This window comes from Bos indicus x Bos taurus, chromosome 17 (assembly GCF_003369695.1).
Source record: "Bos indicus x Bos taurus breed Angus x Brahman F1 hybrid chromosome 17, Bos_hybrid_MaternalHap_v2.0, whole genome shotgun sequence".
NCBI lineage: Eukaryota > Metazoa > Chordata > Mammalia > Artiodactyla > Bovidae > Bos > Bos indicus x Bos taurus.
The window spans coordinates 8,373,007-8,619,803 of NC_040092.1; the positions used below are offsets into that span (position 1 = coordinate 8,373,007).

General features: G+C 48.5%; 6 protein-coding genes and 1 pseudogene across 12 annotated transcripts; 2 read left to right on the plus strand and 5 right to left on the minus strand.

The window, feature by feature from the left end:
- Window positions 1–16,712: 16,712 nt before the first annotated feature.
- Window positions 16,713–23,148, plus strand: FICD (FIC domain containing). Of its 3 annotated transcripts, XR_003515181.1 has the most exons (4): window positions 16,713–16,819; window positions 18,182–18,540; window positions 19,353–20,530; window positions 22,036–23,148. XR_003515181.1 is itself a non-coding variant. In XM_027566485.1 (3 exons), exons 2-3 carry the CDS (start codon window positions 18,240–18,242, stop codon window positions 20,426–20,428), a joined length of 1,377 nt encoding a protein of 458 aa, XP_027422286.1. In that variant the 5' UTR covers window positions 16,713–16,819; window positions 18,182–18,239; the 3' UTR covers window positions 20,429–21,986. The 3 variants fall into 3 exon arrangements, 2 of the variants coding, with proteins under 2 accessions (XP_027422286.1, XP_027422287.1); XM_027566485.1 differs by lacking the exon at window positions 22,036–23,148 and having other exon boundaries at window positions 19,353–21,986; XM_027566486.1 differs by lacking the exon at window positions 22,036–23,148 and having other exon boundaries at window positions 19,356–21,986.
- Window positions 23,149–23,398: 250 nt separating this feature from the next.
- Window positions 23,399–64,501, minus strand: SART3 (spliceosome associated factor 3, U4/U6 recycling protein). 2 transcript variants are annotated; one of them, XM_027566484.1, is made up of 19 exons: window positions 64,170–64,501; window positions 53,622–53,748; window positions 52,424–52,528; window positions 50,137–50,321; window positions 48,801–48,852; window positions 47,455–47,579; window positions 40,208–40,363; window positions 39,384–39,522; window positions 38,795–38,902; window positions 38,027–38,104; window positions 37,621–37,679; window positions 36,597–36,706; window positions 30,636–30,748; window positions 29,658–29,734; window positions 28,881–29,049; window positions 26,626–27,080; window positions 25,969–26,121; window positions 25,051–25,241; window positions 23,399–24,435 (listed from the first exon to the last, which is right to left on the minus strand). In XM_027566484.1, exons 1-19 carry the CDS (start codon window positions 64,479–64,481, stop codon window positions 24,276–24,278), a joined length of 2,874 nt encoding a protein of 957 aa, XP_027422285.1. In that variant the 5' UTR covers window positions 64,482–64,501; the 3' UTR covers window positions 23,399–24,275. The 2 variants fall into 2 exon arrangements, with proteins under 2 accessions (XP_027422285.1, XP_027422284.1); XM_027566483.1 differs by having other exon boundaries at window positions 48,801–48,906.
- A 1,318-nt stretch (window positions 64,502–65,819) lies between these two features.
- Window positions 65,820–71,954, plus strand: ISCU (iron-sulfur cluster assembly enzyme). Its single transcript, XM_027566487.1, has 5 exons — window positions 65,820–65,991; window positions 67,456–67,569; window positions 68,373–68,483; window positions 69,910–69,988; window positions 71,406–71,954. Exons 1-5 carry the CDS (start codon window positions 65,878–65,880, stop codon window positions 71,489–71,491), a joined length of 504 nt encoding a protein of 167 aa, XP_027422288.1. The 5' UTR covers window positions 65,820–65,877; the 3' UTR covers window positions 71,492–71,954.
- Window positions 71,955–94,819: 22,865 nt separating this feature from the next.
- Window positions 94,820–101,297, minus strand: TMEM119 (transmembrane protein 119). 2 transcript variants are annotated; one of them, XM_027566489.1, is made up of 2 exons: window positions 101,192–101,297; window positions 94,820–96,934 (listed from the first exon to the last, which is right to left on the minus strand). In XM_027566489.1, the coding sequence occupies exon 2, from the start codon at window positions 96,920–96,922 to the stop codon at window positions 96,059–96,061; it is 864 nt and encodes a 287-aa protein (XP_027422290.1). In that variant the 5' UTR covers window positions 96,923–96,934; window positions 101,192–101,297; the 3' UTR covers window positions 94,820–96,058. The 2 variants fall into 2 exon arrangements, with proteins under 2 accessions (XP_027422290.1, XP_027422289.1); XM_027566488.1 differs by lacking the exon at window positions 101,192–101,297 and adding an exon at window positions 99,447–99,570.
- A 13,027-nt stretch (window positions 101,298–114,324) lies between these two features.
- Window positions 114,325–130,604, minus strand: SELPLG (selectin P ligand). The gene is made up of 2 exons (XM_027566490.1): window positions 130,456–130,604; window positions 114,325–116,316 (listed from the first exon to the last, which is right to left on the minus strand). Exon 2 carries the CDS (start codon window positions 116,309–116,311, stop codon window positions 115,028–115,030), a length of 1,284 nt encoding a protein of 427 aa, XP_027422291.1. The 5' UTR covers window positions 116,312–116,316; window positions 130,456–130,604; the 3' UTR covers window positions 114,325–115,027.
- Window positions 130,605–143,720: 13,116 nt separating this feature from the next.
- CORO1C (coronin 1C) lies at window positions 143,721–219,914 on the minus strand. 2 transcript variants are annotated; one of them, XM_027566492.1, is made up of 11 exons: window positions 219,792–219,914; window positions 192,692–192,891; window positions 172,649–172,771; window positions 157,999–158,128; window positions 154,135–154,316; window positions 152,289–152,408; window positions 151,313–151,417; window positions 149,803–149,948; window positions 147,543–147,600; window positions 147,196–147,441; window positions 143,721–146,130 (listed from the first exon to the last, which is right to left on the minus strand). In XM_027566492.1, exons 2-11 carry the CDS (start codon window positions 192,884–192,886, stop codon window positions 146,011–146,013), a joined length of 1,425 nt encoding a protein of 474 aa, XP_027422293.1. In that variant the 5' UTR covers window positions 192,887–192,891; window positions 219,792–219,914; the 3' UTR covers window positions 143,721–146,010. The 2 variants fall into 2 exon arrangements, with proteins under 2 accessions (XP_027422293.1, XP_027422292.1); XM_027566491.1 differs by lacking the exon at window positions 219,792–219,914 and adding an exon at window positions 219,138–219,261.
- LOC113907387 lies at window positions 210,593–211,162 on the minus strand (annotated as a pseudogene). Its single transcript, XR_003515183.1, has one exon. The product of XR_003515183.1 is annotated as a translationally-controlled tumor protein pseudogene (transcript).
- Window positions 219,915–246,797: the final 26,883 nt, after the last annotated feature.

Consider the following 246,797-nt stretch of genomic DNA (forward strand, 5'->3'; position numbering starts at 1 on the left):
CAAGAATACTGGAGTGCGTTGCAGTTCCTCCTCCAGGGGATCTTCCCAACCCAGGGATTGAACCCGAGTTTCTGGCATCTCCTGCACGGGCACACAGATTCTTAACCACTCAGCCACCTAGGAAGCCCATTCTTTTCGCATGCAGTCCTGATACAGGTGTTATTGTTAGCCCCACTTTACAGCTAGAGAAACAGGCTTGGGCAGGTGGAATCAGTTGCCTGAGTTGCATAGCTGGAACATGGTGGAGTTCAGATTTGAACCCAGATCAGTGTTCACAGTCAGTGTTTTATCCACCAGGCTGGGCCAAGGCCATCCATCTGTGGCCTGTGTCATTCTGACACTCAGCTCCCTGCTGCCAGCGACCAAAATTCCCTTCACACATGGTTTGTATCTCTCGAAGGGAAACCTCATGGACGAACATGAAGGGCCAGGGTTTGTGGCCTCAGAAGAACCTGCCTCCTTCCATCCATCTCCAACCCCGGTGGCTAACTTGGCAGCTGTACCTCCAGACATAGCAAATTGTTCTTAAAGAGAATGGAGATGCCTTTGTCAGAGAAACCATGGAGAAGCTTAAGGAAGCAAAGAAGAATAAAAACACTGAAAGGAACCAGTCACAAAAGACCACGTATTGTATGATTCCATTTCTAGGAATTGTCCAGAAGAGAGAAATTTACACAGACCGAAAATAGATCACTGGGGGCTGAGGAAGGACAGTGGGGGAGAAATGAGAGTGACTGCTGAAGGGATGGGGGTTTCTTTTCAGGAGGAGTGATAAAAAGTCCTAAAATTGACTGTGGGGATGGCTTTACAATTCTGTGCTCAGTCACCTCTGACTCCCTGCGACCTAATGGATTATAACCCGCCAGGCTCCTCTGCCTAGGGGATTCTCCAGGCAAGAATACTGGAGTGGGTTGCCGTGCCCTACCTCCAGGGGATCTTCCTGATCCAGGGATCGAACCCAGGTCTCTGCATTGTGGGGATGGCTTTACAATTCTAAGTGTATTAAAAAACCATGGAATTGCATACCTTTAAATGGGTGGACTGTGCTGTGCAAATTATATCTCAGAAAGCTTTTTTTTTTTTTTTTAAGTTGCCTTGGCTCTAAGCTGATGCCTCTAATTCCTCTAAGAGCTCCAAACCCTCCACCATCTCCCTGATTAGGACTGCACTCATTTCACAGTAATTTTTAACGAGCATTTCCTCAACACCTGAAAAAGAGGCTTTGATGTCCCTCCAAAGGCCTCCTAGGAATTCTTATCTATTTGAAAGAGAGGAATGGGTTTTAAAAGCTTGGTTTTCTTGGCTAGCAAGGGACCCATGTTAATTCCCATGTCAACACGTTACTATGGCAACAGGAAGCTTTCACGGAGAGTTTTTAGGATGCGCCCAAAAGGCCTGCTCTCTGCACGCAGGTGGTCTGCAGCCTTCTACCCAGCATCTCCCAGGCACCAGATGCCTGGCTGATGGACGTGGCGGGAAGGGCAACCTGGAATCAGGTGAGGCAGGGAAATCTGAGGATGCAGGCGGTGGCACCTCAGGGTCCACACTCCATGCTGGTTAGTGGTCACCCTGAGTCACCATCACCGTGTGGGAAGAGGAGCGGGTGTTAGCCACACCTTTTAGAAGCTGTGATCTAAAGCAGGGTCTCGAGTATCAGAGCCGGTCTCCACATCGACATGACCATGTTTTCAGGCAGGAGTAGGCAAGGCAGCTCCTGGGGCCAATGAGAGTAACATGGCTAGAAAGCTTTCATTAAACAACTGGAGGAACGGCGGTTGGTAACTGGGATCCCACTGTTCTCACAGGTGGAGAAACTCACACCTGCAAAGACTCCCTGCCCGGGGAACCTGCAGTCCAAGCTGTCGGGCTGTTGGGCAGACCTCTTGGAACCGAGGAAGGGCAGGGGCCGTGGGTGTAGGGTCGGCAGCTTCCGAGATGGTCCCCAGTGATCTCCACTTCTCCATTAACCTTAGGTAGTCCCCTCCCATACTTTTTACCAAGTGTGGTCTGTGTTGTGACCAGTAGAGCTTGGCAGAAGTGACAGTGTGTGACTTCCCGTGTCTTAAGCTGCTAAGTTTAGGGGCTATTTCTTACGGCAATGGATAACTGAGATGGAACGGATCCAGAAATTGTCTTGAGAATAAAAGATGGCTTTTAAAGAGTTTTCCCTCCTTGCTCCTCACTCCTTTTCCCAAAGTACTTTTACCTGAGAAAGTGTTGTGTTGGTGGATAAGGAATCTAGAAACTTGGATTTGTGTCATGGCCCCATCTTTCCTATCAGCCTCGGCTTCCACCATAAAATTGAGGAGTTCAAGTGTAACCTGTTGGCTCTGAAATTGTAGGGTCTCCTAGTGGTTAAAGGGCCTCCCTGGTGGTTCAGATGGTAAAGAATCCGCCTGCAATGTGGGATACCTGGGTTCAATCCGTGAGTTGGGAAGATCCCCTGGAGAAAGGAAGGGCCACCCAGTCCAGGATTCTTGCTTGGAGAATTCCATGGACAGAGGAGCTTGGCAGGCTACAGTCTGTGGGGTCCCAAAGAATCGGACACGACTGAGCCACTTTCACTTTCACTTTTCACTAGTGGTTAAAACTGTGACTTCTGAGTCAGGAAGACTGCTTGCAAACCTTGACTCTGCCACGTGCTTGCTGTGTGACATCAGGCTAGTGCCCTGTCTCTGAGCCTCCGTTTCTCCTTCCATAAAGTGGGTTTAAGGATATCTACTTCATGGCATCATTACAAAACTCCATTAAAATAATACATATAAACCACTTAGCACAGTCAGTGCTTAATGAATCGTAGTTGCCACTACTAACAATGAGATAATGTGACAGCTACAATTATTTCCTCTTCTAGTTAAGATGAGATGATTGATGAGATGGTTGGATGACATCACCGACTCGACGGGCATGAGTTTGAGCAAGCTCTGAGAGTGGATGATGGACAGGGAAGCCTGGCGTGCTACAGTCCATGGGGTCACAAAGAGTCGGACATGACTGAGTGACTGAACTGAACTAGTTAAGATACAGAGAGTTTGAGTAGTTGCTTCTGGTGGGGGATAGGAGTAGGTACAGCGATTGGCAGCTTGAGAGGGAGTTCCAGTAATCTCTCTCTCTTAAGGAGCTTGCATTACACTAGAAAATACATTAGTCAAAATCATCAATGGTAGGCCTAAAGATTTGTAATTTTATTGTATTTTTTAAGTAAGCAAATATTGAATCCTAGATAATAATAAAAATCTGTTAAGAATTAAGGGGAGTTTTGGAGGACTTTATTGGTCTGCATATTAAAAAGCAGAGACATTACTTTGCCAACAAAAGTCTATCTAGTCAAGGCTATGGTTTTTCCAGTAGTCGTGCATGGATGTGAGAGTTGGACTATAAAGAAAGCTGACCACCACAGAATTGATGCTTTTGAACTGTGATGCTGGAGAAGACTCTTGAGAGTCCCTTGGACTGCAAGGAGATCCAACCAGCTCATCCTAAAGGAAATCAGTCCTAAATATTCATTGGAAGGACTGATGCTGAAGCTGAAACTCCAATACTTTGGCCACCTGATGCAAAGAGCTGACTCATTTAAAAAGTCCCTGATGCTGGGAAAGATTGATGGTGGGAGGAGAAGGGGTCAACAGAGGATGAGGTGATTGGATGGCATCACCGACTCAATGGACATGAGTTTGAGTAAACTCCAGGAGCTGGTGATGGACAGGGAGGCCTGGCGTGCTACAGTCCATGGGGTCACAAAGAGTCAGACATGACTGAGCAGCTGAACTGAACTGATTGATCTGGAGCAGGCCAAGGTAGGGGTGCTATTTACTTATTTATCTGGCTGTGCCAGGTCTTAGCTGCAGCATGTGGGATCTAGTGCCCTGACTAGGGATGGAACCCAGGCCCCCTCCACTGGGAGTGCAGAGTCTTAGCCACTGGACCACAGAGGGATCCAGTCCTAGTAGGGGTACGTCTTTAAAAGTTCCCCCAGGTGATGCTTTGAGAAACTGCCAGAGAGAAACTTCAACACATGTGCCCTGAAAGTGGTACAAGAATTCCACTACAGTGCCGCTTGTAATAGAGAAAGATTACTTGTAACAGCAAAAGATGAGAAGCAATCCAAGTGCCCATGGACAGGTAAGTGGAAAATTGCTGAATATTATTTAGAAATACATACCTATGAATGAAGGCAAGAGGCCATGCATGAGTATAATAAGCTTTGAATTCAAGATAGTAGTTCCCCCTGGGAGGGGAAGGGTGTGTGGTCGGGGAGGGCCTCCATGGGGCTTTGCACGGTGCGTTTGTAATATGACATGGTGTTTCTTAAACTGGGTGGCAGGTATGCAGGTTATGCATGTGTTATCCATGCATTCTGGGTGCCTGAAATCTTTCTTAATTTAAACATAGATGTGCCTAGAAAAATATCAAGGGTAATTGTGCATGGGTGATTTTCTTCTTATTGTTTTTAACTTTACCAATTTTCTTACCTACCGTCTTTCTCCCTTTATTTTTTTAAAGTTTATTTATTTATTTGCTTATTTATTTATTTTGGCTGGACCAGGTCTTAACTGCAGAATGCGGGGTCTTTTAATTATGACAAGTGGGATCTAGTTCCTTAACGAGGGGTCAAACCTGGGCCCCCTGCACTGGAAGCATGGAGTCTTAGCCACTGGACCACCAGGGAAGTCTCTCCTCATTGTTGTTTATTTGTGCCTTCTGTTACATCTATAATAATCCCATCTTGCTTTTAAGAAATAGTGTCATTGATTTGTTAACAAGAAAAAATAAGTTTAATTTTTTGAAAGTAGGACCTATGGCTTCCCCAAGAGACTTGCTCTGAGAACACTTCCTCGCATGTCTGAGATCCATTCAGTGGTGAAAATCAATCCAACACCGGATGATATGAGAAGCGTCCTAAATCCAGGGCACGAGCCATCAGCCCAGGGACACCTACACGGGGTCTTCAAACTCCTGTCTCTGGGGTAGGAGGGGAATGCCTCAGAAACTGGGCCTGACCGCACTGAGCTTAATAAGAAGGACTGATCAGTAATCAGAGAGAAGGCCTGCTGGGGCCTCTTCAGCCTCAGGTTGTGTTAATCACTCAGTCGTGTCCGACTCTCTACAATCCCATGGACTGTAGCTCGCCAGGCTCCTCTGTCCATGGGACTCTCCAGGCAAGGATATTGGAATGGGTTGCCATTTCCTTTTCCAGGGGACCTTCCCGACCCAGGGATTGAACCCAGGTCTCCTGCATTACAGAGTCTTTACTACCTGAGCCACAGGGAAATGAAAGAAATCCAGGCAAAGGAGAAAGAGTGAGGAAAGAGTCCCAGCGCAAGAGAATTTTCTTTTAAATGAAGTCGAGTCATTCGGATTTCACCTCTGCCAGGAGGAAGCATTTGACTGCTGTTTCTTAAAGATGCATAAGGGCTTTCTGTTTTGTTTTGTTTTGCATAATAGACACATCTCCCAGGCAGCCACTTCCCAGGTTCTTTGTCAAGAGTCAAGGTAAGCGTTTATAAAACCGCACCATGGACCACGGGGAGGCAATTTCCACCAAACACAGAGTGCTTAAGATGGAGAAAGCCCACTTTTCAATGCCGCTTCAGGGACCATATTTTGTGCACAGCTGAATGTAGACAGAAAATTGAGTGGGATCTCCTGACGGGGGATTGAATGGAAGAAGCGATGACAAGTGAGGTGCTGCCCCCTGGTGTCCATAGACAGTAGTCCCTCCATTTGCTAAAAAGGTCTTGTGTGTGAAGGAAATGGCAACCCACTCCAGTGTTCCTGCCTGGAGAATCCCAGGGACGGGGGAGCCTAGTGGGCTGCCATCTATGGGGTCGCACAGAGTCGGACACGACTGAAGTAACGTAGCAGCAGCAGTGTTACCAGCAATTCTGTGTTCTCTACCACTATCTCCGTATACGTTTTAAAAGCCTACAACAGGGATTACAATCTGGCAGCCCTCTGTAGCCAGTGGGCAGACAGGCCAACTGTTTAAAATAAATAAGGACATTTTGCTTTAAAATCTAGGCAAATCTGTCAACTTTGGGGCTGCACCCAGCATAATCAACGTAGGCGAGATGGGATCTCCCTGGTGGCTAAGACTCCCAATGCAAGGGGCCTGGGGTTCAGTCCCTGGTCAGGGAAGTAGAAGGCTAGAGCTGAGAACCGCTGCCCACTTGGGACTACTGTTCTCACTTTCTCCACACTCCCCACCTCTCCCTCGTGTCTCACTCCCAGGCAGTATTTCTCATTATTGGTTCTTGTATGGCTTCCAGATTTGCTACCACGGTCCTAGCTCATTGAAGAGTTTATACTTGGTGTTCCAAGGAAGGGAGAGAGGATGATGTCTTTAAAAGCAGGTGATTACATCCCCTTATGCCAGGCAGGGGATACCAGCTCCGTGATACCAGCTCAGCGACAGGGTCAGTGTCCTGCTCAAGGTCGTCCAGCCAGGACGTGAAGGACCCTGCACTTGAATACATACATCTGTCCAGCCCAGAGCCTCACCGCTTTCCACTCCATCTGCTGTCCCCCATAATTAGCTGTCCGAGAAGGCCCTCCTCTGGGGAGGGTTTCTTACAAGGACATCACTGCACCATCCAAAGTGAGATTCAAGGGGAAGTAATAATGTTCATGGCCTTTGTTCAAAAGGGAGAAACAAGAAATAACCACCATCCTGATTGTGCTTCCTAAACACTCCATGGTTTGTCCTGCTTCCGATATTTCTTGTTCAAGTCCACAAGATTTCTCAACCTCTGCTAAGTGCTCCACCCCATGCCAAGGGCGGGGAGTTGGTGGAAATGGGGGCCAGTTAGCAGATATAAACAGGGACCCAGAGGGCCAGGGTCAGAGCTGTTGGGTCCCTCACCTTGCTGTGTGCCCGCTTTGTGACAGTGACCTGGACGCGTCCCTCTGTGCTCTGGGTCAATGGCTTCGCTAAACTAGAAACAGGCTGACACCCACCAAAGCACAGTGGGCCCTGTCCCCACTGACTGGAGCGCCCAAAAGGGAAGTCCATGGGGCTAAGACAGTAGCTTAATGCAACTCAGTTCACAAGTAGTAGAGCTGGGATTTGAACCCAGGGCTGTTGGCTCCACTGGTGACACAGCCACTGCTGGGAACTGGTTCCCAGGGGGAGTGTGAGTCACAGAGGAAGGAGGTCGGATCTTAAAGTGTCCAGCCTACTGCAAATCCCCAACTCGAGGGTAAAAGGAAGGAAGGTTGCCTCCATTTGTGAGTCACAGAGGAAGGAGGTCGGATCTTAAAGTGTCCAGCCTACTGCAAATCCCAAACTCGAGGGTAAAAGGAAGGTTGCCTCCATTTTGCAGATGGAGACACTGAGGCTTGGAGTCACTCGCCTAAGCTCACATGGAGCGGAGAGAACACAGTCTGAATTTGAGCCCAGGTCTCCCTGACTCCAGAATCTGTACTGCTAACAACTACTTAATGCCTGGCACTTTGGGGCATGGCTTGCAGGTTTGATTTTAATATTTGTGAGTTAAGATGGAGATTTCCACTCTCTGCTGTCAGATAGGAAAGTTTAGATGCAAGAGTTAAATAACACTACTTGAGGACACTGCTTCCTGAGGTGCCGGGAGCCGGCATATTGCATATTGAGTGCATATTGCATATTGAGTGCAGCACTTTTCAGGATCTGGAATAGCTCAACTGGAATTCTATCACTGCCGGTAGCCAGCATGAGGAACTCCGCCCATGACAAAGGTCATGAGGAAGGAGGCTCGGCACACGCAAAGGCGGGATCGAGCTTCAGGAGTCCCCCTGGAAATTCTCGAGCATATACCCCCAAAACCAGAGTCTGCCTACTTTCTGCTTTGTGCTTTCACCTACACCTCTGACTTTACGGGGGGCTGTCCCCCACTACCTCTCTGAAAAAAGAGTTAGCTTACAGCTCCAGTTAATAATTCCTGGGTGTGACAGTGTTTAACCTACAAACTCCTTTGGAAATCCTCTAGCCTGCCTGAATAGGTTTTTCCGGCCTCATGTGATTGTTCAGAGCCTCCCAACTGTGAGAGGCAGGAGATGTTCTAAACTGTCTAAACACAGATTCTTTTGAGTAGTTAAAAGATTGATTAGAAATTGTATTGGTGAAGGGATTTTCACTTGTTGGGCCAATGTTTGCTGCTAAGTTTCCATATCCCTTACCTGCTGTGTCCCTGGCAGTGTACTGATTAATATAATTGGTGTAAATAGTAGCTTTAATGTTTGTAACCTGGGACCCTTGAGTTAATTCTTTTTCTTGTTGTAGCCCACCACACCTTTGCTCTGTAGGAATGCAACTTTATCTAATGCTTTTGGAGGGTGGCTCCTGACCAATCACCTTTAGAGAAAAATAAGTCTTCTGAAGAAAAGGTCTTAAAATGTTAACAGGCCTCCGGGCCAGAAGATGATGCAAATCACCTAAGCTTTTGCATATGATAAGTTTGCAGGAAGAAAGCCTGGTTTGCTGCAAGACTCTACCCCTTCCCCCATTATCCTCTATGCATAACTTAAGGTATAAAAACTACTTTGGAGAATAAAGTGTGGGCCTTGTTCACCGAAACTTGGTCTCACCATGTCGTTCTTTCTCTTACCTTCTGGCTGAATTATTCAGCCTCTTTTCTCCACTGAATTTCCTCACTGAGCTATCCTTATTTCAGCCTCTTTTCTTCACTGAATTTTACTGAGCTATCCTCATTCTATTACTCTTTATATCCTTAATTAACGTTTAATTAAGCAATTGTTTCCTGATCTTCGCCTACGCCGTCTCTCCTTCGAATACCCTGGATCAGCCGGGGCTGGTCCCCGGCACTGAGGGGGTTAAAAGTTCCTCCCACGAAGTTTGGAGAAATTCTGGCAAAAGATTTGAGGCGCCTTCCGCCAAAGGAGGGAGCCCTGCTCCAGTGCTGTGGACAGTCCTTTGATGGCCAATAAAACAAATGCCTCAGACCAGAATAGAGTATCAATTTTGAACTTTTTTGATTGAAAGAGGCTGTGGCGGTGGAGGGGGGGCGGTGCGTCCAAGAGAGGCAGAGTTCTCAGCCCTCTGTGAAATACTCGGTTCTGAACTCTCACAGGGATAGACAGACTTGCTCCCGGACAGAAAGGAAGCTCTAGACTAACGGGGAGTCCTGGGGGCATGGCCGGGTTCTGCCACATTCAGATCCCCAACTTTGGACTCATAGCGAAACTCATTTAGGAAGCTCTTAGAGGAGACAATGAACCTCTAGACTGAAATCTTAAAGGATAAACATCCAGAAAACCAGCTCTATCCTCTCTGGATCAGACCTTATGAGGAACATGATGGGGAAACACAAACCATGCTTGCCACAGAAGAAAAACTGGGACCAAGATCATCCAAACCTTGGCTGGTTCCAGAAGTTCCACTGACTTCTGCAAGGGGGCAGGGAGCCCCTTATGGAATCTCAAGTTTCTTCTCAGAAAGAAGCTGAGAGAAAGAAGTTGAGGTGAGCGCAATTGCTGCAGAGGTGGCAATTGCCTTCTGGTAATCCTCAGAAGGCAATTTGCTTTTTTCCTTAATATCTGTTTATTTGGCTGCGCCAGTCTCGGTTATGTCATTCAGGATCTTTCATTGTGACCCGCGGGCACAGTAGCTGTGGCACGCAGGCTTAGCTGCTCTTAAGCATGTGGAATCTTGGTCCCCTGACCAGGAATTGAACCCATGTCCCCTGCATTACAAGGCAGATTCTTTTTTTCTTTTTATAGATTTTATTTATCATTATTTTAAAATTGTATTTCTTCATTTATTGGCTGCACTGTCTCTGTTGATGAGCACCAGCTTTCGCTAGTTGCTGCAAACAGGGTCTACTCTCTAATTACGGTGCATGGGCTTCTCACTGCGGGGGCGTCTCTCTTTTTGTTTTTTAATTAATGTTAATCACTTTACAGAATTGTGTTGGTTTCTACCAAACATTAATATCTCCTGTTGCTGAGCACAGGCTCTTGAGCGCACACGCTCAGTAGTTGTGGCACATGGGCTTTGTTGCCCTGAGGCGTGTGGGATCTTCCCCAAGCAGTGATCAAACCCATGTACTCTACGTTAGCAGGTGGATTCTTAACCCCTGGACCGCCAGGGAAGTCCCAGAGTGCAGTTTAATTAATTCGTTAGTGATAGCTTTCAGTGAACGATGTCAAATTCGTTATCTCCAAAGATTTAACTTCGGGATGAGGGACCAGGCTTGATCACTCAAGAGGTTTTGTGTAGCAGAGTTTTATTAAATTATAAAGAGGGACAGAGAAATCTTCTGACACAGACAGCAGAAGGGGGAAGGACAGTGCCCTGCTTGCCAGTCTTAGCAAGGCCTGATATACTTTCACCAGACCCACTCCCACAACAGACATCTTAAGACAACAGTATTAGTCAGAAGTTTCTTGTTAAGAAGGAGATATGTGTCCTTGAGCAAGATACATTGTTGTTACATAATCATTAGTCCAGTTCAGTTCAGTCGCTCAGTCATGTCTGACTTTTTGCAACCCCATAAATTGCAGCACGCCAGGCCTCCCTGTCCATCACCAACTCCCGGAGTTCACTCAAACTCACGTCCATCGAGTCGACAATGCCATCCAGCCATCTCATCCTCTGTCGTCCCCTTCTCCTCCTGCCCCCAGTCCCTCCCAGCATCAGGGTCTTTTCCAATGAGTCAGCTCTTCGCATGAGGTGGCCAAAGTATTGGAGTTTCAGCTTCAACATCAGTCCTTCCAATGAACACCCAGGACTGATCTCCTTCAGAATGGACTGGTTGGATCTCCTTGCAGTCCAAGGGACTCTCAAGAGTCTTCTCCAACACCACAGTTCAAAAGCATCAATTCTTCGGTGCTCAGCTTTCTTCACAGTCCAACTCTCACATCCATACATGACCACTGGAAAAACCATAGCCTTGACTAGACGGACCTTTGTTGGCAAAGTAATGTCTCTGCTTTTTAATATGCTGTCTAGGTTGGTCATAACTTTCATTAGTCCAGAGCTTAAGGAAAAACATACCCTTGAGCAAGATGAGTTGTTTTGTTGTGTAATCATGAGCTCTGGGCTTAAAGCAAGTTAGTCTTAAAGACTATTGTCATAACAACTCAGAGTTTAAGCAAAAACACTTTATGTGACTAAGACAAAAGTGAAGTGAAAGTGAAAGTCACTCAGTCGGGTCTGACTCTTTGCGACCCCATGGACTATACAGTCCATGGAATTCTCCAGGCCAGAATACTGGAGTGGGTGGCCTTTCCCTTCTCCAGGGGATCTTCCCAACCCAGGGATTGAACCCAGGTCTCCCACATCACAGGCAGATTCTTTACCAGCCGAACCACCAAAGAAGCCCAAGCAATGTAGGGGGGAAAAGATGTCCTTTTCTCCTCTTTGAGAACCCCAGACCCCTTTCTCCTCCTCAAGGGCCCTGGACTCCTTATCAACCTACCTTAAGAATTAACTCTCTCATTAGGTTACCAGGATGATTCTTCTCTTGTTACACCTTCTCTTGGCTTCTACCCTCCCAGGTCTGGAAGGACAATTCAGCGACTACCTACTTGGGCCAAAGTGTGAAAAGTGCTCATCTCTCTAGCTATTGGACATGTCATCCAAAATCTTTTTTCTGCATTGGATCATGCTGATTCCTTGATTGTGCCTCTCATTAATTTTCTGACTCTCCCTAACTTCACTTTGTCTTAACAAGCAAGGCTATGCTAAGTCGCTTCAGTCATGTTGGACTCCTTGTGACCCCCATGGACTATAGCCCTCCAGGCTCCTTTGGCCATGGAATTCTCCAGGCAAGAATACTGGAGTGGGTTGCCATTTCCTTCTCCCTCCACAAGCAATATATTGGGCTAATAAGAAAATTTCCTGTCCCCTGGTTTTTTCTTGACTAAGCTGAAATTTGGTCCTCTCCTTGTGATCTTAGATTCTAAAGTCATGTTTTGTTTTGTTTTGTTTTAATGTGGACTTTTTTTTTTTTTTTAAGTCTGTATTGAATTTATTATAATATTGTTTCTGTTTTGGTGTTTTGGCTTCAAGGCCTATAGGATCTTAGCTCTCTGACCAGGGATCACACCCACATCTCGTGCATTAGAAGGTGAAGTCTTAACAAGAAGGCCCTCTGCTTGGATTTTTTTTTTTTTTTTTTTAAGACCCTGATGTCTGGCCCCAGCAAGGTTCTACTTGGTCAAGATATTGTAGAAACTGTACTCAGTTTTCCCAGGCTATGTTCCTTCCATAAGAACTTCAGTTCAGTCGTTCAGTCGTGTCCGACTCTGCGACCACATGGACTGCAACACGCCAGGCTTCCCTGTCCATCACCAACTTCCAGAGCTCACTCAAACTCCTGTCCATTGAGTTGGTGATGCCATACAACCATCCCATCCTCTGTTGTCCCCTTCTCCTCCTGCCTTCAGTCTTTCCCAGCATTAGGGTCCTTTCCAATGAGTCAGTTCTTTGCATCAGGTGGCCAAAGTATTGGAGCTTCAAATGTCTGGCATTCTGTGTTCCCCCTCAGGCTACATCTTTGCGGTTTCAGTTACCAATCTTGGGCCTATAAATGCAGACAGCTGGTATGTAGGTGGTGATTGTTTATTGGGATCAAAATGTTGACTCGAATCTGGGAACAAGAGAATATTTTCAAATGAATGGTGCTACATGGTTTGATTCATCAAGCTATACCCCTTCTCGGCAAGAAGGAGCCCGAACGGTTGTTGCCTTTATTAAGATTAAGGAATGATCCAAAAATAGGGGCAACCGTGGGTCGAATCTATCTCATCTGCCTCCACTAAGGTCATTTTAAGAGTTGTGTGTCCCCCAAGCGTAACTCAACGTGGAGCATGGACTGTTCGCTGCTCAACAGCTGATAAAGAAGCAACACTAATGGAATAAAAGTTTGCTTTATTTTTGTTGCCCGCAACCAGGGTGGTGGAGGAAGGATTTCAGTCCATAGGCTGACTTCTCACCCCCACCCACCACAAACAGTGGGAAAGAGCTTCTACAGGTGGAGGAAGGGGGCTGCACGTAGAAACAGCACCGTCAGCTCCGACAGTCATCTTGAAACTGGTTGTATGGCAGTCTGACCAGCATCATTTTGATTGTTTTAAGTACAATTAATCTTCAGGTCCAGGGTCGGTTTGTTCCCATTTTCTTGAGGCCAGTTCTTGGAACTGTGGCAGCTTATGTCATGGCTATTTGGCCATCAGGTAGTTAACTTCTTCCACTGGTGGGGGTTTCAGTATCTATCAGACAGCTCATAAGATATGACTTAGAATATTATCTATAGCCCACGAAAGGTCCTTGACTGTGCATAATGACAAAGCTATTATTTAATCTTGTTGGACTCTCTTCCTCTGTGTCTGCATTTTCTCACTTCTCCGATTAAACTCATTCTTGGTGAAAGTTTCTCCACGGACAAAAGGCAGGCAGGGGGCATGGGGAGAAGGACCATAGGACTCTGCTACGTGTCACAAGTGCCCGTAGCTAAACAATAAGATGTTTACCAGAGCCGGAGTCAGTTGTGTCTAGATTGAACTGAGCTGGTTGAGATGGGTTAGGATCACCCACCCTTCACCTGGGCATGGTGAGGGTCCCTCTGTGACCTTTTGAATGTGTGGAGGCCTGGAGCTTAGTTACGCCTGCACAGAAACATCATTTTCACGCCTTCTTCCAGTTACCTGCCCCATGGTCCCCATGCCTCCAACCACCCAGCAGCTTTATTCATCTCATAAATACCCTGAAAGTGAAAGTGAAATCGTTTACTACAGATTGGGACTTAAACCCACATGCTGGGACTCGAACCCAGCCTAAACCCAGTTTGGGACTCAAACCCATGGGGCTGGGACTTGAACTCAGCCAAAACCCTGCTTGGGACTTGAACCCACATAACTGGGACTCAGTTCAGTTCAGTTGTTCAGTCGTGTCTGACTCTTTGCAACCCCATGGACTGCAGCACGCCAGGCCTCCCTTTCCATCACCAACTCCCAGAGTTTACTCAAACTCATGTCCATTGAATCAGTGATGCCATCCAACTATCTCATCCTCTGTCATCCCTTTCTCCTCCTGCCTTCAGTCTTTCCCAGAATCAGGGTCTTTTCAAATGAGTCAGCTCTTCGCATGAGGTGGCCAAAGTATTGGAGTTTCAGCTTCAGCATCAGTCCTTCCAATGAATATTCAGGACTGATATCCTTTAGGATGGACTGGTTGGATCTCCTTGCAGTCCAAAGGACTCTCAAGAGTCTTCTCCAACACCACAGTTCAAAAGCAACAACTCTTGGGTGCTCAGCTTTCTTTATAGTCCAACTCTCACATCCATAGATGACTACTGGAAAAACCATAGCTTTGACTAGACGGACCTTTGTTGGCAAAGTAATGTCTCTACTCTTTAATATGCTGTCTAGGTTGGTCATAACTTTTCTTCCAAGGAGCAAGCAGCTTTTAATTTCATGGCTGCAGTCACCATCTGCAGTGATTTTGGAGCCCAAGGAAACAATATTTGGGACTCAAATCCAGCCAAAACCCTGCTTGGAACTTAAATACACATGGCTGGGACTCAAACCCAGCCAAAACCCATGGTACCTGGTTTCAGGACCTAATGAAGCTCGGGTTCTTGATGTCTCATCACAGAAAGAATTTGGTAAAAAAAAAAAAAAAAAAGAATTTGGTGAGAGACAAAATGATAGGTAAGTAGTGGATTTATTCAGATATAGAGATAAGCACACTCTGATAGAGCCCAGCACAGATAGAGCATGGGCCATCGCAAAGGGCGAGTGCGGTGCAAAATGTGGCATGGTTAGTTTTTATAGGCTGGGTAATTTCATATGCTAATGAGTGGGAGGATTATTCCACCCATTTTTGAGAAGGGGTGGAGATTTCCAGGATTTGGGCCACCGCCCACTTCTCGGTCTTTTGACAGTGCCTTGGAACTGTCTTGGCACCTCTGGGTGTGTCATTTCACTTGCTGATTGAGGATCAAGGGCTAGTTTTGTCTGCCATCTTGGTCCCACTTGATTCTAATTGGTTTATCTTGTGTCCTTGGGCTATGTCATTCTTTCAAATGTTGTGCCCTACCCCTTTCCCTCCTGTTAAAAAAGTCGCTCAGTGTTTGCAACCCCATCGACTATACAGTCCATGGAATTCTCCAGGCCAGAATACTGGAGTCGGTAGCCTTTCCCTTTTCCAGGGGATCTTCCCAACCCAGAGACTGGACCCAGGTCTCCCACATTGCAGGCAGTTTCTTTACCAGCTGAGCCACAAGGGAAACCCAAGAGAAACTCAAGTAAATACCCTGAGCCCCTGGCTTTCAGAGAGAAGGATCTGAGATTTGTTCTCCTGTCTCCTCACTTGGCTGCCTTTTGAATAAATCCTGTTTGTTGTAAACCTCAGCTTCTCAGCATTTTGTCATGCTGTGCATGGGATAAGAGGAGCTGATTTGGTGCCAGGGCTTCTGCAAATCCCAAACTTCAGGGCAAAAGCAAAGCAGGCTGTTGCCCCCATTTTACAAATGGGGGAACTGAGACTTGCCCAAGGACACACAGAGTGGAGGTGACAGAGTCTGAATTTAAGCCCAAGTCTCTCTGACTTCAGAATCTGTAGTAGTAACAATTTTTTTTAACCTCATGTACTTAGAGCTTAGCATTTCTGGATACATCCTGTATGTTTAATGTCAATATTTGTGACTTAAGATGGAGGTTTCAGCTCTCTGCTTCAAGGAAAACTTCTGTCAACTGAAGAAGAAAAAAAAAAAAAAAAAACAGAAACCATACAACTTCAAAGTTGTTTTCTTCGGGCACATTACTGAGGACTATATGGCCCAATGCACAGTCTCTCAGCTCTGAAGAACTGTTCCAAACAGGTAAGGAAGGAGCTAGGATGAGTTTTTGCTGGGGTCGTGTGGAGGGGGTGGTGGGGGAGAGATGCAGTTGAACATCCAAACATGACCGTTAATCACAAAAACAGACACCTCAAGTTAATGATTTTAGTGCTCTCCTCTATATGAGAAGGTGGAAGAATCTAGGCTCGTTGAAATTATTCTTTTGATTGCATCTGAACTGTCTGGGCCCCCTATCCTATTTTTCCCCATCCTGAATTCCCCTCAGGACACACCCTCTGGGCAGCCGGTTGATGGCTTCTGGGATGGCCATAGTCTGTTGTTTACAGGAAAGGCAGCAACATTCTTTGTTTACTAAAATGGCAGGCAACATTCTTTGTCCACACCGGGCGGCAGGAGAACCAGGCTGGCTCTTCTCAAGAGTATGTAAACTTAAAACTTATGAGGAAAAGAAGGTGAGAGAGAGAAGCCGGCAGCCCTGGTAGCAGAGACCAGGCTGTGAATGCGGGCTGGGAAATCAGACACAGGTTTAAACCATCAGCCTCCTCATTCTACACCTAAGGAAACTGAGGTTCCCTCCTTCCCAGGGCCCTTTTTCATCCTCCCCTGGGCCTAAGGGAAACGCAATCGGAACATCGTTTCCCAGTTGCTACCCAGAAGGCCCCAAAACCGCCTAGGCGGGGGTTTTCCCCGCGCCCAGTACTCCCGCTGGTCGCCCTGGCCCCGCCCTCCCTATTGCTTATTGGCTCTTTCGAGCACGAGACCGATACAGAAGTCAGCCAATGGGAGTGGCCCACGGCGCGTCTTTCCCGGGAAAGCGGAGGCCGACGCAGGGACCCGGAAATGCGAGACGCCGACAAGTTGAGAAAGCCAATCCGCTGCGAAGAGGCTGGCGGGCCGACCAATGGCGAGTCGCCGAGGGCGGGGCCACGGGCCGGCGGCGGAGGTCCTGGGAGCCGGCCGCCGGCCAAGACTGCGAGCGCTGAGAAGGCGGCAACAGGGCCCTGCAGCGGCGCGAGGTGAGGGTGGGGTGCGTGGGGTGGGTGGGGAAGGGAGCAGCGGGGCAGTGAACCCTGGGTGGGATTCGGAACGGGCGGGTCCCCAGGATGACCTTAGTTCAGTGTCCTCTCAGGTCCTCAGTTTCCCTCTTCCTAGCTAATGAGCATTGAGATTTCTTGCCTGCCAGGAACGCACTTCCTCCCTGGCAAGCTGCAGCCCGGCCGGAGAGCCCCGACCACCTGGACGGAGCAGTGACCCGCAACCTCTTCTGTACCTCCCCATTAGAGTTTGTACCAAGCCTTTCAGATGTGCTGTATCGACAAGCCAGGCCCCCCTGAAACGTCATCAGTTCTGGGTCTTGGTCTAGTACCAGGAGCAGGTGCTTGGGCCCGGGTTGTGAGTTAAGACCTAGGTACTCTAGACACAGATGCACTGGGGATTCCTTCCTGATGCCTGTTTACTTCCTGTGGGTCGTCTGGGTATTGACTTAATCAGTGTGCTAGTTTTCCTCAGCTGAAAAGTTAATGCCTGGGGCAGTTTACCTCCGTGGGATGATGAGGGGGGAGATAAGGCACAGCTGGTACTCAGCTCAGTACCCAGCACACCATAGTTGCCTAACAAATGCTTATTGTTAGCATGATGGTGCTTGCAGACTGGACTCCTCCCCTCCCACTGCCAGCCCCAGGCACCTGCTCATTGTCACAGAGGGCAGTCAGGGTCTCAGACCCAGAACCTGAGTTCCTCTTAAGACTGCCCAAACTCTAGGCCAGATGCCTGCTGGACAGGCCAGAAAAGGAAGGCCAAAGCGGGAAACAGTATTGTGGGTAATGTCAGGGCCAGAGCAGGGGGAGGTGGTTGCCCAGGTGGCACCAAATCAGGCCCCCAAACAGCTGTACTCCTCAAACGAGCCTCAGAACTGCCCTAGTTGTTCTGGACATGTCTTGTGTATCCAGAACACCCAGTGTCGGGTCTGAGGCCACAGAGATTTGTGCCTAAGTGGGGAGACTAGAGCCATGGGTTCTGCACTCAGGTCCCAAAGCCCTCACTTGCTGTCCAGGTGCCTCTGGGCAAGGGCCTTCACTTCCCTGAACCTGTCTCAGCTGCAGAGCCAGGCTTCTGCTTGAAGACCACAGGAGAGATTACATGAGGCTGCCACCAGGGTTCAGCACGGGGTCTGGCACACAGCAAGTGTTTAGGAAGTGTTGAGCGGCAGCAGCGTTCCTTTTCAGTCGCACCACCCTGGACGTGGCACCCATCTTCGCCTTGCCCCCACCGCCGGTCGTCAGTTAAGAGGCGTGGGGGTGAGGGGGTAGGTCTCTGAGACTCTGCTGAAGCCAAACCTGTGTCCTGAAGGTGTCGTTCCCCTGCTTCACCTCCTGCAGGTCCCGCTCTCCCCCAGGCCCCTGTGGACGTGTGCAAGGGGCCTGCCCCTGGGCCCAGATGACCCTCATGTCGATGGCTTCGGTGATGGCAGTGACTGAACCAAAGTGGGTCTCAGTCTGGGGCCGCTTCCTGTGGGCGATGCTGCTGAGCATGGTGCTGGGCTCCCTGCTGGCCCTGCTGCTGCCGCTGGGGACCGTGGAAGAGCACTGTCTGACTGTGCTCAAGGGCTTCTACCTGCTCAGGAGCAAGCTGGAGCGGGCACAGCCCGCTGTCATCAAGTGCACCAGGCCATCCACGGAGCTCAGTCTCACCTCCAGGGGTGCGGCGCTGCTGGCGGTCAAGACCAAGGCCTCTCCAGGTAAGACTGGCCATTCAACAACCATTGATCCCACAGGTGTTCAGCAGGCCTGCTATGTCCTGTGTGCAGGGCACATGGTCGCCCTGAGCTCCAAGCTAGACAAGGTGATAGGTGGCCAAGATTCGGGTAGTGCTATGGAGCACAGGGAGCCAAGGGAGCACGCCAGGAAGGCTCCCTGAAGGAGGGGACGCCTGCAGAGATCTGAGGAAGATGGTATGAGAGGAGAGTGATCCAGGTGGAAAGGGTAGGAGGGCGCTGCACCCTTGAACTAAAAGCCAGCCAGTAGATGTGGCTGGCACTGAAGGTGGGAGGGCAGCAAAGGGCCAGGTGTAATGGAGGGTCTGGTTGAAAACCGTTAGGTCAAAAGGTCCAGGCATGAGGAAGCCCCCCAGGGCCTAGCAGCAGTGGGGAGCCCCTCACAGTCAGGGTCTAAAGGGGCCGGGTGGATGCAGGGAGAAGGGTCCGTACCTCCAGAAGTCACTAGAGTGGCTGCGAGCTGGAGCAGCTGTAGGGGAGGGCCTCCTGATGGGCACTGCGGCCTTCCAGGAACATGACTGCTCAGAGTGGGCCAGGGCACCCAGCTGATGCCCGCATGGTAGGGAGTGGCTTGGGGACTGAGTGGACAATGACCAGCCCAGGGCCCCACGGGGCTGCAGAGAACAAACCTGTCTGCACAGGCACACGGAAGGGCAGGTACAGCCTGGTTGGAGGGGGCCCTGAGGCTGTGGGGGAGACAGCCCAGGTGATATACCCCCTGAACGTCCTCTGCCTGCCCCCATCCTCCCTGACCTGGGCCTCTGGCTCTTTTCTAGCAGGCAAGTTGGAGGCCAAAGCAGCTCTGAACCAGGCCCTGGAGATGAAACGGCAGGGCAAGCGGCAGAAGGCCCACAAGCTCTTCCTGCACGCCCTCAAGATGGACCCGGGCTTTGTGGACGCGCTCAACGAGTTCGGCATCTTCTCGGAGGAGGACAAGGACATCATCCAGGCAGACTACCTGTACACCCGCGCGCTGACCATCGCGCCCCACCATGAGAAGGCACTGGTCAACCGCGACCGCACACTGCCGCTGGTGGAGGAGATCGACCAGCGCTTCTTCAGCATCATCGACAGCAAAGTGAAGAGGGTCATGTCCATCCCCAAGGGCAACTCCGCGCTGCGCCGGGTGATGGAGGAGACGTACTACCACCACATCTACCACACAGTGGCCATCGAGGGCAACACCCTCACGCTCTCGGAGATCAGGCACATCCTGGAGACGCGCTACGCCGTGCCGGGGAAGAGCCTGGAGGAGCAGAACGAGGTCATCGGCATGCACGCGGCCATGACATACGTGAACACGACGCTGCTGTCCCGCGTGGGCTCCGTCAGCATTGGCGACGTGCTGGAGATCCACCGGCGGGTGCTGGGCTACGTGGACCCCGTAGAGGCCGGCCGCTTCCGCACCACGCAGGTCCTGGTGGGCCACCACATCCCGCCCCACCCGCAGGAGGTGGAGAAGCAGATGCAGGAGTTCGTGCAGTGGCTCAACTCTGAGGACGCCATGAGCCTGCACCCGGTGGAGTTTGCGGCCCTGGCCCACTACAAGCTCGTCTACATCCACCCCTTCATTGACGGCAACGGCAGGACCTCGCGCCTGCTCATGAACCTCATCCTCATGCAGGCGGGCTACCCGCCCATCACCATCCGCAAGGAGCAGCGGTCTGAGTACTACCACGTGCTGGAGGTCGCCAACGAGGGCGACGTGAGGCCCTTCATCCGCTTCATTGCCAAGTGCACGGAGACCACCCTGGACACCCTGCTCTTCGCCACCACAGAGTACCCGGTGGCACTGCCAGAGGCCAGACCCAACCACTCTGGGTTCAAGGAGACGCTGCCAGTGAAGCCCTAACACTATAAATCCCTCCTTGGTGGCAAGGGATGTCCCAGTGGAGGAAAAAAAAAACTCCACACTTCTAGAAACCTAGTCATCTCCTAGAGCAGGAGGAGATGGGTAAGAAACTGAAAACATTCTTTACCTCCAAATGTCTCTTTAAAGAAGAAAACTAAATTATTAAGCCTTGCCCCCAAGATAACTTATAACTGAGCCAAGTTATTTATTTTCCTTTGACCTGGCACACGTGTGGTGTTTGCTGGTGGCTCTGACCCCTGGGGTGGTCCCAGCGGCTTCAGGGGCATCCATGCTCGTGTGACCAGAACACAGGTTCTGGAGCAAAATTTGCACTAAGGGGAGGAGTGTGGGCTGAGCCCTGGAGGAGTAACTCCTTCCAGCACTTTCTGGAACCGGCTGAGAGGGTCTGTGCCTCCCTGAGACGCACGGCTGAGGAGGACCCAGTCGCAGTTGAGAAAGGATTGAAAGCTTTCTTTCTTACAGGCGTTGGCTCCCCGACAGAGAGCTTAGTATTGTGACTAATCTTACTGGTAGAGCAGATTTCTGAGACAGGAAGTGAGCATTCACCATGTCTCTAGTTAGACACCTTGCTTAGTCCAAGGAACATGCTTTGAGCCACAGTTTCCAAACTCTGGTCCTAGAGGTGGCTGTTTCTCTAAGAAGAGGTGTGGCTAGCCTGGTTTCTATTGATGTTTCTCATATTTGCACCAATTCAGACCAGATGTTTTAGTCTAAAGGTTCTCTGGGTTTGTCACCCGACAATTAAATCCTGCTGCAAATCAAGTGTTAGGACACATCAAAGAAGACAGATGCCAAGTCAGTGCCAGACAAGCGTTTGTGATGAGTTAGGACGCCGCTCTGTGGGAACCAAGAAACACCCTCAGCCACAGCCAGGATGCGTCCCTCTCGTCTATTTACCGGCCCCACGGCCCCTGTCCCCTCGGGGGAAGCAGCATAGATTGTCTTGGCGTGGCCTTATTTTTCTAGCAACTTGTAAAAAGATGAAATGTTACATGTAACACACCCACACTGTCGTTACGGAGGCAGAGTCTTTTCGGTCATTACCTGACACAGATGCCAACACAACCGCTGCTGTTCAGTCCAGAGGCTGGACACCACCGAGCCCCTTTCTGGGGACCGAGCCGGTGATGTCCAACACTGGGCTGTCAGCGTCTGAATGAGGGTGAATGCCCACCGAGTGTTGGGTGAGGAGACAATTCAGATCCTGACGGTAATGAAGACCCTCTTCTGATGTAGTAAGTGTTTCTACAGTTATTTACTTGTATAACAAGCAGAGTAGTTTTCTAAAAGATAAGTGAAAAGATATATGAAATGGCCCCAAATGAGTTATTCAAACCTTGATAAAAGATATTTTTCTATTTGTATGCCATAAGATATTTCTTAAACCTTAACTCTTCTACCGTTTTGCTCTTTGTAAGCACACCAAGGAAGCCTGACTGAAGGGCTTGCCTTGTACTAGAGGGAGAAATTTGCACTTTAGCTATATTTGAAGGGTGTTATTTTAAGAAATTACTAATAAAGTATTTTGTTACATAAATGCCTAAGACCTTGCTACCTTCCTCAAGAGATGTTCCCATCTGTCCTAGGGATGAAGGAGGGACTCTTTCAGAACTTTAGCCCTGTATTGTTGAGAGAGAAAAACAAGAAAGACCCAAGACGGTAACGTCACGAGAGAGAGACAGAACTGGTTGGTATGCCAACGGGGATGAACCACTGCCCTTGCACAAAGACTGAAATGACTGAAATGGTTTTTCATGTATCTCTTCACCATCAGTTCCTCCTCCACCCCACCCCCCTCACCCCCTGCCAAACCGGGGACAACAAACCCACTCCTATGTTCCTGAAAATCTGTTTCTGGAACAGTCGACAGCCTGCACCTAAATGGGGTCCCACTCAAGTCTGAAAGGCCCACCTCTAACGAGCTCTGTGTACACCCAAGGACGAAGTGAGGTCAGAGGACTGGAACAGCAGGAGGACACCACCGTCACCTAGTGCCCTGTGACCTGGACTGAGAGCGGAGGCTCACGGCCCCCTGGTCCCACCTGACCCACAGCCTCTCACCCACAGAACAGGCCTCTGCACGGAGCGGACGGCCAGCCACCCCCAGAGAACACAGGCTCTTCCGACAGCTTTAAAGCTGCTGCCTGAATTCAAAAACACCTAACAAGTGTTCTGTGTAAAAGATGAGGTACAGAGAACCTACAGATTAAAAGGGTTATTATGAAACAATAGGAAATTGGCCATTTGTCTGGATGGCTGACATTAACACTACTCATGTTTCTAGAAATAACGATAAAACCATGGTCTTTAAACCCGTAGACAGGTGCTCCAATAGCAGGGCCTCTGTGATGTCTGGGGTCTCCTGCGGGACCCGGGGGTACAGGGGAGAGGTGGAGACGGAGACGGGCTGAGCAAGGCTGAAGCTCGATGACAGGGCGCTGTGATGTCTGGGGTCTCCTGTGGGACCCGGGGGGACAGGGGAGAGGTGGAGACAGAGACGGCTGAGCAAGGCTGAAGCTCGATGACAGGGCGCTGTGATGTCTGGGGTCTCCTGTGGGACCCGGGGGTACAGGGGAGAGGTGGAGACGGAGACGGCTGAGCAAGGCTGAAGCTCGATGACAGGCGTATGGGGTTTAGTTTACTATTCTGTCCACTTCCCTGTTTCAAATGGTCCATTAAAAATGTTACACTAAAAAGTACAGTAAAGCCTGACTGATGCATAAAACCTTTAAAAACAGATAAATGAGCCAATTTTTCATCACCAAGGAAAGAATTCCAATATTTTTCCCCAGAGTGCCTTTATAAAGTCAGTTTTCCTACTGAACTGGCAACGTCACTTTCAAAGGAATAAATGCTGGATAAAAGAGGAGGGGTAGAAAAGCTGTAGGCGCTGAACTGCTGTAAACTAGAGGTCTCACAGCTGAAATGGTTTAAAGCAGAACAACCGGATTTGACGTATAAAAGGTCTATTTACACATCTATCAGGTAAAGCAAGGTACACCCATTTCAAAGTACGTGTTTGAACACACATCTGAGTACCTTTTTGCAAGATGGTTTTAAGAGAACTTCAGTTTAATAAAGCTAAATGGAGAGAATTTAAGTTTGCACTTGACATGGTATTTAAACAAAACCAAAGGGCTGAAACTCAGTATTTAGACAAAGAACACAGCTCACTAGTCACTAGGCAAAGAAAGTGGGCCACACAGATGGCGCGCAAAGCTCCTACACAAAACAAATGTCACAGATATTTTGCTTTGAGGCAAACAAAACAATGGGTTGACAAGTCATTTACAAATACATAATATAAAAACGCACAGCCCCCGTGAACAAAACTCCATCAGATGTTGTTTAAGTGACGTCCCCTCCCCACCCCTTTACTAAAATAGGCCATTCTGGTGAATTACTAGCATCTGCCATTTTGTCTTTTAAAAATTAAAAGAGTGACGGGCACATGTGCTGTGCAGGGTGTACAGAAGTGTCTTATAAAAAGGGACCAGAGTTGGCCAAAAATACTTGGACAAGTGGGTCTCAGAACAGTGTGTTCGAGTTTCACTTCTGTTTCTCAGCTCTTTCAAGACACACAGGTATCTCAGAAAACTGCACCCTGCACCCAGCCTGTGGAGTGGTGGTTTTCGTCCTTTTGCCCTCAATATGAGGGAGCACTCACAGCTTCTTTCCCTGGACACCCTTTTCCAGTCCTGCCTAAACCAGAGGAAGCGCGTGGCCGCGCCCTGCACCTGGCCCTGCATGGCCAGGGCCCTGCTGGGCACCAGGTGTCTTCCCGGCCAGCGTGAAGTAAGGCATTTCCCTTCTCGCACCGTCCCACTCACTTTCTCAGAAGCAACTTGGCGAAGTCGGCATTGGACATCTTGGGAGCCTCAGTGGTGGCTGGGGTGGCGGGGCCGTTCTCAGCCTGGGCGGTGGCGGCGCTGGGGCGCTGCAGGGCGCGAGGCAGCAGAGAGAGCTGGGTCCTCCCCTTCCCCCGCCTGGAAGAGCAAACACTGCATGGACCTCCCAAAGCGACAACTGGTGGCATGAGCCAGGACCACCCCAACACAAGAGGTGAAAGGCGACAAACAAGGCTGAGACGAGCCCTGAGCTCCCCGACCCCGGCTATCAGGTGACAGTGACTTTAACAAACTCCGCCTTTTCCACAACTGTTTGGCCAGGGCCACGCCTGTACAACACCGTCACACGTAGGGTGGACAGAATGGCTGTGACCGTACAGACCTCACCAGACAACCTTGCGACCTCGCTGCCTCGTGCCCATGGGCTGAGGACACAGCTCTGCTGGGGTTACAGTTGGTGAACACCCAGCTGTCAGGTTTGGGACTCACACGTGGGTCCACCTGCCAAAGGGGACTTCAGAGTGACCACCATCTTTTAAAAAACTTTTTAACACTTAAATAAACCACTGGTGTAAACCAGTGTAGACGAGGGAGGGCCCACTTCTGGGCTGGCCCTCGGCGTGGACTTGCTGGGGAACCCCTGCCCCGGGACGGAGCAGGCAGGCCTGACCCTCCGTCTAACTCACTGCCCTAGAGGGAAACAGGGTCACCGTGGCGCCACCACAAGGCCTCACCAGTGCGCACGACACTTACGCCCCGTAGACCTGCCGCGGCAGCAGGGCACTCCCTGGGGCCTTCCTCGCCTCAAGCTTCTCTGGAACCTTCCTCTGCGGCGGGTTGCTGATGGCCACTTTGATGACGTTCTCTCTGATGGTCATGCCGTCCATCTTCAGGACGGCCTGCGATGCCTGCGATTCGTTCTCATACTCCACGTAGGCCAGGCCCTGAGGGTGAGGAAGGCCCGGCCAGGTCAGCGCTGCAAGCCAGGACGCGGCTCCCCACTCAGGCCCCCGGGCCAGTTCAGAGAGCCCCTCCCTTGGGTTTCCCTGCCCCACCGCCACCTGCCTTGGCCTATAGGTTCCTTCCCTGCCCTAGTCTCCCCTATTTCTGCAACTGACTGTAACTTCAGACAACTCTTCAAGTTCTATGCACCATGTGCCAGAGATGGGCCAGCATAAACCCAGTAATGCCCATATATTCATCAGCTCTCAATTAACCTGGACAAACATGAAGGGGCCTCTCTTAAACCAAACTCTTCTTAAACAACTACTCAAAACGTGGTCAAGGATTTCACAGGAGGTTGAGGAACCAGAGGGGAGAACACAGTAAGGGGGACACCAGGGCAGGGATTCAGGGAGATGCTGGAGGCCTCGTGAAGAGGGGTCCGGGCGGGAGGGAGGAGACTGCAAAGGGAGGCACCGCACCCCAAGGCCCCACAGCCTGGGGCCGCACTGGAGCCCCTGCTAATTTGTGGTAACGTTTCTTGCAACACCTTTTTCTTTTCAATGTAGTTATCTACATACAAGTTAACCTGACTCCAAATGGAAAGAGCCTAGTTCACCTATCCTTCTGTTAACTTCTTGTCTGTTTCTTAGCAGACAAACCAGAAACCACTCTAGAACCAAGTAATCTGAACAGAGGCTCCCCCGGGCTCCAGGCTCAGACACCGACCTTGGGTTTCCCAGCCCGGTTGGTGACCAGCCGGATGTCTTTCACGGTGCCGTGGGCCTTGCAGATCTCCTCGAGTTCCTCTTTGGTGCAGGAGAAGGGCAGGCCCGACACAAACAGCTTGTGTTTCTCCAGGGCAGTGCTGTACCTGAACACCTACGGAGGAGGGAGAGGACTCACACCCCGGGCTCAGCCCAGCTCCCCACACGGCAGGGTCAGGCCTCATCCACAGGCTGGGCCAGAGCTGGCTCTGGGTGCGAAGAACTGCTCACTCGCCCTGGGCAAGTCCCTCACTTCTCGAAGCCTTCACTTCCTCCTCTGGAAAACGGCCAGAATAAAGGCCACCATTCTCCAAGTCTGGGTGAGGGTCGAAAGGTAACACAACAGACGCTGGGCGCAGCCCCGTCACTCCTAACCACCCCACGGGGAGGAGCTGTTACACGGTGCCTACTGCTACCATCACTTGTCAACACCAGCAGCTCAGTGACCAGCCCCGCGTAGAGACCTCAGCGAACCAGTTCTGAACGGACCCAGTTAACTCAGGCATTTCACTCCGAACAAATGTTCCACTTAGATTCTAAAGACGGGAGGCTGCAGCAAAGAGCATTTAGTCTGTCCCACTGCAACCTATGGAAAGGCAGGCTTACCCCCCAAACCAACCTTGAAGTCAGGGTTTTTGCTCTTGTCCACACAGGGGGAGACGAACATGGGCCGGCCCTCGACACTCTGCCGGTCCAGCTGGAGCGCCTGCAGGGCCGCCGCCTCCTCTCTGAACTCCACGTAGCAGTAGCCGCGGAAGTCGCCGCGGTTACTGAAGATGGGGCGCACCTCAACCACATCCCCGCAGGCCTCGAAGAGCGGCCGGAGCGTGGCGGCCGGCTCCCCCAGCCCGTAGGGCAGGTTGCTGACGAAGACGGTGACGCCGTCCTTGCTGCTGTCGTGCAGCACCTTGGGCACATCCCTCCGCCGGGCACCCACCCGCACCTCCTTCAGCTCCGAGGGGGGCTCCGTGGCCGCGGGGGCGCTGCTCCCGGAAAAGTCTGCTTCGGAGCCCGGCTCCGCTTCCCCGGCAGGAGGAACGCTATTCTCCACCCTCCTGCGCTTGGAGGGCTGCTCTGCGGGTCATCAGGGCAAAGGATGGTTAGGTAACGGTCTCCTGGCACTGAGCTGAGCCAGGGCACACCAAGCAGGGAGACAGCTCTCCCCACCAGACGCCTGGACCCATGCAGACGCCAGGGTGCATGCCCTCAACCCTGTGGCAGGTCTCTCCCGACCCTCCAGGCACATCCCACTCCTTGCCAGGCCCCAGTGACATCCAGGGGAGGGGACAACTCAGGTGCAAGTGACATTCTAAATGCTCATCGTCCATGCTCAACCATACAAGAGATAGAGGTTGGGGGTCTCCACACTGTCCCGGCAAATCCCTAGGACCCCTCCCAGAAAGCCCAGGGCAGAGAGGAGGATGGAGCCCAGGGGCACGTGTAAACAAGCACCTCAGTGACCCGGGAGTGCATACTCCCTGGGCCACCCTGGAAGTGGTACAGAGAGCTAGCTCCTCCCCACATTCATGACTGTCCCATGTCCTTCCACAGAGCTTCACAACACCACTCTACTCCAATCAACACTCCCCAGTGCTGCCAGGGGAACAAGACTGAAACCAAGCAGCATGGGCCGCCTGTTGCCAGACCTTTCTGTCAGTTCCCCAATGCCCTCCAGGTGGGGCCTGCCCTCAGCACTCTGCATTAGAGACCACTGGTGGGCGTGCTGGCCTGCCTCACCGACCCCAGCACCCTGCCCCGACCAGGGTCAGGCCCAAGGCTGCAGAGAACAGCGGGCCACGCTGTGCTCTGCGGGCCCCGGCCCCCTCTCCCCCTCTCTCTGGACACTCGCTCGCCCTCCCCTGATGCCCAGGTGCAGTGCCACTGCCCCACAGGGGCGCCACCTCACCGTTTTGGGCAGCCCGCTGGCCCCTAGTGCTTTCCCCAGCCTCCACCATGACTCTCACCCACAGCTCCCCGAGTCCCCATGACATGTCACTGCGGTCACAGGTCCCCTGTGCCTTCCCCTGCTACACCAGGACCCCGAAAGGGCAGTGAGCTACCCACGATCATTTCTGAAGGCCCCAAGAAATGAACAATGACTCCATCACTTTTGACTCCAGCTGATAGCTCTGCACTTGGAAAATACTGAGCCTCCTTTAGCATCTAGAGACCACTCTTTACCTTGACTGAGTTTGATGAAATAAATCTGACCCACACCTGCCCACACGTGAAATGGCAGGGGTGACAGAAACACAGTCCAGAAAATTCTACAACTCAAACCACCAGGGGGGAGTCAAGTGGTGGGGTGGGTACAGTATAGGCGCAGGGCAGGGCAGCAGCCAGGTGCCAGGGACTGGGGGTACAGAAACGTCCACACCTGGTGAGGCGGGGAGGGAAAGTCCACAGCGGGGGAAAAGGCAGGCGCTGCTCAGGAAGGGGACAGTGGGGGACGGCATGCCGGCAGGGGTGGCGCCTGGGGCAGGCCTGGGAGCCGAGCAGGGCAGGCGGGCACCACCGCGTGGAAGGGAGGCAGTGACAGGGAAGGCGGCGGGCACTTCGCGTATGTTACTTGCTCTACTGTGTCCCACTCTGTGCCACCCCATGGACTGTAGCCCGCCAGGCTCCTCTGTCCACAGGGTTCTCCAGGCAAGATACTGGAGTAGGTTGCCATTTCCTTCCCCAGGGATCTTCCTGACCCAGGGACCAAACCAGCACGTCCCGCACTGACAGGGGAATTCTTTATGGTCTGAGCCACCAGGGAAGCCCTCCGGGACCTTATCCTCAAATGGTTCCAGAAAGAAATTCTCTGTGCTGTTCGGCACCCTGTCTGGAAGTCTAGGATGTTCCAGGTATGAAAGTCCTGCCAGATGTTACCTTCCTCATCGTCGCCCCACTCCTTTTCATCGTCCTCGTCGGCTCTGTGCTTGTCCGCCCCTCTGGTCTTTTTCTTCTTCTTCAACGCTTTCTTCTCGGCCCGAGCCCTCTTCCGTTGCTCCACCTTTTCTTCCTCTTGCTGGGCAAGGGCTGCTTCCTTCTCTGCAGCCTGAAAGGCCAGGACACGGTGCGTCAGTGGATGTGGCCGCTACACGAAGTCCACTGACTTGTGACGGCAGAGGTGAGCACACCAGGAGGTCAACCACCCCCAGGAGACCAGGAAGGGTGGGCTGGGGGGGTGCTAAGTCCCACCTTTTCAGGCCCTTAAGGAGCTGCATCTCAAGTCTATATTATGTCTCCCAAGATCCCCAGGAATGACTTACCAGTAAAAAGGAAAACATCTATAAAACGGGCCCTGAGTCATCTGGGGGCGCTCACGCGCCAACCACTAGGCTACGTCAGTCAGGCTCCTTTTTTATCTTCTTCGTCTATTTCAGTAACCTTTAAGTACTCCACTACCTAAAGGATTTACTATTGGGGCTAACATTTTAAGCCAATCTAAAAAAAAACATAGTCTTAAACACCGATCTCATAGTTAACACACTGAATAAAATACACTTCTTAGAGGATGACCCCAAAGGTTTTAACAAGGACCATTCATACCAAACACAGTCAGAATCACTATCAGAATTTTAAATCCACTATACTCCAATAAGAAATTAAAAAAAAAAAAAAGCTTTCAGAGGTTCAAAGACTTGAAACAAAGAGCATTGTTACCTTAATTCTCTGCTCGTTGACTCGAGCTAGTCGCGTTTCGGTTTTCTGAACAGCTATATCCCAGTCTTCTAAAGTACCTTGAGAGGAAGGAGAAGCAAAGTTTCACTTCTCTGGATTTTAAAGGATATAAAAACATAGATTGTCTTAATTTCCCCACACCTCTGGAAGAGAGCTCTTCATCAACAGTAACAACTGGAGAATCGGTTTTCCATTTTAAGATTTCATTTGTATAGGTTTCAAGTTTCAGAACTCAAATAGTTCTTCCAGGTGTGTTTAGATCACCCATTCTCTTTTAGAAAAGAGATTTGAAAACCAGACTAGATTCTATTACAAGCTCTCTGTGGCAATTATTGAAAACATTCTAATGCAAAAGGTACAAAACGTTTGTACTGAGATCAAAAGATTTTAAGAGCTCCTCAGATGATAAATACTGGGGTGTTTTTCTTACTGATGCTGCTGTTTAGGTGTCTATTTCCAGTTCTAAGGGACTCTTAGTACCCAAAATCCAGACTAATGCCTGTGGAAACTGTATACGGAGGCTCTGAAATTCACCAGGGAGGCACATGTGATCAGAGAGCAGTCTCGCCGTGGGCCTTGCCTCGCTGTGCTGGAACACAGGCTCTGCTGATCCAAGGGAGCCCTTGGCAACGTCCAGAGACGGTTCTGCTCGTCTGGACTGGGGGTGGGAAGAGCGTTCCTGGTACCCAGCGGGAAGAGTGGGCCCAGTGAAGCCGCACACGACAGCAGCGCCCCCATGCCCGAGAGGCCTGTGCTAGAGCCCCGCCATGGGCCCCTCTGCACGTGCAGTGTGAGAAAGGCAGCGGGACTCCCCTCTCAGTGGCGAGCACCGCACGATGGTCTCATCACAGAGGCCCCTGGGGCGGGCTGGTAAACACATGTGTCCTTACGCCTACTGCCCTGAGACCACACTGGCCTCAGGGACAAGCCCCGAGCCCGAGGCAGCACCGAGGTCCCCACCTTCTGTCCTCTCCATGGTGAGCAACACCTCACAGACGTGCTCCGGGTAGTCGCTGGTACACTGGACGGCCCGGTGCAGAGCCTTCCTGCAGTGCTGCGTGTCCCCATGGGCCCTGGGATGGAAAACACAGAGTTGGGGCCACAGGGACCCAGCAGAAGACACGGGGGGGGTGCACCCTCACACAGCTAACACCACGGCAGCAAAGCCTAGCGTCACCTTCAGCGCCGAGGAGACACCGCGCTCTTCGTGCCAATAGTTTTAATGCTTTCTCCTTGTCTCAGAAAGCTCCCTAGTCAAAAGTGAAGGCTTTCTTCTAAACCACTCTTTCCCTCAGAAGCCAGTGCTGGTGCAAGAGGCACCTGGGAACAGCGGTCCACAGCCAGGCCTTCTGCTTTTACATGTGCAAGGTGTGTGGAAAGACCCAAGAGCTGGGGCGACAGGGGAAAGTCCCCAGAGAGATTCTAGGATGTCACCCCCTTGAGGGGAAAGCCACCAACACAGCGACTAGCAGGTTTCGTGCCCAGGGTCACACAAGTCTTCCCACACTGACGTGAAATGAGATGCTGCTCAACACAATAGTTACAAAACAATATTCTGTTCATCCCAACCGTTATAAGACACTATATTCTCCTGTTTAAAAAGTTTTTATAAACATACATAAACACTGTAAATACACATTAGGACACTAAGAAAAAATTTAGGGCAACAGTTCTCAAAGTATGATCCATGGACGGCTAAGGGTCTCCAAGACCCTTCCAGGAGGCCTGCAAAGTCAAAACTACTTTCATTTATACACCGACATACTTAATGGACTTTTTCACTGTGCTGACATTTGGACTGAGGATACCACAGCTACAGTGGCCCTTGGCACAAATTAAGACAGTGCCATCTTGGTGATATTCTGGGTGACAAACGGAAAGCACACATCAAGCACCTCTTCATACCCAAGTACAGGGCTTGGAGCAAAGAAATCTCAGGTTACTGTCTGAGCTGCAAGCTGGACTGCTTCCTTTTTTTTCATGGGACATTATTTTCACTTGAGAGGACAGTTGAGTGACAAAAACTACAGTGACTCAGACGTGTGTATTTGGCAGACGTTTTCAAAAATTAATCAAGTGAGGCTGTCACTTCCAGAAAAACCTCTTAAGAGTTTTTGTTGACTGATAAAACTGGGGCTTTCAAGTGAAAATCAGAACTTGGAAAACCTGCATCTGCCACTGTGAGTCTGACAGCCTCCTACTTTAAAGCCCTTTCTGTGAAGATCAGTGCAGATACAAACAAATGGGATAATGAGATGCATCAGTATTTAGAAGAGCTGCAGTACTTGATGGCTCAGCATGTTCCACACACAAGGCATGTCACGGAATCCTGCGTGGGTAAAGAGGTCTGCTCGGTGCAAGACACACCAGTGGGTGTTAACAGAACAGTCTTATAGTCTCCAATGAAAACGTCGCCACAGAGAGGGTGCAGAACCAGACAGGGGAATCCAGCTGTCTGCTACTGAGCCAGATTAGAGAGTTTGTAAAAAGTATAAAACCAGGCCACTTTCTCACTATGTTACTTTGGAGTCTGGAAAGCAGTCCTTTCTTATAAAAATACGTTATTTTTGTTAAATGTCTTCACAGTGAATTTTAAATGAATAGGTTTTTGTTTTTTTTTTTTTAATTTTTCAGTTTCATTTTCTAATATGGTAAATGTTAATAAATATACCTCACATAAACAAAAGCTCTTGAGGTGGACCTGAGACCAAAACATTTGAGAACCACTGATCTAGTACAATACTCAACAAGCTTTAATTGTGGTCACCTCTGGGGGAGGATTTTAAGTAACTTTCTATCTCACATTCTGTAAATGTTCTATTTTAACTTGAGCACATATTATTTTTTTAAATTGGGGAGGGGCAAAATATTCAAAACAGAAAAAAAATAAGTTTAGTGACATGCAATACCCAAGATACCCCTTCAAGGATCACCTGCCTTCTCGTGCCAAAGGGCTTGTGTAACTCAGTGAAGCTACAAGCCATGACATGTAGGCCCACCCAAGACAGGGGGATCACAGTGGAGAGTTCTGACAAAGCGTGATACACTGGAGGAGGGAGCGGCAAACCACCCCAGGATACCTGCCACGAGAACCCCATGAACTGTGCAAAAGGAAAAGAGACATGACACGGAAAGATGAGCCCCCCAGGTCGGAAGGGGTCCAACATGCTGCTGGGGAAGAGTGAAGGACAGCTACTAACAGCTCCGGAAAGAATGAAGCGGCCGGGCCAAAGCGGAGACGGCGCTCAGCTGTGGACGTGTCTGGTGATCAAAGTAAAATCTGATGCTGTAAAGAACAACACTGCATGGGAACCTGGAATGTTAGGTCCGTGCATCAAGGCAAATTGGACGTGGTCAAGCAGGAGATGGCAAGAGTAAACATCGACATCTTAGGAATCAGTGAACTAAAATGGATGGAAAGGAGTGAATTTAACTCAGATGACCATTATATCTACTACTGTGGGCAAGAATACATAGAAGAAATGGAGTAGCTCTCACAATCAAAAAGCATCTGAAATGCCATACTTGGATGCAACCTTAAAAGCGACAGACCTCAGTTTGTTTCTAAGGCAAACCATTCAACATCACAGTAATCCAAGTCTATGTCTGAACCACCAGTGCCAAGGAAGCTGAAGATGATCAGTTCTATGAAGACCTAGAGGATGTCCTAGAACTAACACCAAAAAAAGATGACCTATTCATCATATGGGATTGGAATGCAAAAAGTAGGAAGTCAAGAGATACCTGGAGTAATAGGCAAGTTTGGCCTTGGAGTACAAAATGAAGCAGGGCAAAGATTAACAGAAATCCACCAAGAAAACGCATTGGTCATAGCAAACACCCTTTTTCAGCAACACAAGACATGACTTTACACACGGACATCACCAAATGGTCAATACCAAAATGAGACTGATTACACTCTTTGTAGCCAAAGATGTAAAAGCTGTATATAGTCAGCAAAGACAAGTCCTAGAGCTGATTGTGACTCAGATCATCAGCTCCTCAGAGAAAAACTCAAACTTAAACTAAAGAAAGCGGGGGAAACCACTGGCCAGTGAGGTATGACTTAAATCAAATCCCCTATGAATCCCTTGAGCTTCCCTGGTAGCTCAGCTGGTAAAGAATCCATCTGTAATGCCGGATACCTGGGTTCGATCCCTGGTTTGGAAAGATCCCCTGAAGGGGGGCATGGTAACCCACTCCAGTATTCTTGCCTGGAAAATGCCCATGGACAGAGGAGCCTAGAGGGCTGCAGTCCATGGGGGGGGGTCACAAAGAGTTGGACACAACTAAGCAACTAAACAATAAAACACAAATGAATACACAGTGGAGGTGATGACAGATTCAAGGAATCCGATATAGTAAACACACTGCCTGAAGAACCATGGACGAGGTCCACAATATTGTACAGAGGCAACAATAAAACCATCCCGAAGAAAAAGAAATGCAAGAAGGCAAAGTGGTTGTCTGAGGAGGCTTTACAAGTAGCCAAGGAAAGAAGAGAAGTGAAAAGCAAGGGAGAAAGGGAAATATACACCCAACTAAATGCAGAGCTTCAGGGAATAGCAAGGAGACACAAGAAGGCCTTCCTGAGAGAACAATGCAAAGAAAAAGAGAAAAACAGAAAGGGTAAGACTAGAGATCTCCTCAAGAAAACTGGAAATATCAAAAGACCATTTCATCCAAAGATGGACACAATAAAGGACAGAAATGGTGAAGACCTAACAGAAGTAGAAGCGATGAAGAAGAGATGGAAAGAATACACAGAAGAACTGTACAAAAAGATCTTAATGACCCAGATAACCACAATGGTACAGGCTCTCACTTAGAGCCAGACGTTGTGGAGTGTGAAGCAAAGTGGGCCTTGGGAAGTACTGCCGTCAATAAAGCTAGAGGAGGTGATGGAATTCCAGAAGAGCTATTTAGAATCCTAAGAGATGCTTCTATTAGCTACACTCAATATGTCAGCAAATTTGGAAGACCCAGCTGGCCTCAGGACTGGAAAAGGCCAACCCTCATCCCAATTCCCAACAGAGCAGTACTAAAGAATGTTCAAACCGGACAATTGTACTCACTTCCCATGCTAGTAAGGTTACACTCAAAATCCTCCAAGCTAGGCCTCAGCATTATGTGAACTGAGAACTTTCAGATGTTCAAGCTGGGTTTAGAAAAGGCAGAAGAACCAGAGATCAAATTGTCAACACTGACTAGATCAGAGAAAGCAAGGGAATTCCAGAAAAACATATACCTCTTGTTTCACTGATTATGCTAAAGCCTTTGACTTGTGGATCATAACAAACTATGGAAAACTCTTAAAGAGATGGGAATACCAAACCATCTTACCTGTCTCCTGAGAAACCTGTATACAAGCCAAGAAGAATCAGTTAGAATTTAAAACCCTCTATGGAACAAGGGTTCTGGTTCAGAATCAGGAACTGGTTCAGGATTGAGAAAGGAGTACAGGATAGTTTACTGTCACCCTGTTTATCTAACTTATACACAGAGCACATCATGATAAGTGCCAGCCCAGACCGAGTTACAAGCTGGAATCAAGACTGCTGGGAGAAATATCAACAACCTCAGATGCAGATGATACCATTCTAATGGCAGAAAGCGAAGAGGAAGAACTAAAGATCCTTTTGATAAGGCTGAAGAAGGAGAGTGAAAAGGCCAGCTTGAAACTCAGTTATTAAAAAAAAACTAAGGTCATGGCATCTGGTCCCAACACTTCATGGCAAACAGAGGGGGGAAAAGGAAGCAGTGACAGATTCCCTCTTCTTGGGCTCTAGAAGAAGATCACTGCAGATGGTGACTACAGCCATGAAATGAGAAGCAGCAGCTTCTTGGCAGGAAAGGTGTGACAAACCTAGACAGCGTGTTACAGAGTGAACTCATCACTTCGCCGAAAAATTAAAACAGTCAAGACGATGGTCTTTTCGTAGTCATGTACGGATGTAAGAGCTGGACAATAAAGAAGACAGAGCACCAAAAAATTGATGCTTTTGAACTGTGGTGCTGGAGAAGACTCTTGAGAGACCCATGGAAAGCAAAGAGATCAAACCAGTCAATCTTAAAGGATGTCAACACTGAATTCTTTTTGGAAGGACTGAACCTGAAGCTCCAATACTTTTACCTGATGCAAACAGCTGACTCATTGGAAAAGCCCCTGATGCTGGAAAAGACTGAAAGCAGAAGGAGAAGGGGGCAACAGAGAATGAGATGGTTAGATGGCATCACGGATTCAATGGACATGAACGTGGACAAACTGCGGGAGGTGGTCATGGACAGGGAAGCCTGGCATGCTACAGTCCATGGGGTCTCAAAGAGTGAGACGACTAAACACTTGGCAACGGAACACCACCACCATCCAAGATATACTGAATTAAAAAGCTGATCATATTCTTTATATCTTCCCTCATGTTATAAATATCATTTAAAATAATTTTAGAGATTTAGAATATGTATACTGGAATTACATCACCATTTCTTAAAAATTTAAGCACAGGAAAGTCTCAAAAACATACCCAAACCATTAGCAAACAGTGGTTTTATGTGGGTCTGACACTGCAGAAAATGTGGGGGTTTTTTCTCTTTGCTTTTCAGTATTTTTAACTATTATAGACAAAGCAAACATGAAAAAAAAATACAGCTCCCCAAGAAGTCAAATAAAATATTCATGTCCCCAAATCAAAACAAACCAAAATAAGTGGCCAGTAACACATGGCCATAAGAAGAGCCCAGGCACAGAATATCATGTGTGGTTCTCTAGAGCCCTGCCCAATAAGCCGAGGCACTAGAGACAGGACCATAAAGGGAGCAGCGCCCTGTGAGCAGCAGTCTGAGCTGTATGGGCGGGGTTCCAGCACCAGCGCCGAGGCCGGTCACACCTGACAAGCGCCTCCCCTCACCCCGGGCTGTTACCTCTCCAGGTTGTAATACTCGAGCCACATGTTGGCGAACTTGGCGTTCCCTCTGGTCATGATGCTGTCCCAGAGCTCTCGCGCTTTCTGCATGTTGTTGCAGAGTCGAGCCTGAACGCATGAACAGACCAAGTTAGGAAAGGACTCGGGCCTGACGACGTCAACACCCGCTACAAAACACACTTCAGACACTGTGCTGAAAACCTCCCACCCCAAATCCGTGCTACTCAGCCGCTCAGACACCGCCAGGCGCCCCGCCCGCCCCCCAGGGTAACAGCCTGGCCCAGGGACCCGGCCTTTCTGCAGCGTCAAGCCTCAGGCTGTCTGCCCATGTTCACCCCGAGAACCACACGAGCGAGCACACAGGCACGGAGGGCAGTGCTGGCCAGGCATCTGATTTTATTTTTATCAAGCCTTAACTCTAAGTGTTTCATCCGAAGGCCAAGGCAAGGACAAAAAGACCACCAGGAGCCAACGCTGCCCTTAACCTCTGCGCCTCGGCTGCTGCATCCTTAATGTGGTTTCAACACAACCATCCCATCCACCAACAACCCGACACCTGACTCCCCTCAGAGAACAGGACACAGGGGCAGAGTCCACATCTGACTCACCGTGGGGTCCACGATCCAGCAATAATATTCAACTCATCATATCCGCTAACTATCATCTGTCTTCCACATTAAGTTTCAAGTCTTTCTAGCACAGGGACAGGGTCTATTTCATCCCCAGCCCACAGTGAAAGGCCTGGCAAACTGCTCACGCCTAGAACACGCTCATCACTGGGCTCCGGAGCGGGAGAGAAGTAACACACGAGTGAGCACCTGGAACGCAGACAGCTGCTGCGCAACCTGGCTGGGAGCCCGGATGCCCCCAGATACCAACAAACACGTGTCAAGCGAGGTAAACAACGCAGAGCCCTGCAGAGCCTAGGTGGTCATCTGGGACCCCGACTCAGCTTCAGCCACGCTATGGGACCAAGGTCCCGAAAAGGTGGGTGAAACTGACAGGTCTGTGAAAACATTTACCTCGATCCGAGCCCAGTTCTGCATGATGAGGCAGCTCGGATCTCCACTTTCACTGAAACCTTCAAGAAGAGTAGTAGACAAAATTAGAAAGTAACCGAGGGACTTCTCCCTGCTGGTCCAGTGGTTATGAATCCACCTTGCAACGCAGTGGACATGGGTTCGATCCCTGGTTGCGGAACTAAGATCCCACATGCTTCAGGGCATCTAAGCCCGAGGTCCACAACTAGAGTCTGTTGTGGACTCAACACGTCACGCAACACAACGTGTTACAACTAAGATCCAACACAGGCAAATGAATAAACATTAAAAGCAAAGAGAATAGCGGAGAGGCAAACTGCCTTGGTATGAAAAGGCCCCACGACCAGAAGAGGAAGCACAGGCAGGCAGGGCAGGAGAATGCACTTACGCTCCTCCACCTCCTGCTTCAGGTACTCCAGGGCGCGGGCAAACGCAGATCGCAGCTCCTCCAGCTCTTTACTCGAGTCTGTGAGAAAGCACAGGGCAGGTTCGACTCTCGGACATCACATACCACGTCTTCTAAGTGCTCTCCAATCCCACACTGACACTCCCTGGGCTCACGCCGGAGACGCCAAATACAACACCGCCCGTTCCTGCCCTAATCACACACGGTGGGTGGGGTGGGGGAGGCAGGCAGACCCAAGACAGAGCACGTCACAGACGGTGCAAAGACAAAGGGGCCAGGGAGCCACGTGGGGCCAGAGCGGAAGGGTCTTCCCCGAGCCGGCAGAACCAAAATCCACCTGCATGCGTAACAAGCACCAGTGGGGTGGCGGGTGGGAGCACGGCGGGGCTCTGGTTGCTCTTTATTATTTTTTTTTCCGGGAGGGAGGAAGGCAAGGGATCCCATGAGGTGGAGGGTCAATGACTTAAAGGGAACACAGCTGTCCCACGTAAAGAACTATTCAGGGCACACAGAAGGGAGAAAAGAGGCTGAAGAGGTTAGCAGGGGCCAGCGTAAAAGGTAAGGACCATTCCTCTCTCCCTTTAGCATCTGCGGCGTGACTCCCTACAGACTGAAGCGGCTACAACGTCCACCAGAGGCTGGTCTACACCGCTTGCCCCGTCGTGAGGTACCTGGGCCACTGCCTCATCCCACCAAAAGACAAGCGAAGAAACAGCTCAGTTCCGACAGGAAACACGGGAACTTTAATACCTTGTTTGAAGTCGACCCTTCTCCTCAGGTAATCAAGGTATGCCTGCCAGATCTCCACATAGTCGGTGGCCTGAATGAAGCCAGCGCTGAGAGCTTTCTCAAAGGTCACTAGAGTTGAAGAAAAGGCCAGGATTTGTTGTCAATTCAAAAAGAAGCTAATATAAAATTATCAAGATCATTATAAAAGCCTCTTATAAAATACTTATATGGCTAACAGTAATAACGGGATGCAACGAAGTAAAATGAGCTAGAGAAATATTCAGAAGAAAGGCTACCACAGCGGTGCACAAACTGTGTTCTGCAGAAAGGGCAAGTCCCACAGGGGGCCCTGCGGGAAAGTGCTCCAGGTCAACTGGGCTGGAGAAAAGCCGACGACTCCCAGGAAAATCATGACTAGTAAAACATTAAAAGGTTTTAAGAAGTCAAAAATACAACTAGTTTATCTCTCACTTAGAGCCCTTTTTGTCACTAACACCAAATATTCCAAAATAAACCCCCAGGGAAGGCTGAGTTAATGACTCTGTCATAGCCCAAGGTTCTTGACTTGGGACAAAAAGCTTAGACATCTTCCCACAAAAACAATCCGCACCCGAAATCACTCGGTGTTCAACTCCATGTCTCTCCAGGGCCAGGAGGTACCGACTCCACAGGGCAACTGTCCACGGGCAGTTTCGAACAGCACGACTGTGCGCAGACAAAACCAAGTCCTTTACTTTCAGCTGCCGGTCCTATGATAAAGAATGCCAGGGTCAGCAGAGAAAGTTTCATTCGGACGTCACCATTCACAGACACTCTCAGCAAAACCAACCAACAAAAGAAATTTCCTTAACATGACTGGTGTCTTCAACAAAGAAACCGCCAGGGGTTTGAGGGGAGAACAGAGGTACAGAAAAACCTACAGATCAAAGAGCTTTAAGAGACATCAACCAGTCCTAACGTATGGACTTAGTTGAGATCCTGAGTCAAACCTCTTAATACACATGAACTGAAACAGTTACCATCAAAATGGGATCTCTAGATTTGCTTCAGAATAACATGGAAGGGGGGAATAGGTAAGGAAACAGATAAAACTAGTTAAGATTACAGACCAAATTAGACTAGTGCCATTAGTTAAGTGTTGAAGATGGGTGATGGGTATTTGTCATTTCATTTTACTAATCTGTCTATATGTATTTAATTTTTCCATAATAACATGTTAAAAGAAAAATTGATCTGTTGTAAAGTCCTCGATAGTAAGACTATGCCAACTTTTTTTCAGTTAGTCATCAGTATAAAATAAAACACGAGAACACTTCCTTAGTGAATCAAGCAGAGAGGGGCAGCACACCGCCAACTCCTGGCGCTCTTTCTGATTTCAAGTAGAACCTAAATTGGTAAAAATAAAGTGAGATTAGAACAGGTAGGTTATCTTACTAGGTACTGACTGTAACGGATCCATAAGTCTGGAACAAGGCAGTTCTCAACCAGGGCGCGCTCAAAGATCAACTGAATGCGGGCGGGGTCGCCAATTTTCATCTCAAAATCGATGTACGCTTGATACTCGGCCAGCCTGGGTGCTTCAGCTTGCAGCTGGGGCAAAGGAGAATGGCAGTGAAGTTGCAATGGGCTACGTGACACTGTCAGAGAGCACACACATGTCCATAGTAAACCATGGCAAGAATGGCCACAGCAAGGTAAGGATCACCAATCCCCACTCTCAGAACCTCTGCACATTGGATCTATAAGTCTGACGGACAGAATTTGAGTCCAAAGTGCCACCTCGTGGCAAGAGTTACAGAGGCTCCATAATTCCTTTTCTAAGTCTACTCCTAGATCACAGAGAATTGAAACCACCCTTCAACCAGTAATTGCATGAAAGACAAATACATGGCCAATGACCACTGCTAGCCATGTTCCGAAACAGATATCACTTTCTTGGCCTACTGAGTGGGGTGAATGCAACCACACCAGAGTGACTTGGTACCCTGGGTCATTTCACGTTTGTCGTTCCAAGTATCAGCTCCTGCCAGAGTACAGGTACACGCAGGAGACAGAAGAGGCAATATATGATCAATGTGTACTGATCCAAAGACATACAGTCAAATTCTTTTTAGACAAAATCCTCCTATTCAATTTATTCTCTCCTCAGCCACTCTGCTGATGGTCAAAACAAAACTCAGCTGGCCAAGGCTTTCATGAATGAGGCTCTTTGTGAAATACAGTGGCTCTGTGTTAGTCACTCACTTATGTCCAACTCTTTGCAAACTTCATGGACTGTAGCCCACCAGGCTCCTCTGTCCATGGAATTCCCCAGGCAAGAATCTTAAAATGGGTTGCCATTCTCTTCTCCTGGGAATCTTCCTGACCCAGGGATCAAACCCAGGTCTCCTGCACTGCAGGAAGATTCTTTACCATCTGAGCCACCAGAGAAGCCCCCAGTGCAAGACAACTAAATGCCAATGATCCACATGTGAAAAAGAGAGTGCTCATGTGGGCCAGCAAGAGCACACACATGCTCTGACCATAGAAAGATGATACTGCAGAGGCTCAGTTTCTACTAAAGAATGACGAAAATCAGTTACCCAGACACACCGTGCCACTGAAAATGGTAGAAAACACTAGACTGAATATTGAAAAAAAAAAAAAATCTTGCAAATCAACCAACTGGGAAAGAAACAAGAAATACCACAAACAAAATCTAAATGAGAAGGCGACGGCACCCCACTCCAGTACTCTTGCCTGGAATATCCCATGGACGGAGGAGCCCGGTAAGTTGCAGTCCATGGGGTCGCTAAGAGTCGGACACGACTTGAGTGACTTCACTTTCACTTTTCACTTTCATGCACTGGAGAAGGAAATGGCAACCCACTCCAGTGTTCTTGCTTGGAGAATCCCAGGGACGAGGGAGCCTGGTGGGCTGTCGTCTATGGGGTCACATAGAGTTGGACACGACTGAAGTGACTTAGAAGAAGAAGAAGCTAAGGGAAAGCTAAGCTTTTGCCAGTTTAAGAGATAATATTAAGAATTTGATCTTTACAACAATCCCAGGAGGCAGTTATCATTTCAATCCCATCTGACATTTGAGGAAACCAAGTCAGAGGAGTAAAGTCCTAGCCCAGAGCTAAAAGCTGTGTTCTCACTCATCAGCCCATTAAAGATACCAAAAGCAGAGCCAAGAAGTCCAACAAACCTTAAGCAGGATAAATACAAAGAAACCCACACACCTGGCCCTACTGTAACCAAACTGCCGGACATCAAACCAAACCAAAGACATCTTGGGACTTCACTGATGGTTCAGTGGTTAGGACACTGCTCTTCAAACGCGGGGAAAGAGGGTTTGATCTCTGGTCAGGGAACTAGAATCCTATATGCACAGCCAAAAAACAGAGAAATAAAAACAAACAAAAGACAATGACATCTTAAAGCTGGCCAGAGAACAAACAAGAATTTCCTTTCAAGAAGCAAGAGTTAAGACAGCTGACTTCTCAGCAGCACAACAGAAGCCAGAAAGACATATTTAACTGCTCAGAGAACAGAACTGTCAGCCTAGAATTCTATATCCTGAGAAACTCTCAAGGAGAACAAAGACCTCTTAAATAAAAAACAGAAAATGTGTTACAAGCAAATATCCAAGCACATGACACTAAAGGGTGGACCTGAAGCAAAGGAAAAGTGACTCCAAGTGAAAGATCTAGGATGTGATAGGAGGAGGCAAAGACAGTGGGCAACGTATGCAGTACATGTGGCCACAGGTGCTGCAAAATGCAGCCCAACCGTGACTTGGGGGTCAACTGAAAGATAAGAAACACGAGAAAACAAAAGCACAGGTCTGAGGAGTGGTCAATGAAATAAAAAATATTCTAAGGCCAAGAAAAGGGAATAAAGGCCATTTATAATTAATACTGTGTGTGTATTATTGTCAACACAGAAAATTCCCCCAAATCTGTACATTACCAGTATTGATAAGGACTGAACAAGTTTGATTAAAATATCACTAAAAAATTTCATTTTATATACCCGGAACAAACAGCTAGAACAGAAAATCTTTTAAAAGATATTGATTACAACAGTATCAAAAACACTTAGAAATACATCTAAAAATGTGTTCAAGGCACTGGATAAATTTATAAGACCTCACAGAAAGATAAGACCTAAACAGCAGAGGCCTATACCATGTTCATGAACTAACACCAAAAAAAGATGTCCTTTTCATCACAGGGGCCTGGGATGCAAAAGTAAGATGTCAAGAGACACCTGGAGTAACAGGCAAGTTTGGCCTTGAAGTACAAAAGGAAGCAGGGCAAAGGTTAACACAGTTTTGCCAAGAGAATGCACCAGTCATAGCAAACACACTCTTCCAACAACACAAGAGATGATTCTACACATGAATTCACCAGATGGTCAATACCAAAATCAGGTTGATTATATTTGCAGCTGAAAATGGAGAAGCTCCATACAATCAGCAAAAACAAGAACTGGAGCTGACTATGGCTCAGACCATGAGCTCCTTATTGCCAAATTCAGACTTAAATTGAAGAAAAGTAGGAAAAACCACTAGGCCATTTAGGTATAAACTAAATCAAACCTCTATACACAAGAAGTGACAAATAGGTTCAAGGATCAGATCTGATAAGACAGAATGCCTGAAGAACTATGGACAGAGGTTCGTAAAATTGTATAGGAGGCAGTGATCAAAACCATCCCCAAGAAAAACAAAGGCAAAATGGTTCTCTGAAGAAGTCTTACAAATAGCAGAAAAAAGGAGAGAGGAAAAGGCAAAGGAGAAAAGATAAATCCATCTGAATGCAGCGTTCCAAAGAACAGCAAGGACAGAAGAAAGCCTTCCTAAGTGAACAATGCAAAGAAAGAGAGAAAACAAAAGGGAAAGACTAGAGATCTCTTCAAGAAAATCAGATGCCAAAGGAACATTTCATGCAAAGATGGGCACAATAAAAAACAGTATGGACCGGACAGAAGCAGAAGATACTAAGAACAGGCGGCAAGAACTGTACAAATAGGTCTTAATGACCAGATAACCACAATGCTATGATCACTCACCTAGAGCAAGATATCCTAGGGTGTGAAGTCAAGTAGGCCTTAGGAAGTTATTACTGCAAACAAAGCTAGGGGAAGTGATGGAATTCCAGCTGAGCTACTTAAACTCCTAAAAGATGCTGCTGTTGAAGTGCTGCACTCAATATGCCCAACAAATTTGAAAAACTCAGCAGTAGCCACGGGACTGGAAAAAGTCAGTTTTCATTTCAATCCCAAAGAAGAGCAATGCCAAAAAATGTTCAAACTACCACTGCACTCATTTCACATGCTAGCAAGGTAATGCTAAAAATCCTTCAAGCTAGGCTTCAACAGAACGTGAACTGAGAACTTTCAGATGTTCAAGCTGGATTTAGAAAAGGCAGAAGAGCCAGAGATCAAATTGCCAACATCTGCTGGATCATAGAAAAAACAAAGGAATTCCAGAGAAACATCTACTTCTGTTTTGATGACTATGCTAAAGCCTTTGACTGTGTGAACCACAACAAACTGTGGAAAATCAAGAGATGGGAATACCAGACTACCTTACCTGCCTCCTGAGAGACCTGGATGCAGGTCAAGAAGCAACAGTCAGAATCAGACATAGAACAACAGACTGGTTCAAAATTGGGAAAGGAGTACGTCAAGGTTGTATATTGTCACCTTGTTTGTTTAATGTATATGCAGAGTACATCATGCAGAATGCTGGCCTGGAGAAAAAGCAAGCGGGAATCAAGACTGCCGGGAGAAATATCAGTAACCGCAGATCTGCAGAAACCACCACCCTAATGGCAGAAAGTGAAGAGGGGCTAAAGAGTCTTAATGAAGGTGAAAAGGAGAGTGAAAAAGCTGGCTTAAAACTCAACATTCAAAAAACTAAGACCATGGCATCCAGTCCCATCACTTCATGTCAAATAGATGGAGAAACAATGGAAACAGTGACATACTTTATTTTTTTGGGCTCCAAAATCACTGAAGATGGTGACTACAGCCATGAAATTAAGACACACTTGCTCCTTGAAAGAAAAGCTATGACAAACCTAGACAGCATATTAAAAAGCAGAGATATCACTTTGCTGACAAAGGTCCTTATAGTTAAAGCTATGGTTTTTTCAATAGCCATATACAGATGTGATAGTTGGACCAGAAAGAAGGCTGAGCACCAAAGAATTGACACTTTCAAACTGTGATGCTGGAGAACACTCTTGAGAGTCCCTTGGACAGCAAGAAGATCAAAGGAGTCTATCCTAATAGAAATCAACCTTGAATATTCAATGGAAGGACTGATGCTGAAGCTCCAATACTTTGGCCACCTGATTCGAAGAGCCAACTCATTGGAAATAATCCTGATGATGGGAAAGACTGAAGACGGGAGGAGAAGCAGGCGACAGAGGATGAGATGGTTGGATGGCACCATCAACTCAATGGACATAAGTCTACACAAACCCCAGGGGATAGTGAAGGACAGGGAAGCCTGGAGTGCTGCAGTCCATGGGGTCACAAAGAGTCAGACACGACTGAGTGACTAAACAACAACAACATACATGTTCATAGATTGGAAGATTCAATATTTAAAAGATGCAAATTCTTCCCCAAATTCATCTACAGATTCAATGCAATTCCAATCAAAAATTCAAAGGAATCCCCTGGCGGTCCAACGGTTAGGACTCTATACTCTCACTGCTAAGGGTCCGAGTTCCATCCCTGGTCAGGGAACTAAGAACCTACATGCCGCATAGTGTGGCCAAATAAAAAAAAAAACAGTAACTATACTATCATTAAGTAGAACCTGAAAAACCGATTCTCATTCTTAACGGAAGCATTAACAGCTCAAGAAAGCCAAGGCCCTCTAGAAGAGGAGCAGCACGAATGGGACTCATGCTACCGAAGATCAAAACTTAACTGTAAAACCATCACATCATCACAACAGTGTAACATGAACCAGTGGGGTGGAACAAAGAGCCCACAAATAGACCCACACAGAAATGGACAGCTAATCCCTGACAGGCATCGGGCAACACGCGAGTGAGGGCGGGGGAGAATCATCAAAGTCAGCAATGAACAACTGTTTTGCTACATAAAAAACAAAGTTAGCCCCCACCTCAGACCATGCCCAAAGATCCATTCCAGATGAAAGCTGAAAAACAAACAACAAAACTATAAATTTTCAGAAGAAAAACAAGAGCTAAGTCGATTAGTATCCCCAGAGTACGGAGAGAATTCTTAATCACAAATTCTAAGGGAAAGAATGATAAATCCAATTACATTAAAATTAAGAACTGCTCACTGGGCTTCCCTGGTGGCTCTGTGGTAAAGAATCCGCCTGCCAGTGCGGGAGGTGTGGGCTGGATCCCTGGTCCGGAAAGATCGTACATGCCCAGGAGCAACTAAGCCTGCGAGACACAGCTACTGAGCCTGCGCCCTCGAGCTGGGAGCCACGACTACTGAGCCACGCGCCCTAGAGCCTGTGCCCGCAACGAGGGAAGCCACCACAATGAGAAGCCCACGCACCGCAACCAGAGAAAAGCCCATGCAGCAACAAAGACCCAGCACAGCCAAAAATAAGTAAAATTACTTAAAAAAAAAAACAAAACTAGTCATCAAAACATGCCACTGCGGGGAAGGGGGGGGGGGGTGGTGGGTGGGATGGCAACAACAACCCACCAACTTGGGAGGAAGAAATTGCAATACATGCAACCAAAAGTATGCATTAAGACCCAGGACACCCAGATATCAGTTAGAAAAAATGTGACAAACCAAAAGAAAAATGAGTCAAAGATTTTAACAGCTACTTCAAAGATTTTTTTAAAAAAGGAAATCTGAGGTTTGAAAAGACACTCAACTTCATTAGTAATGAAAGGGAAATGCAAATTTAAACTGTACTTTCAAATTCATGAAGACTGGCTAAAATGTATGTCAACATCCCAGCTGGCGGGCAATGAGAATGCTGACACCGCCGGCAGAAGCAGCGACTGACAGCCTGGAAACAGCTCAGCTCTGCCTCAGGGCCCAGCACTTCCTTCCACTGTGATACATGTTCCTCAACAACTCCTACATATGTGCCTACAGAAACCCTTTTTCACGTGTACCAAGAGATACGTCTGAGAATCATCGGAACAATTCTCCTCCTCCTAGCAAGACACTGGATACAGCCCAACTACCTATGAACAGGACAGTTTATACACAGACAACTTTACAGCAGTGAAAACAAATGGACTGTAACTACACTTACCAACGTGAGTAAAACTCAAACACATCTTGAATGAAAGAAAATATACAGCCTGATTCCATTGTACAAAAGCTCAAACACAAGCAAAATTAAACTATACATTAAGGATACATTCATAGGGTGTAAAACTATAAAGAAGAGCAAGGGGATGATGATCACAAGTCAGGAAAGTGGTTGCCTCTCGGGAGGGGGGGGAAGCAACTGGAGAGGGCACAGAGGAGACTCCTAAGGGACTGGCAACGCGCTATTTCTTAACCTGGGTGGCGGGCACATGGACGTTCACCCTATTATCAGGATGTAAACTGAATGTACACATTTATCCACCCTACACATTTCATGACAAAGATCCTGTTTTACTCACAACTGTTGGCTTAGGGAAAGCTGGGAGACAGACATTTAATGTAAAAGGGGCCACACTCACCAGGGCTTCCTCGTAGGGTTTGTATTTCTCCAGCTGCTGCAGGGCTTTGTTGTAGCTCTGAATTACTGACTCTGGAATGGGGTCTTCAGACCATTCCTCATACTCTGCAAACGTTGCTTCCATATCTATTGAGAGATGGAGTCAGTCTTGTGGGTCTGACAGTTGGGTTTTATCAACTCAAACACAGAGTAAACTCTGAGACAGGTGCCCCGGGCCCCTCCCGCATCTCTGGCCATGGGCTCTTACTGACTGAACCCTGAGCTCTTCTGCTGAGCCCTGAATTGGCCCCAGACTCTATCCTGAAGAACCATCCTGGGCAGCCCTACCAGCTAATCCAACCATCAGAAAATGAAACTAACAGCAAGGCTATAACCACACTTACCTACTGCTTCCTATGTTCTAATACTTCACATCCATTATCTCATTCAATCCTCACAATTCTGCAAGGGAGGTTCTACCGTGATTCCCACATTGCGGTTGAGGAAACACAAGCAGAGGGTCACATCACCCGGCCACAGTCAATGGCAGAGAGAGGCTCTGAACCCAGGCAGTCTTCTGGCTCAAGTTCACGCTCACTCACCATGCTGCACTCTCTCACACTGGTATGTGAGGTGAAATGTACAAGCCAGCTCCGCTCTGGCCTTTTCTGCTTGTCATCCAAGGATTCAACTGGAGAGCCACTTTATAATTTGTCAAATCAAACCCAAATAAACCAGGAAGTAAAAAGAGAAGTAACACCTGGGTTCAGAGGTTCCGAAGCTGTGCGGTGCATAACCGCATCCAGGGAACACGCAAGACGGTGGCCTCGAGCTCCTCCCACGCTTGGGAAGTCCTCTCAGTGCTTCTTGCGTTCAAAAAAGGAGGTTTGGCTTGCCAAAGTATGTTCACACGAAAAAGAATCTTTCCCAACCCCCAAAAATTCAGACAGAGCTACTCCAATCAACTGTGCTCATGAACCAAATCACCTCCACAGAAGACGTAACATAAGCCCACGTCAAATATCCACCCTGTAATGGAGGTTTCTTCTGAAGAGAAGATGCTTATGACAGAACTCTCATTCCCCCAGAAAACACAGGGGGTCAGCTTCCCTAGTCCTCTCAGAGACCCTGTCTCTGCCCACCCCCGCACCATGTCTTAACACAGGAAACTGGGAGTCCCGCCTCTGACCCTCACAACTCTCCTGAGCGTTAACAATCCAAGATACATTTTCACCCAGGGCCTTGTCAACAGTGACGCTGTCCAATAAGAAAACAAACGCCAGCCACGTCTGCCTCACGAGATGCTGGGGAAGGCCTAATCATAACACGCCCCAAAGCGCCGACTGCTGACGGGGCAGTTTCTCTTACCGTAGAGTGGGATCGCCAGCTGTCGCCGGAAGAGACTGTGGACTTTCTCCAGCTGTGAATCAAAGGTTTGTTCCCAGTCAGAAGGGGAAAGGAAGCCAGCCATGGGCTAAAGAAGCAAACCCGTAGTAAATGACAAACTTTGGTTCTGCCTACTTCAAAACTTATTTCAGCACATTTTTAGCTCACACTAAAAAAAATTCATAGGACCCCTTATACATGAAGTATTATGCCAAACGTTGTAAGAGGCTCAAATGTCAATGTTATCTCTACCAACTGATGGTGATGGGGAGAGCAAGAAGGAATCTAAGAAATGGACCCAAATGACTATCATGAGATAGGACAGAGGCATCTCAAGTATCAAAGGCTCGTGGCTTGCTTCAGGCTGGTTTTTAGGGCTGTCTGCAGCTATCCAGGGAGGAAGTTAGGAAAGACTCCTAGAGGAGCTGGCATTGGGACACGTCTGCAGGCTCTCCGGAACTAATGAGACAGAAACGGACTCCCGGATGAATGAACAGCATGAATCAAAGCACAGAGGCAGAAACTGCAGGAATACTGAGGGGAGTGCAGGACCAGAGTCCACATGGGGTCACAACTGACACGTGTCAGCCAGAGGCTCTGCCCCGGCACCTCAGGGAGGGTGGGGGGCAGGCATCACTGCACGTTCTTCAACAGGGACTCAGTCCAGAAGGGCCTGGGCTCTTGTAATCATGATGATCCAAGTAATACAGGGCTCCACCGCATACCAACAACAGTGTGGTCACACATGTAGTGGGAGAGACACTGGGGCGTGGGCTCTCAAATTCTATAAATCATAGTCTAGTCTAAAAACTGCAATTATGATGAGGTCAAATCTCCCATAGTCACTATGGGACACACTCTATATATACAGTGTACGAAGATAACCAAGTCACCCCTTCAAAATTATATATATTACATATAATTTATATTTATATTAACATATTTATATTTTAATACAAATTATATTTTTATATTACATTAGTAGATAACATGTATATATTAACATAATCTATATTTATATATTATACTAATATAATATTAATACATAATTTGGGGGGGGTGACTTGGTTATCCTTGTACATTCACCTGGAACCATAACTAAAACAGCAGTATTTTTAAACACTACAAAAAGCCTGTATGGCATCTGCTTTTTAGTCAAGGAAGACATTCCTGCTATTCCACAAAGATACTTGATTTTATTTACTTTACTGCCCACCCACCAAGGGATGGGCAAAGACCGTTTTGTTAATTGTGTTCTTCCGAGACCACGAACAAAGACTGGTAAGCGGCTGATCGAAGGCAAGCACTGGGCACTCACCCGGGCAGCTTCCACGATGGCACTTTCAAACTCCCGGTATGCCTCCCAGATGGCAAGTCCCTTGGTCATGTGTAACCCGACGGACGAGAGGGCCCTTTCAAACACAGAGCGGACTTTCTCAAGACCACCTTTCTGACCAATCCCGCCGACTGAGTACTGGCCGTACTCTAGCCAAATGTTAGGACCTAAAAATGAGAAGTATATTTAGGATAGGAAATGCCCAAATGTCAAAACTTTTGTTCTGATGCAAACAGAAGAAATGAGCCCACTGAAAAAGTGCTCATTCATAAAGAGAACAGCATCACTGACAGGCACCCCAGGTCACCTGTATCAACACTGCAGCCTGAGAAGGAAGTCCACCTAACATTCCTACCAAGTATCGTCAGAGAGACCTGACTATGTAAGCAGTACATGCCAGGTGGCAATACGTAATCTTATGACTGGTTATAAAGCGGATTTATTAAAATTAAAGGAACCCTTAACCGATTTCAAAGAATATAATTAGAAATCTGAATGATTTTTCAGAAAGATTGCAAAGCCTAGACTGTTCCAACTTTTAAATCTTGATTCATTTTTAAGCCTTCTGATTGAAATGAAAAAAAAAATTTTTTTAAATACCAATCCTGTTACCAAAGATTCTAAATCTCTAAAACACAAGAGACCTGGCTGCCTTGTTTCTTTCCCTCTTAATAAACTTTCTATATGCTCACTCCTGCAGCTTTAAAACTAATGAATTAAACTCTTGATAAATGCATTGTTTTTTACTAAATACATTTTGCCTATTAAGTCACTTTTCAGAGATCTGAAAATAAGTTGATGCTTATACACTAATCTTGGAAAATAAAAATTCTAAAAGATAAAGCTAACATGAGAATTCCTGCATGTTTTCCTGAGGCCTGCTTTTTCAATGAAATAAATCTATTTCAAAGAATTTAGCTAAAGTTTGTCAGCTGCTCTGTTTTCCCTCACCAGCACAGAGCTGCCACGTGGGCTACGGAATACAAAATGAAATGAACGAGCTCTTGAAGCAGAATCCTCCCTTAGTGAGGGTTAGTCAGGTTTACAGGAGGGTCTACACTTCTCACAAGGGGAAATGCCCACACAGGGAGTGAGGACAATTAGACAGGGAAAAGGGATATTTAATTAACAATGGGGACTTTTTTTAAACACTTTTTTAAAAACATTTTGTCCACAGCATTGTCTGATACAGTCCTCAGTGTCTGCCGAGATGGATGATTCTGTAGCTCGAGGCAGTGGTGAAATAAATATCACAAAACTATTCGCACACATTGTATGTACCAAGGTCCATTTCCTTGAGTTTGTACTGCAGTCATGGGGTTTCCCTGGCGGCTCAGTGGAAAAGAATCTGCCTACAGTGCAGGAGACGCAGGTTCGATACCTGGGTTGGGAAGATCCCCTGGAGGAGAGCATAACAACCCACTCTAGTATTCTTGACTGGAGAATCCCATGGACAGAGGAGCCTGGTGGGCTGCAGTCCATGGGGTCGCAAAGGGTGGGACACGACTGAAGTGACTGAGCACGCATGTACTACAGCCATAAGATACTGGGGGATACTGGATCAAGAAACTACACAAGACCTCTCTGTACCATCTTCGCAAACTCCTATAAATCCATAATAATTTCAAAATTTTTAAAGTTTTTTAGTATTGGGGGAAATCAAGCATCCTGTCCAAAGCTTCTAAAATTCCATTCAATACATAAAAGGTAACCTTTGCTGCTGCTGCTGCTGCTGCTAAGTCGCTTCAGTCGTGTCTGACTCTGTGCGACCCCAGAGACGGCAGCCCACCAGGCTCCCCCGTCCCTGGTATCCTCCAGGCAAGAACACTGCAGTGGGTTGCCATTTTCTTCTCCAATGCATGAAAGTGAAAGTGAAGACGCTCAGTCGTATTCGACTCTCAGCAACCCCATGGACTGCAGCCTACCAGGCTCCTCTGTCCATGGGATTTGCCAGGCAAGAGTACTGGAGTGGGTTGCCATAGTCACCTGGAAATAGCAGCTAAGTTCTCCCTGGAGATAAATGCTGGGGGCAAGTCTATTCACCTCCTCCCTTCATCTGTTTCTTCCACATGTATTGTGAAACCAAAAGCCTCAACTGAAAACCACAGACAGTGATAATAATAACCGCACTGCAGTCTTTCCCACTGCTTTTTGAAGGACCTTCCTGGGGGCAGCGCCTCACGGTGTGGTCCCAGCAACCAAGAGGGACACGAGAGGGACGCGAGAGGAGCCTGCCAGACACGCTTGGGCCGGCCTGCAGGGGACTCACAGATATAATCCTTCACCGCTCTCTCGAAGAGGTCGTACACGTGCTCCCGGTCCAGGCCGTCCATGGCCATGCTGATCTCGTCGTGCAGCCACTCCAGCCAGAGCTCTGCAAGACACCCGCGCCCTGCATCACTGCCCATCCCCCAGCCCCGCCCAAAGTCGTGTGCTGATGCACCTCCAGGCATCAGCATACAAAGGTTTCGTCTGCCCCATACACCCTGGCCCAGTTCACAGAAATTCACTTCTTACAACCTGCACTAAGCACACACGAGGCTGACGCTTCCAAGTAAGAGCAGATCACTGAAGTCATAATATCCCTCCAGCTACGGGGCAGTTTATATTCTGCAAAGTACTTACACACTTTCTCTTTCAATATCTATCAAAATCCTGAGAGGCAGGCAACAGTAACATTAGTAACAATGGCATCTATCCAAGAATTCATGACACGCCGAGCACGTGTTAAGCGAGGCACACAGAATGCCTTGTGTGCAGAAACTACTGTTACCCCATCATACTGCTGGGAACACTGAGCCTCAGGACGCTTATATGATGGTCTTAATGTCACAAAGCCAGAAAGACATCTGAAAGGCAATCGATTTCAGCTTCAACACTCCACAGTCATGCTTTGTGGGAGGGAAAGGGGGACAGAGCTGGATCTAGGATCTGTGTTAACTCACTTGTCCCTAAAAGATCGATTACATATACTCATGGAGATTTAACTACAAAGATGCTTGGCATAATCACATTTCATAAGCCAAGTTAAGAAGAAATAACTTAAATGCCCAACTACTGTGGAACAAATAAGGTATGAAACATTTAAATTAAACTTGCTTATGAAAGTGTAACTATACTATAGTTACAATTATTCGTTTCTGAGAGAACAGATTATATACATAAATACCAGAATGGGAAGCAGAAAGGGAATGGGGAAATTTTAATTATATAGAAATATTTTATCATAACATTACGATAAAGAAATCAAGATTTGAATTGTGGACTTGGTATTGCATGACCACAACTATGTTTAGCAAAATCCTAGAAGATGATAAACTAAAAGTCGCTGACTTTGGATGGATTTTCTTCCTTCCACTACACTTATCCCGAATTTTTTATAAGGAGCATGTCCCACTTTCAGCACGGGAAAAAAGACCCTTCAATTCTCTGTGTTTATGAAAGTGGCTCAACTGCGGAAGCGCTACCTTCGGTCAAAGGGAAGATCTCGCTCATCTTCTGGCGTGCCATCCTCACTTTGGTCAGCTCCCCTTCCAGCCGGAGCAACCGGATCAGGTCCACGTGGCAGTTGTAGTCATAGACGTTGATAGACAGCTGGAAGGAAAAGGAACACAGGTGGAAATTCAGAATGCGATCATCAAATAACTCAGCTTCTGTCACCACTGGCGAAAGCGCACGCCTGCTACCAGCACAAAATACGTGTTTTCTGGAAGAGACACAAAACAGCAAGGCGACACTTCCCTCAGGAAGACGGAGAAAAACAGACAAGAGACTTTTTTTTTCTTACCACACCACTCGGCATGTGTGATCTTACTTCCCTGACCAGGGACTGAACCTGGGCCCCTGGCAGAGTCCTAACCACTGGACCGCCAGGGAATTCTGAGAGACTTTTTAAAATAAATGTAACACTCGGAGCCTAGTGGGCTGCCGTCTCTGGGGTCGCACAGAGTCGGACATGACTGAAGTGACTTAGCAGCAGCAGCAACACTCCTTCACATCTGTTACAGGCCCCAGAACACACTTGGTTCTCCCAGAAATACAGGCAACAGGCTAACGAAACAAACACAGTGTGACCTGAGGCAAGTCACTCACTTTTCTAAGCTTCCATTCTCTCATCTGTAAAATGGGATACCCCGCCAGATGGTGAGAATTCTGAAAGGTAATTCAGTATCACACCGCAGCACATGCCAGGGACATGTAATTAAGAGCGCTTTCCTTTTACTGAACAAACAAATGAAAACCCTACCAGGAAAAACAAGAATGATGACAGACTAGTACCAGATGAAGCTGAGTGACAGGCACAAAATGATTCATTTCAAACTTTTCAAACTAGAAGTTAATAAATTAAGATCACTGCTTCCAAAGATACTGGACATCTGAAACAAAGGAAAACTAAAGGAATCTGTCACTAGCAGGCTTTTACTCTTAAACAGCTAAAGGAACCTCTTCAAAGAGAAGGAAAATGGTAAGAGAAATCTTGGAGCATCAGGAAGGAAGAAAGAGCAGAAATACAGGTAAGCACAAGTGAACCTTCTCGACTCTTCTAAATTGTATGCGATAACGGAAATAATTTTAAGACTATCTGATACCCAAAACAATGACAAAGGAAAAATGGTAAAGAGACCTAAATGGGAGGAACATTTCAACACTTTACTCAGGGATAAAACACAGATACCATGTAAATGAAATACACTGAAATACTCAAAGCAACTACTAAGAAACTATATAGACCAAGACTCTAAACCTTCGTATGAGTAACCAAGCTGGAATCCACAGAATGTTCAGGTAACCCACACAAAGGTGAGGAGAGAGAACCCTGAGAACAAGAAACACAGGAAACAAACAGAAAAGAATAATGTCGGGCTTTAGACCTAATATATCAGTTCAGTTCAGTTGCTCAGTCGTGTCCAACTCTTTGTGACCCCATGAATCGCAGCACGCCAGGCCTCCCTGTCCATCACCAACTGCCGGAGTTCACCCAGACTCACATCCATCAAGTCAGTGATGCCATCCAGCCACCTCATCCTCTGTCGTCCCCTTCTCCTCCTGCCCCCAATCCCTCCCAGCATCAGAGTCTTTTCCAATGAGTCAACTCTTCACATGAGGTGGCCAAAGTACTGGAGTTTCAGCTTCAGCATCATTCCTTCCAAAGAAATCCCAGGGCTGATCTCCTTCAGAATGGACTGGTTGGATCTCCTCGCAGTCCAAGGGACTCTCAAGAGTCTTCTCCAACACCACAGTTCAAAAGCATCAATTCTTCTGTGCTCAGCCTTCTTCACAGTCCAACTCTCACATCCATACATGACCACTGGAAAAACCACAGCCTTGACTAGATGGACCTTTGTTGGCAAAGTAATGTCTCTGCTTTTCAATATGCTATCTAGGTTGGTCATAACTTTCCTTCCAAGGAGTAAGCGTCTTTTAATTTCATGGCTGCAGTCACCATCTGCAGTGATTTTGGAGGAAAGAGTGAATGTTGACATTCACTCTTGCCATCTCCTGTTTGACCACTTCCAATTTGACTTGATTCATGGACCTGACATTCCAGGTTCCTATGCAATATTGCTCTTTACAGCATCGGACCTTGCTTCTGTCACCAGTCACATCCACAACTGGGTATTGTTTTTGCTTTGGCTCCATCCCTTCATTCTTTCTGGAGTTATTTCTCCACTGATCTCCAGTAGTATATTGGGCACCTACTGACCTGGGGAGTTCCTCTTTCAGTATCCTATCATTTTGCCTTTTCATACTGTTCATGGGGTTGTCAAGGTAAGAATACTGAAGTGGTTTGCCATTCCCTTCTCCAGTGGACCACATTCTGTCAGATCTCTCCACCATGACCCGCCCGTCTTGGATGGCCCCAAAGGCATGGCTTAGTTTCACTGAGTTAGACCAGGCTGCGGTCCTAGTGTGATTAAATTGACTAGTTTTCTGTGATTATGGTCTCAGCGTGTCTGCCCTCTGATGTTTCAGTAATTTGCATGTCAGGAGGTCTGGTATTCCCATCTCTTTCAGAATTTTCCACAGTTTATTGTGATCCACACAGTCAAAGGCTTTGGCATAGTCAATAAAGCAGAAATAGATGTTTTTCTGGAACTCTCTTGCTTTTTCGATGATCCAGCGGATATTGGTAATTTGATCTCTGGTTCCTCTGCCTTTTCTTTACTGAGCCCATCTTCGCATGAAATGTTCCCTTAGTATCTCTAATTTTCTTGAAAAGATCTCTAGCCCTTCCCATTCTGTTGTTTTCCTCTATTTCTCTGCATTGATTGCTGAGGAAGGCTTTCTTATCTCCTCTTGCTATTCTTTGATAATATATCAATAATTACCTTTAAAGGACCTGGTCTAAACACGCTAATTAAAAGGCAGAGAATAGCAGAGTGAATAAAAACACAACCTACCTGAATGCTGATTACAAGAAACTCACTTCAAATTCAAGTAAAAGGATGGGGGGCTTCCCTGGTGGCTCAGTGGTAAAAAAAAAAAAAAAAAAAGTCCACCTGCCAATGCAGGAGACGTGACTTTGAGCCCTGACCCAGGAAGATCCCACACACTGCACAACCAAGCCCGTTGCTGAGCCTGTGCTCTAGAGCCCGGGCAGCCACAGCTGCTGAGTGCTCCTGCCGCAATTACTGAAACCCACGTGCCCCAGGGCCTGTGTCCACGACAAGAGAAGCCACCGCAATGAGAAGCCCACACACCACATTAGAGAGCAGCCTCCACTCACCACAACTGGAGAAAACCTGCAGAGCAACAAAGACCCAGCACAGCTAGAAATAAATAAGCAAATAAAAGTATACAAGGTAGAAGGATGGGGAAAGATCCAGCATGCGACAAACAAAAAGGAGCAGAAGTGGCTATATTAATATCACATAAAGTAGACGTTAGAGCAAAGAAAATGATCAGAGATAAAACAGGACATTACGTAATGATGAAAGGATCAACCCACCAGGAAGACAAAACAATCCCAAACGTGCAGGCACCGAACAACAGAATCTCAAAATAGAGAAAGCAAAAACTGATACAGCTAAAAGAAGACACAGACATAGCCACCATTACACTGGGAATCAGCAGCCCCCACTCAGAAACTAAAAGAACTATCAGATTATCAGCAAGGATATAAAAGAACTCAACAACACCGTTAACCAACATGATCTAATTGCTATATAAAGAACACCCTACCCAACAATAACAGAGTAACACAGTCTTCTCCAGTGCCCAAGGAACGTTCACTGGGACCATATCCTGGGCCATAAAACAAACCTCAACAAAGTTTTAAAACATTGAATCACACAGGGTATGTTTTCTGGTAAGAAGAGAAGCAAACTAGAAATCAATTACTGTAGGAATCAATCTCTCTAAACACTTGGAAATTAAGCAATAAAAAAAAATTTTTTTTTTCTTTGGCCACATCCTGCAGCACATGGGATCCTAGTTCCCGACCAGGGACTGAACTCGCAAACCCGGCACTGGAAGGCAGAATCTTAACCACTGGACTGCCGGGAAGTCCCAAGCAATACACTTCTAAATAATCTATCGATCAAGGAGGAAATCTCAAAGAAAATTTAAAATACACAGAACTGAATGAAAATGAAAACACAGCAAATCAAAATAAGTAGACTGCAGCTAGCACAGTGTGGAGAGGAAACTTACAGAACTAAAGCCAATGTACAAAAAGAATTACACACCATGACTAAGTGGGAGGCATTCCAGGTATACAAGGCAAGCTCAATCTGTAAAATTAAATCACTGTATTCCACTGTGTAACACAGTAAAAAACAAAATTCATGATAGCGATTAATACAGAAAACAAGCGTTCACAATAAACACTCTCAACCTTTGGCTCTGGAAAAGGCTGTCGTGCTCACACGAGCTCAGCTCCTGGTCGTGTCCGATTCTTTCAACCCCATGGACTGTACAGCCCACCAGGCTCCTCTGTCCATCGGGTTTGCTAGGCAAGAATTGTGTCTGCTGCTCTGGCAGAGATTCTTTACCACTGCACCGCCTAGAAAGCCCTGTAAAAGACTGTTAAGAGGCTGCAAAGACAAGCTATAGGCCGGGGGGTGGGGGGTGGGGGGTGGGTGTATAAACCAAGTATCTGACGAAGTTAACATCTAAAAGATATAACTCCAAACGAGTTAAAAAACAAACAATCCAAATAAAAACTGGCAAAAGACATGAACCAAAAATGTATATCCAGAGAAGACACAGATGGCCAGGGAGTGCACATGAGTAATGGTCAATGTCAGCAGCTGTACGGAATGCACAGACTGACACCGCAGCGAGCTGTCCTTACACACCTAGCAGCATGGCCGAAGGCGGACTTCCTGGCGGTCCAGTGATAAAAATCCACCTGCCAACGCAGGGGACACAGGCTGGACCCCTGGTCCAGGAAGACTCCACGTGCCGCGGGGCAACTGGGCCTGGCTACCACAACCACTGAAGCCTATACGCCTAGAGCCCGAGCTCCTCCAGTGAAGCCACCACAAGGACCCCACACACCACAGCTAGAGAGTGGCCCCCCTGCCGCAACGAGAGAAAGCAAGGGGTCCCAGCACGGCCAAGACTACATTTTTTTAAAGAAAGAAAAAAAACCAGAAACATAACCAAGAGTGGCCAGAAGGGAAAACGGGGGCACCACCAAGTGCTTGAGAAGAGGTTAAAAAATACCAGTTGCCTTTAAAATTCAACATACAACTACTGTACCACCCAACAAGTGCACCCTTAGGCATTTTTCCAGAGCAGTAAAACCTGGGTTCACACAAACACCTGTATAGGACTGTGCATAACGGCTGTGCTTCTAACCCACATCCGGAAAGAAGTCAGAGGTCCTTCAATGGGTGAGTGGGTAAACGAACCATCGAACACCCACGCTGTGGAAAACTACTCAGCCATGAAAAGGAACAAACTAATATACACACACACCTTGGATGAATCTTGAGGGAACTGTGCTAAGTGAAAGCAGCTCCTCCCCAAAGGTTACATACTATATGACTCCACTTATGTAATATTCTTGAAGTAATAAAACTAGAGGAGTAGGGATCAGCTTAGTGGGCGTCAGAGGTTAGGCTGCGGCTCCATCCGGGTTGCAAGAGGGGCCTGAGGTGGCAGAGCCCATCCGTGTAATGACGCTGGCAATGTTAACACGAGGGCTGGGAAACTGCACTCCGGTGTACCACTGGGGGAACCCGGATAAAGGGCACACAGGAGCTGTCTATATTATTTATTGGAACTGCAAGGAAACCTACAATTACCTCAAAACGAAGTTTCATTTTTTAAAAACAGCTTTCAAATGAGTTAGGGTATGAGTTACATTAGGTCTATACACCAAAGGACTTCCTTGATGGTCCAGCGGCAGAGACTGCGCTCCCAATGCAGGGGGCTCAGGTGTGACCCCTGGTCAGGGAACTAGATCCCACATGCCTCAACTAAGACCCAGGGCAGCCAGATAAATAATTAAAAAAAAAGTCTGGGGACTTCCCTGGTGGTTCAGTGGTTAAGAATCTGCCTGCCAATGCAGGGGACACGGGTGTGATCCCTGGTCCAGGAAGGTACCACACACGGAGGGGCAACTAAACCCACGCACCACAACCACTGAGCCCACAATCTGCAACAAAAAAGCCACCGCAGGAAGGCCGTGCACCGCAACCAGAGAGCAGTTCCCGCAACCAGAGAAGAGCTGCTCGCAGCAACGAAGACCCAGCACAGCCAGATAAGTAAGTATTTTTAAAAGTCTACACCCTGAGACTAGGTTAGTATCTTCTCTTCCAACATCTGCCACATTTCAGCAATAAATATTTCACTCTCCAGAGATGACAGATGAATGATAATTCATTCAACTAACACTGCCATCTGACAATACACTCTTAGTAATCCAGACACTAGCTGCTGCATTAACCTGCACAGAAGAGGCTCTGTCTCAGCAGATGATGAGTGAGACCGTGGAACAGACACAGGACAAACCGGCCAACAGAACACTGGAGTGCCAGAAACAGACCCCCGCACACAGAAAGCGCATCACAGAGGGACACTGGGGCAGCCACCGAAACGGGTTCACGACCCATGACCATGAGCCCAGTGTGAACGATACTGGCTCTCACACAGCTTCAAGAGCGGCAGTTTATCAGTAACAGCGTTCCTTGTGCTAGTCTGTATTAAGGGGAAAACTGCAGGCAATTCAAATGCCAGAACAACGGAGAAGCTGTGTGCTACTCACACCCTGGTGTACTGAATACACAGCAGTCAAAACGGGTAACTAGAAGGAACGTGGCGGAACCTCAGAGACACCTCTGAGTGGAAAGCACTCCCAGATTACATACTGCATGATACGCTTTCTTAAAAGCTCAGAAACAAACAAAAATATCTGCTCAGGGCTGTAGACTTAGCAGATAAAATTATACACTTGAAAAGAGAAGGAAGCAGAAGTCCATCAGGTTCAAGAAAGCAGTCACCCGGGTTTGGGGGTGTGGGGCAGTGGTGAGCATCGAGGCAGGGCAGTGGGAACGGGAGCAGCCGTCTGGACAGGCAGCATCACTGAGGAAGCCTCCCTGAGCGTGAGCAGCAGAGCAAGGGTGTGCATCTCTTTACCACCCTTCACAATTTACAGACGTGAACTGATCTGTATACATCAAATTATACATAAACAGGGACTTGGTGGCCCAGTTGCTAAGCCTCCTCGCTCCGGGTGCAGGGGGCCCAGGTTCAACCCCTGCTCAGGGAACTGGACCTCAGAGGCGGGAACTAAAACGAAAGATGACACGGATCCTGCGTGCTGCCACTGAGATCCACACAACCAAATAAATAAATTACATGCAAACAGATAATAAAGAATCAACAACACATAAGCCCACGACCCATAATTTTTTAAAAAATCTTTAAGCAACTGCTCATGATTGATAAATCCTGGCAGGCTGAACCCACCCCATGATTACGTGACGGGCTGAAAAAGGTCAGAATGCGGTCAGGACACAAGTGTTCTAACGCCCCCCAGTTCTGTTTCCCTACCTAGACTGGAAGGCACTAGAGTGCACCTCTGGATCTCAAGTGGGCTCCCGTGACACAGCGATGTCTCAACATCAACATTCAAGCGTGTCAACAAGTAACAACAGTGAAAGAAAAGAAGATGGTGAGAGGCGCACTGTCCTCATGAAGGCGTAGGCATGGCTCTCCAGGTCACCCCATCACTCCAACTCACCTGGGTCTGAATGTGTTCTCTGAGCACGAAGGGGTGGGGAGTCCTGGGAGTAACATCTACGCAAGCCCTCCTGTGACCACCACAGGGAGGTCAGCATTGAAATGTACAAAATCCACCGAAGAAATGTCTCTAGGATGGTTTTCGTCTAAATTTCTGATTTTTAGGCCCAAATGATGAAGATACTGTATATGGAGAGGCACTCTGGGAGTATGTACTTTAATATACAAGGACATGCATTGTAGAGACCTTTCAGAGTTCAACCAGAGCTGACAAATGCGCACACGTGCCCATCTAGTCCCGTCTCAGAACATCGCCAAGGACAAAGGACACTTCAAAGAGAGAGGTGGCCTGGCCATCGTGCAAACGCTCTGCGACAGGTCTCCTCACGCCCTGACAGCACGGCCTGGACTGGACTGGGGAGGGCGGGACAGAGAGGTGACAGAGGCGCCTGGTGGGGACCACACTTGGCCCAATCACGGGAAGGGACCACAAGGTGCCGCTTCTAGTTTCAGCCACGACCACACACACAGTCGGACGTCTTCACTTCTGTTATCTGGACAGATTTCACAGCCGACTGCGAGCTTCCATAAAAACACTTGGGGTGAGAAGCGGAATTCAAACACGACAAGGCCGAGCACTTCGCGGGCCTCTCTGGAAGTTACTGACCATCACGCTCCACCAGGAGAGTCGTTACAGCAAGAACTAGAGGTTGGGATTAAGAGGACGTGGGAGGGAGTTTTGGAAACACTGGAAAAGTCCATTTCTGGACCCCAGGAAGAGGATAAAGCCAAAGGCTCTTCAGTTCACCATCACCTGCCGGATCCCATCCTGTGTGGTGGCCTGAGGTAGGGTTGGCAAGTACACACCACCAGTGGCAAGGAGACCTCTGCCCTGACCCGTCCTCCACTCTAGTAAGCAAAATACCCTCATCGAGGGTTTAATCCCTCCACTTCCGAGCCTCCCCTTCCCCTCAACAGGTAATTCTATTTCCCCGACTAAGCAAGCTAACGGCTCATTGAAAGGCCAAAGGCCAGAGCAACAGACTGCCACCAGGACAGAGTCACAGGCGGCCTGCCACCTCACATTACGCTGCAACTGCTGAACGAATAAGAGAATGGACTTTGGCACGCTTGTTTAGGAAAGGCAGAAACAGTAACCACCTGCCTACCCCTGGTTGGTTCAGATGGGATGACAAACGAGACAGATATACCGAGAGAAGATATAACTACTTCACAACTTAACAGGAACGTCACCACCAGAGAGGACATTATAAGGAATCTCACACCCAGCCAAGTTAACTGAGAAACCCAGGCTACCAACCCCACATCACTAAGTGATCTCATAGCCACTGTGGCATTCGGTCTACAGACAACCTTGAAAAGTTCAAATGCTTTTAGACCTGACTCAGACCAAAACATTTCATCAGTCCTTTTGAGTCTCCGGGTCCTCGTCTGTAAAACGAGATGGAGCTCCATCTCTTCCCCTCCAAGACTACTCCACTCTCTCCCCTCCCTGTCCTAGGACCCACCGTGTGGACCACATCCATGGGGGCTCTGGGTCCCAGGCTTCCAGCAGGATTTGCCCAGTAGGCCATGTGGCTTGTGAGGCAGAGGTAGGTCAGGGTACTTCTTGCCCACCCCACTCCCTGATGGGAACGGGGGCTACCTCCCTGGAACAAACGTCTCAACTCCTCTCAGGGGTCCTCTCCACGAACTATCTAGAAAACCAGTCACTCCATCACCTCTACAGGACTAAAGGTGGACACCTAAAGGTCCTGCTACTACTAGCCCTGGGGAACCAAACCTTTGCTCCTGACTTCCCTGCCCTAGACTCAGTAGCCTCTCCATTGCTGTGCTGTGCCCAGTCTTGTCCAACTCTTTGTGACCCCACGGACAGTAGCCTGCCACGCTCCTCTGTCCATAGGATTTCTCAGCCAAGAATACTGGAGTGGGTTGCCATTTCCTTCTCCAGGGGATCCTCCTGACCCAAGGATCGTCACCACTGAGCCACCTGGGAGGCCCGGTCTCTCTACGGACCTTTACTCCAAACTCTCCTGACTTGAATGTGCCACCTATTTCCTGCTGGGATCCTAGATTACATAGGACACACCACAACCTGTACCTCCTAAGGTTACAGATTAGAAATCACATAGCTACTATTGCCAGGCCCCGAGCCCTGATGACCGTTACAACTATTCTCTGGGCGGGAACCGTTTTGTCCCAGTTTACAGAGTGGAGGATGAGAGACGTTAAAATATCGGCCCCAGCGCACGCAGGTGTGGAAGAGCTACAACTGGGGCCTTAGCCTCCAGACGCTATTCCGTTTCTATTATCACCGTCACGGTCACTATTTTCCCTACCACGCCAGAGCTCCTTATCTTCGTCATTCCTACAGGCAAACAACTCTTCTTGGAGGAAAAGAATCTTATTTCTAGGCCTGGACACAGTTGACCGGTATGGCTAAGAGCGGGAGTTGCGGAGTCGATTCAAAGTTCAAAGCCTGACTCGCCACTTGCAGGAAGTGTAACGGTGAGCAAGAGAATTCCCTCCACCGGGAGCCTCAGGGTCCTCCCACAAAACGGGAAATACAGCAATTCCCTCGCCGGGTTCTGGCGAGGGTTCAATAGGATAACGCTTGCGAAGCACCTGGCGAGCAGTAAGCGCTCCGAGGACCGGAGACGCGCTGGGAAACTGAGGTTTGGAGGCCTTGGCGCTTTTTATTACCTCCGAGGACCGAGGAGGTGGGCTGGGGCCTGGGAACCCGAGGGAGAGAGCCCGCCGCCCCCGCCCACGCCCGCGCCCACGCCCACGCCCGCGCCCACCTGCTCCTCCAGCCGCTCTATCTCCAGCTGGTTCTTCTCCTCTTCGTCGTACCCCCACTCGTACTCCCCGGGGGAGCTCTCGGCCGAGGAAGCCATGGCGTACTCCTCATCTCCATCGCTCTCACTCACGCCTTCCTCCTGCTGGTCCCACTCTGGCCCCATGGTCTTGTACGTCGCGGCGGCCACGGCCCGCGGTAACACCTTCCTCCTCGCCCGAGCCGCCTTAGCCTCATCCTGCTCTCCCTCAGCCTCGGGCCCGGCCTTGGGCTCAGCCTCCGCTTCAGAAGCCGATGCTGCGGCCGCCGTCGCCATCTTGGACTTTCAGAGACTCCCGGGTCCTCACTTGGCCGCCAAAGACCCGCAGTAGTAGGAGCTGCCCGCGGCGCGCGCCTGGTCAAAATCCCGCTCGTCTGCCACCTGAAGAGAAACTATGCGCCTTGGATGACATGGAAATCTCTAGATACACGAGATTCATGTTATTTTATATACTTTCAGTAGCTCTTGTTCGGAAAAGAAAGCTCACCAACAGGGCATGCCTTCCGGCACAACGTCGGACAGCACTTGGGCCCTTAGGCAGGAAGTGGAAGCCATAGAGGCAACCACGGACTGAGCGTGATGGTTGTAGTTAAGGGTTTGGCGCCATCTTGAGAAGGTCAAAAATGATTCTTGGAATAAATACCTTACCACCTAGTCTGACCTGGCGCGTGATTCAGTCTCCCCAGCAACTGAGCCTCAAACGCGCAGAAAAGTCTTAAGTCCTCAGGGAAGGATCGATTGCACCATTAATGAGAATAACTCATTTCCCAGAGATTCCTTCTCTTTATTTAATGCCTGGCGCCTAGCACTTAAATACACGTGTGAGTTTTGATTTTTAGGATCATATTCTGCAAACCAGTATCAATAAATTACATTAATAAACATTTACTTAGAATCTCTTCATTGCTATATCTTGTGATTTAATCTGTACCACTTTGCTTTTTAATAGACATAAACATATACACTTTTTAAAATCAGAGCAACGTATTCTTGCCTTTAGTTAAGCTTCTCACTTTAGAGATAGAAAAGCCTTGATGGGTCTATTTATTGCCTTGCTCCCTCATTAGCAAGCTTAATCGTGTCGTTTTGGGTTGTTTTCCCAAAGCACCCTAAGTAGATACTCAACACAAGATTTGCTCAATGGATTTAGAACTGTCCTTGAATTAGTACAAAAAAGATCGAGGTTTACAAAGACGCTATCTTTCACCTAGGAGCACACAGCCAGTTAGGAGCAGAAACGAGATTCTAACTCAGGACTGTTCAAGTCAGAATCCCAACTGGGCCCCTCTGCGCAACCTAGGGCAAGTTACTAAACCGTTCTGATCCTCAAATTCCTAAACTGCAAAATAGAGCCAAGAAGGGTGGACTGATTGATCCTCTGCGCCGAATTAGGGGCGGGGGGGGGCTTTGTGAACGCAAAGCTGGGTCCCAGTTTCCAGCTCAAGGATCCTCAAGATTCAGAACCCAGCTAGGTGGACTAGCCCTCAAGCGATTTCAAACCTTGAGGCTCCGCGCCCCGGGAACAAAACGGGGACACGTGAACGCAGCGGGAAAGCGCAGGCGCAAGGTCGCCGGGACGTTAGAGGGTGCGCGCTCCCAGCTGGGAGCCGACTCGCGCACGCGCCCCTCCCCTCGGCCGCGCGCTCCACCTGCGCAAGCGCAAGCCCGCAAGATGGCGGCGGCTGGAGCGGGCCGTCTGAGGCGGTCGGCGTCGGCCCTGTTGCTCCGGGCCCCGCGCCTGCCCGCCCGGGAGCTCTCAGCTCCCGCTCGGCTCTATCACAAAAAGGTAAGAGCGGCCGGGGGGTCCGCACCGGGCGGGGCGGGGCGGGAGTGTGACGACTACCCAGAGAACTTAGGGGTCCTAGCGGAGGCCCAGCCTAGTGACCCTCCCGGCTCTGCGCGGCCCTGGAACCCCGACTGCAGCCCAGGGCCCTGGCCGCCCCCAACTCTGGATGGAGGGGCCTTCCTCTCAAGATGCCGCCTCGAGTGACTCCCTGGCTGCGCTGGGGCAACTAACCGCGCCTGAAACAAAAATGACAGCTCCGCTAGCCTAGCGGCAGCTGCCCTCAATCTGAAACATCCATCCAGCCTTTAAACCTCCCGACTGCCCAGGAAGCAGGGTCCTGCTCTGTCCGGGCTAGTCGGACACACAGCGGCCGAGTGACCTTGGGCAAGTCACTGCCCCGCGCTCGTCAGATGGGGTCTGGGCAGCGCCCCCGTACGCGAGACCATTGCCTGCGGAGTCCTGGGCAGGACGCTTGGCACAGGGAGGCCACTGAGGATTGATGTTAGTGTTGCAGGAGCTCAGAGCCTCCGAGTGGACATGGACGTGTAACCCACAGTCGTCACGTTTTTGTGTTTGTTTTGGCTTGGGGGTGGTGGGATGCTGTGAGTTAAGAGACAGGTTGGGTAGTCGGCAGCCACATGAGACGTCTCACTCGGGAACCGGTTAACTACAAAAAGAATGCGGTAAATCAACCCCGGGGCAGAAAGTCCAGATTGGATATTATCTTACAGATCCTTGGACTTGGAAGTCAAAATCCGTGGTCGGATAGGTCGGGGGAAGGGGACTGGAAGCTCGGAATACTTAACGACTAACTGGGAAACAAACGCAAGGTTTTTAAAGCCTCGCGTGTGCCAGTTTGAATAGATGTCTACTCTGTTCTGGCTTCCAAGCGTTTGCGCACAGACCTCACTCCCCGCGGACCCAGGGCTGTGTGTTGTTGACAGTACACGCGGAATGACCTGGCGCGCGCAGCCTTTCCGCCACCAGGGCGCGCTGCGGCACCGCGGATTTCGGGGCCCCGAAACACAGTCATGGTTACTATTTATCAGCGTACACAGATGGCCGTATTCCATAGCCTTGTTAGTCCCGTAACAGTCTCCTTGAGGCTTCTGGAAAGTCCTTCCCTTTCTGGACCATACATACGTATAGTTTTTTGAATAGTAATCATTCTTTTGAGAATGGATTTTGTTCCGAAATTACAAAAGTGCTGTTTGAGCCCAACTCTGTGACTTGGGTGGTTAGAGGTCAAGTAATTATTTGTGGTTCAAAACCCCACAGAATTAAGACATGATTTTGCTGATTTTTCTCCAGGATCCCCATATGTCTTAAATCCAGCCCAAGTGAAATTTGGTATTAGGTGATGGCCTGCCAGGTCCAGCTTGCTGACTTGAAGGAGCTTGTCATCAAAGTCGGGGAGATGAACAGCAAAAAAGAGTGACTGATTTGTCTTCACTCTCATTTCAGGTTGTTGATCATTATGAAAATCCCCGAAACGTGGGGTCCCTTGACAAGACATCTAAAAATGTTGGGACTGGATTGGTGGGGGCTCCAGCGTGTGGTGATGTCATGAAATTACAGGTATCCCTGGTTTCCATCTTTACTGGTGGTAACGGTTACCCCTTTGCTTGTACAGTGCTCTGTATTTGACAGAGCATTTACATGTCCGGCATTGCCTCTGGTCCCCATCTTGATTCCTGTGAGGTGGGATAAGTCAGTGTTACAAATGATTCCAACAGGGGCTGAATCCTAGTCCTCCTGGTAAACTGTGCTGACCCCTTCTGACAGAATAAACAGATCTCACGTTCATACTCACTGTATCAGTTAGCAATCCCCAGAGGGATAGGAAATGCAATAAATCAAACTCTGCCTGCCCCCACTTTGGAAGCGCCTGGCACTCTGGTAAACCATAGCTTTCTCCACATCTCCTTCGTCACCGTGGTGGGAAGCTGGCCAGACGGCTTCATGCCTATCTTGGAAAACAGAAACAAGACAGGAGGGAACGCGCTACATGCGGTTTGACGTCAAAGGAAAAAGCACTAACCGGTGGCCTTTACTGCCAACTCCCGCAGTGTTTTAAGATGCGCACTGGCCCAGCAGCTGGGAAGCCAGAAGTCAGGCTTGGGAGTGGGAGGAGACTGGGCAGGAGCCATACTTTTTGGCTAACCTTTGCCAGCGAGGCCCGTATAATTCTGTATAGTTGTTCCTGCTTGCAGCTTTTCATTGCTGAACTCTTTGAAACAGAGGGGCCTCCATAATCAAAGCCTAAACTTTTAAGTATGGAAAGCAGGACCAAAGCTCTTAGGAAGTGCCCTGTGGGCCTCCCTGAGTGCCAGGTTATGCAGGCAGCACCAGAAGCCTGCTAACTCCTGCCTCTTTTCTAGATTCAAGTGGATGAAAAGGGGAAGATCGTGGACGCCAGGTTTAAAACATTTGGCTGTGGTTCTGCCATCGCCTCTAGCTCGTTAGCCACCGAATGGGTAAAGGGGAAGACGGTAAGGCTCCTGAAAACTAGAACCTGCCTCTTGGTTAAGGGAAGGGTTTAAACAAACACTATAATTTTTTTCTAAATATTCCAAGGATTTTCTTTTTAATTTCGCTTACCCAGATTTTTATCAAATTCTTCTCCACATTGGGAATTATGGATAATCTTAACTTTTTTTAGTTTGGGGTTTTCTGTTGTTGTTGACCATTTTTATTTGTTTGAGGGTTTTGGTGATGTTTTAACTAAATCAAAAAAAGGTCCCCACCTACCCCTTGAACACAACAGAAGTGGAGAGAAATCTTTGGCTTTCTCCAAGGTCACAGATATTATCATTTCTTAGAAGTCTAAGTCTGCTAGGGGGTGGGTGTACCATGGTTTGTTTTGTTTATTCCTTCCCATCCAGTTTCAGGAAGGATTGCAGGTGGCTTACAAGGATTCATGAGATAACAGACTAGCCTTTCAAAAGTCCAGTCCTCGTTAAAACCTCTCAGTAAAGCCAGACTGTAAGTGCTCGTCCTTGCAGCCCCAACAGCCAAAGTTTAGCAAGCTGAGTCACGGAGGCCTGTGCCGGGCAGCTCTACAGCCAGGCCGCCTGCCAGGCCACGTGCCACCAGCCCCCTGTGACTCAGGGCCTCCTGGCCGGCAGGCTCCTCAGAGCCAGGAAGCAAAGACCTAGCTTGTGCTGGCCAATCTGTCCGGAATGATCCTCAGGGGAGGAGGGCATGAGGAGACAGGACACCTCAGAAAGTGGGGAGAGGGCCTTTCTCTGACCTTGAGAGCCTCCCATCTGAGTTTGCAGGAACAGAACTTGAAGCTTAATTCAGTTGAGTTAGCAGACTTGGAAGACTGGGAGACAGGCTGGGAAAATGCTTTCCTTAAGCCAGCAGGTCGTATTCCACAGAGGCCTGCCTCCTGCTCTGCCCTCGGCTTGAGACAAACTCCAGGCATCCTTTCAGTCCACCTGGAGGTGAAAAGTCCTCCTACAGGCAGGGGATGAGCCCCAAGGTCTCCTCCCAGGAGCTGTCTATGCTGCTGGCCCTGGCCCCGCCCACCTCCCTGACACCATCCAGCTCGTAGAATCGATGGACATCAGAGAAGCTCATAGTCACACAACCAACGCAGGAAATCACTGCCTTTCGGCAAACAGGTTCGAGGGGACTTCCTGGTGGTCAAGTGGTTAAGACTCGGTGCTTCCACTATAGGGAACGCAGGTTCAGTCCCTGGTTGGGAACTATGCTCCCTCGTGCCATTTGGCCAAGAAAAAAAAAGGCTGGAGTTTCTGGCCTCAAGCAGATCCCTCCGAGACTCCCCAGGCTCTGCTACTGGCTGAGACAGTGTCTCTGCAGGCCGGGCTCACCCCAGCCCAGCAATGTTTGCTCTTCAGTTCCACCAGACAGCATCACTAAAACTGCCCATCTGTCCTGTCTGCCTCTCAGGTGGAGGAAGCCTTGACCATCAAAAACACAGACATCGCCAAGGAGCTGTGCCTCCCGCCTGTGAAACTGCACTGCTCCAGTACGTGTCGCCTCCAGCATGCCAACAGGCTTGGACTGGGGGTGGGGGTGGTATTGGGGGTTTTCCATAATGGTATCCACGTGCATTTGGACAGGGGAATGGTGAGTCCTTTGGGGTCGTGGAATCCACCTTTATAACCTCTGAGGGTTAGAGCTCGGGTTGTCTTCACAGCCTCCAGAAGGTCGGGGCCCCAGGCGGGTGCTGTGGGTTGGGCATCATGCAGAGCTGGTCACAGCCTCACTTCTGACCTTTCGGAATATCCTCCAGTCGTGTCATCACCTCCCCCTCACAGAGCAGCAAATGAGGGCTCAGGTTCAAGCGGCCCAGCCTCACAGCTCCTCAGGGAAGGGCCAGAGTCTAAAGCCCAGACTTTTGATTCCGTATCTGTGCTGTTCCCACCCCACGGTGGTGAAGTTGGCACCAGTGAAGGAGAAAATGCGGCTTCCAACATAATCCCATCTGCCATGCGTTTTATCGTTTCCTTTCCAGAGGCCGTTACTCTCAGGGTCTGCATCTGTGTATATGGGATGACTCAGCCCAGCTGTGCAGTAGCCCCCTCTTCACTGTCCTGAGAGAAAGCCCAGATGCTGAAGGCTTTTACTTGGCTTTCCCGTTCAGTCTAAAGCCTTAAAAATCTCACCCTTCTAGGGGAAGGAGGGAATGAGACACAGTAGCCTTAACTAAGTGATGGAGGTTTACTGACCAAATTAGTTAAAAATCAGCAGAGAGCCAGGCCTCCTGCCAGGGCAGGACTCATAGGGCAAGACGTGTGTGCTGGGGCCGGGATGGAGGTCTGCTGAGACCCGAGTTCTTTCCACTTGAGCTGGAGTCTCAAATACCCAAGAATAAAGGCCGTAGCTTGTAAACATTTTCATGTGGTTTCAGAGAAACCCCTGCCTTTTCATCAGGCCTTCATGGGCGCCGGAACTTGAGCCATCACTCCAGCTCTCAATGTTTGTTTCCCCCAAAGCCTCCCTTTTAATACCGACTCCAAAATAAAAGCTGCCGAACTTGGGATCACTAGAGTGAGCCGGCAAATGCCATCCCACCCCCAGACTGCCGCGACCCAAGTTATGCCAGCCAACATCACCGACATCCACCGCGCTTTCCCGACTCCACGTGAGCAGCTGAGAACTAACATCTGTTGTGTCCTTTCCCCCCCGCCCCCGCAGTGCTCCAGACACTATGTATACAGCCCTCACCCTACCCCAGCGAGAGGCTGAGCTAACGTAGAATCCCAGGTTTGTGCCCCAAGTCTGTCCCCAGAGCCGCCCCAAGGGAGTGGCTCAGGAAACGGCCAGATGGCTCCTGACCCTGCACCCTGGTGAGGTGACTGTCAAGCCCGTCCCAGCACCACTGTCTCGGCTCTTAAAGATGTAGAAACTTACAGGCTGTGTTTTGTTCCGTTAACCTGCAGTGCTGGCTGAAGACGCCATCAAGGCCGCCCTGGCTGATTACAAACTGAAACAAGAACCCAAAACAGGAGAGGCCGAGAAGAAATGAACGCCTGGTGATGGATGCCTCAAAGGGCCCACAGGCTGCCAGCATCCCCAGCCACGCGGTCACATGGGTGTTCAGAAGCCCTCGCACTACAATAAAAGCGCTCTGAGATCACACAACCTTTGCTGCTCACGTTGCGAATCTAACTCAAGCAAAATACACAGCCTAGTTGTTCTGAACCCTGGGGTTTCCTGCAGCTCACTTTCATCGCCTTAACCTCGTGTGTGTCTGTACCTCGCGTGTGTCTATTTCGATTTATGTGTATGACCCCAAAACTGAAGTTAGTAGCGAAGTCTCAGGTTTGGGTAGTCGTGAAGTGCACAGTATCTAATTCTACCTGAATCTTTTGAGGGAAGATTACCAATAGAAAGCCTTGGTAAGATTATTTGGTAGGACCAAATAAAGTACACGTACTGTACATAAAACAGATTTTGCATCTATATAATAAAGCAATGTTGTAAGACGGTGTCTCTGGTAAGCCTTGTCACTGGGGCCCCTCCCTCCCTTCACAGGACTGCCTTCAGCCCCACGGGGTTCATTCGCAGATGCTAGATGGGGTGACGACCGAGGCTCCTCTCCAGGCAAGCTGGGTGGCAAAGACCACGCGTGGAGGTCTTCACAAAGCCGACATCAGTACTGTCTTCTGAAACAAGGGGGAGGGGAAAGGACATGGCCATCACTCTTCATTGTTCTTTACAAAATAACAGGTTGACAACTCAAAGTGACTCCAAGATTCTTTTTGTAACTTGCCTGGTTTCTGAAATCTGAGAAACTCTGGCTTGGACTCTACCCTAAAGCTATGGACCGAAAACAGATAGAGGCCTGAAGAATGAGCTTTAAATATCAGTTTCTAGGCCCAGGTTCTGCTCCAGGTCTGGCCAGGCAGTTCCAATATCTGACTTTGTTTTTAACTTTTTATTTAATGGAGTATGGCACCCCACTCCAGTACTCTTGCCTAGAAAATACCATGGATGGAGGAGCCTGGTGGGCTTCCGTCTATGGGGTCGCACAGAGTCAGACACGACTGAAGCAACTTAGCAGCAGCAGCAGCAGCAGTGACTTAGCAGCAGTAGCAGCAGCCAATTAACAATGTTGTGATAGCTTCAGGTGGACAGCAGAGGCCCTTAGCCATACAAATACACGTATCCATTCTCCCCCATATATCCATTCTCCCCCATGCCCTCTCTCATCCAGGCTGCCACACAACGTTGAGCAGAGTTCCCTGTGCTATACAGCATGCCCTTGTTAGTTATCCAATTTAAATATAGCAATGTGTACATGTCCATCCCAAACTCCTTACTTGTCCCTTTCCCTATCCTTTCCCCCACCAGCAGCCATAAGTTTGTTCCAATACCCGACTCTTGAGAACCTCTTGGGTGGTTTTGTGTGGAGGCGATGAACCAAGCCATCAGGAAGAAACCTCTTTGGTCCACACCTGCACAGCTGTGATACTTAAGTAGTTCTTTCTGAACAGTCTGTATGTGTACAGTGATCTAAAGTTTTAAAACATCCACCTCTGACTCAGGGACAAATAACAGCCTCATCTCTGTCCGCCTATCCCATCTGCCCCCAGGGTAGACAGGCGATGGGTGGGGGGTCATGCAGAGATGCCCTCGGTCACGCAGCAGCTCAAAGCCCCACTAAAGGAGGTCCAATGGTCTAGTGAAAACATGACCTCAAAATGCCAGCTAAGACTCAGATCTCCAACTTCAAAAGTAAGATGTCCTGACTTTCAGGCATAGGCTGGCTCTGTCTTCTCTTAAATATACCTCCTTTGTTTAAAAAAAAAAAAAAAAAAGAAACGAAACTCCTCTGCATTCTGGGGAAGGGCATGGAACTTCAAAGGCCCTTCCCCTGCACCCGGCAGGGAAGGCCACAGAGCAAGGCCTTCATCAGAACCTCAAATTACAGCAGCCGGGTGGAACCACGTCACGTTGTCCCGTGTGGCGTGTCCTGCGGTTTAATCCACGGTCCCTGTAGTCTGCGCTTGTGTCTTCAGTATATGTGGCCGCCCTGCAATTCCCCACCACTGTTCTTTGTGACTTTTTTAAAACGAGACATTTTTGTCCCAGTTACACCCTTTGAGAGCCGAGCCTAAATTCTACACATCAGAAGCTGTTCGTAACAGCCACGGCGATAGCCCAAACCTCAAAATATGTGGTCATGTAGCTGAAAGAGAAGAACATTTGGGTTGAACTTCCATGAGAGACTGTCCTTGGCCCAGACACAGCTAGTCTGAACCACAGGGGGGCACCATGTCCCCGTGGGCGAACTCAAGTCTTGAGATCTTGACATCCCAAGAATCTTCGCGTCTCCACGTAAACTCTTCCACGGGAGATCCCAACATGTAAGTGACAAGCTGTGCACTCTTGCGTCGGGCCAGGCCCTCATATTTGTAATCCCCTCCATCCTCAGGACAGCCCTCTGGGGCGGGCATCGTTTCAAAGAAGCAAACTGGCTTGGGAGGTCAGCTACTCCCGGCCACAAGGCTGGGTGTGGGCTGGGCGACCTCAGAGGCCGTGATCCTTCTGCCCTGTTTCTCCCCGCAGAACTGACGCCACCGGAGGCTCCCCTGTGCCTTGAGCATCAGCGGGAGGTGACCCCCAACACAGAGCGAGCCCTAATCCATTCATTTGGCCAACTTGCCGCCAAGCACTGTGCCTGGCCCCAGCCGTGCCTCAGTCATCCGGGAGCCCAATTTAACTCCAACATCTGATTAAATCTGATGCTTTGCGGGTAGGGCCTGGGCACGGACGTTTTCCCAAAGCTCCCCGGGAGTTTCGCAGAATGCAGCCCTGAGAGAGAACCACCATGGAGTGCTCTGCATTTTGCCAAGCAGTTTGCTGAAATTATTTCCGTGGAGGCTGATGCTCCTATGAGAAGGGGTCCCCTTCCAACTCTCTCTCCGCCCCTCCCACCTCATGCATCTGCCTTGGTCTGGGACTCTATCATCTCTCTCCTGGCCTCCCCACGGGCCTCCCTGCCTCCAGCCTCACTGCTGGAATCCAGTCCCCACTCTGACCCTGTCCCTCCTCTTGAAACCTGTCCCTGGCTCCCTATCACTCTTCAAACACATCCAAACTTCCTACTACACCAATCCATCTCTTTGATCCAGGCCACCAAACCTTCCTTTCAGCCCTGTGCTGCTCCCCCGACTAGGAAGGCCCCAGCCAGGCACCCTCCCTTAACTTCCACTCAGCCTGGGAGCCTCATCTCAGACACTGCCTCCGCAGGGAAGCCGATCCCGACTCCCCCAGGCTGAGCTAGGCACCATTGCTGCTCCCAGAGCGCCTGCCCTTCCCTGATCCTTCCCTCATCCTTCCCTGATCCTTCCCTGGTCCCATGCATATTACGGATGGTTTTTGTACTCTGCTCTTACCTTGTCTTTCTGTATCATTACTCAGAAACTTGAGTCTTTTTTAAATAATTTTTTTCATATTTAATAGGTAATATACTTTTTTTAAATTCAGGACTTTCCTGGGAATCCAATGGTTAAGAATCCACCTGCTAAAGCAGGGGACATCTGTTCAATCCCTCATCTGGAGAGATCCTACATGCCGTGGGGCAACCAAGCCTGAGCTCTAGAGCCCACAAGCCACACAACTACTGAGCCTGAGCACTCCACAGCCTGTGCTCCGCACCAAGAGGAGCCACTGCAATGAGAAGCCCTGCGCCATGGCTGGAGAGCGGCCCCGGCTCGCTGCGGCTGAAGAAAGCCCAGGCGCAGCAGACAAGGCCCAGTGCCACCAAGAATAAACAAATAAAAATGTAAAAAATAGTAATAATAAATATAATTAACTAATTCAAACAGCCTGAAAAGGAACAGAATGATATATAAGCTTCCTTACCACCCCTACGAATTCCCCAGTCTCCCTCCTCATAGGCAATCTCTGGTATTTGTTTCTTAGCTGTCTTTCCAGAAATTTCCAAAGCATATCCACATAAACATGTGGATATGCTACCACATGTTTATGTAGCATACTACACATACTTCTGTATCTTTCTATTTTCCTCTTAACCATATTTCTCCATTTCAATTCCTGTAGACCGACCTCATTAACAGCTACCCAGGATTCCATGTAGGATGGTTCATAATTTAGCCTTCTATTGATGACAGTAATATCAATTTATGGCTTCCCTGAAAGTGAAAGAGGAGAGTGAAAAGGTTGGCTTAAAGCTCAACATTCAGAAAACCAAGATCATGGCATCTGGTCCCATTACTTCATGGGAAATAGATGGGGAAACAGTGTCAGACTATTTTTTTGGGGCTCCAAAATCACTGCAGATGGTGACTGCAGCCATGAAATTAAAAGACACTTACTCCTTAGAAGGAAACTTATGACCAACCTAGATAGCATATTCAAAAGCAGAGACATTACTTTGCCAACAAAGGTCCATCTAGTCAAGGCTATAGTTTTTCCAGTGGTCATGTATGGATGTGAGAGTTGGACTGTGAAGAAAGCTGAGCACTGAAGGATTGATGCTTTTGAACTGTGGTGCTGGAGAAGACTGTTGAGAGTCCTTTGGACTGTAAGGAGATCCAACCAGTCCATCCTAAAGGAGATCAGTCCTGGGTGTTCATTGGAAGGACTGATGCTGAAGCTGAAACTCCAATACTTTGGCCACCTCATGCAAAGAGCTGACTCATTTGAAAAGACCCTGATGCTGGGAGAGATTGGGGGCAGGAGGAGAAGGGGACAACAGAGGATTACATGGTTGGATGACATCACCAACTGGATGGACATGGGTTTGTGTAGACTCCGGCAATTGGTGATGGACAGGGAGGCCTGGTGTGCTGCGGTTCATGGGGTCGCAAAGAGTCAGACACGACTAAGAGACTAAACTGAACTGGTGGCTTAGTGGTAAAGAATCCCCCTGCCAATGCGGGAGATGCAGGAGATGGAAGTTCAATCCTTGAGTCGGGAAGATCCCCTGGAGAAGAAAATGGCAACCCACTCCAGTAGAAATCCCATGGACAGAGGAGCCTAGCAGGCTACAGGCCATGGGGTTGCAAAGAGTCTGACACAACTTAGCAACTAAACAACAAATGTCAATCATGGGACCCAGCCTCTGGCCCAGCTCTTGTCTTACTAGGGGCTTCATGAACGCCTATTTAGTGAACGGATGGAGAGAGGAAGGATGTGTGAGCGGATGGACGGGTAGATGGAGGGGGTGGGTGGAGGGTGTGTGAGTGGATCGATAGATGGGTGGATGGATGAAGGACAGATGGAGAAACAGAGGCTCAGAAAGCTGAAATGACTTTCCTCAGATAGCACAGCGAGGAAGTGGTAGGTTAGAGCTCCAGCTGTGGTCCTCTGCCCACCTCCCACCCCCTTCAAAGCACCACACCGTGGCTATGACCACATCTGTAGTCTAACCTTTCCTAGATGTTATTCCTGGATTCCAGCCACTTGGGACCACATCAAAATGCACTTTTACAACTTCCCATTAAGCACTGTCCTGCCAAAACTGGCTATCTGTATCATGGAGTCTTCTTAAAAAGCCAAGCAATGAGAGGTGATCAAGGCCCCTTGAACTTGAGACAAGAAGGGAGCAGACTCTGTGTCCATCTTTGTGATGGGACAGAAGATTTCCGGGTCCCACTGAATCTTGGCAGAGTTAGGGGGACCCTGTGGATGAGCTCCAGCCCCAACCAGAAGATGGATGTGAGTACCTCTCTCATTGGTGGCTTTGTGGCCTGTCTGCTTGCTTCCTCCATCCCTCAAGATGACATCAGCTAAGCCTTCAAGGAGGGCTCCCCAGAGAAGACCTTCTCCATCCAGGGAGCAGCAGCAGGACAGAGCAGGGTGAGCTCAGAGCCTTGGAGTCAGAAACAGTGGGTTCAAATTCTGCCTAGCCCTGTGTGACCCTGAACAAGAGACCTCAACCATCCCAAGTCTCCATTCATTCATCTGCAAAATGGGATAACAGTGTGACCTACCTGGTCTGGTTGACGTGACCATTAAATGAGATGAAGCATGTGACACATAATGTTCATTGTTACGGTCACACGGCTCTTTAGCCCCAGAGATACACCCGGCACAGTTGCTGGGCATTTTAAATAGATGAGCTCATTTACTCCGCAGAAATCCTAAAATTCTATGATCATCCCATTTTACAGATGAAGAAACTAAAAGGTAAAGGCATGTGTCCAAGGTCACAGAGCCAGGACGTGGCCGCAGCGGGGCTCCAGCCCGAGATCTCAACCCGTGACTGGCCTATTCTCTCTTACGGCCATTATTATTACTGTTAACATCAGTCTTATTACCATGACTCGTAGCAACGGTTACTATTACTACCATTGTTACCACTGCTGTTATTACTATTTTTAAAATACTACAAGGAATTCCCTGCGATTCAGTGGTTAGGACTCGGCACTTTCACTGCTGGGGCCCAGGTTTGATCCCTGGTCAGGGTATTGTGATCCCACAAGCCATGGCAAAAGACTAGAGTGACATGAAATAAAAATTAATAAAGTAAAATAAAATACTATAACTTCAGGCTTCCAATCTATGGTCCTTAGGATGAGCCCTCACAGCATGGCCTCCAAAGTTACACAAGTTGTAGTCTGCCTGCCCCTGTGCAGGGGACACACAGACGTGACTTCTGTCACACGTGGCTTGACAGGCAAGCTCACTCCACTGTACTTGGTCAGCCACAGAGCACAGCTACTCCCAAGGCCCGGCCTCAAATACCACCGGCACCCTCCCTGCCCAGCTATCTTTGGAAAGTCCTGTTGGGCACTCCAGCCTGTGGCCTCACCTCAGAGAAGCCCACATCCCAGAATAACTCTGGAGGCCCCCCGGGTGAGGACAACGCTTGATGCCCTGGAGCTGCTGGTGCAAAAAAGGTCCCGGGGGCCTCCATCCCCCCCGCCCCACCGCTGGAGCCTCAGGCTGCTGGAGCAGAGGAAGCCCCAGTGGGGAAGTCAGGCTGGACCCCCCTCCCCACCAAACACCTCTCCACCACGCACAGCCCCTTTGAGCAGGACCACAGGATATGAGGAAATAACCTTGAATGGGGATCTGGGGACTTGGGTTCTAATCCCAGCTCTGTCATGATCTCTCTATGTGACCTTAAGCAGGTACTTAACCTCCCTGAACTTTGATTTCCCTTCCTGAAAAATCAGCAGAATACTAGCTCCTAAATGATAGATTTGTTGTAGGGATTAAAAGAAGGATCACAAGTGGAAAAAAAAAAACAAAAACACATTACCAGGAATGCAATAAGCACTCAATGAATGTTAGCCATCATCATCACCCCCATCAACACCACCATCGTCATCCCCATCACTATTATCATCACCCCCATCATCAACACCATCACCCCCATCATCACCATCATCATCACCATCACCACCATCCCCATCTTCATCTCATCATCCCCATCATCATCCCATCAACCCCAACATCACCATCACCATCATCCCCATCATCATGAAAGGTTATTGCTGAATCACGCAAAGATGCTGGGATTCTTGGGCCTCCGGAGAAGAATTCAATCCAGGGCCAGAGATGAGGCTTGATCGCTCAGAGCTTTCGTGTAATAAAGTTTTATTAAAGTATAAAGGAGATAGAGAAAGCTTCTGACATAGACATCAGAAGGGGGTAGAAAAAGTACCCCCTTGCTAGTGTTAGCAATGGAGTTATATACTCTCCAATGAATCCAAAGAATGTCTGGAGGTTGTAAAGATCTCACCAGACCTACTGCCATAATTTATATTTTAAGATAACAGGATTAGCTAGAAGGCTTAGTCCAGAGAATGCTCAAAGAATGCTCCAACTACCGCACAATTGCACTCATCTCACATGCTAGTAAAGTAATGCTCAAAATTCTCCAAGCCAGGCTTCAGCAATACATGAACTGTGAACTTCCAGATGTTCAAGCTGGTTTTAGAAAAGGCAGAGGAACCAGAGATCAAATTGCCAACATCTGCTGGATCATCAAAAAAGCAAGAGAGTTCCAGAAAAACATCTATTTCTGCTTTATTGACTATGCCAAAGCCTTTGACTGTGTGGATCACAATCAACTGTGGAAAATTCTGAAAGAGATGGGAATACCAGACCACCTGACCTGCCTCTTGAGAAACCTGTATACAGGTCAGGAAGCAAAGTTAGAACTGGACATGGAACAACAGACTGGTTCCAAATAGGAAAAGGAGTACGTCAAGGCTGTATATTGTCACCCTGCTTATTTAACTTATATGCAGAGTACATCATGAGAAACGCTGGACTGGAAGAAGCACAAACTGGAATCAAGATTGCTGGGAGAAATATCAATAACCTCAGATATGCAGATGATACCACCCTTATGGCAGAAAGTGAAGAGGAACTCAAAAGCCTCTTGATGAAAGTGAAAGTGGAGAGTGAAAAAGTTGGCTTAAAGCTCAACATTCAGAAAACGAAGATCATGGCATCCGGTCCCATCACTTCATGGGAAATAGATGGGGAAACAGTGGAAACAGTGTCAGACTTTATTTTGGGGGGCTCCGAAATCACTGCAGATGGTGACTGCAGCCATGAAATTAAAAGACGCTTACCCCTTGAAAGAAAAGTTATGACCAACCTAGATAGTATATTGAAAAGCAGAGACATCACTTTGCCAACAAAGGTCCATCTAGTCAAGGCTATGGTTTTTCCAGTGGTCATATGTGGATGTGAGAGTTGGACTGTGAAGAAAGCTGAGCACCTAAGAATTGATGCTTTTGAACTGTGGTGTTGGAGAAGACTCTTGAGAGTCCCTTGGACTGCAAGGAGTTGCAACCAGTCCATTCTGAAGGAGATCAGCCCTGGGATTTCTTTGGAAGGAATGATGCTAAAGCTGAAACTCCAGTACTTTGGCCACCTCATGTGAAAAGTTGACTCATTGGAAAAGACTCTGATGCTGGGAGGGATTGGGGGCAGGAGGAGAAGGGGACGACAGAGGATGAGATGGCTGGATGGCATCACCGACTCGATGGACGTGAGTCTGAGTGAACTCCTGGAGTTGGTGATGGACAGGGAGGCCTGGCCTGCTGCAATTCATGGGGTTGCAAAGAGTTGGACACGACTGAGCGACTGAACTGAACTGACTTAGTCCAGAGACTGCCTTCAGGCAGGATACATTATTGTTACATAATCCTTGTAAAGACCAGACCTACTCCCATAATTTACATTTTAAGATAACAGAATTAGCCACAAGGTTTAATCCAGAGACTGTCCTCAGGCAGGATGCATAATCCTAAGGAATGTAGAGGGAAAAAAAAGTTTGTCCTTTTTTCCTCCTTGAGAATTCCAGACCCCTCTCCCCTTGGGGACCCCTAGACTTCTTATCAACCTACCTAGGAAATGACTCTCTCAATCACCATCCCCATCATCCTGGTCATCACCATCATCATCCCCATCAACCCTATCATCATCACCTTCCATCATCATCACCATAATCATCCTCTATACTATCACAGTTATTCTTGTCATTATCATCACCACGGTCACCACCATCATTAGCAACATCGTCACCACCATTAGCAGTAGTGACAAATGTCACCATCATGGTCACTGCCATCATTATTGTCACCATGATCATTGCTATGGACTATACTGTGTCCCCTCTCCCAAAATGCATATATTGAAGCCCTAACCTCACTGTGACTATATTTGAAGATAGGGTCTTTCAGAGGTAATTAAGGTTAAAAAAGGTCATAAGGGTACAGAGGTCTCCTCACTCATGCTCAGAGGATAGGCCATGTGAGGACAAAAGAAAAGTGAAAGTGAAGTCGCTCAGTCGTGTCCGACTCTTTGCAACCCCATGGACTGTAGCCTGCCAGACTCCTCCATCCATGGGATTCTCCAGGCAAGAGTACTGGAGTGGGGTGCCATTTCCTTCTCCAGAGAATCTTCCCAACCCAGGGATTAAACTCGGGTCTCCCACATTGCAGGCAGACACTTTACCATCTAAGCCACCAGAGAAGTCCTGTGTGAGGACAAAGTAACCATCTAATAGCCAGAAAGCTCCCACAGAAATTGAGCCCTATTGGAAACTCGATCTTAGACCTTCCAGCCTCTAGAACTGTGAGAAAAGAAACTTCTATTGTTTAAGTCACGACATCTGTGGTATCTTGTTATGGCAGCCTGAGCAGACTGGCACATCAACCATCATCATCACTGCCATCATCAGTATCAATGTTTTCACCATCATGGACATCACACCATCATTACCATTGTCATCAGCAGCAGTATCAACATTACCACCATCTTCAATACCTTCATCATCACTGTCATCATCAGTACCAACATTATCATCATCATTATCATTGTCATCATCAGTATCAACATTATCACCATCACCAACATTATACCATCATCATTAGTATCAATGTTATCACCATCACCAATATGATTATGACTGGTGTCATCATCATCAGTATCAACATTACGACCACCACCAACAGCCTCACTATCATTGTCATCACCAGTATCAACATTATCACCATCAGCATCATCATCAGTGTTATCATCAGTACCAACATTATCATCATCATTATCATTGTCATCACCAGTATCAACATTATCACCATCAGCAGCATCATTAGTGTTATCATCAGTATCAACATTACCACCACCAACAGCATCATTATCATTGTCATCACCGGTATCAACATTATCACAATCAGCATCACACCATCAGCATCAATGTCATCATCAGTATCAACGTTACCACCATCATCAGTACCATCATTATAACTGTCATCTTCGGTATCAACATTATCACCTTCATCATCAACTTTATAACCATCATCATCACCTTCAGTATGCTAGGTCAGATTCCCCAGAGAGTTGACCCTCAGGTGGAGTTAACAAGCAGGGCATTGATCTAGGAGTGTTCCTGGGATTGACACCTGTGGAAGCCTGGTTAAGCAAGCAGGACTGAGCAGAGGGAGAAGATGGGTGGCAGGGTAGCCCCAACAAAGTCTCCAGTGACCCCATGGAGAAAAACAAAACAAAACTCTGATGGCCCCTCAGAGTTGTTCAGCATCAGGGCCCCTATCACTTACAATCTCTAAATTTTATCACAATATTGGGTTTGCGATATCATCTTCTCACTTTTCTCCAAAGGGGATTTGCATCTTACAAAAGAGAAGCCAAAAGGAAGGCTTGATAACACCACCAAGTAAATCACTGGTGGAATTCCAGGCATCTGCTGGGCTTACTATCCTGGGGCAAAGAGCCCTTTGGGAGTTTCTCACACTGTCCCATTTGCCCTCCAGCCCCAGATTCTTGCTCACTTTCCCATCACAGCAGAGCCCCTGGGGACCACCTCCCTTCCAGTGGGTGCTCATCCATTCCAACCCCAAAGGCTCGGGCCAGCATGGCCCTGCTTCCTGGCAAGTCTTCTTGGGCGGCAGCCGGGATCAGAGTCTCCTCTCAACCTTTCCCACTCTTTTTCTTCAGGAGCTGAACCAAAGGGCAAGCTGTTCATGCAGGCTGGTCCTTTCCCAGCTGAGCTAACCAAGCAGAGGGTCTCAATGAGGGACAGAGCCTGGGCCAGCGATGCCTGTGGAGAGCGACCATGAGCAAGCGTGGGCCTCTCCCATCTGTCCTTCTCCAACAGTCAGCCTGAGAGACACTGCCACATGATGAAACGAGACCATGTGGACGAAGGGCCCAGGACAGCTCAGCACACAGTAGGGGCTTACTAAATGCTCATTCATGCACAGGAAAGGCCCTTAGCAGGCAACACGGGGCAGGAGAAGGGGTCACAACAGGGATCACGCCCCTGACGCAGGGCAGGCAACAGCTTCCCACTGAACCTCTCTCTGGTCTCCAAGGTCCTGCCTGTCCCCCTTATGCCTCCCTCAGCCCCCTGGCCTCCCTGCTGTGTCTCAAACTCACCGAACTCATCCCCACCACAGGACCTTTGCACAGACTGGCCCCACTGCCTGCAGCCCTCTTCCCAGAGCTTCTCCTCCCGCATCTGCAGCTCACTTCAAATGCCATCTCCCCAGACAGGCCTCCCCCATCCACCCCAACATCACACTGTCCATATATTTGTCTCACAGCATAACACTCTGAATTTCTCTTGCTCGGGGAAAGCGAGTCAGAGGATTCACCATGAAATCTCAGTTACCTAGAACAGTAACCGCGTACAATACAGGAGGCGGTGCCAAAGGCTTATTTTGGCCACCATCCCTGGAAAAAGCTATGAGGCAAGAGATCCATTCCTTACTTTCTGGGCAAAACTTTCTCTCTCTCTGTATTTGCAGTTCCTCTGTCTGCAAAATGAGGGGACTGGACCCGATGAGTCCATACTCCCTTCCAGCTCAAACAACAAGATTCCACATCCTTGGATAACTTCTCATTTTAGCCCATAACCAGCTCCCGCCAGGACATGATTCATCTCTGCCGATTCTGCCTAGCAACCAGCCCTTCTCCCCACATCCCGAGCCAACCCGCCCCCCCTTTCAAGACAAATTCCTCCCCCACCACACACCCGCCGAGCTTCCCCCCTCCTCCGGCATCCTGGGGAGGAATGCCAGGCTTCAAGATCCCTCCCCTGTCTGTCTGCCACCAGCATTTTAACGCAACCTCAGAATGTCTCGGGCTATGTCTGGAACCAGATGGGGGGGAGCTGGTCCCCCCGGGATTAGTACAGGAAACGGCAGCAGAAGTCAGGCAGGCGGAAAGCGCTGACCCAGCACGGGAGATCATTTCTATTCTGATGCCTCGCCCTCCTCTACTGTCCAGCTCCCTGGGCCTGGAAAAGTGTCTGTGTTTAGGTAAAGAGAAAGGGACAGAGAAAATGGATGAGAGAGAGAGAGAGCGAGTTTCCATGCTTGAGACAAAATCAGTTCATTTGGACTTTCCCAGGGAGGTCTTCATACAGTGCCCCACGGTGAGAAAAAAGAACCATCTCACCTGCTGGCTCAGTAGTAAAGAACCCCCCCTGCCAATGCAGGAGATACAGGTTCAATCCCTGGGTCAGGAGGATTCTCCAGAGAAGGAAATGGCAACCCACTCCAGTATTCTTGCCTGGGAAATCCCATGGACAGAGGAGCCTAGCGGGCTACGGTCCATGGGGGTCGCAAAGAGTCGGACACGACGACTCAACAACAACATCATCTTTGTAGATACTGGAAAGCATTTGATAAACTTCACTGTCCATCTGCAACTCAAAAATCTTGGCAATCTAAGAATAGAAAGGAATTTCCTTAACTTGAAGAAAAGACATTTACCAGAAAACTACAGCAAACATCACAGGAAAACTTTGGAAGCACTCCCATGAGGATGAGGAACAAAGCAAAGATGTTCACCACCACAGCCACCTCCACACTGACGTCACCACCTCCGGCACCATCCATCACCCACCCCCACCACCATCACACAGAAAACAAATGGCACGCAGGGCACAGACTGGACGTAACGAACCTGCCACTGATGGATGGACCATCTCCCTAGAGATCCTTCTTGAATGACCACGGACGGTCAGCCTACCTGGGGACCTGCCTTGATCTTTTCTGGGCAACTTTGGGTCTCAGTTTCCCCACTTAGAGCTGGAATAGTGGGACTATACCAACTGTTTGCAAACTATAAGCCCTAGGAGCCCCTGAAGAGGGGGAAGAGGGGCAAACAGTTACCTCTGGGAATCCCACCCCTCCTCCAAGAGGCAGCTTTGCTTTCATTCAATTTATGTTAGGATTCCTGCTGCTGCTGCTGCTGCTGCTAAGTTGCTTCAGTCATGTCCGACTCTGTGTGACCCCATAGATGGCCTCCCACCAGGCTCCCCCATCCCTGGGAATCTCCAGGCAAGAACACTGGAGTGGGTTGCCATTTCCTTCTCCAGTGCATGAAACTGAAAAGTGAAAGTGAAGTCTCCCAGTCGAATCTGACTCTTAGCGACCCCATGGACTACAGCCCACCAGGCTCCTCCATCCCTGGGATTTTCCAGGCAAGAGTACTGGAGTGGGACGCCATTGCCTCCTCCGATGTTAGGATTCCTAGGAAGTTTATTCTAATAAAGGATTTTATGGTTCAAAAAATGTTGAAAACCAGTGCGTACCTAATCAATCAACACGTGGAAACTAAGGCCAGAAACAGGTCATTCATAGGAGAGGAACTCCATGGGGTTAAAAGCCCCTCTCTCACACAGATAATCAGAGAACCAAAATGAAAATCATGAAATACCACTCCTCATCTCTCTGATTGGAAACTCACACTGCTGGCAAGGGTGTGGGAAACTGAACCACTCTTAGACCTAGATGGTGGTGGAAACTGGTGACGCATTTTGGAAAAGTCGTCTGGCAGCACTGCTGAAAACGTGATGCCTCTATCCCTGTCTTTGGCAAGGCCCCTCCAGCAGGACCTGGTGTCTGCAAAGACATCCACATGCAGGATGGCCTGGTGACACGGGGCCCTCCAGCTCTGCCGCCTGTGGTCTCCCCTTGTGAGCTCACCCAGGGCCTGCTCTGCCCCCATGCCTGACCTGGAGGCACTCTGAACTGGTTCCATTGTCGGGGTGCCCGAAGCCCAGGTGGCGGAAGTCTGGGCTCACACTTCCAACAAGTGACTCCCGGGCATGAATCCATCACACCAGGGCTGCCCTTTCCCTCATATAAGACAGACCACAGACCACAGGAGCAATGAGCTGCCAGACCAGACCCAGGACCTGAGCCCTCTCCCCAGCTCACCCATGGTGTGACAAGTCCTCTCGCCCCTGGGGTTACCACATCTGTCAACAATTCTCTGAGCATGGGTGCTTTCCTCACTAGCTCAATGAAGCTGATGGAATCGGCTTCACAGTGATCTTTCAACATGAAATCATTCACATGAAAACAAATTAGGACGTGTTGACGACAGTCCTTACGTCCAGACCCTTCTCCCAGAAGCAAATTCTCTCTGAATGTCCTCTTGAACTCGACAGGACCGCCATCTCCCTAACCCTCCCACAGCGATGGGCACTTAAGTCATTTCCCCTTTTCTCATTTATTTGCATCAGCGCTAGCACCAACCATCTTTGTAGGCCCATCTCAAGGCCCATGCAGAAGTATTTCCATAGCACCTTCTGGAAAAGAATCTCAGGGGCAAACACATGGACAAGCTTGGTCGATGTGGCCCCACCACCTTCCAAAAGCCTCCTTCTATCTCTTTCTGAAGTCTACTCAAAACCAGACAGTGCGGGGATCAGATCCGGACAAAGTCGAGATGTTCTTATCTCGTGAGAGGCCAGGGGAAAAATTCAGAAGAGTTTCTAACTGGCTCGCCCATAGCTGGCCCTGTCCTCCCAGCCAGAGCTTGTGCTGGGGGCTCCGCTGGGGGAAACTGGCCCTCGGGCCAAGCCAGTTCGACTTCCCTTAGGTAGAAAGTGGCTTCTGAGAGGGTTTGTTCAGATGCTGGAGAGGCAGTCCGAGAAGCTGGGACACCTCTTCCAGGGGTCTCTTAAGGTGGGGTGGCGGGTTGGGGGGGGGCGGTGGTTGCTCTCCCCACAATGGATTCAAGAGGGTAAAAAAACGCCAGGTTCTCCCAAGATCTTCTCATCCAAGAATCAAGTGACTCTTTTTACTTCAGGGAAAATGGCTTCCTGCAGCCCTTGTCTCGGCTGCTGACAATCGCCACCTCACACGGGAACAATTTGAGGCCCACCAGCTGCCTGAAATCTAGATGTTGCCTCCTTCTTTCCTTTGTGGGAGAAGCAGCTGAGGGCCAGAAGGAGTGAGTGACTTCCCTCAGAAAGCACAACCAGGACAGAGGCAGAGCCAGACCTTCACCCCGGGGCCCCAGACCCAGAGTCAGTGCCTGCCTTGGGCCCCCCACCTCCAAGTTCACACGGCCGGAGAGCCCAGGGCCCATGGGCTAGGCCCCAGAGACCTGGTGGACTCTCGGCGTCGACCACATGCAGCATCCTGGGCAGGGTCAAAGCATTGGTTGGAGCCCAGCAGGCTAGCTTGGTCATTCCCCGGCCACGTGGATTGGAAGGCCACTTCAGTACACTTGGTAACACCGGGAGACCGGCCCCAGGTGGTGGTGGGAGGTGCAGGGACGCCAAGCTCCGCCCCCTATCCAGACCCCGCCCCCAGGCAAGATGTATGCACGCGCAGTTGTTGCATCGGTTCAGTCGCTCTGCTGTTTCCGACTCCTTGCGACCTTATGGACTGCAGCACGCCATGCTTCCCTGTCCATCACCAACTCCCGGAGCTTGCTCAAACTCATGTCCATCGAATCGGTGATGCCACCCAACCATCTCATCCTCTGTTGGTGCATAGGCGGGGCCCGACCCCGTGGCCAGTTACAGTCAAAGCACTCTTTGCTGCCTTTCCACCTCGTAGAACCACAAGGATGCAGTACCAACAACTGAGATGACGCCCCTGCCACCAGCTGAGCTGTGGCGGTCACATGGAAGTCTGGACACTTTGGCCTCGGGCCCCATCAACCCCGTTGTCCTGCATTCATGCGCTCATTCATTCACTCATTCCTTCACGAGTAAGCTTGCAGGCAGCGTGGAGCTGTAATTAGAGCCCTACTTACGGGAATCTCGGTGCCTTCCCAGGGGGAGCTAGTGGTTAAGAGCCTACCTGCCATTGCAGGAGATATAAGAGACACGGGATCGATCCCTGGGTCGAGAAGATCCCCTGGAAAAACGCATGGCAACCTACTCCAGTGTTCTTGCCTGGAGAATCCCATGGACAGAGGAGCCTGGCAGGCTACAGTCCACGGGGGTCTCAAAGAGTCGGGCACGACTGAACCGACTTAGCACGCACGCATGGGATCCCCAAAAGCCCAGGAGATTCAAAACCAGGCTCATGTTCTTTCTGGCTATGTGACCTGCCTCCACTTGGCCTCTCTGAGCTTCCATGCCTCCCTCTGTATAAGGTGGATCATACCCGTGGCACCCTCAGCTTTGTGAGAACCCAGTGTGTAGAAAGTCCTCAGTGCCACGCTTGCTACACAGTGGGTGCTGAAGAAGTGATGGAAACACCCTCATGGTGGGATTTAAATTCTGAGGAAGGCACAGGTGGGGGACTTGGGGGTCTCCCAAGTGGGCCACTTGCTCAAGGAGCATTGTTCTCATCTAAGCCTCACAAGAGGGCAGGACCTAGTTTCACAGGTGAAGTGCTGAGAGAGAGCAGAAACTGCCCAGGGTTGAGCAGCCTGGAGGTGGGATTCGAACGCTGGGATCTGCACCCCAGTCTTTCTGGGATGCAGACACCTTCCGCCCTTCCCCCACCGCGCCTAGAGAAATTTCTGGCCAGTCTAAGCATTTGGTTTGTTTTATACTGGATACTTCCCTGGAGACTTCCCTGGTGGCTCAGAGGGTAAAGCGTCTGTCTGCAATGCAGGAGACCCGGGTTCGATCCCTGGGTCGGGAAGATCCCCTGGAGAAGGAAATGGCAACCCACTCCAGTACTATTGCCTGGAAAATCCCATGGATGGAGGAGCCTGGTAGGCTACAGTCCATGGCAGTCCATGGGGTCACAAAGAGACTGAGTGACTTCACTTTCACTTTCATACTGGATACACAGCAGAGAGGGAAGGAGAGATATTCCAGGCCACCTGGCAATTAATCCCACTGGGTCCCCCTCACCTTTCCAACCCCCCGGAAATAGCCCCAGCACCTGCCCCGCCTGAGTCCCTGGGCTCCCCAGCCCATATAGACAGCCACGTCTCCAGCTGTACCCACCAGACAGTATCCAAACCCTGGCTGGGGACACCACACCCCAGAGGGAGATGGGGAACAGCTGCCACATGACCCCTGGCCCCCACTGGGCGCCAAGCCCCTGCAGAGGGGCACATGGGATGGGGGTGGCTTTTCACCCCCAAAAGGCCACAGCACCCTGTTTCTGTCTCTGGCTGCATCTGTCGCCCTCTCCCCAGAGTTCACAGGACTTTCCTGGCTGCTGGTGGTGCTCTGAGTCCACCAATCCTTCTAGCACCCTCTGCCCTGCCCCTCAAGAATAGATGTTTAAAATGTGAAGTTCCAAGCCTCTAAAATCACTGATCTTAGGATACTGAAGCTTCTAAACCTAGACCTGGAAAGAAGTGTCTCCCAGAACAACCAGACATTTAGAGACAGAAGTTTCCCTCTTTTCCTGAGGAATGGCACTTCACAGTTTACAGTAAACAGAAGCTCACATTCAATGAGCACTTGTGGGGGATTTGCTCTACGAGAATGAATGCAACTCCCACCTCAAGCCTCCGAGGTTCTGTTTCACAAATGAGGAAACTCACTCAGGCCCAGAGAGGTTAAGTGACTTGCCCAAGGTCACACAGCTGAGAAGTGGCAGAACTGAGATTCCAACCCAGGTCATCTGAACCCCTAACCACCAGACGACCCTGCCCTGCACATTGTAAAGTGCGTTCACATCCATTCTGGGGAGATAGGGCCCCAGCTTTACAAGCAAGGAACCTACAGTTCAAAAACTTGATATGCCCAAGTCACACAGCTAAGAGGACCCTAACTAGGTCTCTTGGTTCCCTATTTCCATGTCCACTACAACCTTCTCCCCTCATTGTCCCCAGTCCGGCCTGTGCAATCCTAGTCCTTTCCCCCTCCAGGCCCTCCAGCTGAGACCAACTCTCCAAACCCTAAGGGAGAGGCCACAGGTGACCACCCTAGACCTGGACCCTCCAGCCTTCCAGGGCATCGTCAGCGTCACTGCAGGGCCCCAGAGGGTGGGGGGACACCATGCTGAGCATTGCAGAGGCCTCTGGCATCAGGGACCCTGGCAAGAGCAGATTTACGAGCAGAGCTATTTTATACTTTGCAGCTGCCACCATAAACCTTGCACCCGCCTGGGAAGGGGGAGCAGCTGTGGGGGAATCTCCCGCAGCTTGCCCTGGAGCCAGCACCAAATCCTTCCTGCTATTTCTGAGCAGCCGGAGGAATCCCGAAATTAAAACCTCCTGAAAAAATGACAAATCCCTGTCCCACTCCAGACAGATCCTTCCCCCAAACCAGATGAAGAGGCAGGATAAAGCAGAGTGGAGCTGGATACAGTGCAAGACTGCCCAGCAGAACCCCGAATTCTCACCCAGCTCTAGATGAGACCCAGCCTGTCTGGTCCTCAAATGCCCAAGTATAAAATGAGGGCCTGGTCTGAGTCTCTCTCAACTTTAGAGGTTCCCTAAAGTCACTTAGCTCAAAAATTCTCACTCTTTAAGATTCTATGCTCCAACTACTGGCTGTGTGACCTTGGACAAGTTACTTGACCTCACAGAGTCTCCATGTGTCTCATCTGTAAAATGGGGAGCACTAACAATCGTCTCTTTAATAAGGTTGGGAGGGAGAGATAAAATAACATCCAGTAGTTCATAGCTTTTTTTGTAATAGCCAAAGCCGGAAACCACACAAACATCCATCAACAGGAAAATGGATAAGTTTTCATATGCATATACAAGGGAATACTGTGTGTGTGTCTGTGTGTGTATTCAGTTGTGTCCTACTTGTTGCAACCCCATGGAGTGTAGCCTCCCAGGCTCCTCTGACCATGAAACTTTCCAGGCAAGAATACTGGAGTGGGTTGCTATTTCCTACTCAAGGGGATCTTCCCGACCCAGGGATCAAAGCCACGTCTCTTGCTTCTCCCACACTGGCAGGTGAATTCTTTATCACTGCGCCCCATGGGACGCCCACAAGGGAATACTGCTCAGCAATAAAAAAAGTGTGAAATATTGGTAGATATAATAACACGAATAAATCTCAAAATATTTATGCTGAGTGAAAGAAGCCATACACAAAAACAGAGTACACACTGGAGGTTCCACTTACATAAAACTCCAGAAGATAAAAGTGATTCACAGCGACAGAAAGCAGACCAATAGTTGCCTGGGGACTGGGGTGGGGGTGGGGGAGCAGTAAGGAGAGATTACAAAGGGTGATGGGTATATCCATTATATTCATTGTGGTGATGGCTTTAAACACGTGTCAAAATTATCAAATTTCACCCTTGAATATGTGCGTTTTATTGTGTGTCAATAACACCTCAGTAAAGCTGTAAAAAGTAATATGGGTAAAATGCCAGACACGTGCATAACAGTCCACTTATAAATGGTGGCTATTTCCGTTATTAATCATTGTGGTTGCATCTGGATGATTCTTTGATGAAGTTTCATTTCCTCTGCTAGAATGTAGCCTCAGATCTGTTTTGCTAACAGTTCCTCCCCAATACATGGCACAGAGTAGGTGCTCATAAAGAACTGTATTTGGGAAACAAAAGATCTATGACCCTGCTACACACTTCTGGGCCACCTTGGAACTCAGAGGGTTACATCATCCCAGGCAAGGCAAAAAACTGGATGATTCCAAGAATCTATGAATGAAAACGAAGACAGGCAGTGGGCAGTCACTGTCATCACCCCGGGAGGCAGGGTGGGGTCAGAACAAGGAAGGGGGACCCAAGATGAAATGCAATGGATACAAAATGCTCGTGCCCACTCTACCATCAGGGAAGGGGCTCTCCCTTTGGGCCACGAAGTTCTAAAATGAGGTGGGAGGCTCAGCACTGAAGAGTCCAGGCTGAGAAGCCAGACAGACCTGGGTTCAAAGACCAGCTATGCCCTGCTGTGTGACTTTAGGTAAGTCACTACGCCCCTCTGAGCCTCAGTTTTCTCATCTGCAAAATGGGGGGAGGGTAATGATATTGCTCCTCTCTCCGTGGAGAGTGTAGGAAGGATTAGATGTGGTTATGGATGTGCGGGCACCATCCCTCCTTTGCCTTACATGCATGTGCACACACAGAGCGCTTGCTATGTGCTAGGGGCAGTGTTGAGTGCTGGAGAGACAGTGGTGTTCAGACCCCTGGCCCCTCTCCCGGTGGACTTTGCATCTTGGCTGTGACAACTGCCTGGCTGTACCCTCGGACACTCTGATTTCATTGGTCTGGGTGGGGGCCAGGTAGAAAGGAGTTTCCGAGCTCCCAGGTAATCCCGCTGGGCAGGTGGAGAACACTGCGGGCTGGAGTGGGTTCATCTTCTCTTTATCCACAGAGGCCCAGAGAGGCGAGGGGACTCCCCCAAGGCCACGCAGCCAGGCAAGCAAGTGTGGAGCTGGCACTGACTCAGGTGGTCTCACCGGAGAGCCCAGACCACTGTGAGAACCCCAAGGGGTAAAGATGATGAGCCCAGCACAGAGCAGCCCGGCAGGTGTGGGTTCTGTCCCTCCTGTTTTCAGCAAAATGCCAGCCAGAGTATGCCCAGCCTGTCAGACGATCAGAGCAGGGCAGGACACGGGGATGGGGCTCTTCAGCACCCCACCCCACCTCACGTCACCTGAAGCCCCATTCCCACACCAGCTGGGGTTCACGTCTCAGGGTGGTTTTGCTGGCCCTCCCCCTCCCCCTCAAAGGCGGCCGTGGGCTGGCCCCGGGGCAGACTCCCCGACTGGGGGCAGCTGTGGGGTTTTACAAGGCCCAGGACAGTGGGGGTCCTGTTCCTGCCCTGGCAGATCCCGGGATCCCTGGGAACGCTGGAACCCCTCACCCTACCCGCTCCCTTAAGCCCTGCTGTTTCCTCCTCCCTTGGACTCGCCACACACATCCCCACCGTGGTCTCCCTCCACGGCTCACTCCCCGCTGATGCCGGCCAGATGTGAACCCATCAAAGGCCCCTCCTGGGTGACTCCATCACAGATGCGGGGGGCAGGGCGGAGGGGCTCCAAGCCTTAGAGGTCGTGCAGCCGTTCTGTCCTCCCCAAGGGCGTCCTTCATTCAGTCACTCGTTCATTCATTGAAAAAGCAGTGGAGCCCAGAGAACTCAGACTCCGGAATCAGACCGCAGGGCTGGAATCCTGGCTCTGTGATCTGGGCAACTGACTTCCTCTCTCCGGACCTCTGTTTCCCCAGCTGTGACATGGGGATGACGACAGTGCCTGGGTTGCCATGAGTTGATGATGTCCACTGCTTAGAGCCACACCTGACACATAACAGATACTCCATCACTAAGCGACTATTGTCATCCTTGAGCCCACAGGACTGTAGAAGAGAGACTGGGAAGGAGGGAGGGGGGAGGGGGGGATATCTAAGCCAGAAGCTAAAAGATGAGAGTTAACGGGAATTCTCTGGTTGTCCGGTGATTAGGTCTCCGAGATTCCGCTGCAGGGCGCACAGGTTCAATGCATGGTCAGGGAATTAAGATTCCGCATGCCGCACTGCATGGCCAAAAAGAAAATTAGAGTTAGCAAAGCAAGGGAGGGGGTGGAAGGGTGTCTTCGGCAGAGGGAATAGTAGCTGTAAAAGCTCAGCGGTGAGAGGTCAATTCCTGCACTGTGGCTCAGACCCCCTCCTTAATCTCCTCCCCAGTCCCTGGGGAAACAGGCTGTGGCTAAAACTGCACACCCCACGTCCTCTGGAGGGCCCAGTGGACACTAACGGTGAGCCACTGGCCAGGCAACTGCTGATCGGAGACCCAGCCCTGCCTGCTCCCCAGGGATCTCCAATGTCTGCTGCTGTCTTACCTGGGTTTTGCCTGACTTGGGGAAGCTTCATGCACTTCCTAGCCACACCCCTGCGCCTAGGACCCCGCAGGAGCTCAGGAACAAGCAGAGGGCTCGTCACACCCAGAGAGGTGGAGTGACTTGGTCCAAGCCACACAGCATCCTGGTATTCAGTATTTGTATTTCAATTCTCCCTACGTCCTTGGGCGGTCGCCTGTCTGGGCTGAGAGGGAGAGCCCTTCCCCACTGAGCCAGACAGTGGCCATTGTGTGTTTTGAAACCCAAACCCCGGCCCTCTCCGGATGGATGTGGGGTCGGAGGAGGAGAGGGGCTGCAGGAGGTGGGGATAGCCTCCCGCCCCCATCACCCCAGGGATCCAGCACATGCTCCCAGCCCAGCCACGTCTGGATTCCAGCTGGCAGCTGGGGTAGCAGTGGCCACGGGAATCGCCATCAAAGGCAAGGAGGAGCCTGGTGGGTGAGGAGACAAAAGGCAGGGACGGCCTTCCACCCCAGGCACCGCAGGCCAAGGGTGCGGCCAGTGTGGTGCTGTCCCTGAGACCCAGAACGGCCCTCAGCCATTCTGCAGGGAGAGGGGGAACTACAACTTTGGCTCCAAGCCCCTCCACGGCCCCTGTCTCCTGGGGGAAACAGAGGTGGGTGGTTCTCCTGCAGACACCGTAAGCAGCAGAGGCGCGAATGGACGCTGCCTCGGTGGCCATGAGCCCAGGGCTTCTGGGGCACAGACTCTGGCCCCTGTTCCCATGCGGCATCCATCCCTCCCTCCATTTCCCACACCCACCCGGCCCCCAAGGCCAGGTTGATTTGTCCCACCCCTCCAAAAGTTGCCCCATCCCTACAGAAAAGCCCAGAGGAAATGCCCCCCAACCTCCCAGCAGACTCCTTCTCCCCACCCCCAGAAAACCAGCATGCTCAGGCCTGAATAAAGGTTTATTGTGCTGGTTTGTTATATTCCAGCACCTGGACAGCTGTGCAGAGGTGGTGGAGCCTGGACGGAGGAATAGAAACAAGAATCCCCTCACAGGGCCTCCCCAAATCCTGGATGAAGCTCAGGCTCCCTTGTTGAAGACTGAAGAATGCTGTGGGCACAGGCTGCCAGGCGTGTGTGTGTGTGTGTGTGTGAAGGGTGGGGGGCCATGGACCCCTGCTTCCAGCCTGGGTGTCGGAAGCCCTCCCCCATACCTTCAGACCCCTCCTAGAATGGGGTCCCCTCACACACCTAGAAGCACCTCCCAGCCGGCTTCTAGGTCGCTTGGAGTCCCTGGCAAGAAAGGTGAACTTCACTTGCCCCATCCCTACAGCCGTAAGTAGCAGGATGAGAGGCCAAGACCCCAAACCCCACCACCCTCACCCTGGACCATCCAGAAACTGGGGAGGGGGCACCCCGTGGAACATTTAGAGCAGTAACTTCCAGAGTGTTCTCTGCAGGATTTTACTCTGTAGCTGTAAAACAAAACAAAAGTATTCCAAGGTCAAAAGCAGTTTGGGAAAGGCTAAGCGAAACCGGATTCCATGGGCGCCTTTACTGCAGGACTTGTCAGAGCCTTGGAGGACTTTCGTTGGGCAGGTGAGGGGAGAGACGGTACACAGAGCAGAGAAGCAATGTTTCCTCGACTCGTTCTTTGGCCCTCAAAGTCCTTCCAGGGAAGCCAGTTTGGGAAATGCCCGTGCTACGCGCAGGGGCCCCTCACAGAAACCTCCTGATGGATCTTCTGTGGTACCTCCAGGCCCCTGTGCGTCTCCCCATTCATTCAACCTCTTCCAAAATGTCTATTCTGTTCCTCTTTTCTGCCTTGATGGAAAGCAGCGGCGTCGGCACTGTCACAAGGGACCTGAGACTTCTGTTTCCCAGCGGATGTGTCTGTGACTGGGACACCCCCCTCCCAGTCCCAGCCCCTAGAGGAGCTGTGCCTTTCGGATGAGCTCCTTGGGGCTGCGGGGACAGATGTTCTGGAAGTCGGTGAGATTCCTGAGGTGGGACAGAGACCAGCATCTCCGCCCACTGTAGTAGGGTCAGACACGCTGGGATCTGCAGCGGGGAGTGGCCGGGGAAGCGGGGTGGTCAGAGCGCGGTAGGGACCAAGGGCCTTTCTATGCCCAAGGTGACCGCTAGGGGTCCAACAGTCAGGGCCCGCAGTTCGAGAGGGGGCAGTTAGATGCTGGGGGGGACACTGCCGCAAACACAGGGGTTTTCGGGGGGACCAGCTGGGCCCCCGGCTTCCTGGGCGAGTAAGGGAGCCACGTCTGGCTCTCCTTGACCTTCATCGGCTGCCGCGGCGCCTGCAGCTGCGTCCGCCTCCACTGAGCAGGGCTCCTCCGGCAGAGGAGGCACCTCGGGTTTATCCGCCGGAAGCGCACGTCCCTGGGCTTCCAGGTCCGCCTCCCGGGGGCCTTTCTCCTCTTCCTCTGATCTGCCCTCTGGTGCCCTGGCTAGGTCTCCACTGCTTGGGGCGGCCCTGGAGGGAGACTTGAGGTTCTGGGTGGCGGCAAGGATGTGAGCCTGGAGCTGCTGTGAGGAATCCAGGGTCTCCTCAGGCCTGCCGTCGGGAGCCCGGTCGGGGACCTCGCTGAAGGCCCGGGGGCCCCCTGCGCGGTCGCTCTGGTCTACGTACTTCTTCTTGGGGAAGGATGAGGGGTAGTAGGCAGAGGCCTTGTGCTTCTGGCGGGTGATGACAGCCGCACAGACGATGAACATCAGCAGGAAGACCAGGGAGCCCACCACGGCGATGAGCATCACGTACTGGCGGAAGAAATCCACGATGCCGTCCAGGAAGTTGGTGGGGGGCTTAGGGCCCGCCAGGGGCGTGGGCTCGGGCCCCACCAACGTGGGGCTGAGGGCCGGGGTTTGCGGCGGCGGGAGGCTCGGGGAGGAGGCCGACGAGCCCTCGGCCTCCCCGCTGCCCCCCGTGTCCTCAAGGAAGCCGGCCTGCAGGGACACGGAGTAGGACACGGTGGGCAAGACCCGCAGCAGCAGCAGCAGAGACACGGCGAGGCTGGGCGCCGCTGCGGAAACCATGTTGCCGGGGACCTGTGGGGAAGGGAGGCAGGGGAGACATCAGGGTGGGACCCCGGGGCCTCAGGGGACCCCGAGGAGGTGCAGGGGACACAGAACCTCTTCTAGCCAATCGCTTCCCTCCCATGGGCCTGAGCCTCCCCACTGTGCAATAGACCCCATCCCGGGGTTGACGTAGGTTCTCCCCTGCCCCCAACGACTCACTTCAATCTGAGCTTCTAGAGGGCACAGGCTGAATCTTAGTCATCTGGGCAACTTCAGGGTTTTGCATTATATCTGGGTCCTGGACGCCACAGTAAGCACCCAATAAATGCATTTTGATGGACTTGGCTCAACGAATAAGAACTTACTCTTTCATTGCTTGCCATGTGCCAGGCCCTATTTTATTTTAGATGAATTTCTCTTGACTCCTGGGAACTGCCTGCTGGGGGTAGTACTACATTCTCCCCATTTTCCAGGTGAGGAAATTGAGGCTCAGAGGGATTCAAAGACTTGCTAAGGAAGAGCTGGAGTTTGGATGTAGGCACCGAGGGAGGGCCAAGTGAGTGAGTGAGCAAGCTGACCCCCTCCTCCAGGAAGCCCTCCCCACTGCCCCTGGCCTATCTGCGGTCCTGTCACCAAAAGAGTCATAAGTTTTGAAGCATCCAGATTCTGAGCTCAGCAGGGGCCTGAGTGAGCATGTGCCCCACGGCTAACCCCCACCTCAAGGCCCCCCGGGGGAACCCTTGTGCCTAAAACAAAGCTGGAGCCGGAGTCCTGTGGCTGCCACCAAATGGGATCCAGATGAACTCCGCACCTCCCTCCCCCACGGGAAGGCTGCTCCCTATTTGAACCCCCAGACCCTCCCTGGCCCAGACAGCCTGGATGACTAATAAATTCCTTATGGCCCAGCTTTATGGAGGAGCCTGGCTTCTAAAGCATTAACTCTCCCAGCTGGTGTGAGTTGGCCTGGCCTCTCAGACAAACCCAGGGACCCCAGGCCGCCCCCTGAGAGCCGCTGCCTGGCCCAGCAGAGGGCCCAGGACCCTGATGCTGGATGAGGCTGTATGTGCCAGGATGGGAAAGCCTCACATGCCCCTGACTGTGGCGCCCCCTCTCGGGGATGCAGATGGGAGAGACAGAAGCCCAGAGAAGGCAAGGGGCAGGCCTCAGGCCACACAGCGAGTTCCTGGGCTGAAGGAGTCAGGTGCCCAACATCTTGCAGCAGGTCCCCATGAGAGCCCAGGTCTCAGGCCCCGCTCTGCAAAGCAGGTGACGGTACCAACTCGTGGTGACTTGGGGATACAGGAAGTGATGTAAGAATGACATGGGGCCATTGACTGGCTCGTTCCAAGTGACCTGGTGCCTCCCAATATGACATGAATGCAGACAAACTGGCTCAGATAGCAAAATACAAAAGAAATTTCCAGGACATCAGACAAGGCAACACTCACCCAGAGGCTCTTTTAAAAAAAATTGTGGGGGATGCTCCATGGCATGTGGGATCCTATTTCCCTGATCAAGGATCAAACCCGCATTGGAAGCAAGAGTCTTAACCACTGGACCATCAGGGAAGTCAAGAGATACATTTTAAATGAGTAGGTCACCGTGTACATTTACCACAGGTTGCTCATCTGAGCCCCTTTTGTGGGTGCAATTCCAAAAAAGCCCAGAACACTAGTATTGTCTCCATTTTTCAAATGAGGAATTGGAGGTCCAGAGACAGATAGTGACCTGCCCAAGGACACACAGATGCTAAATGTTAGAGCTGGGATTTGAACCTTCCTTCTCTGTGATTCTGAGAATCCAAACACTCACTCACACACACACTCACATTCAGATGTGCCCCCGGCTGACCCAGGAATGGGCTAACACTCCCTGGTTGACATCACTTGTCAGCTGGGACCAGAATTTGAGCAGTTCCACGAGCTTCAGGAGCCTTCCCCTGGTACTTGTTAGCCTAGGTTCCTACAGACAGCCTTGATCTTTGGCGGTTTTGCCCCTCCCTCAGCAGTCACCTCCTTGCCTGCTGCTTCGAGTCAAGCCCTGGAATGACCTCTCATGGTGGCAGCTGAAACTTCTCACTATAGACTGCCGGCCGGGTGGGGCCTGAAGGCCAGGGGTCTTCCCTGCGGCAGCGGCCGTCAAGGTTCTGCCCTGAAGCTCTGCAGGCACTGGACTGAGAAGGCCAGTTAGGCCGGTATTAGATTCCTGGTTCCATCTGGGTCTGGCTCTGCTGCCCGGCTCCTCTGGGCCTCACTTTCCCCATCTGTAAACTGGGGGCGGGGCAAGGAGGTGAGCACAGGGCTTGCCTCTCGGAGCTGTTAGGATCAGATGAGACCACAAGTTCAGAAAGCGCCTGGTACGGAGCTGCTGCTCCCCGGTGGCAAGGGCAGGGGAGGGGGGTGGGCGCGGGGGAGGGGGGGGCGCGGGGCGGGAGGAGATGGAATTCAGAAGCAGCCGAATTTCTACCCCAGCAGGGATCCAAGACCAGCCGGCACTCTCCCACCGCCACCCCCCTCCCTGGACAAATGATGATTATCCTCACCTGATGTGTAAATGTGCTCACTCTTTCCCCCCATCCTCCAGGAAAGACCAAATTTGTATTAATACCTCGTTGAGTGAAATCTCCCCAAGCTGTAGCCAACGAGGAATCCAGGACCAGACACACACAAACACACACACACGCACGCACGCACGCACGCACACATACACACATGCACAGCAATGAGTCAGACAGAGTGAAGTGTTCCTTTCCCCAAGAGCCTTGGGGGCTGGGGCAGAGGATACGGAAAGAGGCCACACGAACTACTTCTGGCTCTTCAAGACTGAGACCTTGACTCTCCGAGTCCGTTCATCGCCCCCACGACTCTCCTCCCCGGGGCTCCCTGGGAAATGTGCAGGCCAAGTGCGGGGAGCCGGCGGGGCTTCACAGGACATGACTATGTGACCCTGCTGGATGAGCCCCCTGACCTCTCTGGGCCTCAGTTTCCAGTCTGTAGAATGGGCACGTTGACCTGGGCTGCTCTGACATGATTGTCCTGCCCATCAGCTGCCCCCAGCTCCTCCCTGCTCCTCATTTTTTTTCCCAGGACGCAGAAATTCATGGGCCATGAGGCGGTGGGGTCAGGCCAACCCCTCTCATTTCATCCAGGAGGAAACCCAGGCCCGACACTGGGAAAGGCCTGCCCAGGGTCACACAGTCGGTCAGGACAGAGCCTGACTGGAGAGGCGGCTCTGAACACCCGAGTGGAGGTCATTTCCCAGCTGTGTGTCCTGAGGTCAGGCATGGCACCTCTCTGAGCCTCAGTTTCCATATCTGTACGATGGGGATAAGGTCGCCTTCCTGGACTATTGTTAGGACAAGAAATAGCAGTGGCTGGCACAGCGGAGATGTCAATTAGTAGTACCACATGATTATCCAGGACTCCAAGCTGGGAGCAGGGCCCCTCTCCAGAGCCCATCTCACTCACAGTTCATTGTTTTCAAATGTGATGCCCCCACTTGAGGTCAGGAATAGGCAGATACTTCAAATCCATCCCTAGGGCCAAGGTACCCCGCCAAGACCTGAGGCTGAGGGGCTGGGGCTGCCCTGCCCCCATTCAGGGACTGGTGGCCAGAGGGGGAGGGGAGCCCACAGAAACCTGGCTTCAATTAGTGGCCTTGGGGGGAGGGGTTCTGGCTGAAGCTCTGAAGCCCCTGCTCCAGGGCAGCCAAGGACAGGGCCCTGGGCCCCTTGGAGGGGAGGCCTGGGGAAGGACAGGAGTCTTTCCCTGAAGTCTTGAAACCCACACACGTACACACAATTCACAGACACACGACAGGCACAAAAGACACAGACGCACAGCGTCTCGACACCCCGGATGGCTACACGGACCCGCAGCCCAGACACACAGAGAACACACACGGACGCACGCAACACGTGCACACACGTACCCCCCGACCCGCTGGGGAGCCCCACAGGTGGGACCACCCTCGTACACACCACCCTCCTGCGGACCCTGGGAATACCCACCCCGACGCCCACTTTCCAGCACACCCCCTACAGCAAGGCCCCAGCTGCACACACATGCCCCTCTCTGGCCAACACAGCACCGCGCTCAGGACGCATCATCCCCGGGCACACACAGCTGGCCACCCGTCGTGTTAACACAGGTCACACACGTACTCAACATCCGACACACACTCAAGGCTCACGCATACTTAGAGAAGCCCCCTAAAGCACTCACGCCGGCCCCCTGAACTCCAAGACACCCCGGGCTCCCCGAGAGAGGCGGGGGCCCCAGGACTCACCAGCTCCTCTGCACACAGGGTATCCCGCCAGGTGGAGCAGAGAGAGTTGGAGTCCGTGGCGGTGCCCACTGGCCGCGGCTCTGGGCTGCCGCCCGCCCTCCCCCGCCCTCCCAGCCTCCTCCTTCCCTCCCTCCCTCCCTCACTCCCTCCCTCCGTCCAGCTTGATTTCATTAAGTGGGTTTGGGGTGGGGACAAGGGGAGGGGCGGGGCCGAGCCCGGCCACACGCAGTCCCCCTCCCCGCTCACACTCACGGACACCCCCTCCTCCACGGGTGCCCCCTCCACAGCCCGGGACACCAGATGCAGCATTTCCTCCCTGACCGCGGGTCCCCAGGGCAGACTGAGGCCGACAGACACACACAGCAGGGCCGTCCTGCCGAGCACCCCTGGGCCAGCAAGCAGGGATCCTGCCTCCCAGCCCAAGGGGACGAGGTCAGGGAGGCTCCGAGGCCCCTGGAAGTGAGGAGGAAAATTCCCTGTGCTTGGTTCCAGCTGTGACTCAGGTTTTCCGAAGCTCAGGGCACAGAGTGGGAGCTGGGCTGTGCTTAAAGGATTCGTGGAGGGTCAGGCCTGAGGCAGGGAGGGAATTCAGACACCCAAAATCAGAGCCTTTTCTTCTGCAGGCCTCCGTTTCCCCATTTACAGGGATGGGTGGGAAGCTCTGTGGGTTCCCTCTAACATCCTGAGATCCACGGCCTCGCGATACCCCAAAATGAAGTGGCCAGAACACGGGTTTTCATGGCCCCGTTTCACAGACTGAGAAAGTGAGGCAAGGTGCATTCAAGAGGCTCCTCCAGGGAACTGAGATAAGTCAGTTGTGGGCACGGGAACCAGGCCCTCTGGCTGATCTGAGGAGTCCAGTGAGTCAGCAGTCCTTGCATTCATTTATTCCTGCGCTCATTCATTCATTCGTCCATCAAATGCTTAATGAACACCTATGTGCACCAGACCCGGTGCTAGCAGGTTTCAGAGGTGAATCAGACCAGCCTTCAAGAAGCTCACAGACTTCCAAGCAGAAGCATACATACATTAATTGCTTTTTTTAAGAAACAGAAATGGGTCCACGGCGGGAGAGAAGCCAAGAGCTCAGGGAACCCCAGGACAGAGACAGGCCCACTGAAAGAAGCAGGGGAGTTGTCCTAGAGGCTGTGACTGTGAATGAGCAGAGACCCAGGAAGGTCATTCCCGGAGGAAAGACCAGTGTGGATGAAGGCAGGTGGCTGAGAATGCTGCACACGGACAGGGACTGTGACGAAACTGTGCTGGAGCACGAAGTGGATGAAAGGGAGGAGCGAATGAGGAGGGCGAGGGAAGAGCAGAGCGAAAGGCTCAGAACAGCATTCATCAGGGGCAACAGGGAGCCAGGGAAGGTCTGGAGCATGGGGAGTACAAGAATCAACAGATCATGCCCACCTTTTAGGAACCAGGGCCCTAGATTGTAGCTACTCCCTTTGATGGTCCCAGCAGCCCCAACTCGCCTCCCCAAAGAGGAGCCAGCTGTTTAGAAAATAAAACCAGGGAAATTACCCAGCCAGTGACCCCATTAGACAGCTATCAGACCATCTCTCTCTCTCTCTCTCTCACACACACACACACACACACACACCCCTTAAGCCAAATATCCCGACCCACAATCTGAGGAGAGAATAACAAAAACGTCAATCACCAATGGGAGGGAAAAAGATCCCTGAGTTCCAGCCCCGGCTCACTCATCAGCTGTGAGTGGCTGGGCAAATCTCTGTCCCTCTCTGGGCTGCAGCTAAGTGTGGGGTTGTTCTCGATGCCCTCTGCAAGGCTGCCACCTCTGAAGTTCCAACGCTGTGACATTCTAAATTGTATTCAGTCTACAAATATTTCTTGAGCACTGAGTTTACACCCAGCCACTGTCAGGCCCTGGAAGACAGTAATGAGCAGACATAGGCTCAGAGAGAGGAGACTTGCAATAAGCAAGTAAACAAAGCAATGAATATCTAACTGCAAACTGTGCTAAGAGTTGGAATGGGGCATTTCCAAGGCTGTGAGAGGCCAGTCTGGGGGGCATTAGTCTGGTCCTGGGGCTCATGGGGGCCTTCATGAGGAGGTGGAAGTAGAGCTACTGGTGGAGGTCTTTTGGGAGGCAAGAATGCACGAGGATAGCATGTGCAAAGGCCCGGGGGTAGACAGGAAGCCAGCACCTTCAGAGCAGTTCCTGATCATCATCAAGCAAAAGTCCATGAACTAGGCCTGTGGGGGGACCAGGACCTCTACCTGTTTTGTGAGTGGCCGTAACTCCAGCATCTAGAGCGGTCCCTGGAACACAGGAGGTGCTCAATAAATGCTTGTGACCATGTCAGTGACCACTCTGCTCTCCACTCTCACGTTCCTAGGATCTAACCACTCCTCATCCATCCTGAAGGACTCACAGTCCACCTTCTCCAGCTCCAGGACCCATGGTAGGGCCTGGCCCGGGTGATCCCACGGCCCACAGCGCCACGCATGGCTCCAAGGGTGGGGGCGGGCAGGCCTGTGGCTTGGAGGGGGCCAGGCCGCTCACTCACAACCCACAATTTCAGAAACAGAGCAACGGGTCCTCTGCCCAGCCTGGAAGCAATTCAGAGCCCCCACCCTGTGCCTAGCCTGCAATTAGCAGCTGTGACCACCCCCACCCCCGCCCGGCTGAACAACCAGGACTGAGGAGGCAGGGAGGAGGAGGAGGAGGGAAAGCCTCACCCAGGCTTGAGTCTCTGCCAGAGTGCTCCCCGGTTGAGCCTGGGCAAGCTGCTTGGCCCACCGCAGCCCCCAGCTCCAGCCTCTCGCGGGCTCAGAGCCGCTTCTAATTACACAGCCCCCGAAGCCACAGGGGCCTGCCTTCTGGGCAAAAATATCGCAAGATTTTCATGTAGCTGGAGAGACCTGGGCTGCGGCCCCATCACAGCACGGGCCTGGCCTGCGGGTGGACACCCATGGAGTGGCCCCTAGTCGGGGGCTCCAAGGAGGTAGAGTGGCCAGGGCCCAGGTGTGCTGTGAAACCTCCCCATGCCTCAGCTCCCCCATCTGTAAACGAGAGACGTTCACTCATTCCACAGCTCTTTACCGAGTGTCTCTGTGAGCCAGGAGCTGCCCAGGGCCTGGAGAGAACTGTGAATGAGACAGATGCTGAAGCGACTTGCCTCTGGCTGTTCCCTCCACCTGAAGCACTGCCCTCCATGCGCCCCCCTGGCCTTGCATCTCTGTTATCACCACCTCCGGGAAGCCCTCCCTGAACCCCAGCGTCTGGGGAGGGAGATGAGCAGCTCCTTCTGTGTTCCTGCACCCCTGGTGCCCTGTAAGGACTTGTTTCTATGTGTCTCTAGACTGTCAGCTTCTCGGCTCCAGAATAAGGGCTTCTTCTGTCACCATATCCCTGGCACCAGTGCCTGGAACACAGTAGGTGCTCAGTAAATGCCCTCCACCGGCTGAATGACTCTCGCCCAACCTGCCCGTGTTCCAGACGGGGAAACTGAGGCCCAGAGAGGGGATTCACTGACATAATATTGCTCTGCCTCAAGGAGCTCCTCTCAGGGTAACCGGTTAAGAAGCAAGTCAACTGGCAGTTCAAGAAGACACCCTAAAAAGGCCGAGGAGACAGGAAGTAGCTTGGAAAGGGTCGGGGGCAGGTGTCCGGTCATCTATTCTAGTGATTGTGGTCAGGGCTGGCTTCCTGGAAGAGGTGTAAGCACTGACATGTGCAGATAAGAGCAACCAGGCACTCCAGGAGCAGGAGGAACAGCTTCCAGGGCCAAGAAAGCCAACAGCAGGTTCAAAGGCTCTGCAGTGGAAAAGGGCTTGGCACCAAGCATCTTATAGGGAAACCAGAGCAGGTGCTGAATTGGTTCTCGCCCAGGAGTCACTCAAGCTCAGAAACCGAGAGACCTGTCTTCTTCACTCCCAGCTCTGCCCCTCCCACGTGCACTGCTGTGTGAGCCAAGCCTCAGTTTCCCTTCCCACACCAGGAGGAGTCAGCCGAGTTTCCTCTGAACTCTTTTTGCTGTGTGATTCTAAGTGAATTTCCCACTCCAGCAAACAACCCACCACCACAGTAGGGAGAAAAATACCGTAGCCACTTTGGAAAACAGTCTGGTAGGTTTTATCAAGTTAAAGATATGCTTCTCAATGACCCAGCAAGCTCTTCTCTGGGTATTTCCCCAAGAGAAATGACAACACACGTCCACATGCAGACAAGAAAGTCGGTTTATCCATAAGAGCCGAAAAAACACCAAACGTGGCAAGTACCCAGATGTCCACCAACAGGACGACGGACGCATAGACTGTGGTCCGTGCAGTGACACTGCCCCGCAGGGGGAGGATGAGATGGGAGGCAGACGGTTTAGATGAATCTCATAGACACACGGAGCAAAAGAAAGGGACTCCACAGAACACAGACTGGGTGATTCCATTTACAAGTTCTAGAACAAAGTCTAAACCAGGCTGTGGAGACAGAAGTCGGAAGAGCGGATACCCAGAACTTCCCTGGTGGTGCAGTGGCTCAGGCTTCACGCTCACAGTGCCGGGGGCCAGAGTTCGATCCCTGGTCAGGGAACTAGATCCCACGTGCTGAAACTAAGACGTGGTGCAGCTGAATAAATAAAGATACATTTTAAAAAAAGAAGAAGAAGAAGAAGGCAGTTACCCTTGGAGGCGGGTATTGACTGGAAGGAGACACAAAGAAATTTCTGGGGCTGGAGCCGGACAATGTCTGGGTGGCGGTTATGGGGGCACGTGTGTATGGGAAAATCAAGCCTCACACTTCAGATGGTTATGCTTTACGTAGGTTATGACTCAAAGTTGTCTTTAAAAATTAAGAGCCCTGCCTCCCTCTTGTTATTATTATTTTTTTTTGGTGGGGTGGGGGCACCAGAGCCAGTAGGATCTCTGGCTTCCTGTGTCCCTGGTGACCTGTCCAGCCACACACAGCCTTGTAAACATTTACATTCCCCAAGCTTGGTGCAAGCAGCAGCTCCGTGCAGCCCACGTGGGAGCCCAAGTGTCAGAGGGTAGGGGTGTAGATGCACAGACCTGGCCTGGCTCTCCCGCTGTGCCAGCTGCCCACGGGGTGCCCTCAGCAAGGTGCCCTCCGGCAGGCCGTTCTGCAAGAGCCCCCTGCTGCCCCGCCCCACCCTCCATCAGGAAGAGGAATTGAGATGGTGGTCCTGAACCGCCTTGGCAGCACTGTTGGAAATCGAGGGGCGGGGTGGAGGGAGAGGGGTGCTGCCCATCTTTGAGCAGAGGGGCAGAGTGGGGAAGGCCCGGAGCTGGACTTCGGGGCCCTGAAGTCACCCAAACAGTACATCATCCTGTGTGTCTCCTGCTCTGCGACCCCTCCCTTTACACTAAGACCATCTGTCCTATTTTCCCTCTCTCTCCCTTCTTTCATCTTCTCCTTCCTTCCTCCTTCCTTCTCCTTCCTTTCCTCTTCCCTATCCTTCCCTTCCATTTCTTTCTTCTTGTTCTCTCTCTATCAGTCCTTATTGTGCACATGCAATGTGTCGGACACTTCCCACCGCTGGGGCTACAGCAGAGAGCAATACAGACGAAAAGTCTCTGTCCTCAGGGAGCTTGCCTTCTGGTGGGAGCAGAAGGCCGTTCAAAAGATAACTCTGGGACTTCTTCCCTGGTGGTCCAGTGGTTGAGAATCCACCTTGCAACACAGGGGACGCAGGTCCGATCCCTGATGGGGAACTATGATCCGACATGCCCTCAAGAGTCTCCGCGCCTCAGGGAAAGATCGCAATGAAGAACCTGAGTGCCGCAACTAAGAACAGCCAAATAAATACATGAAAAGATAACGCTGGGACTTCTCTGGTGGTCCAGTGGTTAAGACACTTGCACTTCCATTTCGGGGGCGGCGAGGCAGAGGTTCCAATGCTGGTCAGGAAACTAAGATCCCACATGCTGCCCAGCACAGCCAAAAAAGAAGATAGCTTAGTAATTACATACAGAATGATAGATGGTGATAAGGAGTACTGAGGAAGACAAAGCAGGGGAACGGTGATGTTCAAGCAAAGACCTGAAGGACGTGGCGGAGTGAGTCAGGGAGATGATCAGAGGAAGAGTGGTCCAGGCAGAGGCAAGAACGCTTGCAAAGGTCCTGAGGTAGCAGGTGCTGGGTGTTTTGTTTTTTTTTTTTTTCAATTTATCTTCAGTCAGTGAGAGGCTTGCAAGAGATATCATAGAGAATCTTTTCTTTTTTTTGGCTGCACTGGGTCTGGGTTGAGGCACCCAGGATCTTCAGTCTTCCTTGCAGCATGCAGGAGTTTTCATTGCAGCATTTAGCTAGGGGATCTAGCTGACGATGGGGAAGGGGCTCCATGGAAGGCCCCTGTGAAGCCCACGCAGATCCCCACAGCCCCTCCCCCAGCCACCGGCTTCTGACTCAGCTGGGACCCGACACTTGGCTCCGGGGTCTCCTAATGAACCTCCTCTCCTGGCAGCTGCTGTGAGCCACCTTCTGCACCCGAGCCCAGGGACAGCCTCACGGAGAGGGTCTTCCACAACCCCCAGATCCATCCACCAGGAGGGAAAGGGCCCCGTGGGGGTGACAGCAAGGAGGGAAACTCAGCCAGGGTGAGCTGAGACCACCTACCCTTCAGGGCCTCTGGGTTCTGCTGCTTCAGAGCCGAGCGACCTTGGGCTAAGTTCCTCCGCCACTCTGGCCCTTAGTCCCCTCATCTGTAAAATGGGAGCAATAGGAACATTTCCCTGGGTTATTGTGCGAATGTAACGAGCCCTGGTTATCTGTTACGGTTGTTGTTTAGTCGCTAAGTCACGTCCAACTCCTTTGTGGCTCCATGGACTGTAGCCCACCAGGCTCGTCTGTCTATGGGATTTTCCAGGCAAGAATGCTGGAGCAGGTTGCCATTTCCTCCTCCAGGACGTCTTCCCAACTGTAGGATTGAGCCTGGATCTCCTGCTTTGGAGGGGGAAGGACTCTTTACCACTGAGCCACCAGGGAAGCCCTTACAGGCTTGGTGTGTATGTGTGTGCTAAGTCACTTCGGTCGTGTCCAACTCTGTGCGACCCTATGGACTGTAGCCCGCTAGGCTCCTCGGCCCATGGCATTCTCCGGGGAAGAATATTGGAATGGGTTGCCCTATCCTCCTCCAGGGGATCTTCCCAACTCAGGGATCGAACCTGCGTCTCTCAAATTTCCTGCACTGGCAGGAGGGTTACCAGTAGCGCCACCTGGCACTAAATACATATGCTAATAATAACAACAGCAACGCAAGTGGCGCCTCGGACTGAGACTCCTTCTCACAGCATCTGGACAGCAGCGAAAACAGAGGCTTGGCATACAGCAGGCGCTCCACAAGGCTCCTGAACGGAAAAAGGCAGAGCAGTCACCCACCCCAGCCCCCACTCGCTGGCAGGTCAGCTGGCAAGGCGGCCCCCATCCTTAGAGGGGTGAGCCCACAGGCCCAGGCTGGCTCCTGATCCTGCCAGGGCCCCCGAGTGCATGCTCCGATCCATCTCCCCCGGGTAGAGTCCGACCTCCCCAGGGCACATGCAGGCGCTGGCCAGGGGAGGAAGGGCCCCAACAGCTGGAAACATCTGGTTTGAATTGTCGGTTGGAAGCACCGACCAGGCAGCCATGGAATTTGTGAGCTAATTTTAGGCCAAAAGACGGCGTGCTTAGCAGGGCGGGGGCTTGCTCCCCAAACCACAGGGGGGCTGGACTTCCAGGCATGGGGGGATGTGGAGGCCCCACGGTGCCCCTCAGAGGGTCTACGCCTGCTCCCATAGCCAGGGACTGCCTCTCTAACGTGGGCCCTAGTTGGTCACCTGAAGTGTGCCAGCCATGTCACAGCTGTATGAATAGCAAGGGCTTTTCTCCCCATTTCACAGGTATGGAAGCTGAGGCTCCCAGAGGTTAGCCTTGCCCGACATCCAGAAATAAGCAGCAGAGCAGGGATTGAAACCCAGGCCTGACCCTAAGCCTTAAAGCTAAGGCTCTTTTGATTTCTGCTTCTGGTGCTTAGATTTTTGCCAGTCCCACAGCTGTCTCTGCATCTTCACCCCCTTGCCAAACTCCCTTGCCCATTTGTCAATGCGGTCCATGTCTTCTGAACCCCTGCGGACTGCCAGGCACTGTGCAGTCATAGAGAGAGTGAATGTGAGGGACAGAGGCCCCGCCCTTGCACAGCAAAAATCCGTACATCCACATGGTCATCTGGCTTCCCAGGTGGCGCTAACGGTAAAGACCCCCGCCCGCCAATGCCGGGGACGTGAGAGATGCAACTCAGTCCCTGGGTCAGGAAGATCCCCTGGAGAAGGGCATGGCTACCCACTCCAGTATTCTTGCCTGAAGAATCCCATGGACAGAGCACCCTGGTGGGCTGCAGTCCACGGGGTCACGAACAGTCGAACACGACAGCATGAGCTCCACCACCACCACCCTGAAGGGGAGCAGGGGGTTGTCCTAAACAAAAGTGGGGGCAGGGCCGCAGAGAAGGCCCCTCTGAAGAGGCGACATTCACGCTGAGACACAAAGGATGAGAAGATGCTGGTCCCGCAGACCTCTGGCCAGAGAGCACTAGGCAGAGGGGCAGCAGGTGCAAAGGACCCGGGGCAGGAGAGTGCGAGGAAGAAAGAACCAGCAGGCTCTTGGGGCCGGAGCCAAGTGACAGTGAGAGATGACAGCTTTCCTGCCCTCATCCAGCCAACACGTCTGCCAGTGGGTGAGACGGGGGTCCAAACAGGCAGGGGTTGGCTTCCAGAAGCTTCGGCTGCTGGTGGGATTAAGGCACCCTACCGTCCTACAGATTCATTTATAGCCAGTGATTTGCTGAGGGGGCCACTGAAGCTCTGGGGGAAATCCCCTGAAGACCGGAGGGGTCCAGAGGCCAGACACAAGGGAGAACGATCCGTCTCTCGGAAGGACTGCCCCAAGGGAGGGGCAGCCCGGAAGCAGTGCCGGGACCGGAGGGGACCGTGCTTCGCCCCTGGCAGGGTTCACGTGCCCGGGAAAGGGACTGCATCTTCGCCCCTTTGGTGCTCCTGTCTCCTGCCCTGGGCCCGTTCCTTTCGGCTCCTTTCCTCGGAAAATCAGCTCCAAGGCTGCCGCCCTGCCAGGTTCAGCAGCAGCATCCTTACTGTGCCAGGCTTGGGCATGGGGCACTGGCCCCGTGGGACCCCAGGGGGCAAAAGCCTGAGCAATTATGGCTACAGGCTTCCAGCCACCAAGAGGAGACACAGCAATCAAGCTCATGGCCACACAGTTCGGGTTTCCAAACACTTTTGAGAAGGGGAACTCCAAGGGCCCTCACTGCCAAGTGGGGAGAGCAGAATTTCTCCACCTCAGGACCACTGACATTTGGACCAGACCCTTCTTTGCCTCGGGGGACTGGCCTGTGCACTGTGGGATGTTTGTCGGGGTCCCTGACCACCTACTAGATGCCAGCAATGCTCCCCCAAGTCATGACAACCAGCTTATCTCCAGACATTGCCAGATGTCCCCTGGGGGGGCAAAGTTGCCCCCGGGTCAGGACCACCAGCTCAGAGCCTTCCTGTGTGGGCATTCATAGCTAAAGAGTGGATGGTTTTACTCACTAGCTGGGGAGACCTGGGACCCCCAGACTTCCTAAACACTTATGATTTTGTTCTGCCCATTGAAAAATATTAGGAAAACACAGGAAAGTCAAAAGAACCAAATAAAATTCACTTATAATCCCACGCTTGGTGGCTAATCTCTCTTAACGATTTGGTGTACTTCCAGTCATTTTTCTGTATCTGAAAATGGTTTATGGAGGACATATCTCGTGCTTAGGCATCAGGTAAGACTTGGTTGGGTGGCAGGCAGGGGTGGGGTATGGAGGAAGGTTTGGGGAGCCTTTGTCCAGATTGACAGCCAGATGAAGCACCCGCAGGGCTGGCAGCAACCCCCCTCCAAAGGGACAAGAGTAAATTCAGCATGCCACCCCCTGTCCCCCATTTCCTGTCTACCCTCCTTCCTTCCCTACTGCCAGAGCTGAAGTCAGCGGAGTCTGGTTTCTCAGCAGTGCAACTTGCTGAAGTCACAGCTTTCTGAACCTCAGTTTCTCTAGCAGAGATGTGGGATAATAATTGTCCTCACCTCACGGGTTGTTGTGAGACCTGAATGCGATCAGGCAGATAAAGCATTTGCCGTGGGGCTGGGCATAGACTGAGTGCCCAGGAAACGCCCGTGCCTTGGTGCAGCCCCCTCTCTCAGTCTTGAATCCCGGGTCTGCTCTGTGCCTGCTCTCTGCAAGCTGGGTTCAACTTCGTCATCCCGGGGCTTCCCTAGTGGCTCAGACAGTAAAGACTCTGCCTGAATGAAGGAGACCCAGGTTCGATTCCTGGGTCAGGAAGAGCCCCTGGGGAAGGGATTGGCTACCCACTCCAGTATTCTTGCCTGGAGAATCCCAGGGACAGAGGAGAGCCTGGCAGGCTGCAGTCCATGGGGTTGCAAAGAACTGGACATGACTGAGCAACTAACAAGTCCCAGCGCCTTCTCTCAGCAACTGGGAGCCACAAAGGGTGGCTGAGGGGACTTCCAGACGCCAGGACAGGTCAGCAGGAGTGGGAGTTTGGGGCACGGGATTCCCCCAGAACCCCGCTATGATCTCAAGGACCTCATGACTTAGTGGTAAGAATGTGTCTTTCTGATTCAAGCCTAGATTCCAATCTCAGATCCTTATGTATGATCTGGGACATGTGACTGCACTTCTCTGAGCCTCAGTTTCCTCTTCTGTAAAATGGGGAGACTCCTAGTTCCTTCATAGGCTGTATAAGGGGATCCATGGAGACATAGCAGATATTCGTGTTCAGTGGATGGATGGGGCAATTCCTGGGGTGATGTTCAAGGGCAAGGGAGGTCCAGACAAGTGGAAGGGCACACTAGGATGCAGGAGCCAGCCTGTATCAGGCTCAGATCCAGTTGTCAAATTTTCAGAATTATTTGAACCAGTTGTTACATAAAATTAAGTTACATTATGTTAAAAACCAAGGTCTTCAATACTTAAAACTCATCGCTTCCGCATGATCTTACTACATCCTACATCTACGCCATTGGCATTATTTACATTTTTTGTATGATCTACTGTATAAATGGCTGGCTCAAAATCAGCCATGGGAGTATTTACAGCAAAGAAATTGGCAAGCACTTCAAATCGTGCTTTGGGCACCAATCCACCTGAGAAGCCAGTTGATAAATATATACCAGCACCCCACTGGGTTTGGAGCTCTGATCTGGCTCCATCCTGACCGGACCAAGCGAAGCGCCAGGCTGCCCTTGGCTCCACTAGCTGGTGGTGGGCGCCCCCTGGTGGCATCTTCACGCATTCGCCATCTCCGCTGCTGACGAATCCTGCACCTTGAAGGGAGGGCTGCCGAGAAACGCTCCTCTTCCGGTAGAGACGGAAAACCAACGTGCGGGAGCAGGGGTGCTCCCCGGGGCCCTTAGGGGAGCCCGGAGACCTGCTCTCTGCCCAGACGGACGGGGTAGCAAAGTCCCAGAGGAACTGCTCAAATGTCCCCCAAGTCCTCCAGCCTCTGGGGCCCCACCCCAGTGATGTGGAATCCACCAGCTGAGTTTTCTGATCCCTGATAAAGGGGAAGTGAAATCCTGTTGCTGTCTTAGGACCCCACCTTCTCCAGGGTTGGCTGTCCCCGCCCATGGCGGATACGCAGCTGCACCCAGCGCCCCCACCAGAGCACCTTGAACACACCTTCCTGTGTATCACAGCTGTTGTAGAGGTTCAAGGGCAAGGGGGCAGGGGAGGACAGAACCAGGCAGTTCTCCGCTTATCCTGACTCTGTCCCCTATGGCCCTGTTGCTTTTCGTGTTCCTCCTCCCTTTCCCCCCATCCCTTTCTCTGAGTTGCAGCCAACAACCCCCACTTCCCCTGCCCCAATTAGACCTTTTCTTTGAATTCTTTCTCTGCAGGTTATGCCACGGAGTGGAGGGGGTCCTGAATTCCCAAAGAGGCCCTTGGAGGCATTTTTCTAGAAGAGAAAAAGTCCCCTGAGATGAATGTTCTAGAAGGTAGAAGTGTGTGTGTGTGTGTGTGTGTGTGTGTGTGTGTGTTTCCTTCCCCGTGTACAGAAATGACTAAAAGGCATTAGGAAGCAAAGATCAAAAGTCTGAAACCCTGGCTCAGCCATGTCAGGAAGTAAACCACACCCTTCTCCTCTCTAAGCCTTTGTCTTCCTGATCTGACCCTCGGGGTCCACGTGGGTTTCAGTGCTTAAACAGGGCCACTTGCTGTCCTAATCTGCTGGAGCCAGAAACCTTATATCCCATTGATATAGGACTTTCAGTGCTGAAACCAGGAAAGTCTCAGGACATCTGGTCACCCTACACTGAAGTCAGGGACAAGCTAACTTACAGAGCCTGACCCAGCCTGCTGCCTTAAAGTTTCAACAGAATTCAGCTAAACCCCTTCATCCATGACTCAGAGTCAATCGCGGCCTTTATGCCGGATGCCAGAGTTGAGAAGATGCGACAGAGACCACGTGAGCTGCCAAACCTAAGATATTTATGATCTTGCCCTTTAAGAAAAAGTTTACTGGGCCCCAGACTCTCTATGCTGGAGAAGGAAATGGCAGCCCACTCCAGTATCCTTGCCTGGAGAATCCCATGGACAGAGGAGCCTGGCAGGCTACAGTCCAGGGGGTCGCAAAGAGTCGGACATGACTGAAGTGACTCACTTCATTTCTTCAAACTCTGTAAGACAACCAGTCAGTTGTAGGAAGGCCTTGTGGGGTGTAGCCAGGCTCCCCCTGTGAGGAGGGGGCCACTGGGTGTTAAGGGGAGATGAGCCTCATGCAGAAGAGAGAGGTCAGGGTGGGCTTCTGGGGTGCATGGCATTGATGTTTAGAGGGGGTATCTGGCAGAGATTTGGGGTGCGGGGGGACCAAATTCTGCAGGCTTGAACTATGTCACGGGTGGCACTGGACAAAGTGGTTCCTGGGGCCAGCATTCTCTGCCCCTCGACAGCCTGAACCCCTCCCGCAGCGCCCAAGGATACACCAAGGTGCCCCCTGAAGTAACCTTAATAGCCTGTGCAGGGGGCTTCCTAAGGGCCCTGGGGCTGGGGGAACAGCAAAAGGACCCACTCTCCACCTGAAGGAAGCAGCCTGAAGCATTCACTCAGCCATCACTTGTTCACCACCAAACATTTACTGACCGTCATGGGGTCGCAGAGAGTCGGACATGACTGAGCGACGTGTGTGTGTGTGTGTGTGTGTGTGTGTGTGTGTGTGTGTCGTCCTGGGCCCTGAGCTGGGTGCCGGGAGACCTCTGCGAGCACCTCAATCAAGGCCCCGGGGGGGGGAGGCGAGGGAGGGCAGGATGGGATTAGGCTGGCACTAGACAATAGCTTGTAGGTCCACAGAGTCCCCTAAGGAACCTACTCAGCCCCCACAACTCACCGTGGGTTCCCTGAGAGATAGCCCAAATGAGGAGCGGGGGGTGATAGAAAGTGAACTAAGGAATCCAGTTCAGAGTACCCCCTTCCTGTGCAGTGACCGTAGAAGGAAACGGTAGCGGGCATGGCAGCAGGGATGAACTCTGAGTCCTCCTGGGTGCGTGAGGATGAGACTCCAGTGGCCAGGGAACGGAGGCGTTAGAGGGAGCCCAGGACACACGGGGGCTGGGCAGGGAGCTGGGGGGTCGTCTGCAGCCTCTACCGGAGGTTCTGTTTGCCAGGCCTGCTTCGGTGCCTGGAGCCTGGCTGCTCTCAGTCTTGTGTGTGGCAGCCCGGGTCCCCGCCCTGAAGATTCCCGTCTCCAGGGGGATCCAAGGCAGCCTGACCCAGGGCTTAGAGCCTCGGCATGGGCCTTGGCTCAGCAGCTCGGGAACTAAGGGAGGAAGCTGTGCAGGGTGAGGTCATCCCCTTCACGGCCCTCCCTCGGCCCCGCCTTCCGGCCCTGTTCCCTGGCCTTGGGCAGGTCCCCGTTGGGCACGGGCGCAGGCCCCTCGCCCCGCTCGGGCAGCAGAGATGAGATGCAGACCATCTCGCTGGGGGAGTAATCGCGCACGGGGTACAGGTGGTTCTTGCGGGAGAGGCGGATGGCCAGCACCACAGTGCACACGAGGAAGATGGTGGCCAGCAGGGCCAGGATGAGGATGGCCAGCAAACACTGCTTCACGGGGCCCGGGTCTGGCAGGCCGTCTGCGGGGAGTGGGGCCACAGAGCTCCAGGGAAAAAGGCTATGATGTTTGTTCCCAGTGAAGTCATCAGACAAGTTGCCAGCTGCGACAGTGGTGCCCTTGGGAGTATAAGAGGCCACAGGAAGGGCTGTGGTTAGGCCCCTTGTGGTAGCAGTTCTCGTGGGCAGGGCCTCCACAGTGGTTGGATCTGTGGGCAGGGCTGGTATGGTAGTGGGCTCCCTGAAAGGGGCTTCTGTGGTGGCCGGTTCCGTGGGCAGAGTCTCTGTGATTTTGGGTTCTGTGGACAGGGACTCTGTGGCTGCGGGTTCTGTGGACAGGGCTTCTGTAAGCCTGGGTTCTGTGGACAGGGCCTCTGTAAGCCTGGGTTCCGTGGACAGGGCCTCTGTGGCTGCGGGTTCTGTGGACAGGGCTTCTGTAAGCCTGGGTTCCGTGGACAGGACCTCTGTGGCCACGGGTTCTGTGGACAGGGCTTCTGTAAGCCTGGGTTCCGTGGACAGGGCCTCTGTGGTCACGGGGTCTGTGGACAGGGCCTCTGTGGCTGCAGCCAGCTCTGTGGATGGATCCTTCACTTTGGGAGGGATTTCAGTAACCAGTTCTTTGGTCAGCGGGACCGGTGTGACCAGTTTTGGACTCAGTTTTTTGGTGGTTGCCCCTGTGGCACTCAGGACAGCAGAGTCCCTTGTGGACACCTCCAGAATGAATGACTCAGGAATCATAGGCCCTGCAGACTCTCTCTGCCCCAGCGTTGTCACCATAGGCAGAAACTTGGGGACCTCAGTGATATTGTCAAGCATCTCTGGAGGGTCCGTTTGTCCTATATAGTCATAGTCTTCATCGTCTTCTGGGTCTGTCTCCTCACCTGGGTATAGGGGGCCTGGGGCCTTCACAGTTTCATTCGTGCTGGTCTCCCCCAGCTGGTGGCTGCTGCCAGGGCCCAGCAGGGCCAGAAGCAGCAGGAGTTGCAGAAACATGGCACCTGGAGGGGGGACATGGACAACAGGGAGTCAGGATAGCTGCACCCCTGGGCCCACCAAGCACCCTTGACCGCGACCCTGGACATCCACATGGTAACACATCTGGTCTGGAGCATCCTCAGCACCCCTCACATGCCTGGTGCACAGAAGCCCCTCCACAAATAGCAGCTGTTACTACTTACCAGGATCAGTGAATCCATCTGGGGGCACTCCTCAACTCCCTTGACCCAGTGCACAGAAATGTATTAATATTTGCCTCAGACCTCCCTGGTGGTCCAGTGGTTAAGAATTTGCCTGCCAGTGCAGGAGACACAGGTTCAATCCCTGGTCTGGGAAGATTCCACGTGCCACTGGGCAGCTAAGCCCGTGCACCACATCTACTGAAGCTGTGCTGCAGAGCCCCTGAGCAACTGCTGCGGAGCCCACACTCCACATCTGCAGAAGCCTGCGTGCCGTAGAGCCTGTGCTATGCGACAGAAGAAGCTGCCACAACGAGAAGCCTGCACATCGCACCTGGAGAGCAGCCCCTCCCGCAGAAAACTAGAGAAAGTCCAAACTAGAGACTAGTTTTATCAAAACTAGAGAAAGTCCATGTGCAGCAGCGAAGACCCAGTGCAGTGTGGGAAGACAGTCTACTGGGGTGTGGAAAGATTACATTAGATCTTCTACTTATATGAACTTCTGTGTCACTTAACTTCTATTTGTGTACACATTTACAATGTCTCATGAGCACAGTGGTACCTGTACACAATTTGTAAATATATCAATGTACCTATCTTGTCCACCGATGGGGTTCATGAGCAAGAGTTTGGTGACCACGGGACTACAGGATAAAGATGCTCGTTTGGCCCTCTGAGGCCTCTTGGAGTGTGATGCTGACTCCTCTCTCTGCATCCCTCTGTTCCAGTTTCCCTTATCTTGGCTCCCATCTCACACAACCCTGGCCTGTCCCTCAGATTCTCAGTCTTCTCATCCTTTCTCCATGTGTTGGCTTGATCCAGTTCCCTTTGACTAGGTCCTCGCTTATATGATGGGGATGATAGCACCTACCTGTAGACTACTGTGAGGATAAAATGAGATGATACCTACAAAGCCCTTAGCATTTTGCTCCTATCTCCAGCTCCTGCAAATAGCAGCTACTTCGGTTCTTTCAGTAAATCTATCCTGTAAGTCCTCGAGGGCCCAGAGCCATCAACTGCTCTATCTGGGGCCAAGAGAACGACTCAAATCTGTTGTGAACAGCCTGTCCTCAGGGAGCTGACAGTCGTCTCGTTTGCCTGTGGGTAGCAGAAGTGACTGTCTGTCTTTGTATTACCCCTCAGCCTCCCGACCAGGGAGCCAGAAAGGGCAGTGCCTCTCCCTTTGGCCATCAGATTGGTCTTTCTTCTTGGCCTTGTGAACACTCATGCCTCCTGGGTTTCTCTCTCTCCCCTTATTCTCCCCCTGGCAGTGGCTGGTGTTTGTGGGATTCAAAATCTTGCAGCTGAGAATCCTGTGGTGACCAACAGCTGTGTTTTGGGCTGAGATTCCTCGATTCCCTGACACAGTACCCTTCCGCAATATGCAATCCAAGGTACTGTGGAAGGGGCCAGGTTGTGGTCCCCAAGGTGGGCTTTCCCCCCAACCCACCCCAGCACACAGAGGCAGCCCAGGGCAAAGGAGGGAACACTGAGCTGCTGTGTAAACTGAGCAGATTGCTTCACCAAGTCTGAGCCTCAGTTTCCTTATCTGTAAGATGGGCAGTATTGCCTCAAAGATGAGAATGGAGTGAAATGCTGCAGGAAGGACCCTGATGCTGGCATCCAGCAGGGGGCTATGGACAGAGGAGCAGAGGAGATGAGGGGTGCCTCTGACTCAGGAGGGTACGGAAGTGGCGACCTCCCTACCTCCCCACGTTAGGGAAGCTGCAAAGACCTGTGTGAGAGCAGAGACCTCCCTGCCTGTTCGGGATGCAACAGGGAGCACTGGGAAAAGCCAATATCTCCCTTCCTGGGACTAAGCCGACCAGCTCATGCCAGAGTGGAGCAGAGCCTGGATAATTTCCAAAACTTTTCCTTGTTTTTTTTCAGTTGGAGTACAATTGATTTTACAATGTTGGGTTAGTTTCAGGTGCACGGCAAAGTGATTCCAGTATACATTTGTTGATACATATATCTACTTTTTCAAAGCATTTTCTCATTTATTCAATACCTTTCCTTGTACTTCACGTAATTCAGAGCAGAGAACAGTTGTTCATCATTTGTTGAATATCTGTAACTCACTCATAGACCCTCTGCTTCTAGACTCAATTCAACCTCTCACATGTTAGTTAAAATTATGATGGTTTCTAAAATACCAGTCTGATCTTACCTTAAAATAATTTCTTAAACTAAACAATGATATTTGCACCAGACACATCTGGCTTTCACAGATATCCTCATTTTACTGAGGAGGGTGAAGCTCAGAGAGGTAGAGCGACTTGCCCAAAGACACACAGCTGCCAAGTCGCGGAGACCAGATTCAAAGCTAGCGAGAACTCAGGAAGGCTTTGTGGAGAGACCTAACCTAGCTGAGAGAGCAGAAGGTGCAAAGCCTTGGAACCCAGTTAGGAGAGGGAGGGCAAAGAAGGAATCAGGAGGACCTTGAAGGCTGTAACACCCAGAAAGGTTGGTGCTCTCTGTACTGGGTACTATGCAGGGCACAAGGTTGAGAGCACAGATTTTCAGGTCCAACAAAAGGATGGTCAAGTCTCAGCTCTGTCCCTTACAAGTGAAATCACCCTGACTCAGATCTTTGCCTTTCTGAGCCTCAGTTTCATCATCTGTAAAATGGGAACAACAAACGCCACCCATCTCATAGGGTTTTGGGGAGAATGCAATGACATAATGAATTCAAAAGTGCCAGCTTGCAGCTCGTGCTTAATAAATGTGTCATACACGTGTGCACACACACACATTCTTTGCCTCTGAATTTGCCTTTGGGAGGCAGACGTTTTTTGCACCTCGGGAAAGAGTATATGGCCTAATCTTGGCCCCACTTTCCTGACGGCAGGGGACTTTAAGAGGAAGCCATGTTTAGGACATATTTCGTAACTATGAGCTTGGGCACTACCCCCACTACCCCCACTTGGGCAGTTCTCGGTTCCTGGAAGGCAGAGCGCTTAGCCACTTCCTGGAAGCAGAAAGGGAGAACAAAAACAGAAGACCCAACCCACCGGCTCCCGGGTCAGGGAGGTACCTGGGTGAGTCAGGGAGATTGGGAGGGTACTGTGGAAGGGGCCAGGTTGTGGTCCCCAAGGTGGGCTGTCCCCCTGCACCCATCCCTTCACACGGAGGCAGCCTGGGGTGGAAGAGAGACCACTGAGCTGCTGTATAACCTGAGCAGATCGCTTTACCAAGTCTGAGCCTCGGTTTCCTCATCTGTAAGATGGGTGGTATTGTCTCAAAGATGAGAACAGAATGAGATGCTGCAGGAAGGTCCCTTGATGCTGGCATCCAGCAGGGGGCTATGGACAGAGGAACAGAGGAGACGGGGGGCGGGCCTCTTGACTCCGGGAGGGTACGGAGGTGGCGACCTCCCTACCTCTCTACATTAGGGAAGCTGCAAAGACCTATGTGAGAGCAGAGACTTCCCTGCCTGTTCGGGATGCAACAGGGAGCCCTGGGAAAAGCCAGTATCTCCCTGCCTGGGCCTAAGCCGACCAGCTCGTCCCAAATGTTCCCAGTGTTAGCACTGACCATCCCTCGTCCCCATCAGTCTCAGGCAACCAGGACCCTGGGACCTGCCATACTGTGGGCTTCAAGAGGAAGGTTACCGGGGATACAGCACCCTGGAGCCAGGCTGCAGCTGGGCAGGCCTCACCCATATGACTGAAACCCGCACGGTTCCCAGAGGCTCTGTGACTGCAAAGAGCCTCGCAGGTAACAAGGAGAGGAGCAGAGTGCAAGCAGCATCTGTGGCAGGTAGGATAATGACTTTCATCTTTGCTAGGACACGTGTACCCTAACGAAACAAGATGGCATAAACCCCCACTGTGGATGGATCGTTTCACCAACTCATCATGTGGGGGACCCGTTCGCCTACCCACCTGGCGCGGGCCGCTCTGGTTCCTGTTACACAGATTAGGGAAGCGAGGCTGAGGGTAGTGAAGCCATTTCCTTCAGCCCCCACCTTTTGCCTCTTCTCTCCTCTGATGGCAGGAAAATAGTTGCTTACCACCGGAGAGGGGTGGGTGGGGCACAGAGAGGGGCAGAGAGATGCCACATCCTATTTATCTCATCGCTTGCCCGACAGAGGTGATCAGACACTGCCCGTTTCCTTCCACCCTGAACTGGGGTACTTCTGCCTGAGCCGCTCTCAGGCAGTGTAGACTAGAGAGCTGCCAGGGGCCACCCCCACACCCACCCGAGCCCCAAGCTCTGCACGGCTGCCCTGGACCACTCAGGAAAGACACTCATGGGACTCAAGACATTTGGGACCTCCCAGCTGGAATCCTGAATCCCAGCATTCAAAAGCTTGAAATCTGAGGATCCAAAGGATGGAGCATCTCAGGGTGTGGGTTGAACAGCCTCAAGAGAGGGGATCCAGTGGAGGCCCAGGCGTCCCCCCACTCCCAAGATCCCAGCTCAGGTCTGAGTTCTGCTGGACTGGACGTGTGACCAAGGAGGACCCTGTGGGGCCTTCTTAGGACAGACACTGCACCCCCCCTCTCCCCCGCATATTCTCTGCTTTAGCTCTTCCCTGAAGTACCTAGATAACAGTACCTGATGCACATTTCCTGAGTTGTTTTACAGATGCTAGATAGCCCTTCTCCCACCAGGTGGATGAACACGTAGCCCCCAGACCTGGCACCCGAGGCTTGATGATGTTAACCTCTGTGATGCTGCCCTGTTACCCAACCATCAACCAGTCAGAACTGTGCAACTCTCCTCCTTCCCTCATCTGGCCTTGAAAAATGCTTTGCAGGACTTCCCGGGTGGTCCAGTGGTTAAGACTTTTCCTTTCAAAGCAGAGGCTGTGGGTTCGGATCCTTGGAGAGCTAAGATCCCATATGCCTTGCAGCCAAAAAAAAATAAGAAAATAGAAAACAGAAGCATACACTGTAACAAATTCAATAAAGACTTTAAACATGGTCCACATCAAAAAAGATCTTTAAAAAAATAAAAGTGCTTTGCAAAGCCTCATAGGGGAGTTCCGGCTTTTTGAGCCCTAGCTGTCCTAGACCCCTTGTCTGCTACCCTGCAGTAAACACTGCCTTTTCCTCCCCCACAACATGGTGTCAGTAGATTGGCTTGACTGCACACAAGAGAGCGGACCCCAGTTTTGGTAACAGACAGGCCCTGGCCCCGCTCAGGATCAAATCCAGTATCAAACCAGATCCAGTCCCACCTCTGTCACATACAAGCTGTGTGACCTTGGGCAACTGAACCCACCTCTCTGAGCCGTGAGTTCCTTATCTGGAATACAAGATTCCAGTAGCGCCTATGTATGCTTTGTGGGATTGTTACAGGTTGAAGTGAGCTGGTCCAGGTTGAACATTTAGTACCTGGTAGGCGCTCACTAAATCCCATGAATGGAGGAGCCTGGTAGGCTGCAGTCCATGGGTTTGCGAAGAGTTGGACACGACTGAGCGACTTCATGTTCACTTTTCACTTTCATGCATTGGAGAAGGAAATGGTAACCCACTCCAGTGTTCTTGCCTGGAGGATCCCAGGGATGGGGGAGCCTGGTGGGCTGCCGTCTATGGGGTCGCACAGAGTCGGACACGACTGAAGCAACTTAGCAGGCGCTCACTAAAGGCAAGCTGCTGTCATTGTCGTTCTGTACAGAAGGTCCTATCCCTGAAAAATCTGCAACCCTGGGATAGCTGTGACACACTTCTGACCTTGTTAGTCAGAAAGAGCCAGGGCCAGAAGCCCCAGAAGCCTGGGTACCATACACAGCCTCAGTCTCCTGTGGTTTGTGAATCACATGTATTTAGTATAGACAACGCCCTGTGCACTGTTCTAAGAGCTATGCATGAATTATCAACTCACTCAGTCCTCACAACCTCCTCATATTAACCCCATGTGAAATATGGGGAAACTGAGGCTCACTTGGTGCTTAGAACCACATGGCCAGTAAGAGAAGGAGCAGGAATTTGAACCTGGGTGGTCTTGCTCCAGAGCCCACCTCATAGGCACAGCTCCGTACCACCTGTGAACCAGGCCTGGACGTTCTCTGGAGCCAGAATAAATGATGCTTCCTCCAAGAAGCCCTCCCAGATCACCCAGGCATGATTAGTCAGGTTATTTAAACGTTTTTAAAAAAATGCTTGTTTACTTTCAAAACATTCATTCCCATCAGTCCATAAATGCTAAATAGGAACCAGAAACTCTTATGACTCATGCTACATGCCCCGGGCTTAGCAGACAGACAGGTGCTGGGTAGGTGCTGTGATATTGATCCCTTGGAGTGCAGGCAGCGTGGCCGGCCACCTCCTTCAGATCTCAAGTCTCCAGTGGATGCCCAGTCCCCACGGGCCTGGCATCCTGGGGGCTCATTAAAGACGTGTTTCAGGAGTGGACACAAAACTGGGACCTGGCAACAGGCTCTCAGCTGCCCAGAGTATGCCATTTGCAGACTTTCGGCCTCACGTGCGTCATCCTGTACTTCCCAACCTTTTCTTATCAATTACCCCAGAGCCATCAAGGAGCCTTTCCAGACATTACGCACATGTGCTCAGTTGCTTCAGCTGTGTAAGACTCTCTGCAACCCCGTGGACTGCAGCCCATCAGGCTCCTCCATCCATGGGATTCTCCGGGTGAGAATACTGGAGTGGGTAGCAGGGCTTCCCTGGCGGCTCAGACAGTAAAGAATCTGCCTGCAGTGCAGGAGACCCAGATTCGATCCCTGGGTTAGGAAGATCCCCTGGAGAATTTCGTGGACAGAGGAGCTTGGCTGGCTACAATCCATGGGGTGGGTCACAGAAAGTCCGAAGCGACTGAGCGACTAACACTTTCATTTTTTTTTCATACCTGGTGAATGTTATGTGGACCTTTACAGACACACAAACCATAGTGACATCTAAGATTTTTTTTTTTTGCCTTCCTCTCATCGTCCAAAAAAACCCAACTCTTGGAACTTCCCCAGTGGTTTTAGTGGTGAAGACTCCAACCCAATGCAAGCAGCATGGGTTCAATCTTGGTTGGGGAACTAAGATCCCATATGCCCCTCCAGTGTGGATAAAAAAAATGGAAAAGAAAAGAAAAAAAATTCAAGTCTCAACTGTCGTACCCAAATTTGCTGGTCTGGTAACAGAGGAGGTGAGGTCCTTCCACAAATGAATTCACTGAGACCTACACTTGGTTTTAGCTTAAGAACTGACAATTTTCAGAGGCTATCTGTAGACAGACAGACGGACCGACACACGGACACACACACACACCAGCCATCCTGTAACAGAAGAACAAGCCTGACTCCATCCTGTCTGCCTTTAAAAGACGGGGGATGTTTCAAATATCCCCAAAAATAGTCTTCTGGGGGTGCATTTTGGGTAAGTGAGTGGTCTGATTACAGTTATGCTGCTGCTGCTGCTAAGTCGCTTCAGTCGTGTCTGACTCTGTGCGACCCCATGGACGACAGCCCATGAGGCTCCCCCATCCCTGGGATTCTCTAGGCAAGAACACTGGAGTGGGTTGCCATTTCCTTCTCCAATGCATGAAAGTGAAAAGTAGCGACCCCATGGACTGCAGCCCACCAGGCTCCTCCGTCCATGGGATTTTCCAGGCAAAAGTACTGGAGTGGGGTGCCATTGCCTTCTGTGGATTACAGATATGAACCCATGACTAAGAGGAAGAGGACATTTTACTGTAATGATGTGGGGGCCACTGTACCTATTAGGATCTGAGAAACCTTGGCCTTTGAATGACTCTCTAAATTACAATTGTGAAATTAGAGCCATTCTTTGAAGAAGTGGGGAAGAATGATAAAATCCCCTCTGTGCAAACAATTACATCAGGATGAGAAAAGTCCTACAGTTGTTGCTTTATACAGGCTTTTCAAAGGCTTGAAAAGAAGCCCAAGGGAAAACCTGTCACACAGGAAGAAAAGGAAAGGAAGGAGATTGAAGCCATGTTGCTCCAGACCCGAAGTGCTCCTCTGGCGGAGCTGGCTGTCCCAGCCACTCCAGCCACTATGCCAACATATCCACTCCTCCCACTGCCTCCCATTCTTCTTGCTCCAGCCCTACGTCCCAACACTGGGGCTCGGGAAGTAGTTGGACTGGTTCCCTCTCCTTAAAGGGATCAGTTATCTTCCTGGGCACTGGAACCTGGTCTGGTGTCACTCTCCAAGACCCAACATGGCACCCAATTTGGACCGGGAGCCACTCCCAGAGCAGGGCAATTGCCCCATAGAGGGCATAAATGAAAAAGGCCAGCTGGCTGGGTTCCTATGGATGCACAGACCCTTCTCAACCTTGGATTTATTTAATTGGACAACCCTCCTTATAGGGAGGATTCTTTCCAAAGGACAGAATTGTTTTGCTACCCATTAACCACCCTACCTGAACAGACATACACAGTCTTCTCAATATGATCTTCATAGGAGATGAAAGGAGAAATGGTCACTGATCAGGCTAGGGAAGAAGCATACCAGCTCCACCTAATGGACTCAAATGGTACACCCAAAGCCCACTTGGCAGCACCCACAGCTGAACCAAACTGGGAGCCTTTGTGGGGGAGCCATGTCCGTTTTTGCTTGTTTTTGGCCATGCCGCACAGCATGCGGATCTTAGTTCCCCAACCAGAGATCAAACCCGGAGCCACAGAAGTGAAACGCTGAGTCCTAACCACTGAACCCCCAGGAATTCCCAATGCCCTTATTAGAGCACTACTGTAAGTGCATCTTGGCAGGGCTTCAAAAAGGGGTCCCAAAACAAGAGTTTGAAAAAGTTCAAGAAATTCAGCACAAATCAAGTGAAGACCTCTCTAAATTTGGTGGAAGAATTCATCAGACTCTATAAAGATGCAGATCCTGAGGGCCCTGAAAACACTAAAAAGGCAAATGCAAACTTTATGGGGCAGAGTGCCCCAGATATCAGGAGAAAGTTGTAAAAATTAGACAGTGCCTTTAGAATGAATCCTTCTCAGTTGGTAGACATTGCTTTTGAGGTATTCAACAGTAGAGAACAGACACAGACAAAAGAAGCCCAAGGTGAAATGCTATTTTTCTAACGGCTGTGTTGGATTCCTGGAAGACAGGAGGCTCTAAGAAAGGTAAGCTAGCACTACACACGAAACAGTGGACTTACTGTAAAGAGAAAGGACACTGGGGAGAAGAGAGCGCCTGAAATTAAAGGAAAAGAGGGCTAAAGACATGGAAGCAAGCTGAATGTTCACTGACAAATGAATGGATAAAGAAGATGTGGTGTGTATATGTGTATATATACATACACACATAAAAAGGAATGCATTTGAGTCAGTTTTAATGAGGTGGATGAACCTAGAACCTATTATACAGAGTGAGGTGAGTCTGAAAGAGAAAGATAAATACCGTATTTTAACACATATATATGGAATCTAGAAAAATGGTACTGAAGAATTTATTTACAGGGCAACAGTGGAGAGATATAGAGAATAGACTTATGAACATGGGGAGAGGGGAAGAGAGGGTGAGATGTATGGAAAGAGTAACATGGAAACTTAGTTCAGTTCAGTTCAGTTCAGTCGCTCAGTCGTGTCCGACTCTTTGCGACCCCATGAACTGCAGCACGCCAGGCCTCCCTGTCCGTCACCAACACCCGGAGTTCACCCAAACTCATGTGCGTGGAGTCAGTGATGCCATCCAGCCATCTCATCCTCTGTCGTCCCCTTCTCCTCCTGCCCCCAATCCCTCCCAGCATCAGAGTCTTTTCCAATGAGTCAACTCTTCGCATGAAGTGGCCAAAGTATTGGAGTTTCAGCTTTAGCATCAGTCCTTCCAAAGAACACCCAGGACTGATCTTTAGAAGGGACTGGTTGGACCTCCTTGCAGTCCAAGGGACTCTCATTACCATACGTAAAATTAATAGCCAACGGGAATTTGCTGTCTGGCTCAGGAAACTCAAACAGGAGCTCTGTATCAACCTAGAAGGGTGGGACGGGGAGGGAGATGGGAGGGAGTTTCAAAAGGGAGGGGATATATGTATACCTATGGCTGACTCATGCTGAGGTTTGACAGAAAACAGCAAAATTCTGTAAAGCAATTATCCTTCAATAAAAAATAAATTACTTAAAAAAAAAGATATGGTGTGTACATGTGTATTACATACACACATACACAATGGGATACTACTCAGCCATTAAAAAAGAACAAAATAATGCCAGTTGTAACAATATGCATGAAGCTAGAGATTATCATACCGAGTGAAATAAGCTATATAGAGAAAGAAAAATATATCATTTATTTGTGGAATCTCAAAAAAAAGATACAAAATCAGCTTTTTATAAAACAGAAATAGACCTACAGAAATAGAAAACAAATCTATGGTTACTAAAGGGAAAGGGGGTTGGGAAGGAATAAGAATATGCAATTAACATTCTTATATACTGCTATATATAAAATAAACAACAAGAACCTACCGTATGGTACAGAGAGCTACCCTGAGTATTTTGTAATCACCTAAACGGGAGAAGAATCTGAAAAAGGATATAGACAAATATATGTATAACTGAATCACTGTATTATATACTTGAAAACAACGCAACATTGTAAACCAACTATACTTCAATAAAAAAAAGTTTCTAAAAGAGGGCTAGAAATGGATAGTAAAGGACAGGAGTGGGGCCTATCAGACGGTAGAGAGGGGAGAATGTTCAGATGATGAATGAAGAGGCCTGGGGTTCCTCTGGATGTACGACACTCAATTCAAACATCCCCACAGGAGCCCTGGGTAAAACTGACAATGAGTAGCAAACTGGTTGATTTTCTGGTAGACACGAGGGAACAAACTCCATACTAGACCCTCAGTTTAGTCGTTGAAAAGACCTGATGCTGGGAAAGACTGAAGGCGGGAGGAGAAGGGGACGACAGAGGGTAAGATGGTTGGATGGCATCACCGACTCAATGGATGTGAGTTTGAGTAAACCCGGGAGGTGGTGATGGACAGGGAGGCCTGGCGTGCTGCAGTCCATGGGGTCGCAGAGAGTTGGACACGATTGAGCAACTGAACTGAACTGAAACCCTCAGTTAGCACAGAGAACCTCCCAGTCTACGCCAGTCAGTGGGCTGTCAGGGGAAGTACAGAGGTGATCATTTTCACAACCACTGGAATGCCACCTAGGAAATCTGATATTAAAATATAGTTTCCTGTACATGCCTGAATTCCCTATCCTCATCCTAGGCCAAGATCATCTCTGTAAACTAAATGCTCAAGTGACGTTTTCCGATGGGACCACTAGATATCAGAGTCCCACCGAAACCTGCTTTGAAACCTACAGAGGGCTCTCCTAGAAAACTCAGAAAAATGGACAAAACTTAGATGATCTCCCTGAGGTCTACAGAAAGGTAAGACCAGAAGTATGGGCCAATGGCATCCCAAGAAAGGCAAATTATCGCCCAATCTGTATTGCCTAACATCAGTGACAATGTGCTTGCTTTTATCTACAAATATCAGCCAAGTATCATATTGATTGGAAACTACTCATGTACCTGGGGATAAGGCCTTGCCAGTTGTCCTGCAAAGGATTAGAGTGGTTCCCAGAAGCAAGCTTAAATTAAGCTCTTTTGAAATATTGGATTCCTGGTGTCCGCCTGACCAAGAGAACCTGTAGCCAATAGGTCGACAGACTCGGTGTTGCAATCCATTAGATCTTAAGTTGCTGTTTCAAGTCAGCCCCTACCATATAAGTAATGAGGACTTCACTCTCTCATTTCACTGGTACTTGCTGGAAAGGAAATGCTTTAATCAAGCTCTGTCCAAGTGGGGCTAACAGGGGAAATATACAAAGATAGCACATGGCAGAGCAGCCTCGGTGCCCTCAAGTGCTAGAGTTTATATACAGGTAAAGTGGAATTATATACATATACACACACGTGTGTGTGTTCAAGTGCTCGTCTAAGTGTGCATACGTGCTCACTCAGTGGTGTCCAACTCTTTGTGGCCCTATGGACTGTAACCTGCCAGGTTCCTCTGTCCATGGGATTCTCCAGGTGAGAGAATTGGAGTAGGTTGCCATTTCCTCCTCCAAGGGATCTTCCCAACCGAGAAATCAAACCCACGTCTCCTTCAGCTTCTGCATTGGCCGGCTGAGCCACCTGGCAAGACTTCTTGTCTTAAGTGTGACAGAACTGCAAAAAGGCGGGGCAGTGTCCTCAGAATGCAAACGGCTTATGCTCAACCTAGGACTTGGGAATACTGCCAGTTTCAAGTTGATAAATTCCATTCCCCCATCACCCCTTCCTCGCCCTTGTTCAGCAAGAAGTAGCCAGGATGATCACTGACCCCACCCTCGCCACCCCCACCGCTGCCAACATTGTGGGATGGACACGGACAGTAGGGAGCCCTAACAGAGAAGAACAGACCTGGCTCCACGTTAGATCTACTCCTTTAGCTCTAACCTTTGTATTCTGTTGCCTCTGGTTAGGCCTTCTGGCTCTGCACTTTTGTAAAGAAAAAAAAAAAAAAGTGTCACCTATAGCCAGAAATACACATACTGTTTTGTTTCTCAAGGCTCTGCCTCCCAGACTTGACCTTTAAAGGTATAACAGTTTTCCATTCATATAGAGATTAAAAAGTTGCCGAACAAAAAATAACAATTGTCTTGGTAGAGGTTTATAGGAACACCGTGACCAGAACTACTGTGGACAGCTGCAAGAACTAAGGATTCCAACTCCAAGAAGTTTGCAGCAACCAGCCACCCCACCCCTCCCTTTTAGTATAAAAGCAGCCTGGATCCTAACTCAAGTAAGATGGTTCTTTGGGACCCTAGTGGGCCATCTCCTCAGTCAACTGGCTTTCTGGATAAAGTTGCTCTTCCTTATACCAACACATTGTCTCTCGATGCTTACGTCCTGTCCTGCAGTGAGCAGCACAACCAGTAACAATCCTATTTCCTTCTAGCCACAGGCCACCCCCACCCTCTGCCTGCTCCGGCTCAGCAAAAGGAGACCGGGAGACCAAAACTTGGGATCTCTGTGGGCTCCATGAGGGTCCGGTGACCAGATGGAGCCACCACAAATGCAAGCCTGCCCACCTCCCAGCTGTACCGCCGTGGGGCAGCTGCTTCACCCCTCTAAGCCTTGGTTTCTTCATCTGTTAAAAGGGGGCACAGAGTTCTCTGATGACTCCCTGACTCCTCTGAAGGCTGAGGTTCCCAGGTGGTGCTCACCCTGCAGCCCAGCCCATTCTGTTCAGTTTCAGTCTGCCGGGTCTGCTGGCCCAGCCAAGCCGGGTGAGGAAGACGTCTACCGTGCAGGGTGTGGCCTGCCTGAGGCAAGGGGAGCCACATTCCAAGAAAAAAAGAATTCCAGGCAACCAGAGCCTACCGGCCCTGATACTTTCCTTGTCTCTGTGTATGTGTGTGTATAGAGGGACACTGCTTGAGCCACCAGCCCCCCACCATGCCCTTATATGCCCCTAAAGCACTCCGGACACAAAACAGGAATATTCTCATCATTATTCTGACTTTCTCTTTTGCTGGCGGTAGTTTCTGAATTCTAATATTTTAATAATTTGCTGTGCACACGCATCCCTTCCTCAGTCCTATAAAAATGTAAAGAACACAGGTTTGAAAAATGCAATTTTAAATGGATCCACAGCCTGAGCAAATCTCTTCTCTGGGCCTTGGTTTCCCACACGTGAAGGGGTAGGATGATTTTTAGGGAAACATTCCTGATTTCTCCATTAAAAAAAAGAATTCACAGTAACCCCCAAGCCGGCAGCTGCTGGCAAAACTCGTGGGAAGGGACAGATGAAAGTTGAGGGGGTTAGGACCCAGAAGAGACAGCAGAATAAAGCTCTGAACTCCAGGCACACCTCAATCCCGAGTGCCCAGAGTGTTGAGATGCTCGTTCCAGGGGCTGCACCTCAGGTCCTGCCTGGGGCTGGCCGCCAGCCTGCCCTTGTCTGTCAGGCAGGCCTGCTGGCCCTTGGGGACTCTACCACCCAGCCACTCCCCGTGGTTTTGCAAGCTGGCACTTACCGTGCTCAGCAGACCATGGGACAGCCACCTCGTGGGCCCAGGAGAAGTGGTTCCTCTGCTTTAGCGACAAGGACTCAGCCTGTGCTGCCGAGCACAGCTGTGGCACCCCTGCCGTGGTCTCGGATCGCACCAACCCCCAGCGGCCGTGTGTAAAAGAAGGAAGCGAGAGTGTGGTTACTCAAGGCCACGTGACAGCCCACAGCCCCTTGTTTGTGACAGCTTCGGGGACGTTAATCAAGCCTGGTGGAGAGTGAGAGACAGGGGCCTGCAGGGCCTGAGGTCACTCTCAGGTTCCTGACCGTGAAAAACACCTAGAACCACATGGGAACTCGTGGGGGAGTAGTTGGGAGGAGGCTCAAGTTGAGAAAGGCCACACCACAGTATTACCACAGGGATGGAGGGTGGGGTGAGAAGGCACCCCGCCCTAGAAGGGAGGGATTGACCAGATGCAAAGGAGGATGGTTCTCGATTCTTGGCCAAGAAAAGAACTGGGGGTGGGGGAGATTCAAATCACAGATCTTCCTGAGCTTTGCAAATCAAATGTAACCATTCTTTGGAGATCTAAGAATCTCTCGAAGGTGCCCAAGTGCTCCTTTTAGCTGCAATCAAGAACCTCTCTGGGGAGACAGACTGCAAAATCCATGAGGGCAGGTTCTGCCTGTTTTATTGCTCTTTCCTGTTTTGGTTCTTTAGCCAACTCTGACACCCCACCATCTTTGCTCTGAGACCCTAAGGCAAGTAATTCTGGGCTCTGGCCTTCTTGTGGCTGTTCATCTGATGAGGAAGCCAGAAAGTAAACAAGTAAACAGATCATTAGGACAGAGTGGTGTGGTCATGTCACTTCTGGATGAGCCAGGGAGGGGCTCCAAACCTACCCTGGGCAGGGGAGGGAGTTGACAGGAGACTCTTCCAAGGAGAAGTGGCCACTGAGATGACAAGTAGCCCAGGGAGAAGGCAACAGCCCAAGGAGAGTGCAAAGCTGGGAGGCCTGAGAATGCACAGACTCTCAAAGGAAGGCAAAGAACAGGGAGGGCTGCCTTCCAGGGTCTGGCCAGCGCCTTTGTATTAATACAAGGTGGGGCTCAGCATACATGCACAGAGAGCACCACATCCTGGCTTGTTGTCTTAAACTGAAAATCAGAGCCCCAGTGGGTGTTCACATGACAGAATCTTGATCACTTGAGGAAGCTACAGCCAGAAGGGGACCCAAACACTCAGTCTGTACAGGCAGGGAACCTGAAGCCCCCAAAGAGGAAGGGAGACACTCAGAGATTCTTGCTCCTCCTCAGCAGGTGTGGGAACAGCCAGCCCTCACGGGCAGGGGCTGAGAAACTCTGAACGCCTCACCCAGGGGAGGAAGGCCATGCCCCAATCATAAGCATCTCAGATATTAATACATCTCTTCTGGCCCGGGTTCACAAGCCCATCGGAGGCGGGACAGTCCCTCTGCTAGGCTCCGCCCCAGATGTCCACCTCAAACCCCAGGTCATCCCAAACCAGAGCCCATCACCTGGCCCACAGGTGTAAAGTCAATGACGAGGTCCTCAAGACGCAGAGGTCAAGGGAATAGCGTTGGCCAGGAGTCAGAGACCTGTGTGACCCCATCCAGGTCCCATTGCTTGATTCATAAAACAGGAAGCCCTCCAAAGATGGAAGGTTGTCCAAGAACTAGGGGCAGATGCTAATGGCCAAGTCAGAGAGACAGGAGGAAGACTCTGATGGGAACGAACAATGGGGCAATCGCCCACCTGCCGGGGTGGAGAGGGGAGCAGCCCTGACTTTGCAGCAGGAAAGACCCCGTGAGAGTCTGGCTCAGGGATGACAGTCTATACAGAGGGTGATCAACAAGGCAGGCCTGCTGGAACTGAAGGAGCTCCTGGGATGTGGGACTTTTAGTGTTAAAACTGGGTCAGTCCCAGGCAAACCGGGATAAGTTGATCATCCTAGAGCAGGGAGCAGCCCCTCCCAAGCCACAGAGCCAGAGGACCTGGTCATTTGTTCAATTGTGAATGGGGTGCGGGAGGCTGTGGGCCCCACCTGTGGAATTGGGGTAGGGGTACTGGCCAGGGCGTCCAAAGGAAGCAGAGGCATGGCCCCACACCCCCCCAGACACCTCCTTTCCTTCCTGGCCCCTGTGCAGCTTCAAGCTGCTTCTCAGAAGATTCTGGCACAGCTGAAAGGAAAGTTTATTCTTCCACAGGCCGGCCCCGGGCCCTTATGCCCCTGTGAGCTTTGAAAAACCATCCAGGAGCAGTGACCCATAGGGGACCACTCACAAGACCAGGGGCCTGGCAACTGGCCTTTTATAAGCTGAGTGATCCAGGCAAGTCACTTCTCTGGAGCCTCGGTTTCCTCTCCTGCAAAGCCTTAAAATACAGAAGTTTAACATTACCTTGGCTTCTGCTAAGCACCAGACTCTGTGCATCTATCTGCTTGTAGGCTCACAGCAGCCTTTGGAGGTTAGGATGCTGAGGCTCAGAGCGAAGCTGTGCCTTGTTCAAGGTCACACAGAGTCAGTGGCAGAGTCCAGGCAGCCAGAAAAAAGCCCCTAGTCTACACCCCTGGCTCGTGTTTGTACCGGCTTAGAGTTTTAGAGTACTGGTGAATCTTCTTTATAACCAGCAAGTGCTCTACATAAGGAGGAAGGTAGTAACTTAGCAGCAGGCAAGCTATGTCAAGGTTAAGACTTGTGCTGCTAAGTCTGCCGGCAGAGGAGCAAACAGTACTAAGGGGATGCTGGTTCTTGGCGTCTGTGCGAAAACCATAAAAGCATACCTTACAGCACCTAAACACCAGTAAGACGCAAGCATGCAGACTGAGTGGGTTTCCACTTCTACAGATGGAACCAGAAAAGTACTGCAGATGTCTTTGGGGATCAAAGCAATGACATTTCACCTAAGAGAAATATCGGTAAGAAACATACAAGTCCCACAGTATGGAAACCTGTCCTTTGATGGGATAAAGATGCAGGCGTTAAAGTCACGTTTATGCTAAATGTGTGTAAAAGCACTTGTACCTTGTTAGGTGAAAAGGACGGGGTGTTAAAAAGTGTACAAACAGCATACTTTCAACTGGATGTGGTTGCTTAGTGGATGGACTGAAAGAGAAGCTTACAGTGCCCTGTAAGCATAACAGTGGCCCTTTCTTTCTGAATATTTTCTTTTTCTGTATTTTTAAATAGAAAAGGGTATATAATGATGTATATGTCAGCTTTATTATCAGGAAATAGGCTCTAAACGGTACAGGGACTTTACAGACACCCTGTATTTCAGGATGGCTAGACAAGCTGCAGTTTTTGACTGCTTCTATCCTTGTGGGGTTTTGGGGGAGCTTTTTCTGTACAATTCTAGAAAGCAAAGCTTTTCAGCTTTGTGGATCTGTCAACCACTATTCAACTCTGCAGTTGTAACATGGAAACAGCCATGGTCCATATGTAAACAAATGAGCACGGTTGTGTGTCAATAAAACTTTATTTACAAAAACAGATGCAGGGCCAGATTTGTCACACAGGCTGCAGTTTGCTGATCCCTGATCTAGAAAAATAGAAGTCACTGGCTATAAGAACCAGACTGGCGAAGGGCCCCACCTGGTCCCCACCCATGGGCAGAATGAAACATTGGTCCACTTAAGTCTACGCTTCTGGCTCTCTCAGTACTGGACACATTTATTGAGCCCTGACAAGCGCCAGGCACTGGGATGAGCCACAAGCAGGGAACATACCTGTCCTTGTCCTCCTGGGGCCTTCAGGTTAGTGGTCAGGCCAAAAGCCACTAGGCAGGGGCACTAAACGTGGCCAGGAAGAGAACACAGGCCTAAGGATCAGGAGAACTGGGTCCTTGCTTCACATTTGCTGTGTGGGGTTAAGGAATTCACGTGAGCTTTCTGAGGCTGGCTCACCTGCAAAACAGAGACTTGAATGCTTAGTGCCAAACAACGGAAAGACTCAGTCAAGACCTGACAGCAGGTAGGCCCACCGATGTAGGCAGAAGCAAGGATATGCAGTACTTCCCAGCACTCTTCACCAAGACACGAGTGGCTGGGGTGTGGGGCAGGAATTGCAATCAGCAAAGCCACGGAGCGTTAATTTCCTCTCAGGGTTCAGGGGTGAGCTAGACTGGGAACCGAGGGCCATTTAGGACTCTTCTGGGGAACATGTGTCCCTGAACATTAACTAAAGCTTGGAGCAGCCTTGTCTTAAAGTGAATGGTGTGGCTCCTTGGGTCCCCAGCTGAACAACTAAGGATTTGCTATCCAAACAGCCCGCAACCTTCTTACACTCGGACATTCCTAAATACTCATCTGGGGGCTAAATGCAGTCGTGTTGCCGCTGGGTGGTGGGTGCGAGTGCCACAGCCACCACGTGGTGATGGCCGCAGTCACACGGTGGGCGCCCAGTCCCAGCAGCCTCAGCACCACCTATACGGCTCTGCTTGTGGCAAGGACTATCTATGGTTGCATTTGGTTCCTTAGTTTTCTCTGGGTGGGGACTGAGGTAGGGAACACTGTTCTTATGAAACAATACCACAGAGACAAAGAGAGGAAGCATTAGGTGGCCAAAGTCAGCAGAATTTAGCCTCAACCTGGTATTTACCAGACATAAGCTGGTCACTTATTGAAGAAAACGAGAAAAGAAAAACAAACAGACAAAACTTGTGGAATTCTGGAAATATGTGGACAAGCAGGGACTGTATCTGAAAGGCCAGGAGTAGCTGAGATCTGATCATCTTCTCAATTTGCTGGGGACTCGCTGGGGCCCACCGCCCCCCCCAACAAGATGTCCACTTCCTGCGTGACCCTACATCCATTTCCCAAAAAACAGAGGAAACTGCAGGAAAACGGGGGTGGCGTCTCATAGAATCATGCCTGCCTTCCTAAGTGGCCATTGTGCCACTGAGGAAATGGGCTCAGGGAAGGGCCCAGGGGATCGGAGCCCAGGTAAGCCAGATAGCAAAGCCTCTGGCTTCCTCTCAGACAAAGAGGGGTCTGGCTTCCCAGCTGGCACTAGTGGTAAAGAACCTGCCTGCCAATGCAGGAGACATTAAGAGATCTAGGTTCAATCGCCGGGTCAGGAAGATTCCCTGGAATAGGAAATGGCAACCCACTCCAGTATTCTTGCCTGGAGAATCCCATGGACAGAGGAGCTTGTCAGGCTACAGTCCACGAGGTCGCAAAGAATCAGACACAGCTGAGTGGCTGAGCATGGCACAGCTGGAGACGCAGCAGTTTTCAAATTTACCTGCCACGGGACTCTTGGTTCAAGTGAAAACAAAGCTCTTCTAAAATACAGAACAGAGATATTGTAATAAAAGGTCCTGCCCTGGAGAGGCAGAGGGGACTACACCCAAATGCCTGCCCTTCCCTTCCCCTTTCCCCAACACCCTCGTGGACACAAAAGAGGGTTCACAGAATGCCACTTGCTGATTTGAATGTCTGAAGGGGAAAATGGCCACTTTAAGGCCCAGCAGAGCCAGGATGTCATTCTGTTAGGGGGAACACTGATGGAAACTGCCCACCCTGGCCAGGCCTGATAGTAACCACTTGCATGAGTTATCTTCCAACAGGAGGTTCTGGTAATGAACACAAGCCACCACCTGTGAGAATTCGGGAAGGGTGAAGAGGAGAGAGGAGATGCCAGTCCGTATTTCCTATGAACCTCCCAGCGTCCTTGCTGGAATCCGCCTCAGCTTCTAGGTCCACACCAAGAAGGACTACATCTTGGTGGTCCTTCTGCCACCAAGAAGGACCCTGAGTCAGAATGACTGGCCAGAGACAACCCAGAAACTAACCCCACCACCATAAAACCTGAGACTGTCAGCTACCTAGCAGAGCAGTTCTCCTGGGTTCCCTTACCCTGCTGCTCTCCACCCGGGGAACGGGATCCCCTTCCCAATAAAGTCTCTTGCTTCATCAGCACCTGTGTCTCCTAGGACAATTCACTTCTGAGTGCTACACAAGAGCCAACCCTTGGGCCCTGGAAGGGGTCTCTTCCTGCAACAATTCCCCTTCTCAATGAGAACAGAACTTCGGGGAGTTGACCTTCAGCCCGATTCTGGCTCCATCTCTGGGCAGCCCCAGGAGCTGGCTGCTTTCGATGGAAGCCTACAGAGTAAGCCAGTCCTTCAGAGTGAAGAGGGAGTCTCTAGGGCTCACTGGATCAGCTTAGGGTGGACAGTGGCTGGTCCCAGACCGGAAGGCCAGACGGCAATCAAATTTTAAAATGGTGCTCCAGACTCAGTGATTTTTTCCAAGACATAGCAGTTGAAGAAATCAATGCCTCCAACAAGCCACCCCAAGCCCTGGGCTTTCGTTGGCCCTAAAGGTACGAAGATGAAGAACTCTGGACCTCGGAACTCAAGGGGCTCTAATGGGAGAAACAGAGCCGTATGAGGAAGCGGTCTTGGCTGCAGACAAACTCAACTCAAACTGGCTTGGGCAGCAGGATTCCTAGGGTGTTTCGGAAAGCTGGATCTCAGGCATGGACTCAGGGAGCAGAAGGAAACCAGGATGCTTTCTCTATCACTGCATATCTGCCCTGCCTGCTTGCTCCCCGCACCCCTAATCCAACTCCTTCGTAAAGGACTTGCTGCCACTGAAGGTGGCGGGTTCATTGGTCCAGCCTGGGGTGGACTGTGGTCAGGGGAAGGTCATATTCTGGAAGCAAAGTACTGTTGCCCAGATATTCCACTAGGCACCTTCATCTCCGATAATGTCTGTTGAGTCAATTCACTCACTCAACAAATGTTTATTAACAGCATATGCCAGATTCTAGAGACACCAGCGTCAAGTACTGGTCCTGTCCTCATTCCATTTGGGAGAGACAGAAACTTAGAGTTGATAGACCTGGTGGTAACAGGTGTTAGGAGCTCTGCAGATACCGGGGGTGGGGGAAGGATGGGTGGTCCTGAGAATAGCACAGGTGGAAACTCAGAGGTAGGAGGCCTCTGACAAACAGAACATTAGGGGAGAGGAGGTCAGGAAGCCAAGGGCCAGCCTTGAGGATCTTCCAGCTTTTTATTCTGAGTGGGATGAAAAGCCATGGAAGGTTTGGAGCCTACAAACAGGAGTCAGTCTACTTTTTCTAAAAGGGCCATATTGCAAATTTCAGGCTTTGTGGCCACTGGGTCTCCTGGTACCTACTCAACTCTGAAGATGTCGAGTGAAAGCAGCCACAGATGCTGCTCAAATGGGTGTGGTCGTGTTCCAATAAAATTTAGGGACACTAAAACTTGAATTTGATACATTTTTTACTTGTCACTGTTCTATTCTGTGTATTTGCTGTTTTCTTACAGCCATTTAAAAATGCAAAATAAACCAACACTTCTTAGTTTGTGGACTATACAGAAACTTCCAACAGGCAGGATATGGCCTGTGGGCTTTTGTTTACCCAACCCTGCCTTAGTATCTTAAAAGGCTACTCTGGCTGCAGTGCCAAGAATAGACTCAAGTGGGGACAACAGGAAGCTTGGTGAGGAAGACATGATGGTTAACTTTTGTGTGTCAGTTTGACTGGGTCACAGGGTACCTAGATATTTGGTCAAGTGTTATCCTGGGTGTGTCTGTGCAGGTGTTTCTGGGTGAGATGCACATTTCAATCGGTGGACTGAGGTAAGCAGACTGCCCTCCCCAGCGTGGGTGGGCCTCGTCCAATCAGTTGAAGATCAGACTAGAATAGAAAAGGCTGAGTAAGACCGAACTCCTTGCCTGACTTTGAGCACTGTTTTGCTGCCTTTGCACTCAAAACTGAAACACTGGGTCTCCAGTCAGCTGACTGGAGATATGGGGATTTTGGCCTCTGCAATCATGCGAGCCCATTTTTGATAAATCTCTCACTATATACATATATGAACACGTCTCGTTAGTTCCCTTTCTTGGGAAAACATAATACAGGTCAGTTTGTTTCAGAGAGGAAGGGGGCATGAACTACCAGGGTTACAGGGGCAGTGTGAGTAGCAGCTAGAATACGGACGTTATTTTCAAGCTGGAGCTGACATGAGTGATTTATGGGCTGTGAGAGAGGAGACAGGAGCCAGGTGGGGTGGGTGGGAGGCAGGGGTGAGTCAAAGGGGCTCTCATATAGGGAGGCTGAAGAGCTGGAGAAAAGAGGGGAACCATTTGTGTCTCCCCCGCCCCGAGACCTTGACAGATTCTATTCTGGGAAATGTCACTCTGGAAGCAAAAAAGGGAAGAGGCGGGTAGGGGCAGAGGTAGAGGAACCAGTTACAAGGCTGTTCAAACGGCTGGCCGCCCTGTAAGAGGGGTGAGAAATCAGGTGCTCAGGGCCTACATGCGGACCTCTGCCTTGCGGTCTTTGGGGACGTTTGAACCTGCTGCCCTGGTAGAAGCTGGCCAGGCTGTAAGGACTGGCTTGTCACTTTGGGAACCTGAGGTTGAGGACGGCCATGTCTTGGCCGGGAAGTGCTCTGTCTTACCTTTTAGAATCCAAATAGCATCTTGGCACAAAAATGAATCTGCAGCAACTTCCTGTTATCTATGGGGCAACTTCCCAGCTCTCAGGCCTCACCACTAGAGCCCCCAGAGCTGGGATTTTGTTGCTAAAACCCTGAAGGTTGACTTCTTGACCCACGGGGCACTGAGCTTTGATTCAAACCACCTTTCCTGGCTGGGCCGCTTGGTCATTGGCTCTACTCCAATTTTTCTACAGGCCCTTTAAAAAATCTCTCACTATAAAAATAAGTATTTCCTCAGTGAATGGCAAGATGAATGGAACCATGGTGGGGAGGGGTGGTTTAGAAATGAGTAATGAGAAGACAGCAAGACTGTAAAGAAGGTGAAGGCCGCCCTGCCCCCCTCCAGCTGCTGCAGCACCTCAGGGCTCCCCAGGACCGTGTGTGACCCCTTCACACTGTGATCTGTCCGTACCCCCTGGACTAGCCGGCCGTGAAGGTGGGATGGTACTTGGTGTTTAAAGCCTTCGCACACAGCACCCGACACCAGACCAGTTACTTGCTCTTCCCCTTTAAGATACAGATGACCCCCCTCGCCTCTTTCAACCCAAAGCTTTTCCTACACCCGAAACTGTCTGCAGGCCTTTGTCTGAATCATTTCTCCCCAGTGCTGCTCCAAACCCACCATGTCATATCTTCCAAAAATATTGAATCTTTCAGATCACCATGAGGAAGCCTCCGTTAAAAAAAAAACAAAACCCAACCCTCAGCATCTAGTGGTTTCGGTAACAATCTGTCCGCTTGCTTTTCAGTCTTCTGAGCTGACTGTATCAATGGATTAACATCTGGTCTGACCCCAGCTCCAGGCACTGCTCTCTGCTTAGGGGAGCTGGGTTCTTCCACTCAGCACTTGCCACCCTCCATTCATGAACCCAGGCTCTGAAAATCAGCTTTCTCATTTTCATTTCCATGCAGTAACATGAAACTACACTGAATCTCACAGAGCCCACCAGCTTCTCTCAACTCACCTTCCTCAACGTGCAACCCAACTACCAAACTTGGCAGCCATCTGACCCCCAGAGATCTTTATATCCGGAGTAATTTCTCTCTTTCCACTTTTCTCTTTCGGAAACTTCAATCAAGTGTTCTATGACTAGTGTCTCCTAACAAACCCCTTCCACTTCTAGGTCGGTGTTAAACCAGTAGGTGGTGGACTAAATTCCAGGGGATGGGAGGAAGACTGTTGCTACCTGCACATCAAAACCCTCTTGGACTTATTAATAAAATTGGACATGCCCCACTGGGGAGGTGGAACCATCCCTGTTCAAACAGAGGTGGCAGCTGGGACTGAGATTAAGCACATTAAAATGTTACTCCATATCGTGTTGGATGAAAACATATTTCCCACTTTCTGTGGCCTTCATTTTTTATGCCAAGTATTGAATATATAATTTGCTTTTTATGCAGCCAATCTGTCTTTTTGTCTGTGATGCATTCAATTGCTTTAGGATTTAAAATCTTTTACCCACTCTTAAGTCTAGATAAGAAGGGACTTATTTTTCCTTCTAAATTTGCAAACAGAAAAGTTTCCTGAGACCGAGACGTAGAGAAGTATCTCACGGACATAGTGGGGGAAGGAGAGGGTGGGACGAAGCGAGAATAGCACTGGCATATACACACTTAACCGCGTGTGAGATAGACAGCTGGCGGGAAACTGCTGTGTTGCCCTGGCAGAGCAGCCTGGTGCTCTGTGATGATCTACAGGGGTGGAATGTCGGGGAGGGAGGCTCACTAGGGAAGGAATATATATAGACCTCTATCTGGGCTTCCCTGTTGGCTCAGACAGAAAAGAATCTGCCTGTGTTCTCAATGCAGGAGACCCAGGTTCGATCCCTGGGTTGGGAACATCCCCTGGAGAAGGAAATGGCTACCCATTCCAGTATATCTATATCTGTATCTATAGTTATGACTGGTTTGCATTGTTAAACAGCAGAAACCAACATAACATTGTAAAGCAATTATCCAATTTTCAAAAAAGTTTCCTTTTGTTTAAATACTGACCCCGTGAAGCATGGACACTGGTGTTGCTGGGAGGCCCTAAGGAGTCCCTGCCCCCAATGTGACTTTAATGTCCCATCACTGAGCGATGACGCCTCCTGCTTTAACAAACTATTAATTTATCACTTGTACATTATTAACTTCTTCCTGGGAATTAAGACATTTATAGGAAATTGAGAAATTCAGAAAAAAAAATCCAGTTAATGAAAAATTACCCTCAACTGCTACCCTCCATGGCAACATTTGTGGCCTTTCAGTTCAGTTCAGTCACTCAGTCGTGTCCGACTCTTTGCGACCCCATGAATCACAGCACGCCAGGCCTCCCTGTCCATCACCAACTCCCAGAGTTCACTCAGACTCACGTCCATCGAGTCGGTGATGCCATCCAGCTATCTCATCCTCTCCCGTCCCCTTTTCCTCATGCCCCCAATCCCTCCCAGCATCAGAGTCTTTTCCAATGAGTCAACTCTTCACATCAGGTAGCCAAAGTATTGGAGTTTCAGCTTTAGCATCATTCCTTCCAAAGAAATCCCAAGGCTGATCTCCTTTAGAATGGACTGGTTGGATCTCCTTGCAGTCCAAGGGACTCTCAAGAGTCTTCTCCAACACCACAGTTCAAAAGCATCAATTCTTCGGCGCTCAGCCTTCTTCACAGTCCAACTCTCACATCCATACATCACCACTGGAAAAACCATAGCCTTGATTAGACGGACCTTTGTTGGCAAAGTAATGTCTCTGCTTCTCAATATGCTATCTAGGTTGGTCATAACTTTCCTTCCAAGGAGTAAGCGTCTTTTAATTTCATGGCTGCAGTCACCATCTGCAGTGATTTTGGAGCCCCAAAAAATAAAGTCTGACACTGTTTCCACTGTTTCCCCATCTATTTCCCATGAAGTGATGGGACCAGATGCCATCTTAGTTTTCTGAATGTTGAGCTTTAAGCCAACTTTTTCACTCTCCTCTTTCATTTTCATCAAGAGGCTTTTGAGTTCCTCTTTACTTTCTGCCATAAGGGTGGTGTCATACGCATATCTGAGGTTATTGATATTTCTCCCAACAATCTTGATTCTAGCTTGTGCTTCTTCCAGCCCAGCATTTCTCATGATGTACTCTGCATATAAGTTAAATAAGCAGGGTGACAACATACAGCCTTGATGTACTCCTTTTCTATTTGGAACCAGACTGTTGTTCCATGTCCAGTTCTAACTGTTGCCTCCTGACCTGCATATAGGTTTCTCAAGAGGTCTTGATCCTACATATAAATATTCGTTATATATACATGTATCCCGAAGCTGTGTGCTTAGTCGCTCAGTCGTGTCCACAACTCTTTGTGACCCCATGGACTGCAGCCCACCAGGCTCCTCTGTCCATTGGATTCTCTAGGCAAGAATATTGGAGTGGGTAGCCATTCCCTTCTCCAGTACCTTCTGTCCCAGGAATCAAACTGGAGTCTCCTACATTGCAGGCAGATTCTCTACCAGCTGAGCTACCAGGGAAGCCCCCATATCCTTAAGAGGGTTTGTCAAAAACAACCTATTCTGGGGTGGTTAATAATGAACCCAAACTGCTCAACTAACTCCTACTCCTCTAATTCCCAAACATGGCTCCTGCTAGCCTCCTTAGGATAGAATTTCCAGAGATGAAAACACCTAAAGCTTCTGATATACCCTATCAACCTACGCTCAGCAAAGGTACCAATTTACATACACTCTCTCCAGGAGTGGAGGAAAAACTTCTCAGCCCATTCACAGAAGGAAAAGTGGGTGTCCTTGACCATGACTCATGTCTGTGACCTCATGATGGCTTGAGGACCTGGAGATGTGCTGGTGAAAAGAGAAGGGCCACTCAGGGTTAAGAAAGTCTGAAGTGCCAACAGAAGTTCCTCTGGACACAGAACACCAAGAACGACGGCAAGGGAAGTAGCCTTTCGAAAAACAGAAGTTCTCCCTTGATGGGGCCTGGCTGACTGTCTGGGGCTAACACCCTGGGTCTTCTGGCAATGAAGCAAGGCGGCCAAGGGGAGAAAACCAGTCAGTCGTAAACATCCTGCACCACGAGTCTGCACCCTGACCGGGGGCGCTGAGGGGCTGCAGACGGACGTGGCCGACTTCCACTTCCTGCAGACACGGACGGACGGGCAGACCACGGCCCTGGCCTCTGTTCTCCCCACAGACTACAGCAACTTTGGGAGAGGGAATTTGAGGAGGGGAGGCTTCGTGCCAATGGGTCATCGTAGTCACAGACATTTAGAGAAATCAAACAGTGGGAAATTCTTTGCTGTGATCACTGAAATGTCACAGGATAATGCTTTCAGTGTAGAAAGGGGAGCTAAGAGAGGGCCACGAAATTCAAATGACCTTGAAAACCTTTTGTTGGAATAAAAATCACAGTCAAACCAAGGGTACTGGGCTTCTACAAGAAAGAGATGCTTTCCTAAGCCCTGATTCCCAGGGAATCAGCTCGTCAGAGGAACTGTGGTAGCTGTGCGGGGGGCTCCTTGGGTGACCAGACACAGCTTATATTTCTCTCACCTGAACCCTCGTCCCTCCTTCACCACAAGGGGCTCAGCAAGACTAGGCAGTCTGCCCCAGATCCACCCCTGGGGAAGGCTGGAGATGGGTTCTGAACCCCACTCCACCTCCAGAGCCAGGGGGCCCACTCACACATGCCCATACTTACCCTCCAAAAAAGGCGGGGGGGTGGGGGTGGGGGGTGGTTCCGCTGAGTCAGAGACACTGTGTCAGGCAGCAAGGCACTCACTGCCTCAAAGACAGCGGACGTGTGAAATAAACACGGACACCGTTTTGTAATCAATTTTTTTTCTTTTATCTTTTAAAATGGAAGCAAGTGTTTCGACAGAATACGATGGCTGCTCTATAAGAGCCGATCTAGGAGTAATTCACTGGGTCTTCTCTCGGATAGCTCGGATTTAAAAAAAGAAAAAAGACAAAACAAGAAAAATAACCCACAGAGCGTCAAACACCAACTCTGAGCCTGGTGGGGAATCCGTTCATTAAATAAGCCATAAGCTACACATTCAGGTCAGAATAACTGGCTCCTGCCTCCTTATGTCTCCAAGCCATATTCCCTATGGTGTTTCACCACCAACAACAATTTTGCTCACTTAATTAATTGGGTATCAGAACCTTAGAACATTTCTGAATCTTAATAATGAAGGTCTTCAGCAGATTGTGTTGATAAAGAAACACATACAGGCTTGAATATAAACCACTGTAATTATTGTTTTCTTTATATCTCATTATCCACTTGAGTATTTAAAGCACACACGTACACACAAAACCACACCAAACATTCAAATACCCTGAAACTGTGGAGACAGCAATCCCAGGGTTGGCTAAGAACATGGTACCTTTTCTACGTGGACACATGGACAGCTTGCACACGTGGCCCAACCCACCGACACCACACTCTGCCTCAGCCTGGCCCCCTGCTCACAAATTATTCCAGCCAGTCCCGTCCCGGCCCCACGCCCACAGGCACACATGCAAGCGTCCCCACCGTGGTCCCAAAGGCATGACACAATTCCTATTCCATCGCTCAGCTCTTCTAAAAGGGCTCCTTACACCTTTTTTTTCTCAGGCATGCGCTCTGAGAAAATGGAAATGGAGAGGGGTTCCTGCTAACCCAGGAGCGGGGCAGGCCTGGAAGCTCAGTGTCTGGCCCAGGACTAGGCAGCCTCTGGGTTTGGATGCAGCCTTGGAGCCGCTGCAGGGGGCGTGGGTGAGTTTATGTAGAGGGCGCACAAGGACAAGCGACACCATCAAAGCTACAGCAGATGTCTGCTTCCTTCTTGGCCCTTCTCAGTCTCGGTATTCAACAGCACCCTCTGGCCGCAGCTCAGCAGAATGCAGTTAGGACCGAAACGCAAGAGGAGGGAAGCCCTGAGAGGGAGAGCTACATACAGAAGAAGGGAGAAAGGAAGGGCAGGAGCTTCAGGGATGCTGGCGGCGGGGTGGGGGTGGTAAGCTGTCCAGCACAGGACAAGCGGGAAAGCAGAGGATCACACAAGGCGACACGCAGGGCGAACACTCCCCTCTGGGCTCCCTAGTCTGTGTCCCGTCTAACCTTGGGTAAGCTGCTGAAATTGACAAGAAGGAACACTCCACAGCATGTGTGGCTCCTTGTCCTGGACACCCTTGTCAAGTATTGACCAAAACCTGAAATATGACATCAAAAGGGATGAAGGCCATAGATTCTATGTGTGTAACAAAACCGCAGAAACACATGCTAGTTTAGGTTAGATTATAATCATCTGAAGCACAGGATAACCAAGAAGCAAAATTCCATTCTGGTACAACCACCCAATTTCTAGAAAAGAGAAAGAAAATGATTCAATATGAGCCTTTTTTTTTTTTTTGGATCAGAAGACTCAATGGGAGGGGAAGGGTGGGAATACGAATCCACGTGATCTTTCAAGTCTTCCTTTTGTACAGTCATTAAGATGACCAGGTTTGTGCTGCAGAGAAGTCAGCACCGTGTGGCTACGGCTCTGTTCTCAGATGAATGTTTATACAAAATAATATCTTATCTTCATTTAGTTTATAAACATACACAGTGCTGTCCCTTTCAAATTAAAGGAAAAAAAAAAAAAACCCACACACAAATACTGCAAAGTAGCAAAATATAAAGAAAAAAAAAAAAGCTACTTTTGGTTTTGGCAACATTAAAAAAAAAAGAAATATAAAAAGCAATGTGGCATTGGTCCCTGTTTGTAAAAAAAAAAAAAAATAGAAAGAAAGGAAAAAAAAGGTGCTTGGGCAGGACACTGAATCAGAATTGGTTGGGTTTCTAAAATTCAGAATATCTGGGATTCTCAAAGTAGCACTTTTGTCTTTTAGAAGTTCACAAGTCACATAACACTTAAAACATCAAAAAAAGTTTTCTGGTAAAAAGCTCAGCTTTTAAATCACATTTTGTTTCTGCAAATTTGGGAGACGAATTGAGTTCTTACTGGAACGTGGCCTGTCGCTGGTCGACAGATCTGAAATGGAATGTCTCCAAAGGCAGTGCCTCCCTTCGCCCTCCCCGGGACCACGCCTTCCTGCTCCCATCTGGGGGGTGGGGTGGACCTTCAAGCTGCTATCTTCGCCATCTGCTGTTCTAACTTGGAAATACGCTCGTCTTGATTGCAGATTGTGTCTTTTATAGATTTGATCTCTTTTAAAATCTCATCCAACTTGGCTTCATTTTGCTAAGGAAACAAAAAAGGGGGGAGGGGAGAGGGTGACTAAAGGCAGCGAAGTCCAACACAGGTAGCACGTATGGGGCATAAACGGGATGTTCTACTTGGAAGTAGCAGGTCGCAGGCTGGGCCTCGTAGGAACGCAATGAGCGCTGGCCAGTTCCCCTGACCCCACAGCAAAGCAACTGTGCATCATGGCTCCCGGCCCCTCACCTGTGCACCTGCCTGGATGGACTCTTGGGATACAGTTAAGCTGTCAGAAGAGACTGAACCCTGCAAGGCTGCCCCACATTCTAGACAGCCCCGTTACCCTCCTCAAGCAGGAACACCCTCTATGGGGCCAGGGTGAGGGTGACCTTCTAGAGGCTGCCGAGCACCCATCAGCTCCTGCGGAAGGTCCTTCCTGGGAATGACATCCCCTGCCCTGTGGCTCCTCTAAGAGCCTGAGTTTCTCCCTCGTGGAGCCGATTCTTCGGGAGGAAACCCTGCTGTCTCCAAAGTCACGGTGCCTCAAGCAGCCTCCTTGGCCACAGCCTGAGGGCACCTGTCCTCTGCTTGCCACTCCTCTCGTCATCGACAACGCCCGGCCCTCCTGGCCCCCAGAACTCCCTTCCACAGCCTGCTGACGCCCCACTCCCTCCCCTCCCTGGCTTGCCCCTGCCCTCCCCAGGGCCACACGGGTCTTCACTGCCAGCCTCTGCTCCCTGACATGACTCTTGCTAAGATACCCAGGGTCATCTCAGCCTCTAAGTCCCACTCACTCCATCACTTGAACACCCAGCAACTCCTACACTCTCTCACCACTCCTTCCTTCAGGGACCTTCCTTCTGGGACCTCCTGTCCCCAGCAACAGTAACAGGCTGACTTCTATTCCAGTCATCATAAAAAAAGAACTAAAAGAATCAAACCCATAAATGCCATGTGGTCAAGGTAGTTCCTACAGATAGTGCCTGTTATCACAGCTGAACCCTGCCTGCCCGGTGGGGACAGTACTTGCAGAGGCCCAGGGCTGGCAGGCGCCTCTGGAAGGACCAGGCCCGGACAGCCCACTCCCCCAGGCCGGGCGGTCCTTACCCCACTGGCCGCATCTGCGGTCTTCTTGGGGATGCTGATCAGGTCGCACTTCTTGTTTGCTGTGGGCTTGCTGTCCAGAATGTTCTTCTTGACCACCTTGAGGTCCCTGTTTTTTCCAGGGATGTATCCGTCCTTCAGAGAGATGAGGAGTGGATCGGCATTCTTCCCCTCGAACCACTCTTCTGCCTCCAGGGCCGCCTCAGGCCCTGCCGTGTCGGGGTACAGGTCATCTTGGAAAAGGTCAGACTACATGACACACAGAAGAGAAACTCACAGGTGAGGAAGAAAGGTGTGGAATGCTTAAAATTCTTTTTAAACACAGATCACCTAGACAACTGGGCACTTACCTTTCTGGGGACAGTCATGATAATAGGCTCACACTTTCTCTCGTGAAGTTTGAAGAATCTTCAAAAGAGAGATAAAGGCAAAGTTGTATGAAGTGAAACAGGCCAAGTAACAGGCTTAGTAAGCATTCTTGTACATGCTGCGTTTGCCCATCGCCTCATCTGACAAATCCTGGTGAGCAGGGAGAACTCAGTGTTCCCATCCACAGAGGAGGAAGGGGAAGTGGGAGGAGCTATGCCGGGGAACGGCGGACAGGGCCGTGAACTAGGAGCAGAGGCCGTGCGCTACGGTGACAGTCAAGTGCCACTTATCGGGGGCTGACGAGCTGTGAGGAAATGGTTAACATCACCAATGAGGAACCGCCTGTGAGAAAACTACCAGGTTGACAGCCAGAAGACAACGAACACCCACCACTCTGAGAGTCTCCACGACCTGGATGCCAGGTCTTCCGCCAACATGAAGTGGTTGAACATTCGTAGGTATAAACAGGGTTTTTAAAAAGGAAATGAAAACAATCCTAGGGATTAAATGTTGGCATCTGAGCAAACCACATCAGGGGTAACACTCAAGAAAAATCTGGAATTATTCAGAGCGTGAGAAGAGTAGGAACACCAAGCCCCAAACCTGTGCAGTCAGCTCAGTGGTAGGAAGACAGGCCTGAGCTGGATGGCCAGCTCCACTCCCAGCCCGGGGCTTGTGTCCATCTCAGCCGGCCTTGAGCTCCTCATTCATGAAGGGGGTACACCAGCACCCACCTCACCATGTGGAAAGGGGACCTGGGCCGTGTGGTTAACACAGTGCCCCACACGCAACCAACACCCCAGAAACAGTAAACAGGAGGCGTCCTGACTGACCCACTTAAACGGTCGCTCCTCGGTATCCACGGGGGATGGGTCCAGGACGCCCCAAAACATGGGAATCCAAGGACGCTCTCAAGTCCTTTATACAAAATGGCACATCACTTTACAGTCTAAATCATTCTAGATGACTTACGACACCTAGGGTTACGTAAACGCTGGGTGTAAATCGTGTCCCACATGCCGCAGATTCGAGTTTTGCTTTCTGCAACTCTCTGGAACTTTTTCCCCTCAGTATTTTTAATCCACAGATTCAGAACGTGCAAATTCCAAGGGCTGACTATGGTCTCTTCAAACTTTTAGATGACAGTAGAGTAAACCCATTCCCAAATCCTGAATGTAAATTTAAAGTTCAGATTCAGTCTGTTTTGAACCACGTTTTGCTTCTGGCTGCCCTGGACAGCACGCCTGCTTCCCTGGCCAGGGATCGAACTCGTGGCTCCTGCAGTGGAAGCACAGAGTTTTAACCACTGGGGAAGTCCTTGAACCACATTTTGATTACTTTAATAAAACTGCAATTTAGAAGTATTTGTGACAGTTTCATTATTCTAGCTATAATTGAAGTATTTAAGTAGTATAGTTGAAATATTTTTTAAAAAAAAACAACTGTGCAGTGATTATATAAAAATGGGCTCATAAAAATTTCTTTTATTTTTAAAGATGTGTCAGTTATCTGTGTGACCAGCTTAGCACACTTAGAAAAATGTCCATGTAAATGCAGTGTTATAAAGATGTGTGGTATGATCATATGTCTGATAATGTTGTGCTAGTTATTCTGTTGTTCAAAATGGCCAGCAGTCGGTTGGTACTGAGAAAAAAAGCCTGCCCCTTAGGAAAGTCACTAGCATCATGGAATATGCATTTTTAAAAACTCCACAGAGTAGTAGAGAGAAGCAGATGTTACACAACATAGATGAGCTTCCTAAGCCAACTAACCTAACGCCCACTATGGATCTCTGCTTGTCTAGTTTCAGATCCATGAGGTCCATGAGCCAGTTAGGAACCTGGCAGGTCCCCTCACAGGGCAGGAAAACCATCCCTCAGTTCCATCCTGGGGACAGGCTCCCTGGTTGCCTGCCAAGGGACACTGGCCGCAGCTGCAGCCTCAAGACAAGAGACAAAGATTTCACTAAATCAGGGTGTGAGTCACCCCAGCAAAGCCACTTAACTGCTGTATTTCAAGTTTATAATCTGGAGGACGGGGAGGGCACAGTTGGATTAAATGATTTTGAATGGTTCCTTCTTGCTCTCAAATCCCATGTTTCTAAGAAGGAAATGAGACACTATTTCTAAGATTCTACTGCACACACACAGGCAGAAAGACTGGGCACAGCACAATCACAAGCTCTCCCAGAACACAGATGGTGTAAGCCTTCTAAATGCTCTCCAATACCGATTCTTTTACCTGGCAATCTCACATTTGTTGACATCGAGTCCCCTCTTAGGCATGTAGCCCATCCCCCTCTGAGGCTCCTTGCTGCTGAATGTGTTGAGGTAGTGGACATAAGGGGATTCGTCCGTGATCTCGAAGTAGCGGATACTGCTGTCGCCCTACAAGAAACAGGAGACGTGAGCCAAAACACCTGGCTTAGGTGGGCGTCTCACTCCTCCCTGAACTCAGTGCTGGTTGGGACTCCACTACAGCGCTGACCTCTTCCTCCCCGTAGGAGGCTTGGCCTCAGATGGTTTCACTTTCTGGCAGGGCAAACCCTCGCTCGTGCAAGGCTAGCATGCCCTCGAAACGGCCTCTTCTTGAGGGCTCTGACTGTCCTGTGCTGTGTCTGACACCGAGGCAGAGTCGGGGAGGAAAGGTTCATCGCCCAAAGGAATGATTTTAACATTCCTTCATGGCACAGGTCTGAGGGCACTAACACCAGACAACAGGAAAAGAAGTAAGATTTCTCTACTGAAGAAACATTAGTTTCAGCGAGCACCCTTTAACTTCAGATTGGAATGCTATCTCACTGCAATCTGTCAGGTTCTGTGATCATTTTGCGTAGATGGTCCAGAGTTTTTTGAAGACCTGAGTACACTAGCCTGAGTATAAACAACTATCATGCAGTTACATGAAACTGAGAATGAAGGCAGTCCTGCCTGGCAGAGGGGAGAGAAGAGGTCTGTGGAAGAAGAGATAAAGAGCTGGGCAGTACTCCACCCTCCTCTCCTTTCCCATGATCTCCATCTGTTTCAATGACATAACTATCTAAAGCAATGAAGACAAGCTAAGCACACACTGCTTTTACATACTCACAATAACTTTCCACCCAATGCTAGTAACATCTGGCTGACGATGAGGTCTATGGCTGCTGTTAACATCGCAAATACAACTTTCAAGGAAACAGACAAGATGTCAGTTTCTAACTGACCTATAAAAATGTCAAGCAGGTCTGCAGCTCACTCCATCAGTTGTGAACCAGACGTAATAATAAGACACCCCCAGCTTCACCCAGTGAGGGACTATCTGACAGGTTTGGGGAAGGGAACACATCAACAGATTTATTTTTATTAATTCAATTACTTCAACTACAAAAATTCTACATGATTATTGAGCCTACAAAAAAAGAAGGGATGCTGAGGTCACCACTTTCTAAAATAATGTAACAGTAATGAAGATACAGCTACCAACACTTTAGTCAGGCAGAGATCATCAGGCAGCAGAAAGGGGTTCCGAGTTTCGTGTGGGGTCTTCCTGTAATGACTGTCACCTCTGACACTTGAGTCGGGCTACATAATCCAAGGCCTGGCTCTTAACACAGAACTCCAGGAGTGAGAACCCTCTGGAGAGTCTCTGAGGCCATCAAAAGCGCGCATCTACAAAGCGCTCTATACAACTGCCCATCTACTAAAGCTTTGAAGGATAAACTTTTCTTCTTACAGGATTAAATTTAAGATCAAACAGGAAAATTACTGCTTACCTTGCCACATAAGTAAATGATACTGGTGTCGGGGTCGTAGAAAGGTAGCAAAACCCCATTGCTAGTGTCCATTTCATGAAGAGCAATTGGTTCCTCCATATTTTTCTGGAAGTATATATATATACACACTCACATATATGTATACACACACAAACACACGTACATACACACACATTTTAAAAGATGAATTTTCATAAGATGGTACATTCTTTCATCTCTAAGTTAGCCATTTCCCTATAATAATGAAAGTTTAAAGAACACACATGTAATATTCATATGTGTAATTACTAATGAGAATACCATATGAGATCCAGCTCACTGAAGTGTGTTGACTTGACTGCATAATTACTGCGCCCATCAGTGTGATCCCATGAGAGATGAGAGAGTCCATCTCTTCTGTGACTACTTTCTTTTTAAAGTACTTTTTTCTAGTTAAAAAAAAAAAAAAACTCATATTCTTTAGAAAGCTAAAAGATACAGGAAAAGTCATCGCATACACCATAATCCCACGGTCCGGTGTGGGGCGACGACTGCTTTGGCTGCTCCCCTCCGGCACACAAGCACACGCAGCGGGGTCAGACCACACATGCAGTTCAGTACTCTCTTCCCACTTGTGCTGCCATGAACACTTTCCCAAGCATGACTATTTTGATTTAGACGTTTGATCACGTTCTTTAGGAAACATTTTAACTAAGTTTAGAACCTATTTCCCAAGTCTAAAACCCTGGATTCTTCATGCATTCTTTCGAAAAACAACAGTAAACATGGACTCCTTGGAGCATCAAGAATGTACTTTTAAAATACACTCAGCAGTGAGTCTCCAGTGAGGAGGAGAACGTCACATCCAATTTAAGACAAGCGGGAGTTCAGCATATGACACCAAGAACCCTATCATCTACTGACCCATCTCAAGGCGCGCTCAGAAAAGGGAGAGCTCGAGGCTGCGAAGCGGTAGCAGGGCCGCGATGGTACATACCGGGTTCCAGAGAGCCAGCTGCCGCTCGCTCATGCGACTGAAGCCAGTGGTGAAGACATTGCCATCAGCCAGGAAGATGGCTCTCATGGGTCGGGCTCCTTCGTGTGCTTTCTCCTTCTCCTGGGTGAGAAAGCAAAGAGGCACTTTACACACAGACTGCAGGAAGGAAAAGTGAGGGAGGGCGGGGGCTCAGTGAACCCAGCTACACCCCACATGCCACTCACATCAAAGGTTGTGACTGTGTGTGCGCACCTGTGTGTGCACACGTGCACGTCAGTACTGACCACCTCCCCTCCCTAAAGGAGGAGGAAACAGAGGCACCGAGGGAGCTGGCTGAGGCCCCTCGGCTGGCGAGCAAGCACGCCAGGCCTGGACTGAAAGGCTCAGCCCTTCCACCAGCCCCTGCCACCAACTCCAGTCCAGCCTCTGTAAAAACACGTGAAAGGGTTCTGCCAAACATTTGTTTCTCAAAAGTATGATAATAACCTAAAGGTGGATATACACTATGGCGTCCAGCAATTTCATGGGACAGGAAGTTGAGTCTGGTTAACCCCTTCCTTGGCCTCATCTGTTCAATGGGAGCCCACCAGCTCTGCCCTATGGAAGGTTCTAGTGGAGAAACCACACGCACAGGGCCTTGATAAGCACCAGCCACGCCTGTCGCCTGACTCATAAAAAGCAATGCTGGGCAAGAGCTACCTTCTCAGAACAGGGCTGTGATGGGGCACAGAGTAGGGGAGAAGTGACTGAAGGCCTGACTGTCCATCTCTGTCGTAATGTGTGATTTTGTGGAGGCCTGGCTCAGAGGGCAGGACCGAGGATGCTGCGCTGTGGGAAGAACGCTCGGCATCATCAGGCCCTTTACCAACCAACTGAGGAGCAGGGGAGGGAATCCACTGAGCTACCTGCAGTCCCAGGCCAGCATGCAGTTAAAACTCTGTGGGTTAGCTGATCTAGACTTGCCAAGTCTGTTTTTTTAAGGGTGATACTGTATCTTCAACTTAATTTCTTTTCACTTTATTTACTTATTACTTATTATTTTGGGCCGTGCTAGGTCTTTGTTGTTGCGTGCGGGCCTTCTCTGGCTGTGGGGAGTGGAGGCTGCTCTCTAGTTGCGCTGCGCAGGCTTCTCACTGCGGCGGCTTCCCTTGTGGAGGAGCATGGGCTCGTGGGTGCTTGGGCTTCAGCACTGCGGTCTCGGGCTCTAGAGCACGGGCTCCACAGTTGTCGTGAACGGGCTTAGCTGACCCATAGCATGTGGGCTCTTCCCAGATCCGGGATTGAGCCCGTGTCTCCTGCATTGGCAGGTGGATTCTTCACCACTGAGTCACCAGGGAAGCCCTAGCCTTGCAAATTCTCAATCGTCTCTCTGTGAGAAATGGTTGCCAACTGAGAGGGAGAAAGTGAAAGAAAGAAAGTGAAGTCGCTCAGTCGTGTCCGACTCCTTGTGACCCCATGGACTGCAGCCTACGAGGCTCCTCCACCCATGGAATTTTCCAGGCAAGAATTCTGGAGTGGGTTGCCATTTCCTTCTCCAGGAGATCTTCCCGACCCAGGGACTGAACCCAGGTCTCCCACATTGTAGGCAGACGCTTTACCATCTGAGCCACCAGGGAAGTCTTACCAGGAAGGCTTGGATAAAAGCTGCACATGCACAGCTCTGAAGAGAAGGGCGCCTGGGAGACAGAAGCCCGGACAAGCCCTTTCTGATTCACAGTTGGGTCTCTGTATACAGCAAGGGCCCATGCACTGGCAGCCCAGACTCTCTGGTCTGTGTTAAAAAGCAGAAAGCTCTCACCCACTGGAGCACTACAAATACAGGGGCTGTTGCCCTAAGAATACTTACAGCAACAATCTCCTGTTTCCTCGGATCGATTACTCTCACTTTCTTGTCTTTGGAGGCTGTGCAGATCAGACTGCCGTTCCGGTTCCAGCTGACATTGTAAATCATGTCTGAATGCATGTCGTCCAAGTTTATCAGGGCTTCCCCCGTCCCCACGTTCCAGATGATGATGGCATTATCACAGCCTGCAAGCAAGCACAACCACACCCTCAGGGATGAGAAACGCCTGCACAACAACACATCTGTGAAAATCATAAGCACAGGGAGGATAAACACACATATGTATTGAAATGAAGATGCTAATTATAAGAAGCCCCACTTGTCAGGAGTCAAAACCTGAAATGACCAAAGAAAAAACAGATTTGTGTAAAAGAAACATGGTAAAGGAAAAATACACTTGTTAAGTCTGAGTTCATGTGAAACAAACAAGAATACCAAGCAAACAAAAACAAAGAACTGCAGGAAAATGGAATCCTCTTTTTTTTTTAAATAGAGTTAACTGGGCTGGTGGACCCTGAGTGACTGTAAGTTTCCTTTTCTAGTAAAACATGCATCAGAACGAATACAACTTCTTTCTTTTCCGGAGAAACTAAAAATAAAGGGTTTAAATAACGGTTTAGGAGGCTCAAGACAAAGACTGGATAGGAGGTTACTGCAATCAATGGTGCTATAAGACATGGTCTTGGACCAAAGCATATAAATTACAATAAGTGAACGGAAATGCCCAGCCATCTCCTCATAGCAGATTTTTATTTTCAAAAAGGAGAGAAAAATAGGCCAAGACTGGCCTGGTTTGAGAAGCACAAACTGCCATCAAATAGGCACGTAAATTCAGAACCTGATCCCCGAAGAGGCCACAGGTCAACTGAGCCACAGCCCCTCAGCTCATCAACCCACCTTCCCTCCATGGTCAGCCCCCTGTCCCCGAAGCCCCAAGAGGCACCATTTGCTGCTTCCAGGACATTAGCACAAGGAGGAAGCAACATAAAGGATGGACATCCTGAAGGAGAAACTCCTGTCAATAAGCCAATTCTGCAAACACTTACAAAAATTAGCTACTGATAACCAGGACAGCTAAGTTACCTAAGGGTTCAGTCAATTCACTCAGTTGTGTCCGACTCTTGGCAACCCCATGAAGTGCAGCACGCCAGGCCTCCCTGTCCATCACCAACTCCCGGAGTCTACCCAAACTCATGTCCATTGAGTTGGTGATGCCATCCAACCATCTCATCCTCTGTCATCACCTTCTGCTCCTGCCCTCAATCTTTCCCAGCATCAGGGTCTTTTCAAATGAGTCAGCTCTTCGCATCAGGGGGCCAAAATATTGGAGTTTCAGCTTCAACATCAGTCCTTCCAATGAACACCCAGGACTGATCTCCTTTAGGACGGACTGGTTGGATCTCCTTGCCATCCAAGGGACTCTCAAGAGTCTTCTCCAACACCACAGTTCAAAAGCATCAATTCTTTGGTGCTCAGCTTTCTTTATAGTCCAACTCTCACATCCATACATGACTACTGGAAAAACCATAGTCTTGACTAGATGGACCTTTTTGACAAAGTAATGTCTCTGCTTTTTAATATGCTGTCTAGAGTGGTCATAATTTTCCTTCCAAGGAGTAAGTGTCTTTTAATTTCATGGCTGCAATCGCCATCTGCAGTGATTTTGAAGCCCCCAAAAATGAAGTCAGCCACTGTTTTCACTGTTTCCCCATCTATTTGCCATGAAGAGATGGGACCGGATGCCATGATCCTAGTTTTCTGAATGTTGAGCTTTAAGCCAACTTTTTCACTCTCCTCTTTCACTTTCATCAAGAGGCTCTTTAGTTCTTCTTCACTTTCTGCCATAAGCGTGGTATCATCTGCATATCTGAGGTTACTGATATTTCTCCCGGCAATCTTGATTCCAGCTTGTGCTTCCTCCAGCCCAGTGTTTCTCATGATGTACTCTGCACATAAGTTAAATAAGCAGGGTGACAATATACAGCCTTGACGTACTCCTTTTCCTATTTGGAACCAGTCGTGTTCCATGTCCAGTTCTAACTGTTGCTTCCTGACTTGCATACAGGTTTCTCAAGAGGCAGGTCAGGTGGTCTGCTATTCCCATTTCTTTAGAAGTAGGAAATGGGTGAAAAAGCTGCACAACAGTATGAAGAGTTGGAACTAAATTCTGGGATGGAGACTTGACCTGTCCTCTTCCTCCTTCATCACAGGCAAATAAGTGACTCCAGCCACTGTGGATGGATCATATAGTCTTAAAATATGCACAACGCTGCAATCAACCATTCTCCTCAGCCTGTACAAGGGAGACTGGGCTTGGTCTGCCGATGATAGCCTAGGTCTGACCTCGATGAGGCAGGCAGTAGGGTATTTTCCATGATGGAATTCCACCTTTGGAATTGTTTTCTCTCCTTATCAGACTGAGGTTCTGAGTTAAACACTGGAAGGCTTTCCAGTTATAGTCAATTGTGATTTTAAAAAACAGAACCTTTTTTTTTTTTTAAGTAGTTCTTGGTTTCAATAGGCACCAGGCATTAGATTTTTAAATTAACTCACTATATTATAAATACCTTTCATTTCTAGTTAAAAACTGGACTTCTCCCCTCTTTTTTACTAGTAAAGTGAAAGACTTTAAAGTTCTACCACTAACATTAACACTGCATTTTTAATAAGCCAATTTTTTTAAGGTACAGTTTGCATACAAGGCACTCATTTTAAGTATACACTGGTTAAGTTTTGACAGACATATATACTCATCTAGCTACTATCACAGGCGAGATCTAGAACATTTCCATCACCCAACAAAGCTCCTTCCTGTCCTTTGTATTGCTTCTATGATAGTAGATAAACGCTCACATTTTTGAACAAAGAAGAAGATTTCTTTAAGATGAAACTTGGAAACTATACAAGTGGGAAAGCAGTAGGGAACAACTAGGACTTGGTCACAAGATTCACTGCAGTGCTGTTCAACAGTGAAAAAGCAGAAACCACCTCCATGTCCAAAAACAGAGGACTAACTAAATAAACAGAGGTATCCAGACAATGGACTATTAATGGAGTCATTAAAAATATCACACAGTATGTATGAAAAGGACCACAGTGTACCAGCAAGTGCAGAAAGCAGGTCACGTGAAAGAGTCTGAACCTTCTTTGTATGTAAAATCATTTATGCACACAGAAATATCTTCTGGAAACATCAAAATGGGGTAATAATGATGTTTCCTCTGGGTGATGGGGTTATAAGTGATTTTTATTTTCTCCTTTTTGTTTATATATATTCTCTGTAATATACACGGACTACAAGGAGAAACATGGAAGTATTTTTAAAAGGAGAGGGCATATTTAACTAACAAGATCACCCCAACATCAGCAGCAATACCAGAGCTCCTGACTCCTACTCGGGCTCCTTCTAGCACAGCAGGAGTAACTACAACTGAGGGCTATGCGAGCCCCATTTAACTAACAAGATCACCCCAACATCGGCAGCAATGCCAGAGCTGCTGACTCCTACTCGGGCTCCTTCTAGCACAGCAGGAGTAACTACAACCGAGGGCTGTGGGAGCCCCCGCAGGAACCGTTGACTGCTGAGATTCACCAGAGCCACAAAGCACTAGACGTGCTAAGGGAGCGCGTGTCCGTCCTGCTTCTAGACAAGAAGTCCACACTTCCACTGGATCTGCCCAAGCGGCCTTAACAGACACACACACACGGGCGCGCGAGTGCACACACGGGTTGGGGGACACCTGCACCCCACTCTGGGTTCTTCTGATTTCACAGCCGCCAGCACAGTTGGAACGTATCTGTTGCTCCCTCCACACGGGGCCGTGGGGAGTGACGGGGAGGGGAAAGCAGAGGCCGCTCAGCTCCTACCTGCGCTGAGAAGCACGTTGCGGGCTGTCGGGTGCCAGGCTACGATGCCAACTCTCTTTGAGTGGCCTTCTAAGATGACCACGGGCTCAGTCAGGGAAAGGGTGAGTCCGTTTTCTGGGATCTGCCATACCTGTTGGAAGAGGAAGAAAGGTGATCCACATGAAAGAGGTCGGCTTTTGTTATCACATTTACTGTGAGCATCCTGTGGGAAGCCTCGCTGTGAGTAAAGAGAACGCACGGTGGTCTCTGGATGAAAGGCAGAATGTGGTGAAACACGAACAGCTGTTCTTCAAATGGAGTAGGATAACAAAGAGCAAAACATCCATAAGCTCTAAAAATGTTAGACCTCTCTGGCTTTTATTTACTATTAGTGGAGATTTTATTTTACATTCACTGTTAAGCTAAAAACTCTCCAGTTAGAAGCATACCAAAAAATAGAAAGAAAAATACAAAATGACTGAAGCAAGCACCCACGAAAAGCAGCACTGGGGTGAAAACCCCTAGGTGAGCCCATGGTCTTGAGGGGAAAGCAAACTCTATCCACCAAAGGTTCTTGGGCGGCAGCATAGTTTTTCAAACATCATATTTTCTATAATTCTACATTGGGAAAATAAAAAGATACCTAATAGTTTTGTAACATGTACTGAAGAAATGTTCTCACAAAAGAAAAACCTTAACTGGACTTCATCAAAATTAAAAACTTTTGTGTTTCAAAGGATACTATCAAGAAAGGGACAAGACAACCCACAGAATGAGAGAAAATAATTTATGTCATATATCTGAAAAACAACTTTTATCTAGACCATATAAAGAACACAATGCTGCTGCTGCTAAGTCACGTCAGTTGTGTCCGACTCTGTGTGACCCCAGAGACGGCAGCCCACCAGGCTCCCCCGTCCCTGGGATTCTCCAGGCAAGAACACTGGTGTGGGTTGCCATTTCCTTCTCCAATGCATGAAAGTGAAAAGTGAAAGTGAAGTCGCTCAGTCGTGTCCGACCCTCAGCGACCCCATGGATTGCAGCCCACCAGGCTCCTCCACCCATGGGATTTTCCAGGCAAGAGTACTGGAGTGGGGTGCCATTGCCTGCTCCAAAAGAACGCAATAAGAAAAGAAAAATAATCCCATTTTTTAAATGAGCAAGAAATCTAGGTATTTCTTCAAGGAAGATATACAGATGGCAAAAAGGCACATGAAGAGCTGCTCAACATTATGAGCCACCAGGGAAACACAAATCAAAAGCACAGTAACACGTCACTTCACACCCACTACAAGTCTGGAATAAAAGGACATATACCAGCAAGTACTGGGGAGGATGTAGAGAATTCAGAGCCCTCATACACTGCTGGCTAGAATGAAAAATAGTGCAGCTGCTTTGGGCAACAGTTTAGAAATTCACCAAAAGATTAAGCACAAAGTTACTCTATGACCCAGCAATTCCACTTCTAGGTATCTACCCAAGAGAAAGGAAAATATATGTTTTGCACCATAAACCTATTATTATTCATCATAGCCAAAAGGTGGAAACAACCCAAATGTCCAGCAACTGACAAATGAATACAAGAAATGTGAAACACAAAGGAATATATGACCAAAGAAAGGATGAAGTTCTGACACACTGGGCTTCCCTGCGGGTTCAGTGGTAAAGAATTCGCCTGTCGATGCAGGTTTGATCCCTGGGTGGGGAAGATTCCCTGGAGGAGGAAATGGCAATTCACTCCAGTATTTTTGCCTGGAAAAATGCCATGGACAGAGGAACCTGCCAGGCTTTTCAGTCCATGGGATTGCAGAGTCGGACACAACTGAGCACGCACGCACTGACAGATGCTACAGTGTGGAGGAAGCTTGACCATGTCAGGCTAAATAAAAGAAGCCAGTGATGACAACCCACATACTGTAGGATTCATGCATATGAGATGTCCAGAAAGGAAAATCTATACAGGCAGAAAGTATATTACTAAATTGCTTCAGTCGTGTCTGACTCTGTGCAACCCCATGGACAGCAGCCCACCAGGCCCCTCTGTCCACGGAACTCCCCAGGCAGAAAGTACATTAGTGGTTGCTTAGTGCTGGGGGTGTATGTGTGCATGTGCAACAGCTCAGAACATGGGGTTTCTTTCTGAGGTGGTGGAAACATTCTAAAATTGTCTGTGGTGATAAGTGGCACATATCTGTGAATATACTAAAGACCATTGAATTGTACACTTTAAATGGGTGAGCTACATGTAAATTAAATCTCAATAAAGCTGTTAAAACCAGATATTAAGTAACATTTAAGCTTTTGAAAAGGTTAAAGATTAAAACAATTATTTTCTTCTGTATTAAGTAAATCTTCTACCATAAAAGAGTTTATGCGACTAGTTCATAACAAATTTAGAACTTGCCAGTGGAAAAAATCATGCTCAACAGTGGAACAAGTGAGAAGTAGAATTTTCCTTTGTTGGGGGTTTTTAAGGAGGAGACAAACAACTGTGTGTTTTCAATTGCTTAGCGGAGGCAGAGTCTGGATTAGGAGTGGTTAAGGTTCAGCTCGGCTGTTGTCCTGCAAAGAATCAGGACAAAAAGGGTGCCAGTCTGAGGACCGTAGGCAAGTCGTGAATTATGGGATTATCCATAAACCCGCCTTCTGATGGCTTAAGAAACCACCTAATTTCCCCTGAATGCTCCATCAGTCAGCGGGTTTTGAGGCAGATGTGAACCAGCATGGGAAGGCAAGGGGGGTCGACCTTGCTCCTTCTCACCCCTCACCCAGACCAGGCTTCTCTCCTCCGGACAGAACAGACTCTGGCCTGCGGCCCCTCTCCTGGAGTGTGGGTGTCTGCTACCCTCCAGTGTTATCTGTTTGCTTTCCCCTGTTTTTATTCAAGGGTTTATGATCAGTAAAACAGCTCCACATTGAACTTGGCTATTTGAATGTAAAGCAGGACAGAAATTTTGAACAGAAAACAAGCACTGATTTAATCAAAGCACGAAGTCAGCACAGAAACAATTAGGAAGTGGGACTTCAATGACTCAACAGGAAATGCATTTTGCAAAATGAATTCTGACCAGGCTTGGGACAGAAAGCATGTAATTCCATATGCTGTCTCCAGGTGGCACTGTGACCGCGGGCTGCCGGGTTTTCCCACAAGGATCGTAAAACCTTCAGTGCCTGACTGACCCCGATTAAATAGTGCATTTTCAAAATCCCTAATGAGGCGTGGAGTGATGGGTGGCTTTGGATATAATCAGCATTTCCTGTCTTAAACATGAGAGCTCATAACAGGACTTCATCTCTTCTTTCTCAAGCTTCTTCATCTTTTCTTTGGATGGCAAGGAGATTTTAGTGATGGAGCATGATATTTATTATATACTTTTAAAAATGAGGAAATTCTTTGTCCCTTCTTTATCTCACTTTTGGCAGACCTCACGGTTCCGTCAACAAGGCTTATGCATTTCACGCAGACACCTAACCCATCTTACTATCTCGGTCACTCACTCAAGAGCATTTTCCTTGAGTAGCCACCATAACACAGGCCCATTACCAGGCAAGGAGGGGAAGGACAACTAAGCTTAGATCTTGCTCTCAAGGGGTTTACAGTCTTAACAAAGCAGAGTGGTCAGTCTATGAGACTGAAAGCAAAAGACAGCAAAGTCAAGCAGACAGCTGGAGCATGGGCTCAGGAACCAAGCAGATCTTGGTTCCACTCCAGCCCAGGCCTCTTACGTTGATGGTCAAAGGGCTCAGCGCAGGGAAGCGTCAGACTTCATTTAGTGCCGTGAGGACTAAACGAATTAAGAAAGTCCTGGAACAGTGCCTGACACACAGTCAGTGCCCCCAGTACAGTGCAGGGATGTGGAATATCCTAATTCTACATATCAGCTGTATGACCTTGGGGACATTCACCTAACCTATCTGGACCTCAAGCTTCCTCGCCTATAAAATGGGAATAATAAGGAATTTGCTCTCACTGGGGTTGTCTGGAGACCAATGTGACAACAGCAATCTAAAGCACTCAGAACAATGCCTGGCCTAAGGCAGGCTCTGGGTAAGTGTTAGCTGTACTTATTACTTGTCTTTTTCACTAGGAAACCAGAGTCTACATTACCAACGCGACACTGGTGTAAGCTAAGTGGAGTGAAAATTAAGTGTCACGAGGTTGCCTTCCTGCCACCTGAGTCTGGTACATCCAGGAAGATTCCCTGAGGAGACACCTCTAAGGATGAATAGGAGTTAGGTGATAGGCGGAAGCAGGAAAGAAGGAAGGGGAGAGGGAAGGAAGGAAATCAAGGATCTAGTTTCAAAAGAAAACAGCTGTAGGGAGCAATTTTCTAAAGAGTAGATGCTCCAAAGAGGCTGGCTGAGGGGCTGAGAGACAGCAGAGTAAAAAGATAACACTGGCAGGAGAGCCCCAGCAGGAGGGGACAGTGACGGGAACTCCTGTGCGAGGAGACGCGAAGACAGCAGCCCTCCAGCCTCTGCAGGGAGGAAGGTGGACTCGGGAAAGGCCTGGCACACCTGTAGGTCCTTGCACATGAAGTGGACACAGCCCTGCTCGGTGCCCGCTGAGCTGGCTCACAGGCCCGCTGGCACGTGGCTCTCTGCCCTTTGCTGGGCTCCCTGCTGCAGCCACAACGGCCTTCCAGTTTGGACTGGAGAGGTCGCAGGAGTCTCATTCAGCCTATGTTTAGTTTCCCTGCGCACGACCCGGGACACAGCCTGGTGTGGCCGCGGGCCAGGATGTCAGAGGCCAGGTCTCCGCCAGAGCTGGGACGCTAAGTGGCCACGTCAGCATGAAGAAGGGGCTTCACTTCCTGGAGCCTCGATTTCCTTGTTTGATTCAAGGGACAGCAGCAGCTCTACCCTCTGAGGGTAACTGGAAAGGTCAACACGTGGAAACATTCTGCGCCCCCAAGCACCCCCAAAGGTGAACTACTGCGAACGGAGTGACCTTTGACAAAATGTCACCTCTCTTGGGCCTGGGCTTCCTGAGTGGTAAAATGGGACACGCTCCTGCCTCACTGCGCTGTTAACAGTGATTAAAATAAGCACCATGTGAAGGCTTCACACGGTGCCCGGCAAAATAAAAGGATCTATGTTCATGATTCTTCTTCTTGTTGGTAACTGTGACCCTTATGACCCCAATATGTAATTTTAAGTCTCAACAGCAGGATTCTTGGCAATGAAATTAATTTGTCTTCAAATTAATTCAGCCCTTTACCTAACTGCCTAATTTATGTCCAAGATATCACATGTGTGAAAGCTCTAGTTCATGCCTGGGCCAATTAGCACAAATGAGATCAGCTCTGATCTCCAGGCTGGTCCGTTAGCTTCTCTGTGTTCTGTGGCCACTGCAAGGACTCTAATACCACTCGCTCTTCCAGACACATACTCGGGGAGCAGAGAGGAAGAGAGGCATCAGACACCCTCTGCTGAACCCTCAGCGGGCATTCAGCCTGGCAGCCACTACAAGCTATCCCCTCACCTCCTGGCTTTTTTCCTTTTTTAAAATAATACTGTGTATTCCTGGCATTTTCTGTGTGGATGATACATTACTAAGGCAATGTTTTATCTTGTTTCGTTTTGAAAGAAAGGGGGTAAAAATGCCATCAGTCTTTAGGGCTTCCAGACAAAAAAGTGAATCAGTGGGTGAAAAGCCAACATGGTTCTGGAAAAAAACAACTTTAAGCCCCTGTTCAGGAATGACTGTATCACTGGCCTCCTTTTCCCACGTGAATTTCTGAATATGAAAAAGGACAGGTCCAGAGAACAGTTCTAACAGGAAAAAAGTGAGGAAAATTAAGAAAAGTGATTTCTCTCAAAGCAGTCATTTTAAAGTGTATCTGTTTGACGGTTTTATTTCTCAAACACAGCGCAAATTTAAAGCAAACACAAAGTGTTTCCAGACACCGCTTCTCTGCTTTAATTACCCGTCATGAACTTGCTACTGGGCCAGCTACTGGAGTTACAGCCACAAAAAGGATTCCCCTCAAAGGCCGCGTTTTTTAAATGCAGAAGAAATCAACTCCAAAGGCAGAATGAAGGAAAGCGCTGATCTGAAGGGACAGGGAGAGGCTGAGACCGCAGCCCCTGCAGAGTAGCAGACCCCCCGCAGAAGCTGCCTTCCAACCACCCCCGCGGGCAGGATGCAGACTCAGGACACCCCTTAGGAACCATGACACCGAGAACAACGCTGGTCTTGAGAAAACCAAGCACTGAGAGAGGGGTTCCAATGTGCCAAGGAATAGCCACTTGGCCGACGGCCCAGATGCAATCTGGACAGAATGGAAATAACAAGTCCTGCTGGATGACTGAGAGGGGCTGGAGCCCTGGGGAATGCGCTCTCATCACCAACCACGTCACTTCCACCTTTATTTCAAGGCAAAGCCCACAACAGGAAAATTTACAACAGACGCAAAACTGGCTAAACTAGGGAGCTGATCACTGTTGATGTCCACAGGAATGTTAAGACTGATTTGGGAAAAGAGAACAGTGGCCATTTAAGCCTCCTCATCTGGGACCATCAGAGCCTCCAGGTGAAGACAAGTAAGAGTGCTCCTCTGCAGGAACATCCCCTCTCCCAGACTCTGAAGGAGCCAGCCAGGTGGCCCCGCTGTCTGGACAGCTGGTCTTTGCATCTGTGTTTGCAGATAAGGGACAGAGTTGAATCGACACAATTCACTACACCTACCTTGGCTGCTCTTTGTATTATATAAGGTGTGGTTATTTTCTTGGAGCTAAAATTTTCCCAAATAAAATACTCAACAGCTGCAATCTCACAGTATCAAAAAATCTGGAAAACCTAGGAGCAGAGTATAGTTTCCCGGAGCAGGGTTTATATCATTGCTATTTGCTTGTACAAAACATCACTTTAAGAAGCAGTGCACCAGGACTTCCCTGGAGGTCCAGTGGTTAAGACTGCGCGCTTCCACTGCAGGGAACACAGCGTCGATCCCTGGTCAGAGAACTAAGATCCCACACTACATGCCAAAGGAGTGGCCAAAAAATGAGAAGAAAAAAACAAGCAGGACATCAAAAGCAAACTATGCCTGCAAAATTTACCTTCAGGTGGCTTCAAGAAGCCATCTCTAAATGATGAAGGGATGTACCATAAGGCTGGTATTCCTTCTCTAAAACTGCGATCAACACTAGTATCACTGCCACAGAATCAATGCTCACACCATGAATTAACCACCACTTAAATGCAGAGGACATCATAGAATTACACCATAAATATAAAAAGCAGTTTTAAAAATTAATTTAATCATTTACTGTTCATTTGGTAAACTGGTTTTGTTGTATTTTTTCCTACTGAATTATCTGCTGAAGATATTATTACTGCCATGAATCCACTCTAAGTATACATCAAAACTCACTGTAAGAAAAATAACTCATTATATATTTATACCTTCCTTGATCCTCTCAATTGGCGTACTTGTGTGTTTATTTATTTAATTTAGTTTTTGAAACAAGTAAGGTAACTAAGGCTGAGAACATACGTATACATAGATAGATAAATAGATAGACGTGGCCTGGGACCTTCTCAGCATCCTTTCTCGACAAGAGCTGGGCCCTGATAGCAATCTACATTTGCAGCTCCTGGGCTATCACCAGGAGGAAACTACAGCCAACTTTTCTTCTTCTTTTTTTAATTAATAAAAGCTGCTGTTTGAAATTATTTGATCTATTGTATGGTGTTTTTATCTTCAGAACAAGTGGAAAATGAGGTATTAAGAAGCAGGTGGGGTAGGAGATCAAATACTTCTTAAAAACTTTTTTTTTCAACTGCTGAGTTATTAAAGCATTTTGCAATTAGCCCAATAATATCAAATGATTTGAAGCAAATTAAGCGATTAAAATATCAGCCCCATACTTAAGGGACTAAAAAAGAGCTGGAGGAAGATTTATCCCAAATTTACCGAATGTTCACTCTGGCAAAACCAATAAAGGGGCAACACAGGAGGATTCCGGGAAGACAGTGGTGTCAGCGGCAGATCTCCCCAGGTCCCTGCAGAAAAACACAGAGCACCCAGATGACAAAACAAAACACAGGGATCACACTTACAGAAAACGAGGCGACCACCAGATGCAAGTGGGTGGAGGAAAATCACCAACAGCCACACGACCCGTGTGCTGTCGGCCTCTGTGTGAAAAACCCCTGCGGCAGCAACGGGGGCCCCACAGACCTGAGCAGAGCAGGCCGTAAGGAGACCACAACGGAAACAGGAGGGGCTCTGCCTCCCCAGCAGTGGACGAGAACGGGGCCTTAAACAGCAAAGGTCTGCAGGGGCTGAGAAATCTAGACCCCAATATTCTCGAAGCCAGCCAGAGAGGACTCCCTTCTGAGACAGGCCCACACCGAGAGGCAATTCCAAGGAATGGAAGCAAAGCTGAGCAGGACCGAAGTAAGACGGACAAAGGAATCAGAAAGGTCAAATTAAAAGCAGGTCAGGAAATACAGAGCAAGCCGCGGTGTTCCTCAACACTACCCGAAAACGACAGAAGAGGGCGCTCTGCAGAGTTTGAACAGCTTTATAAAGCAAGCCAGCTTTTGAAAGCTTTGGAAAAACTAAATCCACATTAAAATGAGAGAGAGGGCAAAAATAAATAAATAAATAAAGGCTCCAAAACTACTATGAGAATAAAAGAGAATACGGTACAGAAATAGCACCCTGACAGACAGTACAGAACACTAACAAGATCCGCGCCAAAAAACGATTTAAATACTATCACATAGGCTTCAAAAGACATTATTAAGAGAACAAGACAGGAAACGTTATAAGTCTGAACTTGAAAAATTCAAGAACAGGTGGTGGAAATCAAGAAAAAATTAGATCTCAAAGTAAAAGTACTTTAGAAACAAAGGCTAACAAAGAAACTAACAGCTGCTGCTGCTGCTAAGTCGCTTCAGTTGTGTCCGACTCTGTGCGGCCCCACAGACGGCAGCCCAGGCTCCCCCATCCCTGGGATTCTCCAGGCAAGAACACTGGAGTGGGTTGCCACTTCCTTCTCCAATGCATGAAAGTGAAAAGTGAAAGTGAAGTCACTTAGTCGTGTCCAACTCTTAGCGACCCCATGGACTGCAGCCTTTCAGGCTCCTCCATCCATGGGATTTTCCAGGCAAGAGTACTGGAGAGGGGTGCCATTGCCTTCTCCGAAACTAAGAGCAAACAGACACAAATAACAACCCCAAAGAAATAAAAGGTAAAAAGCAGAAACATTTTAGCCTACAAGAAATGAGTAGGAGGGATGTCTCTGGTACGCCCATGCAGGGGGACAAGGCCCGCAGACCCCAGTGTGGCTGAAGTCTACAGGTCCCGCCATGTGAGCGCACTCGAGGGGCTCCTGAGCCACCCGCTGCCACCAGGTCCAGTGACCCTGGGATGGAGCCCTCGGAGGATCCGAACCTCTCCACTCCTCTTGCAGGCATCCGGGTTCCTGACCACGCCTTTCAGGCAGGACTCGGCCCAGGCATTTGGGGGACCAGTTGCTTTCACCAGCGCCAACCTCAGCCCTCAGGCCAGCTCTCTGAATGTCGAGGAATTCCAGGACCTCGGGCCTTGTCTGTCACTGGTGATTAGGGACCCACTGGGGACAACCAGAGCCCTGAGGTGTCAGGCTCAACTGTGGTCGACTTGCCTGTGCCCGGAAAGTCTGGCATCCTTTGCCCAGGTGTGCCCTGGGGAGTACTGGGCCATCCTCCAGCAATATGGGCTGCTCCCCTCACATGGATCCTGCCTGTGAAACTCCAGGGACGGAGGCCTGGGGCCTGGTGCTGGACACTGTCATGTCCCACTGCCGGTGGCTGGCAAGGCCTCTTTGCAGAGGCCGCTGGGGCTGCAGTGTTACTGGTCTGACCTTTTAAGGCAAAGTTTCTTTCTGAACACGATAGATAGACCAGGCCTCTGAAGCTGCTGGTTAAGCCTCACACCTGGTTAGGGAGGGGATATTTATTTATCTGTAATTTCATCTTCAGTCACAAGCTGAAGAGAGATTTTATGAACATCCCTAGGATGGCCTTGTTCTCATAAGTTTCTTCTTGTTCTGATTTCTGAAAAATAAATCACAGATTCGGAATCCAGTGAGAGCCTCTTCTCTGGTGCACAGTGGCATTTCGGGTCCAAATCAGCTAACACCATCAGTTGGTGCTTGTTAAAAAGTCTCAAGTGACCAAAGGCATGAGCTTGCGCTCCTGAAGCTGGGGCGGAGTTAGGATATGAACTGTAGAGCCAAACATGTTTCCACTGAACCAGGGGCTGGCTCTGTGCTGTGACTGCCTGGTGGAGAGTCATCATGATGGTTCAATGGTGGGAAGTAATAAGTTCTTGGCGGGGCGGGGGCGTGGTGTGCTGGGTCCAAATGAAAGAATAATGAAAAATAAACCTCTCCTGTCTTTTTCAGCCCTTTTTTCTAATTTATTCATAATATAAATTGTAATGAATTATACCTACAACACCTTTATTTAAATCCAATGTCTACTCAGCAGCGTTTCTCTTTATCCAAATGTATATACCAAGTGTTAAACATAATTACTGTTGGGCATTTGAACTTTGTATTTTCTTTAATAGACAGGAGTGCTATTAAACATCTTTGTAAACGCTAAAAAAAGAAGAAGAAGAAAGGTTTGGAGAGAAACTGATAAATATCAAAGCTAGATAGATAATATCAAACATCAAAGAAAGACGATAAAGCACTTGGATAACAGGAGTCCCTGAAGGAAAAAACCAAAGCAAAAGAACAAACTTTGAAGACTTCTAAGTCAAGAAAACTTTCCTGGAGGGTAGGGAAAAAAAAAGAAGAAGACCTGAAGCTACACTGAAACAGCACATCACATACTCAGAAACACCAACTCAGAATAACCAAAAATATTCTAGCGAAATTTACTACATTTTAAGAAAAAAAACACAAAAATCTTATGAACATCTAGGCAAAAATAACATATCTATAAGGAAAAGAAAATTACACCATCATCTGGTTTTTTATAGCAACACTTTATGCCAAAATAAGATATTTAAATACTCAAGGAAATGCTGCAAGCCAAGGATTTTATATCCAGAAAAATTTACCTTCAAGTATAAAGGTCAGAAAACTAAGATCATGGCATCTGGTCCCATCACTTCATGGCAAATAGATGGGAAAACAGTGTCAGACTTTATTTTGGGGGGCTCCAAAATCACTGCAGATGGTGATTGCAGCCATGAAATTAAAAGACGCTTACTCCTTGGAAGGGAAGTTATGACCAACCTAGATAGCATATTCAAAAGCAGAGACATTACTTTGCCAACAAAGGTCCGTCTAGTCAAGGCTATGGTTCTTCCAGTGGTCATGTATGGGTGTGAGAGTTGGACTGTGAAGAAAGCTGAGTGCCGAAGAATCGACGCTTTTGAACTGTGGTGTTGGAGAAGACTCTTGAGAGTCCCTTGGACTGCAAGGAGATCCAACCAGTCCATCCTAAAGGAGATCAGTCCTGAGTGTTCATTGGAAAGACTGATGCTGAAGCTGAAACTCCAATATTTTGGCCACCTGATGCGAAGAGTTGACTCACTGGAAAAGACCCTGATGCTGGGAGGGATTGGGGGCAGGAGGAGAAAGGGACGACAAAGGATGAGATGGCTGGATGGCATCACCAACTCAATGGACGTGGAGTTGGTGATGGACAGGGAGGCCTGGCGTGCTGCGATTCATGGGGTCACAGAGAGTCGGACACGACTGAGTGACTGAACTGAACTGAACTAATAAATAATAAAGGTCATAACAAGCTGCTGTCAATATAGAAGAGCTTAGAGCGCGTGTTCCCACGAGCCTTTCCAGGTTGATTCCGTCCCTTGGAACTGCTCCTCAGCATGGATCCAGCCCGTCCCAGGAGGGAGCCCTCTCAGATTGGTTTCCAGAGAACTGGGGTCTACAATCGACCAGAGGAGGTCAGATGATCCAAATGACTTTTTTTTTTTAAACTGCTTTCAGCAATCATGACAGTGGTGATACTATTGGTATTTTTAGTGTGAGATTACTGTGTGTATACCGTGAAACAGCAAATGAGATAGATTAGAATATTTTAATTCATCTTGACTCCCTGAAAACCAGGATTCTGGGTGTGAAAGAAAGGAGACAGATGCATTATTAAAGAAGTCAGATAAAAACTCTATAGTCCTGACTTTGAACTAGAAAGATTAAAACTAAGTCACAAGGTATCATATCTTTAAATATATATGTATATTCTGAACAAATTTACCACACGGTCTTATAAACAATGATCACCACAGTAACAATGAGCATCCCTAAGCACCCGGACAGTGACCGAGAAATTCCATTTTCCATTCAAAGAAACCAGGGCCTCTGAGAGAAAGGCCGATTCGAGGCGTGGGGCTAGAGATGTCCAGGATGGGCCTTGGACACTTCGACATACCAAAGAGTAAGGTAGCCACAGAAACAAGTAGGGTCATGTCAGAAGGACTCGGGAACTGCAGACAGGTTTCCATTAACAAAGACTGAATGAGCTGAGCTTTGAAAGAAGAACTGTAGTGGATCAAAAACTGTGAAGTAAGTTCAAATCCATGAGTTCCATATGAAATGAAAGGGGAAGAAAACCTCCAAAGGAAAAACTAATTGGTCACGTTCTGAGGAAGACCAAGAACCAATTCATTATCTTGAAAACTGGGTAAATAAAAGGAAAGAATCAAATGTTTACCCTGCTTTCCTGTATGAACTGTACTCCTGGGTAACTAAATAGATAAGAGGGAGGACCAGCTTACAACTTCTACCAGCTGAAAACTGAAAACAACTGATACCCAGTAACTGTGCAAATTAAAAAAAAGAGAAAAAAACAAAAAAACAGGCATCTTGAGACCTCGTGCCTTGAAGGAGACCAGAGCTGGAGCTCTAGGCTTGTCAAAGGGTTGGAATCTGAATCTAATCACACTCTAGGATGCAGCTGCCAACTCGCAGGGAATCTGAAAGACAGAGAAGCAGGTTGAACTGGACCATGAGGGTGCAATCAGCAGAATCTGGACTGCTGGAAGCTTCAGGTCGAAAGTCAGGCATCTTCAACAAGGAAAGGATGGAGGAGGAACTCCTCCTGTAGACTAGGAAAGACTTAAAAGACCTATCAAGCTCTTAAAACTTGGAAGGCTGAGCTCTAGCATCATCCAGAGATGCACGTTTACATGATTAAAACCACAAAGAGAGGCAAGGAGGTGAATTTACTGGTTACTTGTGGAGGGAGGGGTGGCTCAGGATTGGGGTGGGCATAGGACGAGTCTGAGAGGGCTGGGAGAATCCCACTTCTTGACCTGGGTGGTGGTCACAGGATGTTCACTCTGTCATAAATCTCTCAATTCACTTTTTCACTTAACTGTTCAGTGTGTTTTATAACACAAAGGTGGTTTGTTTGTTTTTTTTAAGGGCAACATGAACAATAATGCTGGAGATGAGGAGAGATGTGTCAAACACCCTTCTCTAAGAAAGGTTAAGGTTTCCTAGATTAAGATTTGGCATTGGGTCTGAACACTGTTCTTCTCCCTTAGCAAAATGTGTCTGTAGCCATTCAAATGATCAGTTTAGCAAGGCATGTTAAATGGAACAATTCCTTTTAATAGCAGCATATTTCTTTAATATGCTTTGGCTGCCAAAATCATGAGATCACAGGAGGAGTTATTCTCAGCCAAAAGTCCATGAGAAAAATTGGTAAATGTTTAAATGGCACAGTTCAGGAATTAATTTGTGTTTATGTAAAATAATTATAATTAACAAAGCCTTCCAAACAATGTTTCTAGGTCTGGTTCAGTGCACAGAAAACCAAGAGGGAGCTACCCGAGTGCGGTTCTTGCAGCTCTCTACTGCCAAGTGAGAGGCTGCCTTAGGGAAGACCTGCTCCCATCCAGACCTGACTTCAGGACTCCCCTTCCGCGCTCAGGCTCAACCTTTCCAGCAGATGTTGGGATAGGGTTAAAAATGCATTCAAACCCATAATTACACTTGAAGGCTAAGAAGAACATAATCAAGAACAAGAAGCTTCACTTTCAAAAGTACTCCTTCCTTCCACCAAAGCCTGGTTTCACACATAACCTACTTTCAGAACCTAGGGAACATAAAGAACTTACTTTAAAAATCTTTCAAGTTGGATGTCTGTACACCTGCAGAGAAAGGACTTTCTTAATCAGGGTCCACAAACATTAGCTTGGAAACAAGCACTTGCAGAAAATTCATTACTATCTCTCAGTATCTGTTTCATGTCCCATTTATCTGTATAACCTCTGGCATCATATTTCACTGGAATATGCAATTCATGCGAAAAATTTTCTCTGCCTTTTTGGTGGGGAGGAAGGTTATGCTGTCCAATGGCATTCACGGAAATATTTGAAAGTCACTTTATCTTTTCTAAAATCTTCCCAACCAAGCAGATTTGTCAACTGTTAACAAGGAAGAACACACACACACACTCACACACTCATACGAAAGAAGAAAAAAAGACAACAGAGTACAACTCCTTGATATAAGGGCTTGTAAAATGATTTACCAAAGTTAAACTTTGATGTTGCTAAATTCTTACATAATACAATGGACAATCAAATCTACCACGATTTTCTGCATTTCAAACCTCCTCACACACACTCTTGGGAGGCAGCATGTGAGCTGCGCTGGCCGGCGTGCCCACCACACCACGGGGACTTACCATAACAGTGCAGTCCTCCGAGCCGCTGGCAATGACCTGGTCGTTGTGTGGGCACCAGTCTATGTCCAACACTGGTCCTGTGTGGCCACATACTGTTGGGTAGGATTTGTCAATTCGACCAGTCTGAAAGGAGAGAGAAACATACCTATTAGGTATCATCAAGGCCACAGAGTCTGTATGTTTTCTCAGATCCATTTTTCCTTTATTACCTCTACCCTGAACTCTCAACACTCTACCAATGATAATGTTCATTCAGATCAGCCAACGTCAACCAATAAGAACTGTCAACTTGCATTTCTAGAAATAGTTACTACTGCTACTGCTGCTGCTACTAAGTCACTTCAGTCGTGTCCGACTCTGTGCAACCCCATAGACGGCAGCCCACCAGGCTCCCCAGTCCCTGGGATTCTCCAGGCAAGAACACTGGAGTGGGTTGCCATTTCCTTCTCCAATGCATGAAAGTGAAAAGCGAAGTGAAGTCGCTCAGTCGTGTCCGACTCTTAGCCACCCCATGGACTGCAGCCTACCAGGCTCCTCTGTCCATGGGATTTTCCAGACTGGAGTTGGGGTGCCATTGCCTTCTCTGAGTTACTACTGGGGACACTCTATCAAACAAAGGAGCTACATTTCCAGAACCAGAGATTTAATTAATCAATGGCATTAAGAGACACAGCAAAAAAGAAAAAGTCTTTTTACCAAAATACAATTCTAACAAACAGCTGAATTGTAAATTATAGGTGTTTCTACTGTTTTAAAAAAAAAACAAAACACCCTAGTACTACTCAAAGTGTAAAATATAACCTTTAATATAATAAGCTAATACCCTTGAATATATACAAATTAACAGCTCTGGAAGTGGATGGCACTGTGAGCAAGCAAGTGAAGGTAATACAAAGAAAAGCCTTCACCACTGCTCAGGGGCTGAAGGACATAGGATGTGTCCAGGTCTCTGCTGTCTTCAATCAACAGAAGACCACTTTAGCACTCAGTCACTACAGATCCACATCGCATTAAGAGCACCACTTTTAAGATTGGTCATAGCAACCGTCACAGTGTGCTCACGTTACACACTTGAACCTAACGAGCCAATGTGGCTTGCTGGACCAATTCAGTGTTAACCAAGACAAACGCTATTACAACAACAGATGTATAAAAGCCACTTCCTTTTTAAAAGCTTAATGCCAGTCCTTTCTGAGGTTCTTCTACATGTGCTAAACACAGGTGGACAGAAAGGGATCACTACAGTGTAAAACCAAACCTCTCCTGTTATGGCCAATTGTCACAACACAGGGGCAGGCTTTTTGGAAAATGTTTAAGATCAGTGAATTTGGATTTCTCCACTGACTATGGAAATCTCCAGGGAAGCAGTGTGCTAAAACAGAGATCACAGGCTCAGAGTCAGAGAGATATGGGTTCAAACCCAGGCTCTCTTGGTTAAACAGCATATGATCTCAGACAAGTAATTTCTGTAAGTTTCAGCTCATCACCTATGAAATGAGTAATAATAATACTTACCTCCTAGGATTACCATGAAGAGGAAATGAGAAATGAGGTAAATCACAGCCCAGCATTACAATGATCTATATAAGATCTATAAAAAAATTATAGTACCTGGAATACAGTAAACACTCAATGAAAAACTGGCACTTATTACTAGTTTTTCCTGCATAACATATTCACTCACTCCATCATTAAGAGTTACAAATGTGTACTATCTGTGAACTTTGGGCCAGATACTGAGCTGAGTGTTGGAGACACAGAGGTAAGCAGGGAGGCCTGGCCTGGCCGAGCGTGGAGTCCACCTAAAGCTCCAGTTACAGCGCAGCACAAGACGTTGCGGCAGCAGGAGAGGCCCCGGGCGGCGAGGACACAGGAGGACGGTCAGCCAGAGGCGTCGGGCTTAGTCTCTGGGAGGGTTTTCTGCTGAGAAACGCGAGTTCTCAGTTGAGGGGTGAAGATGGACCAGCCTACAGAATTGAGGCCTGGGTTTTTTCACACACTCTCCCTTTCTCTTGCAAAACTAATTCAACCCAGAGTGTGTGTGGGTCCTGAATTAGTATTATAGAGAAGCTGGGTCATATATGAGAAGCCATGTGGGTCACTGACAGGCCACAAAGCAGCAAAAGTCAGGGACCAGGTGCCAGGGCTGGGGTGTGGCATTGCCGTTTTCTCCCTGAGGCCCTGGCCAAGCCTCAGGTCCTCACCTGTAAAACGAGAACCCTAGACTTCTTTCTTCCAGAACGGATGTGAGAACGGACTGACACAATCAAGGGAAAGCACGTGGTACTGTCCCAACACTTCGAACGCTCAGAAAATGTTGCCAGAATTCAACTGCTGGAACCCACTCTATCAGCATCCCTGACGACACCCTTCCATAAAGAAGGAACTGTCACTAAGCACCTAGGCCAGGAGTTCTCAGCCTGACTCTCCCTGTGAGCACTCCTCCCTGGAGCTCCTGCCCAGGTAACAGTCTACTGCTCAAGGTGCTGGCGGTGAACTTACACGTGTTTGTTTTCTAATATTATCATCATATTATGCATTATTATCATTATTTAAACTATATAGTAGTTACTCTCTTGAATGTGTGGTATTTTGTAATTTAAAACATTCTGAGACAGGAAGCCCAAGGTGGGACCTGATACACATTGCAACAGACATCGCAGAAGGACAGGATGCAAGAAAGACAAAAACTGAAGAGATGAGAGCGGAGGATTTTCCCGGTTTAACTGAAGGTCAAATCTTCAGACTGAAGAGGCACAAGTCCCAAGGAGAAAAAGAACAAATCCACATCTATTCACATCCTAGTGCAACTCCGAAACACCTAAAACAAAGACAAAATCTCAGACAAAAGCAGCCAGAGAAGACAAATTACTTGGAGAGAGCATGCCTAGATCAACTGTGGGCAGACGTCTCAAAAGCAAGTACAGAAACACAGATGTGGGGGAATATCTTGGAAACGCTAAGAAAAACAACCACCTGTGCATTCTATACCCAGATAAACTATCATTCAAAAGTGATGGACGGCCAAAAAAACGAGACATTTTAAACAAAAAGATACTGAGAACTTAGCATTTAAAGACTCTTATGCAAAGAATTAAGTTCTTGGACTTATTTCAAAGATAATTTCAAAGAATTAAGTTCAAGGGGTTATTTCAGGAAAAAAAAAAGTTAACCAAAAGAAAGAGCTGGGATCCCAAATCAAGCAGTGAGCAAAAAAACTGGTAAATGTGATCAGTGTAAATGAGCACTGACTGTATAGAACAGTAGTAATTATGAGTAACTGCAACAGAGGTAAGACAAGGCACATATTAACATCATTTCCAAACACACATTAAATATTTATTTTTCAAATAACCAATTAGGATACCACAAAGTCAATCTCCAAATATACCAAGGAATCAAGATCCTAAAGTGCATGTTCTGAGTACAATGCAATACAATTAAAAATTAACAGAAAAATATAAACCAAAAATCTCCAATGCATCTGAATTACTCAATAATTCACATAGAAAATCAAAACTGGCCAACAGCCAATAGAAAAAGGTTAAAAAAAGAAAAGTGAAAGTGTAAGAAAAAGGTTAAAACTGGTCAGTAAATACATGCCGTATCAAAACTTGTAGAATATAGCTAAAACAAATCTTAAAATTCCAGACAAAATAAGCCATCTCCTAGAAAATATGTGATGTATCAAAAGTTTTTCAATAAACAGGAAACCTAGAGAGACCCAGAACCATAAAAGAACCAGTACTGTAAACTCCATATTTCACTGCCCACTCAAAACCAATCAGTTAGTAAATTCCAAATGTAACAGAGCTGGATGGTTGTACAGATGAGTTTTACCCAACATTCAAGGAAGAACTCATCTCCAACCAACATTCCCAGAGAACAGAAAATCAAGGCACACTGCTGAAGCCATAACCTAAGGAATGTACCACCTGACATGAAGGAAACCTACAGGACATAAATATTGATGCCAACATCCCTCAAAATGGGGGGAAAACGTAAACTAAACTCAGCAGTGTGGGTTGTTCTCAAAAAACATAAGTAAAAAGATATGTTGCAGAATGGGAGAAGATTTAATATTTACATCTGTATTTGTACACTATTATATGCATGTATACATAAAATGTATATCTGACAAAATCAACAACACTTTAACAGAATAAGGGGCAAATGACAGGAACAGGGATCCACAGGGAAGGAAGCCTGAAGAGCCAACAGATGCATGGAAAGCACTCCATCTCACTGGTAATCAGGGGACTGCAAATTAAAACAATAAGGTAATAATATTTGACCCCTATTAAAACTGGCAAGAATTTAGAAATCTAAATACAAGTGCTAGCAAAGATGTTGGGAAAGGGGAACTCATAAAAACTGCACCCAGGAGAGTATCCTGCCACAATTCCTTTGAGAGCAGTCTGGAAACAACTGGAGTGGAAGATGCCCACCACTCAGCAATACCACTTCTACATGGTCTGTCCCATATTTTGCACAAGAAGGGTATTCATGGCAGCACTGTTGGAAATAGTGAAAAAAGCAGAAGCAATTTAACTGTCCTTTGGTATAAGAATAAACCTCACTTACATAAAAGTTTAATACATAGAAAATAACAGTCTGTGTTATAGGTATATGTACATGTAATAAAAGTACAAACATATGATACACAGCAACTTTGAGAAGATGATTACCTCTGGGGAAGGAAAAAAGATGAAAAGGGGAATGGTGTTTTAGCTACATCTGTTATGCTTTACTGTTTTTCAAAAACAGAGATGAAACAAACATGGCAAAATTTTAACATCTGTTTAATCTTGTGGGTGAGCACAGGAGTGTTCTATTATATATGACTTGTTTCCTAGTTTTAAAAATAATTAAAATATAATAAGGTTGAGAAACACACTAATGCATTGCTACTAATTTACATTTTTTTAAAATGTTTAACTTTAGAAAATTTTTCTACCTGAATTGTTTTATTTGATCTCAGGGTCTCTGCATTCTGGGGCTCTCCCTAGCAAACCACTTGTGGCATTCTCAATGGTAGAGTACAGTCACTAAGCTCTCAAAAGCTAAGGACACCAAATAATTTTTTTCAATCTGAGCTAAGAAGAGCTTTTGCTTACGTATACAGCAATCTTGAGGGGAATCTGGGAGTACATTAATGCTGTGCTGTGTGTGCTCAGTTGCTCAGTCCTGTCCAACTCTTTGCGACCCCATGGACTGCAGCCCACCAGGCTCCTCTGTCCATGGGAATTCTCCAGGCAAGAATACTGAAGTGGGTTGCCACGCCCTCCTCCAGGGGCTCTTCCTGACCCAGGGATTGAACCCAGGTTTCCCGCATTGCAGGCTAACTCTTTACCGGCTGAGCCACCAGGGAACTAATTGTTCTTATATACTCAGAAGCTTATTAAATGACTTTTCTTTTTTAGGTTAAAATTACACAACCCTGGCCAAAAGTTAATAGCTACTTACCAGTATTCTTCAGTTAAGTAAGGTACCTGAGAATAGTAAGACGCATTTCTGCATTCTCAGCTCAGCCCCAACAAGTCTACAGGATAAAAGTACTAAAGGGCCCAACATTTTCACAGGGACTTGGATGTCATTTAAAGGACACGTGCCACTTATTTCCCTCCTTTCTATTAAAAAAAATCAGTAATAAAAATCACTAGTGCTTTCAGAAGACTTACATTACATGCTAAGAACTGTATGAAGATCTTTAATCTGCATTAGCACAACTTCCTGCATGATAGAGCAACTCTATTATTCCCATTTTCTAGATAAAGAAATACCAACAGAGAAAGCCAAGAAGCACAGATCGAAAACATCACTGACAATCCTACAAGGTTTCTACAGGGAAAGATAATTTCCACTATGCCATGAGGTTGTGAAAAAGGCACGAGAGTAAAGTGGAAATTATTGGCAGCTGGTCATCAGAAACCCAAAGTTAATCAAAACTGATACCCTGCAAACAGCTGCTTCCTCTGGTTATAACATCGCCCTAAATCCTTACGACAAATAAAGCAGGGAAAGTCACATCCTCCTACAGCATGGCAGGAAGGGAATCGACTCAAAGTCTGGTAGTGATAAAGGAACACAAGGCAGAGCGTGTGAGGAACACTGCCGTTTTCAGTGTGCACTGGTGGTTTCACACGCAGGATGCTCTCCACACACGGTCAGGCATCAGCCCTTGATTCCAAGGGCTTACACATCCAAATAGTTTCTTACCCGCAATAAAATCAAACCCAAAGCACAACAACATATTTCACCCATGAGTATGTATCTTTAAAAGGGCGGAGCTGGGGAATTACAAATTGCTGAGAGCTCAAGTCCCTGGAAACCGAAGGAAACCATACTATAACGGCCTTATATGGTAAAGATGAGGGCATATCGTTTCTGAAAGTCCTTCTGCACCGGGACCTAATGCGAATGCACTTCTCATTCATAATCATGACACATCCTCATTTATCATCCAGTGAATAAACTGAGGAATCCATGTCTAACTCTAGATTGTGAAGGGCCATTCAGAAAGACATGACTACAAGTCATGGTGACAACATGGCTTACCTGCACATCTAAGCAGCAAATTTAAATGAATGCAGAGGATGGAAGGAAGACTGACAAGAACTTAATAACAGCTTTTAAAGTATCATCTCTGGCTAAACAGTGATTTAAGAACTACTCATCAATTTCCCAAGGCTTATATATAGAATAATTTCATTTACTAACAAATCAGTCCACTGTTTCATTAAGGATGCGTCACCTCAGTTACATCATCTAGAATATTACTGCTTTGCTAGCATGGAATTCAAAGCTTAGCTGAGACTAGCCAGTCAGATGTAAATTTCCTGCTTTAAATAATTGTTTAAATATATTGATTATTTACTAGTTATCCCCATCACATGCCATAGGACAACTTCTACTGTACCTCTCCAGCTAAAACTCCAAGTGATGAGAATTACCAGCAAGTCAACTCAAGTGGCGAAAATGACCAACACCAAGGTTCCCAAAGGCTCTGGCTCAGACCCCACTGCATACACCTGTGGGACATATCAGTGAAATAGGTCAGAGCACTGGCTTACAGACTATTATTATCTAAAGGACTCAGTGGCCCGCCGGAGATCCAGCAATATGAGCCCCGGGTAAAATGTAGCTCCGAAGTGCATGTGTGGCTGGCACCAGGGACAGCTGTGACAGCAGTTTCCACGTGGCGGCCCTGGCTGAGGTTGGCGGTTCCGACAGGTTCCAGCCAGCACTCCTGTAGCTGAGAACCACCAGGACACTGGCACTGTCGTTTACTCTGGGTTTGGGAAAAGTTCTCAAATATTTCAAAGGGGCTATAAGCCTCAGCACAGCTCCTGGAGACTGACGCTTCACTAAACCCACAGAGTTTGGGAACACTTTCCTCCCATAGGCTTTCTTTTCTCTTTTGGGGGGGTGGTGAAAAATCAAAATTTAAGCATTAGTAAATACATCTTTGTAAAACTGCTCTAGGAAGGAATGCTTGCAATTTTAAATAAGTTGGCAAAAACATTCCTCCTTAGGCATAAAAAATTCAACATAACTAAATATTCCTAATTGCAAAGGTATTTCCCATTAGCTTGAATAGGAAACCACAACTGATTCCACTTACATCTAATAGTATCTTACTTATGTGTCATAGAGTGGAGTGTTAGTTGCTCAGTCATGTCCAACTCTTTGCAACCCCACGGACTGTAGCCTGCCAGGCTCCTCCGTTCTTGGGATTCCCCAGGCAAAAATACTGGAATGGATTGCCATTCCCTTCTCCAGAGGCTCTTCCCGACCTTACCTTTTGTATCTCCTTTCAAAAAAGAATCCACGTTTAGGAAGTGCACTCATCGCAGTCACTGAAGACACTACCACGCAATCAAAGCCCTTTGGATACATACAAAACAGACACATGCAAAAATCTTGTCACAGACGTTTCTATAAAGGAGTTCCACTCTGGGATGTATTTTCAAGGAAGCTAATGGTGTATTTTACAGGTGCAGACATTTCACCCTCCCAAAGTCTCAAAATACAACTCTGGAACGCTTCCATAAGACCTTTGCATTAATCATTTAAGTTGACTGTTTCTTGATTTAAGACCGACCGCCTGACATGGTAACTGCTTTCAATCCACACATTAGCTCGCTTAATATTAAATTGAAGATGCTACCAAACTGGTGCCAAGGAGGCTCAATCTGATAATTACTGGTTACTTCCAAAAGCGACTTTTGGTAAAAGCCATACAACACTTTACCCGGCAGGCTTATTCTTTCTCACAACTAACATGTTTCTGTAAAGTTTAAAAAAAACAAAACTCCCATGGTGTCAAAAAGTGACACGTTAGTTCTATCATTCAAATCAGATATTCCTTTTTAAGATGCTGAGAGTATTCCACACACTATGTCCTTCTGGTCTACACTCTGGATTCAGTCAGACATGCAGGCTGTTCCGGGGCGATGGGTTCTGCCTGCTTCCTCAGCAGTCTCCCTCAGTCAGTCCAGTACAGGCAGCTCCCACGACTGCCCTCCAAACTTCTCATCTGCAGTCGTCTTATAATTCAGCCATTTTATAATCCATTATGATAATCTGAGTTTATTATCCAGACTGGTTACACCATCCTCAGATATAAGGCCCAAACAGCTTCCCCCCATACCCTGGCTCAAGGAACAAAGATTTTTCCAAACTGTTCATCCCTACTTTATATTCATACAGGTTTTCATTTTAGGGAAAAATGCTGATCAAAATCACTTGACGTGTCCAAAGTTCAGTAACTATCATACTGTTGATACATCAGAAGATCTTTCCAGAGGCACGGTCATCTCTCACCACCAGCCTTGGAATAATTCCCTGAAAACTCATTCTCCACAAGGAGAATGGTAAGTTAAACATGTGCTCAGACGCAAAGGAAAAGTTTGCAGAGCCTGGGCATAAGGCCTCCATTCACACTGTGCAGAGTTCAAAGGAGTCAAAAAAGGGTAACTATTGAAGTGGGTTTTTCTTTCTTTTTTTTTTTTTTCAACTTCCTTTTTCTTAGAGCAGTATTATTTATGTGGATATGCGTTCTATTGAAATCTCTTCAGGCCCTGCTCCTCCACAGGAAGGAGCTACAGTGACTGGTGGGGGGCAGGGGGTGGTGCAGGGAGAGTGGTCCACAGGGCAAGGCTAGGCGCCCAGCAGCTGGCCGGGAAGACCAATGCACACAACACAGGGCCTGCAGACAGGCGGTCACCAAGAGTGACAGCTCATACATGGCCCAGGAATGTAACATTCTGAGGAGGTTTAACCTTAAGGGAACCAGAAACGCCAGCCTTAGGTGGAGGTGAGAGGAGGGGCTCAGGAAGAGCACACACAGATTGGGTTACCAGGCGCTGGAAAGTAAGCTGGCCACCACAGCCGCCAGGCACGGTGTGGGAGCCCTCATCTGCATGTGAGCAAAAAGAAACAGTCTCTATGGGCACAAGTGAAAATGCCAAGCAAACCATTCTGGCACTGCATGTCCTCTTTAAAAACTGGATTGAAGAGTGAGGAGACCATTTTAAAAGTCCATGAAGAATCTGGCGGCAGTTACTGTAAAAATATGGATATTTTATCATCAGAAAGCAGAAAGGTAGAAGAGTTGGCATTTCCTGGCTCAGCCACGCCTAAATATACAACAGCAAATGGAGAGCTCTATCTCCTAACTTCTTAACTTAACAGAAAATTTATAAAGCAAAAACCTCATCACTGCAGACAAATAATTCCATATACTACCTCTGGTCTGAGAACCTAAAAACTAGGAACCCATGATGAGGTAGAAATGAGTCAAAACACAGTTCAGCTTGAAAGGAAAAGCTGGAGAGCAAAAGAACTATCCATGTAAGAGCAACTACAGGAAACTAAAACAAAGTATTTGACACCCACTCAGAAAGGAGGGGAACTGGTTGCCGAACCCCTGTCCTGAGTGTCATCTCCCTGACCCTGGGGGTTCCTCCCACAGGACCCTCCACGAATGGGGAAAAGCCCCAGAACCACCCCTTCCAATCCCAGCTCTGCACTGGTTTACCCACAAGCCTCAGAGCAGAAACCCACCCTTCCTTGAAGTGGGGATGAAAACCAGAAAAATATCACAGCTCTTTTTTTTTTTCTTTCTTTCTTTAGGCAAATGCTTTGGGCTGCATGGCCAACGCAGCTGACATCTTGCAGTGGTTGTAAACAAGCAGGAGCACCAGAGCAGAGACCCAATTCAGTAGCCTGTATCATTTACTCCCGACTTATAGCTCAGCCAGAAAGGAAACCCAAGTCCCCGCTCCTCCGAGAAGGCCAACACGTGCTCATCACTGCCCTCCGGCTCAGCCTGGACTCAGCTTAGGTCCCACCCCCAGTCAGTGCGGAATTCAACTTGGCGAGAGCAGAACGTCTACTACATATGGTTACAAAGAGGCTTCTGGACAAGCGGGGACGGCAGGAATCTGTCTACAGCACCTGGAGTCTATTTCAGTAGCGTAATTGGTATGTAGAAACCTGCTCCTCGCTGCCTGCCCAATGTGGGGTCATCGTCACATTTATACACAGAGGCCTCTGCCAGCAGCACTGCCTGTGTGCTCAGCCCGGGCTCACACGCTCCAGAAAACCAGGAAAGAGTTAAACGTTCTTTGCACTTGACTCAGTGGCTTCCCCTCACCACAGACTCCCAGATCCCACCATTCTCCAAGCCCGCTGCGCAGCCAATCAAAGCAAAGGAAGGAAACGATGCTGGCCGGCTGACAGCCCCAGAGCTCTGATGGCCATATATGGTAAAAACCACTGTCAGAGCCTGTCAGGCCTGCGGGCCGGCTGCTGTGGACATATCAGTGAACTGCAGCAGCGCCAGAGGCCAGCCAAGGAAACGCACAAAGGACAGGCTGCCTGCTCATCTCCACGAGAGGGCGGAGGATGAGGGGCGGGGGCGCGGCGTCATCTGCCAGGGCATACTCTGAGACACAGCCACTCGCTGTAATCAAAAATAGCCCCCGGGTACACGGTGAGGTTCCTTCTGCCAGGACTTTGTGCTCCACTGTTAATAACTGGGGGTGAGGAGGGTGTCCCCCCGGCCCCCCACCCCCAGCATGACTGTGGAGAACAGTCACTGGGAGAAAATGAAAAGGTCCTTCTGTGGCGCTTCATGTGGTAATGAGGCTGTGCGGCGCTCATGGGGCTGGCAGCTCGGGACACAATTTGGAAGTCATTGTTCTGCACCTGGTGCCCGCCACCGCCACCGCCACCGCCACCCCCAGCCCCACCCCCTGGCCCTTCACAGTTGTCCGTACAACCGACAGTTAAGGTGCTCAGGGCAGCAGACAGCATCTACTTCAGGAGGCAGTGAATGGGCATCCCGGGACACATCAGGACACTGGCCCTGCGTAAAAGCTCTGGCCCGTCACACCAAAGCTACCCTGTGCCAAACGTCCACATCAGTACAAAGGGCTCCCAGCATCGCCAGCCCTCTCCAAAACGGGGCACCGCTATTTGTGGGAATGGAAATTGCCTGTCAGCGGCGTACAGTCAGGGGGAGTCACAGCCAATGCAAATCCAGCAGGTGCTGGCAGTGACTGGGGGTCAGAGAGAAAAGCGCCATCGGGAGACTGCCGTTCCTTTTGAACTAGTCCATGAAAGAAGGCACTTATCAGCACGACGCCTGGCACTTAGAGGAAGCCTTCAACGATGTGAGCTGCTGCGACTCCATCATAGCCGCTGTCTGCGCGCGAGCGCGGCGGAGACCAAGCACTTTCCGAACCTCAAGACAATTCTCAAGCTGCCAGCATCGGAGCCCTGACAGGCTAGTGTTTTTTGTTATTAAGCCTTCCAACCCCAGAGAAACAATGCCAAGGATTAAGTGTCAATTAGGCCATGGTTTCTATTTTTTTTTTTAAATCTTTCACCCTCAGTGGAAAAAATAAATGTTAATCAAAAATATACATGTACAAATCAAATAGAGACTCAAAGTTCTAACCCACGGAAGGACTCAGAGCTCTGGGCAGTCACTCGGTCTGCGTGTCAATGTCTGCAGCTGTAGAACAGGCGTATGGCAGCAACCCCACTGTACGCAAAAACCAAGACATGAGGTGTGAATGGGGCCCGCCAAGCACATTGTTGATGTCGTGAATATGACATGAAGTCACCACCGCTTTCTGAAGCTGAAGCAGCGCAAAGATGCTATATGGATCCACTTTTAACAATAATCCTAAAATTCAGAGCAATGCTTACTCTGGTTTTCCTTCATATAATGGTGAAGGAAAATACCACTTCTGCACTATTTATACTGGAAGTGAAGGGAAAAACGGCCCAAAAGCGTGAGATTTTTCTACCAAAAGGCTGTTCTACAGCTCCTCCAAATTCCTCCCTAATCAAACATTCCATTTCTCCAACACTAGAAAAGGTCCTCCCGACGCAGGGAGGAGGGACAGGGCTCTCCCTGGTTCTCTGCCGTCCTGGGAACAGGGCCCCGCTTCTCACCCATGAGTTTAGTGAGTTGGCTGCGCTCCTCTTCTGTTTCACCTCTGGCTCCCACGCTCAGGAGAAACCCAACTTGCAGTATTCTATCCTGGAAGACTTTATTTTCACAGACTATACATATTCTCTGTGACATCTTCCTTGACTTCTGAGGCTTGGTGAGAACTCATTTCCCATCACTGTGTCAAGAGCCCTTTAGGCACAAACATATCTCCCCACTGCAGGGATCACCGTCAACTGCTGGCAAAGCCTTTTTAAGAGCAAGAATCCAACACACGTTCTGGCAGAGCAGGTGTTCAAATGTCTCATAAATAAGCATGTGAATGAATTAATGTAATTTTTCTAAAGTACTGATTTAGCTTTCATTAAAGTTTAAACAACAAGTAGCTCTTCATATACACTTCGGTAATATTAATGAGAATGCTTTTTAAAAATAATATTTACATGTAATAAATTCATTATAAAACATTTTGAAAGAAGTACCGATAATTATAAAGAAGAAAATAATCACCTTTAGTCCCACCATCTATGTTAACATTACAGTTTTCCCCCAAAATTAATAACATAATTTGAAGTTACACATAAGGCAGACTATAACCTTATAACACATTTTTAGGTTGTATGACAAAATCACAGAACATAGGATAAAAGTACCGCCATCCAACATAAATTTCTCTTGCTACTGTACCTAATCCCTCAATATTCATTTAAGATTTATTAAAGAATGCTATGTATCTATATATTTATCTACATATATTTTTTTAAAAGGAGAGGTGGAAAGAGTATCTAAAATTACCCAAAAGGCCTTTGAGCCTCGTAAGACACATGGGTTCAATGGCTGGGTTGGGAAGATCCCCGGAGGAGGGCATGGCAACCCCCACCATTATTCCTGCTTGGAGAAAGCCCATGGACAGAGGAGCCTGGCAGGCTACAGGCCATAGAGTCACAAAGAGTCAGACACAACCAAAGTGACTGAGCATGCACGCAAAGGACATTTAGGCTATTTTGAGTTATTTATTTACGCACTGTGTGATCTAACATTATGAGTCAAGTAAGCATCATATTCTGAGAATACACCTGATCCTTGAACAACATGGGTTTAAACTAGGCAGGTCCCCTTAGGATGCAGATTTTTTTCAATGAGTATGTACTACAAGATCCATAGTTGGTTGAATCCACAGATGCAGAACCATTAATACAAAGGACCAACTGTAACCTTAAACGTGTATTTTCAACTGCCTGGGGGCTCTGTGCCTGTAACCCTAGTTGTTCAAGCGTCAACTGTACAATGTTTCAGTTATCATTACTGCTTAATTGTTGTTGCTCAGTCACTCAGTTGTGTCCAAGTCTTTGCCACCCCATGGACTGCAGCATGTTAGGTTTCCCTGTCCTTCACTACTTCCCGGAGTTTGCTCAAACTCATGTCCATTGAGTCGACAATGCCATCCAGCCATCTCATCCTCTGCCGCTCCCTCCTCCTCCTGCCCTCAATCTTTCCAAGCATTAGGTCTTTTCCAATGAGTTGGCTCTTCATATTAAGTGGCCAAAGTATTGGAGCTTCAGTTTCAGCATCAGTCCTTCCAATGAATATTCTGGGTTTATTTCCTTTATGATTGTCTGGTTTGATCTTGCTGGCCAAGTGTCTTGGACTGCTTAATGAGTCATCCTAAAATTTAGCTACTTAAAACAATAAATATTTCTTATCTCACAAAGTTTCTGTGGGGTCAGGAGTGCAAAAGCAGCTTATCTGGGTGGTTCCAGCTGAGGGTTTTCATAAGTCAAGGTGTCAGCCAGGGCTGCAGGGATCCACCTTCAAGACGGCACACTCACGAGGTTGGTCAGTCGGTGCTGGCCACTGGCAGGCAGTCCCGAGGACCTCTCCATAAGGCCAACTGAGGGTCTTTACAACATGGCAGCTCCAAAAGAAACAAAGCGGAAGTCAATATGCTTTTAAGGCCTAGTCTCGGAAGCCACACTCCATCAGTTCCTCCATATCCCAACGGCGAGAAAGGTCACTTCCATTTAATGTGGGAGGAAACCGCCTGACGGCGAGACACGAGGAGGCGAGGCCCACTGGAGGCCACTCTGGAGGCTGCCGCCCACAGGGAGTGAGGCGAGACGACGGAGAGCCCTGCCACACAGCCGGCCAGCCAGCCTGCACACCACCCCAACCACCCTCCCTCTATCTGTCAGGTGGCTAAAAGCATAATTACCTGACAGCTTGAGGATGCAGCCTGAGACAAGCAGCTCAGGAAATCCAAAGTCTGATTTCCACTGTCTCAGTGAATCAGAGGTAAACTCTGAGTTGGATACTAAATATCAAGCAGCAGCACTTAGAATACTGACTACAATGAATCAAGATTTCTTCCTCAATAAATTTCTTCTTCAATAAATATGACAGAAAAGTACTCTAAAGCAGCCCTTGCCAACCTGAGTCCATGGAAGAATTAAGTCCTAACGCCCTGAGGCAGCTACTTACGTAGTGGATTAATTTCTTTCCTATGCATCTACAAGGCTTAGCAATGTCCATTCCTTAAGAGAACTAAGAAAATATTCACGGAGATGATTTCTGTAGGGCCGAATTCTTTCACAAAACTCTAGTTGTAAAGGGCTACAAATGAATTGAAAAGATAGTTCATGGACATAAATAAAGCAAGATCCCAAATACTCCCACAAAATATATGGGAGAAACATAACGATGTATAAGAAGGCAGACACAGCTAACACCAGAGGAACAAGAGCAGAGGGGAGACAGAGGCCCAGAAGGTTAGCAAAGACTGAGCCACATCCACCCCAGCATGGCCAAGAGCAGACCTGCTCTCCAAGGCAATTGCTGGGAAGAAGAAATCAGCAATCACGCCAATCCTCTGAAGTAAGACCGTCAAGGGAGGAAGGAAGACAGGAGCCCTCCACTTTGCATCCTACACCCGAGTGGATAAGAGATCGCGAGCAAAAATTCTAACCAACTTCCTCAACCCCTGTTTAGGTTAGGATTTCCAGGTTCTCTGTGATTGGCAGCTTTAGTGTGTGTGTGTGTACACACGTGCACGCACACACCTACCCACAAACACTGCCGTGTTCGTGTAAGCCACAGTGGCTCACAACAGGGATGGGAGTGCCTCAGTCCCACATCATGAGTGTGGCTCCCATACTCAGGAAGGCTTGTTCAGCCCACGTGGTAGAGCGCACAGGGGGCCAAAACCTGCATGCTTCTGACATGGCAGCTTGTGCAGTTGTGGGAAAACTCCATGGCCAAAACCACAGAGCCAACTTCTGTTCGGCAAGACAGCTATTATTCATCCTCTGAAAGACCAAAGAACCAGAAAACGTACTAGGCCACACCTCGAGAAGTCATGACAGGACAGCATGCCGCAGCTTGATGGAAGTATTAAGGAAGAAACCCTGAATCATGCGTACTAATCTAAATTGCCCCACCTCGGGGCTCAGTACTTTCCACATTCCCCCAGCAGTGACCCTTTAAAATCCTATAAAATCTTCTGGACAAAAACCTCATAAACCAATACACTTAAACAAACATATTCCTTCCTAAGCTTATCTCTTGCTGTGTACACATCAATGTATTTGTCTCTAATACTCTTTCCATTTCTAAAGTCCTGGAAGACAGAGACCATGATTCTCCTAGAATCTAACCACAAGCCTCATGAGGCTGCAGTCAGTCGTATTTACTGCTGACACTAACTTTGAAGAAAAACTCACAGAGGCCATGTTTTAAAATGGGGAGCCTTTCAGAAAGAGTCACAATACATCTTAAAATCAATACACACTTATTAATGTGGACAGAAAACCTCCAAAGCACCACCAAAACCAGCCTGGCTGACTATAAGAAGGGGTAAAAACTGCAGCCGCAGAGGGCATGAGGGGAGGACGTGGCGGGTGGGGAGCAGGGGGCGACGCACATTACCAGAAATCTCTGAGATATTTATTTAAAACCATACGCATCCCCTTAAGTTCATGTTTAGAGAAATCCTAGACTGCCATCCTCACACACAGGAGCCCAACACACACCCAGAGCATCATTCCCTGCAATCTTCACTTCAAGCATCACTTCATATTACATGTGGGAATTTGGTTTTCCCTTCCCTTTAAACAAAAGCAGCACCTCATTATAAAACAATTTCAAAGTTGCCAAGACACTGAAGTTGCAGGATCTCTTTTCCAGGACAGAATCCTGTTCAGGATCAAGGGTTCAACATGCACTCGGGGTCCCTAGTGTTTTCCTCCTTCAAGGCTGCACTTCTAAAGGGGAGACAAACATCTCAGTACCAGCAATCTTCGGGGGGTGGGGGAGGGTGTCAGGAAACTGACCACAATAAAAGGCAGACACAGCACTCCTGGAGGACAGAGATTACAGACGATCAAACCAACTGATCACATGCGCATCTAACCAACTGTGCACATCTAACAATGAACTATCACTTGTGAAAACGTAAAACTTATGATCCTCATTCAAATATATACTATTAAACCAAAATTAAAAGGAAAGAGATATCTGGGGGCAGTCGGCCCTACAAAGCAGGCAGAAATGTAGGTTTCCTGACAACGTGGAACAGAGTTCTATTTTCTAAAAGCACAGGTAGTAAGTAGTTAAGGGACAGGGTCTTAGGAAGAAAAGAAAGGGGAGTGTTACCTGAGACTCCAGGGCTCTGGGCTAGGCCCTGCCATCCTAGCAGAGCCTTTCAAGAGCTGCTGAGACACAGGACTGTCTACAGAGGCCAAGGATTACTTTTCTTTGCTTGGCTCAGCCTTGCCTTTGGTAGAAAAGCAACCAGGAGTAAACAGGCATCTACTTCGCAAAGTTACATGTTGGCACTAAGGAGGGAAAAAAAGGAACAACAGCATTTCCCTTGCTGACTTCTGGGTAGCAAAATGAGAAGTCATATTAACATTGAGTGCCACAGGAGACGAGAAATACTTGCAAGATCATCTGGAACTGCCAAAGCAGAAAATCACTTTCGTATAATACAGAGCCTTTCACATTCCAGATAGAGAAATGGGAGAGAAGGACAGAGTGAGGAATCCACGCCCTACCAGAAGTCAGTGACCGAGGCAGCACTGAGCGGCCGGCTCCCCGACTCCCGGGCCCATGTTCCTTCCTCAACACCACACTGATCCTAAGGACGCAACACACATGCTTTAATACACAAAAATCCCAGAGTATGTGTGAACCCATTGATTATAAAATTTGGTAACCCCAAGTACTGGATTTATTTCCAATGGGTGTCACTGGGCTTAGTTCATGCCAATGTCACCTCCTCCAACACAAATTAATATTTAAGGAGCAAAGAATGCTATTTATAAGCCTGGGAAATACAGGCCCTGGAGGCTCCTCCAAAACCACCACTTTGCTCAAACATGATAATTTCTGAAGCAACTCATTCTATCCTAATTCCTACACAGTTGCTTAAAGAACAAAATGCTAAAATCTACTTATTGACCACTTCATGTTAAAAACCAAAGCACAGGATCCAGCTGGCTTTGGACCTGCACACGAGTGTCCCTTACATGGTATAAGCAGAACCCTAAGCTTTCCATGGTTGGTGAAAGCTAAAGTGGACTCACAAAGCCTTCTGTGGATGTAGGACTTGAAGAGAACTGTCTGAACTCAGAGGAAGATTAGCCGCTCGGAAGTTTATTTTGGGCTTCTTAATTGGCTTGTTCCATTTCTTTGAAGCAAAAAAAAAAAAAAAAAACCAACCCCAAAAGTCTTAAATTTATCCTCTTGAACTCAAAAGAGATCACGGTGCCTCAGAGCCTGATCTTGGTCAACAAGCTGAGCTATCTTCTCAGCTAGCCACCATTAAGACACCACTGAAAGTCAAGTTTTCAAGTGCTCCTTGCTCTTGGTGGACAAATCAACTAAAAAGTCGTGGCAATCAAATGCAAAACTGGCATTAGATTCCAAATCCCACTCCAAAATCAGGTAAGTACAGATGTAACAGTGTAATGTATTATTCTGCTGGGAAAGATTGAAGGCAGAAGGAGAAGGGGATGACAGAGGATGAGATGGTTGGATGACATCACTGACTTCAATGGACACGAGTTTGAGCAAGCTACGGGAGTTGGTGATGGACTGGGGAGCCTGATGTGCTGCAGTCGATGGGCTCGAGAAGAGTTGGACATGACTGAGCGGCTGAACTGAACTGAATGTATTATTCACCACCAAAGCAGACGTTTTCTCCACAAAAGCGAAAGTGTCTGAGTACAAAATAATTTCAATTTAATGAAGAGTCTTCTTTAAAAAATGATAGATAACTTTGCCAATAAGAAAGTACATGTGGAGACATATATCAGATTTGTTCCCCAAAGGCATCCATGTCCTGTTTCTGTAGTGAGATGGTTCTGTTGTACAATACCACATCAATCCAGTCACCGAGGTGCAGATCAGATGCTAAAATAAAACAAGTTTGGTCACGAGCATCTGAGAGAATGAAAAGTCAAAAAAAACTGGAAGCTTTCCCAGCAAGAGTCTTCCTAAGAAAAAAAACACCAAAATACAATGGGAAACAAACTTTGACAGAAATTCACGGACCGTAACCATTTCAGGATCACACGGCTCATCATGAGGAGACACGCCCCTAACAGGCATGGCTCGGGCTCAGGGAGATCCACTGTTCCCAGCAGAGTGGAAACAGCTGTGACGTGACCCAGCCTCTGCATCCTTATCATGAGGGCTCAGGACTCACCAAACCTATTTTCCTCCTAAAAGCTAATCAGAAAATGACTCTTTCCAGGCTCTCTCTTCACAGTGTTTCCCGCCCGCCCACCCCTCCATTATTTGCAATTCTGGGATTTCCTGTTAAAGCTCGCACAGACCTCATCTACAATTTTCAAGAATGGTCAGAAAGTTACAAACCGCCTATCTGCTCCCCTATATCAGAGAAGGTTCTCTGGAAGGATGAAGTCAGAAGGGAGAACTAGGAAGCCCAGCAAGGCTGAAAATCACATGGAACCACTTTCAGTAGATAGCCTTTATTTCTACCACTTGTGAATGCTGTTTAGATCCTATGCCGAAACTTACTACTGCACAGACTTGCAATTTGCATTGTTTGGGGACATTTTCTTGGGCTCTCATCCCATTTACCATTCAAAAACAAAACAAAACCAAGAAGTCTCATTCCTCATGATCACTCACACATACACACATACACAAGAGTTTCTTATATATCTTTTACAATTTCTGCCCATTTAAAAACATTACTGCTTTTAAAGTTGCACTTTGGGTGGGAATCTTTCAAGGCAAGCGGATGGTTACTAACCAAATCATTAAGTCCCTGTGCCTGTCCACACTCACAGCGTCACTGTAAGAATCTTTCCTATCCATAGAGGGCATGTCCAGAACAGAGTTCACCATTCTGTTTAATGATTCTCTGTCAAAGAAAAACTAATGTGGTTAGTAAAGCGTGTGGAACTTAACCTCAATTACAGCAGAGTCTAATGGTCCCAGAAATCACACAATGCTTAGTGAACTATCAGTCTCCAAAATCAATCCATTATAGGCTAAGCAGAGATTACTGGAGGGTGTCATCTCACAGGATGGAAAGTCAGATGACTTACCTTGTGCAAAGGGAGTACAAGGAACGCTCCTCCCCCGCTCGCTTCTATGATTATGGCAACGAATCTGGGATTGACAGCGCAAAAGGAACTGTCCCAGGTCACTCGAGAAACCCGGATGTCATCGTAACACTGGTCATTTTTCACTGCTTGTCCAAATACATGCCGAAACTTGCTCTGTCGTACCACTCGCCTCATCGTGTCTGTGGGAGGACAAAAAGTAAGTTAAAATCATGCCCCTGAGAGAAAGTTTACTTTCACAAATGAAGAGCTCCAAGTCAGGGAAAAAAAAAACAGAACAGTATAGCATTTTGTCTGCTCTCTTAAATGGTGGCCAAATGGCAAATCCAAATTTCCTTTAGCAGCACGTACTCAGAGAGAACTGCAAAATGCGTCAGGGAAAGAATTACAAAGAAATGAAAAATTCCAAATTCGAGATCCAGAAACAGCTCATTAGTTTTAATTTTAAGAGAAAAATCAAGGTAAAGAATGAAAGAAATTAGCCTTTCAGGGCTGGGTGGGACTGAAAAGACAATCCACTATGACCCCCACCCCTTTATGGATAAGAAAAACTCCAAAGTGAAGTCATTTGGTTGATTTGAAGCTGAGGAATCCCCTCCTCTCCCAAATTATGATACTGTGGCTTTTTCCTCAGTCTGCCAAGGTAATTTTTCCATTTTTAAGCATTTTCCCCAGACATCAGCACTCTGCCGTCTGAGAGCAGTGTCTGCTCACGAGTGTTTCCACAAGACCAGCTACAAACAGTGGAGAATTCAACACAAACAAACCGCCCTTGCCTTCAAGAGGCTTCCAACACAAGCAGAACAATCAGAGCAACTGAGAACCACATCTCTGGTGATGTTACCTGCAGTCTGACTACTTCTGCTATCATGGGGCCAAAGCCAGGTTGAGGAAGAGAAAAAGCAAGGCAAAAATTTTCATGAAAAGTGGAGATGAACTGGATGATAAGAGGGGTGCCACCGGCACACTGGACTGATCAGGCAGAAAGGGGCTGGGCTAAGAAGCTGCTGTGATGGAGAAAGGCCTGGGGTCATCACGGCAGCAGCCATGAGCAGAGGAAAAGAAAAACTCAAGGAGGGGAAAGGAAACCAGTATGTCAGAGCTGACCACTCAGCACAGCCACTTCCCAAGGGGCCCAGGGGACCTGGGGACAGAAAGGGACACCAAGCCGGTGTTCCCGGGCTTCCTTGGGGGTCATTTTAGACCCCAAATTCCACTGGGTTGTCCAACACTGAAAGCAGTCAGGCTTTAGGAGCAGCAGGCCCCACCTGACTGAGGTCTCCTGGGCTGCACCGCAGTGTCATCTTCCTGTCCTCTAACACAGGACATTCCATTCATGCTGGCCAGGGAGGAAGGAGCCCCCGGAAAACACGTGACGATGGAACACAGGCAAACCTTCACAACTCAGCTGCAAACTAGTTCCCCTGTCCCCAAGGACAGAGGAGGGCACATAATACCTGTCCACTCGTGCCAAATGGGACATATGTGGGGGGCCACTAATTACCACCAGCCCCCACCCTTGAATCCCCTTCCTCACGGCTCTGGGCCCACTGCTAAGTGCAGAAGCCCAGGGCATGTGGCTGGGCTGAGGCAGCAAAGCCTTGGCAGGCTGCTGCGCACCCGTGTTCCTCAGTGCAGCAGCTGCCAGACCTTCCCAGCTGACCAGGAAGAGCAGATGCCGAAAGCCCTCAGTGAGGAGACGGTAAATTATTTCCTCCCACTTGGCCGGGGCCCTCCATCCGTGCAACAGAATGAATTCGTCTCAAGCTGGAGAAGACAAGACAGCTTCCACAAGGTGGTGAAACCTAAAGAAAAGCACGTCCATACAAAAAGCAACGTACAGTCAGCTGGTCTCAGGGTCCACTTCCCTCCCTGACCACCTACACAAGTCGCAGAAGCCGGAATCCCCGCCATGACCTTCTAGCAGGCGTTTCAGAAGTGCAGTTAACGCAGAGGAAGGGAGACCTGCACTATGTGCCAAAGAGTTGATCCCGCTTAAGTAATGATTTTACAGATTTCAAACATGAAAATCCCAATGGGAAATCACACAAAGGACACGATGAGGTAATTTACAAAAGAAATTCACAAATGGCATTTCTCTCCACTCCTTCCTGAAATCCTAATAAAATGACAGTAAAGGAATAAACACAGGTATAAACGCCAAAAGAGAAGCAAAGACACTGGAAAGGAGCCTACAGAGAGCAAGCGGGACCACGAGCCTGTGCAAGAGGAATGCTGTCGAGCCCGTGGGGCTGACAGAAGTGAGTGCTCTCCCCGCAGCAGAGGTCTCGGAGGAGCAGCTCACAGGACGCCAGGCCCAGCGCTCAGAAGGGAAACTGATGTCGGTGCGTGGCCAGCGGGGTCGGGGGGGGGGGCGGGTGCTGCAGGGAAAACTGACCGACAGCCTAGTTAGGAGCAGCCAGACACCCAGCTCTGCTCCTCCCGTGTGGCACAGTCAGGCACTGCCCCCACCTGCCCCAGAAGCCACACGGGGGCCCTGGACAGGACAACACAGCACAAGTGAGCAGAGGTACCAGCGGGTGCCACCCAGACAGCCTGAGTCTGCACAGTGGAGCCTCCAGCCCCAGTGTCCCAGCAGGTCCCGAACACTGGCTGCTAGGCTGAGACAGCTCTCATCGCCCTCTGGGAAGTCCTCCACCCACCCAGCCCCTCCACCCACATGGGCACTGGGTCAGCTTTTCGGGCCACCATTCAGTCAGTGTGAACAGACGTGTGAGGAAGCCCTCTAACTTGAAAAATGGAGACAGTTTTTCCTCTTCAGTCAAACAGGCCAGGATACCATCTAATCTCACCAACAACGTGAATATTAATATAAATATGCTTTGAATGTCTTCACTGGAAAACATCTCACAAAGCTGCTGGCTGTCTGACGTACTAAAATACCTTTAAAAGTCACGTCTGTATTACACAGAGTGACGTATGTTACACAAATTTCCATCCCAAGTACACGAAGTCTGAGTGAGAGGTTCTTTTGCTACAACCACGGAGCAGAGTGTTAGTGACAGAGCAGACAGGGCGAAGGCCAGGGCTTTGGCCGTGCTGCGCTGTCTGGGCCAGGCCATCCACACCCGAGGTCGAACCTCATCTGGGCTCAGCTGCCCACGTGTGGCACGGCTGCTCACACTGCACACAACAGAGAAGAGCAGTGAACAGGGCGGGCTCGCAAGTCGGGCAGCTGTGTGAGCGCAAAGCACTCCGTTTACCTCCTGGCTGGGGTTCAGCAGGGCAAGTCATAACCTCCTTCAGGGTCAGAGTCTCTGCCTGGAAATGGACACAATACACATAAAGTTGCAGTGACCATTAAACGAGCCCCTGTTACCGGGACTGCAGCAGGATCGCATTTTATTACACTGCCCTATACAGTCAGAGACACACAGCTGTCTTTATCATCCTGGTCCTTGACATAAGGTAATCCGGATTCAAGTTCCACTCCTGCCACTAACCTTTCTGAGCCTCAGTTTCCTCACCTATGGAAGAGGATGATACCTTATAATAAGAATTAAAAACGATATTTGACATACCAGGTCCAGATGACTTCAATGCTGAAGTCTATCAAATGTTAAGGAATCAATACCAGTTCTTCACCAATTACTTCCAAACTAATTTTATAAGGCCAGTATTACTCTGATACCAAAATCAGACAAAGACATCCCAAGAAAACTAGACTAATATCTTTTATAAATATGGATGCAAAAATCCTCAACTGAATACTAGCAGACCAAATCTAGCAACATGTGAAAAGGATTCTACACTGTGACCAAGTGGGACTTTTCCCACAATGCAAGGTTGGTGTGACATTTGAAAATCAATTAATGTAACGTGTCAATCAAATAAAAAACAAAAATCACATGACCATCTCACAGAAAAAGTATCTGACAAAATCAGAACAAGGACAGACATATAAGTTAATGGAATAGAACTGACAGTTCTTCCTACATCTTTGATCAAGCGATTTCAACAAGGGTACCAAGATGATTCAATGTGGGGAATAAGACTCTTTTTTTCAACAACTGGTGCTGAGACCGCACAACAGACACAAAAGAAGCTGGAAGCGGAACTCTATGTAACTTTGTTCTGTATTTTCCAAGTCTTTTGTAAATGTGTTACCATATTTTCATAATAAACGCATGATTTTAAAAAAAAAGGCTGGACCCTGACCTCACATAATATAAAATAATTAACTCAAAATGGATCAAAGATATAACTCTAAGAGCTAAAATTTTAAAACTCTTTGAAGAAAACACAGGAGTAAATCTTCATGACCTTGGATCTGGCAAAGGATTCTTAGCTATGACACCAAAAACACAAGCAACAAAAATAAAAAGTATACAAAATGGACTGCGTCAAAACTAAAAACCTTTATGCTTCAAAGTCACCATCAAGAAAGTAAAAAGACAACTCACAGAATGGGAGAAAATTTTTGGAAATAATATATCTGATAAAGTACTTGTCTCTAGTATAAAGAGTTCCTACAACTTAGTAATAAAAAAGACAAACAATCTAATTTCAAAATGAGCAAAAGACTTGAATAGGTCTTTCCAAAAGAGAAATGTCCAAAAACACAAGAAAAGATGCTGGATATTTTTGGTCACTGGGGAAATGTAAATCAAAATCACACTGAAATACCACTTCACACCCACCAGGATGGCTAGAATCAGGCCAGAGAATAAGTGTCAATGAGGACGCAGAGAAATCTGAACCCTCAGACACAGGTAGTGGGCTGCTTGGGAGGGCAGTCTGGCAGTTCTGAAATGATTCAACAGAGTTACACTATGACCCTGAAATTCCACAACTAGGAACTTACCTCAAAGAGCTAAAAACAGGTAGTCAGACAAATATTTGTACAAGAATTTTAAGAGCAGCCCATTTGCAACAGCCAAAGGGTGAAAACAATTCAAATGCTCGATCCCCACTGGACAATGAATGGACAAACAAAATGGCATATATCCACACAAAGGGATATTATTTGGCAATTAAAAAAAATACTAATACATGCTACAACTTAAATAAACCTTATTATGCTAAGAAGCTAAATACAAAAGCTTACATATTATGATTCCTATTCACACAAAGGCCCAGAATAGGCGAACCCATGGACACAGAAAGCAAATTAGTGATTGCCTGTGGGGAGAAAGGGGTATCACAGAATAGGAGGTTATAGCTAAAGAGTACAGCCTTTCTTTCTGAAGTGATGAAAATATTCTACGATTTGTGGTGACAGCTCTACATATTTGTACATATTTGTGAATATATTAAAAACCATTGAACTGTATACTTTAAGTAGGGTGAATTGTATAAGTGAATTATCTCTCAATAAAAATGTTTTTTAAAAATATGCAATGTGCCTAGTATAGAGTCTGAAACATAGTAAGCACTGTCTGATAAATGTCTGCAACTGTTATTTCAGAGCCTGCTAATAGGTTTCCCTACCCCAAGGGAAAAAAAACAATTCAACTTCCTGCCAATTTATGAGCCAAAAGTACGATTTCACATTAATGACCTAGCAACAGTTATCAACGAACCTTTACAAAACTCTATATTCTCCCATGGCAGCATGGTGTTCACTACAGAAAAACAAACCTCTTCCTGATAAAGAAGCCTGTAGTATACATTAGTGTTTCACCAATTTCTTAGATGTTCAGCTATAAATTTCCAAAGTGTCATACCATCAAACTTAGGTGTTCTTTTATTAAATATCGTATCCCAAATTACACAACTAAAGCATCCCCCAAATGAAGGCATTTTATAAGTAAATTTAATTTTCAGTTATATTAAAAAGAATAGATGAAACAATGCTGAACAAATACACAGACAAAAAGCCCAAGGATAGAATACATTCAATTTCAAATATCTTATCAGAGTTCACTCTTGGAGAGGTTGTCTGCCCATTAGTCTTTCAAGTGTAGTTCTTGGAACTGCATAGGGCCTTTTCTTTCCAACTGTCACAGTAATTAAGGTCCTCGTGGTAATAAAGAGGGAGACAGTGCAGCAATCATTAAGCAATCAATGTTTACAAATTTCAAAATAAACTGATTTTAGATAGAAAAAATGCAATGTGGTTTTTGTTCTGTTTGCAATGTGTTGTTTAATTTCCACAAAATGTTGGGAATTATGAACCTTACTCAAGGCCTTATAATAAGCAATTGATCACTCTGCCCAAATTTCCAGTAAGACTGGGACTGTTCTAGAATGATTTTCATTATAATAAAAACTGATGAATATCTGAAAGACAAAGACTGTAAGAACAGGCTGAGAGCACAGGTTCAACTATAAAACACTCTCACAGACACATCTCCTCTGCCCGAGTCTCTAGATGATACTGAAAGCCAAGCAAGCAGATTAAAAGTTAAGTCTTGACTGTTGAGCAGCCATCATGGCAGCCTCTTTTCAGTTCATTTACCCTTTTTGTAGCTGACAAGGCTGTACATTAGGACTTGCTTATATTACAACCAGAAGCTTGCACCTTCAGACCCCTTCACCCATTTCACCCGCCCACCTAACCCACCACCTCTGGAAGCCCCCAAATGTGCTATTTGCTTAGAGTTTGGGTTTTGTGTTGGCTTTCGTTTTTAAGATTCAGCATGTAAGCGATAAAGAGTATTTGTCTCTGATTTACTTCACTTAGAATAATGCCCTCAAGATCCATCCATCTTGTCACAAATGGCAGAATTTCCTTCTCTTTAATGGCTGAATAATATTCCACAATACTACACTTTCTCATCCATTTATCTGTCAGACATCTGCGTTGTTTCCATTATCTTGGCTATTGTAAATAATATTGCAATGAACACAGGGGTACAGATACCTTTTCAAGATAATGATTTAGTTTCCTCTGGATAAATACCCAGAAGTAGAATTGCTGGATCATATGGTAGTTCGATTTTTACCTTTTTGAGGAACGTCCATACCATCTTCCATACTGATTACACCAATTTACATTCCCGCACAAATTTCTAATCAGTAGATAATATGTCCTTGTTTTCAGCTTCATGAAGAAAATCTAGGGCTTCCCTGATGGTCCAGTGGTTAAGAATTCACCTGCCAATGCTGGGGACACGGGTTTTTGACTCCTGCTCTGGTAAGACCCCACATGCTGTGGGGCAACTAAGCCCATGCACCTCAACTGCTGAAGCCCGAGTGTGCTACAGCCTGGGAGCCGCAACAAGAGAAGCCACCACAAAGAGAGGCACAGGAGCTGCTACCAAAAGTGTCCCCACTCCCCGCCCTAGAGAAAACCCAAGTGTAGCAACTAAGGCCGGCACAGCCAGAGATAAATAAAGCTGATCTGTAAAGAAAGACTCTTAAAAAAAGAAAGAAAACCTATAAGCTATTGATGCCCACAATACTTAACAGTTCATCTAAGGAAACAAAAAATTATTAAAATTTTCTTTACATGTTGGGTAAACATTTTAACCAAGAACAAACTGTGAAAAATAAGGTCCATGTTTTAAGGACCTATTTTATAGGCATCAGAGCAAAGTTTGCTAAAAATCATTCTCAGAAGAAAACTTCCATCTCACAGTCAGCTGATCATCATCAACCTCGACGAGAGTGTAAAGGCATGCTTCTTGTGGTAATGCCTAGTCAAGTTAACAGAGAAAATATATTTCAAAGGCCATAAAAGAAATGTGTTGGGTGTTTACAGGGGGAAACGTAGACCAAACAGGGTGTTTATAATGGCACCAAATAAAACACTCAAACACCTGAGTAAATGTCACTGCGTTTTTTCTCCATTCTCTCTGCTTCCATCAATCTCATAAAAAAGGGACCACAATTTTGACATTTTCCTGTTTATTGAGAAGTTATCTGTTTAAAGATTCCAGCAGATGCACTTCTGTGGTGTGTATGAAAGGAAGCACATCCTGCTAGGAACACATACAGGAAAACCCCTACTAGCAGCAAAATCCTGCTCCGCACATGTGCGGAGACCATTCCAGAGGCCAGACCGCTCAAGGGCTCAGGAGGCTGAGCAGCAGCAACCACAGGAAGACTCCAGAGTGTCCCTACAGGGAAAGGACATGTTCCCTGAGCTGCTGTTTTTCTGGCCCTTTTAGATGTGGGGAGAGATCAGACACGTTATTTAATAGAAAGTGGCAAGCAGGACAGCAGGGGAGGAAACAAGGGTCCCCAAATCCGCTATTTAAATGGCAGCACCAACAGTTAAAAAGTCTTTGTGAGAAGCTGTAAAGGTATCACGCAAGCCTATGTAGGATGCACATTCCTAAGACAGCAGACACCAGGAGCAAATACGGGAGAGGTACTCTGATTAAATACAGAAATTCAAGGTTCATCACTTTTGGATATGAGATGGCTTGGCTTTTTTGAATTGCCTTAAACCAAACCCACCAGTGATACTTGAAGAGTTCACCTAACAAATTACTTTTATTGCATCCAATCCCTTAATAGATCCATATATGAGCTCCTCAAAAAAAAAAAAGCCTAATTTACTTAGTTTAATAGAAGCTGTTTTACAAAGGAAGAAAAAAAAGACCACATGCAACAATCTGCTTTACGTAAAGCACAGCAGAAAGTCAGACAGACACACAACATTCCTCACACACAGCAGCTAAGGGTGAAAGTTTGCACTCCAGAGATGTTGGAAATTATTTTTTAGAAAAACTGCTGACCACTTAAGACAACTGACTGCAACTATGAAACAGCCTTGATGTTGGTTCAATTCATCATGACATGAGGAATGGTGACAGGGCTTCCCTGGCAGTCCAGTGGTTGCGACTCTGCCTTCCAATGCAGAGGTGTGGGTTCCATCTCTGGTCAGAGCTAAGATCCCACAGGCCTCTTTGCCAAAAAACATAAGACAGAGGCAATATTGTAACAAATTCAATAAAAGACTTAAAAAAAAAGGGCAAAAGTAATGGGTGAAAATTCACCCATTATAGCTTTCCAAACACTGACGTCCCCTTATCCACTCAGGTCCTAGGTCAAATGCCACAAATGAGGCATACCAACAATAAGTGCACTTTGCTCTGACCCAAGAATCCTACAACATTTTGGTTTTTAAATGCTTCTTGGAAAGAAAATACAAAGAAATGCAAGTAGGATTTACCAAGAAGTATCCAGACCGGGCCCCACAGAAGCAGCCTGGAGTAAAAAGGGTCATCTGTTCCAGGCCCTTCATTTTTAGACCAGAGACACTGCGTGACTCGCCCAAAGATAAAGGACTCCAGAGAGACAGTTTGACCTCGAACCACAAAGTACAGGGCAGTTCAACTTCTCACCCCCTGAACTTTCATACTTTTTCAGTGATAAACTCCACACACACATTCAGTTTGGGTTTCCCACATCAGCCAGCAACGCCTCTCAGAACTCCTTCAGGCGGTGCCTCCACAGTTCACAGTTCCACTTGGCCCGCTGGTGCCATTTTTAAATAGGAAATGACACTGGGCTCACACTTTATAAACTACAGAAGCTGGCTGTTTGCATTCAAATACACTGAGACGAATGACAGAACACATCAGGTATGCCGAAGGAAACCCATCTTTGCTTCTGATTGAAAACCCTTAGGTTTAAGTCAAGGGACTCTGTGCTCAAATGTCCAAGAGAAGAGCCGGGCATGTATAAAAAGCTGGAGATCTACATGTCAAGAATAGTTTCTGGGCTTCCCTGGGAGCTGCTCAGTTGCAGGAGACATGGGTTCGATCCCTGATCCTGGAAGATCCCACATGCCTTGGGGCAGCTAAGCCCGAGTGCCTCAACTCCTGAAGCCACGAGCCCAGGGCCCGTGCTCCACAAGAGAAGCCACCGCGGTGAAAAGCCCGTGTACCGCACTAGGGAGCAGCCCCCGCGCGCCCAGGCTAGAGAAAAGCCTGCACAGCAACCAAGATCTGGCACGGTTGAAAATAAGATAAATTAGTTTTTTAAAAAGAATACTTTCTAAAAGGTGAGGTACGGAGCTTTCTAAGAAAAGAACTCCTGCTTTTACAGTTTATAACTTTGTACTCACAGGACCTGGTTACAGAGTCTCTAAAATGAAATCAGTAGGCGCTCCCCGATGACACAGAGTACAATGGGCAGCTCAGAGTGACAGCAAAAAACGCAGCGGCAAGGGACCAAGCAAGCCGTCATCTGCACCAGGTCACCACGAGGCAGGCTTCAGACACCTTACAAGTACCTGTCAACACACTCAACAAGGCTGTAATTTTTAAAAAAGAAATGAGCATGACGTGAACAGCAACAGAGCCACAGAAAAAGACCCTAAATACAAAAACTCGAAATCCCACTTCAGCTCTTGCACGCTCGTCTCTTTAAAGAAAGACCCTTCGTCAACCAAAGAGGTCTGTGTTGGAACTCCCTTAAAATGAAGAAGAATTAGATGCCATGAATTTTAGTTACTAAATCAAGAACTTTTAAAAGGTCGCAAGGGTCATCTCTAGCTCTTTAATGACAGAATTTTTTTTATTACTTTATCAAAGGAAGCGCAGGTTTCCCCCAAGATTACATATAAGGACGACAGTCCCTTGTATCTCCCAGCTTTTTGCTATCACCAGCATCTTTATGGAGAAGGCAATGGCACCCCACTCCAGTACGCTTGCCTGGAAAATCCCATGGATGGAGGAGCCTGGTAGGCTGCAGTCCATGGGGTCGCTGAGGGTCGGACACGACTGAGCGACTTCACTTTCACTTTTCACTTTCATGCATTGGAGAAGGAAATGGCAACCCACTCCAGTGTTCTTGCCTGGAGAATCCCAGGGACGGGGGAGCCTGGTGGGCTGCCGTCTCTGGGGTCGCACAGAGTCGGACACGACTGAAGTGACTTAGCAGCAGCAGCATCTTTATAAATGCACCATGCTATGCTTCCCTGGAGCTTTAAGAAAGGATCGCTGAAGAATCCCCCATCCAAGAGACAGGCACCGCCTGCCCAGACAACACGATGGAACCAAATAAAATCCTCTGAGCTGAAGCATCTCCCTGAAGTGCCCCACAGGAGACCAGGCTCGGAAGCTTGGTTCTGCCTCCCTCTTCAAAGAGCCAAATTAATCCCAAGAGTGCTCATCCCAATTGCAGAACCTTTACCGACATGACTGACCCAGCACTCTCACTTAAAAATTAATGACAAGTGTGTTTTGAAATGCTCTTTCTATACTGATGACCTACTTTTCTTATCAACAGCTGGGGGAAAGCACATTGTGTATGACTGTTCAAACTTGCTAAGTCTGTTCCAACTACTGAGATGGAGTTTCTCTTGGAATAAAATTTTAATGATTCTTTAGCTATATACTTAGAGCAGGAAATGAAATTATCAGACTCCCAGATCTTTCTGTGGGTTTTTAAAGGCATTTTTATGAAGACCCTCATAAGGCTGCTGCTGCTGCTAAGTCACTTCAGTCGTGTCCGACTCTGTGCGACCCCAGAGACGGCAGCCCACCAGGCTCCCCCGTCCCTGGGATTCTCCAGGCAAGAACACTGGACTGGGTTGCCATTTCCTTCTCCAATGCATGAAAGTGAACAGTGAAAGTGAAGTCGCTCAGTCATGCCCAACTCTTCGAGACCCATGGACTTCAGCCTACCAGGCTCCTCCATCCATGGGATTTTCCAGGCAAGAGTACTAGAGTGGGGTGCCATTGCCTTCTCCCTCATAAAGCTAGCCATAGGAAAAAGTAGCAATGTCAAAAAAAAAAAAACCACTAATCTCCTTCAACTGAAGAACTGCCGTCTTCCCTTTTTAATACTATATACCCTAGGCAAACAGTGATCAAATAAACACACTCCTGACCCTGTTTCAAGGGAGGTAGAGTAGGAATAACTCTGGCCTGATGCAAGATAAACTTAACCTGACACAGTCACCTAACCACTAAATCAATTCAGTCCTATGGTTGGTTGTTTCTTCATCTAAAAGTGGGAGAACTAAAATAAATTATTTCTAGGATGCTATTACTAATACAATTATTATTAAATGTATTAATCTAAAGCCTACAAGTCTATACGGAACGTTTCTTTCACTGGGATGCAATCTACATCCCCCCATAAAACACACACAATTCAAGGAGAATGGAGTTACCAGCACCCATACGGTTATACTCATAACACACATGCTCGACTGTGAATGCTGAAGAGGTCTTTAATCCCAGTCATTCATCATGCATTTATTCACCAACTATTTACTGAGCTCTGATCATGTGTCTGGCATGATGCTAAGAAGAGGAGCCAGGCTCTCATGGAGCTGACAGTCTCCAAGAGGAGACACTGCAATAGAATATTCACACCAAAGTCACTGTGCTGCTGGGACGCAAAGTACATGGGGCAGGGAGTCAATTCAGGGTGAACCACCTTTTTAGGAGGAGTTCCCAAGAGCCTTCTCTTTATAAGCAGGGTATCTGAAAATAGCAAAAACTAGGGGAAAATATTTAAATTACTTATTGTGACTTTTCAGATTAGTAACAATCTGTGGCTAACAAACTAAGGTAGTTTGCCCACAGAGGTGCCCCAGAGCTTGAAGGTAAACATACAGAACAAGCTATTTGAAAACAAAACTAACATTGTTTAAAATAAAAAATCTCCCTGTTTCCAGAATTTTCAGCCATTTTATAGAGACAGGAAAGTGCACAGGTGTACACAGCTCAAAGATAATGCAGGTTCAGTTTCAAACCACTGCAACAAAGCACATCTCAAAGTAAAGTGAGTCACAAGAATTTTAGGGTTTCCCAGTGCACGTAACAGTTCCGTTCACGTTATCCGTAGGACAAAGGAGCCTGGCAGGCTACAGTCCACAGGGTCACAGAGTCAGATGCGACTGAAGCGACTTAGCGTGCACACAGTCTACTGAGCGCATAACAGCATAATGTCTGAAAACAACGTATACATCTTTATTTAAAAATACCTAATTGCCTTTTTGAAAAACTAGCTATCATCTGAGCCTTCAGTGAGTGATAACCCTTTTTGGTTGATGGCTGACAGGTCAGGGTGGTAGTTTCGAAAGGCTGGGTGGCTGTGGCAATTTCTTAAGACAACAGCCTGCCACATCAATTGATTCTTCCTTTCACAAAAGATTTCTCTGTAGCACACGAAGCTGTTAGAAAGCATCTTACCAATGATAGAACTTTTTTCAAAATTGGGGTCAATCCTCTCAAACCCGGCTGCTGCCTTATCATCTTAATCTATGTAATATTCTAAATAAAACCTTTGTTGTCATATCAACAATCTTCACATCTTTACCAGGTACAGAATCCACCTCAAGAAACCATTTTCTTTGCTCCCCTGTGAGAAGCCCCTCTTCATCTGTCCAAGTCCGAGCATGAGACGGCAGCAATCCAGGCCCATCTTGAGGCTCCAGTTCTAGCTTTCTTGCTATTTCCATCACATCTGCAGTTACTTCCTCCACTGAAGTCATCCATGACGACTGGAATTAACTTCTTCCAAACTCTTGTTAATGTTGGTATTCTGACCTCTTCCCATGAATCATGAATGATCTAAGTGGCATCTAGAATGGTGAGTCCTTTCCGGAAAGTTCCCAATTGACTTTGCCACAATCCATCAGAGTACTCACCATCTATGGCAGCTATAGCCTTACAAAAACGTATGTCTTCAACAGTAAGATCTGAAAGTTGAAACTACTCCTTGATCTGTGGGCTAAAGAGCTGAAGCTGTGTTGGCAGGCAGGAAAACAACATTCACCTCATTCTACCTCTCCACCAGAGCTCTGGAGTGACCAAGTATGTCAGCAACAAGCAGTAATATTTTGAAAGGAATGTTTTTCTGCACAGTTGGTCTCAACAGTAGGCTTAAAATGTTCAGGAAACCACGTTGTAAACAGCTGTGCTGTCATCCAGGCTTTGTTGTTCCATTTATAGAGCACAGGCGGAGTAGATTTAGAGTGATTCTTCACAGCCCTAGGATATTCAGGATGGTAAACGAGCACTGCCTTCACCTTAGGTCACGAGCTGCGTTAGCCACTGAGAGTCAGCCTGCCCTTTGAAGCTCTGAAGCTAGGCACTGACTTCTCCTCTCTTGCTATGACAGTCCTAGGTGGCATCTTCTTCCATTAGAAGAGTACTTCATCTGTGTTGAAAATCTGTTGTCTAGTGTAGTCACCTTCGTTAATAACCTGCGCTCGATCTTCGGGATAACTTGCTCCAGCTCTACATCAGCACTTGCTGCCTCACCCTGCACTCTGATGTTACAGTGACAGTTTCTTTCCTTAAAGTTCATGAAGAAACCTCTGCTAGCTTCAAATTTTTCTTCTGCAGTTTCTTCACTTCAAGCCTTCACAGAACTGAAGAGAGTTAGGGCCTTGCTCGAGATTAGGCTCTGGCTTAAGGGAATGCTGTGGCTGGTTTGGTATTCTCTCCAGACCACCAAAACTGTCTCCATATCAGCAGTAAGACTGCTTTACTTTCTTATCATTCCAGGTTCACGAGCAAGCTTGAAGAACTTTTCCTTTGCATTCACAACTGGACGAACCGGCCCAAGAAGTCTGTTAGCCTCCCTCACTGAGCTTAATTATTTCTAACTTTTGATTTAAAGTGAGAGACCTAACACTCTTCCTCTCACGTGGACACTTAGAAGCCACTGCAAGGTTATTAACGGGCCTAATTTCAACACTGCTGTGTCTCAGGGAATAGGGCGGCGCACGGAGAGAGGGACGAGGGAGCAGCCAGGTAGTGGCGCAGTCAGAAAACCCCTTGACTAAGTTCACCACTTACATGGGCGTGGTTCGTGATGCTCCACAACAACTGCAACAGGACCATCAAAGACCACTGATCACAGAGCGTCATACCAAGTATAACAGTGAAGAAGTCTGAAATTCTGCAAGAAGCACCAAACTGCGAACACATGCGTGAAGTGCGCAAACGCTGCTGGAAAAACGGTGCTGACAGACTTCCTGGATGCGAGGCTTCCACAAACCTTCCACTTTGTGAAAAAACTGTATCTGTGAAGTGCGATAAGGAAATGACAACCCACTCTATATTCTTGCCTGGAAAATCCCATGGTCAGAGGAGCCTGGTGGGCGATGGCCCATGCGGTCGCAGAGCATCGGACACAACTGAGCAACTGAGCGTGAGCATGCCGGTACCTCGTGAAGTCTTACCGCACCTTTGGACAGGTCATTTTGTCTAATCCTTTTTGGTAAAATTACAAACTACTTCCTCATCAGCATACCTCTCTTCCAAAGGGGGGAAACACAAAAAAATCAGAATATCAGTGTCTACAACCAAGAAACTGTAAAATGTAACATCACTAGGGAAAATGTAATTACTATCAAAAAAATACTTTACCACCACTCAAAACCTTTAGAAGGTCTCAGTTCTTTAAGTGGGAAATGTCACACATCTTCTTTTACTAATAAAATGAAAATACCTCTGGGGAAGTGGAGACAAATAAAGCTCACTTTCAGAAGCAAAATGAGCTTTCATTTGGGCTAAGTATTTTGGGAGTGAATTCTATTACTAGAAGCTTTTACCAGACTTAGCTGGTAAAACTGTAACCTCATCCATTCCAAATCCAATTTCCCTCCAAACTGGATAAAGATTTGAAAAGAAAATCATAGCCCTTAATCCTTTATGTTAAATTAATTGGACTACATAATAGTAACTAAAAGAGAATTTTCAAATGCCTCAAATGAAACCAGGAAGAATCCTTTAGGCATTGTGAGTAGAAGGCCAGCAGGAAGGTCAGAGGTGCCCCACCCCCTAACACTACTTGTCTAAAAACTACATTTATAACAAGCTTACATGTATAGTTTGCAGGAACCTCTAAAAATGGCCAAAAATAACACACACAAAAATGCAGCTACAAAATGATTCTTTTTTTGTGATCGCATGTTATAACGGGATATAAACCAAAGCCTACGGATTTTCAAATTTTAATACTGCACAAATGAACTCCTAAATGATTCAACAGCTGGAAGGGTGCCCAATTCACCCTACATTAATGTACTTGGTTCTTGTCAATTTTTCAAGTGAAATGAACCCAAACATATTAAATTCTTGGAGATCTAGGAGCCACTGAAATGAGCTGAGACCTGCCCTGTGACTCCCCGGGGCTGGCTTGGGGGCCCTGCAGCGTCCACTCTGGGCACTTTACAGCAAGTATATTAAAGGACAGGAAACTGGACAGAAGGAGAAAGACAATAAAGGGAAACTCCATTTCTTCAAGGGCTACCTTAACTACAAATCCTCACCTTGGTACAGATCAGGTTTCTTCCCACACCTGTTTTGACAGAAACTCTCCAGCCGAAGGCACACTTCCACTAGGACGTTTCTTCAGATTCTTTCTGAAGTCACAGTTGCAAGAATAAAGGAGTGGGGTGCCATTTCCTACTCCAGAAGAGCTTCCCAACCTAGGGATCAAACCTGCAGCTCTTGTGTCTCCTGCATTGGCAGGCAGCTTCTTTACCACTAGTGCCACCTGGGAAGCCCCAGAGTTGCTAACCAAACCACAAATCAAAGCCCTAAGAACTCCATGCTACCAGTACTTTCAATTTACTCAATAAATTAGTTCATCAGAATTCATGCTTTAAATAACTAGAACTCCAAAATCTGCTTCACAGATAAAACATGTTTCAGTAAGTAAATGTGTACATATATGCTAACACATTTATTTAAATGAAAATGATGACTAGCTTATCATAATTTAACCAGCAAATGTTTACAATCAGCAGTACTACACCACAGAAAATTCCCTCTATTCCTTTCATCTTCTAGCAAAATAGGAAGACTAACAATTCCTAGCACAAGTATAACATGCAAAACTGAAGTTCAATTATTTGACTAGCATTTACTGAACACCTACTGTATGCCAGGCACACGGCAGCGGACTGGGAAATGAAGGCCCAAAAAACCTGAGACTTCCCTGCCTTTGAGGAACATGGCATATAGTGGTGCCAGTGTTCACTTTCACAAACTGGAAAATAATAATTCCACACTTGTTTTAAACTTCTACTCGTTTAGCTCAAAATGTAATTGCTATTAGCACAGAAATCAGTACCGTTAGTGACACCCATAAATTACATTTCCCTCTGCCTTTATAACTCCATAGCTAAACCACACTTCCATTTTACTCAAATGCACCGTATGAACGTGTATTCTGTTCTCACGACCTCGGACAATCTGGGTCATCTGCCTTGTCCATCGACGTTACTCTTCCCCTGTTACACCTGCCCTGAGTCAGCACAGTGCCATTTCGTAAACCCGAGGGCAGGGCCTCAACCCAGTGTCCCAGAGACACTGACTCTCCACCGCCCTGTCCTTTCAACCCCCACAGGGCTCAGGCCCCACACAGAGAATTCAGCATCAAGAACTGTATACTTGGGGGCTAGAGGAAGCTTGTATTTTTATGACTATTACACATTTTAAAAGTAAATCAAAACATTAAGCCTGCCATTAACACTTTGTGAAGAAGTCTTTTCTACCTGCACCAGAAAAATCAAGTCCCTAATCCTTATTATAGTTTCATAAAATGTTGAACATGTTTTCCAAACCCTTTAAAGAGGTAATAACAAAAAGGTAAGATCAATTATTTCCCTTTGTTTGAGGAAAGAAGGGGCTTTGTGATGAGTTTATAAAGGATTAGAAATACAGGTGGAGACGAGCACACAGCTCTGGCCAGCACAAGTCACCCCAACTTACAGCCATTACCCTGACCTGACCTACCACTACTCCAAGATTCCAGAAACCAAGTCACTGCTAAAACTTAAAACCCTTTCAAGCCGCGGGTCCCAAATGAAAAGAGAAAAAAAAAAAAAAGGATCATGAGAGTTTTGAATGAGGAACTTTTCTTTTTCTGGAGTTTAAATGCATTTTATTTTTAGACTACGTACACGACATGTTTGCTTAAAAACAATGCCTTTGCGCCAAATAAATCACCGTTCAGAACAAATGAAGAGCTCGAGATGACATCAGTCCCATCTAAGTCCTGGTGTTGTGTGGATGAAAAGCAGTGGCCAGCCAGTTATGACGACAGGTGATTGATCCAAAGTAACTGCCAACTTTGTTAACATTTTTCCATCTCTAAACCATCCTTAAAGAAAATCATATATGGGGTTACACCATCCTCACGGTAGTCCAGCAGAGCAACCATACCATCTGGATTCATGTTTTCACCAATAAAGAACTGACAGTTTTTGAAATTAGCAAGGATGCGCTTGATTTGTTCTGCAGCCCCTGTCATAAAAGGTTTTACTCTTTCTGGTCTCTGTTCTTCAAGTTTCCCTTTGATTGACTTCATATAATCTTTGATGTACTTCTTGTAGGCTTCTTTTGTGAAGCTGGTTTCCTGCAAGTGATGGTTCATGACAATATCGACACCAGTGATTACTGTGCTTTCGGTACCTTCGCCATTGGGGCCTTCAGCGGAGGCATTTCCACCAATGAGCGAGTCACCAGTGTTACCCTCTGTCCTACTGACCATATTCCCCTCCACCTCCAGACACAGCCCGTCCACAACCTCCCAGGTCTTGTGGATGTGGGAGAGTATGTCATCATCTGCTCTCCAGAAGCAACCTTTCTAAAGCAGACAAGGCTTCTTCCCAATTCCAGGAACCAGGGCTGCCTCCTACATGGGCTCTGCCTGAGCCCGCTCAAATTCCCTCAACCTTTCCCTTGAAACTCTGTTACACTGACTACAGGCCAACATTTCACAGAGATGATGTTTATCAGTAAGGAATCTCCTTTGTAAAAATAATAATACTGTATCTCTAAGAGGGGCAAGAGACATGAGCAAAATAAGCTGAGACAATTAAGGCCACAGTTGTTCTAGCACTGAGTAACAGCAGTCTCATAGGAACTGTGGCCCTCCAGAAGCACATTAGTTAGTAGAAACACATTTGAACCACCTGCTTTGCAACTACTATTTAAAGGAGACCAGCTGAACAGGGGAGTGGAAGCTTCAAGTCAAGAGAGAAGGAAGCTGAACTTGGAGGCCTGCTGTGGCCTGAGGCTGCGGGATGTCCCTGCACAGACAGGCATGGGCTGGGCACCGGGGAGAGCTGGGTTCCTTCCTTACTCGACTCCCAGCTCCCAAGACCCGGAATTCAGCTATCATCACTAACACTTTAAAAAGTTGTGCTGAGACTTAAACAGATTTCTTCAGTCTAGGCTGGGAACTTACCCACCACTATAACACTGAATCTATACCAAAAACATGCCTTCTCGGTTCCAAATAACTGAGTTAGACTTGGGAATGCAACCCAATCCTGGGTTGGGGACTGAATGGACACGCTGCCTCCAGAACAGAAGTTGCAGCTGAACCCTTCAGGGTCAGGGAACCACGTGACTCACAACTATCCTTTGCAGGTAAGACATACCACTTATTCCACTTGACATTGTAATTCAGCCCAGGGCATGCAAGACAGCTCTATACTACATAAGACAAAGGACATCTCAGAATTAAAATAAACAAACAAACACACTTCCAGTTTCCCTTTTCCTCTGTAACACGGTAAAGCAACAGCGGTTCACATAAAAGACAGGGAGCCTAAGGGGACAGTTACTTTATTTCTAAACCAGACAACACGCAGCTTATTAAGTGTCACCCCAAAGAGCGATGGCCAACACTTGTTGGCTCTGGCCTCTCGCCTGCTTGCCAAGAAAAACTAGGATGACAATGTTAAACTAAAGACACTACTAACCGCAAAATTAATTTACCATCTAGCTTGTAAAGTGACTAGTCTCCTAATAAATCCTTCGGCTTAACGGAGATGATAGCGCAAGTTTACATGTGTTTCTCAGTCACCGCTCAGGCAGCGCTTGAGTTCTTATATTAATAAATCGGCCTCAATTCTTTAAGTTCCTAAGAATGAAAGGAATTAGAGTCTTTAACTAGAAAAGAATGCTTGACCATTATGAAAAGGAATTTAAGTATCTTTCATGGGAAGCAAGCAAATAATGGTGAGTAAACATTCATCCTACAGAGGGGGAGCCTGTGAATTTTGTCAAGAACCCTGATAATGTCAAGAGTGGAAAATACACCCCCAAAGGCTTCACTCTCCCAACACTTTCTTTCCAACGTGTGTTTATGGCCATTTACAAAAGTGAAAAAACTATGGCTTTGTTCACACAGGATGAAGACCTCAGCAGCTGTCAGAACACAAGGACATACTTTGAGTTCACAATGAGGCAAAAAAGGCTCCTACACTGAATGGCCACCTGCCCAGGCTCCCAGGCCATCCTGGCTCCCCAGAGACATAATGACCACTCTGGGGAGCAGTGATCAACTTCTGCCAACCCTGTGGGGTTTTCATTACACCTGTCTATAGTCCCAGTACCCGTCGGATCTTGTTCCTGTCAAAATGAGCCTTTTCATGTATGGATGGCCTAATGGGGCTGACCTTTGCAATATTAATTGGTCTTTGAAACACCCAAGATAAATCCTTACCATAACTACATACTATAACGGTCAGATTACAAGATTGAGGACACAAAAAGGGGTCAATAAAATACTGTCAAGGAGCTTTACATGAAAACTGGGACGTCTACCAAAGGCTTATCTGAGAGATTCCATGTATTTTCAAGTTTCCCCAAACTACATCTAAAAAGAAACCCTGAAAATCTGGACCAAGTTTCCTAGTTTAATACGTGTACAATCTGAAGATGAGAAGCGGAAAAAAGAAATTGGTGCTAACTACCAATCTGGATGATGAACTGAAGCAAACAACAGTGAGTGGACTCACTGTGTAAATCTGGCAAAAGACCATGGTGGAAGCTTAAGAGGGAATCGCTGCATTGTGTCAAGGACTAAAAATTAAGGAAAGCCCATCAAGGTTCACACTGTAAAAAAAAAATCCACACTATAGTATAAATCAACACCACCAATTACAAAAATGAACTTACACCATCCATGAAGGGAGGTGGAGGCAGAAGGGAGGGACAGTCAAATTCCTGGACTTCCCAAGAATGCCAGGACTTCTCAAGCGCCTGTGACCACAGTCCCCTGGTCGTCAGATGAGGAACAAGCCAGCGAGGTACTTTCCGCTTGAGCTGTGATTCAGAGTCACCAGGGAGCTGGAGCCCAGGCAGCTGGACTGACCAAGCTGAACCTCACGGGCATCAAGTTGAGGACCTCTGGGCCTGAGAAATAATCTCCCAAACCCACTAAAACGATACATTCGTCAAAAGACAGTGACCTACCAGTGCTAAAATTACGATCCATTATTCATAATTTTAATGTAGATAATTGCATGACCAAAGGGGGAAAAATATGTATTGTGAAATTCCCACCTTCAGTCATGCAAAACACAAGCGTTTCTACTCCCACTTAGAGTACACCTTCACCCCAACCTCCGCGTTAATTTGATTTCTCTTGACTATGGCAAACCAAAGGAACGATTTTTGTCATTAATATAAGATTCAAGTGACAGGCCTAATTTAACATCCCATGAGACAACAGAGGCTCTATTCCCACACAGAACGTTACACTTGATCACAACACTGCCACTCACAGCGTACTCCATCCCGTGAGCATCTCACACACTGCAGCACAATCTCCTTCCAAATCCTAAAAAGATCAATTTTTTTGCCAGTAGCTAAACCTTTCTCCTTAAAATACACAGACCTAATACAGCCTAAGGCCTGCATAAGAGAAGCTCGTCTGAATAGACAGTTCCAATTCAGATCGATGGCCAAAAACTGTCTCATTTTTAACATTACCTTCCTATCCTAAAATTAAACACTTTTTTCCTCTCCAGAGATTCAAGTTTGATATGAAGTCTAAAATGCAGAGGTAGGAGCGAGAATCCATACACTAATAGCTTAACATCAAAAATAAAATGTGTTAAACTGCCCCTCGTTGATTCTCCCCAATTCCATTCATTAATAGACATTTAAGAGTGAAGACAGAAGGAACACAAATTTATTTGGAGTCTACTCAAAACCTAGCAAGGTACCGTTAGCATCTCTGTATCACAGAAGAGGAAACTAAGGCTCAGGGAGGTCAGGTAATAGACAAAATCACAGCTATTAAAAACAGGAGTAGAGAGTGAAACCCCCTCAGTCTGGCTCTGAAGGTCTGCATTCTTCGTTGCTTCAACTTCTCTAAAGACAAAACTCTCAGAGCAAGAAACAATGTAAGAACAGATAGCTCATTGAGCCTGATGAGACAAAGAACAAACGTGAAATTTATTCTTACTAGTTTTAAAGCATTGATTTATTTATTTGGCCGCGTCAGGTCTTAGTTGCAGCACACGGGATCTTTGTTGCGTCATGAGGGATCCGCTCCAGACTCTCTAGTTGTGGAGCACAGGCTCAGTAGTCGAGGCACCCCGGCTTAGGTGCCCCTTGGCGTGTGGGATCTTACTAATAGTTTCCCAACCAGGGATCAAACCCATGACCCCTGCACTGCAAGGCAGATTCTTAACCACTGGACCACCAAGGAAGTCCTAGAAATTTACCTCACTCCACTCCAATCACTTCAGTGACCACACGAAAAAGAAAACATAACCTCAAATGGCCAACTGCTTTTTTTCTAATTCTTAGGAAGATACTAAATGGAGTATTTTTAATTAAAGTGTTAATCGGATGCTCTGAGAGAAGCAAGAGCAAGTGAAAAGGAAGGCAGTATGCACCTTTAAAACTCAACCTACACCCACCATCAGGGGTGCACACGAGCAGTTCCAGCACTGACTGACTGACTCAACACCATCAGGGTAGGCCTGCTTGCACTTGGTGGGGCTAAATCATACCAACCAAATGTGTTCCCTGGCCATCTGCCCTGCTGAGAAGGCTGTGAGCCAGTCATCACTGTTTATTAGGGGGAAAGAGCCTGGATGAGAATATTCTGCCCTCAGGAAAATGTTTCAGACACACAGTTTACATCTGAGCAATTTTTTGGTAAGAGCCGGACTCAGGTGCCAGAAAGGCAGAGGGGAATTACCTCTGTACTTCATGTTATTTTAACATAGGCAACAAAGGTGTAAATAATAACCAGAGAAACAAACCACTGACCTCAGGATCTTTCCAGTTAACTTCAATAAAAATAATCATTCAGCACTAGAGACCGCGCTGTGAGCAAGCGAATCTCGATCTGCCTTCCGTGTCCATTTCTCTCTCACATTCTGCCTTCTATAGGAAGGTGCCTTTCAGACAGTGAGCTCAAGTTCAGATACAGTTCCTTGTAGCAGATGGGAGTGATGAATGTCAGAGGCATGAGGACAGGGACAGTGTCTGCCTGCGAGGACTAAGGCAGGTTTCACGGAGGATCCCAAAGGACAAGAGGGAAATGCAAATCAAAACCACAATGAGATACCACGTCACACCCACTAGGACGCCTAGTATCAAACAGTCAGAGGATAACAAGTGTTGGCAAAGATGCAGAGAAACCAAAACCTTTATACGCTGCGGGTGGGACTGTAAAATGGTGCAACTGCTTTGGAAAAATCTGGCAGTTCTTCTAACAGTTAAACACAGAGTAACCAATATGACCCAGTAATTCCCAAGAGAAAGGAAAACATATGTCCATACAGAAACTTGTACATAAATGTTCACAGAGCATTATTCATAATAGTCAAAAAGGAGAAACACCCAAATGTCCATCAGCTGATGAATGGATAAACAATGGAACAGAGTATTTTTCAACTATTAGAAAAAGAATGAAGTACTTACACATTCTGCAGCAGAGATAAATCTTCCATACACTATGCTTAATAAAAGACACAAAAGACCACATATAATAGATTCAATTTATAGAAAATGTCCAAAACAAGGGAAATCCATAGAGACAAAAAGTAGATATGTAGTTGTCTGGAGCAGGGGGGGAGAAGAATTGAGGGACGGGGGTAAGACTGACTGTTAATGGGTACAGGGTTTCTTTTGGGTCGATGAAAATATTCTAAAATTGTTATGATGACTGTACAACTCTGTGGATATACTAAACATCATTGGATTCTACACTTTAAATGGGTGAATTATATGATATGTGGATTATAGCTCCATAAAGTAGTTATAAAACAAAAAGGATTGCATTTTGTGCCACTGAAATACAAAATAAACTCTCAAAAGGAGCACAGAATCTTGTTCACTCATTTTAAAGGATCTGAACTAGGGCAATGAAAACCCAGAGAGATTCTATTACTTAACATTCTGGGTACTAGGTCATACTAAAATATTCATGAGTATTTCCCCGTTTTAATAGAGAAAAGGCATCTTATGTTTAAAAAGATATACACGTGTCAGAAAAGAGTTCTTATAACTCAGGAACAGGATGCATCCAAAGGAAAACAAACCTGGATTTGTACCCTGCATCTGAAAATACCACGCAAAATTTATTATTGTTCCACTTCTGAAAAAGAAACCAAAGGTAAAACAACTTGGTTCCAAAATATAATATTTCTAAAATACTGTTTGCAACAAAACACAGTATTAAGAAATAATCTGTCATCTTACAGAAATGAATTTCCACACCCCCAGTGACATAACATAAGAACTGATCGCTTCTCCTTTTGTACATTCCATTTCGTAGGTATCTGAGTGACTCTCTTCATGGGTGGAGTGAATCTCAACAGCGAGAGCTGTGGTGAGCATAAAACTTCAATCAAAAAATCCAAGTATTTAAAAAGGGCTATATGTCAGGAGTGAATGGAGTCAAGAAGTACAAACTTCTAGTAACAACATGCATAAGTCATGGGATTTTACAGACAACAGTAACTACAGTCAATAACCTAGCACATATTTAAAAGTTGTCAAGAGACTAAATCTTAAAAGTTCTCATCACAAAGAAAACAGAAATGTAACTTTGTATGGTGACGAATGGTAACTAGGTTTATTACGGTGATCATTTTAGTGTATACAAATGTCAAATCATTATGCTGTACACATGAAACTAACAATGTTACATGTCAATTACATCTTAATTTAAAAAAAAAAAAAATGAAGCAGCATACACATCAAAAGTCTTGTCTGTCAACCCTGAATCTGATCCCAAACTATATATAAAGTAATAGACATAACTTTTGATTAGCACAATCTGCATGCAAAGAAACAAACGGTCATGAAAAATGTAATACTTTGTGCAGTGATCTCTCGTTAGTATGTGTCCGTCAGAATCCATCAGACTTTAATGCACCTTCCACAAATAACTGAAAACAAACACAGACAGGGCACATTCCTGATTGGTCAAAAAGGTGTGTACCCAACCTTTATACTAATCTTTGTTCAATCCCCAGCACACACGACAAACATCTACCACAGAACGTGGCACCTGGAGGCCTAATATACAACACAATTCCCAGTTTTATTTCACTTTCTCCCCCTATTTATTTATGCAAACTCTCAGATTCAAGAGTTACTATTAGGCTTCATATCCAAACATGGTGCTGTGACTCTGAAATGTACCTCCAAGGCAAAAGAAAAAAAAGTTTCCTTTAAATTAATTTTCTGAAATACATAGAATCAAGTCCAAAATAGTCTTCCCATGTCTTCAGTTTTACAGGCAGTGCAGAAAGTGCAGTCCTATAAACAGCTATCTATTTGCCTTCACAATTGAACAGCAGACGGTACAAAGCAACTGCTTATACTTAATCATGTTTCTGTCTATTCTAGCAGGCTGGTGTCAGGAGAGAGTTCTGCCAGATAAGGACAATGAAATGTATTATTATAGAGTGACTACCAGCCCTACAAGTGTTGTCTGAGGATGGAACCCGGGGCAGGAAGGCTGAAGTGAGAGGGCCTACTATTTTGTTGTAACCATTTCCAAAAGTATATACATTCGTTCCCCAAACGCGCACTATATTCAATTCTGCTTAAATGTCTTATAGGAAAGAAAGGCCTCTATATCTTGCTCCCCTGGGGAAGATGAGCGACTTGCAATTTGCTTCGTACCCTGAATCCCACGTTTGCAACATGTAGAGCAAGGACTTCAGACACCACAAAACAAGGACAGCCTACATTAAAGCCAAATATAGGATGTGATTCTAAACCGCGAAGCAGTAAAGGCTACGTTTCCTTTTCCAGCCATCAAAACCCTTTGAACACTCCCAAAAAAGGACGGGAGGACCAGCGCCTCTCCTGCAAGAGGAAGCCCCTTTCTTCTCGGCTCTCCCCGCAGCCGGCCACTTGCCCCCAACACATTCATATCATTCGAGACGGAGGGCAGCGTGTGCGCGCCTGTGTGGACAGGCGGGAGGGCTCGGTTCCCGTATTTCCAGCCTCTACATTTGAGCTCATCCTCAGTCATTTAGGCGCAGCGGAGCCCCACCTGCACCGCGCTCCGTCTTAACTGCGTCCCTCGCCAGCTGCTCCGCTCTCATCCAAGCCTAGCTCTGAATCACCCAGCGCACGCGGACGCTCCAGGCCCCCGACCCTGCCGCCTTCCTGCCCCATTCTTCCTCTCCCAACCTGCCCCCTCGCCCCTCCCCCGCCAGTCCCAGATCTCGGCTCCCACCGCCCGGCTCAGCCTCCTCTCAAACAGCCCCCACCCACATCAGTCCAGCCCCAGCCCCGCCCCGCCCTTCCCGACCCCTTACCCAGAGCTCTTCAGGGTCCAGAGCCGGCCTCTCACCCCAAAGCAGGCACCCCGAGGCCAGACCGCCGCCCTCACCTCTCCCAAGCAGAACCCAGCTCCCCCAGACCCCACTCGAGCCCGGCCCCTGGCACCCCCCCAACTCGCTCCCCAGGGCGGCTCAAGCCCCGCCTCCAGGCCTGGCGCCCCCGGGCTCAGCGCCTTGGCCTCTCGCAGCCCCACCCCACCCAAGACCCCACCCAACCCGGCGGAGCCCTGACCCCTACAATCCTTCCCGGGGTAGCCCCATTCCCACGCGGCTTCTCACCCGTCCAGGAGGGTTCCGGACCCCTAAAAGTCTCCCCTGAGCAGCCTCCTCCCCACAGGCGACCTGGGTTCACTCTCCTCAGGCCGAGCGGTTCGGTCCTCAACTCCCCGCCCCGCCGGACCCCAAGTCTCCCGAAGCAGCCCCGACCCCTGCCTCTTGCACACCGGCCAGGGCGGGCCCCCGACCCAGGGACCCGCGCTGCGCGCGCCCACCCAGCCCTGTCCGCTCCACCGGGCCCTGCCCTACGGCCCGCCGGCTCCTGTCAGCCGGCGCCCGCACATGCTGAGAGGACAGATCCGTCCACCCGCCCCGCTTGCTCCCAAGCGGCCCTGCCGGGCGCGCGCAGCTCACCAGGGCCGAGGTGCCTGAGGCGCCGCTGCCGAAGTCCCCACTGCAAAGCCCGGCAAAGCCTCCAACCGCTACCGCCTCCCGCCTGGCACTGAGCGCAGCGCGGGGGAGGGGCGCGGACAGCCGCCACCGCCCCCGCCGCCGCACGCAGGCCCCGCCCCCGCGCCGTGCCGCGCCCAACCAGGGCCGCTGCGCTGCGGCACGCCACGCCTACTTCCGGGAGGGGAAGCCCGCTTCCCACCCCGCGTTCCACGCCTCACTCTCCCTAGCGCCTCCTCTGGTCGCGCCGAGGGATGCAGGTGTGCCTTGGAAGAAGGCGGTGCCCAAGTGCAAGCACCGCCCACTAGCCCTCGGAGTGACCGGAGAGCCACGCCCACTGCTCCCTCAGAACAGGGAGCGGCGACCTTAGAGCCCGCCCACTGACCTGCTTGGTTCAGCCGAGCCACATTCCCTGGCTCCTCAAAAATTCCCCCAGAGTCCCTTAAAACTGGAACATCAGCTCCTCTAAGCTCCGCCCACTGCCCCATCCGAACCCTTCGCCGGCTTCTTGGGTCCTTAAGCCTAGCTCCCCTCCCATTCCTTCAGAACTGTCCCTTCTGCGTCACAAACCCAGTCCCAACTTCTAGAAGCTCCGCCCACGGGCGAACTACCCTTATTTGTGGCATCGCAATTCCTGCCCGGGAGTTGGCGATGGACAGGGAGGCCTGGCGTGCTGCGGCCCATGGGGTCGCAAAGAGTCGGACAGGACTGAATTCCCGCCCAGGGCCCATCTAACTGTTTTAAATATCAAGCTCCGCCCAGAACCCTCGAATCCCCGCCTCTGGCTCCCGAAGCTCCGCCTCTGCAGCCAGCACACCCTCCCACCGCTCTGGGAACTCCTGAGGCTGATCTTCATTCCACTACACCTTGTCACTTTGCTAGCACAAGGTGGCGGCCCCTGGACTCCCACACTCGCGTATCCCCCACCACTACACAGGAGGGCCTATCTTGACCCAATTTCGCAGGTGGGGAAATGAAGGATTACAGGGTCTCTCCCTTTCTTTTCCTGGCCGAAGTCCCTCACTTAATAACTGGGCGACCCAGGCCTAAAAAAGTCAGAGCGCGGGGCTTCGGGTCCATCTCTGCTGCCGTCAGACTGTGTGTCCTGGGGCAGTTGCCTTCATCTCTCTGGACCTGAATTTCCTGATCTATAGCGTGAAGCTGTCCTCTTGATAGCCAGAGTCCCTTTCTCAAATACCAAGCTCTGAAATGTCAAGATTTGGGGAAGCTAATCTTCAGGCCTGGTAAACTGAACTGACAAAGCAGATCTTCTGATGGGGTAGGCTATTTACTTCCCAAAGCAAAACACCTTTGCAGTTAACAGTGAGGAATTTTTCATTTTCAGCATCAGCCAGAGAAGTGTGTGTTATGTAAAGCAGGGTCCACCTGAACCAAAACAGCTATCAAAGCAAATTATGTTTCCTCTCTAAGCCTCAGGGTTTTGGGGGGTGAGCAGGCTGCACTGTACAGTATATGGAATCTTAGTTCCCCAGGGATCAAACCAGCACCCCCTACATTGGACCCACAGCCCTAACCACTGGCCCACCTAAGCCTCAGTAAAATAGAGATAGATAATAGACGCACCTTAGGAAGGATTCCATGAGGTCCCAGTTAGTAATACACTTATCAAGCAGCCTGACTTGGCATAAGCCCTCAGTTAGTCATTACGCTAAACATTAAAACGCCTCTCTGGCAACATGACAGAATAGAAAAAACATGGACTTTAGATTCTGACAGACTTGGCTCTAAATCCAGGCTCTACTTCTTACCAGTTGTGTGACCTCGGGCAAGTCACTTCCCCTCTCTGCACCCAGCCCTCCGCCTTTATATAGTGGGATTCATCCAAGTGCTTACTTCAGGGAATGGTTTTGAAGATTCAGGAGTTTAGAGTCAATGAATTAAGGCATGGCAAAGCATCCAGCATAGTGCCTGGCATTCAGAGGGTATTTAAAATGTGTTGATTCCCATCTCCCAGTTCTATAAATGATAAAATTAAAGCAAAATTTCCCAGGACATCAATTCCCCACAGATGACACCACCATACCACAACCATGAAATATACTGAGAAGGATCCCAAGGCATCTGTCTTCCAGTTTTATCCTTAGGGTGAGGAAGATGATTCTTGGACAGAAAGGATCCAAAGCCAGAAGCAATGCCACATCCCCAGCTCACCCCACACCTGACCCAAATGTGCTCAGTGGAGAGCTGCTACTTCCAGAAGCAGCTGGAAAATTGCATAACTCTTTGAGGAAAAAAAAAAAATCATCCCATTGTTCTTGAATCCATAGCAACCTCTTCAAGGGTTCGAAAGGAAACCTTGGGTCTGTCCAAGTTGGCCCCAAATGGAGAGATTTAGGTGCAGGTAAGATGCGTGATTTGTAAGTCTTCTGCTCTCAAAAGCTGCTGATTTCTGAAATAGCCTTAAAAGATAGACGCTAAATGACGGTGAATTTAGTGATCAGGAAAAAGAAGAATGGTCCCATATCCTACATGATACACATGCCAGCTCATGTATGAAGAAGAAAGAACTGTGAGACCTGCATTTGGAAGCGCCTAAGAAAATCTTTTTTTCTAGTTTCTCTTAGTAGCAAATGGGGACCTTAGTCTTAGGTTGCCAGGGCAACATGGAAGCTGAGCTGGATTAGCCCCATGGAAGCATTAACAAATGATAAAACAATTAAATGAAAGACTGGAAGTAATCTCAGATTACTGGAATAATCTCAGTAGGCAAGACCCCTGCTTGAGTGACAGAAGGGGACAAAACTTGGGGAATATAAAAATTCACCCTCCATTGATCAATTTTGATTCTCACTGCTTGGAGTGCTGCTTTCTGCAAAATAGAACTAGAAATCATTGATTGGCAATGGGTAGGATGTCTTTTTCAAAAATTTATTTTACTGAAGTATAGCTGATTTATGTGTTAATTTCTACTGTATAGTGATTCAGTTATACATGCATATACATTCTTTTTCATATTCTTTTCCATTAGGGCTCATCACAGGACATGGAATATAGTTCCCTGTGCTATACAGTAGATCTTATTGTTTATCCATTCTGTATATAATAGTCTGGAATGCCTTTCTTAATTTAAATGTTCGATTTTGTGATAATCGTAGGTACACATGTAAATATAAGAAATAATACAAAGAGGTCATGTGCTTTTTACCCCAATGGTGTGTGCTTTGCTAAGTCCCTTCAGTTGTGTCCAATTCTTTGCAACCCATGGACTCTAGCCTGCCAGGGTCCTGAGTCCATGGGATTCTCCAGGCAAGACTACTGGAGTGGGTTACTATTTCCTCCTCCAGAGGATCTTTCTGACCCAGGGATTGAACCAGTGTCTCTTACATCTCCTGCACTGGCAGGTAGGTTCTTTGACCACTAGCACCACCTGGGAAGCTCTCCCCCGGTGGTAACATCTTGCAAAACTGGAGTATAATCTCACACTCTGGATATTTATATCTTGACACAAGACAGAATATTTCCACCACCAGGAAGATCCCTGACATTGCCCTTTTACAGCCACCCCCACTTCCCTCCTGCCCCCATTCCCTCCTAACCTCGGGCAACAGCTCATCTGTTCTCAATTTCTATAATCTTTGTGATTTTAAGAATGACAAATGGGACTTCCCTGGTATTCCCCTGATTAAGAATCCACCTGTCAATGCGGGGGACCCAGCTTTGATCCTTGGTCCAGGAAGATCCCATCTGCTGAGGGGCAACTAGGCCCAAGTCCCACAGCTACTGAGCCTCTGGGCCCTAGAGCCCATGCTCTGCAACAAGAGAAGTCATTGCAATGGAAAACCTGGGCACCACAATGAAGGGTAGCCCCGCTTGCTACAACTAGAGAACACCCACTCACAGCAATGAAAGACCCAGTGCAGCCAAAAAGTACATGTGTGTGTGTGTGTGTGAAGTCACTCAGTCGTGTTCGATTCTTTGCGACCCTGTGGACTGTAGCCTGCCAGGCTGCTCTATCCGTGGGATTCTTCAGGCAAGAATACTGGAGTGGGTTGCCATTTCCTTCTCCAGGGGATCTTCCCAACCCAGGGATCGAACCCAGGTCTCCTGCATTATAGGCAGACGCTTTATCCTCTGAGCTACCAGGGAAGCCCTTAAAAAGTACATAAATGTTTAAAAAAAAAGAATGACAAATGAATTCATTTTTTTAAACATTTAAAAAGTACATAAATGTTTAAAAAAAAAAGAATGACAAATGAATTCATATATTGTATGAACACTCCAGTACTCTTGCCTGGAAAATCCCATGGATGGAGGAGCCTGGTAGGCTGCAGTCCATGGGATGGCTAAGAGTCGGGCACGACTGAGCAACTTCCCTTTCACTTTTCACTTTCATGCATTGGAGAAGGAAATGGCAACCCACTCCAGTTTTCTTGCCTGGAGTATCCCAGGGACAGAGGAGCCTAGTGGGTTGCCGTCTATGGGGTTGCACAGAGTCAGACACGACTAAAGCGACTTAACAGCAGCAGCCGCAGCCACAGCAGCAGCTGAGGGCTGGCTTTTTCTCACTCAGTATAACTCTCTGGAGATGGCACCTAGACTGTTACATGTTTGTTCCTTATTTCTTTTTGTTGTTAGTTTTTCATTTTTCCTTTGTCCCTTATTATGACTAAGTAATATTCCATAGAGAGCAGAATTTGTTTAACCCTTTATCCATTGAAGAACATCTGGGCTGTTTCCTGTTTGGAATCATTTGTTATGAATAAAGCTGCTATGAACACTATACACATTCATGTACAGGTTTTTGTGTGAACACAGGTCCTCATTTCTCCTGGAAAAATGTCCAGGAGTTTAATTGCTGGGTCATATGGTACAGGCAGACCTCAGAGATACTGTGGGTTCAGTCTTAGACCATCATAATGAGTCCATGCACAACAGCCCTATTGGACTGAGCTGACGGTAGAAACTCTGATGTAATGACTGGTCCTGCCATTTCCTGGCTCTGACATCTTAGACAAGTCGTGTTACCTCCCTGGGCTTCACCTTCCTTATCTCTTCAATGGGGAGAAATAACAATAACCTATGATTATGTTTGTGTGTGTACCTGCTACAGATCTTCAATACAAATAAATGATATGATGGAGCTTGTACTTATTAACCACATACTGCTCACCAGGCCCAGAGTTAACCAACTTGCCAAACACTAACTCTTTGACTCCTCGTAAGTTGACGGGAAATAATATGGCTTTTTAAAAATCAGTGTTTTACAGAGGTGGAAACAGGTTTGTTACGCAGTAAGAACTAACTGATACAAACTGAAAAGACCTCGGTAGAGGCATTCTATATGGGCTCAGTAATTCCATTCTCAGAAATTTAACCTAAGGCAATAATCATGGTGACATGCAAAAACACAATCAACTCTCATTACTCAAGAGATATATTCTATAAAATCACCACACACACTAAATGAGTGAATATTGAATCATTAATTCTGGGAGAAATATAAAATAAGGTTCCTACAGGCTTCTGGTCACATGTTCGCCAACCAATCATATATAACATGGTTTTATATATAACGTGTGCTTCTGCTTGAAGACATCTTATTTAACATGTACATTGTTGAGATATATATATGTGAGTGTGTGTGTGTGTAGTTGATTCAACTTTCCAGGCGGTACAGTGGTAAAGAATCTGCCTGCCAATGCAGGAGATGCGGGTTTGATCCCTGGGTTGGAAAGAATCATCCCTGGAGAAGGAAATGACAACCCACTTCTTGCCTGGGAAATTCCATGGACAAAGGTCCCTGGCGGGCTGCAGTCCATGGGGTCTCAAAGAGTTGGACATGACTGAGCAACTGAGCACACACGCACGCACGGAGTTGATTCACCAACACTGAACTGACAGCCAGTAACAGCACAGCTCATGCCCGAATGAAACGAACACATGTATTTTCTCCATAAGGCACCGTACATCCTTCTTGTCCTCAGTTACTCTAAACAGCACTTCATCACTATACTTGGGTGCCATTATAAGTAGCAAAATCATGCCACAACACACAAATGCTAAAAATGTGGTACTCGATTTATAGGGAAAGGATACTTGTTTACAGTACGAACTGAAACAAGAAGACAGAGCTTTACCTCCTTCAACCTCAGCTGGCAACCTGTGCATTGAGTAACTCAAATTTTTCTCCACTCTGAATGCGCACATGCCCACAAATGACTAATAAAGGACAGTGAGTATGGTTTTGTGGGGGGGTCACAAATTTTAACGAGTAGCTGAATTTGAAAATATAGAGTCCACAAATAATGAAGATTAACTGTTTATATGTGGAAGAATGCTTATCACACCACTATCTGCTAGGGAAACAGCCCTCAAGGGAAACAGTGAGACGAGATGGATTAATATCAATACACTCCAGGGTAGGAACTGGACAGAAGGCTATAAATGAGGGACACGATCAGAAAGACAGATAGGGCTAGGCTCTGGAGACAATGCACAACAGCCAGAAATGTCTGCACCTCGCCCTGGAGGCAAAAATGACTTCCCAGAACCCAACCACTGCCCTCTCCTTTCATGGGGTCCATGGTCTCTGCCTCCACGTGTCCAGGTAAAACCTGGACAACATGAGTCAAGGAGTATGGCTTCAGCCTTTTCCCCTGTGAATCCTGACTATTTCCAGGCTGCCAGGAGCCACAGGAGATTTTTAAGCAGTAAAAGTAAAAAAATTTTATGGAAGAATATTTGTTGTTTAATGATACATAAAAATATTCCAGACGCTGTTAGATGAAAAAGGCAGGTCAAAAAACAGTATGTCCTGTTTTTATAAAACACACATTTTGTAAGAGTATTTTTGCATCTATGCTCATCAGTGATACTGGCCGGTAATTTTCTTTACACATACTATAATAGAAATGATCTCTGAGTGACAGGATCCACGTTATGGGTGAGTTTCCATGTTACACTTCCTGTTTTGTGTTTTCTACTTCTTTTGCAAAGTTCATTCAACGATATACATTTTGAAAAACATTATCTTTTTAAAGGGAAAGGAGAAATTCTATAAATTCAAGGTGTTATCTCCAGACTCCAAGCCCAGTGTCACCCTCTGACAACCTCAGCAGAACCCCAGCTGGAACAATTTCTCCACACAATGCTCCTGTAAAGTTTCCAAAATTTAAACATGAATTTTGGGAAAAAAAAAAAATCACTCAACCGCGTCAATCTCATTACTGAAATTGAGGTTTATTACAAACCTTGCAAACTGCCCAGGCAGTCTGCAGCAGCAAGAGCTGCAGCTTCCAAAGCTCAACCTGGCCTCCCCTTGCAAACCAGGTGCCTCAGCCTCACCTGAGAAGGGAACTCTTGTTCATAATAGCAACAAGAAAGGCTTAGACCAGAGGTTCTCAACCAGGCCGGGGGCAGTTTTGCTCCCCACTTCCTGCCCAGGGACATCTGGCATTGTCTGGAGACATTTTTGGTTGTCACAGCTGCTGTCACAGCTAGGAGGGCGCTGCTGGCATCTAATGTATATAATAATGAGAGATGCGCTTGATATCCTGCAGTGCACAGAACAGGCCCCATCCCAGCCCACAACAAAAAAGGCTTAGGTCCCAGGAGTCAGTGGTGGTGAGATCGAGAAACCCTGGGTCAAACATGTACTGTGCTGTGCTTAGTTGCTCAGTCGTTGTCCGACTCTTGGCGACCCCATGGACTGTAGCCCACCAGGATCCTCTGTCCATGGGGATTCTCCAGGCAAGAATACTGGAAAGGGTTCCCATGCCCTCCTCCAGGGGATCTTCCCAACCTAGGGATCAAACCCAGATCTCCCATATTGCAGGTGGATTCTTTACCATCTGAGTCACCAGGGAAGCCAACACAGAACCTTATTAAGTCTGGCTGCACCAGGGGATTTACAGGAAAGATTCCATTTAATCCTCATAGCAATCCTACCTAGGAGATAGGGCCCATTATTCGCCCATTTTACAGAAGAAGAAACTGAGGCGTCTGCTCGGCAGGAAACCTGAGATTATGACTCCATCTTGCAGAATCAGGAATCGTGTTGAAGGAAGGGGACTTCCCTGGGTGGTCCCGTGGTTAAGATTCCATACTTCCAATGCAGGATATGCAGGTTTGATCCCTGGCCGGGGAACTAAGATCCCACATGCTGCGAGGTGCAGTCAAAAACAAAACAAGAATCATGTTGCAGGAATTCGTGGTCAGTCCAATGATTGGAACCAGGGACCATGGGTCCTGGTTGGGACCTGGTTGGGTCCAGTGCTTTCACTGGCAAGGATGAGGTTGATCCCTGGTCGGGGAACTAAGATCCCACGTGCCACACAGCCATGGTACAGCTAAAAAAAAAAAAAAAAATTTCCTAACTCAGCACCTACACTCTTCTCTCCCCACACCCTGTACCCAAACTGCTGAGACACTGTTGTCTCAGGGCTGCATTTGGAACTTAACGGGTGCTGTGCTCTCGTGCAGAATCAGAACTCCCTGAACACGCAGAGGGACATCACACCAGCCTGCGGTTCTCGGGGCCACAGGAGCCCCTGTCGAGTGGTTTGGATTTGTTCCCTTTTTCTTTACAAGTTTTGATGTTAGTCCCCATCAGTGGCTACCTTTCCCAGCAGAAGAGCTGGATGGAGGATCATCTCTCTTCCCCAAGGAAGTGTACCTCCATTTCTGAGAGGCGAGAAAAATGGCTTTTCCCAAAGGGAGGCTGAGATGGGAGAACAAATGCTCTGAGACACAGACGCTTTTGCCTCCCAAACTGCTAGTAGTAGGAAGGAACCGTGTGATGTGGGGTCTAGGGAGCTCTCCTTCCGTGTCTGCAGGATGCAGAAATTCTTCCAGCTGATATATTCCCGGTGCCTAGAACAGTGCCTGGCAATAGTATGTGTTCGTTGCTCAGTTGTGTCCGACTCTTTGTGACCCCATGGATGGTAGCCTGCCAGGCTTCTCTGCCTATGGAATTCTTCAGGCAATAATACTGGAGTGGACCCAAAAAAATAATAATAATAATAATACTGGAGTGGGTAGCTATTCCCTTCTCCAGTAGATCTTCCCAACCCAGGCATGGTACCATTTCACTGGGGGACCCTCAAATGTTGACCAGTCCCCTCTGTGTCCTAGTCACCTGTTCTGTGTATCTCATGGCCAGCAATGGAGGAATGTAGGACCTTTCTGAAATATGGATCAATGAAAAAATACTTTCCTTGTAGAAGGTGGAATAAAACAGCAAAAAAAAAAAAAAAGTACACAGCAACTTCCTTTACAGGGCACACGCTATGCCACAGACTTTGGGTACAGCTCTCTTCATGCTTTGCCTCATTTAATCCTTCCCTAAACCCCATGAAATGAAAGTCGCTCAGTCGTGTCTGACTCTTCAAGACCCCATGGATTCTCCAGGCCAGAATACTGGAGTGGGTAGCCTTTCCCTTCTCCAGGGGATCTTCCCAACCCAGGTCTCCTGCATTGCAGGCAGATTCTTTACCATTTGAGCCACCAGGGAAGCCCAAGAATACTGGAGTGGGCAGCCTATCCCTTCTCCAGTGGATCTTCCCGACCCAGGAATCAAACCAGGGTCTCCTGCATTGCAGGTGGATTCTTTACCAGCTGAGCTAACAGGGAAGCCCAGTACTGTGAGAAGTAGCTGGAATATGGACGTTATATTAAATATTATTTTTTTAAAAAAATAAAGCTGCAGAGTTAAAAGGGCTTCCCAGGTAGCACAGTGATGTGCCTACCAATGCAGGAGACACAAGAGATGCAGGTTCACTCCCTGGGTGAGGAAGATCCCCTGGAGAAGGGAATGGCAACCCACTCCAGTATTCTTGCCTGGGAAGTCCCATGGACGGAGGAGCCTGGCGGGCTACAGTCAATGGGGTCACAGAGAGCTGGACACAACTGAGCAACTGAGCACACGCGCACACACACAGAGTTAAAAGAACGCTGGCTGAGGACTCAGACTGCCTGGGTTTATATCCTGGCCAGGCCATTTACCAGTGAAAGAGCTAACCTCCCTGGGCCACGCCTCCCCATCTGCAAAATGGGAATGTGATACTAGCAGCAGCTTCATAGGGCTGTTATGAAGATTAAGTGAGTGAAGGAATATAAACACTGAAAACAAGGTCCGGCGCATAGCTGGCCCTCAGTGCATGCCAACTGTCGTCATTAACACGACTTCACAGATGAAGACACTGAGGTTCAAAGTCGTGACTGCATTGATTAATTTCACTTGGCTAGTTGATGGTGCGCAGAATCGTGGACCCTGGTCTGACAAATTCTTGTAACAGCTCCATCATTCCTGGAAGTTCCAGGACCATCTGCCCACCACCCAGGGTCCTGCCTCTGCAGCCAGAGTTCCAGCTCCAGAGTCAGTGAGGACTTGCTCAGTCAGTTCCTAGCTACACAAATGGATTATAGAATGATTCCTCAGAAATCCATGCCCAGTCTCAAAACCCATGGGAAAGACCTGGTTACAGCAATTATAAAATTGCATTGCAATAATTTGCTTTTCTGATCATCTTCCCTCACAGAAATAGCTACCGACCATTACAGGTCTGTGTGCTGAGTGTCCATAGGCAGACACTGTCTTATTTAATCTGCACAATAAGCTGGGAAGGTGCATTGATTAGACCTAGTCTACAGATCAAGAATAGAGGCTCTGACTGCTGCAGGCATGCGTGTGCAGTCACACAGTCGGGATTCAAATAAGAATCTGTCTTGTTTTGTGATGCGGACTCATTCAAGGCTATATTACCAATAGTAACAGAGTCAGTACTCGTTAGAAACAGACTCACAGACCCAGGGAACAGATTTGTGGTTGCCACGGGGCAGGGGGAGGGATGAATAAAGAGTTTGGGATTAGGAGATGCAAACTATTATATATAGTATGAATGAACAACAAGGTTCTATACTGTACTGTACTGTATAGCACGGGGAACTATAATCAATACCCTGTGATAAGCCATAATGGGAAAGGATATGAAAAAGAATATATATTATAGACAGATATATAACCAAATCGCTTTACTATACTGCAGAAATTAACACAACATTGTAAATCAACTATACTTCAATAAAATTAAAAATATACGTATATGAATCTGTCGTGTTTCCTGATGTGAGCTCATTCGAGGCCCTGTGGGACCTTTTACTACCAACCGTAAGAAACTCAGTACTTGTTAATTCATGCCAGGTTCTAGGTCCAGAACCAGTTGTTTCATAGGCATAGCTCATGTAAACCTCAAACCATTGCAACAGATTCTACTGTCATCTTTTCCTTTTGGAAAGGCAACTGAAGCTCAGAGAAGGGCAGAAAGCATTCCAGGGTCACACAGTTTGTTAGATAGGCTAGCTGGGATTTGAACCCAGTACATACTGTTATAACTATGGACTTTTTACACTATTTGCTGCCTCTGTGAATGACTCTAAGCGCAAAAACCATGACTTACACACCTCTGAATCATCTCAACAGTGTCTGAGATGCTGAATAAATACTTACTGAGCATACTAATGATCGAATGAATGGAGCCCTTGGTATTTCTCCAAGTGCTCAGGCAGGTTCCCCAGGTCTGTACATCACGTGGGGAATCTTCAGAGCACATGAGTCAGAGATATGGAAGCCGCTTTGCTCATGATAACCCTTATTCGAGTTGTATGTCCTCTGGTGAAATAGTCCTCGTGAGCCACATGTTTTTATCTTTGACACTTTCAAAAGCTTTTGAGAATCTAGAGAAAGCAAGGAGCAATTAACTGACAACAGACTGGGCTTTCTCTGTTGTGCAACTCAGGTTATTAGAAGTTTTAGCGGGGCACAGAAGCAAATTGTGAACATCTTTCCCTGGAAGGGCTCAAGGCCACAAATCAAAAACCAATCTGCATATGGGAACAGCCTGGAAAGGGCTGTTGGTCACATACATGCGTGTATGTGTGTTCAGTCATTTCAGTCGTGTCTGACTCTTTGTGACCCCACGGACTGTAGCCCACCAGGATCCTTTGTCCATGGGGATTCTCCAGGCAAGAATACTGGAGTGGGTTGCCACTTCCTCCTTCAGGGAATATTCCTGACCCAGGGATCAAACCAGCGTCTCTTGATTCTCCTGCATTGGCAGGTGGATTCTTTACCACTAGCGCCACCTGGGAAGCTTTGGTCACATATAGGGCCTTCCAATATACTCCGCATTTCCAGGTGGCTCAGATGGTAAAGCGTCTGCATGCAATGCGGGAGACCTGGGTTCAATCCCTGGGTTGGGAAGATCCCCTGGAGAAGGAAATGGCAACCCACTCCAGTATGCTTGCCTGGAAAATTCCATGGACAGAGGAGCCTGGTAGGCTACAGTCCATGGGATTGCAAAGAGTCGGACACAACTGAGCAACTTCACTCACTCACTCCGCATTTCCAGAGCTAATGGGAACTCCTGTCAAGAGGCCACTTTCAATCATTAGGTCAATTACATGTCAAAGTCAGTGCTGACAATCTGGCAATATAAAAAGGGAAGAAAAAAACTGGCACTCTCCATCACGCGTCTAAAGAATGCTCTGGTCTTCGGTTCAGCATATTATTTACCTATGGCTGTGAAACAAATCACCCAAAACAGGTTAGCTTAAAACAGAAATATCATTTATCCTGTCTGGTGGACTGGAGATCTGAAAGAAGCCTTCACTGTGGGTTCTGGCTCAGGGCTTCTCGTGAGTTTGAAGTCGGGTGAAAGCCAGGGCTGCAGTCAGTGGAAGGCTTGCCTGAGACCCCACTTCCATTTCCAAATTAGCCCACATGCATGGTTGACAAACAGGGGGGCTGTTGGTGTGAGGCCTCAGTTCCTCCTCAGGTCTGACTGAGTGCCCTCGGGACATGGTGGTTGGCTTCCCCGGATTGAGCGATTCAGGAAACCAAGACAGAGGCTACAATGCGTTTTGTAACTTAGCCTTGAAAGTCACACGCTGTTGGGACTTCCCAGGTGGTCCAGTGACTAAGACTCCTCCCTCCCAAAGCAGGGGGCCTGGGTTTGATTCCTGGTCAGGGCACTAGATCTCACAAGCCAAAACTAAGATCCCACGTGCTCCAGCTAAGACCCGGTGCAGCCAAATAGATTAAATAAAAATGTGAAAAAGAAAGTCACACCGTCCACTCAGGTCAGCATAATTCAGTGTGGAAGACGACATAAAGGCTGGGACTATTAGGAGGTGTGGATGGCTGGGGGGCCCCCTTGGAGGTAGGTTGCCATTTCTGAGAACCAGGTCGAAGGAAAGATGGCAAGTGCTACAAAGGATTTTAGGCACAGAGTTGTTTATCACAGCATTGTTTACAATAGTAAGCAATTGTAAACAATCTATGTGTTCTTCTACATTAAGGCAGGCTGAGTTGGCTTCAGCACAGATACCCAGAGAGGAACTGGGAGGACATTATCTCACTTTGAGCAATGGCTATTTCTGCAGGTGGGCGTGGGACTGAGTCGCATAGGTAAGAAACTGAGGTTCAGAGTGCCCCGATGTGGGACTGAATGAAATAGGAAGGAGGACAGCTCTTCATTGACAAATCCATCCTGCTAGTTTCTTTCTCCTCAATACCCCCAGGAAACTGAAACCAAGCACTTCAGCTTCTGAGCACCTGTATGGCTGAAACACCCTCTTAACCAGGCTATCTTTCCAGAGGCTTAGCAGCCTGCTATAGGGTTTGATCCCAAGAAGCAGACTGCCCAGCTCAATGTCAGGGGTCAGCTCTCATCCACTTCTCCAATCTTCTCTGTCACCTATGCTGATTAAGACACCAAGGGTTCTCCCCGGTATCCAGGGCTGGAAGGGCCACCGGAGATGCTTTCTCCTGTTAATTACCAACAGACATTTATCCCTTACTCCCTCTCCCTCCACCAGTCCAGTGGAAAATGACCAGCCATTTTCCTGACCTCCCTCCCTACCCCTGCCTCCAACACAGTAATTATCAGAGGTTGCAAAGAAAATGAGACCATTTCTGGAAGAAATCTATGGCTCCATCTGTCCCTATTTCCCTACGGCTTCCAGATCTCAAAAAGCTTTCAGTGGATGCAAACACGGGTTTTTCCAACCAGACTGCTGCAGTCTCCCTGCAGATAAAACTGAGTCCTACCCCCAGAGCCTGGGAGAATTCCATCCCTAAGGGAGAAGAGAATGAGAGCCTGAGAGAGCTGGATGCCAACTCTTACTCTGCCTCAGTCAGCAAACCAGAGGTGAGACAGAAAAAGAAGAAGCCTTCCTACTATAATCTGAACAGAGATGAAGCAGGTTGGCACATGAGCACAGGTTTTGGCAGCAAATGGACCTCATTTTGATTTCCGTCTCCGCCAAAGACATGCTGAGTGGCCTTGGGCAGGTTGCTTTGTCTCTCTGTGCCTCCCTTGCCTCTCCTTAAAAAGGGCAGAGTAAGAGGGTCTACATGGGCTTCCCTGGTGGTTCAGCGGTAAAGAATCCGCCTGCCAATGCAGGAGACGTGGATTTGATCCCTGGGTTGGGAAGATCCCCTGGAGGAGGGCACGGCAACCCACTTCAGTATTCTTGCCTGGAGAATCCCCATGGACAGAGGAGCCTGGCAGGCTACAGTTTGTGGAGTCTCAGAGATTCTGACACGACTGAGCACACACGCACACACGCTGAAGAGCGTCTACCTCTCACGGTGTTGTGAGGTGTAACGAGATCGCATTTAAAGGCTCAGCAAAGTGTATGGCACAAAATGTGAGCATGGTGAATGGTCCTCGGGATTAAAATGGGGCAGTCCCAGGAAAGAAGGGCTTCCCTTGTGGCTCAGCTGCTACAGAATCCACCTGCAATGTGGGAGACCTGGGTTCGATCCCTGGGTTGGGAAGATCCCCTGGAGAAGGGAACGGCTACCCACTCCAGTATTCTGGCCTGAAGAATTCCATGGACTATACAGTCCATGGGGTTGCAAAAAGTCAGGCATGACTGAACGACTTCCACTTCAGACCCACGGGACACCAGACTCGGGAACGGTGCCGAGAGCATACATGTGTTGTGAGTCTGGAAATACCAGCACTAAATGAATGGCATCTCTTGTTCTTTCTCTCTGGCTAAATGATTCCCACTTGGGAATCGTGGTGCTCCTTTATCACTTTATGGTTTGTTGAGCTCCAGAGGAGGAAGAGTCTGGGACGCATCCTGGGGTCAGAGCCGGAGGAGCTGGATTCAAGACCAGGCCCTGCTGGCCTAGACGGAGCCTCTGCAGAATTAGGAGAAGGTGACCAGGGTGACGGGGGCAAATTGTTGAATGCCCCTGACCTCACTTCTTCATTTCTGAAGTGAGGATAAATAAGACACAGCCACTTGGCTGGGATGTTGAGGTCAGCCACTAGATCGCTTGTAGATGGTCAAGCAGGGTTCAAACCCCACTTACCCGACCTCACTGAATTAACTGCACCTGTTCCTCCCCCTAGTCTTTAACACACCCATCCCATTTCCCCGTGACCTGTGATCAAGCTTGGGCTTTTCCCATCTCCAAGAAAAAAATTCCCTTCCTCCACCCAGCATCGCCTTCAGTAACAGCCTTAACTCTTTCACCAACAAGCTTCTCGAGACTTGCAGCCATTTCTTCAATTCCAGTTGGCCGGGCCAGCTGTCACTGTCCTCTTCTCTCTCTCTCTCCCTCCCCGATCCCGAATCATCTCTTTCCAAAGTCACCAGAAACCTGGCTGCACCCAGGGCTGGCTGGTCCCGGTTGACAGGTGCCTAGTGATCCTGGCCCTTCAAGCACTGCTTGCCCCTGGCTTTGCTGCTGCTGCTGCTCTGGCTATATCATCTTCCGGGCACCCCCACCCCCAAGCCCCTTCTTCTTTATCTGCGTCCTTTCCTACGATGGGGGCAGGGCGTCTCTTCTCAAACCTCTACTTGGCCCACACCTCACTGCCGGCCTCCGGGCACCAAAATCCAATGGCCTCCCAGACATCTCCACGTGGCCACGGCACCAGCACCCAGACGTGAGCTCATCCTTGTCCCCCACCACCCACCTGCCTCCCTCCCAGGTCCCCACCTTAGACAACAGCCCCACCGTCCACTCAGCTGCCCGAGCCAGAACCTTGGCTCTTGAACCAGTCACCTCACGCTATCAGTTCAGCCTCCTGATGGCCTCCCGAGGTCATCGTCTCATCTTCATCCCCGTGACCTCACTCAAATCCAGCCCATTCGTCCGTTCAGTGGTCATTTACTGAGTGTCTGCTGTGTTTCCAGCAGCATGGGAGGCGCTGGTCACCGGCACCTCTCACTGGATTCCTGGTAACCCCGTCTTCACTGGTCTCCTCCTCCAACAACATTTTCCTCCCAGAACCCTGAGTGACCTCTCCAGCACAGCGCTGTCCACAGAACTTCCTGCAGCGATGAAAATATTCTGTATCTGTACTGTCCAATATGGTGACCAATGTAGGCACTGAGCGCCTGAAATGTGACTAGTGCAGTGAGGCACTGAAACACTAAAACAAATACTCATTATTTGGCTGCTCCAGGTTTTAGCTGAGACAGTTCAGTTGTGGCAATCAAACTCTTAGCTGCGGCATGTGGGATCTAATTCCCTGACCAGGGATGGAACCCGGGTCCCTTGTATTGGGAGCTCAGAGTCGTAGCCACTGGACCACCAGGGAAGTCCCAAGAAACTGAATTTTTACTTTAGTGAACCACGTGTGTGTTAGTCATCTTGGGCTGACTTATGACTAATACAGTCATAAAAAAAGATCACACTGGGAGACTTAAACAAAAGAAGTTTATTGGAACTTCCCTGATGGCTCAGTGGTTAAGACTCCACATTTTCAATGCAGGGGGCACAGGTTCAATCCCTGGCTGGGGAAGTTATCATGCTGCATGGTAGAGCCAAAAAAAAAAAAGGAAAGAAACTTTTTGTCTTAGAGTTCCAAAAGCTGGGGAATCCAAATTTAAGGTGCCAATTCAGTTCCTGGTTTGACCTGTTTTCCTGGCTTATAAACAATATCCTCACATGATAGAAAGCTCTGAGTCTCTTCCAGTTCTTATAAGGGCACCAGCCCTATACAGTTAGGGGTTTACACGTGTTGTTGTTTAGTTGCTAAGTCATGTCCGACTCTTTTGCAACCCCATGGGCTGTAGCCCGCCAGGCTCACCTGTCCGTGGGGTTTCCCAGGCAAGAATACTCGAGCGGGTGGCTGTCTCCTTCTCCAGGGCATCTTCCCAACCCAGGGACTGAACCCAGGTCTCCTGGATTCTTTACCACTGAGCCACCAGGGAAGTTCCAGGGCCTCATACCCTTATGACCAGATTTACTCTTTATCACTCTCACAGGTCCCATACATGGGTACTTGGCTTCAACATGACTTGGGGAGAGTCCATGACAATGTGGCTGGGGGCAACCACACTGAACAACGGGGCTCAGGAGGGAAAGTCAATCATGTCCTTCCAGAGTCCGCAACCTTCTCAGCTCCTCAGCACCCTCAGGATCAAGGCCAGACCTGGGACAGCAGCCTACAAGGCCCTGCAGAGTCTGCACCTGGATCATCATTCTAGCCCAGGGGTCCCCAACCTCGGGGATCAAATGCCTAGTGCTCTGAGGTGGAAGTGATGTACTAATAATAGAAATACAGTACACAATAAATGTAATGCACTTGAATCATCCCCAAATCATCCCCCCATCCCTGTCTGCAGAAACAGTCTTCCACGAAACTTGGTCCCTGGTGCCAAAAAGGTTGGGGAGTGCTGCTCTAGCCTCTACTTGCTGTCTTGATTGCTGAGAGTCTGTAGAAGCCAGAGCACTGGCCCCCATCGCTGGGCCTCTACACCAGAAACCCCCTCCGCCCAGAACATGTTTCACCTCCCGCTCCCCACACAACCCCCACTTCTTCACCTCACTCTGATTCCCAAGTCGGGGATCCCCCTTAGACATCTGTGAGGGGCCCTCCTTCTGTGTGTGTGGAAGCTGTGAGCGGCAGTGACAGGCTGGGCCAGTAACACAATGTCCACATCTGTGGTCCCTCCCCCCAAGCATGTTCCCCAGGGATAAGGCAGGAAGGTGGTCTCAGGGACCTGAGGGTGCTGACCGGAAACAGGAGCAAGGACCCCTTGATCTTTCCTCTGGGAAGCCAGCCCTTGTGGGGTTCAAGCAGATGATCTGAGGAGGAAGTGTTTCAGTGGGATGAACATGGGGCTTTGAAGTCAGGCCTCGGGGGTGGGGGTTTCTGGGCCCCATTTCTGCACCTCTCATCCACCCACTCAATCCTAAAGGAAATTAACCCTGAATATTCATTGGAAGGACTGATGCTGAAGCTCCAATAGTTTGGTCACATAATGCAAAGAACTGACTCATTGGAAAAGACCCTGATGCTGTGAAAGATTGAAGGCAGGAGGAGAAGGGGATGACAGAGGACAAGATGGTTAGATGGCATCACCGATTCAATGGACACGAGTTTGAGCAAGCTCCAGGAGACGGTGAAAGACAGGGAAGCCTGGTGTGCTGCAGTCCATGTGGTTGCAAAGAGTCGGACAGGACTGAGTGACTGAACAACATCCATCCACTCACGACCCTCTTTTGGTGGGGGGCGAGGGCATGCCAAGTGGCATGTGGGATCTAGTTCCTCCACCAGGGATCAAACCCATGGTCCCTCCAGTAGAAGTGCAGAGACTTAAGCATTAAACCAGCAGGGAAGTCCCATGATCTCATTTCCGTATCAGTAAAATGGGTAACAGCACCTCTCAGGAAGGTTACTGTGAGAATTCAATAACGGAAAGGAGGTTCGAATGGATCAGGCACTATTATAATCCTACAGGTAGAGCCTTCACAAAATGAAGTCACCTCTTTGAGTTTTAAGGTGGAAGGCCTAGCTCCAAGCCATGGTAGCAGAGAAAAGGAAACTGAGGGTCAGAGAGGACCTGAAGTCACGGACAAATGGGCAGCAGTACTGAGAACGCAGGTGCCCAGATACCCTCGAGGATTAACTGCCCAAGCAGCCTGTAGGTCCAATGGAGGGAAGGGACACTCCCCACAGTGCTCACCTTTTCGAGTGGAGGGTTCTGCCTTCTACCTTTCGGACCTCGAAACTATGGGTCCTCGCGTGGGGAGACCGAGATGGCTCCCGCTGTACCCGGGTGAGCTCCCTGGAGACGGTGTACCTGGATGCCAGGAGTTCGGGAGGCGCACTGAGAGTGCTCTCTTCTCCAGATTGTACACTACTGACCCGGTGGGTCCGGGGCGGGGTAGTCCCAGGGAGGCGGCCGAGTGAGCGTCTGCTTGGGCCTGGGCGGTGCTGCTCTGGCCGCACCCCATGGGCGGGGCTGCAGGAGGTAACGCCCCCCCCCGCCCGCCCCGCCCCACCCTGAGGCTGCAGATGACAGCTGGAGGCTCATTTGCCACCCCTGAGAGAGAAGGCAATGGCAACCCACTCCAGTGTTCTTGCCTTGAGAATCCCAGGGACTGGGGACCCTGGTGGGCTGCCGTCTATGGGGTTGCACAGAGTCGGTCACGACTGAAGCGACTTAGCAGCAGCAGCAGAGAGGCTTCTTGACTCAGGGGTGGTCGATAAGGATGACAGGTTGCCCCTTCCCATACTTTGGGAGCTACTAACCATACCTCTACCCTAGATGCTGCTGATATGGTGTCCACCACCCCCACCTCTCATCCCAGGGTTGGGGAGGCAACCGGCCCAACCCACGTAACTCAGGGTTCCTCCACTGTCCACTGTCTCCTTCTTTATTCAACAAACAGATATGGGGCTGCGATCAAGACCCTTCTTCCCACCGCTGTGTGACTGGAGCAAGTACTTAACTTCACCTCGCTGAGCCTCAGTCTCCTCATTTGTAAAATCATAGCTTTTTCAGGATTTATTGAGAAAACGAGTAAGGCCCTCAACGAGGGAGGCTATTCCTGTTGACACTGTGCTCCATTCCACCTCTCCCCATCAACTCAGCCCAGGAGACCCCCTGTCTGTCCACTCAGAGGCCCAGCCCTGTTGTTTGTTTGGGGTTGTGCAGGGAGAATGGCTAAAGCCACAGCTGAAACCAGCAAGATAATAGTCTCTGTGACCTTGGACAAGACACTGGCCCTCTCTGGGTCTCAGCTTCTCCATCTATGGAAGACAAGAGCTGTACTATAAAAAATGAGAGACAGCTGTGCCAGTGCACCTGTGACGTGCCAGCCGTGTGCTCCACGCTTCACCTGCATCCCAGCAACCCTAGGGGGCTTGCCAGCAGCAGCAGCAGCCGCATTGTACAGGAAGAGGGGCTCAGAGAGGTGGGGTGATGTGTCCACAGGCACACAGCCAGGAGTAGGGGTGCTGGGCTTGAAGCCCCCCACTTTCCTGTCTGAGGAGCTTGGGCCCCTGGGAAAGCAGGGCTAACTCTGGAGGGGCTTCGTCTTGCCCTCCTTCCCAGTGCCCACTGGGAGGTGCACCCTGGAGGAGCAGCCACCACCCTGCCTCCACCAGGCTCAGCACAAAGCAGGGGCAGAGCTGGTGCTCCGACTCCAGCTCATCGGAAATGAGATGGAAAAACACAGGAGAGTTGGCCTGGGAGGGGAGGGTGCTCAGGAGCCAGCGCTGGCTCTCTGGGGCTGCATCTCAAACAGCTGAAACAAGATTCCATTCCTTTGAGCGTGTGAGGACCTACTGTGTGCCTGGCACTGAGCGGGGCCAGAGGGTGGGTGGAAGAGTTAGGAACCGTCCCCGCCCCCAGAGAGCTCACGCTCCATCACACGAGCCCCCCAAAGCATCACTTGCATAGGATGCTCACCGTGTCCCTTCACTCTCACCACCCTGAAGCTATGGGTGCTGGCATCACCCCCAAGGAATGTGTCTGGAAAATGAAGCCCAGAGAAGGAAAGTGATTTGTCCAAGGTCACACAGCTAGTCTGTGTTGGAGCTTGACATTGGGCCTGAATTGTCTCTCTATAGGGCTGTTTACTGAGCATCTACCATTAATACGTGTAGTCATGGTAGGCCATCTCCAACTCTCCCCCTAGAAGGAAACAAGCTCAGAGAGGTTAGGTAACTGGTCAAGGTCACACAGCCAGGAAGTGGCAGAGGAATGAATCAAACTCAGGCCTGATTCTCCCAAACTTCTCCTGGCCCAAGTGGGGAAAAGAGAACAGCTCCACCATTCACTCATTTAATTGTTTATTCATTCAACAAATGTTTATTGAGCACCTCCTCTGTCAGGTACAGGGACAGGGTGGACCACAAAAACTTGAGCCAGCCTCTGTCCTCAGGGGGTTCATGGTCTTTTTTAATATTTATTTTATTTTGGCTGCACCAGGTCTTGGCTGTGGCATGCAGGATCTTTAGTGGTGGCATGTGGGATCAGTTCCTGGAGAGCGTGCTCAGTCACTCAGTTGTGTCCAACTCTGCAACCCCATGGACAGGTTCCTCTGTCCATGGGATTATCCTGGCAAGAATACTGGAGTGGGTGGCCATTTCCTCCTCCAGTTCTATGACCAAGGATCGAACCGGGCCCCCTGCATTGGGAGCATGGAGTCTTAGCCACTGGACAGCCGGGGAAGTTCCAGGATCCTGGTCTTGAGCGTGCCCATGGGGTGCTGGGACAGAACAGCCATTTCTTCTAGAATTGGGGCGAGAGGAGGGGCTGCTGGGGATGGCTTCCTGGAGTTGACTCTGGAATTGTCTACCTTCTGGCTGGGCCACCTGGCCCCAAAGTCATTTACCTTCTGAGTCTCATCTGAAAAACGGTGATAACAAAGTCCACCTTGTCCAGTATGGCTCAAGAAATGTCACTGTTATTATTAGTATTATAGTCTCAACCAAGCCCCCACAGCAGGGCACAGCAAGTGGGCAGAGGAAAGGGGTGTGAGCCACCAGTGTCTAGGCCTTGGGGAGAGGCAGAGAGTGCCAGCATCCTGAGAACGTGGCCACAAACCCGTGAAACGAATCCCCAAAGGCCTCAGACCTGGGGTGGCTGCAGAGAGCCTAGGGCCGGGTCTGTGGCCTTGGCTGGACCCCTGGGGCCTCCAGCAGGAATGGGGTCAGGGCTGGGGCCTGTGATCAGAGGGGTGGAAGGGAGCCTGCAAGGCGTTCAGGAAGCAGCAAAGGGTGGGGGTGTGAGAGGGTGGAGGAATCTGGGCTTGGGGCACTAAGGCTGGCATAACTTGGGTTCAGATCCCACTGGGCACCTCTAGGCCTCAGTTTCCTCCTCTAGAAAATGTGTTCCTGACACCTGCATGGCAAGATGGAATCAGATCATGCCAACAAATTGTTTTATTTAACAGACACGTGTATAGTGTGTGCTGTGGGTCAGGTGCCGCTCCATGGACCTTCTGCCCGGGTATTTTTAAGTATACCTGTTTTATTTCTTTGGCTGTGCCAGGTCTTAGTTGTGGCATGCAGGATCTGCGTTGCTACCTGCAGGATCTTCTTGTTTCGGCAGGAAGACTCTTAGTTGCGGCATGTGGGATCTAGTTCCCTGAGCAGGGATCGAACCCTGGGCCCCCTGCATTGGGAGTGCAAAGTCTTAGCCACTGGACCACCAGGGAAAAGTCCCTGCCGGTGTATTTTTAATGAGAGGTACGTGCTCCTACACCACGAGGGCAGTGGCTACATCATGTGATGGTGCTACAACGACCGGGTTTTACTTTCAAATCAGGAAAAGCAGTAACGGCCAGGAAAGTGAATTCCATTTCGGGAGCAGACTGGGACCTGGGAGGCTGGCTGTGGGCTGGACCAGGACGAGAATTCAGGACAGCCCGGTCCCTGCCAGGGCTGCTCTCCAGGAAGAGAACTGGAAACCCTTCTCTAAGGGAAATCGGCCTGTCCTGGAAAGCCAACTTGCGTGCGTGCGTGCGTGCGTGCGTCTGCACATGGGTGTGAGTCTGTGCGTGCATGTGTGTCGGTGTGTGCGTCTGCACATGGGTGTGAGTCTGTGCGTGCGTGTGTGTCGGTGTGTGCGTTTGCACATGGACGTGAGTCTGTGCGTGCGTGTGTGTCGGGGTGGGGGTGGCGGGGGGACGTCCCGGCCCTCACCCTCCGCGGCCTCGCTGCCAGCCGCCAACCCCACCGTCTGTTGTGGCAGATGTTTGGCTGTGCCATGGCAACGCCGGAACAGGATGTACCTCTGGATTGCAGCAGGGACAAGCCCAAGCTCACAGGCCGCCCACACCGTTCCCCTCCCCAAAGGCCTGCTGCGGAGAAGAACCGCTTGGGTCCAGGTTGGGGACAAATGGTGCTTGTGTCGGGAGGGAGGCAGAGATGGTATCCTCCGTGGGGTCAGCGGTGGGGAGGGGAGGGGAGGAGGAGGAAGACATACGTGTGCACAGCCCAGCAGAGGCCCTCCTCTGGGAGCTCGCAGCGGCTTCCCTCTGCCCAACAGAGGATGCTAAGGAAACAGTGTGGGAAGAGGAGCTGCCGTCAACAGGGCTGGTCTGCGGGCGGCTGATCGCTGTCTTTCCCACGATTACAGTGGCTCCTCACGGAGGGAGGGCTTTGTGCCAGGACATGTGCTCAGTACTTCGTCTAGCAAATATCTACCTTCACAGGTCTCTGCTGTGTGCCGATGACACAGCGCACATCTTTGTGGCAGCCCTATGAGGTCATCCCTGTTCTTCAAATGAGGAAAAGGGGGCACGGAGAGGTGAAAGCCAGCGCTCTGGGTCACAGAGTGGGTGAATTAGGGGGCAAGACCTCGGGCTGTCTTGCTCCCAAGCCCTTGATTAAGTGTGGTGACGCTGCCAGGACTGGCCACATCCTCTGCGGGGCCCAGTGGGAAATGAAAAGGCCTGGCCCTCGTTAAAGAATTAAAGACAGCGAGAGCATCAGACCAGACCAGTCGCGGGGCCCTTGTAAGTGCAGGGTTCTATGCAGCTGCCCAGGAAGCCAGGCCCCAAGGGCTCGGAGGGTGGGCACAAGTGGCTTGGAGAAGCATACAGACCAGGATAGTGAGCCCCAGCCTGGCCCCTCTGAGCTGCAGTGATCTGAGTGTGATCTCTGCTCCAGGCAGCCCATGTTTCCCCATCAGAGGGGAGAAAGGACCACCCACCCTGCCCAAATGCTGTGCTGAATTCCCTAGAACCAGAAGCCTGGGAGACTGGAGGCCAAATCTTAGCTCAATGCTAAAGTTCCTCTGTCCTTGGGGATTCTCCAGGCAAGAATACTGGAGTAGGTTGCTATGCCCTCCTCCAGGGGATCTTCCCAACCCAGAGATCAAACCCAGGTCTCCCACACTGTAGGCAGATTCTTTACTGTCTGAGCCACCAAGGAAGCCCATGAATACTGGAGAGAGTAGCCTATTCCTTCTCCAGGGAATCTTCCAGACCCAGGAATTGAACCAGGGTCTCCTGCATTGCAGGTGGATTCTTGACCAGGCTGAGCTACCAGGGAAGCCCATTGTTTTATGAAATCTTTACATTTTCCTTTTAAAGTATGAAAGTAACAACAATCCTATTGGAGAGATTCTGGGATTGATAAAGGGAGGGGAAAACGCCTACCTGGACTCCTAACCGCCTAGCCCCACTGCCATTGGTAGGTTGTGTATTTTCTTCCTGACTTTCACAGGCGGGCTTTCTCTCAGGACCCCCGGGGTGAAACAGAGGCTCCTCTCTGCCTCAGGCAGGAGCACATGAATGGGGGAGAATGACTGAATGGATGGATGTTTCAAAGGAGTCTGGTCTGGATGACCTTTCAGATTCTTCTGGACTCTAACTAAACTCCGGATTCGTTGAGGGGAAGAGGGGGGTGGGCAGGGTGGGGTGGGGGGGAGGGGCCCAGTCCAATGAGCCAAGCCCAGTGTGCTGGGCCCCCGAGGTGGTCGATTCTGGGCCCAGTCCTGCAAGGATGTAGTTTAGGCAGTTGTGAGTGCCCCCAAGCTTTCCCAGCTGTGGGGTGTGTGTGTGTGTTGGTTTAGGCAGTCGTGGGTGTCCCCAAGCTTTCCCAGCCATGGTGAGTGACACTTGGCACTCATTTTCACAGCATATTTCATTCATTTACGCTCATTTGATACTGAGTGCTTGTTATGCACTGGGCTTCCCCAGTGGCTCAGCGGTAAAGAATCCGCCAACAATACAGGAGATGCAGGTTCCGTCCCTGGGTTGGGAAGATCCCCTGGAGGAGGGCATGGCAACCTGCTCCAGTATTCTTGCCTGGAGAATCCCCATGGACAGAGGAGCCTGGCAGTTGCAAAGAGTCTGCCCATGGGGTTGCAAAGAGTCGGACACAACTGAAGCACGTACTATGTACAAAGCCCACGAGGGGCTGGCTCTTTTGGAGAGAAGATGCGGAGGTAGAAAGTGTAAGAATTTGGAGTCAGGTACCCTGAGCTTCTGTCCCTTCCTGGCTGTGTGGCCTTAATCCGGGTGACCTAACCTCTCTGGAGCTTCCACCTCTTCATTTGCAAAACAGTCACCTCTACCGTGAGGATCGTCTCAGTAACAGACATGAAACATCTGCACCCAGATGCTGGGTGCACTTGACTTCCTTCTCCCCTCCCGCCAGTGCCAGCAGTAGCAGCCACTGACTCAGCAAGTGGCGTGCCAGCAGAGAAGAGGTTTGCATACATTCTCAGCTAATTCTCAAATTATTGGCCCCACGAGGTCGGTAGCACTGTCCTTCACCTGTTGTGAGATCCAATTTCAAAACCAGAGGGAGCTCTGTGCCTCCAGCTGCCTGTGGGAGAATCTGTCTCTTAGCATCCAATTCCCAAGCATCCTTTCCTGTGCTAGGGCTTCTGCTGACACTTCACTTGCAGAAACAGTTAACAACAGCAAAGAGGAATTTGGGGCTGACACCGGACCCTTTGCCAGAATACTTCAGGGTGTGTAAGCAGCTTCCCTTTAAAGGTCAAATACAGAGAATTCGATCTGGGGGCGAGAAACACACCTTGTACCACCAGCCAAGGTAGCCTTTGAAGTGGGTCAGATTTCCCCGGGGCTGGAGGCTTCATTTCTGACTTGATGTTTTCCTGCTGGTACCTACAGGGAGATTAGATGCTGCTTCAAGTTTGCTGCTTTCTACTTCTGCGGTGGGGGAACAGCTCTGGGAGGGTTTTGGGTGAAGGAACAGTAGTACCTCCTGGCTTCACCCCCTTTTAGAGGTCACTGTGGCCAAATGACTTACACCCTGCAGGCCTGATTCTTCCACTAAAAACTGAGAGTAACATCAAAGGGCCTTTAGAGGGTTCCACGGGGTTCATTAAAGTGCTGGGTGCGTGGAAGTCTCAGGAATATAGTTCTGCTTCCTCATGTGAGGGCATAGGGGTGGGTGGATGGCCTGTCCTGGGCAGGGCTGACTTGATGCACTGCTGCCAGACACCTTTGGACAGGGTTTCCCTTTGATGCAGTGAATCCTTCTGAAATTCTGGGAACTCCTCCACGCTCTGCCTCCTGGAGCTTCTTGAGGTCTATCCAGGAAGGGCTTCCACGAGCATGCAGCTGCTCCCCTGCCTGCCCACAGCCCCTGGAGGCGAGATCTGGGGCCCCACGCAACCTCAGGCTTGCTACTCTGAGGACAAGATCAGGTTGTCAGTCACAGGAAGGTTCTCCAGGGACCTGAGTGAACAGAGTATCTGGTGATCTGAGAACACCCACATTCTGGAAGGGCCATGTGGAAGGGTGGGTGTTGTCTACAGAAAACATGTGTGGAATGTAATTATAACTGGTGGAGGGAAAACCTACTCAACTGCACCGCATTCCTATTGCAATAGTTTTCTAGACGTGGCCATCACAATTCCCAGGGAATCCACGGGAATCGCAAGGAGTGCTGGACCCCCTGCTCCGGCTCAGATTCACCTTGGGAGCCTGAATAGAATGTGTTAGGGGTCTCCACCTTGCCTAGGAGTGTCCTGAATCATGACCCTCGTGGTTCAGTTCCAAAAACCTCATATAGAGGGGCTACATTACAGCTTGATGGGACCAGTCAGCAGTCACCCCACTCACCTTCTGCTTTAATTTTCTACTGAATAAGCATTTCCTAACCATGATTTGGACTTCCTAGGTGGCTCAGTGGTAAAGAATCTGCCTGCCAATGCAGGAGAGGTGAGTACAATCCCTGGGTCAGGAAGATCCCCTGGAGGAGA

What these genes read in the sequence shown, in the direction of transcription:
- SART3 (XM_027566483.1), bottom strand. Translation starts at nt 64,481, where the DNA reads ATGGCGACGGCGGCCGCAGCATCGGCTTCTGAAGCGGAGGCTGAGCCC. An exon ending in CACCATGGAGAGGACAGAAG is followed by an intron (nt 29,735 to 30,635) that starts GTGGGGACCTCG and finishes CTTCCTCTCAAG; the next exon opens with GTACTTTAGAAGACTGGGAT. An exon ending in ACCGGGCTGGGAAACCCAAG is followed by an intron (nt 25,242 to 25,968) that starts GTCGGTGTCTGA and finishes CCTCACCCTCAG; the next exon opens with GGCCTGGCCTACGTGGAGTA.
- ISCU (XM_027566487.1), top strand. Translation starts at nt 65,878, where the DNA reads ATGGCGGCGGCTGGAGCGGGCCGTCTGAGGCGGTCGGCGTCGGCCCTG. An exon ending in GTGATGTCATGAAATTACAG is followed by an intron (nt 67,570 to 68,372) that starts GTATCCCTGGTT and finishes CCTCTTTTCTAG; the next exon opens with ATTCAAGTGGATGAAAAGGG. An exon ending in AATGGGTAAAGGGGAAGACG is followed by an intron (nt 68,484 to 69,909) that starts GTAAGGCTCCTG and finishes TCTGCCTCTCAG; the next exon opens with GTGGAGGAAGCCTTGACCAT.
- FICD (XM_027566485.1), top strand. Translation starts at nt 18,240, where the DNA reads ATGACCCTCATGTCGATGGCTTCGGTGATGGCAGTGACTGAACCAAAG. An exon ending in CAAGACCAAGGCCTCTCCAG is followed by an intron (nt 18,541 to 19,352) that starts GTAAGACTGGCC and finishes GCTCTTTTCTAG; the next exon opens with CAGGCAAGTTGGAGGCCAAA.
- TMEM119 (XM_027566489.1), bottom strand. Translation starts at nt 96,922, where the DNA reads ATGGTTTCCGCAGCGGCGCCCAGCCTCGCCGTGTCTCTGCTGCTGCTG.
- SELPLG (XM_027566490.1), bottom strand. Translation starts at nt 116,311, where the DNA reads ATGTTTCTGCAACTCCTGCTGCTTCTGGCCCTGCTGGGCCCTGGCAGC.
- CORO1C (XM_027566492.1), bottom strand. Translation starts at nt 192,886, where the DNA reads ATGAGGCGAGTGGTACGACAGAGCAAGTTTCGGCATGTATTTGGACAA. An exon ending in CAACGTGCTTCTCAGCGCAG is followed by an intron (nt 154,317 to 157,998) that starts GTAGGAGCTGAG and finishes GCTTGCTTGCAG; the next exon opens with GCTGTGATAATGCCATCATC. An exon ending in AGCTGGCTCTCTGGAACCCG is followed by an intron (nt 151,418 to 152,288) that starts GTATGTACCATC and finishes ATATACTTCCAG; the next exon opens with AAAAATATGGAGGAACCAAT.